The sequence below is a fragment of the Nyctereutes procyonoides genome, unplaced genomic scaffold, assembly GCF_905146905.1.
Source record: "Nyctereutes procyonoides isolate TBG_1078 unplaced genomic scaffold, NYPRO_anot_genome, whole genome shotgun sequence".
In the NCBI taxonomy this organism is placed as follows: Eukaryota; Metazoa; Chordata; class Mammalia; order Carnivora; family Canidae; genus Nyctereutes; species Nyctereutes procyonoides.
Genome location: NW_026575040.1, coordinates 17,790,519 through 18,070,000, shown reverse-complemented (window position 1 = coordinate 18,070,000; position 279,482 = coordinate 17,790,519). Strand labels below are relative to the sequence as shown.

General features: G+C 46.0%; 2 protein-coding genes and 1 pseudogene across 3 annotated transcripts; 1 reads left to right on the top strand and 2 right to left on the bottom strand.

Annotated features, from left to right (window-relative positions):
- The first annotated feature begins 72,370 nt into the window (after positions 1-72,370).
- On the top strand, positions 72,371-234,504 carry CGNL1 (cingulin like 1). Of its 2 annotated transcripts, none has more exons than XM_055319667.1 (19): positions 72,371-72,477; positions 132,377-133,978; positions 135,035-135,129; positions 136,919-137,024; positions 139,203-139,304; positions 140,197-140,345; positions 141,631-141,766; positions 151,217-151,429; positions 201,177-201,383; positions 202,644-202,748; positions 208,577-208,729; positions 209,674-209,844; positions 213,096-213,257; positions 216,638-216,727; positions 227,946-228,029; positions 228,685-228,809; positions 229,715-229,823; positions 230,139-230,302; positions 231,392-234,504. In XM_055319667.1, exons 2-19 carry the CDS (start codon positions 132,395-132,397, stop codon positions 231,522-231,524), a joined length of 3,888 nt encoding a protein of 1,295 aa, XP_055175642.1. In that variant the 5' UTR covers positions 72,371-72,477; positions 132,377-132,394; the 3' UTR covers positions 231,525-234,504. The 2 variants fall into 2 exon arrangements, with proteins under 2 accessions (XP_055175642.1, XP_055175640.1); XM_055319665.1 differs by having other exon boundaries at positions 72,392-72,477; positions 132,380-133,978.
- LOC129506210 (60S ribosomal protein L31-like) lies at positions 105,998-106,365 on the bottom strand. The gene has a single exon (XM_055319668.1). It carries the CDS (start codon positions 106,363-106,365, stop codon positions 106,012-106,014), a length of 354 nt encoding a protein of 117 aa, XP_055175643.1. The 3' UTR covers positions 105,998-106,011.
- On the bottom strand, positions 106,429-107,082 carry LOC129506185 (sperm-associated antigen 7-like; annotated as a pseudogene).
- Positions 234,505-279,482: the final 44,978 nt, after the last annotated feature.

Below are 279,482 nucleotides of genomic sequence, written 5' to 3'. Positions count from 1 at the left end.
GTAACGCTGAGAAAGTCCCGAGCAGTCTGATGGAGTCCACGAAGATTGCTCGTTGAGGGTCTTGTGTTGGGCAGAAGTGATAAAGGTAGTAATGTCCCTGTTGTGGCCAGTCATTCCTGGGAGTTCCCCTGGGAAGGCAGGCCTCAGGAAGACTGCAGCAAAGGCGCTGCCCCTGGAAGCTGACCGCTAACTCCCCGCACAGGCTGTCCCTTGAGGGGAGATAGAGATGTCCCACCACGGCTTCTGCAACACCTCATTGCTACTTCCTACAAAACCGGAAAAACCAGAGTTTGCAGAGCAGTTGCTGGGACCTTAGCCGATCTCAACGGTCTGATCAGTATTTGAAAAATTGCCATTCTTAATTCCTGGCATTCCACATTCAAGTAAACCTACACAGGTTATTAAGGAGAATGAATCCCCTTCCTCCATTTTATGAGCTGTGATGCACACTGGTATAGTCTCCATCTGAATTTCTTCAAGTCACTGTGTCCAGTATTCTGGTGTTCATGGGACATTGTGATAGTCCCTGTCTACTGGATCGGTGAATGATCCAGTGTCTGTGGCCACATGGGTTTGGAAGGCCACCATGTCCTCATCTTTTTGGGGCGTTCCCTTATGAATGCCTCCAGCCCCAGGAGCTCTAACCTCTGCCCTGTACTGGGGATGCATGTCCATAGGACTAGAAAGAACCTTTCTGTCTTTTTCTTTTCCTCTTAAATCAGTTATTCCAGAAGACAACCTGAGAGGGTTTTCCTGTTCCCTTTGGCCTAGACCTCCAGTCTTTTCCAAGAACTGGTACAGGGTACTGCTGCATGCTGCCAGGTTCTCCTTCCTCACTCTTGATGGTCTGCTCCACCAGACCGAGTCTTGGCTAAAGTCTCCAGGCTCTCTGAGACTGTAAACACAATGCCCCAGGTCCCAAGCCCTTCAAAGCCTGTGAAAATGCTTGCAACCTGAAAAAATATTATGGAGCTAAAATATTTTTTAAAAACTGCAAAAATGGGGGTGCCTGGGTGGCTTAGTCCATTAAGCATCCAAATCTTGATTTCAGCTCGGGGTCTTGAGATCGAGCCTCATGTTGGACTCCACGCTCAGCAGAGTCTGCTTAAGATTTGCTCTCTCTGGGGCACCTGGGTTGAATGTCTTTCTTCAGCTTAGGTTATGATCTCAGGGTCCTGGGATTTAGTCCTGCATCCAGCTCGCTCCCCAGTGAGGAGTCTGCTTCTCCCTCTCCCTCTGCCCCTCCGCTGCTCATGCTCTCTCTCAAAAATAAATAAATAAATAAATAAATCTTAAAAAAAAAAAGATTTGCTCTCTCCTCTCCCTTTGTCCCTCCCCCCCCCCGCAGTGCACTCTCTCACACTCTCTAAACAAATAAACCGCAAAAATGAAAATAGTTTTAAAAATCATAAAAGTTATCTCAAAATTTCATAGCAAAATTATGTTTTAATGTGGGATTTGAGCTCATTTTAATGTATTTGTTTTGGGGGCTTTGGGTTTTTTAACAGGTTTTGTTTTTAAGCAATCTCTACACCCAACGCGGGGCTCAAACCCACAGCCCTGCGATCAAGGGTCGCGTGTTCTACGAACTGAGCCAGGCAGGTGCCCCCAACATATTTGATATAATGGAGACTAAGACTTCCAAAGGTTGGGGATCCCTGGGTGGCTCAGCGGTTTGGAGCCTGCCTTTGGCCCAGGGCGCAATCCTGGAGTCCCAGGATCGAGTCCTACGTCGGGCTCCCGGCAGGGAGCCTGCTTCTCCCTCTGCCTGTGTCTCTGCCTCTCTCTCTCTCTATGTCTATCATAAATGAATAAAACTTTAAAAAAAAAGACTTCCGAAGGTCATAAGACCATTCTGGGTTTCTTCAATTCCACAGTCTCTTCAGTTACCACTTTTTCTTTTCTGTTTCTTGATTGGCTCCTTGGGAGAAAACAGAACACTTGTCTTCCACTCTGGAGAGAAGTCCAGCTCCTGTATCTCTGAAGATCTAACCTAGTGCCTAGGCCGTGAGGACGCCCAGGGACAGCACAAACTGTTTAGAAGCTCTGAACAGATGCCTCCCCGCCCCCCGCCGCCCCGCCACCCCCACTCCCACGCAGGGTCCCTAGTAGCCCTCTGAGATTTTCTGCTTTCTCCGATCTCCCTGGCTGTCAGCAGCCCTGTTTGCCTTCAAGCCCGAGTCTTTTCTCCTCTACGGTTGGTCTTTGACAGCCGAGGTGGCTGCCCGGTGTGGGGAGCAGGCTGCGGCAGGGCCTCTGCTCAGCCAGCAGGAGGGACTACCTTGACCTGAGATAGGACCCAGCCATTTGCTGTGGTGGCTTTTCTCCATCTTCTGAGCGCTCCCAGTGACCACCCTCGCAGCTCAGAGCAACTGGATGATGCCTCAAAGCAACACAGTGACCAGGCTGCCGCCCGGGCCTTGTAGAGCCTCACGGCCTCTTGGGCATTTGGACACCGGCCTCGTGGGGGCCGCCCCACTCGAAAGTTGCGGGCTGCAGGCTCCTCTTCCCGGACACCTCCACCCTGTCGGTCTGCAGGCCACCGCCTCCTGATTCCAGGTCTCCCTGGGGCCATTCCACCTCCTCCTCATTAAAGCCCGCGCTGAAAGGGGCAGGGTTGTTTTGCAGAGCCGCGGCCTGAGTTATTGATGAACGCTGATAGTGCAAGGAGCTTGATCTCACCCCGGGCTGGCAGAGATTAATTAGCTTGATTCCCAAGCATAATTCCTAATTAGGCCCAAGAAGAAAAGAAAGCACACAAAGGAACCATTCTTCCCCAAGAACCACCTTCCTTTCTGTCCCAGGGTGGAGGGGGAGAAGCAGGAAACCGAGGGAGAAGCAGGTAAACACGTCCTAGCGCTCCCTCCGTGCTTCCTGCCTCGTCCAGACCTGCCACCAGCTCGCGAGCACAAACAGGGCTGAGGAGGCGCTGCCTTCCTGCGCTGATCTCCTGTGAAAATGTGTGATTTTTTTTTCGCTTTGCTCCCCGCCTAATGATGCACAGGAAGGCACAATTAAGCAGGCGGCTTTGAAATGCCTGCTCCAGACTTGCTCATCTTCTGGGGACTGAGGATGCCAGCAGAGGGGAATTGAGCTCTGTTGGGCTCTGGGAGAAAGGTTGGCTAGGGAAGGGGGGGTAATCTCCCTGAGACCCGAGTAGAGATAGTGGAAGAACCATTTCCTGCAGCTGGGAAGCAGGAGACCTCTTGCTCTATTACTGGCATTTTCTAGAACTTTCCAGCCAGGACTGACAGCCCAAATGGCTCTTCATTGGCAATGGGGAGGGCAATGTGAGGGAGGAAGGACCCATGACTTAGCCCCCTGGGATCTGACCAAGCAACCATTCAGAGCTTCAGTTTCCTCTTCAGGAAGATGGGGATAAATAATAAAGGCACCAGCTCACAGGATTAGAAGGATTAACTGAGGAACTCCAAGGTGCATGGCACATAGGAGGCACTTCCAGAACCCCCCTAAATGAAAGCAACCCGAGGGAGCAGCAAATCAAAAACCGCTGACTTGCACACCTGTTCTTTCTCCACTGGCACACAGTTAATAGGCCTGAGGGTGCACCGGGCACATACTTCCCCTGCCATTGCTGAGATCGCAGTGGGAAGACAGGCAAAGGGGGTTTGCAGACAGGGTGGCCAGAGGAAGACCGTAGACTCGATACAGAAAGACAAGGACCCTGGCTGGGGGTGACTGCCAGGGTGGGGACGCAAGGAAGCCGCACCTGAGTCTGGCCAGGAAAGGAGGGGAGACGTCACGGCGAGCTGGTGATGAGCTCGGAACGGTTAGTAACAAACCCGAGTCCCCGTGTCCTGCGGCGGGTGGAGCTACCCCACAGCCACACTGAAATGTGGCCTCCATCAACTCTTCAAGGCCCTATTCAATGTGTGACCGTGGTTTGTCTGGCTATGGGACACTTGGGGAAATCTGAACACGGGCTGGGCACTTGCTACTATTAAGAAAATACTAGTTTCTATTTTTAGACATGATATTGTGCTTGTTTTTCTACAAGTCCTTGTCTTTTAGAGATGCGTGGTGAAGTGTTTACAGAGGGAATGACATGAACGGTGCCTGGAATTAGCACCAGTGTCATCCAGTGGTGGGGAGTAGAGGTGGGGTGGATGGGGGAGGTTTGGGTGAAACAAGCTTGGCTGGAGTTGATGGTTGTTATGTGGGGTTTCATTATGCTCTTTGCTTTTGTGATGTTTGAAATTTTTCATGAGAAGTTGAAAGAGAGGAGAAAAGCTGGAAGGCAGGAAAGGAGGGAGGAGGGAGAGAGGGAAGGAAAGAAGGAGAAAGATTGTGCTCAACTGTCCCTTCTGAAAGCTTCCCAGCTCCCCGCAGGGGCATGGGTCGGGGGGCAGGCTGTGCTCTGCTCAGCCAGAGCAGTGAAGTTCATGTGGAGACAGGAGAGACATCCAAGGAACAGCCCCAAGCTAGGAAGTCCCTCTGGACTACACCACGGAGAGACAACAGAACAGGGTGGCATGGAGGAGCATAGCTCAGGTGGTAGATGTGATATCGGGCGGTGAGGGGTCAAGGGACCAAGAGGGAGATATTAGAAGGGAGAAGATTAATATGGCCAAGGAGGAAGCAATGGGAGCCAACTTCCCTACGTAGGGCAGGGTGGCAGGGCCCTTGAGATTGGGTCGAGGAGAGGCTGTTCCAGGATTAGAGTGATTTTTCTGAAGAAGGAGAGTCTGTCACACTCCAGGTACCCCAGGTGGTATCTGGAGAGACCTGTACCACTCATGGAGGGTCTCTTTCCCCACCAGCCAACATGCGGCCCTGGTCCAGGTGTTGGACCTGCCACCCACAAGGGCAGAGCTTTTCCCACCAAGCCTTCCTCATGATTAATGGGCCACCCCTGAGTCCTTGAGTGATGGAAGTTTTTCCATTTCCCTCAGAGTCCTGCAGAGGTTTCCAGCAGGATCGAGAACTCCGTGGCACTGACCCTCTCCCACCCAGAGGAAGGGCTGTATCCTATAGCAACCTGCATGGGGGAAAGAACGTGCAGGGGGTGACATGTCCAGATTTGCCTAGGGAGACTGCTAATGGAGAGGAGAGCATCATCTGCCAACCAGTTTGGGGAAAAGTGGATTTTGCAACAACCTGGATGATGTTAAGTGCTTGAGGGGCCTGGGAAGGCCAAATGTTTAATATTTGGGAAAGAGGTTGTCTAAACAAAGTAATTAGGAGTCTCCTTTGTAGTGATATGAAAGAGATGAATTGGGTTTATCCAACATCAAAGGACAGGAGACACAATGGGGAATGAGGCTCATGACAGCGTGGGCAGGGCTGGGGTGGAGACCCAGCAGTCCCTGCCGTGGGGGGAGGACAGTTCTCAATAGCCTGTGTTTTGAGGATCACTTTGAAGCCCCCCCCAAAACCATCTCCCACTCATTTCATGCTCTTCCTAAAACCTAGCTTTCAGACTCAGATTTAACCTCACCAAAGCCACCTCTTCAAAAGCACCATTTACCCCCCCAACCAGGAGAGACACAGGAGCCCACCCTCCACTGTTCGCCCTTGGGAAGGGAGCACTCACAACTGCTTCCTTCTTGATAAACTGAGAAGAGGGCCTCGGGCCCAAAAGGGGGATGCAGGCAAGCAAGCTGGTGCTATGTAGTTCCAAAGAAGTGGTGAGAATCCTGCTTCTGGCTCCACTGATGGGGTCACCCTGGCCGGGCGGGTCACTGAGCTTCTCTAAGCATAAAAACTGCCTTGCTTGGGAGACGGAAATGACAGCCCCTAAATCACAGGGGTGTGGTGTAGGGGGAGAAGGCAGTTGGAGAAAAGGAAGCAGGGAGCGGATTACAGGCTGCCCTGGGCATCCGTTGCCCTCCTGGGCCGGGGGCGGGGTCCCAGGGCTGGCACCCACTGCACAGAGCTGCAGCCCCAATGCAGGATGACTGCTCAGGCTCATTTAACCCCAAAATTCACTGATCCTACATCACAAGCTCACGTTCTTGAAGCATTTATGGATGAAATGATTTGATATCTGGGATTTATTTTTTTAATATTCCAGGGGAAAAAAGGTGCAGAGTAGATAAATCCAGAATGTCAGAATATTGGCAATTGCTGAAACCGGATGAATAGACATGAAGGTCTGTTGAGGCGTACTCCCTTACTTTTGCATACAGCTGACACTGTCCATAATAAAAAGTTTAAGTGGCGAAAAGGAATTTCAGTCCCCTGTGGCTCCAGCCCCTGCTGGGGGGCGACGCTGGGCTGGCGGGGCTCCCTGCCCTTCCCTCCCACCTCCAAGTGTTCGGCATCTCCCCAAGTGGCAGGTGCCATGCTGGGCGCTTTGAGAAATGGAGATGGTCACAGCACAGAGCAGCAGGAAAGGCCGAGAAATGAATGAGCAACTACAAGGCAGCACAGCAAGCACCCACTCCCCTCCCAGGAGGGGACCCAAGGCTCTGGGACCTGAGGAGGGAGCAGTTAGCTCAGGAGAGAGGGTGGCAGGCAGGACCAACCATGGAGACAGGCAGATGCAGAGCATCAGGCCAGAAACACTGGCTGGCTGCAAACAGTGAGGGACAGCAGGCACCCCCCCACCTCCCACCCCCTTTGGCCTGAGCAGGGGCCCCTGGGCCAACCTCTCCCTCCTAACTGCTAGAGGCCCAGTGGAAGTGCAAGGAAGGCAAAGTCCTTTTAGGAAAGAGGTGACTCCGACAGCAAGAGGCCCCAAGCTGTTGAAAAGTGAACTTGTGGGGGCAGCCCCGGTGGCCCAGCGGTTTAGCGCCACCTTCGGCCCGGGGTGTGATCCTGGGGACCCGGGATCAGGTCCCACGTCAGGATCCCTGCATGGAGCCTGCTTCTCCCTCTGCCTGTGCCTCTGCCTCTCTCGGTGAGTCTCCCGTGAATAAATAAATGAAATCTTTAGAATAAAAAGAAAGCAAGCCCTTGCATTTCTTATCGCACCCCACTTCTCCGCGCCTGGGAGGGGAGGTTTCCGGGCCCAGCAGAGCCGCCCAGGCCTTCCCTCAGCCCCACCCTGGGGCCCTCCGTGCCCCCACCTGGGGGTGTCCTGGCTGTGGGCCCCCCTCCATCTCCGAGCCACGCTTCCCGGGCCCACGAGACACCTAAACTGCTGAGCACAGGCTTATTCCTGCTAAAAACAGAAATCACTCCTCTTAGGTTTGCTTAGCGAAGGAGGCGGGGGCAACGGTGGGCAGGGGTGCAGGCCCTTCGATCCAAGGCATCATCGGGTGGAGACTTCAGTGACTGGGACCAACTGACTGTATTAGACTATTCGCACTAACTAAATACAGTAGATTCATTTTTCAAAACTTTAAATGGATCTCAATTTCCTCCAGAGGCTGAAAGGTGGGGGGAAAGCAAGGTGGGGGGGCTCCGAACATCAAGCTCTCCCCACACTGGCACCTGCTGCATCGCGGCCCGTCGCCCAGACCCGCGGGCACACAGGAGGCGGCCTGGGCCAGGGATGTGGCCTAGACACACGGGCTCTGGGGAAGGCACGGGCTCATCCTCCGAGGGCAAAGCGAGAGGAGACGAGGAAGCTCAGAGCACCGGAGAGGGGATGGTATGGGGATGGGGTGTTCCACTTACTTTACTGGGGGGAGTTACCCAGAAGTGCCCTCTTCCCATCGAGGATCTCCATCCCAAGCTTCCTGCTAGGAGACTAAACCCTGGCCTTAGACTTGATGGGCCCCCAGCCCGCAGGTGATTACTCCTCCTGAGGGATCGGAGACCAGCAAATGCAAAACTTCCAACTACCCAGTTGGTTCCAACAGCAGGGAGGCCATTGCTTGTAAATAAAATGCTCTCTAAAGAGCCCTCACAAAGAGGAGGACCCAGCTAGGGCCGAGGCGGGGTGCAACACCGAGGACTCCCGGGGAATCCTTCACTTACTGGCCTGCCAGGCCCTGCCTCTGACAGGAGTGGCTGCTGGGGTTGCTAATGCTGGAGTGATATCCAAAAGAGGATTCCCTGTTGCCAAGGAACTGAGAAAGTTCTGGGGGGAATATGTCCCCAATGGCATCCTTGACCAGGATTGCCCCCCAACATATCTCTTGACCAGGAAGCAGGATGATCCCCTACTCACCAGGAAACGAGAGAAGGGAGTTATGCCATCCTAAGCATACATCTGGGTGTTTGGTCATGTTTGTAAGAGTGTGTGTGTGAGAGAGACAGAGTGTGTGAGAGAGAGTGTGTGTGTGAGTACGTTGTGTGTGTGAGAGAGAGCGAGAGAGTGGGGGGGGGGCCTAAGGGCAAGCTAGCATCTGAATTTTTTTTTTTTTTAAGCATCTGAATCTGGATGTGAGGACCTTTACTCCTACTGAAAAGGCCCCATCCCTCGAAGAATGTACACCCACAAGGGGAGAAAACCAGAGAAAACGCCTGTAAAACAAGGGATGGTTTGGGCAGTAATTTATATGAGTGCTTAGAGCCCAACACTCCATGAACAGCAGGTAACATCATTTGAAGATGCCGAGGGAAGTCGTTAAGATGAAAGGCTCCAGAGTCAGGGGTCTGGATTTGAATCCTGACTCGGCTCGGGACCTGGGACTTAATCTTTTTTTCTGTTCGACTTTTTCTTTACAGTAAATTTAGATTTACGGAAGGGTTGCAACCATGGTACAGAAAGTTCCCTTGTCTCCTTTACCCCGCTCTGTCTCATGTTAATAAATTTCGTAACCACATAGCCATGGTAGATTTATTAAAACTAAGAAATTAACAGTGGAACTTTACTAGTAACTAAATGGCAGACTTTATTCGGGTTCCATCATTTTTCCCACCTAGTTCCTTTTTCTGTTCCGTGATCCAAAAACTATGATAATGGCTTGATTTTACTGTGTGTCCAGCCTGTGATCATTTCTCAATCTTTCCTTGTTTGTTCATGATTATGACACTTTGAAGAGTACCGGGCAGGTATTTTGTAGAATGTACCTAGATTGAGACTTTTTTGGCATTTTCTCTGATTAGCCTGGAGTTAGGGATTAGAAGGAAAAATACCAGGGAGGCAAAGCATCTCATCACATCACGTGAGGGGTGCCTGCATCAACCTGGGGCATCCCTGGTGATGTGGCCTTGGCCACCTGGGGAAAGTGGTGTCTGTCAGCTTCTCCTCTGCAGTTACCATTTCTCTGTTCCACGTTCTATGACTTCGAAGCCAGTCACTAAATCCAGTCCACCTTCCAGGACAGGGCAATTAAGCCACACCTCTTAGAGGGGAGAATCTTCACATTTATATTTGGAATTCTTCTGTAAGAAAGATCTGTCCCGTGCCCCTCCCTCTACTCAATCCTTTTAAACCTCAGCCTTTCGGGGATCCCTGGGTGGCTCAGCGGTTGAGCACCTGCCTTTGGCCCAGGGTGGAATCCTGGAGACCAAAGATTGAGTCCTGGGATGGAGTCCCCCATCAGGCTCCGTGCATGGAGCCTGCTTCTCCCTCTGCCTGTGTCTCTGCCTCTCTCTCTCTGTGTGTCTCTCATGAATAAATAAATTAAATCTTTAAAATAAATAAATCAACCTTAGCTTCTCATCTGTGAAGTGGGGGTAATAGCTGGCCTCCACCACGAGGGTTGACGAGGGTTGCTAGAAGGCTTTCACGGTGTGTTAGAAAGCACTGAGCACCAGCAAAGGCTAAATATGAGCATCAGGAGTGATAAAAAAAACACCTGGAACCTCCTGCAGGGGTCACCTCTAGGGCCACTGTGAGGCTGTCGGCGTTGGTCTCCGCCAGACCCAGGGAGCGAAAGCCTTGAGAGGTGTTAAGCCTGGTTCCTGTGCTCCCGTGGACCCTGCAGAAGAGAAGGGAGGTCTGGGGGCAGTGTGCCGAAAGCCCACTGGAGGCACCACCTTGCAGGCCGAGAGAGGGAGGCAGTCAGGTGGAGAGGCCCACAGAGAGGCTCGCCTGACATGCAGCGTGTGCACTGGTTGGGGGCTGATGAACAGGTGGTGGGTGGGGATCACTGATACTGGAGACCAGTCTCGGAGGAGAACCCAACACAACGTGAGCTTTCTCCATTCTCTGAATGGCTCGACCAATCTAAACAAAGAACGCTAGACTAGGAGTCTAGTTACTCGGATCTTGCATTCCAGATTGTTCTGCCAACTGGCTGTGTGACCCAGAGCAAATTACTTAACTTGTCTGGGCTTCCTATGCCATCGATGTAAATTGACAGAAAGTTGAGGAGAGACAAGGACTAGGCCCAGGCCTTAGAGACAAGGCCCTGACCCCCACTTCTCCCCCTGACATCCCACTTTTTCCTGACTCAGCCTAATTCCCTACCACGCTACCAAGCAAATGCTGCAATCTTAGAGCTTATGAAAGAACCGGGCCCTGCCCGATGTTTCTCAGAGTCACAGTACTTGCTCTGCCTGTCTTTGCACTGAGCTTCCTACACGTGCTCCCTCTGCTTCTCTGCACCCGCCTCTGTTCCCACCCCTTGCTCCCAGCTGGAAGGGCCACATGGGCACCTTGTCCCTGGGGGGGAGGGCAGCTTACACCACCCTCAGGGGTACCCCTGATGAAGGGTAGGGTCCTTCTTTCTCCTCCTTGTTGATTTTTTTAAAGGTTTTATTTACTCATGAGAGAGAGAGAGGCAGAGACACAGGCAGAGGGAGAAGCAGGCTCCATGCACGGAGCCTGATGGGGGACTCCATCCTAGGACTCTAGGATCGCGCCCCAGCCAAAGGCAGGCTCCAAACCGCTGAGCCACCCAGGGATCCCCTTCCTTGTTGATTTTTTGACGAAGACAAGCAATGGAAAAGGCTGTCAGGACTTACAGCCTTGGGGGGTGGGGGTGGAGGGGGGGTAGGGGGAGTGAGCTTAGGGTTTCATTCATGATTCTGGACTGACCCAGAGCTGTTCTTTGCCCTTCAGAGAGGAAGCAAGGAGTCTGGGGATCCAGACCACAGGATGGGAGGTGGGGTGAGGGTGAAGGGGTTAACGGGTCATTTTTAACATTTCATTTATTTTTTTAAGATTTTATTTATTCATTCATGGGAGACACATAGAGAGGCAGAGACACAGGCAGAGGGAGAAGCAGGCTCCATACAGGGAGCCCGACGTGGGACTCGATCCCAGGATTCCGGGATGATGCCCTGGGCCGAAGGCAGGCGCCCAACCGCTGAGCCACCCAGGTGCCCTGTTTGATTCATGTTTTAAACTGGCCCTCTCCTGCCTGGGCGGGCTTTCTAGACTGAAGCTGCCCCTGCTGGCGGCCGCCCCCAACCCTCCGGCTGTTTCCTCCACCCCCACTTTTCCTGGAGCCCCTGCCCTTGCACCGCCCAGCCTGAGGCTGGCGCACCTGGCCCAGCCACCTCCAACTCCCAGCCCTGGGGCGCCCCCTGCTGCTTAGAACCGCTGAGACCGTTGGGCAGGGGGTTGGGTTTGGGGGCTGGTTGAGCAGTCAAGTGGACCTGAACCTCGTGGGAATCAGTCAAAAATAACCTCTTGCGGGGACGCCTGGGCGGCTCAGCGGTTGAGCATCTGCCTTCTGCTCAGGGCGTGATCATGGGGTTTCCCCCCCCCCCCCCCCACCCCCCACCCCCCCCCCCCCCCCCCCCCCGCATTGGGATCCCCGCAGGGAGCCTCCTTCCCCTTCTCCTGCTCCCCCTGCTTGTGCTCACTCTTCTCTCTCTCTCTCATTCTCCACCCCCCCCCGGTCAAATAAATAAATAAAAATCTTTTTAAAAAATTAAAAAATAACCTCTCAGTTGTCCACAGGCCAGAACTATACTGGGAATTGGGGAAGACACAGTAAGTCTCTGCTGGGTTACGGGGTGGGGATGTAGCGACACCACATCCTGTTGCCCCTGCCCACCTCCTGCCCAAAGCTCCCCACCCGTCCCCCCTAGCACCCCCACCACCACCTGACCCACCTTTCAGCCAGCCCCTGGGCTCTGGGCCAGCCTCCAAGGAGACTCAAGCCCCCTGGGGGAGCCGTGCAAGCCAGGCCTCAGCCGAGGTGCCTGCCCTGCAGATCACACTAGGCTCCCCTTCCACTTCTCACTTGCCCTGGGGACTGTGCAGCAGCCAATGACAGGGTCCTAGACTTGTCCCCTTGTGCCTTACTCTTCGCCTGGATTCCACCAAGAACCAAGTCTTTCAAGGGTCAGAGCCCATGCTCCCCAGCTCCCAGGCTCCGAGCTCCAGGGCCCCTCACACCAGGACCGGAGCCCAACCGCCTGAGGGGCTGGGTCGGCTGTGCCCAGGCCCAGCATCCTGGAGGGGCCCGCAGGAATCTTTTATTTTAAAATCAGAAGGAAGAAATAAACTTCTAGGCTTAAGAGAATACTTTGCTACACAATATGAGCACATGCATCTTCATACCAACGGTTGTAGAATCCAACTCTAAACATTATTTTGATGTAGAAAATGTCCATGAAGGTAAAAGGGCCCAGGGCCCCCCGAAGTCCTGACGCACCCTGGACACGCCATCACCTGGACAGCATCTGAGGGGCTGCAGGGCTCCAGGGCTGCCAAAGACCAGATGCCTTGAAAGTGGCAGTGAGAGGCTTCTCTCTTGAGAGCCTCATGTGGATTCTTGGCTTTTTATTTTCTCTCTTAATAAAAATGTGTAATGTTTACATTGCCAGAGAACAAACAGAACCTTGGCTTGTGTTTCACATCTTAGGAAATGGTTCTCGTGTACTTTTGGCTGTTCCTTCATGTTCCTGGTAGTTATAGGTTCGACCCTCTTTGGAATGGAGGGACCGTATATCAGGACATGGGTGGGGGAGCCCACCCCTAAGCCACTCCAGTGCCCCCTCCCTCCATCGATCTATCTGGAATTCCACAGCTGGCCTTCCTCCAGATCCCAGACCTGCCCCCAGGCAGTCTCCCAGTCCAACCCTCTGCGGCTAATCTTCTTCCTACAGGCCACCCTCCTCAGTGTCCTCACCCCTGGCTGTCGCAGGGGTTCCAGAAGCTTCTTCCCTATCTACTTTGTTATCTCCTCCACTGTTTTAGTCTGTTTGGGCTGCCAGAACAAAGTACCCCAGACTGGGTGGCCAAACAACAGAAATTTATTTTCCCACAACTCTGGAGGCTGGAAGTTCAAAATCAATGTGCTGGTGAGTCCATTTCTTCGGAGGCGTCTTTCCCTGATTTGTCGCTGGCCCTCTTCTCTCTGTCTTCACAGGGCCACCCTTCTGTATGTGTGTGGCCTCTGATCTCCTCTTCTTAGAAGGGTGCCAGTCATTGAATTAGGGCCCATCCCAATGACCTCATTTTAGCGTAATTACCTCTATCTCCAAAATAGAGTCACATTTTGTGGTACTGGAGGGTTAGGTCTTCACCATATAAATTGGAGGGGATGACACAACTCAGCCCATAACACCCACCACCACTTCCATCTCCATGCATAGAAATGGTTGCCAGAACTACAGAACCTGAGCTTGTGAAGGGTGACAGTATGATAAGTGGTAGGCAGGAACCATGGCTCTTAACAGCGCTGCTGAGGCCTGCCCAGCATGGAGGTCCAGAGAGGGGACACTTGCCTGGGAAAGCAGGAGGTCCTCCTTGGATGGGTCCACTTGTCCAGTCCTTGGAAAGACTGCCTCTTGACTGTTGTGAAATAACTATTATCAATGAGATTTAGTGCCCCTTGATCTAAATTGAGGGGTCTTCTTTTTACTCCAGTGTAAAAATGACAATAGAAAGGAGCAGCCCCCCACCCCCCAGGCTTACCCAGCCCCTGGTGCCTCAACCTAGACATCACCTGCCTTTCCAACCCAAAGGTCAGATCCTTGTTCCAATAACTATTCAACCGCTAAAGCTCCAAATTCATGAATTGAATTTATGAAGAATCTCCTAGAGGATTGTTTTCACAGAGGAAACTTTTACAAACCTAGTCTATGCTTAGCCTGTCCTTGGGTAGAACATTTTTGAAAAGATGCTAACTTCCTAGGGAAGCCCCACCCCCACCCCCAGGTTTTTTGGTCTCACTCATCTCGTTGGTGCTTACTCAGAGTCAACTTTTTCAAAAGCTGAAGAGAAATAAAGTGGGGGAAGATTAACCTTTTCCAAAAAGAAGGGCACCTGGGTGGCTCAACTGTTGAGCATGGGCCTTCAGCTCAGGTCGTGATCCCGGGGTCCCAGGATCGAGTCCCACATTGGGCTCCCTGCATGGAGCCTGCTTCTCCCTCTGCCTGTGTCTCTGCCTCTCTCTGTGTCTCCCATGAATGAATAAATAAAGTCTTAAAAAAAAACTTTTCCAAAACTAATTATTCCCAGTATTCCAAAGCCAAGTGCAAATCAAACATACACATATATTTTAAGATAAAATACTGTTTGGCATTCCCCAAGTTGGTGAGCCTCTCCGTTACCACAGTTCCAGATCTCTGTTCCAAGCCCATCAATTCTGTGAGTAAAATAAGAAAGAGGATCACTTTTTAATCCTACCCATTCTGGCAGAGAGCCTTTCTGGCCCTCCCTTCACGGTGCCCACATCCCCCGCATCCCCCCCCAGGGGGGTAGAAGTTGAGGGAGTTGAGGGAGGGGGTCCCTAGGGCAGCTGTGTCATCTCCTTCAAAGCAAACCTCTCTGCTTAGCTGTCCAGAGGCTGAGCGGATTTTGGAGGGACACTAAATCCCACCCTGATTGCCACTCAGCCCCGAGTCACTTGAACAAAATAACAGTGTCCCCCGAGCTGGCCTGGAGGCAGTTTCAATTCAGAGGGAGCTGGGCTCTTTGCTGCCTTGCCTCCGTTATCAAAAGGAAGCACAGCCTCCTCCGCTGCACCGTTCTCTTCCAAGAAGTGCCTGGAACACACTGGAAGGCCTTCCGGGAACTTCTGCAAGAGACACTCAGAGATCCTGCAAGCGCGTCCCACCGCCCTAAGCACGGTGGCTCCCTGCTCCTCACCAACCCCAAGACCCTCAGGCAAACGCACACCCGGGACGGTGCTCAGCTCTGGCCTGTCCCACTCTGCGTACCTCGGGTCCTCGGAGGCTCCCTGTAAATGTCGCCCAGGCCCCCTGGGAGCCTCCAGCTGGTGTCCTGCCCACAAACAGGCCTTTCGGTGAGGCCAGCTTCGTGGGTTGCTGAAGAGACGCTGCAGGCCTGCCGCTCCCCACCTCAGCCTCTGGGGTGCCACCCAGGGCCTGCGTCTCTTCTGAGGGGAACCCCTGAGGAGTCAAAACAGTGCCCGACCTCCTTCAGGGCCCCCCCCAGTAAGGGTCCCATGTGCCCCATGTGGCCAGGAAGACTCCCCTCCCCTTGTCCTGTCCTCCTGACCCTGGAGCCTCTACTTGTGCTCTGTGCCCCACAAAGACCCTTGTGAAAATCTTTTTTTTTAAACATTTTATTTATTTATTTATTCATAGAGACAGACAGAGAGAGAGAGATAGGCAGAGGGAGAAGTAGACTCCATGCAGGGAACCCAACGTGGGGATCCCGGGTCTCCAGGATCACACCCCAGGCTGCAGGCGGTGCTAAACCACTGAGCCACCCGGGCTGCCCCCCTTGTGAAAATCTAAGACGTAGTTCCTGGGGCAGACAGGGGACAGGCCCCACTCTGTTCTTCCACTCCCCATGTCTTCTGTCTCTGTTCTCAGGCACCTCCACCCAAACCACACCCCTTATTGCTTCCTTCCTTCCTCACACACAATGGCCAATGGTACTAAGCCCACAGACGCAGCAGATGTAGCCCTGCCTGGAACCCCGGGTCGGCCTCAGCTGGGGCTCCCCTCACGTGCAGTTCTGTCTGGAGACCCTTCCCATCTCTGGTGGTCCTGATGCCCCAGGGCCCCCATCGTGGCACCCAACAATAAGTTGACACCAGCCTGGGTTCTTCATGGTTCTGATAGCAGAAGTAGGACAGGAATGACTGCCCCCCCACACCCGCAAATGCCCTCCATAGAATCAGTATGCAAACTCTTGCAACTTCAGTGAGTCATGAATTCTTGAAGTAGGAGGAAGCTGGAAGTTGCCACTCAACAGTGACCCAGCACCCTCCACCAAGGCCCACCCTGCCTCTGCTGGCTGGTGGCCTACAAGGGAGACCCTGCTTGCAATGTGGCTCAGCCTCCTCTCAGATCATCAAAGAATGAGCGGCACTAACAGTCAAGAGCCCTTATGTGTCCCTGGCACAGGGACAGGCACTCAGGGTGTGACAAAGGTGTTGCCAGTGCCTCGGAGGGTACAGCCAGAGTCTACACCGCTTGTGGTGTGGCTATGCCTGACACCAGGAAAAAGAGTTCCTGAAAAGGTCAGCTTGTTGTTGACCCTCACCTCTTTGTGCCTCAGTTTCTCCACTCATAAACTGGGATAATAAGAATTCCTGTTGCATTTAAGAGTTAAATGCATGTAGATCATTAATATTTCATATATTGCTTAAAACTGCCCCTGGTACATGGTTGATGCTATGTAAGTGTTTCTACATTAGTCTATTAGTCAGGGTCCAGTCTGGACAGAAACCCCTCGGTGATTTGAACAGGGAAAGTTTAACATAAAGACTTACCAACTGGGACACCCGCGTGGCTCAGTGGTTGAGCACCTGTCTTCGGCCCAGGGCGTGATCCCAGGGTCCCAGGATCGAGTCCCACGTCGGGCTCCCTGCATGGAGCCTGCTTCTCCCTCTGCCTGTGTCTCTGCCTCTCCCTCTCTCTGTCTATCATGAATAAATAAATAAAATCTTAAAATTAAAAAAAAATACTCCCTAGAGCTTGGGTGCCAGCCGGGTTGGGGTTGGGGGGGTATATTTAAAAGGCCCATATTTAGTTTCACTGAGGAGGCAGAAAGGGTATTTTTGAATCTGCGAGGCAGGAATTCAACAGCTGGCACAACTGGCTATTATTATTTTTATTATTTGCTGTGTTTTGTTGACATAAGCTCTTTAGGAAGCCAGGGTCAGAAAGCCACAAATCCTGGAAGAACTCTGAGCTTGACCATGCTGGCTTCTGGGGGTTCCAGGGCATGCACGATGGACTGTGCCCATCAGGGGCTCTGGGGAAACCCCGGTGGGGGTGGTGGCCCTGTGCCCTAAACACGGAGGCGAATGTTTGGGTAGGGCATCAGGCAAGGCCCAGCCGAGCCTCGGGGCTGTGGATGTTTCCCTAGGCCTCATCCATGAGTTTGGGGGGCTGCAGAGGATGCAAGGAACTGCAGGGGGTTGCTAAGGCAGACCTGGCATCAGGACTCAGCGACAGGGTCAGTCCCTGCTCTGCCAGAGGCAGCAAACAACGGGACTGGAGGTGGAGGTGTCGCAGGGATGCCGTTAACCAAACTGGCAAGGCGGCCCCGAGGCCTGGAAGACCTGGTGAGTTTACTGCTCAATAGGGGAGTGGGGGGCAGCCAGGGGTTTGGCTCACATTTCAGGGTATCCTGTGGCCACCAAAAGGCCCTCCTCAAAACAGACTAAGGTCCTTAGGAACTGTGCCTGGAACTTTCCTGGGATCCAAACCAGATGTCACTGCTCCACCGTGCTCCATGCAGAGCATGGTCCACAGCCCAGGACATCAGCAACCCCTGGGGGCTCTTAGGAACGCAGAATCTCGGCCCCGCCCCAATAGTGACTGCGAACTCTGGACCTTCTAACCCCTGAGTGATTCGTGTCCACTGAGGGTCCAGAGCCCCACTCAGTTCCAGCCACATAACTTCCCAGTGCAAAACGCAAAATGAGATTGTTCAAAGATGAACAGTTTCAAAAGGGCAGCAGGATTCTGGTGGGGTTTTTTTTATTATGCTACAAAATACACAACAATACACATTGTGTAAATACACAATACACAATACAACATAACATTTGCTATTTTGACCCTTTCTGGGTGTATAATTCAGCAGCATTGACTACATTCGTATTGTACAATCACTGTCATCCATCTCCAGAGCTTTTCCATCTTCCCAAACTGAAACTCTGAACCCCTTAAATAATAACTCCCCGTTTCCCAGCCGCCAGCCCCTGGCAACACCCTCTATTCCCTGTGTCTCTGAATGTGACCTTTCTCCGTACTCATATCCCTGGAAGCACACAGCATTCGTCCCTTTACCCCACTGAGCAGAATGTCCTCAAGGTTTATCCAATATGACAACAGAGTGCTGGGCCGAGTGTGGGACCCTTCTGGGCACAGGGCTCACCGGCTCCGAGGGTCGTGCCCTCGGAGTAGTGCCCCGCCACTACTCTACAGCAGTGAAAGAGGCCATGTTTTATAAAGTCACCAAGATTAAAAAAAAAAGAAAAGAAAAAGAAAAAAAAAGTCACCAAGATACCTCAATGTTTCTTAAATCAGAGGCCTTCAGATTTTTTCTTTCTTTTTCTTTTTCTTTTTTCTTTCTTTCTTCCCTTTTCTTTTCTTTTCTTTCTTTTCTTTTCTAAGCAGTTTTCAAAGCCAAAGATGAGAAACTGGGGAACATTTTCCAATTAGAACTATAGGGCAACAGGGAAGGCATTTTCAAGGTGTGAAAATGTCAGCTTAGCCTGGAGTTTTCAGTAGGGACCCTGAAGGGGAGAAGAAAGATGCCATCTCCAAGTCACATGTCCCTTCACCCCTCCGACAAGAGTCAGGCCCAAACCCCCAGAGGGATGGTGTCAGGAAGGCAAGGAGCTTGTTGGTTTCCACCATCCTCCTGGCAGACACTATAATTTATCCTTGACAAGGATCTGGACACAGTATTGGTGTGCACACGTACCACCATGGGCAACATCACCAAATGTGACCCTTCAGGGACATCTGAGTGGCTCAGTGGTTGAGCATCTGCCTTCAGTTCAGGTCGTGATCCTGGGGTCCTGGGATGGAGTCCTGCATCGGGCTCCCTGCAGGGAGCCTGCTTCTCCCTCTGCCTGTGTCTCTGCCTCTCTCTCGTGAATGAATGAATGAATGAATGAATGAATGAATAAATAAATAAATAAATAAATAAATAAATAAATAAATAAATAAAATCTTTTTTAAAGATGTGACCCTCTGGATGTGTGGCCAAGGGCACCGAGTCCCAAGATTGCATTCCACTGACAAAACTGACCTAACCCCTCGCCTAGAACAATGTCATTTGCATGATTTCATATTATTTTCAAAGTCATCAACATATTACTATTTTCAATAACTGGTATAGCATTTTACTGACTCCTGTCCCAAGTGGCAGAAGCTTTACCATATCAGTCAAATGAAATCTGAATTTACATCTTCTGAACGAAACAGCTTGATTGCTTCGAGTGGGTGAAGAAGTTTAGGGAAGATAAATTTTGGCAGGAAAACTCCTTTGGGGTTTTTAATGAAGCCTCGAAAATGGTTTATCATTAGCTTATCAGTTACTATATTGAAATGGAAGATTTTTATGGTTCTGGAAGAGCCTGTTTATGCTCCACCACAGTGACATTTGTTTACGCCATCATTTGCTCAGCTGACTCTGCCCTCATAACTTCCACCAAAGTAACCGTCATCCCCAATTCTGCAAAATATCACACATCTCAAATTGCTGCATTAGAGTAAATCCTTGATATGTTATCCGGCTTTATCCCAGGCTTTTAAAATGCTTTCTAAAGAAACCTACTTGGGGAACCCTGGGTGGCGCAGTGGTTTAGCGCCTGCCTTTGGCCCAGGGCACAATCCTGGAGACCCGGGATTGAATCCCACGTCAGGCTCCCGGTGCATGGAGCCTGCTTCTCCCTCTGCCTGTGTCTCTGCCTCCCTCTCTCTCTCTCTCTGTGACTATCATAAATAAAAATTAAAAAAAAAAACCTTCTTTGCTTTTAAAATAAATAAATAAATAAATAAATAAATAAATAAAATATAAAAAAATAAAGAAACCTACTTGGACCTGTGGCAAGAAGCGACTCTGTTCTCTTTTTGAAGATAAGTCACAGAAATGTTGAGACTGTGACTTCATTCCTTGCCTGAGTCCCCAGGATCCCCACCTCCCAAGTCTACCTCGTTTACTGGGCAATGATCCCCTCTGATCAGGGCCCAGGGCTGCAAGGGGAGGCTGCTCCGGAAACCTCCACCCCCGAGTAATTATAGCACAAACAGCCTGTCCAGCACCCGCTGCCCAGCATGTGACTCCGCTTGGCACAAGATGACGTTCGCCGAGTGCATCGGCCCTGTCTGAGTCACAGGCAAGCGGGAAAAACAGGGACTTGTTTTCCTCATAGATTTCCAAGGTTGCATTCCAACTTGACCATGACCACAGGAGCACAGAACCCCACAGCTTCTTGGCAATTAAATGGTTTTCACACTTCTATTTTTAAAAGCCTTGGAAACAAGTAACCTGGGGGATCAGGGTGGTTGGGTGAATGTCTTTCCAAGGCTCTCCCAGCCAGAGGCCCTGTCCTGGCAGGAGTCCCAGAGCAACTGTGAAACCGAAATGCCAGGACAGGGCCCTCTCTGCAAACCTGCTCCTCAGGTGATAAAAACAAACACCGGGGCACCCTGGACCCTCACAGTCTGTTCTACATGATGACATAGAGAACCTTCTGGCCTCAAGTCCCCAAGTGGTCCAGATTATCGTTCCACCCCGCCTCCTGTGCGTACATAAAACCGTCACAGACCAAACTCTACAGCGGGGGGGTCCCCAGCAAACCAACTTGGCTCAGAGGCTGCGGGGGAAGGGGGGGGTCAGCAGATAGGGGGTTGCAGGGGAGCTCGGATCTGCACCTGGGAAGGGCAGGGCAGGGGCAGGAGGGGGTGGGCGCAGGCAGGCACCCTGGGGACCCCAGGAGTCACGCAGCACACCTCCTGCACTCTGAGGCTGGGTGACCCCAGAGGGACAAAGGGGGTCGGGCCTTATGTACCCCCGCAACGGCCTCCCCCCATCAGTCAGGCACTGGGTGCGGCCACCTGTGAGGGGGTGTGACTGCGGGTGAGGTGCCCCCCCCTACCAGGGGCTGACAGCCCAGGCCTGTCTGTGCCCAGCATCCCAGCAGCATCCGGGCCGCGGGAGGAGGAATAAGTCCTTTCTTCCCGCAGTGGGACCTGACTGTGGGCATCTGGGACTGGGGTCTGTAGTTCCTTTTTCACCTGCCAACTTTTTTTTTTTTAAGATTTATTTATTTATTTATTCATCATAAACAGAGAGAGAGAAAGAGAGAGGCAGAGACCTCTTCCGTGGAAATTTCACCTCCATGCCAGAATGCTTCTCTGGAAGGCTCTTCCTGAGAGGGCGCCCAGCCATGTGCTGTGTCCATTTTACATTCACAGGCTGTGGTCCTCACAGGCATCCCACAGGAGGAGCCTACTCTCTCCGATCTAGGGAGGGGGAGATTCTGGGCAGATGCCACTCAGGAGGGAGGTGGAGGGGGTGCTGGGGGCCTGGGGGACCAGCCCTGCCCCTCTTCTCTGAGCTGCCTCCGCAGGGTCAGGTCGCTTCCCCTGTGAATGGCCTCTGTGCCAGGCAGGGGGCTCACCCCTGGGTCCCTCAGGCACTGTGGGGACAGAGGTGGCCAGAGGGCTTCCAAGTGATCTCCAGTGTAGTGGGGAGGTGGCCTACCGCCGGGGCAGAGAGAGCTGTGCCCAGCCTGAGGGAGAACCCCATTTCTGCGGAATCTTGAGTAACATGTATATAAACACTAGTCATAGCACAACCGTGGTGGACTTCGCCCAAAGGACATTCACCAGGTGACAATCTTACCATTAAGATGGGGAGTGAGGGTGCTTTGTTCTTCTCTTTCTTTTTCTTTTTTTTAAGACTTTATTTTATTTATTCATGAGAGACAGAGACAGAGAGAGAGAGGCAGAGACACAGGCAGAGGGAGAAACAGGCTCCATGCAGGGAGCCTGACTTGGGACTCGATCCCGGGTTTCCAGGATCAGGCCCTGGGCTGAAGGCGCTAAACCGCTGAGCCACCAGGGCTGCCCTTTTTTCTCTTTCTTTAGGGCAGTGAGCAGTGTCCTGTGTATGCCCCAAGGAATAGACTCCAACGACCAAGCACTTAGAGCAGAGCCCACTAATTGTTGGGATTTATCCTCCCCGGGGGATGGTGTGCTTCCTCTCTCTCCTGCTCCCCTTCCTACCCTCCCCAGGTGGATGTCTGGCTGCAGGTGAGGGTCTGTTGTGGGGAGAGAGGAAGCAGCTGGCACTCACTGGGGTGGCAGGTGGTGGCCCCTGGTGCTGTGAGAGGGAGGCCTAGAGGAGGGTGGGAGTCAGGGTGGGAGTCAAGGCCCATGTCCCAGATGGCCTGGGTTCCTACTGCAAAACTTGAAATAAAGTAAGGGGTTTGGGACGCCTGGGTGGCCCAGTGGTTAAGCATCTGCCTTCAACCCAGGGAGTGATCCTGGAGATCTGGGATCGAGCCCTGCTTCTGGCTCCCTGCATGGAGCCTGCTTCTCCCTCTGACTGTGTCTCTGCCTGTCTCTCTCTGTGTCTCTCAGGAATAAATAAATAAAATCCTTAAAAAAAAAAAAAAAAAGAAAAAAAGCAAGGGGTTTGACCCCTCCAGGGTGAAGAGAGAAAAGGTTCTGGAGTCTTAGGCAGTGGTGAGTAGGGCAGGCCGGAACAGGACACTGAGGTGGATGGGTTAGCTGTGACAGGTGGTTTAATCTACTCTGAGAGAGAGAGAGAGAGAGAGAGAGAGAGAGAGAGAGAGAGAGAGATTGATCCTGGGGCTCAGGGGCAGGAAAGAGAAGAGCCCTTGACCATGGACAAGCAGCACAGTATCCAGCCGGGTGAGGCTCTCCCTCCCGCACCCCATCTCTTGTCTCTCTGTGCCTTAAGGGCAAGAGCAGCAGCCACAGGGTGCGTGAGCAAGAGAGCCGCTGCTCCCCTGAGAGCCGGAGCACGCACACACGCCCGCGCCCCTTTGCTCCGGGGCCAGCAGGCCCCTATCCTCCTGCTGCCCTGGAAGGAGGGCACCGGGCCTGTGAGATGGGTGGTAGCGGCCCAGACCGGCCTGACGTGGTTTTTCGAATTCTTTTCCCATTCTGTCAAGGAGGGAAGGGGATGCTTCCCAACTCAAGAGAAAAAAGGGAGGAGGAAAAGGAGGGATGGGAAGGGAAGGAGCTCTCCCGGAGCGGCCTGGGGACAAGGCCTGGGCCGCAGCCAAGGCCCGAGCAGCGCCTGAGGAGCCCAGATGGCGCGGGCTCTCCTGCCTGCAAACCTCCCGGGCCGCCCGGCCTCCGCCTCCGTGCTCCCCACGCGTTTCTGCAGAAGGTGCGTGGATCTGGCTCTCACGCTGATGTCCCTGGTTATTGTTTCCTTTTAGATGTTCCTTTTAGCTTCTATCTCAGCTGAAATCTGAAGACCAGGCCAATTTCTTTGTCTCTCAGACTTACGTAAAGGAGAGGCCTGGATCCCAGGAAGACGTGGAGAGCTCTCACTCTACTTCCTTCCCAAGGCTCCAAGGACAGAAAATGGTTGCCATGGGGATTCCTTCACTTGTAGAGTAATAGTTTTCAGAAAAAAGGATGATTCACAAGTTCCTTCAGGATGAACAGAGTCCGTCCTTGGGGACGACGTGATGTAATGGTGTTTAAAAGAGGAACGATGACTGGCTTTGGTCTGTGCACGTTTCCTCTTCTTCAGCCCCTGTGTGTGTGCTTACGGCCCACCAGCAGCTTCCTATTAGCCTTCTTCTGCACACAGGTCTCTAGTGGATGCCTGACACCTCCCTTTGCTTCCTCGGAAATCTGAGAGCAGGTCTTAAAAACCTTAGAAACACCCAGCGAGGGGCGCCTGGGTGGCTCTGTCAGTTAAATATCTGCCTTCTGCTCAAGTCATGATCCCAGGGTCCTGGGGATTGAGCCCCACATCGGGCTCCTGCTCAGTGGGGAGTCTGCTTCTCCCTCTCCTGCTGCTGCCCCTGCTTGTGCTCTCTCACTCAAATGAAGAAATAAAATCTTTAAAAGAAAGAAGGAAAGAAAAAGAAAGAAGCAAGCAAGCAAGCAGAAAGGCCCAGCTAGGCTCACCAGGGAGTTACTGTTAAGAGTCTTCATGGCCACTTCTGGGCCTACCTAGCTGGATGAAGTTATTAGCCTGAGGTGCCACAGGGCCTTTGCACATTCATTTATATTATGACTGGCTGGGCAGAGGGCTTTCCCTACATTGACTCTTCCAGAAAGCCTGAGGTTCACAGTACAGACTGGGAAATTGAGGTCCACAGAGAGGATGGACTGACCCAAGTCCCTAGTATTTGTAAAGTCCAGAGTTAGGCCCAGAAGCCAGGCCTTCTAAATATCTGGGGCCCGCAGAGCTGGAGCCATGAAGAATACTTTTATGAACTAACCTTTTTCTAATAATGGGCAAAGAAAAGGAGGTTGGCTGCTAGAAGTGACAAAAAGAAGTAATAAGGGGTTAAAATGAGATTGAAATCTGATTGAGGGCACCTGGGTGGCTCAGTGGTTAAGCGTCTGCCTTCGGCTCAGGGAATGATCCCAAAGTCCCGGGATCGAGTCCGGCATCGGGCTCCCTGCAGAGAGCCTGCTTCTCCCTCTGCCTCTGCCTCTCTCTGTGTGTCTCTCATGAATAAATAAATAAAATCTTGAAAAAAAAAAAAAGAAATCTGATTGAAACAATCCTTCTTTTCTTCTGGAAAGAACACTGCACTGGGGGCCAGCTATTGACCTTGGGGAGATCACGCTTCCTCTCTGAGCTGCAGCTTTTTCATCTGTCAATTGAAGGGGCAGGACTAGAACGCACTCAGATCCTTCCAGCGATGACATGCTTGAATCTTGATTACTGCACCTGTGTTGGAAATGTCAGTGAAGCCTTCTCCATGCTAAAATTAGTGTTTGGGGCGCCTGGGGGGCTCAGTCCATTGAGCATCTGCCTTCGGCTCAGGTCATAGTCCCTGGATTGAGCACTGAGTTGGGCTCCCTGCTCAGCGGGGAGTCTGCTTCTCCCTCTCCCTGTGCTCTCACCCCACTAGTGCTCTTCTCTCTCTCAAACAAATAAATAAAATTTTTAAAAATTAAAATAAAATAAAATTAGTGTTCAAGGATTCCCTGTGGCCCAAGTATCAAGCCCAAACTCCTTGCCAGCAGCTCAAGGTTCTATGTGATCTGCTCACCCCTCATCTTTCCAGTCTTATCTCCCATTTACTATTTCCTGTGGGTTGCTTATTGTTCTATCCAGCCAGCCTCCACACCCATGTTCATACCTTTAACCTACGAAGCACACCTCCTCCCCCCACCCCAGGGCCCTGGCTTGCAAATATCCACTTAATCTTTAGGTCTCAATTAAAATGCCGCCTCCTGGGGCAACCCCGGGTGGCTCAGTGGTTTAGCACCGCCTTCAGCCCAGGGCCTGATCCTGGAGACCCAGGATTGGGTCCCACGTCAGGCTCCCTGCGTGAAGCCTGCCTCTCCCTTTGCCTGTGTCTCTGCATCTCTCTCTGTGTGGGTCTCTCATGAATAAATAAAATAAAATAAAAATCTAAAAAAATAAAAATAAAATAAAATGCCGCCTCCTTCAGGAAGTCTTCCTGGAATCCTGAGTTTGGGGTCGTGATCTTTCTGATCCCGTATCCACCATCGTTGCCTCCACCTGAAAATGTGTTGCAATTATCTGCCCATTCAGCTCAGCAAATATTCCTGAGTGATCAACAGGTGACAATGACAAATTCGGACATACTTCTGCACTCATGGAGGGGAGGGGGGGTGGGAGGCATTAGGCAAATAATCGTGTTCGTGAATGTGTAATTGCAAACAGAGAAGTGTGGAGGAGGGAAAGGGTTCCCTGGGAGCTCATCTACTATCTGGGAAGGAGAGAGTGGGCAGAAAAGGAAGTGTTCCTAGGAGGGGAGAGCAAATGTGGAGGCCAGGGTAAGGGGAGCCCTCCCAGATAAGGGGGCCGGGGAGGGGGGGTGCAGTGAGCTGCTGGGTGGCTGGCTGGGTGGGCAGCAGGCAGAAGCCAGCCCTTGGAGGGCGTCTTGATCAAAGGAGCTATCTGGGAGCCTCTGAGGGGTTTTTGAGAGGGAGTGACAGATGCAATTTATGTTTCAAACAATGATCTTGGCTGCTGTGTGGAGAATGGCCTAGGGCGGTGGTTTGCAGCTCCAGAAGTACGGGAAGCACAGTGTCTGGCCTTACCGCCAGACATCCCGTTCGGCTGGTCTGGAGGGAGGCCAAAGTAAGGGGGTGCCCAGGAGGACACCCTGCAGGGTGCAGCTAGGAGGTGAGAGCAATTTAGGAATGGAGGGAATGGGGGGTCTTGAGGGATGTTTTGGAGATAAAAGTGACCAGGCTTGGCAGTGAATTCCCATGTGGGTGAAGGAGAAGGAAGTGTCGGGGTTGAGACATCGGGGTGGCACGGACGGAGGCACGGACCGAGACAGGGAGCACGGGAACGGCGTGATGTTAGGGGCAGGGAGCAGATGGCAGCGCACAGGACCCGGGACACCCATCCGCCCCCTCCCGGGGCAGGGGAGGCCTTGCTTGGCTGGCACCCACGGCCCCTCACAGCCCTCCCCAGCAGGGGCCGAGGTGGTGGCCAGCAGCGCTTGGCCGTGCCCCTCGGGCCAGGCTGGAATGGGGACGTGAGGAGGCCCGGAGGGCGAGCCGGGGCAGCCAGCACCGGGCAAATTTGCAAAGAGCCACTTCTGAAGCACAGAGTAAAGAGCAGTTTGTGATCCGGGGGCCCAGGGGGGTGTCAGCCGGGCCCTTGCCTGCCTCTGACTGCAGGAAAATGAACTCTCCGTGCAGGCGGTGAGCTGCGCTACAAGGCCCCTACCCCCCAAGTCCCGAGGGCAAGACCAGGTGGTCAGCTGGGACTCTGGGACTCTGGGACTCCACCCACCCACTCACCCACCCCCCACCCCCAGCCCCGCACCCAGCACCAAAGCCTGTGGGGATTTCAGCGCAGTCAGAAAACCTGTCCACATTGATTTCTCCCAGCCCCTGGAGGCAGGAGACAAAGACTTCACTTGGAGTTGGGGGGATTGGGTCCTGGGCCGGTTTGGGGGCAGGGGGTGGCAGATTTTGTGACCTTTGGTATGTCACTTACTTCAACAGTTCCTGGGAGGGAGAAAATGTAGGAGAATGAGACTTGCCCTCTCCAGGGGCTCCGGGCTCTCAGTTCAACAGGTGCCCTGGGTGAGGGGCAGACTGCACCACAGCCACCACCCACCACGGCCACCACCGCCACCCCCAGAGAGTTTCCTGGAGGAAGAGGAGGGCAAGGAAGAGGGCAGGAGACTGGCGAGGGGAGAGGGGAACCTGCGAGGGAGGGAAAGAGGGTGCAGGAGGAGAGGAAGGCCCAGAGGAGGAGGCAGGGAGGATGAGTCTGGTGCTGGAGGGCCAGGGCAGGGAGAGGCAAGGGACTGAGGGAGGAAGAGGAGGAGGAGGAAACCTGCCCTCTGTCCTTAGCCACCATCTGGGGGGTGAGGGGGCTCCTCTTGCTCCTGAGACCTCTGCTTCTACCCCACGTCCCTCTGCCTGCAATGTGTGTTTGTACCGTAGTTACTTTAACTGAAACTCTAAGGTTCAACTTCAAAGTCACTTTTAGGGGTGCCTGGGTGGCTCAGTGGTTGGGCGTCTGCCTTTGCTCGGGTCATGGTCTTAGGGTCCTGGGATGGAGTCCCAGTGGGCTCTAACTCAGCAGGGAGTCTGCTTCTCCCTCCCCCCTCCCTCTGGATCTCTCTCAATCTTTTTTTTTTAATTTTTTTAAATTTTTTTTTATTTATGATAGGCACACAGTGAGAGAGAGAGAGGCAGAGACACAGGCAGAGGGAGAAGCAGGCTCCATGCACCGGGAGCCCGACGTGGGATTCGATCCCGGGTCTCCAGGATCGCGCCCTGGGCCAAAGGCAGGCACCAAACCGCTGCGCCACCCAGGGATCCCTGTCTTTTTTTTTCTCTCTCTCTCTCTCTCTTGCTCTCTCTCAAATAAATAAATGGGATCTTTAAAAAGAAAGAAAGTCACTTTTATTTTTTTCATTGTACTCCTCTGTGAGAACCCATAACGACAAATACTTGGGTCCTCATTTTTGGACTGACAGTCTTAGATTGTAATGGGGGAAAAATATGACACTAAGAAGAGTTAGTGGTTGTTTATAAATACTTTCTTCCAAACATATTTTCTTACATCTCTCCAGTCCCCTTACCTATGCTTATAACCCAAGGTCAGGGCTATGGAAAACTTGTGCTTTTCTCTTTGAGCATTCAAACATACAGACATATCAAGGGTGTCGCTCCTTTTAAATCAGTTTGTTTTACAAAAATGGGATTATACCCAATGCGATTCTCTACCACTTCTCTTGCTCACGGAACAATAAATGCATCCTGAAAATCCCTCTGCATGAGCAGATATGGATCTTATTCTTTCTAATGGTGTGGAATCCTCCACAGTGTGGACTTAATAGAGCACTCCTACACAGCTAAGAGATTCTCCCCAATGGCAAGATAGAAATAGATTTTCTGGGCAGCCTGGGTAGCTCAGTGGTTTAGCATCTCCTTTGGCCCAGGTTGTGATCCTGGAGACCTGGGATCGAGTCCCACGTCAGGCTCCCTGCATAGAGCTTGCTTCTCCCTCTGCCTGTGTCTGTGCCTATCTCTCTCTTTCTGTGTCTTTCATGAATAAATAAATAAAATCTTTAAAAAAAAGAAAGAAATAGATCTTCTTTTTATTATTTATTTTTTTTAAGATTTTACTTATTCATTCATGAAAGACACACAGAGAGAAGCAGAGACATAGGCTCCCCTCCCATAGGGAGCCTGATGTGGGACACTATCCCTGGGACTCCAGGGTCACACCCCAAGCCAAAGGCAGATACTCAACCACTGAGTCACTGAGGCGTCTTGATTTTCTTTTTAAATGCTTGAGACTTCAGTGCATTCTATCTGGCAAGGGCCTGAACCTGTGTGGTTCAAGAGCCAAGGCCAACAGCCCTGTGTGAGTTTGTTGGTCAAGACCAAGAGATGGCTCTGCCCCCAGGGCAGCACCCCTGCCACCTGCACAGCCACAGCGAATGGGGAGGTTGAAGGGTGTGCCTGCAGGGTGGAGGCCTGAGCAGCACCCAGAGAGGGCACCCTGGTGGGGAGCACGCAGGAGGGAAAGCGCTGTTGTCAGAAACGATCTGATTCACTGTGTGGCCCAGACAGAAAGGGGGGGAGTCAGGGGTTGGGGAGTGGGGGGGTGCATATATGAGTAGGCTCCAGCAACAACGTGGGGCTCCTCATATTCACAACCCTGAGATCAAGAGTCACGTGCTCTACTGACTGAGCCAGCCCGGCACCCAAGACACCAAGCTAAGTAGGAAAAATCAGGGTTATTCTAAAGCTGGGTGAGCAGCCACCTCCTTCCCGCTGCTGGTGCCCCCGGAATCTCAATAGCCCCAGCTTATTTCTGGCCTCTCGTTGCTCAGTGAGGGTTGTGCCACCCGCCTCTTGATTTCCTAACCACGGAAGGGATGAAAGTCTGAGATTTCAATCAAAAGCTTAAGAAAATAATAATCCCTGGTTGCCCTAATTCTTTCCTGAAAATACCTCACACTGGCAGAAAATTGTCCTTAAGCCCCCTTTCTCCTTCGTGCTTTAAATTTCCTCCTTAATTAAAAAGAATTGTTTGCTTGGTGTGGGCTCCACAGTGCTTATTTATTTTAACAGATCTTGTTTCTTTCCTCCTTATCTTACCCGGTGACTTGATAACTCTATAACTCTCTATTCTGCTGTCTTAAAATGCCATTGTCTCTGTCACCAAGGTAACATAATAATGAACTTTATAATCAGCCCATTTCTATTCCCACGGAACGGAAGCTGTGTCAACAGCAGGCAGAAAGCACAGAGCCCCTAAATTCAACGGCCCTAAATTGGCTGCCTGCCTCTAGCAGAGATTTTAGAACGGTCTTCTCCTCAGAATGCCATTTCAATTTCACTCCACCCTATGACATTTGATGACAACATTAGCTGAAAATTAAAGATGAATTAGTGTGTGCATTCCAAAATACCGGGTTGAAGTCACTGGGTAAAACAAGAATAAGAAAAGACGAGAAAAAAAAAAAAGGCAGCCAAATGGATACATCATGGAAAACCAGCAACTGTTGATTGACAGAGTTTTTCCCCATTCCTTAAGGCGGTCAAGTGCAGTACCCGGACTGAGAATGCCTCGGAGACGTGCCATCCGATGACTTGGACCTCTGAGCTCAGGGGATTGTGATAGAATTAAGTCTGACTCAACAAATGAGGTCACTGGGAAGAAGCGCTGGCGTTAAATTTACCGTTAATGCCAGGGTCAATTTACTGAACAGTCATCTGCTTGTGGCTCCAGAAGACCTCTGGGTACATTCCAGAGACTGCCTGCCTGAAGATGGCTTGCACACGAAGTCCCCGAATCTTGGTCAATGCAACTTTTGGTGGCCATCGTTCAGGAGCCCAGAAAGTGTTTCCCAAGACAGGATGGCGTTTTGGTAGGTAAAGCCTTTGAAATCCCCCAAAGGTGACTTCTCAGGTTAAGTCTGGAAATGGGATGGCGGGAGGAGAAGAAGTCATGCCTCTGGTGCCAGGAGACTCGAATTCTAGTTCTGCCGCAGATGTTAACTGGGCTGAGCAATCCCAGGCACTGGTAGGTTCATCGTAGAGGTGTTTCCAGATTAGCTATTGTGCTGCATCAAAAGTGTAGGAAAGAAAGGCATTCTCTCAATCGCCAGTTGTCAGGCATAAAGGATGCCTTTTCCCCTACTGCCTTACCTGTCAGGTGGAACACTAACTGCTGAGTTCCCCAGCCCTCCCTCCCAGGACAGTAAACGTGTGGAAGATGAGAATATGCATATGAAATTGCCATTCAACGTTCGAAGTTCTAACAAATAGGAAGCACCGGTGGAAATCATTTCTAGATTCTTTCTGATGAAGCTTTTCAATCATTTCCACCTGCAGTTTTAGGACTTCATTAAACATGCCCTTGCTGTGGAGCCTGTGCTAGTTCAAAGGTCACAACCCTGGTGGCCTGTGGACTTTTCTCTGGCCAGACCCCTGGGGATCAGCCTGGCTGGCCTTCCTGCCCGTTCTGTTGCTCACAGCTCAGGCTCTCTGCCTGCGACCCTGGGGAAGCAGGGACCACAGATGAGCCTCTTGGCTTCCTCCTCACGGCATCTCAGCTGTGTCTTCTCACAGAAGTACTGGCTGGGCGAGCAGTCTCCTTTTCTTAATTTTTTTATTTTATTTTTTATTTTTTTTAAGATTTTATTCATTTATTCCTGAGAGACACACACAGAGAGGCAGAGACATAGGCAGAGAGAGAAGCAGGCTCCATGCAGGGACCCCGACATGGGACTTGATCCCGGGTCTCCAGGATCAGGCCCTGGGCCAGCGCTAAACCACTGAGCCACCTGGGTTGCCCTGAGTCTCCTTTAAAAAAAAAAGATTTTATTTACTTATTCATGAGACACACAGAGAGAGGCAGAAAGGAGAAGCAGGCTCTCTGCGAGGGGTTGGGGGAGTGTCAATGCAGGACTCGATCCCAGGACCCCAAGATCATGACCTGAGCCAAAGGCAGACGCTCAACCACTGAGCCACCCAGGTGCCCCGGGGCAATCAGTCTCCTTAAGCCAAGTCAGGTCTCCTGGATTCCTAGAAGCAGCACAGCATGGGCAGCCTGTGGGACTCTGGGCCACACAGATCACTTACTAATTATCTACGGGCCTTGCCAAGCCCTGGCTTTCTCATCCGCAAAATGGACATAATAAATATACTTTACTGGGTATCTGGGAGGGTGAAATAAGAGAGCCCGGGTGAAAGGCATATCGTAGGAGCTGAAGAGAGATTTTTTTTCCCTTTTGCCTTCTTCCCCTGCTCCCCACGCCGCAGCCTGCAAGGCACTGTCTCCTCTCTCTGCTCTCTCTTCACAAAGAAGGTCTGGAGCCCAAACTCAGCCACAGGTGTATACACCCTCCTGGAAAAACCCGCACAAGGCCACATCCTGTCCTTCCATGCTGGCTTTTTCTGCCTTGTTCCAGATTCTCCACATTGGGAGTTGTGTGAGGGAAGCATCTGGATGGGTCACTTAATGTTTCATGTCGCCTCTGGACGTGTCACACAACCACACCATAGCGGTACACCGCGAACCATGTCATGTGCGCCACTGGCAAGCCAAGAGGAGGCTTTGTGTGAATTCCTAAAACTGCAGGGGTGGCTCCAGAAGAAATAGGGATGGCACCCGAGTGCCTAAGTGAGGAGTCAAGGAAGATCCCATTGAGTGGGTGTCACTGAAGGCCACTGGCATACTTCTCAGAAAGTCCCTACATGCTGCCGTTTTCACGGGGGACACTGAGGGCTGGACATTGAAATAGGGTGGGCTTTCCCAAGGCACTGAAGCTTGGCCGTTTGATCCAGGTCACAGGGTTAACAGATCCTGCCAGCCACACCCACGGCACACCTGCTTCATCTCCAGTGGCAGGATGGGTCACGCTGGAAGTGCTGGCAGGAAGGGTCACGCTGGAAGTGCTGGCACCCCCACCCCCACCCTGAGGCTGGCCTCCCCATCTCTGCCTCGCCACCATCTCTTCATCTTTCTCCTCATTTTTGTCTGTTCCTATGGCTGCCAATGGGCTCTCACATCACCTTTGTGACCAAAACTCCTATGTTCCAAAGAGTGCCCTGTGGAATGCCTCTGACTTGAGAATGTGCCTCAAAAAATGGACGGGATGGCAACAGGGAACGCTGGACCCTCCACCTCCCTCTTGGGGACTCTTGATTCATATTATCTATGAAGAGCTCTGAAAAAAATCCCATAATAAATGGTTTTATTTTGCTTAGCTAGTGTTTCCTAAGACTCTTTCGGTCATGAATCCTTAACCTGTGCGCTCCCAAGGAACACCTATGAACAGGATTTGGTGAATCACACTTTGGGAAAAGCTGCCGTGAACAAGGCATTATTTGTAGGAACTCAGCGAAGTCAAATTCACTAATGAGAAATCTAGCATCAAAGGCCGATGGAAAACGCATGTGCTTTGCTCTAAAGAAAATACGACATTTGTATAGATCAGAGGTTCCCACCCTTTTCACCACGAAAGATCCTTTTTGGTTCTTTCCTCAAGGGATTCCATGTTTTGAAAGCTTTTATCTACCCAACAAACTACACTTATTGAATAATAATTTGTTTCTTTGAGTTTTATTCATCAAAGACATATAACTGCCAATTAGTGCTTCTGATCAGTCAAGATAACCGCTGTTACCACACTGGGTTGATACGACTCTAGCCAAAAGCAAATAAACTTAATGTTTTATTTAGTCTGGGAACCTCACTGAGGTAAATGTATGATTTCCTTTGGGCTTTTTGAAATCTTGAAAATAGCTTGCAGACCCCCCTCACTGCCTTCACAGAGTGGGTGGGTGGGAAGCGGGGCTGTGTGTGGAAACCCAAAGAGGACGCACAGGGTTGGAGGAAGTCAGGGAGGTGGTGGCCAGTGAGGGTCCCACAGACAGCGTGGACAGCGGGGGACTGAGTGGCTATAGCCCCTGGGAAGCCCGAAGGTCCGTGGATTGAGGGCACCAGATCCTGGTGAGTAGGTGAGGCCAAACGTGGAGGTCTCCAATAGGGGGAGGAACCTGGACGATGACATCTGCCCTCTGTGTACCTTCTGCATTCATGTACCCAGAAGAGGGCTGAGGAAGTGGACAGGGGAGGGACGCCGCTGGGCCCCTCTCCCCAGACCTCCCTGATAGGGTCTTCATTATGAGCTACTGGGAGGTGAGGGAACTCAATTCTCCAGCTGTCTTGTATATAGATGGAGCCTTTGAGGGCTTGAGGGTCCCTGAGGTACTGGCCTTCTGGGTTGCGGTTGGCTCATCCCAGGCCTGCAGGAAGAACCACTGCCCAAGGGGCCCCCTGGCTTACAGACCCCATTGCCCGTCCTGTGGGGAAGAGGTGGGCTATCCTGCAGCTCTGCCTCAGATGGCAGGTGACCATGGGCTCCCTGATGGAAACTCTCCTGGTTCATCTGAAATGGGATTATTGCCCTGTGACCCGACTTTGCAGAAGAGGTGTTGGGGGGGCCGTGGGAGCAGCTGGTGGCCCTCTTACCTGAAATGAGAGTGGGGGCTCCTGCATGGGAGAAAAGGGCCACCCCTTTCTGGCTTCTCGAATCACCTTCACTGGCTGGGTCTCCAGCCCTTCCTGGCCTCATGGGCCAGAGCCCTACTTAGCAATGGCCTTGAACTTAAACATCCCGCCTTGCTTCGTGTTTCTTTTCCCTCATTAGACAGGACCCAGCATTTTCCCAGAAGATACAATCTGTGTCTGGCAGAAGCCTGCTTGCAAAAATAAATCTTTCCCTGAACATTTTCCAGGCCCATTTTAGAAACAAATCTGGGTGATGCCTTTTACCCATTTCCAAAGACAAACAACCAACTCCCGAGGCCTGTCTCTGCGGCGTAAACGTTCTGAGAATGAATAAGGGGATCTGCCCCTCGGAAGAACCCCCCTCCTTTGAGCAGGGGAGGCACGCAGCTCTTGAGACTGTCCCCCGCCCCAAGCCCACTGCTGCTCAGGTCTGGCCATGCAGGTGGGATGCCCTGGCCGCGGGGCAGCCATGTGGGGCGGGCCCTTCCCTCTTACCCTACCCAGGTTCTACCACAGCTTCCTGCAGCTTCTGGAAGCACAGACAGTTGCAGAGGCTACAACCTTCCCGACATCCATTCAATCATTCATTCGTTCGCTCAACAAATATTTACACTGAGCACCTGTCATGTGCTAGAGATTGGGGAGACAGCCATAAGCGGGCACCCACAGGGCCTGGCACAAAAGGGGCAGCGCATTCACAAGGCAGGGATGGAAGGAGTAATCCATGCAGCAGTGTCCCCGGCAGGGCTGCACGTCATGGTGTTCAGTCACAGTATTCTCACATCTGACTTTTTTTTTTAAGATTTTATTTATTTGTTCATGAGAGACAGAGAGGCAGAGACACAGGCAGAGGGAGAAGCAGGCTCGATCGAGCCCGATGTGGGACTCGATCCCGGGACCCCAGGACCATGCCCTGAACCAAAGGTAGATGCTCAACCACTGAGCCACCCAGAAGGTGCCCTTCCCATCTGATTTTCACAGTAGCCGTGTGAGCTGGGAAGGAAAGAAGGAAGGAAAGAGGGAGGAAAGGAAGCTTCTATTCATCTGCTCGTACCCTCCACTCTCACATCCATTGTCTACTTAAATCTCCCAACTGTACTTGGCGGGAAGAAGGCATCTCCGTCCTCACTTTCACAGAAAAGAGAGCCAAGGCACAAAGGAAGTGGCAGAGGAAGGCCTGGCACAAGGTTGGCCTGAATCCAGAGCCCCCAACTCTCTCTCGTACAGGCACACTCACGTGGGCACTTGTGCACGCACACACATGCATACACACACTCAGGCACGTGCACACACACACATCTGAGCTGGGGGCCCCTGCTCCAGGGACACCAGCAATTGACCCACATGTCACCATTTCCCTTCCCTTCAACCATAGACGTGACGTGAGCCCCTGCTCTGCACTCTGAGTGCTCTTCGCCGAGCCTGGGCGTCCAGCGCCGGGAGAGACCAAGCCCTCTGGGGGGACGCCGTCCGAGACGGTGGCCGCTGGCCACGGGTGGCCATTGTGCACCAGAAATGGGGGTGAATTCCAGCTGGAAGGCGCCGTGCATGTAAAACACACACCGAATTCCCAACACCTGGTAAGAAGAAAAGGATGCAAAGTAGCACATCCTTTATATTGGTCACATGTTGAATTTATATATCTTTTGGGATATTGAGTTAAAGAAAAAATGTTCTGGGGTGCCTGGATGGCTCAGTTGGCTAACGTCTGTTTTTGGCTTGGGTCATGATCCTGGGGTCCTGGGATTGAGCCCCACATCGGGCTCCCTGCTCAGCAGAGAGCCTGCATCTTCTCCCTTTGCCCCTCCCCCTGCTTGTGCTCTCTCTCTCCCTCTCTAATAAATAAGTAAAATCTTAAAAAAAGAAAGAAAGAAAGAAGAAAGAAAAAATGTTCTTAAAACAATACTTCCTGTTTCTTCTTATTTTTGAAATACAGCTACTTAAATATGTAAAATCACATACATGGCTCATGTCTGTGGCTTGCATTATATTTCTAAGGGGCAGCACAGCTCCGGATAGCAAGAGACTCTAAACAAGCAAATACAGAAGAGGGGTACCTGCAAGCAGAGAAAGGTGAGAGGAAGGGAGTCCTGCGGAGCAGTGCACTAGGGGGCCAGCAGGTGGGCACGGGTGGTTTCAGGTGGCAGCAGCATGCGGGAGGGGCCGGCTGGCCTGACCACATGGACGTGCAACCCCACAGTGGGGCTGGGTGTGTGTGTGTCAGGGCCTGTGTTGTGAAGGAAGGAGGAGCTGTTGTACACAGACCCAGGAAGTGATACATGCTTCCCTCGACAGAGCACGAGTCCTGGAGCTGGAAGCACCCTCAAGGTCACCAGCGCTGCTTCGGGGGTTCAGAGGGTTGGTGTTTGCTAAGGCCTTGATATAAGACTGGATGGCTCTCCTGTGCCCAACCCCCAGAGTGAGGGGGCTTCTCCACAAAAGATTGTCTGAGTGCCTGTGACTTTCCAGCCAGTTCTAAGCTCTGGGGAAGTAGTGGGGATGAAATAAACCGAGAAGCTCATAAATAGGAGTAGGGTGACCAGTGACAGAAAACAGGCAAAAAAACAAATATATATATTTGTATGATCAGAAGAAAAGTCAAGACAGAGTATGGGTAAGTAGGAGCTGTGTGAGAGAGAAAATGACATTTCAGGAGGGAATCCTGAAGTCACAGAGAGGAAGAACATTCCAGAGAGCTGGAACAGCACGTGCAAATGTCCAGAGGTAGAAGTATACCTCCTGAGTGCAAGGACAGCTTCAAGCTGGCGTTGGGCAGAGTGACCAAAGGAGAGGTCAGGGAACCTCAGTGTCAGGGTGAGGACCAGGATGGATCCAGAGTCACATAGATGTTCTCCATAAATGGCAGTCCTGGTTATCATCATTACTAGTTTCAAAGAGAACACAGGCTTCCTAGAAAGGAGGCAGTTGCCACCATTCCCAGGATCTTCCAAGATGGGGAGGTGTCTCTGACCTCAAGGCTCAGGGCAAAAGACACGGGACAGCCTGTGAGTGGGCAGGCACACACTGCCTTCGGCTCAGCAGCTTGTATGTAAGAGAAACCATGCCAAGGGGCATTTGGACTGGGTGTCTCTGGGGGTGGAAGTTTGTGGCTATTCGAGAGGGAGGAGACCGAGGTGACCACAGGACTCAGCCGTTTCTTACCAGAAGCCAGGGCCCCAGTGGCTTGCTCATGTTCTGCTTTAACATCTGCCCCCAGCCCTGGGCTTATCATACCCCTTCCCTACTCAAGAACCCACAGTGGCTCCCTACTGCCTGCTGTCTTATTCTTCAGCTGACCCTTTGCCACATGACCATGCCCCCTTAAGTCTCCTTGTCCAGTGGTTATTTGCCAAAAAATCTTGGCTGGGACTGCTGGAGGAAAGTACTTATTTTTTGCCAAGACGGAAAGACCTGTTTTAATGAATTTTTCCTGCAAGAAAATGATCCTTCTGCCCTTCTCTGAACCACAAAGCCACGATACATTGGCTTTCTTGTCATTTTAAGAGTCCCTCGGGATGAGGTGGGCTCAGAGAGCAGCTGAAGCTCCTCTAGACAGCCACGTCCACCGACCTTGGCCGAGACTCACCAGCTACCACAGGAGGCTGGCTGTCAAGTGTGTACGGGTTTTCCTGCTTGGGAGAGAGCCTTCAAAGAGCACTGGCTGCTGCCCCTTCTATGCTCAGCCTACATTTTTGGAGGGCCTACCATGTGCCAACTGCTATGGCCTGATGGCTTGAAAGTGGCCCCTGTAGGGAGGCCTTATTCCAAATATGCTTCTGTTACAGAGAGGCCATCACTATCTTGGAAATGATGACTTGCAGAAAACCAGTTTTTTTAATCTGATAACCACAGTACACCAAACTTATAAAAATCTTTCCATAACCGATCACACCTCGTAATGCCTATTCCTTGATCTCTGGAGGGGATCCAGTGTGCAGATCCTGCTGTTTGCTCTTTATTAGGAAGACAAGCATCGTTCCATAGCAATTAGGAAAATCAACCCCCCCCCCCCCCCCAGTTAGGAGGCAGAGTGGAACCTCTGCCTGAATCCTGAGGCATTCTCCAATCTGGTTGTGCAGGGAATCACTGGGGGAACTTTTGCAACTACCAGTGCTCCCAGTTGCCCCCCCCCCCCCCCCGCCCGAGGATCTGATTTCATTGATAGGCCTGTAGGAGAAGTTAAATCTCCCTCAGTGATTCTAATAGGCTGCAGGAGCTGGGAATCACGGCTCCAGAGCCTGTAGCACAAGCACACTGGCCTGGGCTCTGCGACTGACTTGCTGTGTGATTTGGGGCAAATTCCATAACCTCACTGTTCTTCAGTTTCGTTTGCCAAAAGAGAGATTTCTTTCAGGGTCTCTTTCATACCACAAGGTCTGTGAGTCACATGGTAATAGGAAGATGCTCGGGAAGCCCACGGCACAGCACATTGTGAGAAAGCACTTTGGCCCCCCATCCGTCCCCACATTAGACCAGAGGGAGAACAAGGTCCCACACAGGAAAACAAGTCACCATCCCCACCCTCTCCACCCTGCAGTCCCAGGGGTGCTCTTTGTGGGTTGGGTGTCAAGCTTTCCTTGGCAAGGGGAGGGCATCTCAGGGGAGAGGCAGGCATCTGGGTCCACCCCTTCCCTGTGTGTGGCCAGCCCCAGGGACCAGAACGGCCCTAAGTGACAGGATCTGTAGGGCCTACTGTGCCTCATCCAGGATCCAGAGCAAGGAGGGGTCCTGTGGGTTCAGTTGTGCCCTTAAGCGGGGAGACTTCCCTGGGGGGGCCTCCAAAGACAGAGCCTGGGTCTGATCAAGATGAGTGGGGAGAGGGGGTCCGCTCCATAATGTGATTCTCAGAGCTTTTCTTTGTGCAGTTTCTGATCATGAAAAAAATGTGTTGCAGAACAAACAGAACTGTGTTTATGTTTCCCAGATTATGAAGGTGATTTCATGTTCTTTGGTGGGTTTTCAGTGTTTCTGAGATAGTTTGTTTTTCTTCGGAAACATTTTGGGGCTCCTGTGTGACATTACTGAGAGGTGATGGGGGGGCCATGGGAGGCCATCGACCCTCCCCGTGCTAGGTTGATTATTGCAGAGGAGGGGCTCCAAGGGCCATGGATGGGGGGTGCTGAGGCGACAGTGGGGGCTCTGGAAATAAAGGGGGTGGGGTAGGGGGCAGGCCTGAGCCACCCAGAACTGGCGGGGGCTCCTCCTGCACCGGGAGGAGCCGAAGCCTGCTCAGGTCCCCCCCCCCCCGTCCCTAAGTCCTGGGCGCCCCCCTCTGGGGTCCCTAAGTCCTCGGCGCCCCCTCCGGGTCCCTAAGCCCTGGGCGCCCCCCTCCGCGGTCCCTAAATCCTGGGCGCCCCCCTCCGGGTCCCTAAGTCCTGGGCGCCCCCCTCCGGGTCCCTAAGTCCTGGGCGCCCCCCTCCGCGGTCCCTAAGTCCTGGGCGCCCCCCTCCGCGGTCCCTAAATCCTGGGCGCCCCCCTCCGGGTCCCTAAGTCCTGGGCGCCCCCCTCCGCGGTCCCTAAGTCCTGGGCGCCCCCCTCCGCGGTCCCTAAGTCCTGGCGCCCCCCTCCGGGTCCCTAAGCCCTGGGCGCCCCCCTCTGGGGTCCCTAAATCCTGGGCGCCCCCCTCCGGGTCCCTAAGTCCTGGGCGCCCCCCTCTGCGGTCCCTAAGTCCTGGCGCCCCCCTCCGGGTCCCTAAGCCCTGGGCGCCCCCCTCCGGGTCCCTAAGTCCTGGGCGCCCCCCTCCGCGGTCCCTAAGTCCTGGGCGCCCCCCTCCGCGGTCCCTAAGTCCTGGCGCCCCCCTCCGGGTCCCTAAGCCCTGGGCGCCCCCCTCTGGGGTCCCTAAATCCTGGGCGCCCCCCTCCGGGTCCCTAAGTCCTGGGCGCCCCCCTCCGCGGTCCCTAAGTCCTGGGCGCCCCCCTTCGGGTCCCTAAGCCCTGGGCGCCCCCCTCCGGGTCCCTAAGACCTGGGTGCCCCCCTCCGGGTCCCTAAGTCCTGGGCGCGATGGGGGGGAGCCTCCCTGCGAGGCGCCGGGCGCCCGCTGAGCCCGCGGAGGGACCCCGACTTCCCGGTCTGACTCGGTGGGTGCCCCCCGCCGGCAGGATGCGCGGTGAGTGGCCACATTCCCGCTGAAAACGTGGGCTCTGGAGCCAGAAATTCTCGGTGCGCGAAAGCACATCCTGCCTCAGGAAGTGGATCGTCAAAGTCCTCTTCCCGGCCCTTTGCTCTTGCGCTCAGCCTCGGTGTCCAGGGTCTGCGCCAACGCGCGGCCGAGGCGGGGGGGGGGGGGGGGTCCCCGAGCGTGTGGCCGCGCCCCGGCCCTCCCGGCAGCTCCCCAGGCCGCGGGTCTGCGGCGCCCTTCGGTTTTCTAGCTCCCTCTACCAGGCTTGGAAGGGAATCTCACCTGGTGTTGGGGACCTTTTCTGCTCCCTGGGTCCCAGGGACCTGAGAAGGGGTGCTCGGGCCGAGAGGTGGCTCTTCCGCATCTCGGTCCCTGGAGGCACCGCTCAGGCCCGGCTCAGCCCCCCGCTTTCTCTCCCCAGCTCCAGGGGCCCCCTGGGGCACTCCCCCAACCTGCCTCCTCCTCATTTCCCTGAGTCCACCCCATTTGCCGAGACCACCACTCCCCTCCCCCAACTCCCCTGGCGCTGTTGGCTCCCCCTCTTCAACTTAGATACCAATCCCAGCCTCTTCCCCTCCGAGACCACCCACCCGGCTACTCCCTGCCCCCCCCCCCCCCCCCGGGGTAACAGGAGAGTCTTACTACCGGAGCTGCGATGGGTGCATGAGAGAGCGCAGGCCTTCGGAAGCACCCAGAGGTCTCTTATTCCCAGAGCAGGGAGGAAGAAAGGTGCTAATCCAGGGAAAAGCGTTATCAGCCCAATGACACTTCATCTCCCTTCCCCTACCCCCAACCAAACAAACAACACCCTAAAGACCATTTAAAAAAAAAAAATTTTTTTTTTTTGAGAGAGAGCAAGTGAGAGTGCAAGCATGAGCAGGGGGAAGGGGCAGAGGGAGAGGGAGAGGGAGATGCAGGGCTCCATCCCCGGACCCTGAGATCATGACCTAAGCTGAAGGCAGATGCTCCACAGACTAAGCCACCCAGGCACCCGGGTAGGTGGCAATTTTAGGAATAACACAGGGAACTTACACTTGAGGCTTGTCTTGGATGGCAGCACATTGAATGTACCCCACACCCACCCTCCAAATCTAGAGTTTATAAAAGGGCCCTAATTGGGCTCAGTCCTGTGCACTGGGCAAGACCTGGGCTGAGATCAGGAGTCAGACACAGGGGTGCCTGGGTGGCTCAGCCGTTTGACGCCTGCCTTCGGCCCAGGGTGTGATCCTGGGGCCCCGCGATCGGGTCCCATATTGGGTTCCCTACGTGGAGCCTGCTTCTCCCTCTGCCTATGTCTCTGCCTCTCTCTATGTCTCTCTTGAATTAAAAATAAACAGACAAACAAACAAACAAATAAATAAATAAATAAATAAATAAATAAATAAATAAATAAATAAATAAATAAATAAATAAATAAAATCAGACACTAGCCAGCTGAGCTACACTGAACCTCCTATTTTTAATTCTTGTGTTTTTTTTTCCATCATCTATCAGTGGATATAGCTGACCAATTTCATTTTTTAGACAGACAAAAGCAAGAGAGGTGAATGCCCACATTCACTCCTCATTTGTGGTGACACCCCGGCAGACAAAAGCAAACAGGAAAAGCCATCAGAAATTTCAGTCTCTCAGGAATTTAGGGAGGGGACAGGAGCTACTCCAGGGGTTATTCTACAAACGGCCAGCAGGTGGCACCATTGCACAACAGCTGCACGCCCAGTTGGCTGAAATCAGAACTGGCCGGGAACTACATACAGCCCAGGGGAGTGGCCTGATTTCCAAAAGTCACTAAAAATCTGGTAAGTCTAGCAAGGCTGTCTCTTTGCCTGTCCATCGCTCATGTTCCCCCGATGACAAGAGCTGCTGTCTGAATAAGAAATTGACTCAGGTCATGTCCATTTAGTAATTCATCTATTCAGCAAAGATATCCTTTGTACCTAGCAACTATTTAAAAATATTTTGACCTTGTTAGATCTTTTAATAGAATCTGGTCTGTCTCTGAAGATGCTGTGCTTCCTTGTCTGGAGGACGAGGAGCAGGATGAATTTTTTTTTAAGGTTTTATTTATTTATTCATGAGAGACACAGGCAGAGAGAGAGGGAGAAACATGCTCCATGCAGGGAGCCTGACGTGGGACTCAATACCGGGTCTCCAGGATCACACTCTGGGCGGAAGGCAGGCCCTAAACCGCTGAGCTATCCAGGGATTCCCTATTTTTTAATTTTATTTTAAAGATTTAAGGGGCTTTGAATATTTTTAGGTGTTTTGCTTGTCACTGACAATTCGAAGGTCCTTCAAATGATTCAATCTAAATTCTAGTCTGTGTAGTGCTAATGCCAGTTCCCAAGTGTTTTGGGCTGAATTGTGTCCCCCTCCCCAAGTTTATATGTTGAAGTTCTGACCTCAGTACTTCAGAATATGACTATATTTGAAGATAGATTCTTTAAAGAGGTATTTTTTTTTAAGATTTTATATATTTATTCATGAGAGACACAGAGAGAGAGAGGCAGGCAGAGACACAGGCAGAGGGAGAAGCAGGCTCCATGCAGGGAGCCTGATGTGGGACTCGATCCTGGATCACGCCCTGGGCTGAAGGCAGATGCTCAACCGCTGAGCCACCCAGGCATCCCCTAAAGAGGTAATTAAATTAAAATGAGGTCACTAGGGTAGACCCTCATCCAGTATGACTGGTGTCCTTAGAAGATGAGGGAATTTGAACATAGAGACATACATAAAGGGAAGACCATGTGAAGACACAGGGAGAAGACCACCATGTCCAAAGACAGGGTGCCTCAGAGGAAACCAACACCTCGATCACAAACTTGTAGTCTCCAGAACTGTGAGAAGATAAGTCTCTGGTGTTTAAGCCACTCAGTCTGTGGTCCTTTGTTACAACATCCCTCGATGAATACACTGAGCTACACAGACAGACAGGGACAAGACAATAAGAATAAAGGAAGCTAAGATAGCTCCTTTTAGTGATAAATCCCCCTTTCTAAGGGGAAAGGGGAAAAAATGAGTGGGAAATATCAGAAAGGGAGACAGAACATGTCAGACTCCTAACTCGGGAAACGAACTAGGGGTGGTGAAGGAGGAGGTGGGCGGGGGGTGGGGGTGACTGGGTGGCGGGCACTGAGGGGGGCACTTGACCGGACCAGCACTGGGTGTTATTCTATATGTTGGCAAATTGAACACCAATAAAAATAAATTTGTAAGTGAAAAAAAAAATCCCCCTTTCTAGAGTGATGTGTTGCAGCTTTCTGAAAGGAGCAATTTGCACCAAAAGACAAAAATGAATTTTCAAATTTCAAACATGTTCATTTGTTTCTTTGCAACTGTATATAGCTTGAAAGTAACAGTAGTCTTTCCAAGAGAGTCCCCTGTCTTCTAAAGACTAATGGCCTGTGCTCACCAAAGCTGTGCCCAGTCACGGACTCCAGCTTGGGAAGATGAATGAGCAGATGCACCTGGTCTCTGTGTCACAGCTAAGCCCCAATGATGCAGGCAGCAGGAGCTGGCACGGGCAGCCCTGGGGACTTGGGCAGGGTCAGCCAGATGGCAAAGTGACTCCTAGGGCCCCGAAGCCAGCCACGGTAATTTTGGCAAGGATGCCAAGCAGGGGCTGCTTTGGAGACCCCTGTGGGCAGGCACAAATGCCAAAGCTGGCCATGCAGGAGTGCCTGGTCCCTGTCTGAGTCTCCCACCCAGAAATGAACCAGTGGCCCGATGAGCTGCCATAGGTGGCCTACTGGGCCAGCACTCTATTTTGGTAACTATAGCTAACTGCTGTTTTATTTTATTATTTTTTTAGGATTTTATATATTTATTCGTGAGAGACACAGAGAGAGAAAGGGGGGGGGGCAGAGACCAGGCAGAGGGAGAAGCAGGCTCCATGTAGGGAGCCCTACATGGGACCTGATCCTGGACCTCCAGGATCATGCTCTGCGCTGAAGGCAGCACTAAACCTCTGAGCCACCCGGGCTGTCCCGTAACTGGTGTTTTAAAAACAAAGAGCCGATGGACTGAATAGTGCTTTTTCAAAAATTGATTTTATGTGGATGGGCTAGATTCTCCTAACACATAAAGGCACTTTTCTATGGAAAAAAACCTCTAGAAACTATACATCTAGGTATGTGAGGTTGCCAGGCCAAGGAGAAAAATTCATTATTTCAGAGCTCTATTACTTGGCCATCAGCGTTCTGCTGGCATCGTTGCATACAGGTACCTGTACTTTTTCTACAATAAAACCTTATTAATTTGAAATCCAAAGAACAAAAAAGAAAAATTCTCCAATCCCCAATGGACTTTGCTTTTACCAGGTTTGGCTTATCTCAGCATTTTTATTAAATAGTAATAAAAGGCCACACGTTGGTTGGGGACTAGCTGTGGCTTTGAAATAGTCCCTGGTTTTAATTAACCAACATGGCAATGGTGAGGTTTTATTGCGATTTGGTATGATGTAATTAACTCCTTGTTGGGCCTTAAACCTCTCCCTCCTAATCAAGAAAGTTCTCAGCAATCTGCTTAGATGAGGCATTTTTGGGGGGTGGGGGTGGCCTCTGGGAAGACTGGCCTTGCTTGGCCTCTCTGGGCAGCAGTGAACACCTTGCCTTTGCTCAGCAGCTTTGGAATCACCTATTTTTCTGTTTGGTTTTATTTTCATTTGTCATCCTCCCCAGCTGGGTCCTCTGCTTCCCATCCATCCACTGGGCTCAGATCTGCCCTAAAAAAAAAGCCTCCGTTCTGCTCAAACCTTCACCAGCTCTCCTCCAACTTCCTTCTCAGAGGTCTGTGTCTGTGGTTGTCCCGCCAAGGTCCAGGCCCTCAACACTGGCACTCGGGGGCTCACTGCTCCTCTTCTCAGTCTGCTCAATCCATTCCCTTTTCAAATCACCCTGTCATTCTCTCCCAAAGCCCTCAGTAGCTCCCTCAGAGGTCCTTGACGGTCAGAGCTCATGGAATTGGGAAGGGTCTTGGAGGGAGGATGAGGGGTGGCAGGGACCCTCCCTCCCTGTCCCAGGCAGGCCACTTCATTGGCATCTCTGCCTTGGCCAGAGTGGTCCTGCTTTCCTCTGAGTTATGCTTGAAGCTTCTGGGTAGTGTCTGATATGGAAACAAAAGGTTTCAGTAGCTAAAAATAAGTTAGAAAACCCCTGATCTGTGCAGTAGGCTCCATGGTCTTCAGCAGAACAATGCGACAAGGGCCACCTCTCTGTTCTTCTCCACTTTTTCCCTCTCTCCAAAGCCACTCAACTCTTTTGGCCCTAAGAACATCTTGTTTCCTGCCTTTGTGTCTGGCCTCAAGGCCCTCTCTTTTCTGTCTTTCTCACTGTCTGGGGTCAAAGGCCTGGCGCAGACCCCACCCCTCAGATGTGGCTGTGTCCTCCTTGACAGCCCCCACTGGAAGGCTCTCTCTCTCATTCCACAGGCCCCCGCTCGTCTCCCTGGCCACATCTCGTCTGACCGGGGGACCCTTCACAGCCTTCCATGGCCTCGTGCAGAAGGTCTGCTGGAGGTGTGGAAGGAAGAAGGGAGACTGAGCTGTTGTATGATTGTAGCTGGTGCTGGAGCAGAAAGGTCATGTGTTGTCAGGAGCCACTTGTCAGTGAAAATTGTAAGGTGGGTGGATGCAGGGGCTGTGTGTAGACTGAAGAAGTCAGTCCACAGAGGCAGGAGAGTCAGGAGGGTAGACGGTGGCAGAGAGAGAGAGAGAGAGGAGGGGCCTGGTTCCTGTTACTGCTGGGAGGTCTCACAGCAAACCTTCTTCCCCCGGCTGAATGAAGGGGCTCTGGTCCTGCCAACAAAAGAGCTTGTTCACATCTCCTTTGCTGGACTTTGAGCACCTTGAGGCCAGAGGTTGTGTGTCACGTGGTGGCAGGCCCCACAGGGACATGGCGGGAGTGCTGGGCGAGCCCGAAGTACCAGCCTGCCTGCCTTGAGCGTAGAGCATGTTGGAGCTTTGCTGTTGAGTGAGCACAGCCCAAGCCTGGGGAGGGAGTGATGAGCATCTCACACCCAGGAGGAGGGCTGTCATCACAAAGATGACAATAGCAAGTGTCAGGCAGGGAGGTGGAGAACTGAGGCCCTCACGCTTTGGTGGGAAGGTAAGATGGGGTGGCCTCTATGGAAAGCAGCCTGGCAGCTCCTCAAAAGGGTTAAACACAGAGTTGCTAGATGAACCAGCAATTCCCCTTCTGAATTTGTTTATTGACATAACTGAGTAGTTTTGTCCAATACTGTTTCCCCCAGTCTGAACCACACCATGTGGTGTCATTTCACATGGTTCTTTGCGTCTGTGTTGCCTGTAAGTCTGGGCTAGAGCTACAGCCTCCATCGGATTCCTGTTCACTTTTTTTTTTTTTGGCAATGCTCCTCCATAGGCGGTGGAGCGTCCTTCCAGCAGGAGGCTCAGAACATCTGGTTGTCTTTCTATTTTGCCTCATCAGCCACTGCTGCTGCTCAGCACCTAGATCCTCAATTCATTACGGCTGCTGGGTTTTTCCGGTTTCTTCTTCTTTTTTTTTTCTTTTTAAAGATTTTATTTATTTATTCACGAGAGACACAGAGAGAGAAAGAGAGAGAGGCAGAGGCACAGGCAGAGGGAGAAGCAGGCTCCCTGGATTTGATTCCAGATCCCGGGATCACGCCCTGAGCTGAACGCAGAGACTTAACCACAGAGCCACCCAGACATCCCCATTTATTATTTTTTAAATTTTCCTTATTTATTTGACAGAGAGAGAATGAGAGCACAAGCAGAGAAAAGGGCAGAGGGAGAGGGAGAAGCAGGCTACCTGCTGACATGGGGCTCGATCCCAGGACCCCGGGACCATGACGCAAGCTGAAGGCAGATGCTTAACCAACTGAGCCACCCAGGTGCCCCCAAACCTTTTATAGGTTTAAAAGCTTTGTCCATGTGGTGGCTTATATCAATATTTTATTCTTTTTTATTCTCAAGTAATAGACCATTGTATGGACAGACCACATTTTGTTTATACATCCATCAGTTGATGGACATTTGAGCTGCTTCCACTTTTGGGGCTTCTGTGAATAACGGTACCATACATATTCATGTCAAATTTTGGTGTAAACATGTTTCTGTTTTTCTTGGGTGTATATTTAGCCCAAACTTTGTAGTTTGAGGTAGTCCCACTGATTGGTTTTTGCCTTTCTTGCTTGTGATTTTGTGTCATATCCAAAAAAAATCATTGCCAAAATCAATGTCAAGGTGGTTTTTCCCCCTTTTTTTTCTAGGATTTTTCTGGTTTTGGATCTTACACTTAAGCTTTAATCTATTTTGAGGTATTTTTTGAGAGTAGTGTAAGATGGGGTTCAACTTCATTCTTCTGCATGCGGTTATCCAGTTTCCTAACACCATTTATTGAGGAGACTATGCTTCCCCCACGGAGGATTTGTGATTCCCTTGTCAAATATTAGTTGACCATATATATCTGAATTTTATTTCTGGGCTCTTGATTCTGTCCCCATTGATCCCTGGGTCTGTTTTTGTGACAGTACCACACTGTTTTGTTCACTACAGCTTTATAATGTAGTTTGAAACCAGGAAGTGCAATGTTTCCAGCTTTGTTCTTCTTTTTCAGGATTGCTTTGGCTATTTGGAGTCTTTTGTGGTTCTTTTTTTTTTTTTTTTAAGAGATCTTACTTATTTACTAATGATAGACAATAGACATAGAGAGGCAGAGGGAGAAGCAGGCTCCATACTGGGAGCCCGAGGTGGGACTTGATCCCAAGACTCCAGGATCACATCCTGGGCCAAAGGCAGGCGCTAAACCACTGAGCCACCCAGGGATCCCCATCTTTTGTGGTTCTAAACAAAGTTTAGGATTTTTTTTTTTCCTATTTCTGTGGAAAATGTCATTAGAATTTTGATAGGGATTGTATTGAATCTTTTCAGATTTGATAATAGCATGTTTGGGGTTGTGTTTCCGGAAAAAAGAGTCCTTATCTTTTAGAATTACTGAAGTATTTATAGAAAACAAAACAAGCTATGATGCCTGGGATTTATTTCCAAGTAATCAGGAGAGAGGGAAATGAGTAGCAGGGTAGATTAAAGGAGATTGGCCAGAAGCAGATAGTTCTGGAAGCTGGGTTACAGACATGGGGGGGGGGTCACTATGTTCCTGCTTTTGTGTGTTTGAAATTTTCCATCATTTCATGTTTGTTTATTTTTAAAGTAAATAAGAAAGAGAAAATCGAAAGAGAAGAGCCACAGGCAGAGCAGTTGTTGAGGTGGGCTGTCAGGCCTGCCACCCATCAGCTGTGGATTGGACCTGACAGTCTTTTTTTTTTTTTTTAAGATTTTATTTATTTATTCATGAGAGACACACAGAGAGGCAGAGACATAGGCAGAGGGTGAAGCAGGCTCCATGCAGGGATCCTGACATGGGACTCAATCTCAGGACCCTGGGATCATGCCCTGAGCCAAGGCAGATGCTCAAACACTGAGCCACCCAGGTGTCCCAAGGACCTGACAGTCTTGCTGCCCCCATGCTGCTGGCTGGCTTCCCTGGAGCCTCTCCACCCCCCCCTCCCACCCCCCACCTCCCACCTCCCTTCTGTCCTGTGGGCACTTCCCAGGAGGGAGTGTTCTCAGTGGCTGTGGCCATCTGGGCCTGGCCTCACCACCATTTCCACAGGAAGAGACTTGGCTTCCACAGGAAGAGACCAAGGTAGGAAGAGCGGGTGATCACGTGTGGCCACCACTGTCATGAGGCAGTGATTCTAACCTCTGGCCCTCCAGCCACCAAAGCACTTCAGAAAGCGATGAGCTGTGGTGGCGTGTGAGGAGGGTGGAGAACTGGTGGCTGACAGCTCACTTATGTGTAGGAAAGAGAGAGGATTTCTCGATCAGAGGTTGGGCCAAGTCCTGATCAAAGGAGTGAGCTGAATGAGAGGAACAGATAAATCATGCAAAACATCTTTGGATGCATAGCTTAATGAAAATTAAAAGGCCCTGCAGGAGGAGGTGTGCTTCTCCTTTGCCTAATGATGACCCACCTTGGAAATATCAGAAAGGGAGACAGAACATAAAGACTCCTAACTCTGAGAAACGAACTAGGGGTGATAGAAGGGGAGGAGGGTGGGGGGTGGGGGTGAGTGGGTGACAGGCACTGAGGGGGACACTTGACGGGATGAGCACTGGGTGTTATTCTGTATGTTGGTAAATTGAACACCAATAAAAAATTAATTTATTAAAAAAAAATGATGACCCACCTTGGAAATGACTTGTGCCCCGAGAAAAGATCATCTGTAGGCTGCCTGTTTAAGAATAGGGAACACAGGGCAGCCCTGGTGGCTCAGCGGTTTAGCACCGCCTACAGCCTAGGGCGTGATCCTGGAGGCCCAGTCCCACGTTGGGCTCCTTGCATGGAGCCTGCTTCTCCCTCTGCCTGTGTCTCTGCCTCTCTCTCTCTCTCTCTCTGTGTCTCTCATGAATAAATAAATAAAATCTTAAAAAAAGAAAAAAAAGAATAGGGAACACATTTCCCATGGAGGAAACATATACAGTGTGGGGTTTCCAAGATCCCCCTTAAAAGTTTATTTACCCAGTTTAAAATGCTGAGCAGTTGCACCTGAAGTATCTAAGACCATTTTAGATGTTTGGCAAGTTAGACAACACTGGAGCTACACTTCAGGCCAGTGAGATGTGGGCCTGTAGCCCTTGGGGGCTGTTAGGGAGATTCAGAGGCAGGGGGCGGGGGGCCCTTCCAGATAGGGGACCAGGGAGGCCAGTGAGATTGGAGGTGGGCTTGGGGTGATGAATACATGTCAGGGGCAGGAGCAACCCCTCTGTCCTCCTTTCTCATCTTTGTTAAGGAAAATCCTGAAGTGTACTTTGAAGCTATTGCCAAATTAGCCTTGAACCAGGCGCCGTGAGTTAGTGGGGAATGTTAGGAACAAGGCCAAACCTATCTGAGACAGACAGAAATGTACTCAGGATGTGATGTGCTGAACTGGCAATCATACCTCCAGGTCTTCAGCATCCTCTCGTTGACCATCCCCACCCCATAACCCTTCATAGTCTCGTCCTTTGGTTCCTTGACTGATTTCTCACTTCCACTCTTGCCAAAACGGCAGGGTCAGATTGGCTCTTATCTTTGTTTTTATTTTCGATATTCCAAACACAGCTTTCCTCAAGTGATCTTTTCCATCAGGCCTGTAACTTCTTCCTGAAACCAGTAACCAAAATGTAAATACCAGATCCATTAGACAGGTTCAAAAAATAGGTCTCTGATGGCTTCCGTATTTCAGGAAACATTGAACTAATTATTTCCACTCAGGAAAATATTGTGTTGGAGCCCATTCCTGCTTCTGGTCCCCAAGTGAACACCAGGAAGAAGCAAATGAAAAGCAGTCTTAGTGTGTGTAGATTAAAGGAGGAAAAGCACTCATTTTCCCTAGAATGAAACTTTAATAATTGAAATAATAAAGAAGATGGGTTTCCTTGACCCCCTCCTATCTACTCTGACAGCCACACACTCATTTCTCATTTGCCTCTTAGCCATGAACTGTCCTGTATTGGTTATATATTACACAATAATGCTGTATAACAAAATGTCCCCAATTTTAGCAGCTTAAAACAACAACCATCTATTATTGCTCATATTTCTACAAGTTGGATGGGTGGTTCTGGTGATTTGAGCCAGGCTTGGCTGAACTCACCTAGGCTCATGGATGCATGGCCTCCAGTAGGATGAGTAGGCTCTGTTCCACAGACTAGCCCATGGTTTTTCTTTACCTCTGGCAGGCTAGTCCAGGCGTGTCTTCATGATGGAGGCAGGGGTCCTAAGCCAAGAGCAGAAACATTCAGAGCCTCCTGAGGCCTGGACTCTAAGTGGCACATTACTACTCCTGCTACATTCTTTTGGCCAAAGCTAGTCACAGGACTAGCTCTGATTCAAGGGGAGAGAAAGTATAGTCCCCCTCTTAATGGAGGAGTTGCAAAGTCATGAAGCCAAGGGGTAGATAATTGTGGCCATGAATACCATCAGTCTACCAGAAACACCAACGTGATTTTTTTCTTTTAATTGCATACTTAGTCCAATTTCACACATTAGTGAAACTCATTCAGATTCGACTTCCAGATTCCTCATTCCTAGGGAACTGGGAAAGCAGAGCATGCCAACTTTCTATAATCCTTCTTCATGTGACAGACATTTCTGGAGCACCAGCTGTGCCTGGTCCCTTCCTCAGTAGGTCCTGGGGAGATATAGGAAAATGACAACTCTTTGACCTTGAAGTGCTCAACTCAGCAGGAAAATGGGGCTGTGAACAATGAGAGTGGGTGAGAGGCGGCCACTCAGCTCCTGCGGGAATCCCTGAGGAAGTGATATTTGGTTTTGAGGGGTGAGTTAGAGTTTTCCAAGAAAGAGAAGTAAGGCAGTTTATTCCAGAGGCTTGAAGATGAAAAGATGGTTGTGTTTTCAGGAATGTGAGCTGCTTGAGAGAATGGCAGGTCCCATGTGGTGAAGCGACTGGTCTGCCCATCAGAAGAGTGTAGACCTTTATTGTGAAGGATGTGCAAAGCCACTGGAGGGTGTAAGCTGCACTCCTGTGCTCATGTTTGCTTTTTGGAAGGATCTCTGGGGAACATAGAGGTGGGGGGGCGGGCAGCTGAAGACAGGGAGACCAGCTGGGAGACTATTTCCATTTTAAATCTATCCTTTCAGGGGCCCCTGGGTGGCTAGTCAGTTGGGCATCTGCCTTGGGCTCAGGTCATGATTCCAGGGTCCTGGGACTGAGTCCCAGTATCAAGCCCTGTGTGGGGCTCCCTCCTCAGCGAGCAGTCTGCTTCTCCCCCTCCCTCTTCCTCTGTGATCTCTCTCACTGTCACTTTCTCAAGTAAATAAATAAAATCTTCAGAATAAATTAAAAAAAAATAAAAAATAAATCTATCCTTTCCGGGTGAAGTTTCTATGACTGTCCATCTGAAATGGGGAGATTCTCCGGAGCAGCTAAACCTTCATGGTTGCTTGCTGAGAATCATGCCAGCCAGTTTGCAGGGGGGCAGGGCTGGGAGCTTTGTCCTTCTCTGCTCTTGACTTCATAACAGGTTAGCTTTTAAACTTCTAGTTCATTCCAGACACTACGCCTCTGGCCCTGAGAAAGAACTTGGCCTCCCTGACCCTGCATAACATTTCCACTTACTGGAAACACACCCTGTGCGTGATTAGGTGAGGGAGACAATACAGATCCTTTATGTTTCAAGTCTTCCTTCCATGGACCCTTGTTTATGCACAAAGGTTCCAACCCTTGGCAAGCCCCAGGCACAATTTTTTTCTTCTGACACCTCGGTCAGCCCTCTTGAATTTTCTGATTCCTTGCCCTTCTCTCGCCAACCAGGTTGTCACACAGTCTCATGGGAAGCAGGGCAGGCAGAGTAAATGGTCCCCCAAAGATGTCCATGCCTTGACCCCCAGAGCTTATGCACGTGTTGTTACATGGCAAAGCAGAACTAAGGTTCCTAATCAGCTGACCTGAAGACAGGGAAATTATCCTGAGCTCAATGTAATCACTAAGGTCCTTAAAAGTGGAAGAGGGGGACAGAAGAGGAGGGCAGAGGGAGGCAGCGTGAGATCTCTGCCTGACACCACTGGCTTGCGAGACGGAGAAAGAGGGCCATGAGTCAGGAACGTAGTTGGCGTCTAGAAGCTGAAAAAAGCAAGGACACAGATGCTCCCCTAGAACTTCCAGAAAGGACCACAGCCCTGCCGACGCTCTGATTTTAACCCAGTGAAACCCACATCGAACTTGTGAGCCACAGAACTAGGAGATAATAAGTTTGTGTTATTTTAAGCCACCAACTTTGTGATAGTTTGTTACAGCACAATAGGAAACCAATACAGATGTGTGAGTTGACAGTGGCCTCCATGGCGACAGGGTGTCCACTATACCCACGCACCTATGTGACATCAGATGCCTAGGGCTGAGGAAGTGCTTTGAGAATGAACAGGCCTGACTAAGATGAAAGACTTGACATCTGGTCTCTAGGCCTCATCTGGCTGTGTGACCATGGGTGAGTTCCCTCAGCTTCCAGTGACTCAATTTCCATGTCTCTTAAGTAAGGATGTCAGGCCTGATGCCCTCCAATGTTTGAGTGACTTCTGAGTTGACCCGTGAATATGTCCCTTGACTTCTTTTTTCTCTCCCAATAGCTACCAATGGGTGTGTCTCTCCCTTCCAATGGGTCATAAACTCTAATACCATCAATCTCAAATGCCAAGGTCATTAATTAGTCAGCACCTAAGGTCTTCATCAGTTCAGTTCCCATCACCCTCTCTGGGGCCCTCTTGTTTTTCATGGGTCCCCTGCCAACAGGTTCAATTTGGAAATTATAGTAGATAGCCTTTGCTGCCTGGACCCACCTCATCCTCCAAACTCTGGGACAGTACCCATTCTTAGTGATGAGGTATGTGGCAGGGACTCCTACATCACAATTTTGCTTAGGGTCAAAGCTAACACATCTTCTTGGCCCATGATGATATTTTTCAGTAGGGCTTTGATTTTGAATCTTGCATTTCCTCTGAGCAGTGTATGGTTTCTGGGTCCAGCTTCTCTATTCAGTTTTAGGGAGCAATTACTGAATCAAAGGGAAGAAAATAAAGCTCTGTGTTCTTACCTAATATAAGAACTATGTCACAAGTATTGGAAGATATTCATGGCACCATCTGTTTTCCTAATCCCTTAACCTTTGTTTTCAGAGTAATGATATATACCTAAGTGCAGATTCAACTGAGAGGATGTTTTTTCCTTTAGTAAAGAACTGAACCAAATTATTGCATGCTACCTGCATGTGACAGCAATACCTGTCATACTCACATGGTCTATGTTTTCTTAAGGTGACAGATGTTTTGTCTTAGAGCAGAAGTTCTCTATTCTGGCCACCCATGTGAATCACTCAGAGAGAGTTTAGAACCCAAAGCTGGAGCCATTGAAACATTGGATTAAAATCATTTGGTTTAAAAAAATGACTCTACTTTTCCAGGTGTTTCTGATGTATAGTCAGGGCTGAAAACCCTTGCCTTAGATGACAGTAATTCCTTTTGTTCTTCCCCTTGTTATTTGCAAAATCAAATGTACTTAATAGTGACTCTGAGGAGCCACAGCATCTCTGGGCCCTTTATTTACTAGAAGGTGCTTTGTCCTAACTGACCCTGAATTCCATCTTAGTACCAAATGACACTTTCAGAAAGTCCTGGGATCTCAGTCCTGGGCTTTCGGGCCAGCTCAGCATCTAAAATCCTTCAGAAAAGCACAGATGAGACACAGATTCCCTCAACTGCCCCTCTTCTATGAGCCCAAAAGGACAAACCCAACACCTTCAGTGATTTCTCAAGCCCTGGTCTCTTTACACAGTTGCCTCTCTGACATCTCCTCCCTTTCTCTCTGACTCCTCATGTTTTGCCCACAACTTTTCAGCCCTAGTGCACGTGTAAGGTATAATCCTCACCTGCCCCCTCCCTGGGTCTCCACTTGACCTGTGGACCAAATCTTTGGAGTAGATCCTTGGCCCAGCCACTGATGCTGCCCTTAAACTAACTGGATGCTCTTGACCCACTCAGCAAGGGAGACTGGTCCTGCAGAAGTGTCTCTGAGGCCCATATTGCTGGAGGGAGCAACCTGGGACTGTGTTTGATAGAGGCCTGTTGATCTCAGGCACCTCAGTCTCTCCTGGAGCAGCACTGACCACATGGGATTAGGCTTTTGGGAACAAGGGCTTCTGGATCACAGCTAGAAAATAAGAACATGGTCGAATCAGTTCAGACAGCATCTGTTGGCAACTCTACCCACGTGACTGTTAATCATCTCAAGAGCACCTGGAGACAGGCATTGGGACCACAGCTCAGGATTTCAGGGAAAAGAGTCAGGAATCTGGTCTTCTGTGCTAGCCCCTGGGCAGGGAGGGGCCCCAGCAGGCACTGTGGCACCCAGGAGGTTCCTGCCACCTATAGCTTCCCCTCGCCAATGCAACATTGATTCACCCTGTAGGCTACATGTGGCTGCCCTGCACCAAGCCGAGACGTTAGCCTCAGCTGGTGTGTCCCCTTCTGAGAGCAGGTCTGACTTCCCTCACCCTCTCTGGGCTGTCACAGTTGATAAGGAGTCCAGTTACAAAGCACATCTCTTTCCTGAGTGAACCCCCGTCCCCGTTGCTAATTGTTCACAACCTGAAAGATGAAATGTTCCACTTTCAAAGAAGAGTGAAACGTCCCTCCTTCCAAAAGAGCTGCTAACAGCCAGCTGCTAACTAGGTGGCACTTGAAATTCACGGACACCAGTTCCCATAGCAACCCTAGGGAACTATTGCAGCCTGCCCCTGATACAAACTGCTTTAACAAGGAGTTTTAAGAGAATCACATATTTTTAAAACAAGTTTTAAACATAGTTTTTATGTAGATGTCAACGGGTTCCTCAACTGAAGTACATTGATGAGAAAGTTGTATAACTACTCTGATGCCACTGACTGCCAGTGACTGGGAGCAGAAGGACACTGGCATAAAGGCAGCCAGACTGCATCCCATGATGAAGGGGGACATCCTAGCTGAGCATCGTATTTGAAAACCTTGGACAGACTTCCACACACAATGCTGTTTTGGTATTCCTGCCAAGAATCACGGAAGCTGTTGTAGATGCATGATGTCAACATTGGTATGAGCCCTCCAACAGCCTGATTGGCATAGAAAACCCACATCTTTACTAAGCTCTTCTATTTTGCCACCTTAGGGTGTTCTGATGAGAAAAAATCCTTTCTCCTCTTTTTCGGGCACTGCAGGGGATGAGTCAGTTTCTCCCCAAGTCCTCTTCTGGGAGGACAGGATGTCTGGCCCACTAGAGTTGGATTCTCTAGGTACAAGGGCTTCTTGAGAAAATGGGCTGGGACTTCCCTTGAAAAAGGGAAAATGCAAAATAAGCTTGGAGCAGCTGGTGGTGCCAGGAAGTAAGGAAGTCCTTGAAACACGATGGGGACATGTCAAGAGATCACAAGAGCCAACTTGAAAGGGCTCTCAATAGCCAAATCTGGGGAATTTGAGCAACCAAATAAATAACTGTGACAGTGGATCATGACCCATGGAGGAAAATGAACATATTTTGCTAAGTGAAAGAAGCCAGATCCCCAAAGCTAGCTATCCCCAAGCTATTACATGAATCCCCTTATGTGACATTCTTGAAAAGGCAAAACTATAGAGATGGAAAACAGATCAGTGGTTGCCAGAAACGGAGTGAGGTGAGGGGTTATTTACAAAGGGGCAGCATAAGGGAATTTGGGAGTGGGATGCAACTGTTTGTTTCATGACTGTGGTGATAGATACGGCTCTGTACATTTGTCAAGTCCCATAGGACCACAAAGCACAGAGGGTGAATTTTAGTGCATATGACTTTTTTAAAAAGAATTAGGAAGGATGTGTGTTCCCCAAATAGAACACAGATTGTTACAAATGAACCCAATACAGATGAATAATATAACCACACTGAAAGGTGAGGGTAGAAAAGAATGAACCCAAAAAAACTTGAGAAAATAGGATTTTGACTAGATACTTCAAGGTTAAAGTCAAAGAGATGATATATCAATACTGTACTCCTAGTAAATTTCTCACAGGAATATAAGTTAGCAATTCTGAAACTACTCTACGTGGAGACTAGGGCTGAACAAATAAGTAAATATATCGTAGATGTTGAGAGCCAATTTTCTCACTGTCAGAGAAGGAAATTACAAAGAAGGGAGAGGCTAGAATGAAACTTGTTGTGTTGTGTTGGAATCTGAGACATCAGTATGAATGTACAAAGATAAGGAAGGAAGACCGAGGAACCATCGTAGAGCAGGAAAGGCTAAGGAAACACCACTACTCAATATGGTGGGGCATCCTGAAGGATCCTAGAGGAGAAAAAGGACATTAGATAATTAGACAATTGGTGAGCATTTAATAAGGTCTGTAGATCATATAGTAGTATTGTATCTGTGTTAATTTCCTGATTTTTTTCCAGATTGTTTTATTTTTTTTAAACATTTTATTTATTTATTTATTTATTTATTATTTATTTATTTATTTATTTATTTGAGAATATGCTGGGGGGGGTAGGGGCAGAGGGAGAGAGAAAAGCAGACTCCCTGCTGAGCATGGAGTCTGATGTGGGGCCTGATCCCAGGACCCTAAGATCATGACCTGAGCTGAAGGCAGACACTTAACCGACTGAGCCACCCTGGTGTCCCTAACTTGAAGGAGATTTGAGTGAAGGATTAGATTACGATAATTCTTTTGTGTTCCCCAGGCTTATTGTGATGTAATTGACATAAAACATTGTGTAAGTTTAAGGTGTTGCAACATGATGGTCTAATATATGTTACAAAATGAGCAACACAATAGGGTTAGTTAACATCTGCACTCCGTCACATAATTACTTTTTGTTTTTTTGTAGTGAGATATTTAAGATTTACTCTGAGCAACTTTCAAGTATATAGTCCAATATTGTTATCTATAATCACAATGCTCTGCATTAGATCCCCAGAACTTACCTATCTTCTAACTGGAAATTTGTACCCTTTAACCAATAGCTCCCCATTTCCCCCATTCTCTAGCCCCTAGCCCCACCATTCTACTCTGTTTCTATTAGCCTGGATTTTTTAGATTCCACAGTTAAGTGAGATCATACAATACTTTTCTGACTTATTTCACTTAGCATAGTGTCCCCAAGTTCCATCCGTATTTTCACAAGTGCCAAGATTTCCTTCTTTCTCATAGCTGATGATATTCCTGTGCATGTGCGCGTGCGCACGCATCTCACACCTTCTTTATCTTTTCATCTATCAATGGCCACTTAGGTTGTTTCCAGATCTTGGTTATCATAAGTAATGTTGCAGTAAATATGGGAGTACACATATTTTGTCAAGATCCTGATTTTGTTTTCTTTGGATACATATCTAGAAGTGGAATTGCCATATCGTGTGGGAGGCTTTTCCCTCTTTAAAAAGTTTGTTTGTTCGTTTATTTGTTTATTATTTATTTATTTATTTATTTATTTATTTATTTATTTATTTATTTATTTATTCATGAAAGACAGAGAGAGAGAGAGAGGCAGAGACATAGACAGAGGGAGAAGAAGGCTCCCTCGCGGGGAGCCTGATACGGGACTTGATCCCAGGATCCGTAATCACACCCTGAGTCAAAGGCAGATGCTCAACCACAGAGCCACTCAGGTGTCCCTCCATATTAACTTGAGAATTGGTTTATCCATACACACAAAATAGTTTGTTGGACTTTTGATTGGAATTACATTGAATCTCTAGACTAGTTTGGGAAGAATCGACAAGTTAACATGATTGAATCTTCCAATTTGTAAACACAAAGTATCTCTCATTTATTTAGATCTTTTTGACTTCTTTCATTGGTTTTGAGTTTTGCTGCATATGGATACTAAAGATATTTCATTAGATTTACATGTAAGCATTCGGTTTTGGGGATGGGGTTGCCAATATAAATGGTCCTATGCTTTTAATTTCAAATTCCAATTGTTCGTTGCTGCTTTATAAGAAAGCAGTGAACTTTGGTATATTAGCCTTGTATCCAGTGACCTTGCTATAATTGCTTATTTTCAGGAGTTTGTTGTCAGTTCTTTGGGATTATCTATATACACAAATGCAATCTGCAAACAAAGGCAATTTTTTTTTCTTTCTTCCCAGTCTCTATTTGTTTTATTTCAATTTCTTCTCCAATTGCTTTGGCCAAAACTTCTAGTACAATCTGACTAAGAGTGATAAGAGGTGACATCCTTGTCTTGTTCTTGATCTTTAGGAGAAAGCATCCAGTTTCTCACCATTGAGTATGATGATGTTAGCTGTAGGCTTTTTATATATGTTCTTCATCAAGTTCAGGCAATTTCTATTTCTAGTTTGCTGAAAGTTTTTAATCATGAATGGATGTTGAATTTCATCAAATGCTTTTTTCTAGACAATTGGCATGATTATATGATTTTCTTCCTTAGCTTGTTTATGTGGTAGATTAGACTGATGTTGGAATGTTGAATTAGTCTTGCATATCTGAAATAATTCCCATTTAGTTCTGATATATAATTCTTTTTTTAAAAAAGATTTTATTTATTTATTCATGAGAGACACAGAGAGAGGCAGAGACACAGGCAGAGGGAGAAGCAGGCTTCCTGTGGGGAGCCTGATGCAGGACTTGAACTCAGAACTCTGGGATCAAGCCCTGAACCAAAGGCAGATGCTCAACCACTGAGCCACCCAGGCGTCTCTCACTGCCTCTTTTGAATAATAAGCCTGAGTATAGAATTCTCATTTATGAAAGTTGCTATGATTTTCCCTTAGCCCAGTCATGATTATTATTTTACTATTTTTTGGTATCTATTTTTGCTGCAAAAAAGTGTATTGTTAACCCGAATAGCCTTTTCTTTCTAGTACTTTTTAATATATTCTCTTTGTCCTTAATGTTCTCAATCAATGGGATCTTTTAAACCTGAGGAGGCATGTCTTTCTTCAATTTGAGGATATTCTTAGGCATTTCATTCTTGCATATCCCTTATTTTCCTTTTTCTTCATTTCTGGAACTCCTTTTTTAAAATAAAGATTTATTTATTTATTTGAGGGAGAGAGAGAGAGAGAGCACAAGCTGAGGGAAGGGCAGAGGGAGAGAGAATCTCAAGCAGGTTCCATGCTGAGCATGGAGCCCAACATGAAGCTCAATCTCATGACCCTGAGATTATGACCTGAACTGAAACCAAGAGTCAGATGGTTAACTGACTGAGCCATCCAGGTGCCCTCATTTCTGGAATTATCTGGAATTGGAGATCTAATCTTTCTTTTTTTTCTCCATCCCATATTTTCTATCTCTACCTCTTTAGGCTGTGTCCTGGGTAATTGCCTCAGTTGCATTTTATGATTCATTTACTGTAGTTTTTTGACTGTGTCCAAACCAATGATTATCACTCCATTTAAATTTTTACTTAAATGCTTATTTTTGTTTTTCAATATTTTTCATTAGTTCTTTTCAATATCTGCCTGTTTTTGTTTCACAGCTTCCTCTTCTTGATTTATGAGTACCATCCCTTCTTTTCTCTCTGAGGATATTAAGAATATATATACTTATTATATATGTTCTCTAATAGTGTTATCTATCATTTCTGCCATCATGAATTAACTCATTTGTTGAACTTGGTCCACTGTTTATAGCACTGAACTGACTCATGTGTTTTGCCATTTTCTCTGAGGGCCCTTCTTTCAAGTGAGTTTTCTTCTTCACTGTTGGGTGGTTTCCTGGTTGCACTTTTTTTTTTAAAGATTTTATTTATTTAATTATGAGAGACGCTGAGAGAGAGGCAGAGACACAGGCAGAGGGAGAAGCAGGCTCCCCATGGGGAGCCTGGTTTGGGAGTCAATCCCAGGACTCTGGGATCATGCCCTGAGCTGAAGAGAGATGCTCAACAGCTGAGCCACCCAACCATCCCTCCTGGTTACACATTCTTAAAAGTTGATTTCAGGGTAGTGGTCTGATATTTCTTCTCTGAGCAGATATTAAATTCTGGATAGTAGGTGTGAGTCAGTTTTTAGCTAGTCCAGTACCTCTGTGTCATTCTCCTGCTGTGGGCAAGATGTATGCATATTTTTGGTTCTAAATCTAATAAGCGGGATGCTTAAGTGGCTCAGTGGTTGAGCATCTGCCTTTGGCTCAAGGCGTGATCCCGGGGTTCCAGATTGAGCCCCACATCGGGCTCCTTGCATGGAGCCTGCTTCTCCTTCTGCCTATGTCTCTGCCTCTCTCTGTCTCTCATGAATAAATAAATAAAATATTTTTTAAAAAATCTAATAAGCAAGCTCTCGTAGTCCCAATTCTTGAGCAGAAACCATGATTTCCAGATTTGGCTTCATGCCCAAGGCATTCAGGTTAGTCTGCTAGAACTCTGAGTGAAGTGAATATTGCTCCCATTCTCAAGCAGGCGAAGGAGACTGTGCCCCCAGCTCACACCTGACCTTAGCACTCTGAGCTCCCGGTGGCAGTCCTGATAGTTAAAGATTTTCATTGTATTTGGGGATCTTTATTTTTCATTTATTTCTGTATTTGTAGTTGAAGAGTGTGGTTTCAGTTTGTGTCATCTTGACTTGGAAAGTCTGAGTTATTTCTATGATGAAAAAATATACATTCTAAGATAAACATTATGTGTGAAAGAGCTGACTCTATAGATGTGATATATCACAATGATTAAACACACAGTTTTTGGAGTCAGACAGATCTGGGTTTGAATCCTAGGTCTACTACATGCTAGTTGTGTAATCTTGAGCAAATTATATAGCCTCTGTTTACAACTTTCCTCCTTGCACAATGGACATAACAATATTGCCTGGGCTATTGTGAGGGCTGAATGAGACAATGCATTTAAAACCCCTCCTAGCCTGGCATGTGAGAACTCCTCTCTCTCCCCTTCCCAGGTCCTCACTTATTGAAATGGATGTCAGGATCAGGCAAAGGAGATTGAGTGGGCATTTCTATTGCCGGTGGAGCTGTTGGAGAACAATAGGAATATTAGGTAATGGATATTTTTCTAAGAAATGATGCCTGTTGTCATTATCAATCCCATTTTTAAAAAAAGATTTTATTTGAGAGAGAGCGCTTAAATGGTGGTGGGGGTGGACAGAGGCAGAAGGAGAACCAGGCTCCCTACTGAGTGGGGAGCCTGATGCAGGGCTGAATCCCAGGTGTCTGGGATCATGACTTGAGCCAAAGGCAGACACTTAACCAACTGAGCCACCCAGGCACCCATCAATCCCATTTTCCCAGATTGTGTTACAGTATTTAAGTCTCTATAAAGAATTATTACTACATGCATCTTAATACTGCTTTGTTGCTCTCCCTCCAATATAGTTCATTTGAATAAGAAACATTTACAAGGTATGTTGGTATCTTCTGGAGATTTCATAAGAGGAGTTTGTTGTTTGTGTGGATTTTCCTCAGCCTCTGGGTGCTTTGCATGGTAGGGAGTAAGTATAAGACTGGAAGAAAGTATGGCTAGATGAGCTTGAATAAGACACTAAATGTTAAAAGTGATTTGTGATTTTTTTTCTTATCATGAGCTAATTAGCTTGTAATTATAGTATTTTATAAAGTAAGACCCAGACTCAAATTTCCTCCATTTACTAGGTGCTTTTACTGGTCTACAACATCCTACACATGTACCATTGCTCATATTTTATATTTTCATCAGCCAGATACAAGTAACCAGAAAACTCTTTTTAAAATAAATGCAAAAAATAAATAAATAAAATAAAATAAATGCAAATTATCTCTTCTCTTCCTTTTGTCATGTATAGGTATACACACATATACACAATCAAAACCACAAACACGATGTTTTTGTATTTTTCCCCCGTACAATCTGGACTCGGGAGCCCATTATCATTATTACCAAAATTGTTATGAAATCTACAATCATAAAAACCCCATGTACAGCATTTTAAGTGTGCAGTTCAGTGGCATTAAATACATCACACTGCTATGCAACCATCACCATCCATCTCCAGAAAAATTTCACCAAAACACAATGTTTTGAAAACTATCAATTTTATTAAGTGCCTCGCATTCAACAGAACAACTAAAGAAAGAAATATAGACTGAGTGACACGGACACTGTCAGCTGCTGCATTTCAGAAGCAGTAACGTATCCCCCTTTGAAAAATCTCTTCCCATTTTATCATTCCTTGCAAAACCTTGCAAATTCCTTGCTTTATGAAAACAAAATTTAAGATAAAAAACAAATACTTTGTCCCTGCTGGTATATAACAGCCAGAGTTTATAATAAGGCAACGATTTTATAGCCCTCCAAGCTCGTTAAAACTTCATTCTTCCTGTTGTGTTCTATCTTTTGGACAGGTATATAATTAAGATAGATGGTGTGTGTGATCCTCAGGGCATTCTTATCAGAGAGTGTTCTGGCCAAACTCAGTTTGTTACATTATATTGTTGTTGTTTTTTATGTCCCTTAGTATCATACTTCTTAACTGTCTACATAATATCAAATGTAGGTCATTTTCCTTCCTAAACTGTTTTCAACCTTTGTTATATCCATTAAGGAAGTTTTGATTCTGAGATGTCTGAATTTTACCACTGACTGGATAGATCTTTTTCTGTTTTGTTTTTTTTTTTTAATGATACATATTGGAATATGAGAGCTTTTCTTTAATTTTTTAATTTTTAAATTATTTTTATTTTTTATAAAGATTTTATTTATTCATTCATGAGAGATACAGAGATAGAGAGGCAGACACACAGGCAGAGGGAGAAGCAGGCTCCATGCAGGGAACCCGATGTGGGACTCGATCCCGGGACTCCAGGATCACGCCCTGGGCCGAAGGCAGGTGCCAAACCGCTGAGCCACCCGAGGATCCCAATTTTTTAATTTTTTCAAAGATTTTATTTATTTATTCATGACAGACACAGAGAGAGAAAGAGGCAGAGACACAGGTAGAGGGAGAACCAGGCTCCATGCAGGGAGCCCGACGTGGGACTTGATCCTCGGTCCCCAGGATTACACCCCAGGCCGAAGGCAGCGCTGGGCCACCGGGGCTGCCCCTTTTTCTGGTATTAAGTATAAGTTTTGGGATCCCTGGGTGGCGCAGCGGTTTGGCGCCTGCCTTTGGCCCAGGGCGCGATCCTGGAGTTCCGGGATCGAGTCCCACGTCGGGCTCCCGGTGCATGGAGCCTGCTTCTCCCTCTGCCTTTGTCTCTGCCTCTCTCTCTCTCTCTCTCTCTCTGTGACTATCATAAGTAAATAATTATAAAAAAAATTAAAAAAAAAGTATAAGTTTTAAGGCAGTGAAACATGAACTATGTTTGTGGTAGTTAGCTTTCACTTCTTCTATATTTTCTAAAAATTGTGTAATCCTGTGAAGAGATGCCAGGACATCTGATTAGAGCATGGTATCCAGAACTCTATCCTCCTTCTTGGAGCTTAAGAATGTTCTAGAATATTATAAGGTAGGAACGGAGCATCCAGGATCAGGAGAAGGAGATTTTGCAAAATCTCTGGCCTGAGTGGGCATCCCTCCCCTGGGTGATCACCAGACAAAGGGTTGACTGTGGAGGAAGGGAAGCCTCACCTAGGGAGCCACAGCTGGCGTAGTGTGGGGGCCAGCATGGTGGCTCCCACAGTACTCTTCAATTCCTTTGCAGTGACCCTTACATCTATTTTTGTCTCATTCCTATTTGAATGGTTTCTTCACATCCACCCCTATACCCCACCCTCAGTTCATCTCTTCTCTACTAATCTACAGTAATATTTTCCATTCCTCCAGAGCAAATCCCACAGCTATGGGTCACTTTTCCCAAACTTTTAGTCTAGGCCTAGAGACATCCAAGTTCAAAGGCCTTTGAAAACTACCAATCTGAATTCCTTTCTTGTCTGCCTCCCACCTGGCAAGTCTCACCCTCAGGGCAACAGCCAAACAACAGGGGTTTGGAAAGGAGATGGACAGCGACAGAGAGCAGAAAGGAAAGGATTTTTTTCATTAATATTTCAAAAAGATTGTCCTACTGTGATGTAGAGAAGTAGATTTTGTCTGATAGAAATAAAATATAGTCAGTATCTCTACTGGGGAAATTGATCTACAGCCCCTGTCTAGCCTGGAAGGATAGTCTCTTAACAATTTTTTTTTTTTTTTTAAGAAAAAAGCAGTAAGAAAATTTGCTATTGAGAAACTTAAGATCCTTACAAGGAAATTATTATTAGAGCTTTTAAAAATGCCAAAAATAGGGTGCCTTGGGCCACCCCCAGAGACTATGATTTAATTGCCCTGGGGTGGAGCTCCAAACAAAGCTAATTTTTACAGTTCCCCACATAGTCAGTTTAGGGTGGAAACCCTCCGTATTTAAACAGGGCCAGCTCATTCATTAGACACAGCGTCCACAGTGCCCAGGCCCCAATGCATTCAGAAATCCACAAAGATACTTAATTTCTTTTAAAATTAGAAAAGAGGGATCCCTGGGTGGCACAGCGGTTTAGCGCCTGCCTTTGGCCCAGGGCGCGATCCTGGAAAACCGGGATCGAGTCCCACGTCGGGCTCCCTGCATGGAGCCTGCTTCTCCCTCTGCCTGTGTCTCTGCCTCTCTCTCTCTCTCTCTCTCTCTCTCTGTGACTATCATAAATAAATAAAAATAAAAATTAAAAATAAAAGAAAATTAGAAAAGAGGGGCACCTGGGTGGCTCAGCGGTTGAGCGTCTGCCTTTGGCTCAGGTCGTGATCCCAGGGTCCTGGGATCAAGTCCCGCATCGGGCTCCTCGCAGGGAGCCTGCTTTTCCTTCTCCTCCAGGCTTGTGCTCTATTTCCTCTATTTCTGTCTCTCTCGCAGTTAAATAAATAAAATCTTTTTAAAAATTAGGGAAAATTGAACATATAAGTGGAAGAATATGTTTTACTATTTAATATTAACATACTTTTATTTTATTTATTTATTTATTCATGGGAGACACACACACAGAGAGAGGCAGAGACACAGGCAGAGGGAGAAGCAGGCTCCATGCAGGGAGCCTGACGTGGGACTCGATCCCGGGACTTGGGGACCACGCCCTGAGCCCAAGGCAGATGCTCAACTGCTGAACCACCCAGGCATCCCACAAATAACTAATTAATTTGCTACAGAGAACATGTGGCCCATAGAGTGAAAATTTTAAAGAACTTTTTTTTTTTTTTAAGTTTTGTTTTTAATCTTGGAATTTGAGCTATCCTGACTTTGGCCAAAGTGTGGTGGAAAGGCAAGACTTTTATATCCTAGAGTTGTTTCAACATAGCCAGGGACACTCTGGGGATAATATTTAACAAATGCGTCTTCATTAAATTAGTATTAGTGGTGTTGGAATGACCAAGGAGACAGGGATTGTGAATTTGTCCTGTTTCTAATAATCCCTCCCTCGGCCAATGGGCTGAGCTCTGGCATTCCTGCTCTTGTTCTTCAGCCTCCAGACTGGCATGACAAACTTCTAGAAAGTTCAGCCCTGCTTGGGACCAACAGAGCCACAAATGTACATAAAATATTTTTGACTATGCTGGATTCTCTAATGTTGCTATTTTTTCTCTTTTGATTATTTATTTATTTATTATTATTTATTTATTATTTATTATTGTGCACATTGAAACACTGTGGGAAAAATTTGTGGTTCCCTTAGAGCAAATCCTGGAAGGGCAGCATGGAATCAACTCAACCAGGTGTCTTTTTTTTTTCTCCTCCTCTTTTAACATTTTCACCTATATGATAGGGATTCCTAGCTTTAAAATTTTTTTTAAAGATTTTATTTATTTATTCATGAGAGAGAGAGAGAGAGAGAGAGAGAGAGAGAGAGAGAAGCAGAGACACAGGCAGAGGGAGAAGCAGGCTCCATGTAGGAAGCCCGACGTGGGACTTGATCCCAGGTCTCCAGGATCACACCCCAAGCTGAAGGTGGTGCTAAACCACTGAGCCACGGGGGCTGCCCCTGTCCTAGCTTTAAAATGAATAAAAAAATAAAGTATTTCTTTATCTTCCTTTCTCCCACAGAATAAGAATGTGTTAATGGCACACTCAGCCTCATTACCTTCCTCCACACTATACACAAACACATTTGTTTTTCCAAATACTATTTAGGATCTTTAAATAGTAATTAGACTCCACCTCTTCCCTGTGGGGTGCATGAATATCATCTCTCTTTAGATACCTTGGGATCCAGGCCATTGGGACTAAATTACTAGTCCAAGGCCATGGGGCAAGTTTTGTTAGAATCAGATGGGCTGGGCTATTCCCTGGTCTGGCTACAGAATGATGAATTCAGAACCTGTTTTCAGTGGCATTTCCTGATGGCCATGGCTGCGTGCAGTGACTAGCATGTGTTTATTTATTCATTCATCAAACATTTACTGGAACACCTGCTATGGCTAGTGGCTGGAGACTCAGTGAGGGATCTGGCACTTTCCCTGAGGTTAAGGAGCTTGCCATGTGTCGGAGGACTAAGGTATAAATAAATAGGTGCTGTGATAAAACTATGTAAGGCAACATGGGTGGACAGAGGAGGAAGGACTTAAGCTAAACCTTTAAAGATGAAGAGCCAGGGAAGCCTGGGTGGCTCAGCAATTGGGTGCCTGCCTTTGGCCCGGGGCATGATCCTGGAGTCCCTGGATCGAGTCCCACTTCGGGCTCCCTGCATGGAGCCTGCTTTTCCCTCTGCCTGTGTCTCTGCCTCTCTGTGTCTTTCATGAATAAATAAATAAAATCTTAAAAAAAAAAAAGATGAAGAGCCAGAGGGAAGGACATTCTAGGTAAAGGAGCCTTGAGAACAGGCCCAGTGTGTAGGGGTGAGGTGGGCAGGGACATGGCCCCCTTGCTGAGTTCTCTGGCAATCTGGGCCAGAGTTTGTGGGGCTTTCCACACCTTGCCAAGGGGTTAGATTTTTTTTTCCTGTAGGCCAAGGGAAGACCTAGCAAGCTTGCCAGCCCACAGGACTCTAGAACTTCAAACAGAAACTTAATTGTTTGATATATTAAGTATCTTCCTCTAGCACCTATATGAGTGAACACTTTGAAAAGTGAATAGTTTCAGGAAGAGATTCTTAGCCTCATGGGAAGGGTGGATGGTCTAGAAATGAGATGGGGCACCCAAGGAATAGCTTCCATTCTGGCTCAGAGCCAGGCCTTGCTGGGGCGGGCACAGCTAGGTCTCACTGGATGGCAGAGAAGTCACTGTGGTGCCAGGCTGGTGGAACTTGTTAGAAGTCTGACCTCTAGGGTTCAAGGGGAATCACTCCCTTTGAGGGATGACGAAGGGGGGGCGGGGCGGATAGTGCCAAGAGAAGCTGCTGGCTGGCTGCCATAGCTGTAGACCTTGCATACACTGTGAGTGCTGTAGCTGCTGGGACAGTTCAATGGAAGCTCAGTGTCATTTAGGGCTGACAGCTGCCCCCCTGGAGTGAGCACTTTTGCCCAGGGAGCTGGGGTGGGGAGTGTAGCTGCCAGGGGCAATCCATGCTGGACCTCTGGGAATACACCAGCAACCCCCTAAACCCCATTCAGGTGGTCAGTTCTGGGGGTGGGTGGGGGAAGCATTGAGCAGCTAGCTTCTCCAGAGGCACCACTGCACGTGGTGCACATGGTGTACAACACACCCTAATGGCAGCTTCCGTCTCCTCTGTCTCACTTTTCCCACTCCCTCACTCAGCTTCCAGGGATCCCCACCGGAATACCACTTGATGCATGTCCTGTCTCAGGCTCCACTTCCAGGACAACTCAAAGTAAGGCAGGCTTTTCCAAAGGCTCCAGCCAGAAGTCCTCTTTCCTGGTACCTTCTCTGACCCCACTTTCTTCTCAAGCTTCTCCACTGCAACCAAATAAACCACTTTACTCTTTTCTGCTTTATTCACTTTCCCCTATTTCCTGTTTTGCCTGTCTGATCTCGCCTTCTGCAAATGTCCTTTGGCTCTGCCTTTATTACCTCCATTCACTACATCCTCCAAGTGAGAGCCACAGGAAGTGTACCCTGGTGCAGCTCGCCACCACACCCCTTCCTGCGCTCTGCATCGCCCCTTCTACGTTATTTAGACCGCAGTGTTTCTCTGAGTATCTCTGCCTCATGTTTTCCATGTATACAAAATTTGGTGGAAAAAAGAGCTGGTTTTCCTTTACTCTTCCTCCTGAAAATTTCACTTCTGGCAAGTGGCTGCAAAGGACAAAATGAAAACAAAAACAAAACTCCGAAACCAAAAAAGTCTCTTTCTATAGGCTCAGTAGCAATAGTCAAGGAAGAAAGATTTACATGGAATCAAAAAAAGGAAGGATGCTTTTCAAAATTTCTGAAGCTTTGCATGGAGAGAAATGTTTGCTTTTGGTTGGGGCTGAAGGAGCTTGAGTGTGTGCAACCTGGTAACAGTGCATCGGAAGCAATTTCTCTGATAAACTAATCTCTACCCCATATCTCTCCTCACCCCCTAAGGTTCCCCTTATTTTTGTTATTGGCAACATATTTGCCTCGAAGTGGGGGGGGGGCAATTGCTGATTAAAGCTTTTTATTTTTTAAAAATATTTTATTTAGGGATTCCTGAGTGGCTCAGTGGTTGGCGCCCCCCCCCCCCATCCATCCATCTGCATTGGGCTTCCTGCAGGGAGCCTGCTTCTCCCTCTGCCTATGTCTCTGCTTCTCTCTGTGTCTCTCACGAATGAATAAATAAAATCTTTAAAAAATTATTTATTTGAAAGAGAGAGAGAGAGCTTGCACCTGAGTGGGGAAGGAAGGGGTTGGAGTAGCAGGGCAAGAAGGAAAAGTAGACTCTCCACTGAGCACATAGCCTGATGTGGGGCTCGGCTGGATCCCTGGACCCTAGGATCATGGCATGAGCCAAAGTCAGACGCTAACCGACTGAGCCACCCAGGTGCCCCTGATTAATGCTTTTTAGACACTTAACAAATATTTACTGAGCACATACTTTCTAGAGCTCCTTGTGTAAGGATCTAGGGAAGAAATAAGATTAATGACATTCAGCAGCAGGCTCTCCTCCATGAACCACACTCACCCCTGGGTAGCCCATCAAAGACTTCCCTGGGTCTGCCTGAGAGGCTGGCTCTCTCCTACTTTGGCTGCTGCCTTCAGTCCCCTCTGACCTAACCGAGGGCACTACACTCTTCTTTCCTGGCACCTAGTCTGGCCCTTACTCTACCCTGCACTTGGTTGTTGCTCGCATCTAGCCCTCCACATTTTGCCCCAACCCCCTGCTGCCTGCGGGATATTTCCTCTGCCATCATTACCTCATAGCCACTGAGCCTTCCAAAGCTCTCATAGAAAATCATCCTTATTTCTGGTGCTCCAAGCCATGGGCCTGGGAACCTCAGTTTGTACCAATCCTTCCCTGCACACAAGTCCTGTGGCTTCCCACATCCTGTGGCTTCTTTGGAAATTTCGTCCCTGTCCTGCCCTGCTGCAAACCCTCCTCATTGCTTTGCACGTTCCTGGGCTGCAGGTTTCTGCAATTCTTGGTCTCCAGGGCCATTTAAATGCTTTCCCTTCTTAGGATGCAAGTTCTCTTCTAACGGTTTTGCAGTGTCCAAGTACTGTTTGGTTAACTTGAGCCCCCTACCTTTGGTATTTTTTGTAAAGATTTCTTATTTATTTATTCATGAGAGAGAGAGAGAAGCAGGCTCCATGCCGGGAGCCCAACGTGGGACTTGATCCCCGGTCTCCAGGATCAGGCCCTGGGCTGAAGGTAGTGCTAAACCGCTGAGCCACCAGGGCTGCCCTACTTTTGGTATTTGATGCCTTTTCAAAGACATCTATCTGGCCCCCTTCGCCTTTCTAGTATGCCCACAACATAGTGATTCAATATTTGTGTTGTGACATGATCACCACAATAAGTCTAGTTAACATCCAGTTAGTCACAAAGATTTGTGTGTGATGAGAACTTTTAAGATTTAGTCTTTTAGCAACCCTCAAATATGCAATATAGTATTAACTCTAGTTACCATGCTGTATATTATATCCTCATGACTTATTTATGTAATAACTGGATGTTTGTACCTTTTGGCTCCTTTCAACCATTTTGTCAGCCCCCACTTTCCACCCCCCCCCCATCCATCAATCTGTTCTCTGTGTCTATGAGCTCCTTTTTTTTTTTTTTGGATTCCACATATAAGTGAGATCATATGGTAGTGTCTTTCTCTGACTTACCTCCCTGAGCATAATGCCCTCCAGGTCCATCCATGTTATTGCAAATGGCAAGATTTGTCTTTTTTTTTTTTTTACGGAAATATACACATTTGTATATGTAACGTATATGTCACATTTTCCTTATCCGTCCATCCACCAATGGACACTTAGGTTGTTTTCATATCTTGGCAGTAATACATAATGCTGCAATGAACATGGGGGTGCAGATATCTTTTTGAGTTAGTGTTTTCATTTTCTTCAGATAAATACCCCAAAGTGGAATCGCTGGATGATATAGTAGTTCTACTTATGATTTTTGGAAGAACTACCATACTGTTTTTCGTAATGGTTGCACCAATTAACATTTCCAACAATGTACAAGGGTTCTCTTTAGTCTACATCCATACCAACAGTTATTTCTTGTCTTTTTGAGAATAGCCATTCTAACAGGTGTGAGGTGATAACTCACTGTGGTTTTGATTTGCATCTCCCTGATGCCCTTTGCATAGTGATGTTGAGCACCTCTTCATGTATCTGTTGGCCATCTGTGTCTTTGGAAAAACGTCTATTCAGATCCTCTGCTCATTTTAAAATCAGCTCAGCTTGTCTGGGTTTTTCTGTTATTGAGTTGTAGGGGTTCTTTATATATTTTTTGGATGCTAGTCCCTTATCAGATATATAAGTGGCAAATATTTTCTTCCGTTCAATATTTCTTTTTAAAGCCTTTTTATATCGTTACTTGATATTAGTGAATTTTCAAGCGTCCACTTCATTCAGTGTGTCAGCAACCATTGATGTACTAAGTACAGGTTGTGTGACATTTCCTTGTTTTCTCAGGCAACCTTCACAACCTGGTGGGGTGGGTATCCCAGTTCCTCATTTCATACTTAGCCTCAAGCTCTCCCAGCTGGTCTGCGGCATCCTGCAGTTTCCCCTGGAATGGGCCTAAACTAGATGCTCCAAATCTGGTTTCCAATCCCAGTCTTAAGACCTTCAGCTGGGCAGCCCAGGTGGCACAGCGGTTTAGCACCGCCTTCAGCCCAGGGCATGATCCTGGAGACCGGGGATCGAGTCCCACGTCGGGCTCCCTGCATGGAGCCTGCTTCTCCCTCTGCCTGTGTCTCTGCCTCTCTCTCTCTCTGTCCCCCTCTCTCTCTGTGCCTCTAATAAAAAAAAAAAAAAAAAAAAAGACCTTCAGCTGTGTGACCTGGTGGCGGGGTAGGGGTGGGGGTGGCTCCTCCCCCCACTCCCCTGCCTCCCTTGCACGGATAAACTTTTATTATTGTTAGATTGTAAGTGGTACTTATCATCCGACCCGCTCCAGCAGTGTCTAGACATAGTAGGTGCTCAATAAATATTTGCAGAGTTGGTTGCGGTGGAAAACAATGTTACATTTTAAGTGTCTGCCAGGGTTGGGGTTAAAAGGGCTGCAGGTGACGGGAAAACCGGACTCGGGGGCGGCGGGGAGGAGACAGGCGGGGGTGGGGTGGGGAGGGAAGCCGGGAAGTTGGAGGTTTGGAGGAGGACACCCCGGGGGGCGGCGGGGGGCGGGAGAGCGTCGGCTGCGGGGCGGGGGGAGGACAGAGCGGCGCGGGCGGGAGGTGGGGGCGCTGCTCGGGCCCGCGCGGCCCCCTGCCCCTCCTCCGCGGCAGGCGGGGCGGGGCGGGGCGGGGCGGGGCTCCCGGGCCTCCGGGCGGCGCGGCGCCCCTGCGCTCGGGCCGGGCTCTGCAGGCTGCGGCGGGAGCGGGACCTGCGCGGCGGCGGCAGCGGCGGCGGCGGCGGTGAGTGAGGCGGGCGGGGGCGGGCGCGGGCGGCGGGACCCAGCGGCCGGGGCGCGGGGGGCCCGGGGGGCTGCGGGGGGCCCGGGCCCCGCCTCCCCGCGGGGCAGCGGCGTCCGCAGCCTTCGCACCCGCCCGGGCCCCCGCAGCCCCCGGCCCGCCCCGCGGGACTGGGTTTCTCTGCGGGACGGTCGGGGGCAGGGAAGGGGCTGCGGCCGCGCCGGGCCAGGCAGGTCTCCCCCGCCGGTCCCGGGGCGCAGAGCCTTGCTTTCCAAGGGACTTTTACAAGTTGCATCATCACTCTTTGGCCTCGGGACAGGTGCTTGGCTCTCGCGGTGGGGCTTTCAACGACTTAGGGAGGCACGGTCCGCGCGCCCTCCGCCCCGAGGAGCGGTGCCTTTCATCGCTGCTCACACCTCGCGGAGCAGGACACAGCGGGACTTCTTTAGGGGGCGTTGGTTCTCCAACTGCACTGCACGTCTAGAGGGTTTTTTTTTTTTTTTTAATACTGATGCCTCGGCCCCACTTGTAGAGATCCCCATTCCGTGCGTGGGCGGGGGTGGGGGCAGCCTGGGCAGCGCAGCTAAGAAGCCAGGTGATCCCCCTGTGCGGCCGCGTTGAGGACCTTGGCCGTGGGGCTTGCTCCCACAGACTCGTTTTGAACTGCGAGGGAAGATCAGTGCTAACAGCTCAGCTCAGCCCGGCCCAGCCCAGGCACTCTCGACTTTACCTTCCGTAGGCCACCTCAACACCTGGAGAGCCCGCTGCCTGGTGCCTTCCAACCCAAGACTGCAGATGGTGTCTTTCTCTGGAATATGCTTTGTTTCTTGTGCCTTTCTGTTTACAGTAAATATTGCCAGAGCACTTTGTGTTAAGGAGGTGGGAGTGTAGGAATTAAAGCCACGGACGGAGTCCTTACAGGATCAAGGTTATAATACAGGGTTGTCCTGCTCAGGGAAAACAAAGTGATAGTGTGACGTCCTACTTGGAAAGGATTTCAGATTAAAAGGAGGAAAAGTACTTTAGAGCTCTGTTAGCTTTTGGAGACCCCCTGCCACGGATCATGATTTTGCGTGTTGGGATTTGTCCTTCAAGAGAGCAAGCTAACAAGATCCTTAAGGTTTTGTGGTTGATTTTTTGTATTAATGTGTGTGCATTGTGACTTAAGCTTATTCTGGTTGTGTGATTAAGCCCAGCAGATACAATAGCCCGTGTCTATTTCTTGTTGATAGAGTTGTATTTGAATTACGGAATTGGTGCCTCACAGTAGCAATGCACAGCTGAGGTGAGTCCTTAGCCACGTTTCGGATGGTCTTAAAAATGATAGGGAAATAAGACTAAGAAAAAATTGAATATGGATATATATACATACACACATATACATATGCTGAATTTGATCATATACATTTTATTAAGAAAGTGTTTTCAGTGTCCATACTATTGTGACAGTCTGCTTGGATCTTGGTTAATTTTCTATTGTATCTAGGTGTGATGTTTGTATTAGATTCCCACCTGGATGTTGCTCTCTGACCACAAACCAGTGGCTTTCATTTTTCCTTCTGTGCTGAATGGCACTCTGTTTCACATTTTTCATAGGATTGGGGTGACTTTTAAGAGAATACTCTCCAGGGGTGGAGAAACGTTTTGAGTTCACTTCTAGCCCGTAACACGAGTCAAAAGAACATTCATTTTGAAAAGTAAAAAACTGTGTAGTTTTAGCAGTTGGATTTTCTTTTCCCACCTTCTACTACCATACCCTGCTCCTATCACTGTGTTCAATTGCTGGAAGTGGGGCAGCTGTGGGAGCGGTCTTAATTGTCTTGGCTTGAGAATGGAGGTTATGTGGAGTGCATGGTCTCACAGGGTGGCCCCTGACCTGAATCCTCAACCTTTGGGGAACAAGACCATATGGAAATTGTTTTCCCACTGTTGCGTTTTTCCCCCCCTCCTTGGACCAGGCCAACAAAATGAAGCCTGCCTTATTTTGGTATTGTGTAGTACTGCGTGGCTTGTAACCTTTCTAGTCTTGTTGCCATTTTGGGGGAAAATCTTTATTTGAGGTTGCTGTTGAAAACTCTTCCTATCTGAAAAGTAGTTACACTGTGAATAGAATAGTGCGTTCTGGACCCCCCCCCCCAAAAAAAAAAAAGTAAGAAAGGAAAAGTGCATGTACCTGTGGATCTAAACAGATTTATTGATTTCTCACTTTGGGGTTGCAGCTCTGATATTCTAAAGTGATTGCAAGTGAGTGAAGAAAAATGTGAGGAATGTTAGCAAGGGGCTTCTTCATTTAGCAAAAGGGTATATGACACTCAGAAGAGTAATCTTTGATTTGTTACGAGGAGACTACCCTATGGGGGAAAAAAAGTTTGGTTTTTTTCTTTAAGTAGGGACGTTTAACTCGCTTGTACTGTTGGGATGTGGGGTAGGTAAAGAAACGTGATGGCTTCCTTAACTCCCTTTCCCCCAAAACCCATGTATTGAAGAGATGCCATCGACCTTTAAAAAAACCCCAAAACACCAACTGATTTTGTGCCTTTCCTTTCTTTGCCCTCTCTGACCCGGGCAGTGCAATGGCTGAGAGGTTGGCACCAGCGGAGAAAAACAAAGTTCAAGGCAATTGAAAATTGGGTAATTTTCCCTGAATGGCCAAGTGCTTACTTTATTTTGTCGCATGACATTGCTGTTATCAAGAAACAAATGATGACATGAAGACTCTGAAAATGGAAAAGGAAAAAAAGGATGTGACGGGAATGTCCCCACGGTTGACTGGCTCTCAGGGAGGGGAAGCTTTATTGGAGTTTCCCGTCCAGTGCCCTGGCCTGTTCTAGCCTGTCTTTTCCTTCCTCCTCCAGGCACTGTCCACTGTCAGTCCCCCGAGCTGGTATCCCAGGGCTTCATCTGAAATTCACACCAGGTTCTTGTTGGTCATTTGTTTACCCCCAGTGTTCATCCAGCAAAGCTCCGCGTTCCCTCATTGAGTTCTTGGTGAAAACAAGGTACAGTCCCTGACTTTTGGAGCTCAAAGTCTGATGAGGATGAACACCTTGGCTTACGGTGACTTGGGAGCTCTTACAATGACAATGAATACACTATGAGGGGCAGCCAGGTAGCACCAGCTAGCCTCACCCGGATAAATACCTTCTCAGTTCATTGGCACAGCGGGCCCAAGGGAAGCTTTGCTGAGGTTTAAATTAGAATTTATTTAGTTTTTTTTTTTAAGATTTTATTTATTTATTCATGACACACACACACACACACACACACACAGGCAGAGACACAGGCAGAGGGAGAAGCAGGCTCCATGCAGGGAGCCCGCAATGTGGGACTGGATCCCAGGACTCCAGGATCACGCCCTGAGCTGAAGGCAGACGCTCAACCACTGAGCCACCAGGCATTCCGTGTTTTCTTTTTTTTTTTCTTCGTGTTTTCTTTTTTAAAGTAGGCTCCACACCCAATGTGGAGCCCAAAGTGGGGCTTGAACTTATGACCCTGAGATCAAGATCTGAGAGCTGAGATCAAGAGTCAGACTTAACCAGCTGAGCCAGGTGCCCCTGGACATGAAGTTTTAAATGACTGACTTCAGTACTTGTTGACAGAGAGGGGACATCTGGCAGAGAGGTAGTGGGGAGTGAGAAAGAAGAGGCCAGGTTCTGCAGATGCATTTTTTTTGGAGGAGCGCTTAACCAAGCCAGTGGTACAGGGGTGTTACCTGGGGCTGGGGAGAAGGTGGAGAATGTGGCTGGATCCATTTTTGGCATGATGGTAACTGGCAGGGGATCCCTGGGTGGCTCAGAGGTTTAGCGCCTGCCTGTGGCCCAGGGCATGATCCTGGAGGCCCCAGGATCGAGTCCCACATAGGGCCTCTTGCATGGAGCCTGCTTCTCCCTCTGCCTGTGTCTCTGCCTCTCTCTCTCTGTCTCTCATGAATAAATAAATAAAATCTTAAAAAAAAAATGATGGTAACTGGCAAAATAAGCTTCATTGGTGGTGACGACCCCCACAGTGGAGCGGGTAGGAGAGTACACGGTGCCACGTTAAAGAGGCAGCGGTGGTACTTCGAGTAAGTCAGTGATTTGGTTCCTGTCTGCAAGCTCCAGCCAGCATCCATGTGGCATGCGTTCATTCTTTATCGTTCTGTTGTCACCCTGGCTCACATTTCCTTGGACAGACCGAAAATTGGACTTTCCACTATTTTTCCCTTCAAAAGGTGGTTTCCAAACATCTGACCCATTGGGCTAATAGCCCCAGGGTTATAAGAGGAGTTACCATTTGACCTCCTTCCAAGTGCTGGGGATTGGTCTTCTGTAGCTCTGAATCTGTACCTACTCAGGAGGCAGGGGGCAGCGTCTTCACCTTACAGATGAGGAAGGTGAGGCCCAGCGAGGAACCGGTTCCTGTGGTAGCTCACAGCGCTGTAAGGAAGTAGCAGAGTTGAGGTTTGAGAGCATTGAGTGTTTTCTACTGCTCCGTGTGCTCCAGCAGAGCTGACGAAGAAAGTGTGTCTTCAGTGCCCTATTTTTCTAATATCCAGTCCTCTTAGGTCTGTATTGACTTCTCATTTTCCCTTTACGAGGTGATGGGTAATGTTAGATGGAAGACCACTGTGGGCTTGTCGTCGCAAGGGACATTTTATGGAATCTTATGGGTTTTTTGTTTTGTTTTGCTTTTTAATGGAGAGGGTAGATTAAGCTGTTCAGACTCTGAATGGATCCCACATCCCAAGTGAGAGAGACAGAGCTCCACATTTCTGCAAGCTCTGCAAACTTCTCAGTTTCTGTAGATAATTGGTTGTTGGTAAGAAATTAAAAACAAAATTCAGTGTTGGACATTCTGGAGCAAAATAAAGCTGTGCACATTCGGTTCTTATTTATGTGGTACTTTCGACAAAAACAAACCTTTGCTGCATAGCAATTACCTCAAGCTCCTAAAATTACAGGTAGTGAGGGCTTCGAGGCCCTATGGGGCTATAATTAGTAAAGAGGAGTTTAAAACAGGGTTAGTGTGTGTTCATTACTACAGTAGGTTGTAGCGCAATATTTCAACCTGAGAAGGATCAGCTCCAGGGAACATTTGTAGGGAACTCGGTGGAGGGTTGTCCATGGAAGTAACGTGTTTGGGATTAGAGCACAGGGCATTTGTCATGGACATGGATCATTTCTGCCAGCCTGGCTGGCAGCATCTTTGTTTATTTTATATTATTTTTTTAAAAGATTTTATTTATTCATGAGAGAGAGAGAGAGAGAGAGAGGCAGAGGGAGAAGCAGGCTCCATGCAGGGAGCCCAATGTGGGACTCGATCTCAGGACTCCAGGATCACACCCTGAGCCAAAGGCAGCCGCTCAACCGCTGAGCCGCCCAGGCGTCCCAGCCTCTTTGTTTAAAGGGACCAGTTTATTCCCTGCCACCCAATTGAAGGGGTTTCTGCTTACTACACAATGGTTCAGGTTGTTACTATGTAGTGTGGTTTTTTTTTTAAAGAACTATGAAGCCCCTTTATTATTAATAATCTTTCACTATTGCTTATCTTGCCTTAGTCACAGAGGACTGAGGGAAGGTGACCAAGGTTTTCTAGTTTTGGCTTTGGTAATTCTCTTGGATTTTACCTCTGACCCCTCCCTCCCTCCCCCAGCTCTCTATCCTTGCATTTTATTGCATTTGAAACAGGCCTTCCACTTTCCCTTGCAAATCTGTAGTCTGTGTAAGGGAGAGGACCTCCTGGGGCCAGGACTCCACTCAAGGATTCTGTGATATCAATGTTGTTAGTCCTATTTTCCAGGGCAGGAACCTGGTGAGGTGTAGAGTCGGGCACCAAGTGGGAGTTTGGGGATTCCATCTCAGAATTTCAGACTCTAAACAGCTGGCCTCTTTGGACTTCATTTGAAAGGAAAAATAAATGGCCCAGTTATTAAAGCCATTTATCAAGTGAAGAGCTTCTAGTATATCCTATAAATTAATATATATCCCAGAGCTTCATTGTAGCTGTATTGATCGCTTAAATTTTTTTTTTTTTTTGCCTAGGAGATTTTTATCCTTCTTATTAAAAACAGTGACTCACTTAGAATTATGCAGCAGCAGCTGAAAAGTTGCTTAGCCGCTCTCCTTGCCCTAATCTAATATCAAAAACCTGAAAAGTTTACTGAGAGTGTGATTACAGTGAAAGCTTTAGGAGTTGGAGAGGAACTGGGAGAGAAGGAATGGGAGGAGAGATAAGAGTAGTATGCAAAGAGACTGCAGGGCAGATTTTACCAAATTTAAGATTTCTTTTACTAGTGAGTTTCTGGTTTGGGGCTTGAGACCCTTTGTTCCAGATGTAGGTGGATGAGCTCAGCCTTGCTTCCCTGAGCCATCTGTGAATTTTTTAGGGGGAATTTGGGTATGGTGAGGGTGTAGGGTGAGGAGGAAGCAGGGCGGTGGGGAGTGGTGGAGGGATTAGAGCCACTGGTTGCCTCGTGTCTGGCCTGCCCAGGACCGGGTCCCTGTAAAGAGCCTAACTTCTTGGGTGTGCGGTGGCTGGATGGTGTACAAAAGAGGTGGGAAGGAGTCTTCAGATTTCCCCAGAGACCTGCCCAACATCAGTGATTTTCATAATTATAGCAAATCTTCTGGAGCACTTACTTCCAGCCCTATATGAGAGGCTTTTTTTTTTTCCTCAAAGATTTTTTTTATTAAATTAAAAAAAAGATTTTATTTATTTATTTGACAGAGAGCTCAAGTAGGCAGAGTGGCAGGCAGAGGGAGAGGGAGAAGCAGGCTCCCCACTGAGCAGAGAGTCAGACAGTCAGACGTGGGGCTCCATCCCAGGACCCTGGGATCATGACTTGAGCCAAAGGCAGATGCTTAAACATCTGAGACGTCCATTCACCCTCCTTCTTCATTTCTTTGACCAAAACAGGCCTGCTTGTTTTGCCTTTGTCTCACAGTTAGAATAGTTGATGCCTTTATGTACATGTTACACTGCCCACAAACCTGTAAACCCATAAAGAGGAGGGATCTCTCCACTGACTGTATCCTTGCATCTGGTGGGATAGAGGTGCTTGGTGAAGTTTCGTGGAAGGAAGGATGGAGGTCAGTTGGCCTTTCGAAGCTTGATGTCCCTGGATTTCGTCCATCTCTAGCAGCTACAGTGATTTCTTTTTTCTTTTTTTAATTTTTATTTATTTATGATAGTCACAGAGAGAGAGAGAGAGGCAGAGACACAGGCAGAGGGAGAAGCAGGCTCCATGCACCGGGAGCCCGACGTGGGATTCGATCCCGGGGTCTCCAGGATTGCGCCCTGGGCCAAAGGCAGGCGCCAAACCGCTGCGCCACCCAGGGATCCCCAGCTACAGTGATTTCTAAACAGGAAAGAAACAAACACGAGGGAACATATGGATGTATTTCATAAAAGTAATCAGAATTCCTGAAAAATGCATATTAAAAATATTTCAGGTTCAGGGGCAGCCTAGCTGGCCCAGCAGTTTAGCGCCGCCTTCAGCCCAGGGCCTGATCCTGGAGACCCAGGATCAAGTCCCATGTCGGGCTTCCCGCATGGAGCCTGCTTCTCCCTCTGCCTATGTCTCTGCCTCTCTCTCTGTGTCTCTCATGAATAAATAAATAAAATCTTAAAATATATATATATATTTCAGGTTCCTGTGGCCGTGATCTTATGTTTTAGGTAAAGCGTTTAAGCGTTTATTCTCAGGTCGTGCCTGCACCCAGCTAGCAAGGTGCTTTGTGAGTGAAGAGGCCCTTCAGACTTTCCGACGTTGTTGGGCCTGCCCTTAGGGGCAGAGCCAGCAGAGCATATTTTCTTTGGGGTTGAGTACTGAATACCGGGAGGCTTCAGGCCCCCCGTCTGTTTTCCTAGGGCCACAGACCTAGAAAGTGGTTCTGTCCCTTGGGTTCTCATTCTGTCTCCACAGCATGGGTGAGTGTGTTGGGGTTTCTCCTGCGTGTTGGCCCTTTGCTAGGAGTGTGGTGTTCTGGGCACCTTCCACTGCCATCTGGGCTTGTTTCCTCACCTGTAAAATGGGCGTGCGGTGCCTGCCTCCTAGAGCTGTTGGGGCCACACATCTCTGACACGAGAGAGTGGCTCTCAGATGGGGCCCTGCTAAGGACGTTTGGTGATCTTTGGGGACATGTGTGGTTGTCACGATGGGTGTGGCGGTGGTTACCGGCATCTAGTGGAGAGAGTCCGGCATCTAGTGGAGAGAATCCAGGGATGCTGCTAGCCTCTCTGCACAACAAAGAATTATTTGGCCCCAAAAGTCATGTCATGCAGGGCTGAGAGCCCTGGCAAGGTGGGACCTCTAACTCTGTGACTGTTTTTAAAGTTTATTGGCATGGGAGGCTGGGCCAGTGACAAAGCCCTCAAGGAAGGAATGAAAATTAACCTTTTATATATGCTTCTGGGTTACCCCACAGGTGCCCCTGAAATGTGGGAAGAGCTACTTTTCTCTCTGTTAAGCATTTGACTTCATTTGTAATTGCTTGCATCTATTTACATATAAATAATACATATACATTTACATATAAATAACTCAGATGCTAAAACCCTTTACATCTCTGGGTAGTTAAAAGCTGGTCTTCCCTCAGAGTGGGGTCTTGGGTGGAAGCCCGGCCCCTGCACCGGTATGTGACTTAACATTGGCCATAGACCTTGTGAGATTTGCTTTTCTTTTCTATGAAAGAGGACAGGTCACCCTCTTACCTTATATTGTTTCAGAAGTAAGTAAAACAAAATAAAATCATTTTTGCATATGTACATGTGAAAATAGCTCTCTACACGTGTGAAGGTGTGGTATGGTTCCTAAGAGGCATGCCTTTTGGTCGTGTTTTTCAGAGAACCCTGTTCCTAAGTGGCCACTGAAAAGGATTAGGGCTCAGTAGCCAAAGAATGCTGCGTTGCTGGCAGGGTGGTAAACTAGGCCTGAGAACATTCCTGCAGTAGAGCACGTGATTCAGAGGCGGTGCAGGCGTGGTTGGGAGGATGTGTGTGAGTGTGAACTAGCTGGTCACCCTACCTCTGGGTTCACTCTTTGGCTTTTCCCTTATTTATTCTGGGAACCTAGGCAAGCTCCTTGACCTTCCTTGCACATCGGTTTCATCACCTGTGAAATGAGGCTGATGATAACACCACCACTACCCTCCTAAGGACAAGTGTGGGGAAGTGACGTGTCCCCGAGAAGTGTCCTTGACTGTGTGCACATGGGAAGCTTAGCTCAAGGGATGCTTGGGTGGCTCAGTGGTTAAGCATCTGCCTTTGGCCCCAGACATGATCCTGGAGCCCTGGGATCGAGTCCCATGTCGGGCTCCCTGCATGGAGCCTGCTTCTCCCTCTGCCTGTGTCTCTGCCTCTCTCTCTCTCATGAATAAATAAATAAAATCTTAAAAAAAAAAAGGAAGCTTAGCTCAATAAATGCGTTATTTCTAAAATACTATTTTTTTGGCCTACAGCATGTGTAATTTTACTCAGGTGAGGAAGGGATTACTTTTGGTTAGAAGCTGATGAAGGTTTCTCTGGAGTTCCTGGTGTCTTTTTTTTTAAATTTTTTTATTTTTTAAGATTTTATTTACTTATTCATGAGAGAGAGAGAAAGAGAGAGGCAGAGACACAGGCAGAGGGAGAAGCAGGCTCCATGCAGGGAGCCCGATGTGGGACTCATCCAGGGTCTCCAGGATCACACCCCGGGCTGAAGGTGGTGCTGAACCGCCGGGCCTCCTGGGCTGCCCATTCCTGGTGTCTTTTAACATTTCACTGTAGTACAATACACACAACGTAAGATTGGCCATCTTCACCAGTTTAATCAACTTAAATTTTAAGTGGCGTTAAGTACATTTACAGTGTTGTGCAACCGTCACCACTGTCTAATTCCAAAACTTTTTCATCCACCCAGAGGGAAGGCCTGTCCCCACACAGCAGTCATTTCATGTTCCGCCTCTTCTCCGCCAGGCCCTGCAACCCCTGGATTGCTCTCCAGCTCTGTGGGAGTTGCCTATCCTGGACATTTTATATAAATGGGATGCTACACTTCATGGCCTTTGTCGCTGGCTTCTTGCATTCAGCATCATGTTTCCAGGCATCTTCATGCATCACAGCAAGTGCCAGCACTTCATGCCTCTTTACCTGGTCTTTTCTGAGAGCGGCCCACACCTCAGTTTCATTGACCTGTTCTTTTTCCAAGTCCTATCCTGTTTGCAGGCATTTAAATGTCTTTCTTCCTTTATTTTGGCCAGCCTTATTTTTTCCACCATTGCTTCTAATGGCCCTTGAAATGAATATTGGAATGAAATGCTCAGCTGGGTTCCTGGTGCTGCTGGGGAGTAGGTCTTATCAGGTAGTTTGTTTCTGTTGAAGAATTAGCAGAAATGCACACCAGGCCCTTGAGTTGTGCTTCATTTCCCCAGGACAGCATGGCAGGTTTGAAAAACAAGTGTCTGGAAAACACCTACCAGGCCTCTTTCATTCCTCTGTTTAAAAGCTTTCCACAATGAGAAGTGGCCCTCAATTAAGTTGGTTAATAAAAACCTCCCCCTGTTTTAAAGCATTCTTGGGAAGAGTTTACACTGAACGCCACTGTGGGCTTCTAAATGAGAAGCTGTGGAGTGAGTGATCCTTAACCTGTGACTTTAATAATATCCTTTGCTTTAGATTTCCAGGTGGAGGCCTGGGCCAGATTTGTAGCTTGTCATTGATCCAGACAATCTTGACTCTATCCCTGTCCCTCCCCCTTCAGCCAGACTGGTCAAAGATTGGACAGGCCTCACACAGCCCAGAGATGTAAACCAGCTCAGTACAGAGGGACCAAGGGAGTGCTGTGCTCCCCACAGCCCCTGTTCTGACCTTAGTAACAGGGCAGAGGGCTCCAGTAAGAAGAGGTGAAAGCATTTAGGAGAGCAGCTCAGGGCTTCTGAGGTCCTGGGTCCTTCAGGAGAGGCCTGAGCTTTCTGCCACGATTTGGAGCTTTCTTGGGCTAACAAGGATACAGGCCCTTAGAGCTGAGGATGCTCTGCTTTTTGCTCTGATTCTGGAGAGATGAGTAGGACCCATACAGCAGAAGCAGGATGTTGGCTGCTTTTGGGGGCTTACAGAGTTTCCTTCTTTGGAAACTTTAGAATTTATCACAGAAATAAAAAATAGATTTTATCACAGAGAAAAGCTATGTCCAGAAAATAAAGGACCCTCTAGGATGCCTTCCCTTCGTGCTGCTTTCCTGGGGATCCGCATGATGCTGGCCGAGGACAGGAGGGTTGGCGAATCCAGAGTCACTGGCACAGGCTGGGATTTATAGAGAAGGCCGCAGGGCCTGGCAATTACCAGCCTGGACTCTGGCCCTGGACTGCTTGGTCCAAATCCTGGCGTCTTGTGTGAGTTAATATGTCTAAGGTGCTTAGAGCAATGTCTGCATAGGGAGGTGTATATGCATGTGTTCTTATTCTTCTGGCACTTCACTTTTGTGAATTCCCAGTTTGAATTGTAGAAATGCTTCTTGTTTTCAAAGCCAATTCATCTCTGAACCTGGCAGGCTTGGGAGAGGGTGATATCACCGGACCCTTAAAAAAGCATGACATACAGATGGAAAAATCATGCTTGATCAGTCCATGAAAGTTCCCTGAGAGAGAAAATAAATGTGTGAAGAAGGGCAAACCCATAGATACAATTTTAGATTTCCAAAAGACCTTTGAAAAGACTTCATGCCCAAGCCTATTGAATGTATGAGTCTCCCACAACTCTGTGTGGAGGAAAATTTAAGAAGGAATAAATATGGCTCAAACCCATCTCTGTTTGTCCTCAGTAAGAGGAGAAAGGGAATGATGAAATCTTCACATTGCAGATGAAATGAAATCTTTATTATTATTTTTTTGAAATGAAATCTTTTTAAAAGTAAAATGCAAAGACATTGAAGTTAAACCATAAGGAGTTGTGTGGTTTTCTTTCTTTTCTTTTTTCTTTTTTTTTTTTTTTTACATTTTGGGTAATATACAGATATGTCAAGTAAATTTTAATTTAATTTTTAAAAAAATTTTATATATTCGAAATAAAAAGGAAGGAGGGAAGCAGACTCCCTTTTCAGCAGGGAGCCTGATGCAAGGCTCGATCTCAGGACCCTGAGATCATAACCTGAGCCATAGGCAACGTCTTAACCCACCGTGCCATCCAGGTGCCCCTCAACTACACTCACTTACTTACTTACTTATTTATTTATAGATTTTATTTATTTATTCATGAGAGAGACAGAAAGAGGCAGAGACATAGGTGAGGGAGAAGCAGGCCTCTTGCCGGGAGCCTGATGTGGAACTCAATCCTGGGACTCTGGGACCACGCCCTGAGCCGAAGGCAGATGCTCAACCGCTGAGCCACCCAGGCGCCTCTCAACTACACTTTTAAATAATTCACTTATACTCAGTGGCTATACCTCAGCAGCCAGGGTTTGGGACTAGGAATTGTGTGTGCTGCTTCATATACTATACATCATGGGTGCCCAGTAAATATATATTGAATGAATAAGCGAAAATTAATAGAGGCAAGGAGTTCATTAAAAAATAATTTAAGTTCCATGTCTTTTATTTTTTTAAAAGATTTTATTTATTCATTCATGAGAGACACAGAGAGAGAGAGGCAGAGACACAGGCAGAGGGAGAAGCAGGCTCCATGCCGGGAGCCCGACGCAGGACTCGATCCCGGGTCTCCAGGATCACGCCCTGGGATGAAGGCGGTGCTAAACCTCTGAGCCACCTGGGCTGCCCAGTTCTGTGTCTTTTAAAAAATAACTTCTCCTTTCTGTATTTTAATTAAATAATACATTTGTAGAAGGAAGTAGATTCCTCTATCAATAAATATACAAATAGAATCACTTAAATGCACAAGTGCTGAATTTTACCCTTCTGTGATTTAACCCAGGACAATAAATGAATGAATGAAATGAATAGAAGGTTTGTTAACACAGAACCCTCTACACCAATAGGATTAGAAGTTTTGCTAGACTAAAATGACACTCGCAGGAATTAGTTGCTTTTGTACTTTTTGTTTTTCCCACCTCCTTGTGGACTAGCATGGTGCCACATGTATAGAAGTGTCTGTATGTGTTTGATGAAGGAAGTAAGATCTCCTTAAAATAAGCACAGATGTGTTACTTTATGTCTATTATGTACCAGACAAACTTGATATATTTGCTCTTACTGTAGTTATATTAACTTCTGCTGCATAGTAGTGCTGGGTTACAAACAAGCCAAGGTCGCAGTACCTCACAACCACAAACATTTATTTTCCCACTTGGTCATCTGTTGATTGTTGATTGGGTATGGTTAGGTTGCCCTAGGTTGGTCTTGGTTGGGCCAGGCTTTCATTTGGCTTCAAGTCTCTTCTACATGTGCTTATTCTGGGGCCCACGCTAAAGGGGCAGCAGTTACCTAGTGCAAGTTCATCTTGTGGCAGATTAGTGTAAGAGGTCAAATGGAAATGCATGATGACTCTTAAGACTTTGGCTCATTACTGTCAGATGTTTTATCAACATTCCATTGGCCAACAAACACATGGCCAAACCCAGTGTCAGTCAATGGGGAGGCATGCTTGCTCCATTCTAATTTTAATATATGTGCTGCCGAAGTGAGCACTGCTTGGTCCATTCTAGTGGGAGATGCTGCGAAGTCACATGGCAGAGAAGGTGGATGTGTTACCGCATTATAGTGGAGTGAAGCATGGGAGAACCTGGAAAACCTTTTGGGAGCTTGTTGACCCTGGGCCAGCTGGGTGAAGGATCAAAGATGTTTTGTCTGGGTACCAGCGTAGGCCTTGGTAATCAGCATAAATTAGCCTGATGTGCACTGACTCTTGGCTAGCTGAACATCACTTCATATTCAGTGTGATGGTGTTCCTGGGAGTTCCGTTTATCTGTGGGAGAGGCAGAAGTGATAGGCTGGGTTTCCTTCTGGTTGGTAGTCATAACTCGATAGGCTGCCCACTATGATGACAGGACAGTGAGAGCTAGAGAAAAGAGGACAAAGGGCCAATGTATCCAGGGAGATCAGGGGTTTGGCTTACCCTTGGCTAGGTCCCTTCTCAGCATAGGCCCATGGGAGTGGGCCTAAATGCTCCTTGAGTTACACTATATTATCAAGGCTTTCAAGGCTTTCATGCATGCTGTCCATCTTTTTAAAGACCTGGGGGCCTTTGTTTCCAGAGTCCTTTCATATCTGAAGAAATAGGCCTTGGGAGGGTTAGGTGACTTCTCTTCAGCCAAGTGGCTCATAGGTAGCAGGTCCAGATGAGGTCATCCTAGTTCCCAGTCTAGGGCTTGTCCTTTATGTGCCCATGACTGTCTCAGCCCGGGCAGAGAGCTGTGCCTGGCTTTAAGGCACTGCCGCATATCCTGGCCCTGTGATGACTTTGTCTACTTTCCTGAAGGAGTCAGGTCAATCCTGTGCCTTGGTGCAGTGCCTTGAGAGGAGCGGAAGGAAAGTTTGGCCAAGAGTAAGTAGTCAGCCTTTGTGTTACCTCTTCACCATGTGTCTTTTTTAAATGAAGAATTGTCAGACTCTCTGAGAAAAAAAAGACTGGCCATTAAGTGAGAAAGTACTGGGAATAGATGGGGGTTGAGACCAGGCACCCCTACATGCCATGGGTGGGGTTGTAAAGCCAGCGGACTTGTTTTTGGAGAGCGGTTTAGCCGTGCTCTCCCCCAAGTAAATAAAACTCAATTAAAAGTGGTTTAAATAGCAAAAACAGTTATTATCTCATGAAAACCAGAAGTCCAAAGGTAGGGCAGTTTGGGCATTAATTAATGGGAGACCCAGATGCATTTCCTCTTTTCTCTTCACCAGCCTCACTGTTTGCCGTTTGTCCTCAAGCTTGTCTCTCCTATGGTTCTGTTGTGGCTGCTGCTGCTCCAGCCTGTATCCTCATATACAGTGATGTCCAGAGGCAGGAAAAGAGGGAAGCAGGGGAGGGGGTACCTGGGGGGTTAAACGTCTGCCTTTGACTCAGATCATGATCTCAGGGTCAGGGATCAAGCCCTGCACTGGGCTCCCTGCTCAGTGGGGAGTCTGCTGCTTCTTCTCCCTCTGCCCCCTGCAGAACTTCCACGCCCCTATGGCAAAACTGAGTCAGATGCCCACCCTGAACCAATGACTGGCATGGGAGAGGGGGCTCCCAGGGCTTGCTTAGACCAGTCTCTAGTTTAGATAGAAGCCCAGCCTTCCCTGAAGCTCATGGGTACTGGGAGGAAAGGGGATGAAACTGGAGCTTTGCCGGTCAGGGGGAAAGGAGCAGTTGTAGGCAGCCAGCCTCTGGTGTTGGCCACAGCATGCATGTTTGTTTGTTTGTTCGTTCCTTCCTAGCTTCCTACCTTTCTCTCTCTCTCTCTCCTTTTCAAGTGAGAGACACAGAGAGAGAGGCAGAGACCTAGGCAGAAGGAGAAGCAGGCTCCCCATAGGGAGCCCAATGCAAAATGTGATCCCAGGACCCCTTGATCCCAGGACCCTGGGATCAGGCATTAGTGTATGCAGGAGCTTAAGGATAGGAAACGAGGATCCTAACGTGGACATTATAGGGGATGGGAGTGCCATTTGGCTGTGTGTGATTGACCTGAAGGGAAATTGTTCCAGGAGTGAAACAGGGTCATAAAAAAAACAAACAAAAAACCTCTCCCTTGATATTATCTTACAAATAGTAGACTCAAACATACATTTGAAGAATGAATGAATATTTAGATCAAGACCCAAAGCAACTTTATGAAGTGCCAAGGCCCAGCTTAGCAGCTCAAGTCAGCAAGAAAGTCGATTCTGCTGGAAATTCATTTTGCAAATAAAATATGGCTTCTGTTTCCTCCTATTTCCTTGAGCTCCCAGAATCTAATTCATTGCTAAAAATCAATCTGAGTATGCAACTTTCTATTCATCATCCATCTCAAACTGAAGCCTACTCTACCAGGTTCTGAATAATAAAGCTGAATAAGGTTTTTACAAATAAGTGTAGGGTAAAGTCAGGAATTGCCATCCTGTGTTAGCTGTGTTTATAGTTGCGGTTTCAGTGGAGATGTATCTGGATGGCCTAGACTGAGTGATTATTTTTTTGAGCAAAATAAGGCTCTTTGGTACTCCATACTAATAGATCAGAAAATTAATTATATGACTGATAATAGGAAGAAACCAGATAATCTAGTAAGAGAGGGATTTTCTATTTGATTGGCCAGTATTAGTAGAAAAGTGTGAATGTACTTGTTGGTGAAATGAAAGAATTATATGTAGAAGTGTTTTCAAGTAGAATTCTCTACCATGTGGAGAAGAAAAGGCATACGATTACTGAAAAGTCTTTATATTGGACAGGCCAGGAAGAAAGGGCGGTAGGGTGCTACCATTATGTTACGCTGATATTCTTCATAATTCCTTTGCTTGAGGGCTCTCTCTGAATTTGATTCTTGTAAATCAAAGAAAGAATGTTGTAACTGACATTTCCATTAAGTTGCTTTTTAACTTTTATACCCTTGGGTTTGAGCGTTTAGCTCTCTGTAATGGCCACCGGATGCCCACTTTATTCAGACAATAAAGATACCGTTGAGCTGTGGTAAGATCATTTCCTTTGGAATAAAATGAAAAGCTTTCTGTGCTCACAATTGGAGGAAAATGTAAAATTTTAGTGGGCCTTTTCTGCTAAGATTGAAAGGAGTCCGTGTTTGAACGCCATCAACTTTGTGGCTCCAATGTGCTTTGGAAATTTCCAGCATGCTTTGAAATAAAAGAAGTGAGTATACCTTCTCAGTGTGTGTTTTTGTAATGGGTCCTTAGAAATATTTGGAAGAAGAGTAATATTTCACGTCTTTGTTGGGATCAAAAGATACTGAGGTCATTGGTACATTATGTCCTAGAGTGGACCTGATTTAAATTACTTCTGAGAGAGAGAGGGAGGAAGGAAGGAAAGCAGAGAGGAGGTGGAGGAGAGGGAAGAATGATATAAGAGGGGGAAGGCAGGGAGGGAGGGAGAAAGACTTTGTATGTGTGCATGGTATACCTGTAAACCCAAATGTTTATGCTTACTTCACATAATCTTAGTATACACCCTCCTCTGGTTTTCAGACAGTCTACCCTAGATCTGCAAATTCTGTGATTAAATTCGATAATTTTATTTATTTATTTACTTACTTACTTAAGTAATCTCTATACTCAGCATGGGCTCAAACTCATGATCCTGAGATCAAGAGTTACATGCTCTACCGACTAAGCTTGGCATCCCTAAATTTGATAATTTTAGATGAAATCTGCATTGATATCAGAAAATATAAAAATCAATGATAGTAACAAGTCTGTGGTATTTGATAGCATTTGGCACGGTTTTAAGCACTTCAGGGCAGCCCCACTGGGCAGCGGTTTAGTGCCACCTGCAGCCTTGGGTGTGATCCTGGAGTCTCAGGATCGAGTCCCACATTGGGCTCCCTGCATGGAGCCTGCTTCTCCCTCTGTGTCTCTGCCTCTCTCTCTGTGTGTCTCTATGGATAAATAAATAAAATCTTTTAAAAAAAAAAGCACTTCATGCCTATTAATTCACTTAGTCCTTATAATAACCCTATTATTATCCCACTTTTACAGTTGAGGAAACAGGCATAGAGAAATTAAGTAACTTGCCTAAGGTGATGCAGTTAGTAAATAGTGGGACTAGGTTCAAAACCAGGTAGTCTCTTTCCTTAGTTGAAAGCAAATTAAAAATTAATTGAAGCAAAAATTCATGAAATTTGAGACCTCCTTAAGTCTATAGTTAATCTTGTAAATCGGAGACTTTTCTATTGGTGTCCATAGTGTTTCATTTAACTAAAATAATTTTATTTAATCTCAGTCCCTTGCTTCGTGATCAACATTTTATGTTGCTTTATACAGTAAGCATATACTTTATAAATTACTTTAGTTGTGAATCTGACATATATCAAAGGACAGTAAATTTAGCTAGTCAACATAAAAAACTTTACAGAGAGTTACTTGTCTCTTCTTTCCTTAGGGAAGAAAGATGAGCTCTTTCAGTTCCCAAATGACTCCTCAATTTAAAATGAATTATTCCCCTGGAAGAAAATATTCCTTCTCCTCCTGCAGGAAGCAGTAGCTGCTTTCAGAAGCTGCTGTCATTTTTCTCTTCAATGGTCTGTATTTAGTCCTGATGTGTGACTCCTGCCACTTTCCTTTGAAACCTCAGCAGCAGCGAAACTAGTGATTCACTCTTCTTGAAATAAATGCTGTGTTTGGCATTCTCCACAGACAACTTCTGAATGCCCAGGTCCCAGCCTGGGCTTCTGGTCTGGAGTGATGATAGATAAGGAGCTCCCACTGAGGGAGATAGTACTGCAAAGTGATTAAAAGCTTAAAGCTAAGAGGGGCGTCAGGGTGGGTTAAGCATATTCCTTTGGCTCAGGTCAGGATCCCAGGGTCAGGGGATCAGGGATCAGGGATAGGGGATTGAGCCCCTCATAAGGCTCCCTGCCCTGTGGGGAGCCTGCTTGTCCCTCTTCCCCTCTGTCCCTTCCCCCTCTGCTTGTGCATTCTCTCTCTCAAATAAATAACAATCTTAAAAAAAAAAAAAAGGCTTAAAGCGAAGAGCAGGATCTGACACCTAGTGAGACCTCAGGAGAAGGTTGCCCCTGCTATGGTTGTTGGGTACCAGGGCCTCACCTGTGCTGGGCACTGTGGTAAACACTCTGCATGCCTTGCCTGCTTCCATTCCCATCAAGTTACCACTGAGTAGGTGATGTTTTTGTGTCTGTCCCCATTTGTACATGTAAACACAACAACTTAAAGAGGTGAAGAGTTTGCCTGGGGCCATATAGTTAATAGGTGGTTAGAGCTTTGGTGCAAACCCAGTTGGTTTAGTTTTTTTAAGGTAGAAAAGTAGAACAATCATAACTGTATAGTGTTTAGTAGTTTTCACTTCTTCCCAGTCATCATACCTCAACAAAGATAACCACCGTCCTGCTTCTCTCACTATAGGTAAAATTTTTTTTTTCTTTTTTTAAAATTTTTTTTTCATTGTAGGTAAATTTTGACTCTTCTTGAACTTCATAAAAATGGAATCATAATCATATAGAGTGTACTCCTTTGTGTCTGGCTTCTTCGTTCAACATTATGTTGACATTCATCTGTGGGTTTGCACTAGTAGTAATTTCTTCTTTCTCATTGCTAAATATATTGCTACATTTCTCATTGTGTATTTCATTGTACAACTGTACCTCAGTGATTGGATGGACTTTTGAGTTGTTTGTATATCTTGGCTGTTATTAAAAGTCTTCTTGAGTATATGTATGCCTTTCCTCCCTCTCCTTTCTCCCTCCCTTCCTCTCTCCTTCTTTCCCTTTTCCTTCTTTTCCCTCCCTCCCTCCCTCCTTCCTTCCTCCCTTCCTTCTAATCTCTACATCCAACGTGGGGCTTGAACTCATGGCCTGGTGATAAAGAGTGGCATGATCTACCAACTGAGCCAGCCAGGCGTCCCTATGTATGTAGGTGCTTTGGTTATATATCTAGGAGCAGAATTGCTGGATCTTGATGTATGTGGTTGATACCATGAAACACTTTTCCAAAGTAGCTTTACCAGTTTCTTTTCTTTTTTTACTTTATTTATTTTATTTAAATATTTTTATTTATTTATTCATGAGAGATACAGAGAGAGGGAGAGAAGCAGAGACACAGGCAGAGGGAGAAGCAGGCTCCATGCAAGGAGTCCGATAAGGGATTCGATTCTGGGACTCCAGGATCACTCCCTGGGCCAGAAGGCAGGCACTAAACCCCTGAGCCACCTAGGGATCCCGGCTTTACCAGTTTCTATTCCCACCTAGCCATGTGTGAGTTTTAGGGGCCCCAGTGTTAATGCTTGGTGTTGTGTGTCATCTCCCTTTTATTATTTTTTATTTTTTTCATCTCCATTTTAGTACTCTAGTGAGTGTGTAGTGGGACTGTGTTGTATCAAATTTGGTTTTGGATCAATTGATGCTTGTTGTAAAACATTTGGAAAATCACAGAAAAGTATAAAACAAAAATTAAAAACTGTTTTCAGTTCTCCCATCAAGATATACAGGTGTTAATATTTTGGTGTATTTTCTCATTTCTCTACTGTATATGTGTATGCTTATGTATGCTAAATACAAAACTGGAATTGTTTCGTGCAAGATACCGCTAAAGGGGATATTTGAGTGCCTGAATAATGAAATAAAAAAGCAATGAATGGAATGCCCAGGAATGAGTCCTAATGATATTCTAAGTGTACATCATATGTGATTTTCCTATTTTATTTGGAGGAAGAAGGAAAAAGGAAAGGAAGCCAACATTTCTTATGTACCTGCCATGCCCTGGCACGGTGCTGAGAAGTGCTGTATGCGTCGAGTGGACTTGTGCACTATGAGAAAGTATAACCCATGCGGCAGCTATCTCCCATACAACTTGTTTGAAAAATAAGTCTTATTTCACACCTAGTAACAGAACATGTTGGAAAATTGGGCTCCTCTCCCAGTGTTAATGGAGTTTAATTAAACTGGCAGGTTGTTTGCCTAGTTGCAAAGGTACACATACTCCTATTGCTTTAACCCCTTGAACACTAACACACAAGGAACAACTTTGAATGGAGAATACTTCATAGTCTGGCACATAGGCTGCATATTTTAACAATTGTCCTGTTTCCTTCAAATGCATTAAATCCAACTCGTTATTTTTCAACATTGAATCTAATCTCAAAATCCTAATTAAAGTCTGTGTTTGAAAAATTTACATTATTGGCTGAAATTTTCATTGGTTTAGAAAGGGGAACCTTGTTCTTTGAAGCCATGCTTAATCTCCTAGAGACCCAGGACTAATTTTTGTTGCCAGTAAAAATGAGCTGGTGGGAGAAGGGTAAAGTAGAAAAAAAATTTGCAGGACATACACAGTCTTACAATCCTGAATGTACTTTAGATCGTCATGATAATCGGTAGAGATCTCTTGGTTTTCTCTCAAGAGCAGAGGGTATGGAATCTTTCTGTTGAGGATGGTTGGCCTATGGTAAAATTCTGTCATGTGAGTCCAAGTTAATTTTGTTTTGTGTGTGTGAATCACCTTTAAGAATGATAATTATTTTGTATAAAGTTGTCAAATGGCTAAGTTGTACACCTGAAACTAATATAATGTGTGTCAACTATACTCATGTTAGAAAAATGATTTATTTATTTATTTATTTATTAAATATTTTATTTATTTATTCGTGAGAGACAGACAGAGAGAGAGGCAGAGACACAGGCAGAGGGAGAAGCAGGCTCCATGCAGGGAGCCCGATATGGGACTCGATCCTAGAACTCTAGGATCACACCTTGAGCCAAAGGCAGACAGACACTCAACCGCTGAGCCACCCAGGCATCCCTAAAACCCAGAATTCATAAACTTTGTTCAGAAAATACAACATAAAAATAATAGCTTAATTATAGGACATGTTTGATGATTAGATATTTCATATTAGTTCATTTTCCTGATTTCTGGAGTTTAAGGGGTAAGACTAAATATTTAGCTTTTTATATTATTTTATTTTTTAATATTTTATTAATTTATTTGGAGAGAGTGGGAGAGAGATCAGGAGCAGGGGGAGCAACAGAGGGAGGAGAAGTAGGCTCCTCGCTGAGCTGGGAACCCACTGTGGAGCTCCATCCTGGACCTGAGCCAAGAGGAGATGCTGTACTACACAGATGCCCCTAAATATTTAGCTTTTTTTTTTTTTAAAGATTCATTTATTTATTTATTCATGAGAGAGACCAACTGGGTGAGAGAGGCAGAGACACAGGCAGAGACACAGGCAGAGGGAGAAGAAGCAGGCTCCATGCAGAGAGCCCGATGTGGGACTTGATCCCAGATCCTGGGATCACGCCCTGGGCCGAAGGCAGATGCTCAACCACTAAGCCATGCAGGTGTCCCGATATTTAGCTTTTTAATTGGAAATTCAATAGGGACACATTTCCCTGAATTACTAAAACCTAGACACTAATTAAATTTACCATTTTTGTTCCTAGTAGTCTTATTTATCATGTGGAGATATCGTTTCTACACTTTATTTTTTTTGTTGAAGTATAGTTAACATACAATGTTACGTTAGTTTCAAGTGTACAACATGGTAGTTCAACAATTCTGTACATACCACCATCTGTCACTGTATGTTATTACAATATTGTTGACTGTATTCCCTATGCTGTACTTTTCATCCCCATGACTTATTTTATAACTGAAAGTTTGTACTTCCCATCACCTTTATTTCATCTATGTCCTTCTGCCTCCTCTCCTCTGGCAACCACTAGTTCTCTGTATTTTAGAATCTATTTTTTTGTTTGTTTCTTTTGTCTTTTAGATTTCACCTATGAGTGAGATCGTCCAGTATTTGTCTTTGACTTATTTCACTTAGCATTACACCGTCTAGATCCATCCATGTTGTTGCAAATGGCAAGATCTCCCTTTTTATGGCCAAGTAATATTCCATTGTATTTATACCATCTCTTTTTTTATCCTTCCATCTTTCAGTAGACACTTGGGCTGCTTTCATGTGGAGATATCTTTAGAGGCTCTAGGTGCATGAGTCTCCTTGTTCCTGCACTAAATAGCTGTGGAAATTGCTGTGCTTCTCATTCATATGACTGCCTTTTTGTGGTTCTTCTGTCACCTTCTGTAACATCTTGTTTGCTTCCATAGAAGCTCACGCTTCTGTGTCAGTGCATCTGCTTGGCTTCGGGCTAAGGATTGTAACTTCCAACTGTGCAGGGTTGTGTGTAAGAAGAAAAGAAGGAAGCTGATGGTGAACTGTGTTATATGTTGGGTGCTGGGTCTGAGACTGCGTGTTCCCTACAGAGGAAATGGTGACTTCCCAGCATCACTGTTCTGCATGCTCAAAGGCCATTTCTGCTTCTATTTATTTTTCGTTTGTTACAATAATAATAACAACAACTTGTTTGTGACCAAAATGGAAGCACTACAGAAATGTGTGATTTAAATTCAAAATGTTCTCTTTTGGGCACCTGGGTGACACTCAGTGGTTGAGTGTCTGTCTTTGACTCAGGTTGTGATCCTGGAGTCCTGGGATCGAGTCCTGCATCAGGCTCCCCACATGGGGCCTGCTTCTCCCTCTGCTTGTGTCTCTGCCTCTCTCTCTGTGTCTCTTATGAATAAATAAATAAAATCTTTTTTAAAAATGCCCTATTTTATCACCTCTAGGCATAACTACTCTTTAAGAATTTGGTAAACTTTTTAAAAGATTTTTATGTAACTTTGTAAACATATATTTTACAGAAACAAGGCTACTCTATAACTATGTGTGTTATTCCGATAATTTTGAAAACAATATATCTTGATGCTTTACCTGGCTGTGTATATACTTTTTTTTTTAAGTTTTAAGATTACATTTGATTTTTAAGTTTACATTTTCAAACTTATGATCCTCAGATCAAGATCAGAACTGAGATCAAGAGTCAGATGCTTAACCAACTGAGCCAGCCAGGTGCCCCTAACATTTTTAAAATAGCTTTCTGGTATTTTGCAATGTGGATATATAAAAATTTAGCCAGTTTCCAATTAATGGACATTTAAGTTATTACCATAAATACTTTGTATACAAGTATTTATGTGTTTAGGATTGTGTTTGTATGATTCTTCTGTTTAGGGTCAATTATTAGAAGTAGAATTGCTGGACCAGATGATGTAGACATTTAAAATTTGGCATTATCTGCCGTAAATATACCAATTTGCACTTATTTTTCTCCCACCCTCATCAAAGGCTGTTTCTGCATGTTTCCTGGTGTTTTCAAAGCACACATTGTGAGTCAGAAGTGTCAGATGAGGTATTTTTGAGTTTCAGTTTGTAGTCAGAAGGAGAGACCTTTATTTCTGGAATGTAGAGGCAAAAAAGAGGAGAAATGGATGCCTCTTTGACAAGAAGATACCCAACCAGGAAAAGGAGGGAAGAATGGAAGAAAGAGAAGACACTCCAGGAAATCCTCGTCTTCCACCTGAAGCACATCCCTCCTGTGTCCTGTGGTCTCTGCATGTGGCTCTTTCTAGCCTGGCCTGAGGGTCTTCTTAAATCCCTGTCTCCCTTCTTGCTATTTCAGGTTGTCCACTTACCCTGAAATGGATAACTTCTGGGAAACTGAAGCCTCCGTTTTTGTCAGGACGTCAATCATGGGTCCTAATTGTTAGTAATAGAAACTAGCCCTTGTGGGTCTGAGATACTGTAAGGCTCATGGAATTGCTGGGAATGTGGGAACCAGGCTGTGGAAATGGTCCAGGACCAAGGGACGCTGGGTGGGTAGGGCCACAGGCACACTCTGAGTAGGACATGCCACCTGGGCCATGCTACACTGGGGACACAGACCCACCTTTTGGGGACAGAGAGGAGAATTTGGCTTTTTCGTTCCCAGTTGGTGGTAGACTGCACCTCACTTCAGCTCTCCTGCATATGTGGGGCATCCCTAGCATGGAAAGAGATTGGGTTCAGATGCTGACCGAGGTATGGATCATTTCCAGCCTCTGCCCTCTATTGCTGGGTAATCCCTCTAACCTCCTTCCACTGGGTCTTTGAGATCTCAGAGAAGGGCGATATAGATGTAGATATATAGACACATCCATGTACACAAACTTATATGCGTATCCGTTTTTAAATCACTCGGTATGGTCTCCCTTGTTGGCTGGCATGCATGGTAGCACATGGTTTTGAGGGGGTTGGGTCTGACTGCAGGGATAGGGATTCCAGTAGACGGTTGGTTTTTGCCACATTTATTGGTGGCCAGGTAAGGATAATTTAGATGGAGATTGGATTTAGCTTGGAAACTAACACCCTTCAGTCAGAAGACCTGAGTAGGCCGACTAGATAGATTATTTGTGTCCAAGAGTTTGGAGGCCAAAATTCAAATTCCTCAGAGAGGTGACTTCGGGTAAAAGAGGACTGAATTATGAGTGAAGAGAGATTCTAGGCTTGGTTCTGCCTGACAACTGATAGGGACCTGGGGCAAGTCACATGACTGTTTTAAATTGTCTTCTCATGTTTTATTTATTTTTTCATGTTTTAAACAAGGGTTTGGATGGTCATTGTTTTTAATCAGACTACCCATCAGAAGAATTACCTGGTGTGTGTGTGTGTGTGTGTGTGTGTGTGTGTGTGCAGGCGTGCAGAACGTTAGACCTCAACTCTAAACCATCCATCAGAATTTCCAAAAGAGGTCTTGGGGACTCATTAAAAATGCTTTCAAGTGCTTTTGGTGGCACCACAGTACTAGAATGCCGAAGAAATTTCTTTGAGTTCTATTGTTTCATGAAGTATGTTCAATCCAAAGGGTGGGTGGTTCCAGAAAAGTGGTTTTATTAAGCATTTTCAACGTAACAGATTTTAGTTGCCCTGAAGGATATCATTTGAGCCTTCATCCCTCAATACCTCTTTTTGTCTACTATCAACTCTTCTCTGAACATAATAGAAGTCTAAATTGTCTCATCCTCAGATTCTCTTTTTATGGATTCTGTGGCACAGACTGCTAATTTTATATCCAGTATCTCTCCTCTCCTTCTTTGGTAACCAAAACACCTGATATTTTTTGGGTGTAGTCATGTGCCAAGTTAAAAGATTCTGTTTCCTAGCCTCCCTTTCACCTGGCCATGGGCCAGAGACATAAGCGTTAGTAAGTGAAAGGTGACATGTTATGTGTGTGGCTTATGGGAAGGTTCCAGAGACTGACTTCTATGGACAATGCATCCTTTCGCTTTTTCTCCGTCTTCCTACCAACTGCTTGGAACATGGACACAATGGCTGACATCCATTAGCCATCTTGGATCACAAGCTAATGGTGGAGATGGAAACTATGCTCTTAGCAAGTAGAGCACAAAGAAAGGAGGAGCCTCAATCCCTAATGACCACGTGCCCTGATACCACCCCTGGATTGCTTACTTCCAAACTTCTTTCTTACTGGTTAAGCCAAAGTTATTTTGCGTTTTCAATCATGAGCAGCTGAACCTAACCTAACTGATGCTTCTGCTGTGTGGAGACTTCACAGTATGTCCTCCACACCTCTAGGTGACTCTGCACATAGTAGGTGCTCCATAAGTATTTAACAGATTCAACATGCAGCTGCTCTGTCCTGTGTCTTTCCTACGTGAGATTAAATTGCTCAGAGGGACCTTCTGTTTATTCCCTCCCAAGCACTAGAAAGGTGGTTCCCATTCCTCTGTCCAGGGCTTTAGTGCCACAGGCTCAAATATTTTGACAAGCCAGTGGATAGTAGGCCTTTGAAATTCCCAGTGCACACATGCATTATTTCAAATGAAAATCTAAGGGCTGGGCAGTTTTCTGAATCTACTGAAGAAGTTGGAGGTGGTTTTCAAGTGATGTCAGCAAAGGCCACCATGAAATCTTTTGCTATCATTTGGAGGCCGTACTTTCCACAGTGCCTGCCAGGAACTTGATGTTAGGGGACTCTTTTGAAAGTGACTATTAAGAAGCTCTGATTGCCAGCTACCGACAAGGGGATCTGCCTTCTGAGTGGCAACCTCAGAGGTGGTCTTGGCCAGATCGACTTGCCCCTGACTCATGCTGAGCTTCATCAGCCAGGCTGACACGCCCCTCTTCAGGGGCCCAGGACAACATGCTGGTTTCCTGGAAGTGCTTAGGCCAAGATTCTGCTGCTAAGAAAATGAGATTGTTTTTGCAAGTATGGCCTAATGGCAATGCATTTAAAGCTCTTCCTTAACAGGGAGAGCTCCTTTCGAAGAAATATGGGTTTAAAAAGAAAAAACAAAACCCCTATAACAGAAAGCAAAAGCCAGGCGATAAATGAACTCTTCACTGCTACCAAGGAGCTTATTTCAGAATGGGTTTCATTGACTGCGTTGATTTGGACGGCCTACTGTTTGCCCTCTGAGAGTGGGGGGCCGAGGCTGACCCACACCCCTTTGTGGGAAGAAGTGAATTCCACGGCAAACCCCAGTGTTGTTCAGGAGTGTTTGCTTCTCCTGGAAATAATTATAGAAATACGCAATCCTTGAAAGGCAACATCTGGCTGGCTGGAGGCAAGCTGGCGAATACTCAATCTAAATAGATGGAGGTGACGTGGCGCAGGAGGAAAGAAATAGCCCGAGAAAATGGCCAGTGGGTTTTAGTGTCCGTGTCTAGAGAGACACCCCTCTCTGTCCCGGGGGCCGCCTTTCTTTGCCACAGCTGTGGGTTACCCCAGCCTTTCTAGAAGACAGATGCATAGCTCAGAGCCCAGTTACCCACCCCTTCCCCTTCCGAGGCTTCTCTGGAGGAAAGAGGGGCTCCTACAGCTCCGCTTGGCACCCAGAGCTGAGACGGGTTTGCTGTCCAGGGGTGCCTTAGGCCAGTGCTCTGCGGTCTGCCTTGACTTCTCATCTTCCTCCAGTGCAGTGTGAGGTGTTGATTTCAATGGACTGTTGGACGTGTCTCTTCCCTCAAGGTACTTTCTCAAGGTGCCCTTTGCTTGTCCTTACTCGCCATGCCCAGGAGAACCTGGGAGCTCTGCAGCCTCCTCCATCCTCAGTTTGGAGGGCCTTGGCTTTGGATGTCTTGAAACTCTGGGGCAGATCCCCCTTTGTTGCTTTTCAATTTTGCATTTACCAGCTGGTGACAGAAGCCGGACAGCATCTTCATGATTTATGAACACGAAAGGTTTTTCATTTTTAGTAGCATGTGAGATATTTTCAAGGAAAGAATGCAGTTCTAATAAATCCAATGAGCCTGTCCTGGATTTTCAGAGACAAAGTTTCTATGAGAGCTATGGTACTGATATTTTGAAGGTCTTTTTGGGAAACCTAGGCCTTTATAGCAAGTTTTTGCAGATGGTGCATTTTTACATAGAAATGCTGCCAGGGGCAGTTTTGTTCAATCAATTCTGCTGTTGCTACCTCTTAGCTGTGGTTTTGCAGAGCCTGAGAGAGTGGTCTTAGAAGCCTGGTCTGACTTCTCTCTGGTCTCTTCAGCATTCAAGCACCGAGGAAGGCTTAGAGAAGACCAGATTTCTTTCAAGTCAAGAGATTATTGAGTAAATCCCTGGAAGATTTCAGGAGCGGCATCTTGCTTTTGAATAAATAGTTGTTAGTATAAAGTGGAAGAAGTCCTGTTAATCACACTGACGGGGACTCAGGGATTGCTTATCTGGATTTGAGGGGTTACAAGAGCTGAGAGTCCTTGGAGCCCCGAGACCCCTGAATATCCACCTCTGTGTGCTTGCCCTGTGGTCTGATGCAAGAAATCACTTGTCTTGTTTCCTTGCCTGCCTCAGTTTCCTTGCCTATAAAATTGTGCAGCCCACCTCCCTTGTCTTTTTATGCGAATCAATAAAGTCGTGTGGTGTTGCTGCTTTCTAGACTGTCAAGTGCTGTGTCAGTATTAGTTATGAAATTGATGGCTCTGTTTTTCACTTGGTCCATCCCATGACCTCCAGTGTCAGTGGTGACATCAGCCTCACTGCTTGCGCTGTCTCGGGGGTGGACCCTCTTTCTCATACTCAGGCTGGTGTATCACACGTTCCTGTGCCACTGACTTTGGCCATTTGGCCCTGCTTCAGATTTGGGAGATGTGACCTTTGCTTTTCCTGCTCTTTCTTTCCCTTTCTAAATCTTCCTGTCTGGACTCTCTCCTGGGTTCTCTGTTTTATGCAGCATTGTACAGTCTTCAGTTCCTTTCTCTTGCAGGGTAGGTGGTGAACTCATTAAGTGGGGGAGGGGAGAGGGGATCGGGCTCCATGACAAGCTGGCTTATTAATCTGACTTTTTCTGTGCTTGCTCCCTGCCCCCAGCCCAGAGGCTGCCTCATTCCCCAGGGTTTTGAGAAGACCTGAAAGCTCTTAAAAGGCATTGGACCTACTTAACCCTGCGGGGATTCATTTTACATTTAATACAAATGCTTTTTATTCATTCAATACAGATATTTACCAAATGCCATATTTACATACATGTGCCAGACCTTACATTCATATACATTTTATTGAAGTTCGATTTGCCAACATACAGTATAACACCCAGTGCTCATCCCATCAAGTGCCTTCCTCAGTGCCCGTTACGCAGTCATCCCATCCCCCTGCCCACCTCCCCTTCCACTGTCCTTTATTCATTTCTCAGTGTTAGGAGTCTTTCATCAGACCCTACATTAACCCTAAAGATTTGGTGGTAGCCTTAGCAGAGCAAAGACCCTACTCCTGGTGGCTTGTATTCAGGTGGGGGAGATCTACTGGGGGAAAAGCCAATAAACACACAAATAAAGGCTTATCAGTGGGTGATAAGCCCTCAGAAGGACAATTTGGCGAGATAAGGTGGGTTGTGAAGACAGTGGGGGCTGGGGAGAATCTTACTTTATGGGGATGGTCTTTCCTGTGAGATAGTCAATGAGAAGTTGAGGCTGGAGCATGGCTATCAGGGAAGAACACTGGGAAAAGGAGACAGGAGGGGGGGGACATTATGACCCTACGGTGTGTTCTGGGAACAGCAGGGGCAGTGGGGAAGGTGAGAGGATTCTGGGAGGTGATAGGGTTGGGGGTGCAGAACATGCTGGATTTTGCTGGTTATCTTAAGGCATTTGTTGTGATGGCAGTGGGAAGCCAATGAAGGGTTTTGAGAAGGAAGGAGGTAGACAGCCTAGAACTCTCTGTGGAATTACAGAAAGCCCAGGACTTCCTGTGGACTTGTTCTGCAGTCATTGCCAGTGGCAGTGCCTAGTGACACGGAAGAGCAGGGGCATGACAGAGGTAGGACCTGTAAGGTGGGAACAACAAGCCTACAGTGAGTACGCAGGAGACCAGATGCCTGCCCGTTTTAAAAGTGTGTTTTAAAATGTCGATTAGGGAACAGCCGGTGGCTCAGCGGTTTAGCACCGCCTTCAGCACCGTGATCCTGGGGTCCTGGGATTGAGTCCCACATCGGGCTCCTTGCATGGAGCCTGCTTCCCCCTCTGCCTGTCTCCGCCTCTCTCTCTCTCTCTCTCTCTCCCTCTCCCTCTCCCTCTCCCTCTCTCTCTCTGTCTTTCATGAATAAATAAATAAAATCTTCAAAATAAATAAATAAAATGTCAATTAGGGGCGCCTGGGTGACTCAAGTCAGTTAAGCATATGCCTTTAGCTCAGGTCAGGTCTTGGGATCGAGCCTCATGTTGGGCTCCCTGCTCTTTTTGGGGAGCCTGCTTCTTTCCTGCTCCCCCTACTCATGCTCTCTTTTTCTATATAAAAAAATAAATTCTTAAAAATGTCAGCTAAACCCATGACAACACAGTGGGAAAGTGACATGAAAGTGCTATGTAAATCCAGAAAATTTTTAGTATCCATACTGAGCTAATGGTCAGTTATGATAGTGCTGTGCTCAGAGTACATTCTGAAATAAATGCTTTTTCTTGCATTTATTTATCTATCAAAATATTGACTACTTCTCAAATAGTAACTCAGTACTTACTGTGCTAATTGACACTGGAGATTATTGTCTTACTCTCGGTCGGTACACAGGCCACTTGGAAGGTTGGGTCATCTGTCTTTTTTTTTTTTTTTTTTAAAGATTTTATTAAAAATCTAAACGATTTTTAATCTTTCAGGTCCTGGGCTGAAGGTGGCGCTAAACCGCTGAGCCACTGGGACTGCCCCATCTGTCTTTTTTGTTTTGTTTTGTTTTTTAAAGATTTTATTTATTCGTGAGAGAGAGAGACAGAGACAGAGACACAGGCAGAGGGAGAAGCAGGCTTCTTGCAAGGACCCTGACTGGGACTCAATCCTGGGTCTCCAGGATCATGCCCTGGGCTGAAAGTGGCCCTAAACCCCTGAGCCACCTAGGCAGCCCCCCATCTGTCTTTTTGACTAGAGTTTTTGAGTACCTGTCGGGGTAGAATTGGGCCATTGGATCATTTGACTACTGATGGCAGAGCCTTGTCATTTGCCCCTGCTCTTTGGAGGGGGGCGGCCAGAATGGCTTCTTGTGTACATGAGGAGGTTCAAGACATTTGGCAGCAAGAGCTAAGTTTTAGCATGTATGGGAGTACTTGACTTACTTGCTGTAACTTACCCGATGCCCAGGTCTATTTTTTTCCTTTGTTTTTAGCAAATATGAGGTGGGAGGGGGGCGGAGAAGATTTCTCATCTGTTTTATTTCCTAAATTACTTCTAGTCTTACACCCAAAAACATCTCCAAGGAAATAATTCTGAAAAGTAGGCCTAGCGTGGATGAGGTTTCTTATCACAAAGCTCATTAGAATAACATGTAGCCTTTTTGCTCTTGAAAACAGTGGTCTCCTTTTGATGATATTTAAATGTTTAAGTTCAAAAAACAGGTTCTGACAGTTCCACATCTGAAAGCATCATTATTCTGTTCAGTATCTTCAAAAGGCATGGAGCCGAGAGGGTGGGGTGGCAGCTAAGTGGCCTGGTTATATGTCTGTGTGCTGCTGAAATCTTACAGCAGGTGGGATTCTCAGAAAGCAAATAGTTCATTCCAAGAAGTTGTTTCCCAAAAGCAACTGAGGATGGAGCACACCCTGTTATATGTTTATTTTGGTAAAAGGAAAACAGAGTTGGGTTTCTCTGGGGCCTCAAAATGTCAGGGATGATGAACACATCCATTCATAAGCTGAACTCATTCCTTTGATGGAGACCTTTGTCCTGCGTGCCTCACTCAGAGGTGAATCTCTTTTTTCAAATAAGGACTGTCCAGTTGTTCCCTTTGGGCTCACAGAACTGATTATTCAGAAATGAGACTTTCAAGCTCCGAAGCAAAGGTTGGGCATCCTCCCAGGGCTAAGCTTCTATGGTAGGCATTTCCTCACCAGTCAGCACAGGACCTTCCTAGGCTCCATCTTCATTAGGGGTATACTCTTGAGGTTGTCATTCAGCCTCCACCTCCCTGTCGTTGTGTGCATTCACTGAGGGCCATTGGGAATTAAACATTGTGGAGTTTGAGAGGCAGCCCTGCCCCCCAGGAGCCTGCAGTCTGTAATGGGGTGGTAGAGAAGTCAGAGGGCATGGCAGTGAGGGGGGCCTAGATAGCACCAGGACAGGTCTGGGGAAGGGTTGAGGGATGACAAAAAGAGGGAAGCTTGGTCAGGGGAGTCAGGGAAGCTCATGGAAGCCAAGGAGCATGGTGTCTTTCGAGAACCCTCAGTCCTGCATGGGGGCATCTCAGGTGGCCCGAGATTGTCAGGGGCCTTGTCTTGTACACCATGCTAAGGAGTGCAAAGGAAGAAACCAATTAATGATTTTTTAGCTGAAGTACACACAAGTGGACGAATTGGAAAGGTCACACTTGAAAAGATCAAGGTCATGTGGAGAATGGATTGGAGGAGAACAAGACTGGTGGCTGAGAGAGAATTTAGGAAACTATTGCTGACGTGCAGGTAAGACCAGGCGCAAATTACGATGCCAGCCCAGGAACGGAGAAGAACAGCTGGGATGTTCTCAGAGGTAGGGTCAGCAAGAAGCAATTACCAACTGGTGTGGTACCAAAGGGAGAGGAAGAATCTAGGATGCTTCCAGGTTGCTGAGAGAGGGTGGGGTTGACAATAATGCCATGTCCTGTGCTTAGTCAGGAAATTTTTTTTTCTATTTATTCATAAGAGACACAGAGAAGTTGAGACATAGGCAGAGGGAGAAGCAGGCTCCCTGTGGGGATCCCTCTGGGATCACGACCTGAGCCAAAGGCAGATGTTCCCTTAGGAATTTTAAGAAAGGATCAAATGGTCCCAGGACCTTTTAGTGCTGTTAGATAATCTGAAGCTACTACAACAAGAATAGGCACGGCTCTAAGTTGAGTCTAACCAGGGAGCTGTTTTTCTAAATAGGAGAAAAATGTAGAGAAGTCCCAATAAAATGTTGTTTGGTTTAGAAAAACAAAAGTATTAGAAGAGAATTAGGAATAGAAAAGTTCCCGATGGAGCTTCTTTAGTGTATGCTGCCCTGTGTTAGGGTGTTGCCCTTTACCACCTTGGCAGGTGGCAATAATTCCCTCCATTCTGGAAGATTAAAAGTGCAAACCATCAGCCCAGAAGGTATTTTAGCTAAGATGGTTTGGAGGTCCCCACTTCAGGGAAGTAGAGTCATGCCCGAGTTGGGGGATCCCCTGTTTGCAGTGTGAGGACTACATGCTCAGGTGGTAGCATGATCTAGTGAAGTGGACAAACAGGGACTTGGAGTGGGATGGGCCAGATGTGCTCAGAATCCAGAATTATCTCTTAGCTTATAACCTCGTCCAAATTACTGAAGCTCCTTTTTCTTCAGTTTTCCCCCAATTTTTTTTTCTTGAGGCGGGTTGCTTGTCAAACAGTGTTTATTGAATGTAAAATAATCCCAGCCGCGTGGGGAAGAATTCAAAGGAAAAAGAATAATATACATTAAATACCCACCTGAGCATTTACACTCACACATGCACACAAGCATATGTACCACATCCATATCTGAGCTCTAACAGTGACAAATCCAACACCTGCCTCCCCCTACCTGAGTGACTGCTGTTAGGAGGTGGGGCTGCAGGATGGGTTCTTTTTTTTTTTTTTTTTTTTTTTTTTTGCAGTCTTATACCTTTATTTGACAATCAGTGATTAGTTCTCATCCACATTAACAGTCTATAGATTTTTGAAAGTGGTGACAGGTACGTAGGTAACCAGCGTGTAGAGCTTGTTTGGTGAATCTTCATCCTCGTTATGTTTTCTGGACAACCGCACATGGATACGGTATGGAACATTCCTTATTCCTTTGGCCCAGACAGCTTTGTTGAGCCTGGTGTCAATGCGCACATCTGGAGTTCCCATCTCCTTCATGGCAAATTTCCAGATCTCTTGGAGTGCCCAAGGGGCACGCTTCTTGAAACCCACTCCATGGATACGTTTGTGGATGTTGATGGTGTTTTCTCTGGTCACTACCTCGTTGATGGCAGAACAGCCCTTCTTCATCTTGCCACCCTTCTTTGCGGGAGCCATTCTGCCGGGCCCTGGTTGGAAAGGAAGTGCAGGATGGGTTCTAATAGCACCCTTGTCCTTCCCTCACCCCTGACCTGCCCAAGGGAGGTAGGGTACAGAGGAGGTGGGTGGCAACTCTTCCTGGCTCTGCCACCAACACTTCTTGGCCTAGATCTCATTCAGGACCTTTTTGATGGAGCTGTAGTTGGCCTTGGGCACACGGTCAGAGGTCTTATTGGCCTGTAGCATGTGGGCCACATCCTTGGCTGTCCCATTGCCAATGAGATGACTATACTTGTCCTTGTATTCACTAGCAGGGCTCTTCACCATTGGCCCCTGCTGGGCTGCCTCCTTCTCTTGCCTCTGGGTCAGCTCCTTCAGCTTCTGTTTCTCCTCAGCCTTCTGCAGGTCCCACTTCTCCCCATTGATGGTAGGAGATCATGACATAGTGACACTCATCATCTTCCCTGAAGGAGGAGGATGTCAGGCCAGCTACTTCCACCATATCATCTTGGATGCTCCTCTCTATCTTGTTTATCAGTTGACTTTTTCTTGATCTGCCCACTGTTTTGGATAGAATCTGACACCTCTTTCTCCATCTTTTTATTTGTTGTTTCTCTTGATCCTGTAATATCTTCAAGTGGTGGCTTACTCCCAGGCCTTGTGCCAAGACTCCTGGTCACTGAGGCTGGGTTGCTTCTCCATGGAGCTCAGGATGGAGCCCAGTAGGTCCACCATCTTGGAAGCCAGTATTCCTATTTGACAAGAATGTTAGGAAGGTTAAATGTGAACCTAGGTAGAATGCCCTAAGTAGTGCCTGACCCATAGTGAGCACTCAGTAAATTGTCGATCTTTCCACATTGTTGATGTGGGACATGTCTCTATCACCACTGGATAGGAACCTTGGCTTTCTGCTTATGACCTGAATGGCACTTGGTCCCTTGGGCAGATAGCCATCTTCTTTCTCTTCTACTACCTGCAGCTGGTTTGGTCAATAGATGGAGGGGGATTTGGGGATCTTGGCATCACCTCCTCTCTCTTTTTGATCATGTCTGCAAAATGCCAGTGTGTGTGTGTGTGTGTGTGTGTGGCGCGCGCAGCGCGCGCGTGTGTGTGTGCGCGCTTTGGGATGGGAGGATTGGAATATGAGAAGGCTCATAATAATGACTGAGGGGATCCCTGGGTGGCTCAGCGGTTTAGCGCCTGCCTTCGGCCTGGGGCCTGATCCTGGAGTCCTGGGATGGAATCCCACATCGGGTTCCCTGCATGGAGCCTGCTTCTCCCTCCGCCTGTGTCTCTGCCCCCCCCCTCTGTATCTCTCATGAATAAATAAATAAACTTAAAAAAAATAATGACTGAAAGAGAGGAAAAAATAAATACAATCCAAATATATCTGTTGCTATATTATTTGTTAAAGACCTGCAAAAACCAAAAATAGAACCTAGCAAAACTGCTTTTTCAAAATATTAAACCTCTGCTCCCTAATTTTATCATGGGTTATGAGGGTCCCCCCTTCAATTCTCGTATTAAACATGATGCACGTGTGTGGCTTTAGTTTCTCTTCTCCTTTGCTGAAAAAATAAAATGCAATCTTTCTCTCTCTCTCTCTTTTTTTTTTTTAAGATTTCATGTATTTATTCATGAGAGACACACAGAGAGAGGCAGAGGGAGAAGCAGGCTCCATGCAGGGAGCCTGATGTGGGACTGGATCCCTACACTCCGGGGTCACGCCCTGAGCTGAAGGCAGCCGCTCAACCCCTGAGCCACCCAGGCGTTCCCTCCCTCTTTTTTTTTTTTCTAAGAGTGAAGTTTATCATGTTTGTGTCATTTCAGATTCAGTGGAGAAAATCAGATTTACCTGAAAATGATAAGACATCAGTAGTTTTGTTTTTGATACAGGAGCCTGAAAATAAGCTAGAACAGCTTAGAGAACACAAATCAGCACTGTACCACAAAGACCATGTGAAAAAAAAAGGGTTGAAAGAGTTTACTAATATGTGTGTCAAATTTATACCATATTGCATGGTGCCATTGGCAATGTTTTTCTCGATGTCAAAATATTACAGAAGTGTGCCATAGGCAGGTGCTCCATCTGTACATTCAGATTTTTCTGATAGGAGCCGGTTTCTGACTGTTTAGTAGAATCTAGAGTCCTCTCGGGCTGTCTGCAGTCTGTGTCTTCGCCCTCTGTGGCCTCACTCAGTGCTGCCTGGGCATTCGTTCACGGGTTCCTTTGTACCCCAGCTGTGCTCTCTGTGGTTTGGGAAGGCAAGACCACACCTGCCATCCTTGTCTTCAGGGAGCTTAGAGTTGGGCTTTTCCGGCCTCCCTGCCATGGCCTGAGCAGCTTTCACGCCTTTTTTTTCCATTCTCTTCTTTGATGAGAATGATTTTATTGGCCTTTGACTCAGCTTCTATAGGGAGTTTCTTAGTATCTTGCAGTACTTTCCCGAGAGGAGTCTTCATGCTGGGTTCCACCTCTCTCTTAGTACTGCAAGAACAGATACTGCAAACTCTGAGTGCCAAGTGCTTCTTTGAAAAGTCCATCAAGGCTCATATTTTTCCTGTGTTCGCTGTCAGTGGCCCCTTGATGCTCATAGCCTTTTAATGTGATGTCCTCAGTTTTCCTTTGACTTCCTTCCTCTGTCAAGAGGGCAGCCAACTGATGATGAGGGTTTGGGGATACGCCTGATGTCAAGGAAGTGCCTGAAGTAATTCTCCTTCACTTCCTGTCCAGGCTGGAGTGCCTCAGCGGTGCATGTGTTGGTGGTCCAGAACACCCACACCCCAGCTGCAGGCAGGGACAGCTTCCCTCTGGTCAAGAGACTTTTTCTTTCTTTCTTTCTTTCTTTCTTTCTTTCGTTCTTTCGTTCTTTCGTTCTTTCGTTCTTTCGTTCTTTCGTTCTTTCTTTCGTTCTTTCGTTCTTTCGTTCTTTTCTTTCTTTTCTTGATTTTACTTATTCATGAGAGGCAGAGAGAGAGAGAGAGAGAGAGAGGGGCAGAAACATAGGCAGAGGGAGAAGTAGGCTCCCTGTGGGGGGCCCAATGCAGGACTTGATCCCAGGACCCTGGGATCACCCCTGAGCGGAAGACAGCTGCTCAACCACTGAGCCACCCAGGCATCCCATAGGGACTGTTATTTTCAAGTCAGTGTTCAGATAAAAATGCAGAATAAGATCTGGAGAAAACTTTACCCTTTGGTTGTCCTCTTACCCTCTTTTGTCCTAAAGACTGTTCCCTGCTGTACTTCCTTCTTATTTTTGTGTGATCATGTTGATATTTTCTCTATATGTAAGTGGATAGTTGTCACTGAGTAAATATGAGATGAGATCATTGCTTCTCAGATTTGGAAGAACCTGCCCTTGCTGAGGGGCTGAGGCTGGAGTTCCTTCTCAATCCTGCCTGTGAATGAATGGGCAGCCCCGCCCTCTTTGCCTTCCTCCACTGATGGAGATCTCACTGTCTCCCAGAACAGCCTAATTTTATCATTAGGCATCTCTAACTGTTAGAAGACTTTCCCGGCCTTAGATTGAATTTGCGTCCCTGGCCCATTTAGTCATTATTCCTTGTTCTAACCTTTGGAGCCACGCAGAGAAAGTCTAATCCCTTTTCACATGGCAGCCCTTCTGGTATTTATGTTTGGAGACAGTTTATCCTGTTCTCAGCCTTGTACTCCTCCCCTGTACCCAGTGCCTGCTTTTAGCTTCTCGGTCCCGAAATCATCCTGTCTGAGCAAGCCAGACTCTTGCTGATCTGCCCCAAGGAGAGGGGGCTCCCTAACTTATCAGGGAGAGGGATCTAACACACCAATCAGCAGGGTTCATTTGGCTAATGTGATTACTGGGCTCTTTTGTCCTTGGGACTCCCTACATGTTCCCCTGAGGCTGTGTGCTTGGGGAGGAAGACGCACTTCTGAAATAGTTGGTAGCTGTTCTTGGTTTCAGGGGAGTCTACAATGTTACTGCCCTGCTGAATCTGGATGTATAATTCCCAGAGATCATTGTGCTCATTGACCATCCTCTGTCTCACGGTGAGCTTGTTATCAGCTATGATGCCCCGACTCTTTTTTTTTTCATTAAAAAACAAGATTTGCAAAAACAAAACAAAACACACAAAAAAACAAGATTTGCTTCTGTGCCTTAGCCACCGTGGAGTCAAACAGTCGGTTTCTTCAGGGCCTTTGATTCTCTCTGTTAAGCTGAATTTTGTTAGGCATGACCCATCATCCAGTCTGGCCCCTAAACTCTCAACACATTGCCTGTGTTTCCTTGGTTTCTATGGTTTTAGTGATTCAGAGCACAGGCTTCAGGGTATAAATCCCATGTCTATCACCTACTAGGTGTATGGTTTGGGGCAAGGGCATAGTGAAGAATCTTCTGGAGCAATTGACAGAACAGAACAGGGAATGGGGTAAAATGGTGAGCAAAACCCAATATAGCCCTCGTTTTCATGTCTCTTGCAGTCTCATAGAGGAGGCGGACATTAATTTAAAATAAAAAATATAGCTCCTGTGGAGGAAGCTGAAAGAGGGTCTAGGGAGATGTGGCCGGGGTGTCTGGTGGGCCTTGGGATTGGATCTATGTCACTGCCTGGCAGATATGGTCTTTGACTGTGTGGCTTAGGTCTTTGGCAGCACTGGGTCCAGATCAAAGCATGGTGGTGATAGTCTGGCTCTGGCAGGTGACAATCCAAGGTGTCTGAGGTCTCAGGGATAGTCTCAGAGGGACAAGCGTTTATAAGAGGGGAGCAGCTGTGAAGAGCGTGGCTGGGCAGCTGAGTCCTCAGGTGCCATTTAATTTTTTTATAAGGATTTTATTTATTTATTCATGAGAGACACACACAGAGAGGCAGAGACATAGGCAGGGGGAGAAGCAGGCTCCCTGCAGGGACCTCAATGTGGGACTCCATCCTGAGATTCTCAGATCGGGCCCTCAGCTGAAGGCAGAGGCCCAACCACTGAGCCACCCAGGCGTCCCTCAGGTGGTGCTTATTAAGGAATGTTTTAAATGGGGCTTTAACTTGGCCACTCCTTCTGTTCAGCCCAAATGATACCCTGGTCTGCACTTCCTGTCACTGTGGCTTCCTGTGGCCAAGCAAGTTTAATTAATATCTTATTCCGTATAATTGGTTTCCTCTTATCTCTCATTTTTCACTATTTCTTCCTTGCTCTCAATCTCTTTTTCTCTGTTTTCTTTTTCCTGTTCTTTGACTAACATGGCTCCTCTGTTTTTCATTCAATTAATGTTTCTCTCTAGGAGAGCTCTTTGGCTCTGAGATGGAGGAGGAAGGGGCCAGAGTTCTGTCGTCCATAAGCAACACTGGTGAATAGGTTTTGTTTGACGCCCCATTTAAAGTCTGCCCCCATGCTGTGTTCTCTGGGGGAAGGTATAGTTTCAGTGTTTGTCCAGCTTTCCACATGCTCATTCTCCCCTCCACAAGATGCAGTTTGCAAGTTTTTTTTTTAAATTCTATTTATTTTTTTGAGAGAGAAAGCAAGAGAGAGCATGAGCTGGAGGAGAGGCAGAGGGAGAGGGAGAAGCAGACTCGCTGCTGAGCAGGGAGCCTGATGGGGCGATGGATCCTAGGACCCTGGGACATGACCTGAGCTGAAGGCAGATGCTCAACCAACTGAGCCACCCAGGCGCCTCCAGTTTGCAAGGTTTTTTAGTCATTTTGCTCTTCTCTTTGTCTTCTGGGAAACTGTCGCCAGCTGGAGAGCATATTCACTCTCCACCTTGCACAGCCTTTGAGCTCGGGAACTTGCTGAGTTTCTGTTCAGGTCCCTGTGACGGGATGCTCTGTGCTCACTGGGTCCTGGAAGATTATTTACCGTGTTCTTTTTTGGCGGAGGTACCATCCAGGAGTACTGCTTTGAGATCTAACCAGGGTGGTATGCCTGGTAACTTGTTGAAGGACAGGAGTATCAGTGTTCTGACCACCCAACAGGCTAGAGGTGGAAGATGAGTCAGGAATTGCAAGTGTTGGCTCTGGAGTGACCGCAAGGACCACAGCAGTGGGTTTGACTGCCTGGTGGCTTCTTTTTAAATGATACTTAAGCAAAAACAAAAACAAGAACAAAACAAAAAACAACAACAACTTTTTATTTTACAATAGTTTTAGATTCATAACAAGATTGTGATGATAGTATGGAGAGTTTCCATATACTACCCACCCAGTTTCCTTTATTAACATCATACATTTGGTTTGTCACAATTACGAAACCAATATTGATAAATTATTATTACGGTCCATTATTGTCTTTAGATTTCCTTGGTTTTTATCTAATGTCCTTTTTCTTTTTAACGATTTTACTTATTTGACACAAAGAGAACACAAGCAGGGGGAGCCGCAGGCAGGGGGAGAGGAAGAAGAAGCAGGCTTCCCACCAAGTGGGGAGCCCGATGTGGGGCTCCATCCAAGGACCCTGAGATCATGATCTGAGCCAAAGGCAGATATTCAACCAACTGAGCCACCCAGGCACCCCATCTAATACTTTTTTTCTTATTCTTTTTATTTTATTTTATTTATTTATGAGAGAGAGAGAGAGAGAGAGAGAGAGAGGCAGGCAGAGACACAGGGACACAGGCAGAGGGAGAAGCAGACTCCATGCAGGGAGCCCGATGTGGGACTCGATCCCGGGACTTCAGGATCACACCCTGGGCCGAAGGCAGGCGCCAAACCACTGAGCCACCCAGGGATCCCCTAATGTCCTTTTTCTGTTCAAGGATCACATCTAGGATACCATATCACATGTAGTTGTCATGCCTCTGTAGACTCTTCTGGGCTGACATAATTCCTGAGACGACTATTGTTTCTGATGTTGTGGACAGTTTTGAGGAGGACTAGTCAGATATTTTATAGGATGCCTTTCTATTGCTATTTGTCTTAGGCTTTTCTCATGATTACACTGGTATTAGGAGTTTTGGAGAAGAAAACTACAGGTAAAGTGCCATTTTCATCACAGTAAACACTATCAATATGACTTATCACTTGCTATTGACCTCGATGAAGTGTGGACCTGGCTGAGGTCATGTTGTCAGGTTTCTCCACTGCAAAGTTATTCTTTTTTTCTTCTTTCCATACTGTTCTCTCTGGAAGGAAGTTACCGTGTGCGGCCTATACTCAGGGAGTGAGGAGTTATATTCTCCTTCCTTTGAGGCAGATAATCTGAATCAGTTATTTAGAATTCTTCTGCATGGGAGATTTGTCCCTCTTTCTTGATTTATGTACTTATTTAATCATTTGCTTATATAAACATGTACTCATAGATACTTATTTTTATATTTTGAGTTTTAATACTTTGTTGCTTAAAGTGTTCTAGTTTTGGCCATTGGAAGCTCTATGTCTCTTACATATTATCTCCATTATTACATTAATTATATATTAATCATATATTGTACTGTGGGTCGTTTGTTTTGTTTTTTATTTTTTAAAGCATCTCCTTACTTTCTGGCACTACAAGATGCTCCAGGCTCTCTTGTATGTCTCCTGCCCCAGTCCTAGAAGTAGCCATTTCTTAAAGGAACCCTGGTTCCTTTTATGAGAGAATTAATTGTTATTATAAACCAAGATTTGGATGTTAGATATGCTCATTGCTACTGCAGTATTGTTGCTTCTAAGCCCTCTTGGCTGACAGAGGAAGGAAAAACTATGTATGTATGGTATTTATAAATATGTACCTAGGGCAGCCCGGGTGGCTCAGCGGTTTAGTGCCGCCTTCAGCCCAGGGTGTGATCTGGAGACCCAGGATCGAGTCCCATGTCGGGCTCCCTGCGTGGAGCCTGCTTCTCCCTCTGCCTGTGTCTCTGCCTCTCTTTCTCTCTGTGTGTCTCTCATGAATAAATAAATAAAATCTTAAAAAAAATAAACATGGGCCTAATAAAATAAATATGGACCTATCTGTATCGATCCTGAGCTAAATACAAGTTCCCACTCTTGTCTCCAAGTGTAAACCCACCATCAGAAGATCATCCTAGCCTTCTCCTCTTGTAAATCTATAGCCTCCCACTCCAACAGTGAGAAGAAACAAGGCTCCCACCATCTGCCATCCATTTACTTAACAGTTTGTCTAGTCCTAGTATACACATGTAGTGGTTTCAGCATTGTTAACCCATCCCTCTGTAGGAAACAACTTTATCAACTACCCTAAAATACCTGTGTATAGTTCCTTTTGCTTTTGGTCTTATGGTCTCTACTCATTTCTAGAGTTACTTAGAACATTTCCTTTTTTCCTTACCCCGTTCTGTGAAGTTGTTTCATGCATTTGCAATACGAATAGATCTCTTTCAGTCTGATGGTTCTTTGGGAGAGAAAAATGGGGAGATGTAGGCTTAGCTGTCAGGGAACAGAGTTAGGAAAAAGCTTGGGGACGTTTAATTCTATCTACCAAATGATTGGTGGGGTCCTTGCCACTGGGTGACAGGGTTCCCATCATCTTTTCTCTCTCTGCTTCCTTTTGTCTCTACCCATTTGCAGAACTAAATGTTTATATTCCCCCCAAATGCACATGTCAAAGTCCTAACCCTCCATGTGATGGTATTTGGAAATGGAGCCTTTGAGAAGTAATTAGGATTAGATTAGGTTAGATTATAAGGGTAGGGCCCTCACCATGGGATTAGTGGTTTTGGAAGAAGAGGAAGAGAGAGAGAGATCTCTCTCTGCACACAGGCACTGAGGAAGGGCCTTGTGGTGACCCAGGGAGAAATCTGCCATCTACAAGCCAGGAAGGGAGCTCTCATCAGGAACTCAAGTCAGTCAGAGCCTTGATTGATCTTAAACTTCCAGCCTCCAGAACTGTGAGAAATAAATTTCTATCATTTCATCCACTCAGCATATGGTGTTTTGTTGTGAGACAGATTTATGCACCCCTCTTATAGAAGGATAGGCATCCCTGCACTGTTGAGGGGCCCTTAAACTAAAACTCAATTCCCATTCTACCTTTAAATGAGAAAGGACCCTATTTTTCCTGCAGTGATCTGGGGTAGGAGATGGGTCCAGGTAATATTCTTAGTGGTATATTTACATATGAAAGCTTCAGGGTAAAGCCTCTATTCCAATTGTCTGATGCTATGATGGGACACTTTTGGCCAAAGGAGCATTAGGATCAAGGAATGTTGCTCAGTGGAAAGATTATAATCACTTAGTTGGAGAAAAACATAACCCCATTCCCCAAACATACTGAGCCTGTGTGAGATTGGGGCGGGAGGGGGGGGGCTGGTTTTAGAAGCAGGAAGCTCATGGAGAAGGGTGGGAGAGCATCTCTGATGGCTCTGAGCAGGGCTCCAGCTCCTGCCCTGCCCGAGATTGTGAATTTGGAAGTGCTTGGTAAGCTATAACATTGCAATGTGGATGTGAGTGATTGGTAAAAGTTCTTTGTTAAAGGCCAAGGCTTCCTTGAGGCAGATATTTCTCTGGGATGCTGATGTGAGTTCTTCATGTTTCTACTTTTACTGTTAAATGTTTTTAGCTCCTTAGATAGATGATCGTGTCTTTGCCTTACAACTCTCTGCTCATGCCATAGAAGTAGAGAAGTCATAGGAGCTGTCACTGGCTTAGGAAACAAAAACAAGCCTGAAGCTCCAGGGAAATGTGTGACCCTCAACTCTTACAGATGGGCAGGTTAAAAAAAAAAAAAAAAAAAAAAACCACCAAAAACCTCTTAACTGCCAGGGAGGGACTTCCTTTCATTGTTTTCCATTTGTTTCTTCCTTTTTCCTCTTCATTTTTTCTCTTTCCTTTGTAGTGATCTTTTTCATGTCTAGGATTTTTAAAAAGTCACTTTTATTTCCTGTTGCATCTCACAACTTGGCACCTGTTTTGATAGGAATGTCTGCTTCCTGCCACCTCAGGACAGTCAAAGCGTACAGGGTAAACTTGCTAGGGCTTCACGCTGCGATTTCTACTGCTGTGACTCAGAGGAAGCTCCAACTGGGGAGAGCTAGCCAGGAATTACACTTTGGGTTTTAATACAGAACCTTTCTAAACTGAGTCCCTAGGAGAAAAATAAGACCTTTAAGTATGTTCCCCTTTTTGCAGTCTTTTTCTATACAGATCATTGCTTACCCACCGAAATTAAAGTGTGGGTGTTAATGCTCAACATTGGGCGAATGTCCAGAGGTTGGTTGTGGACATTACAGTTCAAAGTAGTTTAATGTTTAGTGTACAAGCATTTAGGAGTGTGCTTGGTGCAGAATGTGAGTGTTTAAGAGTTAATTACATTATTATTATTTTATTATTATATAAAGAAGTACTTCCATGTGGCGTGTTATGGGACAGGTAAGACAGAGACAAGGGACTAATGTCAGTACTGCGTGTAGGAATAGGGAAGTGAACCAGAGTTGCTGCTCTCATGTTCCTGAGGGAAAAGAAGTGTGATAATGGGGATGGGAATGCATCCCAGAGCCATGATTTGGGTCTAAACACTGGGAACTAAGGAGTTTGAAAGTGGTTTGCCTAATGGAAGTCAGGCTGGGTTCCATGGTCTCGGAAAGCCTCCTTACTTGGAGAATGTGATTCTCTGTAAGCTCTTCTCTCCTGGGGGTAGGACCCAGTGGGCATGGGCATGGGCATGAGTAGGTCAAGGAGTCCTGTAGGGGAGAGGGAGAAGGAATGACTTTTTCCCTTTTGGATTCTTTTAAGTTGGATTTGCTTATGTCTTCTCTGGCATTTCCAAAGTGGAAAGGTATTTCCATGTGCTTCTGCCGTTGATACAAATGAAATGCAGACTGTACCTCTTCTGCAGCTGGGCTCCCAGCACACCCATGGAGGCTGGGCTGCAACCAGGACAGTAGGCCACTGCCAGAGGGAGGGAGAAGAGTAACATTCCTCAACATTGGGTGAGGTCTGGCTCAGAATTTTGTGAGCTTCAAGACCAGATTTTGTGTTTCTTTGGTTCCCTGCCAGACTGCGCACACACTCCTGGGGGTTGGGGGCAGCTCCTGCAGAGACCTCATACTGGGGTGGAAGGGGAGTCAGGTGGGCAGGGGAGGCATCTCGGGTTTCCATGCCTGCCTGTATTTTTGTATTTTAGTTTCTGTGATAATTGACGTTCCTTGAAAGAGTTGTCTTTGCTCCGTTCCTTTGGTTGCCTGCTCTGGTCAGGCGTCCCTGCCTTCCTAGTCAGTGACAGAGTTCTCTTCACTTTTGATCTCTGTCCTGCCTACTACTAGGATCACGCCCTAGTCTTCACTGGCATCTCAGCGTCTTATTGGACCCTCTTTCTTTCTCTTTCTGAAATGTCAGCTTCTGTGGGCTTGTAGGCCACCACACTCCCTGGTTTTCTCCCATCCCCTGGTGGCTGGCCCTACTCTGGTATCTTTGTTCCCTCTCCTCAGTGTGGCTGGCGTGGGGCCTAGGCCCTTCTGGAGCTCATCAAATACAGATAATGATTCAGTGGGTCTGGGTGGGGCTCCCAGATGATGCTGTTACTCTGGTCCAGGAGCACCCCATGTAGCAAGGCCCCGGGGCCCAGTCCTCAGCCTCTCCATCTGTGTTACTTCCTTGGGGAGCTCATCAGGCCCCTGATTTTGAATAACATTTGCTCCTATTGGTGACTAACCACCTGACTTGGGATGAGACCCAGAGCCATTTGGATCCCCTCAGGTCCCCCATAATTTGGCTCCTGCCCACTGCTCTGCCCTCTGCCTTACGTCCCCTGCTCACCTCTCAATTTGTTCCAGCCAGGTTGGCTTTCTTGTTAATTCTCCGACTTGAATAAAACATCCCTTTTTTTGGGAACTCTAGACTTGCTGTTCTGTCTACCTGGTGCTTGCCCGGCTTACAGAGCTCTCCTCATAGCCTTCAAATCAGATGTTCTCCTCTCAGAGAGGCCTTCCTCGGTCATTGTAGCTCTGATGGATCTTCACCACCACTTGCGTCTTCCTTGCCCTTCTTCATTTTCTTCACAGCACTTGTCACTACCTGAGTTACTTGTTTGTTCTCTCTCCCCACTAGTGTGTAAGTTCTGTGGGAACAGAACTGTGTCCGTGTAATGCCGTGGAAGGGGGCCTAGCCCAGAGAGAGCCTCTCCGTGACAACTAGTTAGGGACCAAATGGGATTTAGCATCCGCATATCCTGAGTGACCCCTGGGTCCCAACACTCAGTTCCAGTGGCTATGTTTATAAGACTTGGGTTTCAGGTAATATTGTGTTTTAATTATCGTGAACTATTATTGGAAAGAAACTGAGATACAGTGAGAACATAAATGAGGCCATCGTACCACGGAAGACCCAGTAGTTTTATGGCAGACTGCACAAAGGGAAGTGTTGCAATCGTCTGGATAAGGAAAGAGCATGGAAAATTGCACAAGGATGGGGCACCTGGGTGGCTCATTTGGTTAAGCGTCTGCCTTTGGCTTAGGTCATGATCCCAAGGTCCTGGGATGGAGCCTTGCATGGGGCTCCCTCCTCAGTAGGGCGTCTGCTTCTCCCTCTGCTTCTGCTCCCCACTCTGCTTGTGTGCGTGCTCTCTGTCTTGCTCTCAAATAAATAAATAAAATCTTAAAAAAAAAAAAAAGGAAATTGCACAAGGTAATGTGTATGCAGTGAAACCAGGAGGACCTGCACTGTAAGAGTTGGTGTCTTCTTGTTCACACCACATAGGGTGATTCAGTTTCAGCAAAATTAACAGTACCTTGGATATTAAGTTTATTTTGTGAATTTGAATTGTATTTTGTTTGAATAAACAAAAATATAATTTGTTTAATTTGTGCAGATTTGTTTTGGTTGTGTGATATCATAATAGTTTTATATTTGTACATTACTAAGGGTCTTTGAGATTTTTTTTTTAAAGAGATTTTATTTATCTGACACGGAGAGAGAGAGAACACAAGCAGGGGGAGCGGCAGGCAGAGGGAAAGAGAGAAGCAGACTCCCCACTGAGCAGGGAGCCCCATACGGGGCTCAATCCCAGGACCCTGGGATCATGACCTGAGTGAGCCGAAGGCAGATGCATAGCCAACTGAACCACATAGGCGCCCTGAGTATTTTTTCTTTAAAGGCATCTGTACTGACACAAGCTTGTGAAATTGGGACACCTAGGAATAGGTTTTAACATCTCAAACTGCTTGTGAAAAGCTATTTTTAACACAATAAGACTAGTGTGGCTCCGAGTGGGCTATTTTAGCATGCTTTCAAGAGAGTGGATATAAAAATATCCATATTCCTATGCATACCAAAGAATAGACTGACAAACCCCCAAAAGATAAAATGGGTAATACTTTTGTTTATTTACATAATTGAACCTTCTGTTTCTGGTTACTGCTTCAATTTCTAATTATTGAAGAACATCATGAATCATTAAACTTCTGTACCCGAGACATCTGTATAAAGTAATGATATTTCCGTATAAAACAAAAAGTGGAGTTGATGGCTTTTCCCCATCGCTGCCAGGGCTGGGGGTTATGAAGGCGTGTAGGCAAAAGCTCAGTTCTGACGTTTGCCCCAGGTGCCTCTGGCCCCCAGAGGCTGGAGAGGAGAGGATTGTCCCCTTGGGAAATGAGACCCAAGAGGAGACAGATCCTTGCTTTGAAAGGAGCTGTGAGTAGTACTTCCATACACATTTCATTTGAATACATATGTGCATTTATATCCTGCTCGTTCTGTCTTTGTCCCTCTGGGCTGCTCCAACAAAATACCAGAGACTGGGTAGTTTATAAACAACAGAAATGGATTTCTCACCGTTTTGGAAGTCTAGAATCAAGGCACCAGCAGTGTGTGGCATTCTGATGAGGGTCCTATTCCTGGTTCATAGCTGGTGCCTTCTTGCTGTGTCCCCACAAGGTAGAAGGGACTAGAGGAATCTCTGGGGTCTTTTCACTTTCTTTTATTTTTACTTTATTTTTTAAAAAATATTTTATTTATTTATTCAAGAAGAGACAGAGAGAGAGGCAGAGACACAGGCAGAGGGAGAAGCAGGCTCCATGCAGGGAGCCTGACATGGGACTCGATCCTGGGTCTCCAGGATCACACCCTGGGCCGAAGGTGGCGCTAAACCGCTGAGCCACCCAGGGATCTCCCTCTTTTATTTTTACTTTTAAAAAAATTTTAGCTATTCATTTGAGAGAGAGAGTGAGCGAGAGCACAGCTGGGGGTGGGGAGAAGCCTGCAGAGGCACGCTCCCCTGCTGAGCAGGGAGCCCAGTGCAGGGAGCCCAATACAGGGCTCCATCCCAGGACCCCGAGACTATGACCTGAGGCGAAGGCAGACACTTAACCAGCTGAGCCACCCAGGTGCCTATCTGGGGTCTCTTTTAAAAGAACACTGATCTCATTTGTGGGGGCTCTACCCTCAATTACCTCAGCACCTCTCAGAGGCCCCATCATCTTTGGGGGTTAGGAATTCAGCATGAATTTTTTTGGGGTGGGGGGAGACATAGCATTTAGACCATACAACTCCAAACATAATCTCAGTCTCTCATATTAATGAGCTTAGCCACGTGGAGTTGTGCAGCCACACTGGGCTGCCCAGGGAGACTGGGACAGATACGAAGAGCAGACAGTGAAGGTGGGGATAGGGTGGGACTGGACTGCTTTCAGGAAAGGAGAAGAGGGGTAAGGACTTCAGAAATGCTCAGATTATCTAAAAGAACCTTCCATTCTCCACTTACCCGAGTAACCAGTGCAAACGAGACGGAGCATGTTTGGCATGACTTTGAGCTCTAGGACAGCCCCCTGCTCCTGCCACTCGCCCAAGAATTTATCGGACTTCTGGTGCAGATGTTGCAGTGATAACTGGATAACAGACAACCTGCATTTACATGTGTGGGAATCTGTTAGGTCTCTATTTTAGGTTTATTCTAATTTTATGTTTTAAGATTTTTGGGTGGCTATCCAGTGTTCTCTTCTATTTGTTTTTAGTAGTCATGCTGTGTGATGCGTCTGTGGGCAAATCCAGGTGCCTGTCTTTGATAGGCTAGTCTTTCTGGGCCCAGTGCAAACAACCTGAGAGGTGCCTTTATAGCATTTGGTTGGCTTATGAATTGATGGTTGCAGGGAGGTGGGAAGGCTGCATGCTATGGACCTTTCCTTGATGGCCTTGGATTTTGCAATCATTTGGTGAGATTTCCTAGGATGCTGACTCCTGCCACCTTTCCCTGAAAGGCAGATTTCCCTGGTTATTCTTATTTTGAGTCACCAAGAAGAGATACTTGGCAGGAGGCATAACATATATTTCAGGGGAGAATGTCTAGCTTTGGAATTCACTTTGGAGAATTGTCTGAGGAGGTTCTGGGAATCGGGCTTCTTACAGTTGGCATTGTTGGAATTCCACGGTGTCCCTCTTATTTCCCTTAGAAGATGCTTGATAGCCCACGGACTATTTTCTGCCTTTGAAGTACACACATCCTATAAACATGGGTGGGAAGGAAAGCCATAATGATGCTGATGATCAAGTTCTAATGTTTTATTTTTTCTTTTTAAAAGATTTTATTTATTCATGAAAGACAATGAGAGAGATGCAGAGACACGGGTAGAGGGAGAAGCAGGCTCCCTGCGGGGAGCCTGATGTGGGACTTGATCCCAGGACCCTGGGATCACTCCCTGAGCTGAAGGCAGATGCTCAACCACTGAGCCACCCAGGCACCCCTAAGATACAGTGTTTTAAACAGTGACACATATAACAGCTGGAGGTAGGAGTGTGCATGAATGGTGGGCATAGGAGATTTGTTATGGGAAATGTTGACTTTAAAAAAAGTGTTTGGGTTGCCTAAGTGGCTCAGTAGTTGAGCATTGCCTTTGCTCAGGGCATGATCCTGGGATCCCAGATCCAGTCCCACAGCGGGCTTCCTATGGGGAGCCTGTTTCTCCCTCTGTGTCTCTGCCTCTCTCTCTCATAAGTAAATCTTAAAAAAAAAAAAAATTGTTCAAATTTTAAAAGGAGCTACGTACATCATGCCTACTTTATTAATTAGTTCATTCATTTATTCATTTGGTGCCTGTATGTGCAAGACACCATCCTGGGTGCCAGGAATATGGCAAGGAGGAAGGCCTCTTGGAAGAGTAACACTGCTCCTGAGATGTGACAGTCCTGAGGCTGATGGCATGCCAGTGCGGTGGGACATAGTGGCACACCGACCACGCCTGGTGTGATCGTATCAGATGCTGCGGGAGGCAGAAAACGAAAACGTGGTCCCTGCTCAAGAAAGAGCTTGGGTCCCTGGGACAGAAGATCTGATCCTAAATCACTTGCCACCCCTGAGCCAGGTGTGACGTTGCAGGAAGTCACTGACCCCTCAAGAGTTTACACATCCCTAAAGGGGAGAAAATAAGGACTATGAGGCTCTGAGCAGACAAGATGGTGCAAAGAAAGCCTCTGCACTTGCCATGGCACGGTGAGCCATGATGTGCGTGCCTGACTCAGAGTTGGGCATTTGGAGCGCTTAAAATGCAGTTGTTGGGACAAAACCAATCAACAGGAGAGCCCCTGCTGGAGAGCCCGTGTGGAGCCCCCAAAGGCAGACTGTCAGGAAATCCAGAACAGGCAGGAACTGCTGGAGTAGCTGAGCCTGGAAGAAGGAACAGGGTTTTCATAGCTGAAGGGAGATTGTTTTTTTAACAGGGAAAAGAAAATGTTGAGGGTCGAGGTGGTAATAACAGTGTGAGGATAGAAGCTTCTCTCTCGCACCAGTAAAAGTGTTCCCTTCCTCTTGGTGGACTGCGAGAATTTTTTAATGGCAATAGTGTGAATGTGAGCAGAAAGGGTGCACGGAGTTTGAGGAGCATTCTGATGTTTGTTTGTTTATTTATTTATTTTTTAAGATTTCGTTTATTCATGAGAGACACACAGAGAGAGAGAGGCAGACACAGGCAGAGGGAGAAGCAGGCTCCATTCAGGGAGCTCAGTGTGGGACTCGATCCTGAGACCCCAGGATCACGCCCCGCGCCCCCCCCCCCCCCCCGGGCCGAAGGCAGGCGCTAAACTGCTGAGCCATCCAGGCTGCCCCATTCTGATGTTTAGAGTTGACTATGATGTAGTTAGTGACAAGACTGGACAGATTTCTCAGGAAATCTAAAAGGACTCCCTCAGGTTTTAGGAAGTTCATTTCTTGGGTATTTGGCTTCAGTGTAGGTTGTTTTAGGTAAGTATCATGTGTCAGGAATGGCAAGTAGGTTTTATTTTAGGTCTACACTGATTGTCAGTGACTCTAGGGGTGCATGTTGAGGAGGATTTTGAGGCTAGATTTTGGCATATAGAAAAAAGGCAGTGATAGATAACCGTCTGTTTTTGTATTTGGGGCTTACACCAAACGTCAACACAAATGTCATGGATCTGTCTCTGGTTAAGATCTTTTCTGTGTGCTTGGCAACATAAAGACATTCATTTATTCTTGCAACAATTATTAAATTTCCACTATGGAGACAGCACTGTACTTTAGATTCCGAGCTGTTTGGGTTCTTAATTAGTTAATAAATTATTTCAGGATGTTGGTGATTAATGCTGTTCAGTTAATCAGTGGGGTTTTTAGCCTCTGCCTCATTTAAAAACATTTTATGATCAGAGTTAGCTTTCTTTTTTTTTAAATTTAAGTTTTAAATTTATTTTTCTTTAGCCAAGGAGCAGGGGGAGAGGCAGAGAGAGAGAGAGAGAAAAAATCTTGGCATAGAGCCCAACATGGGACTTGATCTCACAACTCTGAGATCATGACCTGAGCTGAAACCAAGAGTCAGATGCTTAACTGATGGAGCCACCCAGGTGCCCCAAGAAGTTAGCTTTCTTGTGGCCACAAATGCCACCTTAAAATTTTTTTCACCTATTATTTTCTTGTATTTCACTTAGCCTACAATATATGATTTAATTTTCACAATTATCTTATGCAGTCATCATCAGTAATCTGACTTTAGAGATAGGGAAACACTCGGAGATGTTAAAGAACCTGCCCAGAACCAGGATTTGACCTGAGTCAAATGTCAGAACACCTTCTCCACCCCCGTACCTGGTGCTGGGCTCCATTACTTGTCTTCACAATCACAGACTCCCATCTCTTAGCCCTATATTGGTGGGAGAACTTTTTAGAAATCATTACGGGGTCAAGAGGTGAAAAAGTATGAATAATGTATCTTCAACACTGTTTGGACATGAATTCTGTATTTTTTTTTTCAGAGACCATGTGGAATATAAAATATCAGTCACTGAATTTTAGAGTTAAAGTTGGGAATTTAAGAACATTATAAATGTAATTGGTAATATATATGCTAACCAGATAAGAAAAGAAGAGTGAGGTCAGAATGGCCAAAAGTAGAACAGAGACTAATGTAGTGGGGACTGTCCGTGGGGACAGGAGAGACAGACTTTCAGAGAAGAGGTGGGGAGGGGGGTCCCAGGAAAGCCAACTTGGCACCCACGATGCAGTCTGAGTGTGGTCAGTTGCTTAGTCCTAGTGACCCCTCATCCTTACACTCCTGGTTGATTCTCCAAAGCATCCATCCTTAGTATAAAAGGAGGCTTTCTACAGGCCTTTTCCTCCCTACTCTCTTTAGCCACTTTCCTTTCTGTATGAGGCTGGATTCAGAGACAAGCTGTAGCACTTATATTAAAAACTTATTTTTCCCCCCAAATGGAAAACATTTGGTTGTCATTCTCATTTAAGATGTTGGTCATCATTCTCATCTTATTCAAACCATCCTGAACTATGTAGATTAGACAGAAACTCTGCGGTCATGTTCAAACCTCAGGGTTTATTTTTGAAATTGTCTTTCTTTGGAGTTCTGCAGCCTTGACTCTGTGAAGACATTCCCTTTGAAATCCTCAAAGTTTTTTTTTTTAATTTTTCATTTTTATTAGAGAGAGAGAGCAAACACGAGCAGGGCAGGAGGGAGAGGGAGAAACAGGCTCTCTGCTCAGCAGGGATGTGGGGCTTGATCCCAGGGCACTGAGATGATGACCTGAGCAGAAGGCAGATGCTTAATTGACTGAGCCACCGAGGCACCCTGAAATCTTCAAAGTTTGATCAGTTTCCTATGTTTGCACCACAGAACTGATAGGAAGGAAGGACGAAAAGAAAGATCATGGAGCTTAGTTTGGGTAAGACCGACTCTGTCATGTTGGGGAATATGCACATTTAAAAATCAATTTGCAGGATGCCTGGATGGTTCAGTGGTTGAGTGTCTGTCTTTGGCTCAGGTCATGATCCCTGGGTTCTGAGATCAAGTCCCGCATCAGGCTCCCCCAGGGAGCCTGTCTCTCCCTCTGCCTGTGTCTCAGCCTCTCTCTTTGTTTCTTGTGAATAAATAAATAAAATCTTTTTTTAAAAAAACAGTATGCATTTTGCTAGTCTTAAGCTTTCCACACCCATTTTTCACTGAAGTTCTATTATGGATATACCCTCTAAAATTCATGTCTTCCCACCTGTCCTATAAGCGAGTCTTTTAGGAGTGAACATTTTGTCCACTCTTTAGAAGTGTTAACTTGTGTGTATCCGACTGGTAGTAGCTTCCCTCTGAGCAGAACAGCCACAGAATCTTACTCAGGGGAAATTACTTTTTGGTTTGTGGCTCACTTCTTATTTCCTGGAATGATGCTCAAGACTGCACGGAGGAGGCTCATTAGGTGCCTACCTCTGGTTTAGATGCTCTTTTAAATGACTTGTATGATAAAGCAAAAATTACTTGTTCCAAGCAACATACACAGAATCCTTTGACTATGCCAGGTGCCATGCTGGGTGTTTGGGCCAGCCTGGCCTGGCTCGTGTGGACTGTCATCCTCAGGAGGGAGGACAAGACCTGGCAGTGACATTTCCCAATGCCTAACTCTGTTTCCATGGTAGCTGGCAGGGCCTTTGGAATGGCTGGTGAATATGCTTCTAGGTCTTGGGGTACCACTAGGAATTAGAGCAGTGAGGTGGGGATATGTGGCCCAGCATTGTGACTAATCTCTGTGCTCAGCTGATAACATGTGATGGCCCAGAGAGAGGAACTGTGTTTGTCTGGCATATGTTCATAGTTCTTATAAGTGCGAAGCTCTTTGTTCTTACTCAGAAATACACTCATTGATCTTGCTAACTAAAGCAATTATCATCATTTAGTGGTCTTTTCCAAAAGCATTATTTCCACTCCAAAACACCACTTTTGTTTGCCAAGTGCCACAATGTTATGTCCTGGCAATTGGTCCACGTTTATTGCCAAATTATGTAAGTCCTTGGTTGTGCTTGGTCTCCAACTGAGCAAGTGTGTCTGTGGAGCACATTAGGATTGTGGCATGGCCTGGTGTCTGAAAATGAACAGCTGTCCTTAAATTCATTCATTAATTCAGTGTTTACACTGTGATTGGGAAGGAAATCCACATTTGTTTGAAACACCAGTGCCCAGCTGAGAAATGTCATTCTGTGAAAATATTGGATTGAGGTTTGTTGTCAAGGGAATGTAAATTGTAGAGATTTCATGAAATTCAAATATGCGGATTAATTTGCTAACGGGGAGCTAAGATTATAATCAACTGAGGTGGCCTTATTCAAAGATTGAAATGTAATTAGTGTTGACTGTGGTAGCAGCAGCTAATGAAAAGGGCTGTAAAACCCTGGAAAAGAATTTTATTAATAAATATTAGAAGAAATATTTTCATTGAAAACTCAGAGTCAGCGCAGAAGAGATTATTGGTGAGTAAAATGTGATCCCATTTAGCAAATATCATAAACAAAGCATTGCAGTGAACAAAGTTGTTTGTTCAGAAGCTCTTCTGTTGAACAGTATTTGTTATAAACTTTCATGGATACAAACACTTGTAGAGATCCAGAATAACACATGCCAGTGCTACTCGCACACCGGATTGAGACCCACCCAGGCATTCTGGTATTGGGCTCTGTGCATCGCTTTTTCCATCTAAGGCTTGCTTGCTGTTCTTGTTCTAGTATTGAAATGTTTTATAAATATTATTAGCCTTGTCAAGCTAGATCAGTTTAAAAGCAAGGGATTTATCTATCCCCTTTTCAAAATCCCACTGAAAAGATAGTGTTTAAAGCTATGAAGACAAAGAATGACCATGCAGACATTATGGAGGAGAGCTCACTCACAAATGGAGGAGTGACCATTGCATTGGTAGGGTGATAGGGCTTTACCCTAAAGTGGCAGTGGTGGAGAGACAAGGTGACTTTCCTGTAGAGCCCCTGGGAAGCTCAGAGATGGAAGGCGAGATGGAAGGTGTCAGTTGCTGTAGGACGCAGGGATGAGGGGCTGAAACCTAGGGAACTATGTGAGTGTCTTGAGCAGCTAGCCCTCCAGAGCCATCTCTATACCCTGGATATCTAGACACCCACCTGTCTCTGCTCCCCCCACTCACCCCCCAGTCAACAGATTGGAGGAACTGAACTAGAATAATCTTGAAAGAGGATGTGGGTGGCTGAAAACAGAGGGATTGAATGAGAGCTGCTCTTCCTCTGCCCTATCCCATCATGCCAGTAGCCACACCTGTGCAACCTCAGCAAGGGATTGGAAGATTCTTTCCTTGGAAAATCAAGCCACTCCAGAAAAAAAAAAACAAAAAACAAAACCCAGATACTGAAATGTGCATATCTCTCATTGGAAATCTTGGCACACCCCCTTTACTTGAAGCTCCCCAGCTAATAACTCCTTCACACTTGCAGAGCCTCCAATCTGCTTTTAGTACTTTACTGTTAAATAAGTCGGGCAGCCAAGGATCTGAGTCCTCTTAGGAAAGACTTCAACAGCAGAGAAAGGACCAAAACAAACCAGCAAAGAGAAACCTTACAGAAGATTGAGATATTGCAGAAGGCAGAAAAACCGTGTTTTCTTTCTTCTTTCTTTCTTTCTTTTTTTTAAAGATTTTTATTTATTTATTCATGAGAGACACACAGAGAGAGAGAGAGAGAGAGAGAAGCAGAGACACAGGCAGAGGGAGAAGCAGGCTCCATGCACGGAGCCTGATGTGGGCCTTGATCCCGGGACTGCAGGGTCACGCCCCAGGCCAAAGGCAGGCACTAAACTGCTGATCCCATTTTCTTTCTTTTTTTTAATAAAGTGTGCTCCTTTATTTTTATAAACTTTTTGAAATTAATTAATTAATTTGAGAGAGGGAGGGAGGAACAGTGGGAGAGAGGAAGGAAGGAAGGAAGGAAGGAAGGAAGGAAGGAAGGAAGGAAGGAAGGAAGGAGCTGGGGGAGGAACAGAGGGAGAGGGAGAAGCAGGCTCCCTGCTGAGAGATGGGGCTTGATCCCAGGACCCTGGGATCATGACCTGAGCCAAAGGCAGGTGTTTAACCAACCTAGCCACCCATGCACCCCCCACCCCCAGAAACATATTTTCTTTTGATAAAAGTATCTTCAGAGAGAGAAGCTATTTCATATTTAAAATGAGAATAGCATTTATGAAACATATTAGGGGCACCTGGGTGGCTCAGTGGTTGAGCATCTGCTTTTGGCTTAGGTCATCATCCTGGAGTCCTGGGATCAAGTCCCACATCAGGCTCCCCACGGGGAGCCTGCCTCTGCCTAGGTCTCTGCCTCCCCCCCCACCTCTCTCTCTCTCTCTCTCTCTCTCTCTCTCTCTCTCTCTGTATGTTTCTCATGAATAAATAAATAAAATCTTAAAAAAAACTGTCAGAGAAAAATACGCAGGACACACACACAGGAAAGGATATCATTATAGCAGAATTCTTAATGGCATCCCTGGGAGCTACAAGATAACAGAGTAATACTTTAAAATATCAGAGGGAACATTATTTCTAACTCAGATTCTAAATTCAACTAGACTAGCAATCAAAAGTAAGCATAGAATTAAGACATTTTTCAAAACATAAGAACTCAAAAAGTTTACTCCCTTGGACCTCTTAAAAAGCTACTAGAATTATGCTCCCTCAGGCCAATTGGGTAAATTAAGAAAGAGGAAGATCTGAAACTTAGGAAACGATTCGGCACAGAAGGAAGAGAGCAACCAGACCCTAGTATGAGACAGGAGGATGGAAGGCTGCAGAAGGGAGGGCACCGGGGGAGAAGATCACCAAATTATCTGATATATTTGGTATTTGGAAATTAGTGCTGGTAAGCATCTAACATGCGGCTGATGAAAGGATAGGTAGGTGAATTGAAAAGAAGACAAGTGAAAATACCAATTAGATATATTTTTTTAAAGATTTTATGTATTCATGAGAGACACCGAGAGAGAGGCAAAGACACAGGCAGAGGGAGAAGCAGGCTCCCTGTGGGAAGTCTGATGCGGGACTCCCATCACAGGACCCCAGGAATCACGACCTGCAGACATTCAACCACTGAGCTACCCAGGCGTCCCCAGCAATTAGATATTAACTCTAGAAAAGTTAAAGTTTTGTAAGGAAAGATGGCCATAGTCTGTCTACAGTTTAGCTCTTTAATGAATAAATGTTTATGTAATCATAAAAGCATATATCAAAATAATATATAAACATTATAACCATAATAATATAAATAATAATGAGAAGCCAGCCGAATGAGAAATTTGCCTGTACAGTGTGCCATCTCCCACATGTAAAATGATGTAGGAAATTGCAGCTAGGCATATTACTGAGCAATATGGAAGTGAGTACTAAAGAAAGAGCTAAAATTTGCAATTGGTTTCCTCTGGGGAATGCAATGGGGATGGGGAAGGGAAGCTGGGGAGTCCGAGTTTTCATTATATCTTGTTTTACTTTGATTAAAAATGAATTACTTAGGGCAGCCTGGGTGGCTCAGTGGTTTAGTGCCACCTTTAGCCCAGGATGTAATCCTGGAGACCCAGGATTGAGTCCCACGTCAGGCTCCTTGTAGGGAGCCTGCTTCTCCCTCTGCCTATGTCTCTGTCTCTCTCTGTGTCTTCCATGAATAAATAAATAAAATCTTAAAAAAAAGAATTAATACTGTTAGGATAACTCTGAAAATATAAGTAGGCATAATGAGAGAATTGGGGTTGGTGAGTTAATGATGAATTTGTAGATGAATGTGCTTCTCTGAGTTGTTCCCATTTGTAAAATTAGAGGTGATGATGTCTAACATGTTTTACATTTAAAAAAATAATCACCAAGCAGAAGTGATAGCATTGTGCTAGTAGGAGACAGATGTATCCAGGAAGACCCAAGACAAACTGGAAAGACAAAATAAGTAAGGATGTACTGTAGCCGAATAAGTAATTGGTAAGGTTGTATGGATATCTTTTGAATTCTGTGTCTTAAAAAAGAGATCACATCCATTACCTCTTAAATGTTGACAAAAATGTCCATATGTTTGCCTGCAAAGGAAAACCTCAATATGTTTAGAAAGGAAGGAATACTAGAAACTAAATTTTTTGGCTACAGCACATGTAGAAATTCATGACATAAAGAAATAAAGACCCTTCAAGCCAAAACAACACAACCGCAAACAGACTGGATATGAAAAAAACTTTCTCAAAAACAACTCATGGGTCAAAGAAATCAAAACCACAGATTGAAACTATTATTTGAAAATAATGATAGAAACATTACTGTGGTAGAAATTATTGGCTGCCTTCCCAACATCAACAGGACATTGATTTTGTTGAGAGTGTCAATGACCAGTTAAACATCCCTGTTTCTCAATCTGTCCTTGGAGATAGGGGTGTGCATATGATTAACTTCTCACCAATAAGATAGATATAAAATAATACTGGTGGGTGGGATTTCCAGGAAAGCTCCTTAAAAAGGTTGACTCAGCTGGCCTAATAAACCTTTGGTGTAGGTGATGCTGAGTTAGCCATCTTGTAATCCTAAAGTGTCTGATACATGCCAAACGTAGATGAGTGGAAAGATAAAAGAGGTGTTCCTCAGAAATACCTTGGCATCCATTGGACTTCCTGCCTCTGGCAAAAAAAAATCCTAACTCTTAAGTTGCTCTTTTGGGTCTCTTTGTGAGTAGGAACCAACACAGTTCCTAACTTTGAAAATGTGGATCAGGGCAGCCCCCGTGTTGCAGCGGTTTAGTGCCGCCTGCAGCCTGGGGTGTGATCCTGGAGCCCTTGGATCGAGTCCCACGTTGGGCTTCCTGCATGGAGCCTGCTTCTCCCTCTGCCTGTGTCTCTGCCTCTCTCTCTCTCTCACTCTCTGTGTGTGTCTCTATGAATAAATAAACAAAATCTTAAAAAAAAAAAAAAAGAAAATGTGGAACAGATAGATGATTTTCTTGGAAAATGTGCTACCAGACTGACTCCAGAATAGAAGGAAAACTGAAAAAGGCCCCTAGCAGTGAAAGCAGTGAAATGAGAGAGCTGTTATCTGTGACCAGTTGTTGGAGTTCTTCAGGTGGGGTGGAAGTGAATTTCTGGTGGGAGGCCTCAGAGTGTGGGCTGGGCTGGGCATCCTGCCTGGTCATCTATGTGCGGTTTTTTGACAATGGTGGCCACACCCCAGAAAGGTGATGGCACCGATTCTTGGCATTAGGACATATCCCAAATAAAGGGCCCTGAGTCTTTAGTTTTTTTTATAACATGTTTCAGATCAATGTGTTACTGGAGCCTTTTTGTTAAGAAAAAATAATGAGAAATTAGTTTTAATCATTTACTCTCATTGTCAGCCTCATGAACAAAGTAAAAAAATGTCCTGAACATTATATCCAAATAAATAGATTTCAAAGCAAGATGGTGCATAAAAAAGTAAAAAGTGTTACTCCAACAGAAAGATCAGTAGTACAGGAGAAAAGAAAAAATGGTGAACATCAGAAATGCCTCTAGACTTAATCGTTTCATGGAAAAGTACCATGTTCTCAAGTGCTAGTAACTGGAACATCCTATTGGTTAAAGATAAATAGCATAAGGTGTGAGGAAACAACTAAGGAAAAAAACAAAGCAACCAGAACAGCCTGTCAGCTAGAAACAGAATAAGGAGGTCATGCCAAAGGTGTCAGGTTATTATGCCCGTCTTCCACCCAAAGGCCAGGGTTCAAGCGCAGTGTTGACAACGCCATGGTCACTGAGGGCATCCAGAAAGGCCTGTTTGGATGAGCATTTGGTTCTGAAGTGGCCTTGCTGGTTAAAGTGTTCTGTTTCCTGTGAACTTTCCCCTCATAATATTCATTTAAAGAGGTGTAATTCTAACCTAATGTCCTCTTTTCCCCCATCTTGCCCAGTAGCGGAAACAGTGAACCATGGAGCTGTATTTCGGCGAATACCAACATGTACAGCAAGAATATGGCGTCCATCTGAGACTCGCAAGCGATGATAGCAAAAAGCCAAGGAATTCCCAACACTCTAAGGCAGGCTCCTATGGTGTCAGTATTCGTGTGCAGGGAATCGATGGTCACCCCTACATAGTCCTGAATAACACAGAGCGGTGTCTGGCAGGCACATCTTTTCCTGAAAATGGGCCACCATTTCCATCTCCAATGATAAGTAACCTGCCTCTGCATTCCAGCAATGGGTCCGTGCTGGAGGAGAACAGCGCAGAGGAATTGCAGCTCCCAGAAAATCCGTATGCCCAGCCCAGCCCAGTAAGAAACCTGAAACAGTCCTCTCTCTTCGAAGGCAAGAATGGGGTTCTAGAACGCAAAGAGGGGCCAATGAAGCCATCCCATGTGTTGAACTTTCAGAGGCATCCAGAGCTTTTGCAGCCCTATGACCCTGAAAAGAATGAATCGAGCTTGCAAAATCACCAGGCTCCTGAGCATAATTGGCTAAACACATTGACAGAAGGAGGTACCAACAATAAGAAGGCATGGACCTGCTTCCCCAAGCCTGGTAGTTCCCAGCCTACCAGCCCTCCTTTGGAAGATGCGGGCAAATCCGGCGTGACGGCCATCCGTTTGTGCAGCTCTGTGGTCATCGATGACCCCAAGAAGCAGACCTCAGTGTGCGTAAATGTTCAGAGCTGCACCGAGGAGGCACTGGTAGGGGAGGCCCCTTCCCCTAGTGGGAGGTCCCCCACTGCCCACAGCCCACACACCCATCCTGAAGCCAAGAAAGCCAGGCCGGACGTGCTTCCCTTCCGGCGACAAGATTCAGCGGGACCTGTCCTGGACGGAGCTCGGTCCCGGAGGTCCTCTTCCTCGTCGGCAACCCCCACGTCGGCCAACTCTTTGTACAGATTTCTGCTTGATGATCAGGAATGTGCCATCCACGCTGACAATGTGAATCGCCACGAAAACAGACGGTATATCCCCTTCCTGCCAGGAACTGGGCGGGATATTGACACGGGATCAATTCCTGGTGTGGATCAACTGATTGAAAAGTTTGACCAAAAACCCGGGCTCCAGAGGAGAGGAAGGCCTGGGAAGCGGAACAGAATCAATCCAGAAGACAGGAAGAGGTCCAGAAGCGTGGATAGTGCCTTTCCTTTCGGTCTGCAGGGGAACTCGGAGTACCTCAGTGAATTTAGCCGGAACCTGGGCAAGTCCAGCGAACACCTCCTCCGCCCGTCGCAGGTGTGCCCGCAGCGGTCACCTGCCCAGGAGCACCGTGGGAGACAGAGCGTGGGCCGCGCCTTCGCCAAGCTGCAGGGGGCCCACCTCCGGCCTGCCCAGCAGAGCAAGGATGGGAAAGCTCCAGCAAACAGAGGGGGTCGGGAGAGTACAGACACGCGTGTGTCCTCCCCCCCAGCCCAGAATAAAAAGGAGGAGGAAATCAAGACAGCCACGGCGACGCTGATGTTACAGAATCGGGCGCTAGCAACTTCGCCCGACTCTGGTGCCAAGAAGATTTCTGTGAAGACATTTACTTCCGCCTCCAACACTCAGGTAATGCTAGTGGGTCTGGTCTGTCTGTCTTTCCTCCTTTTTATTTTTTATTTTTTTATTTTTTTAAATTTTTATTTATTTATGATAGTCACAGAGAGAGAAAGAGAGAGAGGCAGAGACACAGGCAGAGGGAGAAGCAGGCTCCATGCACCGGGAGCCCGATGTGGGATTCGATCCTGGGTCTCCAGGATCGCGCCCTGGGCCAAAGGCAGGCGCCAAACCACTGCGCCACCCAGGGATCCCTCTTTCCTCCTTTTTAAATTTCTTCTGCTGCCCCATGCTGCAGGAGTCTACAGGGCTGCAGACCCTCCGTCTTGAATCACTAATTGCACAGCCAATTAGTTTTAGTTTTCCCCTACAGAGTTTTCAGCCTACTGCCAATTGTATGGTTTCCCAAGTTAATTCAGCTACAGCTGGAATCCCATTGTGGGCTTGTCTGTAAGGTGACTTGTCAACACTATATGCTTGATTTTTGTGTTTGCGCGTATGTGAAATGTGAAAGTGTGCACAATTCGCTTCCTCACAGAGGTTCAGTGCTTAGGTTTGTGTAGATACATTGATTTCTCTCATGAAATTGAGTGACTGGGTTAATATCTGGTCTGAGAAATTAGGTTAATTTTAATTTAGGTGAATCCTAAAGTGATGGAATTTATTTAAGTAATAAATATTTTTCCTAATTGCCAGGTATATGTGATGTTTAGTATGTTTAGTGTTTTGGTGGTACCAATAAAAAATAATGATAGTGGTAAAAATGATAATATGGTTGGTAAGTGTCAGGCACTATTTGTTATAGATTCTAGGATTGCACCAACCCTATGAAGGTAGATACTATTAATCTCTATTTACAGGTGAGAAAATTGAGGTGAGGAAAAGTTAAGTAACTTGCCCAAGGTCACAAAGCTGCTGAGTGGTGGGGCCAGTTGTAATGAGGATCCTTACCTGAGGAATTGTTTTCAGAAAGTAGGAACGTGTTTGGAAGCTTCTGCTTCAGGGTTTTGCCTTCTTCCTGAAAACTTTATCCTGTGGTCTAATACCAGGCTTTGTTTTATGTTCCAGGCCACACCAGATCTGTTGAAAGGCCAACAAGAGCTCACTCAACAAACCAATGAGGAGACGGCCAAGCAGATACTTTACAATTACCTCAAAGAAGGGTTAGTGATTTTCCTTAAAGGAGCAAAGTCTTATCCTTTCTGATGGGGTCTTAATTTCCTTTACTGGGATCTTGTGTTTTGCTCTTCCTTCCTGCCTGTGTGAACTATTAGAGGCTTAGAGGCTGAGGAGTCAATGTCTGGGGTTTTCATAAGAGTATTTGAATCTTGGGGGGGGGGGGTAGATGTGAAGAGCAGGGGGATAATGAAAAAATATATATATAAAACTTATTTATTTTAAGTAATCTACATCCAATGTTGGACTTGAACTCATGACCTCACCATCAAGAGTTGCCAGCCAGGCGCCCTTATTTTTCAAATGACTCTTTATTGTTTAAAAAGTTCAAAGATGGGAAGAATGTCTACTCTTCAGTTTTGACTGAGTCTGCCACCTTTAGTTCTTCATGCATATAGTAGTAATCAATTGTCTCTTATTAGCAGTTATAAATAAAACCACCTTTTCCCCTCCCCAGAGTTGACATTGGCCAGGAGCCAATGCTTCCATGATATTTAAAGCATGTATGAGTCATTTAAAAGCACTGCTTTTCACATACTTATCTTGGAGGTTGAGTTTGAGTAATCTGGTTTTCAGTCCTTGCCTTAGATACTAGGTCAGGAATTTGCAGTTTCTGTTTCCATTGTCTCATCTGATAGGATTAAAAAGGAAAAAAAGTTTTATAACCTGACGTGACTACAAGTCGCTTGGCAAGTACTCATTGGTATGAAAACACTTCATATTTTTGCATCGTATCTTAAAATTACAGGGCTGACAAAATAGTTCAGAATACGAGAGGGGGCTCTTTTAGGCATGAGGGTGGGGGGGTGGGGAGTAACTGAAGAGATTTTTCTAGGTAAGAACTAGTTGTTGGTGTCTCTCTGTGAAGGGTTTTACCATGTTAAGATTCAGGGAGAAGAACTTCTGATTTTTAAAATTCTATCTCTAATTTCTTTTATAATTTTTTGCTCATGATTTATTGAGAGACTAGTGAGCCAGACTTTAACGAGAGGTGATCATTTGAGGAAACTTATTTAAAATATTTTTCCTAATTGTCAGATATATGTGATAAAAGGTGTTGTTGAAGTTAATAAAACTCTAGAGGTGTTTGGGTGGCTTAGTCGGTTAAGCATCTCGCTTTGGCTCAGGTCATGATCTTGGGGTCCTGGGATTGAGCCCCACATCAGGCTCCCTACTTAGTGGGGAGTTTGCTTCTCTCTCTCTCTCTTTCCCTCTCTCAGTTGCTTGTGAGTAAATAAATGAAATCTTTTAAAAAACAAGCAAAAAAACTCTTATCTGATCATTACCTGTGAAAGTGTAGACAAAGAGCTAATCTCAGCTTTGGCGATCAATTTTTTTAAACACAGGCTAAAAATGTGTTAAAGTCACTGTAGATCATTCTTAGCATGAGATTTACAAGTAAAGTGTGTGGCTATGGGTTGTGTGTGAGAGAGACACACACAGAAGAAATTCCTTGCTGTAATAAGGAATTTGAGTCAACAAATTACTAAATTTTCACTGTATTTTTTTTCTCCAGGTTTAGAATGTGGGTACATCTTTTTCACGTGTTTGGAAATGGGAACCCTAGTCCCAACTTGAGTGTTAACATGTAACAATTTATTTGAAGAGAAATACACCATTCATCCTGTTCTTCTCATTCTGGTTTTGTCTGCAGCCTTAATTAATTCATACCTCTTGTAGTTTATTTTCTTATTTTGTGTGTCCTGGCACCTCAAGTATCCTGAGATTCATGGTTGTACCCCTCACTGTTTTTTTCTGCTGCTGCCTCTTTTCCAGAAGCACCGATAATGATGATGCGACTAAACGGAAAGTCAACCTGGTCTTTGAGAAAATCCAGACTTTAAAGTCTCGAGCAGCAGGGAGCACACAAGGAAATAATCAAGTAAATTGGAGTTCTGTATTCTGCAGAGGGCGTTTAACTCAGAATGTGGTGAACAAATTGCAAATTGTTTCTTCAGCCTGTACATTTGGTTATTGCAGTAAGTGGGAAGTTACTGAGTAGTGAGCAGGACCTAAGATGGAAGATCATGTTGTAAATATTATTATGCACCCGCCTTTTTTTCAGAAAGGTTTTAAGATATTTCATTTTAAAAGTATGTAACATATAACAAGATGGAACAAAAAAGGTGGTGACATTTAGAGAAAATAAGAATAGGAAGAACAAATTGAAAATCATGGCAACTCTAACATGTCCAAAGTATCGAAGGAAAGTGAGTGTGAACTGGAACCAAGCTCTAGAACTTCAGAAAATAAGAAGAGGATAAGAACAAGAGAATAAAAAAATAAATAAAATAAAATAAAAAAATAAAATAAAATAAAAAGAACAAGAGAATAAGGAATAGAGGCCAGTGAGGCCAACCAGCATGAGTGAATGAGAAAAGCAGTGGAGTGGGGCCAAAATCTTTTTTTAAAAAACTTGCCTGTTTTATTTATTATACCGGCTTCCAGTTGGGACTTGGAGATTTTTTTTGTGGTTAAAGGAGTCATCTCGTATTTGATGAACATCTGCTATGTGCCAGACCCACCTTGTGCCCTGAAAGGAAGCAACATTTAAGAGGGATGACTAGAAGCTTATTCTTCAGTCCTGCACCATCTTGAATTGGGACACACTTCTTTCTGGTGTGTCTTCTCTTTCCCTACCGGGGAATTCTGCAGGGAAAGGAAAGAGTGCACCAGAGGCAGTTCACAGGAAGTTTGTCTATAGCTTCTCTTTTTATTTAAAGAATTTTTTTTTTTTTAAAGAATTACAGAAGTTTCCATTGTAGGCTGAAGAGGATGGGCCATCATCAATGGGCTTTGAACAGGAATGAATAGTGTCGTATTTGTAGAAATTCATTCCTTTGTAGTTTTTGGAGAGAAGTAGGATGAGAGGAAGGGAACCAGTTAATCTGCTGCCGAGTGAAGCCAGGGATGATGAGAAGGTGAACCATAATGTTCAGACTTCTGGCTGGGAGCACGGCACCATGACTGCTTCATTGCCTGTTATTTTCTGAATCTGATTATCTGTGAGTACAGGCTTTGGAGTTTTATCTTTTTTGGTGTCAGTTGGATGATTTCCTGTGAGAGAAGGAAGGACCATATTGGAAAAAGCAGGATAAGCAGAGTTTTCGTTTGGGTGAGAACAATGTACGATTTGCCTCATTGGGTTGGATTTAGATTTCCGTAACAGACTGTTCTCATTTTGCCTAAGAAAATAGGAAGTCCTGTGTTTTTGTTGATGGTTGGGTTCAGTTAACTTCACAGGAGTAGGTGAGGAAGTAGCTCATTCCAAGTCCACACATAACTCACACCTGGATTCAGGCACGTGAGAGCCAAGACACGGCTTTTCCTAGCTTTGATTCCTGCTTTTTATCCCTTTTCCTCCATTCTGTGGTGTTCTAACCACGTTCTTGTAGGATTTTAGCCAAATCCTTTTGAGCGCATCTTCCTGTTATTATAGCCATGGGAAAAAAAATGAGATCCTTAATATTCATACTCAGAGTCTGTTTTCTAATAGACTCTCCAATCAGACCCCTCTTTGTTATACCTGCCTTCATTATGGAAATGTAGCATCTAAAAGAATAAAGCAAATTCAGCCACAATACATTTATTTACTACTTGTATACAGGCATATGCAGAGAGCAAGAAAATCTCAGGTTCTGGAATAATAATTTCCAATATAGTGGAAGTTCTGTGACAGATTGTATGAGGAATCTGGCAAACACAGAAACCTGGGCTTTGGATATAACCTTAGGCAGTGAAGGAATCTTCAACAAATACTAATTTTTATCTTTTTACATTGTTTTGTTGGGGTGTGACTTATATACACTAAATTGCACAAATCTTAAGTGTAGAGTTCATTGAATTTTTAGTATAGGTGTGTGTCCATGCACACACCACCCAGATAAGATGCATAGCACTCTGATTACTTCCAGAAGGTTTCCCTGCACCCCTTTCTCTAGAGGGGTTTACATTTGAATGGAGTCTTAAGATTTTGATGTTACTGCTCAGATTACATTTTGGAAGAGGAAACAAAGCATCTCAAACATTTACATTAGGGTATCTCTGCAATTAATTACAGGCTTCTAATTCTTCATCTGAAGTCAGAGATCTGCTGGAACAGAAAAACAAGCTGACCACAGAAGTGGCTGAACTTCAGAGACAGCTTCAACTAGAAGTCAAGGTATCTGATATTTCCTTTATGTTATTTTTTAGATTTTTGTTTTGCAAAGAATATTTTAAGCAAATCTGGATGCCCAAGTGAAGCAAAAGCCAGTTTATTTTCCTGCTAAAAGAAACGTTCCTCTTACCACTGAGTAAATTCCTGTATATTTGGCTCCTGCTGTCCAAAGAACTTAAAAGAAATTTTTTTAAAGTAGCTAAAATCTATGAATACCATTTGCTTTTATTTTTTTTTTTTACTTTATTTTATTTTAAGATGTTTTATTTGTTTATTCATGAGAGATGCGGGACTCGATCCCAGCACCCTGGGATCATGACCTGAGCCAAAGGCAGACGCTCATCCACTGAGCCACCCAGATGCCCGACACTGTTTGCTTTGACAGAGTAAAACACTGTTGGAGTCAGGCAGTCCAGTAGGAAACTAAATGCATATGAAATATCTGAACTGAGTAAGGGAAATAGCAGACTGAAGTTTAGCTGTCTTTATTTCTTTTGGGAGTTTTACAACTCATTCAATATTTAATACTCTTTCTAGCTGCAAACCCCCAGCCTAATGATGTGGGTTCATTAAATTGTGTGATAAGGGCAGTCCAGGTGGCTCAGTGGTTTAGTGCACCTTCAGCCCAGTGCATGATCCTGGAGACCCGGAATTGAGTTCTGCGTCGGGCTCCCTGTGTGGAACCTGCTTCTCCCTCTGCCTGTGTTTCTGCCTCTCTCTCTCTCCCTGTGTCTCTCATGAATAAATAAATAAAATCTTTAAAAAAATAAATAAATAAATTGTGTGATAAGTAAGCGCAAAGGCGTGGAGGCCGTCAAGAGTTTCAAGGGAGTCTTCTGTGGCATTACGTTAACATTCAGGGGAGGTGCTTTAAAATCACATGTATTCATGTTAGAATCAGCAGAACATCAAAGAAGAGAGAGAGAGAATGAAAGCAAATTTGGAGGAGCTCCAGGGCCAGCATGATAGTAAAGTGGAAGAGAACTCCATGCTACAGCAGCGCCTGGAAGAGAGTGAAGGGGAGCTCCGCAAGAACCTGGAGGAGTGAGTTCTGGCCCAAGAGCCTGTGCCCTTCCTGGGTTCTTGCATCCGAGGTAGCAAGAACCTTTTTGTCTGTTTACTACGACCCAGCCTTCCAAATACTACTATAGGGGCCTCTGACCCTTCCTCTTCTCCCTCTTATCCTTGTAAAATTGTGAAGCTGGTGACACATGGAGACTGGTAAGCACTCTCCATGGACTGTACCCAGCCTCCTAAAGGCATGTCCTATGACTTCTGAAATCTCCCAGTTTGTGGATTTTATCCTGAATGATGCCGACCAGATACTTATGTTGAGTTTGCAGAGAGGGAAAGTCAAAGCCACGATGGCCCTGTCATTGTGTCATAGTAAAATCCGAGATAAAAGGATCTGAAACCAAAGTCTGAAAATGTACAATGCTATGAAGCTCTTTGGCCGTGGTGGACTCCTTAAGTGAAGGTTTAAGCCAGGACTGAAATTGAGAAGGAAATTCAAGAAAAATAAGGCATTGTATAATAAAATAATTTGATTGCCTTTGCAATTTTGACAATGTGGTGTTTGCTTTTTAAAACATTTTTAGAGGTTAATTTTGGAAAAATTTGTGAAAAAAAACAAAATTTAGGGTGTACTAAATAGATTTTACAAAATCAAAAGGTAAAATAGTTGTAAATTTAGATTTAGAACAGTGGCTGGCAAACTTTTCCTGTCTGATATTACATACTTTATGGTTTATGGGCCGTCTGGTCTCTCTGTTGGACCCATTCAATTCTGCCATTGTATTGTGCAAATGACCATGGGTAACACATAAGTGAATGAGCATGGCTATATTCTGATAAAACTTTATTTACAATATTTGGCTGTGGGCCAAATTGGCCAGTAGACCATAATTTGCTGATTCTCCTGAGGCTGATGACAGAGTAGGGGGTAGGGAAAAGGGTGGCTTTGGTGAAAGCATTATCAAAGAGGTTGTGGGTTTTTGGGTCAATTTCTTATCTTTCTTATTGTCTAAATTATAATCCCCTGTGCTCTCCTTTTGGGGAAGAAACTGCCACCTTATGTAACTTTATAACCTTCCCATTACATTGGTTTGAGTTCTCAATGGCCTTCTTATTGGGCAAATTAGACTCCAGACATGAGTTCTTACCAGTGCCTTTTCTGGTTTGTCATTCCTTGTTCAGTATAGAACAGAGAATCAGAGGCTCCTTGGGGCTTTAGATAACTCTGCTTGACCATCTAAAGGCTTGAAATTAAACTGGATGAGAAAAAGGAGGGCCTAGGACATTCTCTCTGATGGGTTTCCTCCCCTGCCAGATTGTTCCAGGTGAAGATGGAACGGGAACAGCACCAGACTGAGATCAGGGATCTCCAGGACCAGCTCTCAGAAATGCATGATGAATTGGACAGTGCTAAACGATCTGAGGACAGGGAAAAGGGAGCTCTGATTGAGGTAAGGGGGGCTGTGGGATCCTGGGATCCGGTGATGAGAGGCCCCATCTGCCTGGAGAGGATGGGATGGGTGGAGGTGGTGGGGAGACTGGATATGATGAACCATACTCTGTTATGTGCATTTGCTCCACTGTGCCTATGGCTAGATTCCATAAAAACATCATGTAATACTTTTTAAACTTTGTCTTAGGAAAAATTTCAACCATACAGGAAGGTAGAAAGAGTAATTTGTTAACCCCATAGAGCCCCAACCCAAATGTACCAGTTGTCAACATTTGTCATACTTACCCTGTTTCTTCACATCCATTCGTTTTTCCTATTATTTTTCATCAGTTCATCTATTTGTCTTTGCTGAACGATTTCAAAGTAAATTATAGATAATACCACATTTCACCCCTAAATTCTTTGGCATGCATCTTTAAAAAATTAGGGATTTTGTTATAACCATAATAGTATAATCATACCTAAAACAATTAGTAATTCTTATAACAATAATTCTAATACCTGGTCCTTATTCAAAATTTTCAGTTGGCCCTCAAATATATATATATATATATAAAGATTTATTTATTTATTTATGATAGAGAGAGTGAGAGGCAGAGACACAGGAGGAGGGAGAAGCAGGCTCCATGCCAGGAGCCCGACGTGGGACTCGATCCCGGAACTCCAGGATCGTGCCCTGGGCCAAAGGCAGGCGCTAAACCTCTGCGCCACCCAGGGATCCCCCCTCAAGTATATTTTATAATTGCTTCCCCCACCCCCAAGCCAGGATCCAATCAAGAATTGTATATTGCTTTAATTGTTCTCTCTCTCTGAGTTTAATTATCTTAGTATAGATCCTGCCACCAATTTCCTATTGCCTGCTCTCTTTCTTCTATCCCATTGATTTTTCAGAGACCAGACCAATGGCCCACATTTCTGAATTTGTTTATTTTCATATGGTGTCCATTGACTTGTTCTACCTCCATCATTTCCAGTAAATTTGAAGTGAGATCTAAATAGTAATAGATTCAGGTTAAACTTTGGGCAAAAACACTTTGTAAGTCATGCTAGTCATGGGAAAGCATTTTAAAGATGTTCATGCCCATATAGCATTTACCACAGTTTTTGTTTAAGGCCCCCACAAGAGTGGAAGCTCCAGGAAGCAGGGTTGGTGATTGTTGGCTTAGCATTTTATTCATAGCAGCTATCCCCGTGTCTGGGACATATAGCATGTGGTAAATATTTGGTGGCTGGTTGGATGGATGCGTTATGAACGAATGAGTGAATGAATGAATTTATTTGCTATATACATAGGCTGCCTGTCTGGTTTCCACCCATATCAGTATATTTCCTGTTGAATATTCAATTCTTAGTGATTCTTAGAGTCGGTGGATGAGGTGGACTCTTTCCTCTGCTTACCATTGATTAATTATTGTGTGGTTTCCCAAAGACGATCGTTCTCTCTTCCCTGAATTAAATCACCATCCTGTTGAGGGGATAGATGCACACATAGGTTGTGAAGATCTACATTTTTTTTGTTGGGAATGGGTATAATTGGGCATTAGAAATAGAACGTCTATCTCTGTGCCCATTTAGATGTTTTGATATTGGCTGTAATGATCAGAACCTGTATTTTTGGTATAGTTTTGAAGCTTATTTCCTTATAAGTTTCAGTTTGTAGGAACAGTCAACAAATAAATGATACGCAATTTAGAATAATGTAATAAAAAAAAAAGAAGGAGGAGGAGATACCACACAAAAATGAAACAATAAAGGAACCTTGTCAGCATTTACTTCTCATTTTCTGCAGCTTTCTCCCTGATGGCCTGGGTCTTTTTTTTGTCCTGGTCTTGGAGTTCAAATTTCTGGCTGTCTCCAAGTCTTGGCTGTCAAGTGTTTTCTCACCCCCTTCCTTGTTTAGTTTTGGAGTAATTCTCCAGGAGGGATTTTAGTTCCTTGCTCTTTGGAACTTAGAGTTTGTTCCCCATGATTTTGCGGTAGCAGAGAGCAGAATGCTTGTGGCCACTCAATATAGGTGTTTTCTTTTCTTTTCTTTTTTTTTTTTTTAATATAGGTGTTTTCATGAATTCATTTCTCTCTCTTTTTTTTTTTTAAGATTTATTTATTTATTTATTTATTCATGAGAGACAGAAAGAGGCAGAGACACAGGCAGAGGGAGAAGCAGGCTCCACGCAGGGAGCCCAATGTGGGACTCGATCCCAGGTCCCCAGAATCATGCCCTGGGCTGAAGGCAGATGCCAAACCACTGAGCCACCCAGGGATCCCCTGAATTCATTTCTCATATGGGCAGAAGGGAGTTGTTTCTCTTCTCCCTACATGAGCATCTCTGTCTCCACTTAGACCTTTCCTCCTGAGAAGGCCTTGGGCGTCTTAGCACCTATTTCTCTCTTTATCCAATGACCTTTATCTTAAAAACCACCACTTTGTGGTATTAATACTGCTTCTTGGGGATCCCTGGGTTGCTCAGCAGTTTAGCGCCTGCCTTCGGCCCAGGGCGTGATCCTGGAGACCCGGGATTGGGTCCCACATCAGGCTCCCTACACAGAGCCTGCTTCTCCCTCTGCCTGTGTCTCTGCCTCTCTTTCTGTGTCTCTCATGAATAAATAAATAAAATCTTTAAAAATAATAATAATACTGCTTCTTGTGGCTCTACCTTCTTCTAGGGGCTGAGTTACAAAGACAAGGTACATTAGAAAGGGGCTTTTAAAATGGGTGTATTTGTCACTAAAATATGAAAACTTCATAAAATGGGGGCTCCTGGGTGGCTCAGTCAGTTAAGCATCCAACTCTTAATTTCAGCTCCAGTCATGATCTCAGGGTGGTGAGTTTGAGCCTTACATTGGGCTCTGCACTGAGCATGGAGCCTGCTTAGGATTCGCTCTCTCTCTCTCTCTCTCTACCTCTCCCTTCTCCTCCCTCCCTCCCTCCCTCCCTCTGGTCTTCTTCCCCTGTTCGTGTGCTCTCTTTCTCCCTCTCAAAACAAAATTAAAAATTTTAAACAGTATAAAATGGAATTTTAAAATAGAGGGGTGGCAGAAACATATTTTCCTAACATATTATTGACTATTTTTATTTCTACATCTTCTATTTTTATTTCTACATTTATTTCTACATTGCCTCCGTATCATTGATAGCTTTCATCTACTCTTACAGCTTTGATACCTGCTTTTAAAAGTTCTTTTTTTCAAGGGTCATCTGGGTGGCACAGTCAGTTGAGCATCTGACTCTTGGTTTGGCTCAGGTAGCGATCTTGGGGTCATGAGATCAAGCCCCATGTCAGACTCCAAGCTTAGGGTGGAGTCAGCTTCAGATTCTCTGTCCCTCTCCTGCCCCTTCTTTGTGTGTGCATGCTCTTGCTTTCTCTCAAATGAATAAATAATCTTTTTAAAAGTTCATTTGTCAGAAACAGTTTTCCTTATTATACTCTATAGTCATCATATTTCATTTTTAAAGGAGATAAACCATAATAAATGTCATCATTCTTTTATATTTATTGTTTTTCTCTTTTTTCCCCCAATACATAAAAATGTGTTGAACGTTTTTTCACATGTATCCTTTTACTTCCTTAGAAAAATTTCCTAAGGTTAAGTTCCCAGAAATGATGTCACTGTACAGTTTATGGCTTTCCATAAAAATGTAGCTTCACAAATTTAAATAGAAGACTTTCCCATCTCCTATGGATTCTTGTGTGGACACCTTATTGATTCTAAAAGAGGAGGGTGTTATCTGTGCTGTTGGTAAGTCTCTTAAGTTGCTGGATTTTCTCACTAACTGAAACCTATAGTTGTCCTTTCTACTGAAATCCTATTTCCTTATAGGTTCAGTTTAGCACATTTGACCTTGCTCTATTTTGTATCTGTCCTTTTCTTCTACTAGCCAGTTAATTCAAGAACATGTTGGTTTTGCTTCTTCCCCCATTTCATGCCTCACACAGTGCCAAGCAACAGAGCAAATGGATAAATTTCAGTATTTAAATTATTTTAGAACTGTCACTATTTTAAGAAAAGGGAATAATTCTGAACTGAACCACATGCTCCTTTGCCTTTTTAAGGTACAGTGTACTGAGCGTATATTAATGAATATAATTTAATTGACTAAGTAGTTTATTGGCTTATTTATAGTGGTAACTAGGATAAGGATATGAGCCTCAGTTTTGGTGATGTGTTTTCAGGCTGGTAATGAGAGACACAGAAAAGAAAACAGAGCACATCTGCTCTTAAAATAGCTGATATTGCTGGCTTTCTGATTATTTGCCTCTTTCCTGTAATGGGAGGAATATTATCTACTGCAGTCTTCTGTAAGATTAGTTAAGGCACAGTTAATTTCTTTGTGTCAGTGTGGGTCTCTCTGGAGGTTCACCCTTACTGTTTCAATCAGGCTCCTTTGAGTTGTCAGCAATGTTTAAAACATGACCTGTGGTGTCAATACCACTAATAAAATAGACCCTATCGCCTCGTCACATTCAATTTATTCTTCGTATCTTAATAAAAAATGGCCTGGGGGATTCTGATAACAGATTAAAGTCATGGCCGAGTTTTCCATGGCATTTGGCTTAGAACAGGCTCTTAAACACAGTGAACATTAAATACTGCTGCTTTTAAGTGTTTGGAAAAGGTTGAAGGCTTTTTGCTTTGTGAGACTTGCCATAATGCACAAGGTTTTTTCATGAAATCTCTTTTAATACTTTCCATTTTGTTTAATAACATTGGACACCAATACAAAACCAGTAAAGTAACAGTAAGAATAAAGCTAAAAAAATAAAGCTTTAAGCTAAAGCTAAAAAGCAAAAAAAAAAAAAGGACGGAAGAAAGAAAGTAAAAAATACCGTTCTCTTAGGATAAGCCATAGAACTGACCAAAATTAAGATGATTTTGTTATTCTTAGTTAAATAGTTGGTGGTTCTGAACTTTTTTTTTTTAAACTCAAGTTACAAAAATGATTACAAAGCAAGTTTTCAAACACTTCTTTGTCCATAAGTGTATTTCCCTCCATTCTGGGAGTAATGGGTGAACATGAGACCTTGCTCTAAGTGCCATGACAGGGGAGTTTCTAATTACCCACCATTGTCTTTTTTTTTTTTTTTAAGGTTTTATTTATTTATTCATGAGAGACAGAGAGGGAGAGAGGCAGAGACACAGACAGAGGGAGAAGCAGGCTCCCTGCAGGGAGCCTGACATGGGACTCAATCTCAGGTCCCCAGGATCAGGCCCTGGGCTGAAGGCAGCGCTAAACCGCTGAGCCACCCGGGCTGCCCCCACCATCATCTTTGATGGGAACATGCAGTGCTGACAGATGGACCTTGGTGCAACATAGTCTGGTAATTTCCGTGGCATTTGCCAAAATGCAAGTACTTGGGATATTCTGGTACCATAATTGTATTGATCTGAGGATAGACTGTGCTCAGAAATGAAATCTCTAACAGTAATATACTTATAGGATATTACTGTACATTTACAAATTTTAATTAAAAGCTAAAAAAATGTGTTTTTCATCAGCCGTGATCTGCTTTCTAGGCTATTCTTCTGGGGGGAAAATTACATAATTCCCTATCAACTACAATTTTGATATGAAACCTTTTATGCATCCTTTCAATGAGTGTGGGCCACAGATAGAGACCCTATAGAACTTCCGGGAAACATGTACACAGAAGAGATCAGCATTTTTCTCAGTTTGACATGGAATACCTGTGAATAGGTGGTGTGTGAAATAAGGCCTTCTATAGGCAAGTAAGTTGCTGCCTCGGATATTCTGGTGTGTGCGGGTCAGTGTACCTGCTGTCAGGACTGCCACTTGCTGCTACTACTAACAGCCAGGTCCCAGAGTGTACTTTCTTTTTCTTTCAGCTTCCTTACTTTCCTTTTCAGTACATCTCTTTTTTTCTTTTAGAGGTGGACCTTCTCACAGGCTCTTCCAGCCAAATACAGTGTTCGATTGCGTTTGCATCTAAGAGACTGAACATGGTATTATAGTTGTTTGCTCCTCAGCTCCTCTTGGGTATGAAGGCTTGTCATCAGGCCCACAGAGGCTGTATGATAAAGAGCAGGGGCAGTGGCATCCAGCCAGTATCCCAGTCTTGCACGTATAAGCTGTGTGATCGTAAGGATGTTAGTGTCACAGACCTCTATGCTTGTTTGTTTTTTTTCCAATTTGTGAATGAGGATAATATTATTTTTGAATATTTATCTCCTGGGATTTTTGGAAATGCTTAGCACAGGTCTTCTTACATGCTAAGTATCAAGCAAAGTCAAATTTGTAGCTTCTCCCTGCCCACATACACACATACTGCCTAAGTTTCTATCTCATGGATACTTTATATGCAGCTAGCCTGGATGCATATAGGTTTTGAAGGTGCTGATTCCAGTTGGCCACAGCCTCCCTTTGTTTCCTTTGGTTGGTGTCTGCAGAGACGTGTGCTCATCTCTGATGGGTATTTACTTATGTTTTTAAATGTATATATCTTTTCTCCTTTCTTTGGCTTGAGATGATTGGCAATAAGGCTACTGAGGTGATGAAGTAAAGTTTTTGAAATCTCTTGTCCTCCTCAGTCTCTACCCTGGAAAACTTCCAAGTGCTTTGAGGTGATATGGTGAAGTGTAATCTGATTGGATTTGTACAACATAGGCCACTTAGGCAATGGCCGCAACCACGGATAACGGCATGTTGGTGTCAGACGGACAATAAAAACCTAGGTTCTTGACATGCATTGGTGGCAGTACACAAAAGGCAGCACAAAACACAGATATATCCTGGAAAAGATTAGTGTGGGGAGAGGAACTGCCTTATCATGAAAACAACTGAGAAATGTGTGAGAATAAGAGCAGGAAATGGGGCTTAGAATCACAAGGACTCTCAGGAAGAGGCTGGCAGAAAGCCCAGGAAGACCTGCAGGGGTAGCCAGTAGCAATAGTGATGGGGAGTCTCTGGTGCTCTTTAAGGAGGGGTTAGCAGCATCTCCACCAGGATGTCCTCCTTTGACAAATATCAGGACAGGCTATCCTTTCATAAGATTTGCATAGATGTTCTGTGCTTGGTGCTTTGGAAGAATCAGAATTTCCCTAGTTACCTGGATGAATCTCTTGACATTTCATCAGAACTTATTAGTTACCTGCTAGCAAGATTCTGGAAGGGCCAAGTCTTGGTCTAAGCAGTGCAGCTCTACCCTGGAACTGCAGAGCTTCCTCTGGTTCAATAGATGTGCATGTCCCGGAGAAAGGGAAAGACATTCCATTGCCAGTTATATTTTCATCCCCTCATCAGTGACATACTTCTTGAATGGCAAGTACTTTCCCATCTCTGAGGCCTTGGCTCCCCAGATGGCAGCCATTCCTCTGATTCCCCAGAAGTCCAAGAAAACAGGAAGTGTATTGACTCAGAAGCCACCAGTGAAAACAAAGACTGATTTAGAATTCTGGTTATCTCCCGACTTCTGCTGTACTGCACATGTTCATTCATTTATATTCAAAACAGACACATTCCCAATAACGTTGATCCAGTGCACCAAAACTATATGATCAGATCTATATCCTCCTTTCAAGGGGCTGATGGTCTAGCAGGGGAGGAAAGAAAACAGAAAACCCTATGGACTGCAAGGTAAAAGTATTAAATGCTCTGAGATGTACAGCTAAAGTGAGATGAGTATCAGGAGGGGGATTCAAGGAAGACTTCTTGGAGGAGGTCCTGCTGTATCTGACTCTTTTGGAGATTTTCTGAAAGGCAAAGAGAGGAGGGAATGAGAGGGAAAAAGAGCACTTGAGACAGAGGATGCATATGGATAATGTCATAGGAGCCACAGAGGAGTGACTGGATGCAGGCAGCAGTTGAGTGTCAGGAGAGCCTAAACCAGGGAGGTGAAGGAAAGGATCTAAGATGTTCCAGAACTAACTTTTTAGTTGTGATAGGCAAGGGCAAGAGAGGTCAAGGATGCTTCCAAACCCCCAAGTAGGTGGTGCTGTTTGTAAGAATAATGAACAAAGGAGGAGGAAAGGAAGGAACATGAAGAATTCACCGAAAAATATGAACCTTCTGAATCTGAGTTGCATGTGGGACATCTGTATGGATATATCTGGCAGGTCACTGGAAGTGCAGGTCTGAATTCAGATAAGAGTCAGAGGTAAAGGTTTGGGAGTTCCTTGCTTAGAATTAATAGTCAGAGGGAAAAATAGATGAACTTGCCAAAAAAAGAAAGAATGCAGAGCTACATTCTTGGGGATCATCTTAGCTTTTGGGAAGAGGGAGAGAAAAGCCAGAAAAGATTGTCATAGAAAAAGCAGCCTGAGGGAAGAAAACAGAAGCATGTACTGTCTTTCAGTTACAAGGCAAAAGAGAATTTTAAGGAGACAGGTGGGGAGGATCAAAGAAGGGTCTAGAAAAGTGAGGACTGGAAGAAGCCTGGATCTGGTGATTAAGAGGTCACTACGACCTTGGAGAGGACAGTTGTAGTGCAATAGGATCCAAAGCCATATAGCAAGAGGTTAAGGAGTGACTGTGTGGTGAAGAAGCACAGTGGACAGAAATTATACTTTCAGAAAGTGTCACGGAGAAGTTTGGTGTTTTGGGTTTGGTTTTGTTTTTTGTTTTGCCCTTGACCCAGTGGATTCTTGCTCCCTGAGGGAAAGAACATAGATCCAAGCAAAGAGAAGGGAAGGGAGGAAAATGGCAGAAAAAAAGATCACAGATGGAGGAAGGCTTGGAGCGGGCCGGCAAGGGGCAGCTGGATGTGTGCATGAAGTGGCTGCGGGTGGGAGAACAGCCGGGTGGAGAGGAAGTGGAAGTGGCCGTGTCTGAGTCCCGCCAACGTGAAGTGAGCGCATCCCGGGCTTGAGGAGAGCTTAGTGGATGTGGGACAAAGATGGCGAAGTGAAAGGAATGCTGAGCTTTTGGCAATACACACTTGGGTTTAGGGAATGCTATTTGTAGTGGAACTTGTTGCTCCGGTTTTGGGACTTCCCTCAGGAGCTCTTGGCAGTTCACAAGGGGAGAATGTGAGTGTTACACACTGCTCTGAGGGGCGAGTGAGACAGGAGAATGGCAGCATCAGCCCCAGTACTAGGAGCGTGGGTTAAGGGTTTGGCCACATGCTGGGTCCCAAGGGTGGTATGCAGTGAGTGAGGCCAGCCAGTTGGCATGCCCCCAATGAAGCAACAGCACCAACAGCGTGGTGGCCCATGGCAAGGGCGACGGACCATTCTTCAAAGCAGTGAAGATGAAATCAGTTTCCCTTTTGCCCCCTCAAACTAAACTCAGAAAAGCTAAGGCAGACAAATCAAGGAGAATGATGGCCTCAGAGGAGTGAAAGAGGAGAGGAGGAGATGGTCTAAACTGGTGGGTATAGTGTGGGGAGGAGAGGGTCAGAGGACAGCTTGGGAGTATGGGAGTTCATCTGGGCAGCCCAACCAGAGAGGAGATAGATGGTTAATCCTACCCTTCCTTCCATGCTTCCTCTCTCTAGGAACTCTTACAGGCAAAACAGGATCTTCAGGATCTGCTCATCGCCAAAGAGGAGCAGGAGGACCTCTTGAGGAAGCGGGAGCGTGAACTGACTGCCCTGAAGGGAGCCCTGAAGGAAGAGGTGTCCAGCCACGACCTGGAGATGGACAAGCTGAAGGAGCAGTATGACGCCGAGCTGCAGGCCCTGAGGGAGAGTGTAGAAGAAGCAACCAAGGTGAGGCACTGAGCCAGGTCTGGTCAGACCCTAGGGCGTGTGGGTATGGGGCGTGAGAGTCTGGCTTGAGGAGAGGTGAAGGGGCAAGACCACCTCACCCACACCAGCTGCCAGTTGTCTTTCATCACAGAGAAGAACTCGGTTTCATGAGATCATGGAAAATAGAGGGTGTTCACAAATAATGGGCTCAGCAGTACTGCTGTTTACCACTTTGAGTCTGTAAATAACAACATAAATTGTTAAGGATGCGGGTAATGCTTTTGTTCGAGGTGAGATTCAGAGGCTCATGAGTGAGCCCCTTGTGGAATAGAGAGCTGAGAGCTGGACCCCTCCATGTATGCCTAATGGTCCGGGCCCAAGGGCATCGTGTGGCTCTACTAATGGGGCAAGGTGGCAGACCGGACTCAGATTTCTGGAATCCTTCGCCCCTGCCCCTGCCTCTGCCTTAGCCTATTCCTTTTGACTCATGAAGCCTTCTGTTAAACAGTTCAGGATCTTTTCTCAGCAGAGTTCCACGAGGGGTTAATAGGCTGAATTGCCCAAACCCTTGTAAGAACATTTTTCCTTTTTTAAGATTTTATTTATTTATTTGAGAGAGAGAGAGCGAGAAAGAGCACAAGATGGGGAAGAGGCAGAGGGAGAGGGAGAAGCAGACTCTTGTACTCAGCAGGGAACTTGATGTGGGCTTTGGTCCCAGGACCATGGGCTTTGATCCCAGGACCGTTGGATCATGACCTGAGCCGAAGGCAGACTCTTAACCAACTGAGCCACCCAGACGCCCTGATAATTTTTCTCTTAATTGAATTCTTGGCTGCTGCAAATAGATTGAAAATTATGTCGAGGTCTTTTGGCACAGGCCTCATCTTGGCCTTTGTTTTTTTTTTTTTCATCTTGGCCTTTGAAGAAGAGAAAAGCAATGTTTTAAAGGGGAAAATGCTCTGAAATATCATGCCATCTTTAGGGAATGAGAGGAATTATAGAACATAAAGTTTTTAGAGTCTCTGCAATGCACAGGTTAAAGATGATGAGGAAAGATCTCTTAATATTGTTGGCTTATTCTGTGATGATTATAGCGACAGCTCTGAGATAGGAGGCCCCCTCTCTCCTGTAAGCTCCATAGTGATTCACTGATTTTCAATTATGGCATGGTAATTGCAAATGACAAGAAGTGAAAGATGGTTTTGTTTGTTATAACAATAAAAAGCCTGGGAAATAGTCTGTTTGCGGGTGTTATAACTGAGACGGTTTTTTAAAGCTCTTCTCATTGATTTGCCTTAGTGTTTTTTTTTTTGTTATTGTTGTTTTTGTTTTTGTTTTTTTTTTTTGAGATTTGATTTAGTTTGAGGGAGAAAATGGAAATTGGTTTAATTTTTATTGCTTTGAGAGGACATGTCTGTTTTTTTCATCTTTCTGTGCAGTAGCCTGGTGTTCTTGCTCTTGGTTTTTCTGTGCTATTGTTTCATGAAGGACATACCAGTAGGCTACTGAGTAAGATGATTCTCCTTTGAACCTACCATGTATTCATCACCTTTAGACCTTGCATCAAAGCTCCAGTTAACATGGTTTAGTCATTGAAGGGTAGTTGCAGATGGTGTTTTGGGCATGTTTATATAGTGATTTGAATATAAGGAAAGTTAAACTTTTGCCACACTTGGGATGCAAGATATTTTGTTAGAAGCTTTTAGATCCTGTCACAGACACTGTAAGTGGGGAAGGGAAACATGGTAGGTGAGTGGAATCTAGATAATCTGTAAAGGCTTAGTCTGTTGCATTTTGACCTTTTCTAAGGTCGGTGTTACATGTTAATTTGCAGCATTTTCATTATGCCAATTCAAGAAAGATAGTTTCGTTGTCTTATACCAGTCTTTGAAAGAAGTAACAGGTGAGTTCCCCAAGACGTAGATCACTGGCAGAGAACACGGGGTTTTTCAGCACCAGGAAACTAACACAAAAATGGGTTCACCTTAGCATCCCAAGGGGTGCATGCCAGCAAGGTACTTTGCCCCAGCTCATATTCTATAGTACTGTCAGCATCTTTCCCTGAAAGGACAAATCTGATCATGACAGCCTCTGCTTAAAGGCTCTCTTGGCTCCCCATTGCTCCAGATGTAAATTCAAAATTGTTAGCATGGTAGGTAATAGATGTCCTTTCCCTGACCAAGCCGGTCTCCAGAGAACTCCATATTCCTTTAGTCCTTTTACCTCTGCGCACAGGTGAATGGACTTCCCACCTTCTTTCTTTCCTTTTCTGCCTGACCACCCTCTTCTTACCCCTCAAGACTCTCCCCAGATGTCCTCTCCCCTGTGATGGTGACTAGATACCCCCACTTCCCTTGGTGGGGTTACTGGCACCCTTTCTTAGGGTTTTACTTGTTCCCTGGTTATTCCTGTATTGTAGTTTATATCACACCATATTGTAATTCACCATGTCTACCAACTTCATTAGACTCAGATTCTCAGGCACAGGGGCCATTTTTATCCTTTTTGTCTCCCTGGAGTGGGAGTGATAAGCTCAAATATCTCAGGGCCCAGACAAGGACATAAGTGAGTGGACTCTGGATGTGGTGTCAGGGTGACAGTAAGGCCCGGTGGAGACTGTGGCAAACTACAAAGTGTGCCCTTTGCTGTAGCGTCAGTTGCTTCTCTGCTGCAGTTGAAAGTCATCAGTGAAGGAATCCTAGGCCTGTGTTGCAATCTCTTAATTTTTTGTTTTCTTTTTCAAGAAGCCAGATCTCTGGATGTTGGTGTGAGATCTTCTGACTTTTAAATCAGCAAGAAAAGAATGATATATACCAAACTCAACCCATCTGCAGGTTGACAGCGTGTGAACTGTGTCTCTTGAGTTTTAACACAGTGTCTGGCACATAGTTAAGTCTGTGTAATGTCTGAGGAGTGAAAGTAAGTGGAGGACAAATTGCCCCCTTGACTGGGTTTTCAGTCCCTGTTGTGTGGTTCCTGTTGGATTTTCTTTGATGCTGTTGTGGGAGGTCTTTTAAGAAACTCTGCTATGACCCTGAATTTCTGTACCTTGCTTTTGTGTTTCCCTGCAGTTTCTTAAAGAGCATCGTGATTGTGGTTTTGTACCTCTTAGCTTTTGCTTCCAAAGGTGGTTGCTGAACAAATGTGACGGAATCCTATATAATGGAAAGAATTGTGTCAGTTTAGTGGATAGATGCTGCCTTTTTGTTAAATGATTTATATACGCGTATTCTATAATAGAATTTTAAGATTATCCTGTTAAACTACTTGGAGGAGAGTGAGTTACATGTAACTTTTTTAATTTGGTAGTGTGTCTCTTAGATGTGTGTGTGTGCATTAGCCTTCAGCCTTCTCCTGCCCCAGGAGAAGGACTCACCCACCATTTACCCCAAGGGACGAGAAACTGATGTTTCTTTGAAGAACTGTGTTGCATTAAAGACTTTATTTCATTGGTAAGTCTTAGGAAGCATCCCAACTCCCTGGCATCAGGTTTTCTAATTTCCGCCACTGCCCCTGTCTTATCGTTGTCAAATAAGTATTTCATCTGGCTTGAGATTGAGCAATAAAAGTTGTAAATTACTGGAACATTAGGTGAAAGCCGTCAAGTTTTGTTAAGAACATTTTACAGGTATTCCAGATAGATACTCTGTAAAAGTGGTTTTTGTAGATCCAAGCAGCTACTACACCTTTTTAAGAACAGGTTGACTGCTTCCCAGATGAGAATTCACGAGTGCCGTGGTTTGGGGGATATCCTTGTGCGGCAGAATGAAGCGTATCTTTCCCTCCCAGCCGGTGTGGCTTGCTCATTGGGTGAGCTACTTGAGTCCCTTCCCATAGAGAAGTAGATCTTTTTGTCTGTTAAAGAAGGGGATTCTATCAAACCTGACCCTAAAGGACTTGACACTGTATTTCATAACATAGTTTTTGGTGTTATGTCCTTTTATACTCTCTCTAGTTTTGAAAAGGAAATGTCCTCTCTATCCTTGGGTTTGTGGCAGTGGCCAGGATCCAATGAAGAAATGGACAGTCAGTGGGGATGTGAATGACTGCTGTCTAGGAGAAAAATGAAGCTGGTCCACAGCGTTAGCTTCTCCTTTTCATCCATACCCCTTCCCAATCTGCAGCTCCTTGTGCAAAAGAGAAGGGCAGAGGGGCTAGTGTTTTCAGATTTTCCAGAGAGTAGCCTCAGCTCAGATTTCCAGCTCCCCCAGGAAGTTCCGGTTGCTTCTTGGACCTTATTTTTTCAGGGACCTGTGAATGCTGGAAATTTTGTTCTAGGTTTTATCTTCCCTGTCATGCTCAGGACTGTCATCATTTTCCACTTGGCCTCCCTAGTATGCTTGGCATTTACTAGGTGGTCAGTGTTTGTGGATTACAGGAATAGGTAAAAAGGAGAGATGCCCTTTAAGTCCTGGCAGTCCTAAGACATTAGAGTATTTTGGGGTCTCGTTTATGAATTAAAATTGTTTAGGACAGCCTGGGTGGCTTAGCGGTTTAGCACCACCTTCGGCCAGGGGCGTGATCCTGGAGACCCGGGATCGAGTCCCACGTCGGGCTCCCTGCATGGAGCCTGCTTCTCCCTCTGCCTATGTCTCTGCTTCTCTCTCTCTGTGTCTCTCATGAATAAATGAAATCTTAAAAAAAATATATTGTGAAAATGACCAAATCTTGTCTGAGATTATGGTACTGTGAGCAGTATCATAATGTTAATGTTGACCCTTGAAGGACTAATTTGTCTTAAAAATACAGGTATTTTGAGGATGTTAAAGGAGCCACTTTTATTTTTGTATTGCATAATATGACTTTTGGGCTATTGGGCCATTTTATGGCCCCAACATATGGCAGTTAAGTGGCAAATATTTCTTACATGAGTGGATAAAGGGGAAGTGCAGGGAGGGTAAAGTGTGTGGGAGACTCTTGCCATCATTCCTCGCTTCTTCATTTTATTAGTAAACGTAGCATTTATAAATTTACTTACTGAACTGTTGCCAAGGGCAAGATATTGTGAAGGTTATGAAGGTAAATCAGATAAATGTACTTTCCAGAAGATTGAAAAGGGGGAGAAGAGAAGTAACACTCAAGCTGACTACAGAGTAGGAAAAAGTAAATGCCTGGAGTGAAGTGGACATAGGAGTGCTATAGGAGGTGCTTGGGAGGGGCAATATATAGTAGAACATGAGTGGTATTTGAGCATGGAGGCCAAGAACATTTGAGGGACTGAGTCTAGCATATTCAGCACCTTGTAGGTGGGAAAATGAGATACGGGTCTAGGCTGGAGCCTTGAGGAATGATACAACTTAAGATGATTACAGGTGAAAAGAGACTTTTGAGAGGCAGAGTCCTAGATCTAAACACGTGGACCATGTTTGGATCCCAATTCAAACAAACCAAGTGTAAAAAACGAAATATATTTGAATCATTGGGAACATTTAAACATTGTCTCTATGTTTAAGGATATTAAGAAAGAAAGTAAGCAAAAGTTTTAGGAGTGATAACAGTCTTTTATCTTTTAAAGAAACTTACAGAAGTATTTACAGGTAAAATGGTAGGCTATCTGGAATTTGCTTTAAAATTATCCACTTGGGGGAGAAAGCACATGGGGGTGTGGATGAAACAAGATTAGCCATGTGTTGATAAGGATTAAAGCTGCATGATGGATAAGAGACAATTATACTACGTTTTCTAATTTTGCTAATGCTTAAAATTTTTCAAAGTAACACCTTATTTTTTAAAGAATACAAAAAGACTTTAGAAAAGGCGAGGAGAGATGGATGTGAGGACTTGTTGAATATCATAATGCCATGATACATGAGTGTTTTTTTTTTAAGATTTTATTTATTTATTCATGAGAGAGAGAGGCAGAGACATAGGCAGAAAGAGAAGCAGGGTCTTCACAGGGAGCTCCATGCAGGAGTCGATCCCGGGACTGGGATCATACCCTGGGCCAAAGGCAGATGCTCAACTGCTAAGTCACCCAGGCATCCCACATGAGTGGTTTTTAATTGGTGAGGGAGCACTTGGTGTTTGTTGTAAGGACCTAATAGGAACATGCTTTCCTAGCGGTGACCTGTAGGTAGGGGAGATTAGCAGGTAGAAGAATGATTAGAAGTAAGGAGTGTGGAGGATAGAGGTGTGGGTTTGAGGGATGGTGGCCAGGAGAGGTAGGACTGGCAGGAGAGACCCCACGGGGTGCCATGATTGAAGTGAGGGAGAAAGAAGAGACAGAGCTAAGCCCCGGGTGTTCCCTCTGGTGTGGAGGCCTTGCTGGGAGCAGGAAAATTCCAGGGGAAGCAGTTGGCAAGAGGCAGGGCAGCCTCTTGGGTGGGGTGGCAAGCCACTCCACAAGGGTGGGGGTCACTCCTGGTGGGCTGTGATGGCTTAGGGTAGGAGGAAGAGAAGGAGGATGAAAGCTCAGAGACATGAAAACAAATACCCAAGTCCAGTAACAGGAAAGCAAGTCGAAGAGTGTTGCATTTGACTTAATTAATGATATATTTGAGAAATTTCTAGAAGCAACCTGTTTTTGCATTAAATATTTATATACAAGCCTCTGTGCTTTCATCTTGTTTCATTCTGTAGTGTAAATTCTAACATGATGTCCATGTTTTAAATTCTATAACACTTGTATAAATTTTATTCAAATTCAGTAATATTGCAACTTTTTTCACCTCCAGAGCTGTCCTCCCATTATGGCTTCGTGTTGTTTCACTGAACAATTTGGTAATATCATTCCATCTTCTGAAAATAAAGACGTGTTTCAGTGTTCCTTTCCCTTGTCATTTCTAGATTTTCCTTCCCTCTTTCCTACCAATCTGTGAACTGTTTTTTTCTTTTTCTTTTTCTTTTCTTTTTTAAAGATTTAATTTATTTATTCAGGAGAGACCGAGAGAGAGAGAGAGAGAGAGAGAGAGAGAGAGAGAGAGAGAGAGAGAGAGGCAGAGACACAGGCAGAGGGAGAAGCAGACTCCATGCAGGGAGCTTGACGCGGGACTCGATCCTGGGACTTCAGGATCATGCCCCAGGCCGAAGGCAGGCACCAAACCTCTGAGCCACCCAGGGATCCCCTGAAGTGTTTTTTTTAAAAGGAAAAAGTCAGCAGAGGGTCAAATGGTAAAACCACTGCTAATCTCAGGATCAGTGGAATTGCCTCCCTTAAAGATAGGGCTAGTTCAGGGAAAAATCTCATTTCTGTTTTCTCCATGGGAGCTGGGGTAGTGAAGGAACCTGTAAAAAAAATTCTTATTTCCTCAACTTTCCAACTTCAAATAATTCACTTACTCTGCATGACCAGTGTTGAGAATGAGAGAAGTGGCAGGGTTGCACGTGCCCAGGTAAAGGGAAGTATCTCATTTCCACTGACTCAAGTGTGCCAGGGGTAGCCTAGAACTTTCCATTGGCAAAAGTAAAATGAGGATGGTTCAAGATTCAACAAAGTCTCCTTTTATTTTTCTTCTAATTTCTTTCTTCCAGAAGTAACTCTTATAATAATTACATTGCTCTCTTACTTTCTATATTGATTAAAAAATAACTCAATATGTCCTAGGATGTTTGTTTGGGACTCACCATCTAAGCCCTGGATGTGCCCCCTCCCTGCTGCAACTCAGATCCCAAGTGCATGGGTCCTGATAAGCCTCTTAGGGAGCTGTGGTGAACAGGATGTCTCTACACTTCACTCCTGGTGCTTTAACTGAGCTGCCAGATTCACTTGCTGTGGTTCATAGAAGACAGAGTAAGAGTCCCAGAGACAGCTGTTCTTTTTCCTCATATGTTTGAGTGTGTCTTACCAGTGTCAGTCACGAGGATTCAGAGATGGGCACACTTTTGTCTCTAGCTTTGAAGATTTTTTACAGTCTTGGAAGAAGAAAGACATGTAGATAAGATGATGATTGAAGCTTTGATGTTGTGGTTGAGGCACACGCAGGGTGACAGCACCACCCTGCTCTCCTACTACTGCTTTGGATGGCAAAATTCAGGAGAGAAGTAGCACATCCATTCTGTACCTTGACACCCTGTGTGTCTTTTACATGCCAAATACTTAAGAATTAGAAATGAAGAAGATAGCTTCCTTTTCCCAGGACTTCTGCAAGAGTTTCTGGACGTTAGCACCCCTTGAACCTGCTTGTCTTTGTACTCAACTCCTTTAAGTAAACTTAGAGTTAACAATGAGAAATCCTGGACATTTAAATCCCCTAAATGCAAGACAAAGAAAGAACATTGACTTGGGGGAGGAGTTAAAATAGATTTTATTTATTTAAAGAGTCAATTAGATTCCAGTTACAGTTTTGATTTCCAGAGGGTAGGACCTCATAAGATAAAACAGGTACAAGGAGGACCTCTGTTTCCTGGTTACGCCCACAGCTTTAAAGGAACTCTCCTTTCAGGAATCATGAGTGCATTTGGCTGCTGCTGTTCTGTGGAGAACATCACAGTGCATGAGGAAGAACCGAAGGAGATCCATTAGGAAAATTCCTCACACAGGGATAGGTAGGACGTTGGCCAGGTTTTAGTGATGATACCTTGAAGCTTCATGAGTATGGTTAAGGAGGAGGGCATTTTCCTGAAGCTCCAAGGGGAGGGGTGGTGGAAGCATGGCTTTCAGGACACCCAGAGCACTCAGATGACCCAGAAAATCACAGTGAATTCACATGCAGTGTGAAGAGAGAGTGTTGAAACTTAATGGGGTGGGGGAGGAGGCAAAAACTCTTGTCCTGGCCTCAGGAAGAGTGATGGAGCAGCATGATCTATAAATCATGCTTTCCCTGCCTTGTCTGATACAGGCTTTGGTTGGTTGGGAGGAGAACGGAGAGCCCTTGTCCATTTCCCATCTGTCCTGAAGAAATGACGAGAGAACGAGGCTTAAATAATTCAGGAGATTTGATGTTAACATCAATTCCTAACCTTGGGAATGGATTGTTGTTTTTTTTTTAATTTTTTTTATTTATTTTTATTTATGATAGTCACAGAGAGAGAAAGAGAGAGAGGCAGAGACATAGGCAGATGGAGAAGCAGGCTCCATGCACCGGGAGCCCGATATGGGATTCGATCCTGGGTCTCCAGGATCGCGCCCTGGGCCAAAGGCAGGCGCCAAACCGCTGCGCCACCCAGGGATCCCGGGAATGGATTGTTGATACAGTTTTTGGACTCTCCATCGATAATGAGTTCACTCAGAGTCCTTAGTTAATTCAGCAAATATCTACTGTGCATTTCATTTATGTCAGGCACTGTGCTGGGCTGTGAGAATAAAACAGGCAAAAAGGGAGAGACAGATATTATTCAGTTAATCACATGTATAAATGTGTGATTCAGCTGTGATAAGTGCCTTGAAATGGAGGAGAGAGGGGAAGCTTCCTTGAGGAGAATGATGGTAGACATCTGAAGGATGAATAACTAGAATTTTTAAAAACCTTCCAGAATATTCTAGGAGGTGGAAAGAGCATGTACATTGGGCTTGGTGCCAGGAGGGAGCATGATCTGTGCAAGATGTTGAGTGAAGGCCTGTGAGGCTGGGTTGTGCAGGGCAATGGGAAGTCTGGTATTAGAGGAGGTGGAGAGGCAAGTCGGGACTAGCTCTTGCATTACTGTGTGTCTGAGGATTTTGTTCTTTTTCACAGTGGAAATCATGAAAGACTTTTAAATGTGTGTGTACGTGTGTGTGTGTGTGTGTGTGTGAGAGAGAGAGAGAGAGAGACAGAGACAGAGAGAGACAGAGAGAGGTAGAGGCAGAGACAAAGATAGAGAGACACGAGCAGATTCTTTCTATGAAGAAGTCTGCTCTGGTCTTTACAAGTAGGACGGAATGCCCTGGATGGTTTGTCCTTGATGTCACTTAAGATGGAGGCACGAGTTCTCTGAGGTCTCTTCAGCAATCCAGTTGCGTATTCAATGGGGTTCTTACCTGCCCCTCTCTCTGCTGAAGGGCAGAAAGAGAAGGGAGTAGGATATGGAGGGCTCCATTTTTGGGGTGAGGTTTTGTTCTTTGCCAAGTGCTGGTTGCCTGGATTTGTAAACTGTGTCCATGAACAAGTGGCCGAGGGTGGATAGGGACTGTAGATGAAGGGAAAAGTTTGCTACATTGATGGTATGGTTTGTAGGAGGAAAGTTCTTATATTTTTCTTATCTGCTAAGGTTGGTATAATGTCTCACTGCTGGAAATGCTTTCCTGCATTTAGAGAAGTAGTGAGAAAAGCTAGTGGTATGCTTGCCAGTCTCCCCAGATGGATGAATATTTTGAGATCTCTGAACCATCCACGGATACCGCCCAGAGTTCAGGTATGTGAGCAAGACAGGAGTGGTATAGCCACTCGCTGAGGGCCAGTAGCCAGTTGGATGTCAGGTGTGGATACGGTCAGCCCACAGAACTGGGCAGTGTACTGGGAGGGGCTATTCTAAAGAGCAGAACCAGGACGCCTGGGTGGCTCAGCGGTTGCGTGTCTGTCTGCCTTTGGCTCAGGGTGTGATCCCGGAGTGCTGGGATCGAGTCCCACATCGGGCTCCTTGCATGGAGCCTTCTCCTCCCTCTGCCTCTGTCTCTGTGTCTCTCATGAATAAATAAATAAAATCTTTTTTTATTTATTTATTTATGATAGTCACACAGAGAGAGAGAGAGAGGCAGAGACACAGGCAGAGGGAGAAGCAGGCCCCATGCACCAGGAGCCCGATGTGGGATTCGATCCCGGGTCTCCAGGATCGCGCCCTGGGCCAAAGGCAGGCGCCAAATCGCTGCGCCACCCAGGGATCCCAAATAAAATCTTTAAAAAAAAAAAAATGGCAGGACCATCACAGCCACTAGAATATTGCAAATAGTTAAATTTTTGACATCTGAAAGGAAAAACACTTCAATTTTATTACCAGAAATCCTACTTAATCTGTGTTATACTTTCCCTGATCTCTATATTCTCTCTGACCCTCTAAACTCTGACTGATGAATATTTTTCTAAAGACTTGCCAAGATCATTAAGTAGATTTCTACTTGGTGGAAAAATCTGGCACAATTTTTGATCACATTAAGCAGAAAATGGAACATGTCATAAGCTTTAAGTCTATTAGATAAGGAACAGTGTGGAAGCAAATATGTACAACGTCAAAACAAATCAGGATATAGGAGGCATTTGTGGTAGCCAGCCTCTGAGACGGTTCCCAGTGATCTATGCTTCCTGGTACCCTTGCTCTTTTGTAGTCCCTTCCCATGTTGAATGGGGCTGATCTGGGTCACCAGTAGGAATTGGTAGAGTATGACTTCCAAGGCTAGATCATAAAAGACACTGTAGCTTCTTCCTTGCTTCCTCTTGCTTCCTCTTGAACCACTTGCTCTGGGAGAAGCCAGCTGCCCACAGGCAGCCTGTGGAAAGTCCCTTGTGGTAAGGAACCGAGGCCTCCTGTTAACAGCCATGTGAGTGCGCCGTCTTGTAACTGGATCCTCACTGATCCAGCCCCACTCAAGCCTTCAGGTGACTGCAATCTTGACTAGTGTCTTGACTACAATTCATCAGAGAACGTGAGCCAGAACTACCCAACTAAGTCACTTCTAGATTCCTTACCTTTAGAAGCTCTGTGAGATAATAAATAGTTAGTGTAAAATAAATAAATAAATAAAAATAAATGGTTAGTGTTATTTTAGGCTATTGAGTTTGGGGACAATATGGTATATAGTAATGGATACCCAATACTACAGTTTGATAAGAGCCATCTCTTCTATGTTGCATTTCCTTTTTTTTTTTTTTAAAGATTTTATTTATTTATTCATGAGAGACACAGAGAGGCAGAGAGAAGACAGGCAGAGGGAGAAGCAGGCTCCATGCAGGGAGCCCGATGTGGGACTCCATCCTGGGTCTCCAGGATCAGGCCCTGGGCTGAAGGCGGCGCTAAACCGCTGAGCCATCCAGGCTGCCATATGTTGCATTTCCTAATAGTCACTGACTCCAGCAGGACTACTGCATCCTGCCACAATGCTGGTCTAATTCTGTTTGCTGTTAGGTGATATGTCATTCTCCTTATCTTGAAGGATGGACCATCTTATCCTTTGTATCTCTGATACTTTGCAGAGCGCTTGATAAGTTGTCTCTGTGTGAATGAATCGGAATGTTCAAAGGCAAAACAGAATAACAGCTTAAGAAGAGGTCAGGGTTCTAAATCTGGCTCTGCTATGGACTCCATAGAAGTTTCCTGGTCCTTGTTTTTATTTCCTTTATTGTAAATGGATACCATTTGTGTTAATAAAAACAAGCCCAAAATGAATACACACGCATATATGCTTGTGCACAAATAGACCATCTCAGGAAGGATACAAAGTGATAAATGGTGGTTGCCTTTGGGGACAAGTAGGTGGATGGGGTAAGAGGAAAACTCTTTAAAAATAGTATATAGGAGTGTCTGGGTGTTTCAGTGGTTGAGCGTCTGCCTTTGGCTCAGGTCGTGATCCCGGGGTCCTGGGATTGAGTCCTGTATCAGGCTCCTCACAGGGAGCCTGCTTCTCCCTCTGCCTGTGTTTCTTCATGAATAAATAAATAAAATCTTAGAAAAAAAGTGTATAAAACCTTTCATACCATTTGAATTTATCCTGTGTACAATGAAATGGGGTACCAATCTGTGCTTCCACTAGGTGGACCAAGAGGAACCCCGGAGTTTAGTGATGCATGTTTATTAATTTTTGTCATAGGGGTCTCTGTCTCTGCCTCGTCCTTCACTTTCCATCTACTGCTGGAGGCTGTGGCCTCTGTGTCCGTGGCCTCACTTCTGATGACCCGTCTCCTTTCCCAGGGCTGCTGCCCTAGTTAAGGCCTTGATGTCTTCAGCATAGATGCTTTGGGCAGTGCTCTTCTGTTTTCCTTCCTGATATGGCCCCTTCACACCTCTGCCTGCTGCTACAGGTGGGCTACCCTACAGCTGGGCCTTCCCTCCTAGCCTTCTGTTGCTTCCATCTGGATACAGAGTCCTATACAAGCTACCTCTCATCTGCCTTTTCAGCCCTGAGTCCTCATTCTTTTCTGTGATGAACCCAGCCCCAGTCTCTAAAGAATCCCTCTTCCTGGGGCTCCTGGGTGGCTCAGTTGGTTAAGCATCTGCCTTTGGCTCAGTCATGATCCCAGAGTCCTGGGATCGAGCCCCACATGGGGCTCCCTGCTCAGTGGAGAGCCTGCTTCTCCCTCTCCCTCTGCCTGCTGCTCCCCTACTCATGCTCATTCTCGCTCTCTGTCAAATGAATGAATGAATGAATGAATGAATGAATGAATAAATAATCTTTTTAAAAAGTCCCTGTTCCCTCCACAAAATGTGTGTTTCTTCCTACTTCCAACTACGGCCATGCTTGCTGTCTCTGGGCCTTTGCTTTGCCATCCTTTTCAGTTTGGCCAGCATGGTGCAGTAGACAGAGTAGAGATTTGGCCCTGGTCTCCACTGTTTACTGGCAGGGAGATCCTTTTGGGGGGTACTGTATTTTATCTTGTTTATTATTTTTTTGTATTTTATTTTGTAGAGTAATATTGCACATGATTTCTTTTTAAGATTTTACTTGTTTATTCATGAGAGACACACACACACAGAGGCAGAGACACAGGTGGAGGGAGAAGCTGGCTCCATGCAGTGAGGCAGACGTGGGACTCGATCCCGGGACTCCAGGATCACACCCTGGGCTGAAGGGGGCGCTAAACCGCTGAGCCACCTGGGCTGCCCATATTGCACATGATTTTTTTTTTTTTTTTAAAGATTCAATTTCTGTGCACCAATCACCAAAATACCCTCGGTTTTCTCCCAGTCCTTGTAGCTCCTTACCCCTTTGGGAGGTAATCTGCGTTGGTGGTTCTTAGCTTAGGTGTGGTTCTGCCCACTTGGCCTGGGGGATGTTTGACAGTGTCTGGAGACATTTTTGGTGGTCCCAACCAGGGCAATGCTACCGGCATCCAGTGGGTAGAGGCCAAGGATGCTGCTAAACATGCTACATTGCACAGGACACCCCTCTCCAACATGTATTACTGTTGAGAAACTGGAATCTGTGTCTACAAGTGTATGTGAGTGTGCATGCACATGCATGTATATATTCTTTTCTTTTTACACAGATGACTGCTGTGTGACCTTACGCATAGGTGGTGAGCAATGACTGCATCCTTTGGCACACCACATCTGCATCTTTAATCCTCAGAATCCTCCTCTCTCTGTTGGGAAAAATAATACTAACAGGCGTTGTTATTCTGGCCTCAGTCTGTCTTTTCCTGGTTTGCTTTCTGATGTCCTCCTCCTGGACTTCCCTGTGTCCCCCGGCACCCCCCTGTCATCTTTCCTCCGTCTCTGCTCATGGTGGCTGCCTGTCTCCAATGCCCTTCCCACCCTGCACCGCCCCCCCCCCCCCGTCTCTGCCAGATAGAACCTGGCCGTCCTATAGGGCTGAGCCCATATGTCCTCCTCATGTGGTCTAGTAGCTGCTGCCCTTTCTCTTTGAGATCCCCAGAGCCTCTGCCCCTCTTGGAGCATTTATTGTTTTGCTTTGCCGAAAGCTGTTTATTCACTCAGCTCGTGAAGCATCAGGTGTAGTGATGGCATCCAGCATCATTTAAAGGAGAAATACAAAAGGGATGACTTTGCTCCATGTAGGTGAGCCAGGAAAAGGGAATCCCCTAAGAGGGAATAAGGTGTGGATTGAGTCTTAGGAGCAGTGAGAGTTAGTGAGGTGACCTACGGGTGGGAAAGGGCATTCCAGACAGAGAGAACTTCATAAGCTGCAGCATGGGACATTTCGGGGTTGTTCTCTCCTGAGATTTTAGGGATAGTCCTTTCCCTTATTGTTGCATCCTCCATAGTCTTACCCTACGTAGTTAATAGATTTCTTTGTGTGTGTGTGTTCATGTACTTATTCAACAAAAATTTTTAAAAATATATTTAATTTATTTATTCATAAGAGACACATAGGCAGAGGGAGACTCAGGCTCCCCAAGGGAGCCTGATGTGGGACTTGATCCCGGGACTCCAGGATCACGCCCTGAGCCAAAGGTAGACGTTCAACCACCGAGCCACCCAGGTACCCCTCAACAAATTATATATATATTTTTAAAGGTTTTATTTATTTATTCATGAGAGACGCGGAGAGAGAGGCAGAGACACAGGCAGAGGGAGAAGCAGGCTCCACGCAGGGAGCCCGATGTGGGACTCGATCCCAGGATCCTGGGATTCACGCTCTGAGCCAAAGGCAGACTCAACCGCTGAGCCACTCAGGCATTCCTCAACAAATATTTTTGAGTGCTTTCTATATTTGATGTGAACGGACTGAGGCATATTGTTGGTGGCAGATGGATTGCAGGAAAGCTGTTAGAGTAGTAGGTGTCCTCTGCAGTGATTAGATGTGGTTTGGTGAGTTCCGAACTACAGATTAAGTGATGTGTTCATGGTGACCACACATTCGGATTCTGGAAATGTGAGTGAGCACAAGTCAGAGGCAGATGTAATGGAAAACTCCTCCCGCCCCAGTGATCACTAGGGAACAGAACTTGTTTGAGCCGGCATTGTGAGGTTGGTTTCATGAGAGACAAAATAAAGGGCAAAATGTTTATTCCACAGCGTGATTCCAGCAGTTTTTTGCAGTAATGACTAAAGTAATGTTGTTTTCTTAGCCTTGAGTAGGAGTAGGGTGGGAGAAGGGACAGGGGAGAGGTTGGTTCCTTTCCTAGGAAGTTCCAGAGTCTCGGATGGGCCTTATCCTTGGGGACTTACAGACGAAGGGGAAAATATGGTCAAGCACACATATTTCTCCTTTTAACACTTCTCATTTTCTTTCTTTTTGTTAAAAAATTTTGTTAAATTTCTGCACATGTTTCTCAAGTGTGTGGTCCAGAGAGAAGAAATGCTGGCTGCGTCTGAATTTAGGGAAACTCTGAGTCCACTTATAGTTAGAAAAAGGGGCTGGATGTGCTTCAGAGACTTTTTGGAACAAGATTGGGGATAAAACTCAAGCAAATAAATGACAGAGCCCAGAAGAGGTGGCATTGAGATGGATCTGAAAGTATTTGGGCAGACGTGGCATAGGAAGATGTGAAAACTTTGCCTTTACCATCTCAGAATTGTCTCAGAGCCCAAAGAGGTCTGTCCTGCACCGGGAGAGGCATTGGCTAGGTGACTGTGCAGGGAAGCCTCTGCTGCCCGCAAATTTAGTTGGAAAGCACAAAGTTCTTCATGGCTTTGGAGCAAGAGCCAAGGCATTAAGAAGAAGCTCTGGAAAATAGACATGGAGGTTGTCCTACAGAGTCCGTATGGGGAAGTCTTTTGAGCCAGTTGGGTTTATAAATATGCATGCCAAGCCCATTTGAATCCCACATGCTCTCTGCTCTGCAGGGTCTTCTCTGCCTGGTCAGATATTTTTCTTCTACATCTCTCAGCCCATGACCTTGTGTGAGAAGAAGATTCCCGCTGCTTCTTTGAGACTTGGTTTCTTGAGACTCCAGGCTGCCAGGCGCCTGCCTTGCCTGCTCAGCTTCCTTCTCTCCATCCTGTTACGGGCAGTTTCCCTTATGGCCCCAGCTTACTGCCCTTCCCCGTATCTGTCTCAGTGACCCTTCCAGGCAGATGCAGACTCGTGTGCTGTGTACCGTGAACTTCCCGCTGCTGAACTGGGGAGAACACGTGGCTGGCAGGTGGTGAACTCTGTGGCTGATTTGGGCCCTGTGGAGAAACCGGGGTTAATAATTTACTGTACCTCAGTGCAGCCACTGATGTTGACCTTGACAAAACTCTGGTAGAAATGAGTCAGAGCCTGACCTGGCAGTGAACGAACAGGATAATATGACACCGGAATAACTTCTTGTTGAGAGGTTAATTCCGTCTCCACATTCACACTGGACATTCATCTCCGTCGGTCCTGTTTGCATCCAGCAGTGGGCAACTGTTAGCTCACCATATTCATAGTGTATGTGGGATAAAGATGTCATCCCAGGTCGGGGGGCCTGGCTTCATGTGGAGCCACTCATCGTGGTAGAAAACAAGAGCCACACTGAGGGGGAAGCCCTGTAGGAGAGGCCGTAGAACAACATTTGGTGGGTAAGGCAGGTGGAGATGTTCCCCACCAGCCTACTCCATATATATCATTTTATTTTATGTTATGTTATGTTATTTATTTTTTAAAAAGATTTTATTTATTAATGAGAGACAGAGAGAGAGAAAGAGGCAGAGACACAGGCAGAGGGAGAAGCAGGCTTCATGCAGGGAGCTCGATGTGGGACTCGATCCCAGGACTCCAGGATCACACCCTGGGCCAAAGGCAGGTGCTAAACCGCTGAGCCACCCAGGGATCCCCTTATACCCTTTATTTTAAATTCAAAGCCCTTTTTCTTGAGCAGGTTTGAATCTATTACCGCTGGTGCTAGGTGAAGTTTAAAAGGAGTGAACTTCCTAGTATAAAGTCAACTGCACTGCTGCTTCTAGAGGCACTTTATTTGGGGGGGGGGGGCAGGAGCTCTCACTGTAGAATTTGCTCTCCCCTTTCCTAGAAATAAAAGCAACCTCAGAGCAATAAAGAAAGCTGTATTAAAAGTTCTGGTTAAGTCTTGGATAAGCTTAAGCTACTAGCAAATGCATGGTGATCCAAAGGTAGACTCAGTTGTTGGAGAGCTGTCTAAATGACTGTTAGGTACGCTGTGGGGTCTCACTATTGCTCTCTGAAATAGGAATACAAGTATTTCCTGTCAAGGGCTACAAAGCGCCATAGATGGCCAGCTGTCCTGCTTCCCCCAGACCTCTAGGAAGGTGGCATGACCTGGTTAGAGATGGTTCCAGCATATAGTTTTTGGTTCCTGGTCAATGCTTTTGCTGGTACACTGGCCAGCACTTTTATGCAGCCAACAAATAAATACTCTGTAAATTACACATGTATCCCTGGGGAAGGCAGCTGGGCCAAGATGGGAGTGTGTGGAGGATGGGACTGAAAAACACAGCAAGCCAGGGGAGAGGAGGAAGAGGAAGGATAGGAGCTAGAAGGGAGAGAACTGGGGGGAGGGGGTAGGATCAGCATTAGAAACAGGCAGGAGGGGGCACCTGAGTGGCTCAGTGGTTGAGCATCTGCCTTTGGCTCAGGTCATGATCCTGGGGTCCTGGGATCGAGTCCCATATTGGGCTCCCCACAGGGAGCCTTCTTCTCCCTCTGGCTGTGTCTCTGCCTCTCTGTGTATCTCTCATGAATAAATAAATAAAACCTTTTTTTTTTTTTTAAAGAACAAAACAGGAAGGACAAGTGTTAGTTGGAAGTGTGATGGGTGTGGTGAGGTGCAGTGGAGGTGGGAGGGACGAAGGATGGCAAGTGGTGGATGAGGGGTTTGGAGGTGGTGTGGACAGGAAGGGGGGGGGCTGGGAGTAATCAGAGATGAGAAATGAATCGAAGTTTGAGCCCATGATCTAGAGGGTAAAGGGAGGAAAGATGACTCTGAGATACCCAAGCAGGGTAGCGGAGGATGGGGCATAAATGAGCTTTCTGTTACAGCAGGCAGGATTTCTGCCCCGGGGGTATCTGCCCACAGCTAACCTAGATAAAGAGCAGCCTGTATTGGTTTCATTGCAATGTTAAAAACATGTGGTTACTAAATAAGGACTTTTAAAATAAAATGTAAATTGTGAGAAACCAGAAGAGGAGGATAAAAGGACCTTTTCTCACCTGAGATGGACAACCTATGTCTCTTAATTGTAGGGATTCTCTGTCGATAGCATTGAGCACTCGTATGAAAATATGCATTGGATTTAATGCTTAAAGTGAGGTACAGGTGGCATTTATTTGAGGAAAAAAAAGGACCACAGTCCAATAAATTGTAGCTCTCTGTTTTGGTCTTTGAGCAGGAGTTTGAAGAGACACCCCCCGGAAAGATGTTGAAAGAAGAATTTAAATGATTCAGGCCTCATCTTTGAGAATGATAAGAGAAATACTCACTTTTTAAGAATTTATACTCTAACCGAGAATTTATACAGCCTTTTAGAGAGGAAGCAGACATATTCTTGGTTCCCAGTGGTTTGTCTGTGAGCTTGAGGCAATACTTGGTGGGTCTAGGATCTTGTTCCTACCAGCTGGCTTAGGGCCATCTCCCTTCCTCATGAAACCAACTTGTTTTGGTATGTCATCAGAGACGTTCTCTTGCTCCAAATCATTCCTCAATGAACAATACTGTAACAGCCTTCTCTTTGTATCTAGACATTATAGATCAACTGATAATATCTTATTAGTTCTAAATTTTTTTTGTGTGTGGGGTCAATTCCTTGGGAGTTTTTAGATTGACAACCACATCATCTGCCATTAGGTATAATTTTATTTCTTCCTATCTATCTGTATGCTTTTTACTTCTTTTTCCTGCCTTATTATGCTGGCTAGAACTCTCAGTACTCTGAGTAAGAATGGTAAGAGTGGTTATCTTTGCCATATTCCTGATCTTAGGGGGAAAGCATTCAGTCTTTTACCATTAAATACAATGTTAGTTATAGGTCTTTTGTAGGTACTCTTTATTTTTTTAATTAGAAAAAAATATTTGCAGATGCTATGAAACTATATTTTTATTTTTAAAAGATTTTGTTTTATTTATTCATGAGAGACACACAGAGAAAGGCAGAGACACAGGCAGAGGGACAAGCAGGCTCCCTGCAGGGAACCTGACGCCGGACTGGATCCTGGCACTCCAGGATCACACCCTGAGCCAAAGGCAGACACTCAACCACTGGGCCACCCAGGCATTCTGTAGGTATTCTTTTTTTTTTTTTTTTTTTAAGATTTTATTTATTCATGAGAGACAGAGAGAGAGAGAGAAGAGAGAGAGAGAGAGAGAGAGAGAGAGGCAGGCAGAGAACAGGCAGAGGGAGAAGCAGGCTCCATGCAAGGAGCCCAACATGGAACTCCATACCAGGACCCCAGGATCACACCTCAGGCCGAAGGCAGGCACCAAACCGCTGAGCTACCCAGGGATCCCCTATCAAGTTTAGGATGTTCCTCTCTAGTTAGAGTTTTCTGGGAGTTTTTATTTTTGTTTGTGTTTTTATGAATGGGTGTTGAATTGTGTCAAATGCTTTTGCTGCATCACTGATCTGATCATGTGATTTTTCTGCTGACTTGCAAACATTAAACCAGTCTTGCATCTCTAAAATAAACCCCACTTGGTCTTAGGGTTTAATTCTTTTTATATATTACTGAATTCTACTTGCTCATATTTTGTTTAGGATTTTTGTGTCCATACTTGTGAGGGATATTGGTCTATAATTATGGCTTTTTTTGTGTATGTTGTTTTGGTAACATCTTTGTCTGGTTTTGGTTTCAGGGTAATATTGACCTCATCAAATGAATTAAGAGTATTTCTTTTTCTTCTGTTTTCTGGAAGACATTGTGTAGAATTCATGTTTATTCTTCTTTAAACACTTGGTAGATTTCTCCAGCAAAACCATCTAGGCCTGGAGATTTCATTTTGAGAATTTTAATTTTTATTATTTTTTTTAAAGATTTATTTTATTTATGATAGACATAGAGAGGGATTGAGAGAGAGAGAGAGAGAGAGGCAGAGACACAGGCAGAGGGAGAAGCAGGCCCCATGCTGGGAGCCTGACGTGGGACTCGATCCTGGGACTCCAGGATTATGCCCTGGGCCAAAGGCAGGCGCCAAACCTCTGAGGGGTCCCTTGAGAATTTTTAAATTATGAATTCAAGTTCCGTAGTAGATATTGGACTGTTAAATGAACTATTTCATCTTGGGTAATCTGTGATAGTTTATGCTTTTCAAAGAATTGCTTCATTTCATCTAAGTTGTCAAATTCATGTGTGTAGAGTTGTATGTAGTATTTCTGTATTATCCTTTTGATGCTCTCAGGGTCTGTAGCAATACCTCATTTTGTTCTTGATATTAGTAATTTGTATTTTTTTTGTCATTTTTGTCAGAAGTTTGTCAATTGTACTAATATTTTTAAAGAATCAGCTTTTTGTTGCATTTATTTATTTTTTTCAAAGATTTTATTTATTTATTTGAGATAGAGCATGAGCAGGGGGAGGGGCAGAGGGAGAGGGAGATGCAGACTCTTAGCCGAACAGAGAGCCTGATGTGGAGCTGTGTCCCAGGACCCTGAGATCTGAGCTGAAGGCTGGTGCTTGATGGACTGAGCCACCCAGGTGCCCCTCATATTTTTTTTCTGTAGTTCTTATGTTTGAAGTTTCATTGATTTCTGCTTTTATCTTTATTATTTCCTTCCTTCTGTTTGTTTTGAGTTTATAATGCTCTTCTTTTTCTAGGTTCATTTTTTTTTAAGATTTTATTTAATCTTAATCTTTAATCTGAGAGAGAGAGCAAGCGCACATGAGCAGGGGGTAGGGAGGAGGAAGGAGAGGGAGAAGCGGACTCCACGATTAGCAGGAAGCCCAAAGCCTGATGCCAGGCTTGATTCCAGGACTTTAGGATCATGACCTGAGCCAAAGGCAGACACTTAGCTGACTGAGCTACCCAAGTGCCCCCCTTTCTAAGTCCTTGAGGTGGCAACTTAGATTAATGAATTCACACTTTTCTTCCTTTTTACCGTAAATATTTAGTGCTATGAATTTCCCCCTCCTCACTGAGTTAGCTGTGTTCCATAAATTTTGATGTGTTGTATTTTAATTTTCATTTAGGTCAATGTATTCTTTTTATTTTCTTTCAGGCTTCTTCAACCTACACATTATTTAGAAGTGAGTTATTTAAGTTCTAAGTGTTTGAGTATTTTCCTGTTATCTTCTTTATTAATTTCAGTTGAATTCCATTGTGGTCAAAGAACACACTTGAATGATTTCAGTTATTTTAAATTTGTTGAGATTGGGGGATCCCTGGGTGGCGCAGCGGTTTGGCGCCTGCCTTTGGCCCAGGGCGCGACCCTGGAGACCCAGGATCGAATCCCACATCGGGCTCCCGGTGCATGGAGCCTGCTTCTTCCTCTGCCTATGTCTCTGCGCCTCTCTCTCTCTCTCTCTGTGACTATTATAAATAAATAAAAATTAAAAAAAAGTTTAAATTTGTTGAGATTTGTTTTATGGCCCTGGTTTTGGTTTATCATGCTATATATTCCATGAGTTCTTGAAAAGAATGCATATTTTACTAGAAGAGGACTTTAGGGACGCCTGGGTGGCTCAGTGGTTGAGTGCCTGACTTTGGCCCAGGGTGTGATCCTGGAGACCTGGGATTGAGTCCCACATCAGATTCCCTGCATGGAGCCTGCTTCTCTCTCTGCCTACGTCTCTGCGCCGCCCCCCCCCCATTTTCTCTGTGTCTCTCATGAATAAATAAATAAAATCTTAAAAAGAAAAAAGGAAAGAAAGAAAGGGACTTTAAAGATTATTTATTTGAAAGAGAGTGTGCAAGTGAGTAAGCACTAGCAGGGGGTGGTGGGTAGAGGGTGAAGGACGAGCAGACTCTCCAATGAGCAGGGAGCCTGATATGGGGCTCCATCCTAGGACCCTGAGATCATGATCTGAGCTGAAGGAAGACTGAGCCACCCAGGTGCCCCATAAAAGGACTTTAAAATAGTAAATACAGATAAATTTTTTGGATAAAAATAAATGATTTCTTTTTCTTGGGCAGTAGAAATATTGTTTCTAGTTGGACAAGCCATGTAACTGCTCATAGCCTTAATTATGTCATCAGCAGAATGAGAATGCATACTTTTAGTGGCTTACAAATCCATCTATATTTGCATGTTAAAATTAAGTGGTAGAGGATATGTAAAGTATCATATTTGCCATTTTTCCCATTCAGATCACAATTTTATGGCATTTTTCTGTTTTGTAGTTGCTTTAAAGAAATTATAGAAAAAGCTTGCCTTAGAATAATTTGAATATTGCATAAGAGTATAAGATAGGAAAAAAAATATATGTTCCAGATCATACTTTTGACAACACATATTTTCCTCTCACAATATGTTTGGAATGTCTTTAGGTGAACAAGTGTAGAACATCCACATTTTCTTTATTGGCAGGAGCGCAGCCCCCTGGACAATGACTTAGTAGGGGTTTAGCCACCTGCTATCTCTTCTGGTACCCCAGCCTCACTGAGCTCTAGCCTAGCATTCTCCTTCTAGAAAAATCAGAGAGTCTGCCAAGGTAAGTCAGAAAACCAGGCCAGCATCAGGAGAGCCAGAATTTGAGTTTATGAGCAGCTGAGTCAAGGGACTGGAATCAGAAGGGAGGGTGAGTCAGGAGCAGGGCTCAGGCTACTTAGACAAGCTGAGGTGATGACCTTGTTGGATCAGCTGCCTTCCTGATACTCCAGGACAGGGTTGGGCTCAGTTGTGCTGAAGTCTGAAACTTTATCTCCCACAGGGCTTGGCTACCAGATGTGGCCAAAAAATTTGGCCTAGGTCAAGCTTCCCTTACTTCTTCTGCATTAAGTTACCTGTCAGAAAAATGTAAACGAAACTTTAGGTCCCTTACTCTGTTTTTCTCTGTGGAAATAGGGTTGATATTATTGCAAAGGGTCAGGAAGAAGGTGGGGAGGCAAAGAAAGAAGGAGGTAAATAACTAACAGTAAAGAGAGAAACACAAGGTTGGAAAGCACAGAGACACTGGATGCTTCTGGAAGCAAACTTATCATGAAGTCTGCTTGCTTTTACCTCTCAGGTAAATCTGCCCATTCCTCCTCTGCCTCATTTCTAGCATCTGAGTTCTTGAACTGGATTCCCTGCCCATAGCCATGGTTTGATTGAATAGATGAGAACAGGTTGTCAAGAGTGACCTTCAGACATTTATACCAAGTGACCAGATGAGTATTAGAGGCATTGAAAATCCAGAGGAGGTCCAGGTCTTGGCAGAGTGTTAATTGGGGGAGGACTTCTATTTTATTTATATTGAGTATGACTATGTTGAGTTTGAAGGGCTTTTGGGACATCCGAGGAAAGGTCTTTGGCATAAGAGAGCGCCTAGCTGGGAGCTACCAATTTTGGTTGGCCCCAATGGGCACTTAAAATAGTTAAATGATCCTAAAGAAGAGGCCGTTTGAATTCTGCCCTAGTCTTATATTCCCACTGAGAGGACATGTTCTAGAACTTCTTACTATGTCTTAGCAGTTGTAGGCCTAGCCTTGCCTGCCATGCTTGAAGTACTGTGGAGATAATCCATTTTTTTGGCACTGTTTTCCCAGCTCAGTTCAACTGTTTCCTGATTGCAAGTCAAGGTTTTAGCAGAAGAAAGATTTTTTAGTGGGCAGACTTAAAGGCCTGTGTACCAGTACAATCACATTAAACTCTAATTGCACAGCATGTAGGAAAGACTAAGCTCAGATACTCTGTATCTTGTGCATGTATTTTGGGGACATGGGGTTGAGTTTGCAAATTCATATTTATTATGAAGATCCTAACCACCTCTCTTTGAGGGATGAGTTTTTCCAAGATGGTAAGTGAGTTTCAAAGAACAACTTTGCTTTTCTCTTCTTGAGTTTATTTAACCTTAGCTTACTTTCCCTTGGGTCAACATTACTTATTTTCAGGTATGCAGAGCCAAAAAAAAGTTATTAAAGAGGAAGGTTGGTTTACTTTTGTTTTTATGGGCAAGAATGACGCTTAGTGGGAATATTTGGCATACTGGCTTAGAATACATTTTTTTATACTAGTGTTTTTAGGAATTTTAAGGGGTTGGTATTCTCTGATAATTGCTAATAATATAGATGTCATTGGATGTTACCAAATAAATTTGTATGCTTGGATTTTATTTTTGTTCACATTATTTTATATTTTTAAGAAGGCCCAAGGTTGAGATAGATATCTATGTGGGACTGAGTGATTAGAACTGTGTTTAGTTGCTAGCTTTGTAGATAGTGTGTTATTGAGAATCTTGCACATGCTGACTTCTTTACTTCTCATAATGTGCAGGTCTAGAATTAGAGTTCCTGTGTTCTATCCAAATAAACTGGAATTAGGTCCAAGTTCAGGTGTTACCAGGTATCTTAGGTGGAAAAATAAAAACCTTAAGATAGCCTTTCTTGAAAAGAGTCTCCGGTATTCTACAGCTTTTGCATATAGTTACGGAGTATATGAAGTGTACAAGTTTTTGTAGAGACAGATGTTTTCATTTATTTAGGATATATATCTAAGAGTAGAATCTTTGGGTCACAAGAACTCTGTGTTTACTTGTTTGAAGAATTTCCAAATTGATTTTCAGAGTGGTTGTGCCATTTTACATTCCCACCAGTAATGTGTGAGGGTTCCGATTTCCTCACATTCTCCCCAGATAATGTGTATTATTAGGCAATTCTTCAAACGAGTAAACAGAGTTACCAATTTTAGTTTTCATGATGTTTAGTTTATGTATTTTTTGTTGTTGTGTCATATCTGAGAAACCATTGCCTACACCATGATCATGATGACTTACTCTGCTAAGACTTTTATCATTTTAGTTTTATAGTTTTTATAGTTTTAGCTCTTACTTTTAAGTCTATGATCCATTTAGAGTTAATTTTTGAGGGTGGTGTGGAGTTAAGATTCCAGCATCATTCTCCTGCATGTAGATATCAGTTGCCCCTCACCATTTGCTGCAGAGACTATTCTTATCCTAATGAATGGTTTTAGCCCTGTCTGCCCTCGTTAAGGTGTGCTTCCCAGGCTCCTTACATCCAGCTTGATCCCCAAACTTCAGGTTTGATGGTGAGGCCTGGATATTAGGAAATTAGATTGTTTCCCCCAAAGGAGACTATTCAATTCAGAAGGCACTAAAACAACACTGACCACTACGTTCAAGTTGTCGTTGCTTCTATCCCAAATGGGTGAGAGATTGCCGGGAAAATTTAGCTGGTTGTAGAAAATAAATAGTGCCATTTTCCCAGAATATCTAAAGGTTGCATAAGCACATTTTTGACTCTGTTCTGCCTGCAACCTTACTTAGGTCCCTTGATTACCTGGAGAGAGTCAGTGATGGACACAATTTTTCTGTTGTTGACTAGACTTTCACACATGGGCAATAGTAGGGAGTCAGAATAGTGCACAAAAGGAAATGAGCTTAAGTAATAGAAAGCAGGGGTTCCTCAGAAAGGTTCTGTGACCTCAGGCTTTGAAGAGGGCACTAGATTAATAACCTCTTCTCTTACATTAAAGTTCTCTCCGGCTGGTGTACTTGAAGATTTGTCAACATGGTGAGACTTTGTTATTTAGAAACCATGTTATATAAAACCCTACCTGGTTGTGCCAGAAAGTAAGGAAAAATCTGGAAAGAAACACACACACACACACACACACACGTATTGATGCAGATATGGCAAAGGGACTCAGGAGCCAATTGAGAGTGGCCAAAGTTTGAATGCTTTTGAGCAATAAAATAAAGTGATATTGGTTATGTAAAGTAAATATCCGTGGGTCTGTACAAGTATCCATTTGTCCATAAACAAATGACTGAATAAATAAATAAATGGAAAAGAATAGACAAATCTCTCTTACAGAAGAATTCCAAATAATTTATGTAGGGACTTCACTGTCGGGCAGGTAGTTTAACTCCCCACCCACGTAAGTGGGGAACTGCACATCATGACTTCCTTCCACAGAGGACAGTGTGGAAAGAGGGGAAAAAGTAACCTTTTTTTAAAAAAATTTTTTTGTCAGTGGAGAAATGTGACAAACATTGGTAGTCAAGGCCAACATCAACAGTGATTGATCGCATTGACAGCATATATCGTTGGTCTGATGTGGTGAAAATTCACTTACTTCCCCCAAACCGATAACCCTAGTCTAATTATGTAAAAAGCATCAGACAAATTCCAGTTGAGGGACATTCTGCAAAATATCTGACCAGTGCTCTTCAAACCTGGACAGTCTTCAAAAACCAAGGAAAGTCTTAGGAACCATCTCAACCAAGAGATGACCAAGGAGACAGGATGACCACATGTTATGTGGTGTCCTAGGTGGAATTCTGGAATAGAAAAGGGCATTAAGTAAACACTAAAGAAAACTAGATGAAGTATGGACTTTTGTCAATAATAATGTATTGGTATTGGTTCATTGATTATGACAAATGTACCACATTAATAAAAGATGCAATCATAGAGGAAATGAGTGTGAGGTAAATGGAAACTTTATATTAGCTTAGCAATCTTTCTATGATCTAAAACTGTTCTGAAAAATAGATTTTATTTGAAACCTACCTGGGGAAATCTTCTATCACCCAGTTCAGTACATTTTCCTTGAGGTCATCTTGGACAACCTCCCTTTGATAGCCCAGCTTTCTCCATTGCATACTCTGCACCTCTGTTAGATCACTCGCACACTGCACTGTAGTTAATGCACTTTTATCTGTCCTACTAGACTATGCCCTCCTTGTTCATCTTTCTGCACTGCCTCTGGCACACAGGAGACACAGGGTTGTTAGTTGATGTAATGAAGGATTGAGCCTAAGAATAGATATTTCTTGAATCTACTGTGTGCATGACCTTTTGCTATAATTATGGTCCTTCTACTCAGACGTGCCCTCATTGTAGCTAAAAAGTAGAACAGGAATGGATACTGATGCCATGATGCAGTAAGAGAAAGAAATGCCTGCTCTTGTCTACTATAAAGACCAGCATAAAGTTCACAATGGGATTTTGTCAGTAAAAAGGTTCTCAAAAAAGGTATTCATCTCAGGTGGGATCATATGGTACTGATGGCACCAACTCCCCACCTTACAAGTTTCATGCCCAGGGATTTCTCATTAAGAGGCTTTTTTTCTTCATTTAAGGCTTTTACTCTGTGACATTCACAGGTAGGATGACTAATCTAGAAGGAGCCCACTTTATCAACTAAGGTTGTAGGTTTCTCAGACTGATGAGATCAGAATGTAGACCTGACACCCTTAGGTCAGGAAGATAGGCACCCCTTAATGGAAGGGTTGGAGGGTCTGACCCTCTCAGTGGTCCCAAAGATGAAGTAGGTCTAATCTGATTTACTTCCTCAGAGGCATCACACACATTTCAGAATAACACAATTGTACAAAATAGCATAGTGCCAATATTAAGGGCTGCCAGGCTCTCATTTGGAAGGGAAATTTTCATAAGCAATAGGTTTGCAAACTTATTCACATCCTGATAGTTTTTGTGGGCTGAATTTGACAGTACTCACAAAAGCATGTGTAATAAAATAAAAAAATCTGGAAAATATAAATTCTAATAGAATTAATACTGGGGGTTGTGGGGACAAAATAGAGCCCAACCATGTAGTCCAAAGATCCTGAGGTGAATTAGAAAGAAAGGTGGCCCTGAGATTCCTGGTGGTCAGAGTGAAAAAAGAAGTGTGATCAATCTTAATCATTTTTGCTGTCCATAAGGTGTGTGTGTGGGGGCGGGGGGGCACTTCCTCAGGGGGAAGTAAAACTTCTCTTGACATACAGTTTTGAAAATTACACCTAAGTGTCTTTTCCAGCCTGGAAGTCTGGGGACTCTGTGAACAGAGAGAGAAGGTAGATGCTGAGATGCAGACATGCCTACTGTTTTCTGTACTTGCTTTAGGCTCACATATAACTGACAGAGAAGTCAGTCATTGCTCTGGAGCCCTGAATAGCCCTTTGGGTATGAGCATTTTTATTTCGAAATTTTACTTTCATATTGAAAATTACAGTAGCACATCAGTCCCTCTGCCCTGGTGGAGGGGACTAGTTAAGTAGGCAAATGTGGGCATGAGTATTTATGATTCTGAGGTCTGGTTTGATATCAGGAATGAATCAAGACAAATGAAGGTCAATCGCATTGATTCTCTTGTCCTTCTTTGGAAAATATTAAAGTAAGAGCTGAAGAAAGAGGTAATCCCTGAAAGTCATCCAGACTCACTGAAGTCATGTGCTTCTTAGTGGGCAAAGAGATTGGGGTTGCAGAGGGACTTGGAAGGAGTTTTCCAGTGAGAGATGACGGGATTCTTGGCCCTATTCCGTGAACTTGTTTTCCATGACCCGAAGACCCAGAGTCGGCAGAGAGAGCCCAACCTACTAGGTGACAGATTCAAGACTCAACATGATCTCAACAGGCAGAAACAAAGGATTAAAAATAAACTTGATTAAGCTAAAAAGAGATAAAATGATATTTGTTTCCTTTCCCATCATTTTTAGGGTTTAAGTAGAGAATGGAGGATCGAAGGCTCAGGAGGCCTTTTGGATGGCTGTAAGCCCCACTGCGTCAATCCTGCTGGGAACACAGATATCCTCACGTGCAATAAGTCAGCATGCTTTCAAAGTTCAGAATCCTCCAAAATACCATTTACTGGATTCAGTGACATTGAATACCACTTAGGGGTATTCAGCAAATAGCAAATATCTATTGAGCTCCAGTTGTTTATATGATATTGATCTAGGCACTGTGGTTGAAGAGATAAGTGAGACATGGTCTCCAACTCCAAGAAATCCCGACTTCTCTCCTAAATATGTGGGGGAGAGACATGAAGTCATTGGCCACTATCATAACCCCCAGTACTCAGAAGAGTAAGATAAACAGTAGTCACTTAGGGACGTAAGAAACACTGGCGATATCTACCTGAAAATCACTTAAATTTTGCAAATCAAGGAAGGCTCCAAAGACTATCGTTTTTATATGCTTGTGCTCTTGCCATTTAAACATTTTACATTTATAGGCTCTTCTAGTGACTTATTGTTTTAAAGGTGTAGCCATCGTAGGAGTATTTGTAACTGGATAGTGTGTAAGTGAGAAGGATCTGTGTTCCAGACTGAAGGCCAAAAAGCTTTATTTATGATGGAAATACAAAGCATTCTTTTTCTTCTCTCTCCTCATCTCTAGGTTCCTGCTGTGGTTCTGTTGAAATCCAGGGTGTAAAAGCGCTTGCCTTGGCTCCTGTCCTGTCTCTGGTCCTTTTTTCCTCCTCTGTGCCTGGATTCAGCATTTAACACCCCTCACTTGTGAGCAGCTTCTAATAAACTACTCCTATATGATTAGGCCATTAAAAATAGAAATAAAAAATTATGAAGCATTAGATGGATGGATTTTATTTTGGGAAAGGCCCCAATCCTATGAACTTTGTTCTTTCTGTTTTGGGCTAAATTGTCCTGATTCTTTATTTTACACTAATTGCAAACTAGTGTGTATTTAGATTTTCCATCCCAGAACAACTGGCTTGTGTGTTTCTCTGTTCATTCCTGAACCCCAGCCACTTGGGATGGTGTGCAACATTCAGCTGGTATCCCATCCAACAGATTTTGGCCAAGGGTGTTCCCTGGAAACTTGAGTGTCTAGGCATGAGCTCAGACACTGGCACATTTGCCATCCCTCTAAATATCTCCATGTGCTTCTCATATCATACTGATTGTAAAGCCAGAAGGTAGCTCTTCTTCTCTGGATGCAGTAGCTTTCTCTTTGCTCTTTTCTTAAGGATTTATCATCCATTTGTTGTATGACAAGAGCTCTGAAGATGGTTGTCATCACCTTGAAACTCTTTGAGGACAGGGTCTTATTTTTCTTTGCATCTTTCCAGGGCAAAGATGGTTAAAGGATCAGTTCATGTAGCTTCGTGATACCCTGTGGGTCATGAAACCATGGACTTTTCCTGTAGCTTCTATAGGAATTTTTTCCTGCGAAGCCACTGAACTAGCTTGCACGTGTAACCCAGAAACCAGTTGTCAGCAGCTCATTTGCATTATATCATTAATATTCTTTTTTGCTTAGTCCATCAGCTCATTAACCATTCGGCTTGCCTTGTGTTGGTCTCATTGCTAGTTCTTCATGGGTTGTAAAAGCCAGTGACTCTGAAACCTCAGCCAGTTCTCATACCTTGAGGATGTTTTGACCTGTCTTAATAAAAGGCCTCCCTTCCATGTCAAGAATTCCTCATGCCAATTACCTCCTGTTTTCTTTAAAACCAAACTTATTGTAAAACCTGAATTTCTGGTTTATCCCTTGATGACTCTCAAAAACAGCTTTACTTTGCCCTTTTGACCTAGGAGTGCCACCAAGGAGAGAAGGAGAAGATTATGGTGAACATCAGCCTTCGGAGCTGTGGGTCTGTCAGAGAAAATACAAAATTGTAGCCACCCTACTATTCTCAGGTTCTGCATGTTATAGCATTGATGAATAGTTTTGGGGGAGGTGCTTATAAACCCCACGAAAGAGTTAAGCTAGTGCATATCATCTTGGGAAGTGTTTAATATGACTTGGATGATGAGCAGTATAATTTTTCCTGATCTAGACTGAATTGAGTATAAACTCTTAATGTCTCAGTTCTGCTGAAGCTTTGGTTAATGCCATGTGAAGGGTGAGGGGGTCCGGAAGGCATCTCTTTTCATATGAAAGCATAACTTTGGAAGCATATAAAGTGACTAATTGACAAGAAAAATGAAAGCATATTTCTGGAAGGCCAAGAATGTCTTTGCAATCCAGATAAATGTTGCTTGTAAAAGCAAAACTGATAACCAGGAGTGACCATGGAGTGGAGCCTCATGAGCTCTGGGGAGCAGAGATAAGATAAATGGGTGAAAGACAAGAGGAGGAAATGTGTGTTTTGGGGGAAAATATTCACAGGGTTGATTTAAAGTGCAATTGGATGTGCTCACAAAGTCAACAGATACATAAAAAGAAGAGAAAGACAAAACCCAAACCGCCTATTTTCTCCTTTGTAGGGTCTTAAAATCAAAATGTGACTGTTTCCAAGAAAATCGTTCTAATTATCAATGGAATTGTTCACTGAACCGACTGAGAGTTGTTCTCGAACCAATGTTTGGGTTTAGTATAGTCTTCCACTCCCTAACAAGTCCCTCTTGTAAAGGAATTACCAAGGTGCTCAAGAAAGATTGATGGCCTGGGCCCTATTAGTCCCAGGGAGACCTGTCTTGAACTCTGGCCGTGTATGATTCAGAACATGTCACTTGCCTAGTCTGTGCTGTGTTTTCTCATCAGTAGAATGGGGACACCAACAGAGCCATAGAGCTATGGTGAGGGTGACATGAGATCATTGGCAGCATGGTCCTTGTGCACTGCAAATGGGACAGGTGGATGCCTGTAGGCCAGGAAAAAAAGGAGAGGGGGAGGCTTGGGCCAAAGGACTGCCTGCAGGGGAGCTGGCTGCACTTTCTTTGTGACCAGCAGAGCAGCAGATACCCCAGCCCCACATGCTGTTTGGTTGGATCCCATAAAGGTGGCAGTGGAAATAAAAGGTCAGAGAGTGATATTCCCAGCTGCTGCAGGTCTCTGTGGGTGCCTGGCACATCTGGTGACTTCAAACAAAGGGCACTGGTGACCACATCAGCCCAACAGGAAGGAAAGTCTTGGGCAAGAGGGCCTCTTTGTTTGCTCCTGTGTGTTCGTGCACCTCATCTGCCCTGGCAGGCGGAACTAGCTGTTTGTTTTTGTGGAACAAAGAACAGGCCTGGTTAGATTGGGGGCTGGGGAGTGGAGGGATGGGAGTGGTTCCTTATGGGATTCCTCTTGGTTAAAACAAACTTTAGGAGAGGTGTCTGGCGTGTGTCTCCATGTCATGGATAAGGAGTAGAATAAAGACACATCCATGCATGCTGAAACTTGGAAACAGTGAAGTAAAAGCCCACAGAAAAAGGTCATGTGTGACCTGACCTCTTTTAATCTCGGCTTCTTATTCTGCATCAATAGGAATATTATTGAGGACAGTGGCCAGCCATAGAGGGGGATTAAAGAGAGGCCTGCATTTTCCAGAAATGGAGCAGTTCCATGGTAGCAGAGGGATCAGGATGGGCTAGGCATCAGGGCCAGCCTTTTAGAATCTGCAAATCATGGCTTTAATCTCAGGGCCATGGTGAGCTGAGTGTGTGTGCCGAGCAGCAAAGACATGGGCCAGCGCACGTGCGCACATGGGGGAGGGTGGCCCTGAGGCTCCCCTTATGGAATTCAGCGCTGCTGACCTATAGGGAGGGGTTTGCTTCTCACATTAGCAGACACGTTGTGCCCCCCAGTACACTGTGCTAGAGAAGATAGCGTAAAGACTGTCTCCTTTCCCTTGAGGATTGCAGATGTAGAGCAGAACCAAGCAGAAAGCAGCCAGCCTTTGCTGGCTTCCATGCCTTGGCATGCATAGCCTTTCTTTTCCCTTCTCTGCTTGGCACCGAGCACTCTGCAGCTTTACCCCGCCCCCTTACCAGGTAGAGTTAAGGCTCCCATACCTCCTCTCCCATAGCTCTTGGCTTATGTCTCCACTATGGAATATACTGTATTGTACTTTCTTTTTCATAACACTTGCTCATCCTAGTTTTCTAGATGCAAGGAGGTGAGAGCCTGGCCTTGGGTAGGTGAGAGGAGGGTTGGGGAAATGCATCTTTCTGGCTGAAAAGGAAATGGAAGGTTGTGTTTCTTTATACCCTTTCTCCTTGGTGACAGTCTCTGGTGGTGGGAGGCCAAAAGAGAGAGTCTTTTCTGTGGTTTTCTAAGGCCAGATAGGCACAAGACTCTCTTAGAGTGCTTGGGTTCCCAGGCAGTTCTGGAGGAGAAGGTGTGTGTTCACCTTGTCCTTGTCAAGGGGCAGGAGAGGTACTACCAAGGTTAATAGGTAATACTGAGTCCACCAAGTTCCCACCACGGCGGAAATTCCACCATGGGACTTTAAACTTGTCACTTAACCTCTCCAGGTCCTGGTTTGCTCATTTGGAAAATGGGTGGCTAAAAGATGTCAGGCCCTTTCTAAGCTAAAACTTTCAGCCATCTCAAGGAACTGGAAATTCATATTTTTTCTTTATTTTTTTTCCATATTTTTCTTTAAAAAATTTGTTTATATTCTGGTATAATTCATAGATAGTGTCATATTGGTTTCAGATATAAAATAACAATGATTCAGCAATTCCATAGAATACCTGGTGCTCATCACAAGTACCTTCCTTAATCCCTATCACCTTCCTTCCATTACACACCTCTCCTCAGGTAACCTTCAGTTTGTTCTCTATAGTTAAGAATTTTTATTTGTTTGTTTCTTTTTTTCTTTGTTTTGGTTCTTAAATTCCACATAGAGTGGAATCATGTGATGTCTTTTCTCTGACTTAATTCTCTTAGCATTTTATCTGTTAAATCCATTTAAAATTCAGGAATTAGGATAATCATTTATCAGGTTAAGTAAGATGCTGTGCCTCTCAGAATTTACAGTTTTGTGAAAAAATTTGGATTGAGAATGGGGCCTTTGTAAAAACTGTGAGGAGTATCCAATTCACACATTCCTTTGAAATTCAGGCATCTTTTTCCCCAGGCAGAGATGCAGTGAAGTGAAGCAGGCTTCAGGCAGGACAGAGCTCTTAGCAATGCAAAGGTAAACAGCACCCTAATGAAGGAATCTGCTAATTGGGGACTCAATTTAGGAAAGAAAGGTGCTAAAAATTTATTTTTATGCAGGGTGTTTGGAAGTTGAAAGGATTTTCTCATGGCAACATTGTTATAAATTGGGGTTAGGTTCTCAGGTCAGATAACAAAAGTTGATGTATCTCTGGACAGAGGAGGTAGTGTATGTTAAAGATAAAAAATAATATAAATATAAATATAATAATATAAATGTGCACTGGGGCAATGTGTGTGTTTGGTGACTATCATTAGATACACATATACCTAGACACTGAAAAACACAGAGAGCCAGCTGAGTCACTGAACTTGAATTTGAGTGCAGTGTGTGCCCTGCACTGGGCTGGGCCCAGATGGGAGATGCAGGCCTTGCCAGCCAAGGGCTCGTGGTTGAGTTTTCGATTTGTTGGGCTTTCAAATCAGATTGCCTAGGACTATAATCCTGGCTCTTCTGTTTACAGGCCTTGAAACCAGAAGCAGGTTACTTGACTTCTTAACAGCATCTCCATTTCCTTGCTTCTAAGCAGAGGACTTGATAGTCTCACTCTCTCAGGAGGCATGGAGTAACACAGGACTTAAGAGAGATGCCTGTGGAATGGCACAGTGCCTGCGGAGAGTGATGCTGCGCTCAGGAGATGCTGTTATGCTCGCCTGGCCCAGAGCCTTGCCCTGTGGGATGCAACCTGCAGCTCACTTGCAGCCAGTAGGGCATTGGGCCTCTGGTCCACTCCCCCAGACCTAGCCCTGGAATGGGATGGGGTGAAGGATTTTGGCCATAGAGAGCAAGAAGTATAGGAGGGAAAGGAGGCTAAGGAAAAAAGAGTCTTTTTTTCCCTCTAGGAAACTTACAAGCAAAGAGAACAGCGTTGGGGGGAGAGTGTGAGCTCCAGGGCTATCAGAAATACTGGGGAGCCAAAGGGGTGGGGGAAGTGGAAAGGGTCTAAGAACCAAAGAAGGGACGGGAGCAGGAGCGGAATCCCAGCAGTGACACCCCAACTGTCACCCTTGGTCCTCGCAGTGTGGCTCACAGGGAGCTCCTGAGCAGGGTCTAATGGGTTTCTGTATGGGTCCAGGTGGCTGAAGCTTTCTTTGGCTTGTGGACTTGAGCAACCGCCAGTCTTTGGCCTCTGGGCACGCATGTATCTGTGAGAGATCTGGCTGTTTTATTTACTGGCAGGCTTTGTCTCGAGCCTGGGGTAGTTGGTAATCAGGGTGACGGCAGGCCAGACTCTTCAGGGAGCATTGTTTTGGTCTGGGGCCCCATACTTGAAAGAATACCTGATATCGCTCCCCAGTGGGTGAGGGCAAACCTTTGAAAGTTTAGCCTGAAGAAGAAAGGACAGGATCTGGTGGTGTGAGGGAGAGATGGGGGCTTCAGGTGCTGGAATGGCTGTCATTTGGAGGAAGGACAGTATCCTCCTTGGTTGGTCCCAGTGATGTTGTTGGAACACAGATATCAAGCTCAGCATAAAAATGTTGCCATGGTTGAGAGCTGTCAGAAAGCGGAAGGGCCTGTTGCGATAGGCAGTGTGTTTCCAACCCCTGGAAGCAGAGACTGACTGATGGTTGCTTATCCGCCAGAGATATGGCAGGGGCAGGGAGAGATGGGGATATTGGAAATTCAGGTTGGGCTTTGAACCAAAGAAATTTGGTATCTCAAACAGTGCTGACATTGTATCACTTTATGAGTTAGATATGAATGGATGAATAATATCCAAGCCTGTTTTAACTTATCTGGAGAAATGGAAACTTTGGTGGGCCAGGGAGAGGAAATAACCTTTATCTGCCCTGCAGGCGCCATATTCTTAATCACAGAGGCGGACACAGTCTTGGAGGCCTTGAGACCGACGTGCTCACGACCCTCTCTTCAGGCCGTGACTTATATTTCAGTTGTGAACATGTTTAACTCATTTGTGAGACTTTAAACTCTTTAAGGATGGCACTGGGCCCATTATAACTTGTATAGTTATGGAGTGTAGACAATCAATAGTGCGTGCTTAAATCCTTAATTGGATTCCCTTGTCCCTGGACATGTGGTGGCTGTGGAAAGGAAGCTCAAAGAGGTTTATGCCTCGCCTCAGGTCGAAATGCAGGTGAGGGGCTGCCCTGGGACTGGGCTGCTGGCTCAGTTCTGCCTCCAGCATTCCTTCCACCCAGATCACTCTCCAAGCTCTGTGAGCTTTTGGGATTTGTCAGGACCCATGATAGCATTTCATTAAGTCACTGTCTATGGACCCACACCTCATAATGTTCGGCCAGGGCTTTGGTGGCAAATGGCAGATTTTCCTGGTTGTGAGGCCAGTTATCCTCAAAGCCTTGCTAGAGCTCAGTAAGTGTTAAAGACAGGCTGGGAGGGCCTGCCAGGCTCGCTCTCTGAATCCTTAGTAGTAGATCACTAGGAGCCCTGGTGAGGAACCTCCCCTGATGCCTGCAGAAGTAGCCTCAGAAAGGAGCCAGGTCTTTGTGGATAATATTCAAGGGGGCTTTTCAAATTCACGGGTCACCTGGGCTGGGAGGAGAATCTCAGGGGTCAGATTGGTGTGTGGAGTCCCCAAGATCAAAGTCCCTAACAAAAAAAGTACTATGGTAGAGTAAATGGCAACTGAGTGAGTTGGCTGGGGATGGAGGAGTAGGCTTCTGGGGACCAGATGGGGTCTGGAGAACAATTGGGAGTTCAGGGCAGAAGGCCAATCAAGGACTGAGCCTTCCATTTGCAGGCGGATGCAGCCTCCCTGGCCTTTAGTGCACTAGGACTCACCCAGCATAGGCTGGATAAATAAAGTATGGGGTCTGGAGCAAGGTGGGGTATTCTCACTTTCTGAGCAGCTGCCATAGGCAGGCATCCTGCTGTCTGCTCCACAGACACACGAGCCCTTGCGGGCACCTTGAGAATGGGCACAGCACAACTTTCCCATTTTGCAGAGCAAAAAGCAGAGGCTCCAGTTCCACAGCTGGTAAGTGAGTCAAAGTAGGGTGTGAAGATAATGGTGTGTGGGTCACTACATTCGCTGTGTTTCTTTAGTGCATACTGCATGCCTGGCCACATGCTCCATATTTTACATTCATTACCTTTAATCCCCACCATGTGTGGTGGCAATATAATGGCCATTTCAAAGTTGAAAACATTGCATCTCAGTTAAGGGTAATTGACTGGCTCAGATTTCCATGGTTAGTAGGTGGCTGAGTCAAGATTTGAACCCAAGTCTGCCTGACCCTGGAAGCCCATGCTCTTTCTTTGTCACAGCCCCACTGACTCTTTGGGATGAAGCTTATGATGGATTCAGTTTTGTTCTCAGGGGACTAGAGATGGGTGGGCTGAACCTGGAAGTAGTAGGGCTCTCCATGACGTGATAGGCTAGGTTATGTCACAATAACAACATCTCAGTAGCTTATCTACTTGTAAGACTATCTCTTGCTCACATCACATTGCTCCTATGGGTCATGGCAGTGTCTGGGTGGAGGTTGCTTTGCCAGTCAGAGTTACTGGGGGACCTGGGTCCAAGATTGCTGCAGCCGTGGGAGGGCATATGTGAATCACTTAGTGGCTCTTATGCTTGGACCTGGATGTGACGCATGCTACTTGCGCTCATATTTCATTGGCCAGAGCTAGTGATAGGACCACACTGGTCTTCAGGAGGCAGGACACAGCACAGTCCTGCATGTGTCTGGAAGTGAGCAAGACCGACATATTTGGTGAACAGCACTAATGACCACCATGATTTATAGGGGCTTCTATGGTAGGTGCCCAAATGGCCTTTAAAAAAATTTTTTTTTAAATTTATTTAATTCATGAGAGACACATAGAAGCAGAGACATAGGCAGAGGAGCCTGCGGGGAGCCTGATGCAGGACCTGATCCCAGGACCCCAGGATCGTGATCTGAATCAAAGGCAGATGCTCAACCACTGAGCTGCCCAGGTGCCCCCCTAAATGGCCTTTAAAAAAAAAACAAATCCAGTGGGACCTGGCCTTCAAGCATTCCTGGGACAGGTCTTTGTTTAGACTGGGTTACTCCATCCCTCCCCCTTCGGTCTCTCCCAGCTCTTCTGACAGGAAAGGTGACATTTTGTTCTCTCTTTAGTCAGAAATGGAGGGACTCAGTAAGAATCGTGCCAGCAGCCAAGGCTCAGAAACCATTGGTCCAAGGGGAAGGAGGCTAGAAAGTTATGACGCCTCCTTCCAGCCTCTGTCTAGAAGGAAATCTGTGCTTTATGTGCTGTAACTCCTGGGTGGTACCTACTAACGCGCCCCTGGACGCTGCTATTTATACAGTGACTAGTATTTTGACACTTGGCACCATTATTTTTCATGTGCCTTGATCCATGCAGTGAATGGATCCGTAACACCACTCCTGCTTTTAAGAAAACCAAACTGTGATTCAGAGAAGTTAGTACTTGAGCCAAACCTCCGAGTGGGCAGGTGACCCTCCCTGGATTAGGAAATTCCTCTTTCTGGCCCTGCTCCCTCTGCTTGTCAGAGCTGGCTGCCCACCCCAGCAGCTGGCCTGCAGGAAGGGGTCAGAGACGCCGGGTGGGCTTTACAGGAGCTCTGGACATCTTTGAAGGAGGAAATATGTAAAGGTCATCCTTGTTGTATGTCTTAATCCAGGCTATTGTGGGAACCAGCCTCAAAGCTTGGGGAGAGTTCTGGTCCAGCCTTGTGCCTCTCAACCATGATATCAGCCCTGCTTTTGCTTCTCCAGCCCCTTTTAGCTTCAGGCCTGCAGCTGCAGAAGTGAAGGACAAAGGGGAAATGTGATTTTCCGCATGGAAATTTGGTCTAGTTTGGGGGTGCAGAGAGGTGCTAATGGGATTGGTCATTGGGGTGAGAGTTCTGGGTCTAAGAATTTTTATTTAATATTTTTAAGTGGCATGATCTCTACAACTTGGGGTTAATCCTCAGTATTTATAGAAATAATATAGTGGCAAAATAGGAAAGTTGAAGGCTCAGCTTTCACAGTAACAAGATTTCTGGGAAGGGAACAGTATAGAACTGTGAACTCACTTAGTACCTATTGGGTTCTAGATGGAGCCTTTGGTTTATCTTGGAGGAGTCCCCCACAACTCCCCAGTAGGCAATGCTCTGGAGAACCTGCTTGTTTTTCTCTCTTCAAAAATCCTGTACAACCTGTTAGGCTTGTGTGTGCTGATAGCAAGCTGATTTTAACCATTTATAAAGCTGTCTGGTCCACTGGTGACAGAGTAACTGGGTTTCTAAGCCCTGCTTTTTTCCTGTCCCTACCCCTGATGCTTTCCTGGTGACGCAGAACTCCAGATGCATGGCACTGGCTGGGTGGAGTCTCTTCAAGCCAGCGGGCAGCTCCTTGAAGGGCCAGCCACACCACGGGAGGATGTTGGATTCTATAAACAAAAACTTCTACGTGCTGGTTACAAGATTAGCTTAGACTGTGGCCCTTGGGGCGAGGGAAGTGGTGTCTCATAAATAGGATGTGAGGCTCTTTTTATCTCCTGAAAACTTAGAGGATCCAAGGACACTGGGGAAATTTTTGTAAGAATTTCATAGAGTCGTGTGTGAAACAAGAAAAAAGGCAAGAGCATAATTAAAAAGTCTGTAACCTAAGGCTGTTTTAGAGAAGCCCGTGAAATTGTTTCCGTGATATAATTGCGTATTCTTTTTTTTTTTTTTTCTTTTTACCCCTTTTAAGTCAGGGTGAGTGTGTGGACATAGCCACACACACCCCCCCTCCACCCAAGTTGCCAGCTGTGGACCTTCCTGTATCTTTCTCTGGCTGACTGAAGTTGCTGCCCTACTCAGAAGAACCTAGAAACAAGTAGCAGAGACCAGAGACAGGGAATCAGAGGTAGATACGACTCCTGGCTGTGTGACTTTTGGCTACCTGACTTTAATACATATGTAGCTGTCATTGATTGAGTTCTTACCATGTGCCCAGAGCATTGCTGTGTGCTGGGCACAATGTCCTGCTTCATGATTACAACAGGAAACCCAAGGCTTAGTGGTGAACAAGAGGGCCTGGATCAGGTCAGCTGATGCCAAGGCCCTAACTCTTTTTTGTTTTTATTAAGGTATCAGTCACCTAACATAAAATGCACCACTATCAACTCTTTTAAAATGTGCAATTCATGGTGTTTATGTACTCACAAGGTTGGGCAGCCTTCGCTACTTTCCAAGTCCAAAACACGTCCATCACCCCCAAATGGAGCAAGCCCCTTACATCCAAATTCTCCCCTTCCCTGGTCCCTTGGCAACCACGAGTCTACTCTTTCTCTATGGATTTGCCTGTTCTGGACATTTCATATCAACGGAATCATACCATATGTCAAAGCCTGCGCTGTTGAGCTTGTAGCTTTTTGGGAAAATCACCTGACCAATTTAGGTGCAGAGTACTTTTATCATAGGTGATCTAACCCCATCTTGGGGATCTATAGATTGGTTGTGTGGCTTGAATGAGAACCTACATCGAATGCATTTCATGAGCAAATGTGAGGTATTCTATTCGCATAACTTTTGTCTAGGACCTATGTCTGAATGACAGGCCACCCTGAAAGCAAATCTTGCTGTTTCTTAACTATTCAAAGAGAATTATATTGACTTATTTTACAAAAATGTGGTGAAGAAAACCAGTGATGTTTCTAACCTATGTAATCACAAGTTACCTTGGCAACACTGGGTAATTGAATATGTTGAGAAGAGAGTATCTTTCAGGTGATTTGGTAATAAGTAGGAAGTCTACCGCCAGGACAGTGAGAAAACAGGATGTAAACAACATCTTCTTTAAGCCTAATACATTTAAACATGGTAAATTACTGCAATTTAGCAACACTTTGTTCTGCTTGGTGGCCAGAGTTGCCTGCCTTTGGAGATGAGTTCTCACATCCTTTAGATGCCGGAGGTAGGGACACCAATAAAAAGGATCTGAGATTAATGGGCAGTGTTTGAAAATGAAATGTAAGCATGATGCTGAAAGAGTAGAAATCTCTGGAATTCTTGAACTCCATGACTGATACTGCTCCAATTTCTTCCAAGTTCATTCTAGAATTCCAGACTCTGAGAACTGGCAGGGACACTGGAATTAGACCAGTTCATGAGCAAAGGAGCAAACTGAAGGCAGCAAAGTTAAATGACTGGCCTGCAGTCCTCACACAGTGAATTATTAGCCAAGTCTGGTCCAGAATCCACATCTTCTAACCACTGTTCTTGGCGTTGGAATCAACTCTTGCTTGAAAATATTTGGGGTTTTGGTATGAGCACCCTTGACTTCTTTGCCATTCTCTTTGTCACGTGGATTCCCATCTCACTCGTGCCCTGCTCCCGTGCCCAAAACACAAACAAATGGAGCTCATTGAGAAGTCCAAGTGTGTAACTGATTCAGTTCTGAACTGCAGATATGTTGGGAAGGAATGGTGTTGGTATTTGGGAAATGTAGTGACAGAATTTTTGGAAATTCTGATACAGCTTTTAGAGCAGGGGTTTAAAAATGATCTTTTTCAATGGCTCAATCCCTGTCTGACCAAAAATGGTAAGTAGGCAGAGTCAAAAAGGAGGAATGGAAACCGTATCACTCCACATTAGTGCCAGCATGTCAGCTTTTTCAAGCTTTTGTATCTTGTCTTTTTTTTTTTTTTTTATTTTCTGACTTATTCAGAGGTAATGTTACCTATTACACTTCTTTAATGGTGTGACCTGAGCTCAGAGGGGCCAGAGGTTTGCATGGGTCACAGTGTGGGCTGGCTGCAAAGCCTGCAGTAGCGTCCAAGCCACCTGACACCCAACGCCAGGCTCTGGAGTCAGACCAGGAAGCCTGAGGGACTTGAACAGTTGGGGCCAGAGCTCTGAGCCTTTACAGGAAGGTCCTGAGGTCACAACAGCCTCTCCTCTGTCTAGACCTCACCACTCAAAGTGAGACCCACAGGCCAGCATCATTGGCATTAATCGGGAGCTTGTTAGAAATGCAGTCCGCCTGGGTAGCTCAGTGGCTGAGTATCTGCCTTTGGCTCCCTGTGTGATCCCAGGGTCCTGGGATCGAGTTCTGCATCAGGCGCCTTGCAGGGAGCCTGCTTGTCCCTCTGCCTGTGTCTCTGCCTCTCTCTCTCTCTCTCTGTCTCTGTCTCTCATGAATAAATAAAGTCGTAAAAAAAAAAAAAAGCAGCGTCCAGTCGGTGCTCCAGGCTTCCTGAGTTAGGGTGAGCCTTTAACGGGATCCCCAGGTGAGCCCTGTGCTCAGTCAAGTGCGAGAATCCTGGCTTCCTGGCTTAGAGGCTTTACTCTGGGGAAGTTGACAGGGGAAGAGAGAACTAAGCAGCTTATGACTACGAAGTATGCTGTTTCTATTCCTTAAATAGTTTACTGTTGCTCGGGTGAGGGGATGGTTGAGGACACCGTACCGGGGACCTAGTTCTCTACACATTCAAAGTGAGAAAGGGACTTGTTATTTGTCACCTAGGTCCTTCACTGTGCAGGCCAAAGTGGACGTCCACCGCTGTGATGGTGAAAAAGCAGTAACCCCCCAGCAGATGGCCTGACCTAAGGGACACTTTGGGTGCCCATCAGCTGAGATCCTGCAGCCTCAACAGATAGGAGTGTGGGGGCGGCCAGGGATGTGGAACCGACAGACCAACATTCCATTCCCTGGACTCCCGGCCTCCACGCCTCAGCTGTTTTCACTCATTCAGCAAAACAGGGAGACAGAAAAGAAACAAAAGCTGGCTGTGGTAGATGCCTTGTTAATTAGTAAAGCCCGATGTGTCCATGTGTAGGGTCTGCACTCGGGCAAGCCAGGAGGGCCTCCTCCCGAGGCCACTTGTTATCCACCAGGAGTGAACCCAAGGTGTCTGTGCTCCTGCAAGGAGTGCATCAGCGCCTTTAGATCAGGGAAAAAACACTCAGGCATGGCTTTTTCTTCCACTGTTTTCAGGATTTTGTGCTTGTCATGGTTAAAAGTTTCCTCTGGCCCCAGGGGAGAATGTGAGCATTTCTAAATGTAGGCATTAACTCATGAAAAGCGGGTCATTATTAGCAATGAATGGTGGTACCTTAAAAAGACTGGAATTTTTGCCTCTTTTTTTTTTTTTTTTTTTTTGGTGATACAATCGTATATCCTCTCCTCTCCTTTTAAATAGTAATTGGAGCATATGGTTAAAAGTCAACTATTTTAGAAGTAGTGGAAATTTAGCAGTTTAGCACATTGAAACATGCTGTTTGTTTTGGAAAAATTTTCTTAGTTAATGTCGGTTTAGTAGACCATCCTCAATTGGGAAATGAGGCTAAATTTCTAATGAATTAGCCAACCAGGAAATCTGATTTGCCCTTGGAATGAGAAGGGGGTCATCTAATTTGTGCAGCACGGTTGTCCTGGAAAGACCATTAGAAGATCTCAGGTCTCTCTTTGGGGAAATATAGGTTTGATATTTGGCTGCCCAAAATGTGCAGGTTGTGGTGTGAAGCCAAGTTTGAGGATTTAGAGCTACAGCAAGTGAACTGTGCAAAGTCCTGCCCTTTGGGAAACATATGTGGGTTTCCTTGGCTTGGCAGTCATATCAGTGGTGAGGACTCTTGCCTATATATTGACAAAGTATACCAGGTAGGTAACTTCATCCACCTTTTCCAAGTGAAGGAAGGCTCTCTGAAGCCGAAAGATGCTTTCCAGCAAAAGATGCTGGAAACAGATATAGCCTGGATTCGAGTCTGATCTGGCTGACTGAATGACCGTAGAGTCTTCTGCTCCTTCCTCTATGCTGTTAGATATGTCTTTTAGAGTTAAAACAGAGAATTCCATTCTTGACATGATTTATGTCTGCATTGCTCAAGTTGAGATGGGCGTGCGTGGACTGGGTAGGTGAGGAGGAGAGGCCTTGGCACAGCTGCAGGGGAGAAGTGGTCCGTCTTCCAGAATACCAAGGGTACAGTATCTTAATATAAAAAAGAGACATGAAGTAGAATGAAAAATATTGTGGTGTCGAATGCAAACTGTACAAGCAATTTTGTTGAAAAAATCCCAAACCTTGAAAGGCGCTTAATTTTGTGCAGCCCCTTGGAGGTCTCTCATCAGCCTATGTTGGACTTCTCTGCCTTCAGGTTGCTGGGTGGAAATTTTGGAGACCTGTTCACATAAGTGCAAGTCCTGGGCCATCTGGGTCTTTTCCACCCTCCCAGCTATATGTGGTGAAAAGGAATTTCTTAACTATGTAAACCCGCGTGGGAGATCTCGTTGGCGCTTTGCTCTGTTTGTACAGCTGCTCCCGGGGCTCTGGCTCTGCTATCTTTCATGGCCCAGAAGTATCTGCGAATGTGCTAGGGAAGGGTTTCAAGAGGCTGGAGGAGGTGAGAACTGAGCTGGGGTCAGTCCTCCAAGTGCCTGTGGGCATTGATAGTCTTTTCAAAGAAAATGTCTATTTTGTTTTAAAAAATGTAATATCTCTTGAATTTCCAAATTCAAGAAAGAAGGTTTGCAATGGATATGTTTCTCTCCTTTTTTCCGTGATCCTGCTTCCCTTCCTCAGAGCCAGCATGTTTTACCTGTTTCTTGTGTAGCCAGGTGATTACATATTTCTCTCCCGTTGCCTGCCTTTTATACAGACCTCCCTTCTGTGTGTACCATTCCATCCCTTGCATTTTCCTCACTCTTTTTCCTTTAATTTTTTTTTTTTTGGCTGCACAGGTTATCATTGACCTGATATAACTTGTTTAACAAGGGCCCCGTCAGATGCATTTAGTTCACCCCAATCTTTTGCTATTTTAATGCTGCAATTAATAATCTTTCTTTTAAAGATTTTATTTATTTATTCATGAGAGACACAGAAAGAGAGAGGCAGAGATACACAGGCAGAGGGAGAAGCAGGCTCCATGCAGGGAGCCTGATGTGGGACTTGATCCCGGAACTCTAGGATCACGCCCTGAGCTGAAGGCAGATGCTTAACCGCTGAGCCACCCAGGTGTCCCTAATAATCTTATTTATATGGCATTTTGCACACATGTAGGATAAGTGCAAGAAGAGAAGGTATGGGATCACAGGGAATGTAGATTATAATTTTGGTTGATACTACTAGATTGCCTCCCAGGACCTCATACAAGTTTCTAGCCACCCACTCCACCCCACCAGTGGCAGGAGCAGAACCTTTTGGCTTATGCTACCCACGTGCCTTCTGACTTGGGCTGCCTGAGAGGTGAAGAAATGATCTCAGTGCATTTTTAAGGGATGGTCCAGTCTTGAAAAACAATAGAACATAGCACATCTGCTACTTTTGCCCCTGTGGTAATGACTGGAAGGTGTTTTGAACCTTTTGGAGTGGCAGAGGAGCTAGGGTTGGTTTTTGTTGACTATTTGTGACTGCTTGCATGAATGAATAGTAGTTAAAATATTAAGCAAATCCATACAGTTCCTTTAAAAATAAATATTACAGTGGTGATATGGCTAAATGAATCTTTAGAGATTGTGTGCTCCTTAATTTTATTTATGATGTAGCAGCCTCTGCAATCTTGTTATGAGAGGACTTAAGATAAAAAAAAAAAATCACAGAAACATAGTCCCAGCAACTTCATCGAGGTTAGTAGTACTTGTCTCCAGTGATCTCTGAGTCGGTCCTTACCAACTCAGGTCCCAGTAGAGTCCTGTGGCCCATTGCCACATTTCCTGAGATACAAACGTAAGCATTTGGAAAAGATGATGCTTAGGTCAAAGTTCAGAGTAGGAAGGGGGCGCTCTTGAAACCTCGAGTTTTTTTTCTTTGCTGGGAAGTCATGTAGGACTTGCCTTCAACAAAGGGATATTCAGAGAATTAGCTAGGTTTCGGGAAAAGGAAGTTTGTCCTATGGACTTGATATAAAATCGGGGACTGGGTGTGGGGGGGGCAGGCAGGGACAGGGAGAGGGTTCTGGAAAAGTTTACCAACAGAGGGTTAAGGTCCATTTATTGGTAAACATAATGTGGTCTATCACCCTATGAAGACACAGAGAAAAACAACAGCTAGTCAAAATAGGACTTAGAGTCTCTACCCATGCGAGCTCCCTTGAGTCATGCTCAGCCTGTGTTACTGAAAGCTAGCACTGGAGCAGAGCCCTGCCAGCTATAAACTGAGCCATTCACTTGCCCGGCCAGTCCTTCTGGCGTGTCATCCCTCAGGATTCAGGATATGTGTCCACAGCTTGCAAACGGAGAGTATACCAAGTCCTAGACATCAAAACACAGTGCGAGGCCCTTTATCTAGCATGCCAGGGGGCCAGTTAGGCCTGAATGCAAGTTAAACCAGATCTGGTTTTCAGTGGCCTTGTTCTCCCTGAGATTCCTGGGTGAACAAAAGAGCACTGACCACATGTGTGTGTTCTTCACTTTACAAGAACATGTGGGCAGATATCTTGGAGCCTGCTCTTCCTCTCTCTGGTGCCTTGGTGAACCTCAGGCCACTGAGGTCAACACCTCATCTCCTCTCCATCCCAACTCCGTGTCCTGATTTCCTTTATCTTCTGTTTCTCTTCTTTCAGTTGGCTGTATGGAGACATAATTTGTGACCTACAGTTCTCCTGTTCAAAGTGCCCAATCCAGTGATTTTTTAGTATGTTCCTAAACTTGTGCAACCATCACTGCTGTCAATTTTAGAGCATTTTCATTACCCTTAGCCCCATGCAACCACTGATCCACTTTCTATCTCTATAGATTTGCCTGGTCTAGACATTTCGTATAAATGTCAACATGTGGGATGCCTGGGTGGCTCAGCGGTTGAGCACCTGCCCCTGGCTCAGGGCGTGATCCCGTGGTTTCAGGATCAAGTCCCACATCAGGCTCCCTGCCTGGAGCCTGCTTCTCCCTCTGTCTAGGTTTCTGCTTTTCTCTCTCTGTGTCTTTCATGAATAAATAAATCTTAAAAAAAAAAAATGTCAACATGTGGATGTTTGGGACTGGCTTCCTACACTTAGCATAATGTTTGCAAGCTTCATCCATGTTGTAGCATGGGTCAGTACCTCATTCCATTTTAGAGTGAAATAATTCGTTGTATGGATCTACCACCTTCTGGTTGCCCATTCATCAGTGGATGGGCAGTTGGGTTGTTCCTGCCCTTTGGCTATCAGGAATAATGCTGCTGTGATATTTTGTACAAGTTTTTGTGTGGCCACATGTTTTCATTTCCCTCAGGTGTATATTGGAAGGAGGGGCAAGATGGCAGAAGAGTAGAGTCCTCAACTCACTTGGCCCCACAAACTTACCTAGGTAACTCCCTTAGGTATACACTTAAGAGTGGAATTGCTGGGTCGTATAACTCTGTTTAACATTTTGAGGAACTGCCAAGCTATTTTCCAAAGCGGGTGCACTGTGTCACATTCCCACCACCAACATGTAAGGGTTCTGACTTTACATCTTCCCCAACCGTTGCTATTATTATCTTCCTGGTTATATGGTCATCCTAGTAAGTGTGAAGTGGCACCTCGTTATGGTTTTGATTTGCATTCCCCTTGGTAAACTAATGATGTTGAGCATCTTTTTATGTACTTATAGGACTTTTGTAGATCTTCTTTGGAAGGAGGTCTACTCAGATCCTTTGCTCCTTTTTTTCTTGGAGAGAGAAAATGCATGTGAGAGTTGGGCTGGTGGGTGGGGGCAGAGGGAGAGAGAGAATCTTAGGAAGATTCCATGCCCAGCATGGAGCCCATGTAGGGCTCATTCTCACAAACCTGAGATCATGACCTGAGCCAAAATCAAGAATTGGACACTTATGTGACTGAGCCAGCTGAGCACCCTTTTTTGCCCATTTTTAAATTGAGTTGTCTTTTATTATTGAGTTGAAAAATTCTTTATATATTCTAGATATGGATCCTTTATCAAATATATGATTTTTAACCATTTTCTCTAATTCTGTGGGTTGTCATTTCACTTTGTTGATGGTATCATTGGCAGTGCAAAAGTTTTTAATTTTGCTGAAGTCCAGTTTACCTATTTTCATTGTATCTTTACCCTTGTTAAAAATCAGTTGACTGAAAAAAAAAAATCAGTTGACTGTAAAATGTTGGGTTTGCTTGGGGGTTGTCAGTTCTATCCCAGTGAATTGTATGTGTATCCTTATGGCAGTGCCACACTGTCTTATAACTATAGCTTTGTAGTCTTATGTTTTAATGGGAAATTTAGGGCAAGAATGGGCAATCTAGACTTTTCTTTCTCTTTCCCTGGTCTGAGCAGTTATTGGATTCTTTGGGTCCTTTCTCAGGCTTTCAACCACACTTCTCCTTGTTCATCTTGCTGGCTTTGGTAGGAGAGGATACCCAAGTGATCCTGAGAAGTCCTAGCTGTTGGGCACTTTAGTTTTCTCCTTAGCATTGCTAGTTAACTGCATTCCGACCCAGTAGCATGGCTGTGATGGATGTTCCCAGATGTATAGAATTAAACATTTGGGTTTGAAAAGATGCTCTGGTTTCTGAAACTTTCTAATTGGCTAAGTTCAGGATAATACAGCTTATTGTACTGTTAAAAGATTTGAAGATCTTTCCGTAAGGCTACGCAAGCAGGCAATTTGGGCAGATAGTTCTCCCGAGGGGGCCGTGACATAACCCTTGAAGCCCTCCCTGGACCTTCCCTTCTTTGCAGGCATCTGCACTGCTGTTTCATGAGCATTCAATTCGCTGACATTGGCATCTTTGTAGTAGTGGAGAAATGGAAGGCGAGAGATCTTCTGGGAGAAGTGGAATTCTGGACAAGGCTACTTATTATCACTTCACATTGCTGAGCCAAAAAAAAAAAAAAGCCCATGCGACATCTGGAATTAACAATAACCACACTGTAATTGTCACCATGCCTTTCTGTTAGGATTTTTGTGCAGCACGGAGCTCATTTTCAGAAGATAGCGCCTAGAGCTTCCACTAGGAACTGTATCAAAATTTAAGTGAATTTTAATTTCCATTTTGTATTGGATATTAAAAAAAAAGTCTATAAACAGAAACTTTCCTTCATCCAGAACTCCTGTTAAAGGGCCCTACACATGGCAAGGGGTCAGGGATGTGAATTCGGCAGAAGGCAGTGGTTACAAGAACAGGTTCTGGAGTCATTCTGCCCGAATGTGCTTCCTCCTAAGTGAACTTGGACTAGTTTTCTTTTCTTTCTTTTTTGTTTTTGTTTTTGTTTTTGTTTTTTTTTGTTTTTTTTGGACTAGTTTTCTATCTACCCAAGTCTTAGTTTCGTTGTCTTTAAAACAGTGATAAGAATCGTACCCACCTCCTAGAGTTGTTAAAAACTTGAAATCCCTTGTCAAAGACTTAATATAGGCAACGGTTGACAACATTTTTCTGTAAAGAGCTAGATAGTAAATATTCTAGGCTTTGCAGCACCAGGGGCCTTCCCTTGCAGCTGTCTGGACTCCTCACTGCTGTTGTACCGTGAAAGCTGCCACAGACAGTGTGCTTCCCGGTGGGCATGGCGATGCTCCAGTCACACTTTTTTTTCTTTCTTTTTTTTTTAATAACAGGTGGCGTGCTGGACTTGGCCTCCAGGCTATAGCATGTCAATCCCTGGCTTAGCACGGTGCCTGGCACATCACGAGTTTTTAATAAATATCAGCCATGCCTGAAGCTGGGATGGCCCCTTGACAGCAGTGCCCATGTTCACCCACTCCATGTTTTTAACAGAATGTCGAGGTCCTGGCCAGTCAGAGCAACACTTCAGAGCAGAGCCAGCTGGGGGCTGAAATGCACGTGAAGGCTCTGCAGGAGGAGAATGAGAAGCTGCGGGAAAGCATCGAAGAGCTGGAGCAGAGCGTCGCTCGGCTGCAGAGGCAGATTGCTGACATGAAGGACGATGAGGTCAAGGCAAAGGAAAGGCTCACAAAATGCGAGGTAAGGCTCACTGGGCCTCAAGCCTGGGTCTGGCAGCTGCAGATCCTTCTTTTTTCCTGTGTCTGTGATTTTGGGAGTGGAAGGGGGATTTGCTATCACAATTTAGTAGGAAAGGTGGAGGCTGGGCAGCCTGGGTGGCTCAGTGGTTTAGCACCGCCTTCTCCAGGATCCTGGAGACCTGGGATCGAGTCCTGAGTCGGGCTCCCTGCATGGACCCTGCTTCTCCCTCTGCCTGTGTCTCTGCCTCACCTCCCCCACCTCCCTGTGTCTCTCATGAATAATTAAATAAAATCTTTAAAAAAAAAAAAGGTGGAGGCAATGGTTAATATATCCTCTCTGCAAGCCATTGCTGTCGTTCCTCTATGATGGTATAAATGGGAGATGGTGAAGTCAGGTGGCAAACACAGGCTTCCCTGCTCACCTAGACGTCAGGGACACTGAACCTTGTGACATAGGCAGAGGCTTCTACATCCCTGAAAAGGCCATTGTAATCTTACCAGCAAACCTGTTCTCACTCGTGACTATTTTTCCTTTTTTTAACACATAATTGATGATTTTTTTAAAAAGATTTTGTTTATTTATTCATGAGAGACACACAGAGAGAGGCAGAGACACAGGCAGAGGGAAAAGCAGGCTCCCGGTGAGGAGCCTGATGTGGGACTCAATTCCAGGACCCTGAGATCACACCCTGAGCCAAAGGCAGACGCTCAACCACTGAGCGACCCAGGTGCCCCTAACTGATGGGTTTTGAAGCCACACCAGTTTTAACTCATATTTGGTTCGCCAGATCCCTAGAAGCAGGGGGCCGTTAGCAAGAGATATGTATTCCTGTGGCCGTGTGAGCTGCCACTGACAATAAGAGATGGGAAAAAAGAAATGTAAAGGTGGGGGTCTATTCCAACAGGGGTTCCAAAAATGGTCATTTATCAGAATTACCTGGAAGCCTTTTCAAAACTCTGTGTGCCTGGGTCCATGAGATAACTGCTCTTTCCAAAGCTCCAGAGGGGCGGCTGGATATGTGTTTTCCGTCACCCTGGGTGCTTCGCATGTTCACATCTGGCTAAATATGGAACCAGCAGACAGGCACAGATGTCTAAGAACATACTGCCATATGCCACCTGGGGTGGTCATGTGGTGACCAGAGCCACTGCTGGCTCTGTCCTTGGGTGTCTCCTGCCTTCCTTTCATGCCACCGAGTTAGCTTAGCTTTCTAGGTACAACACACGTCTGTGTGCACTCTGACCCTGTGTTTCATCATAGAGAGAAAACCGGCAATTAGAGGAGGCCCTTGTGAATGCAAGAAAGGAAGAAAGAGAAGCCACATCAGTCAGAAGGACCCTGGAGGGTGAGCTGGAAGACATGCAGGTAAACGCAGAACTGTCGTCTTTATTTCTCGTAAACGAAGGCTGAGGAGCAAGATTGGAGAGACATGTACAGATTGCCACGCCTTCCAGGTAGTTTCTTCGTAGTAATAACCACACCAGACTTCAGACCCTCTATCTAGACCAGTGGTTCTCAACTAGGGGACATCTGGCAGTGTCTGGTGACATTTTTTTGTTGTTGTTTGTTTATGATAGTCACACACAGAGAGAGAGAGGCAGAGGGAGAAGCAGTCTCCATGCACCAGGAGCCCGATGCGAGACTCGATCCCAGGTCTCCAGGATCGCGTCCTGGGCCAAAGGCAGGCGCCAAACTGCTGCGCCACCCAGGGATCCCCCTGGTGACATTTTTGGCTGTTAGAACTGGGGGTGAGCTCCTGGCATCTAGTGGACAGAAACCAGGCATGCTGCTAAACGTGCCACAAAGCATAGGACAGCCCCCACAGCAATGAATTATCTAGCCCCGAATGCCAGTGGTGCCGACTTTGAGAAATCCTGGTGTAGGATATTGAAGAGCTTGACAGCTTTCCAAAGATAAAATATGAATTGTGTGAGAAGGCCGGCAGGATCGGTCCCCGAGGCAGTGTGGAGTCTGCTCTCTGGCAGAAGCCAATTTCCTTTCTCCTCTGGGCAAATATCCTCTGCAGAGTGCAGTCCCAAAGGACGGCTATTAAAAGCAGGAGGAAGTTAGGGTTTTTTTGAAACTAGATAGCTATCTGTATTCGAAATCAGTAGATTCTTAGAAAATTAGGTTTTCCCATTTGAAGGTTCGAAAGATTGTAGGAAGTACATTCTTAAAAAAAAAAAAAAAGTCTGCACCGAAGTGCAAAAGTCTAAAATGACTTTGCACAGCGACCTGGGTGTGATCCAGGTATGTCCTTCCTTCCATCTGCTCTCGGGCTTTACAGAACCAGCACCAGGCACTGGCAGGCAGTTTCTGAGGAGGCAAAAGCCAATGATTTTGAGCAGTTGTCGAAGAGGAGACTGTTGACTCATTTCCATGAGGACCACTGGATGAGGAAGGCGCGTAGGAAAAGTGTTAGGAGCTGGCAAAGCGGTCCGGGTTCAGATTTGTAAATCTGCCGAACGCCTAATTGCAGCTTTCCTTGCAGCATACAGCTTCCCCTCCTCGGGGGCAGAGAGGAGCCTGCCTGTGCTCGGGGCGGCCACCCCCAGAGCAGTGGTCAGTGCCTTCCCTCCAGCTTTGGACAAAGACCTTGTTTTTTGCAAACTTAAGTAAAACTTTTCTCCTGACTTCAGTGTCTGTCTGTCTTCGCTTTGGACTTCTGTCTCTCTTTCTCCTCTTCCTCCCTCCCTCCCTCCCTCCCTTCCTCGTTTGGTTAGTTTGGTGTGGAGGGCAGGCCCACTGTGCTGTTAAGGACTCGTGCCCATGAAGCCCGGCTGCTCAAGTACAGGGCAGGGTTTGGGTGCAAGAGCCTGCAGGTCACAGGAAGAGAGGACAAGCATTTGGACTCTACAGGGATGAAAGTCTGCATCTTCGTGTCCCACCCGCACCGAGTGCTGGGCGCAGCTATTACAGGCCGTGCATCCTCATCAACTTTAGGTCAAACCAGAAAGTTTCCCACCTAAGGAAGTAGTTTACCAGCTGTGAATCAGCAGCTCCAGGTTCCTTCTGCAGAGAGAGCAGGTGATGGCCCCAAGGCCTAAAGATCTCAATGTAATCCCCGCCCACCCGCCTCCAGATTGCTGTTCTGGCCTCGGAAGTGATCCCTGATGGAAGTGATCCCTGATGCGTTGCTGTTGTCCAGACCTGTCTCCCCAGCGGTGCTGGGATGGCGCGAACTCCCGGTGCGGCCGTGTGTGGCCACACACGGCCCTGCTCTCCGGCAAACACGTTTTAAAAAGGCCCAACAATCTCAGCATGGTTGTCTCAACTAGCCGGTCTCAGAAGTAGCGCCACGAAAAGGGCACCATCGCTCTGAAATGCTGGGTTTTCTCTAAAGTTGGGAACCAGAAAGCTGGCTCCTTTAGTAACTTTCTGCATGCCTCTCTTCCCAAAGCTGGCAACTGAAGGGGAACTTAATTAACTTTTCAAGGATGAGGAAAGAGTAACTTGTTTTTGCTTTTTCCATGCAGCATTTTATATTTCAAATCTCTGTGCCTTTAGCAATCTATGGCATCTTCATGCACGATAAATGTATTTTTTTAAAGATTTTATTTATTTATTCATGAGAGACAGAGAGAAAGAGGGGGCAGAGACACAGGCAGAGGGAGAAGCAGGCTCCCCATGGGGAGCCTGACGTGGGACTCGATCCTGTGCCTCCAGGATCACATCCCGGGCTGAAGGCGGCACTAAACCGCTGAGCCACCCGGGCTGCCCAATGTATTTCTTTATGTAGTAGCTGAACACCAGGTGAACTTAGGTCTGATTTATTAGGACTCAGAACGTGGCTGTGGGTTATAAAGATGCCATCGTTGGTTTGCTCGACCCCTGCCGCTCGGGTTAGGATTGTGCTACTGGGTGGATCGATGGGAACTGCATTCAGGCAGAGGCGGGATTCCCTGGAGAAATGGCTTCTGCAGATGGGCAAGTAAAGAAATCTTTTCTGGAGAAGCCACAGTCCTTTCCTTCAGGGAGGGATAATGTGTAAATTCTGTATGCCTTCACCTCCCACCCTATTGGACTTCTGTGTCTTGAAACAACGAAGGAGGCGAGCCCCAGTGCTTCCCCTGGCAGCCCCAGGGTTTTGTGGCAGGGTACTGCTTGGGACCTCCTCGGTCTTATGTCCCCGCAGAAGCTGTGCTGTGTAGGGAGAGCGTGTACTGGTTTATGAGCTGCTCTCACGGGCTGTAACTTGGGTATCTGGAAAACACTCCTGAGAAGTGCTTTCAAGGCTTCAGATTGTAAATGCTTCATTGCAGCTTTCCTTTCAGTATACAGCTTCCCCTCCTCAGGGGCAGAGAGGAGCCTGCCTGTGTTCAGATTCACTCAGGTCCACCGTAGCTCAGGGGCGGTCACCTCCAGCTTAGGGGCAGGCACCCCCAGCCTCTGTCTCATCAAGCCTCTCATTCCTGTAAGCCCATGGGCTCACCTGCCACTGGGTTATTGTAAATGTGGCTCAACAGGGGCCTTACTCAGTCACACAGTAAAAAGCTCTGTGTCCTGCCAGACAGTGGTCTTGAAGCTCACGGGTACTCCCCATACATCCACTAACTTGGTGTTTTGCATTCTCCTGACTGATCATTTTTCCCCCGATTTTTGTCCCGGTATTGTGGTCAATGGGCTTATATTGCTGGTCTTGGAAATACAGTCACTGTAGCGACAGCTTTTCACTCTGGACTCTCAGCTGCAAATGGGAAAGTTTGCTTTTTCGTGTGATTTTGGAACATGTTTTCTCAGCAGTGATGCATTGGAATACATGTCTGGAAGAACTGGGGAGAAAGAAACATTGTTCTAAACAGCATCTCTACACTTTATGTTAGAGTTACCTGGGTAACTTTTAAATGTAAATTTGTGGGCTCCAATCTAAGGAAGATGGTGACTCCATCACAAAGGGCTAGAATCTGTGCTTTCAGTAAGGAATACTCCATCCCTACTTGGTGATACTGATATGAGAAGTCTTTAGACCACTTTTGGGGATAGGTATTAATTTCCAGCCATTGAGTTTTTATCATATGCCTAATAGTGAATCTGGGCTATGAGACATACCCAAATGGAAAATCTGTTCCTTGCCTTGAGATCTTAATACCCTGCAATACAGGCAAGGTATAAGGAATAGATTTTAAATAATCTAGCAACACTGTTCTTCCAGGCAAATGTGTGAGTGTTGGGGTGGGGTGTATGAGGTTTTGGCAGGGCCCCAGGCCCAGAGTGGGGGAGTCTGGTGATCTCCAGTGGCACAGGAGATCAGGGCCAGGCAGGGAGCCCTGCCTGAGCCAAGGGTGAAGCAGAAACCTCCATATGGAGGTTGAATGGAGCCAAGGCTAGCTTGTCTGTTGGCCTGGAGCCTCTGGTATTGGGATCCAGGAGGAAGAAGAGAGAGGCTGAGAGGTCTGTAGGGGTACGGGTTCAGTTAGATCCTATAGAAAGCCATTCATGTACCTCTGTATTTGTTGGTTTTGGGGAATTTACATTTTGAGATACATTATTTTTAAAAAATATTTTATTTATTTAATTGAGAGAAAGAGAGAGCACAGAGGGGGAGACAGAAAAGCAGACTACTTGCTGAGCAGAGAGCCTGACACAGGGCTCGATCCTAGGACCCTGAGATCATGACCTGAGCCAAAGAAGGACACACTCAACTGACTGAGCCACCCAGGTTTCCCTTGAGATACATAACAGACAGTTTTCTCTCACACAGGGAACCATACCTTGCTTGCCTTCCCGTGTGCGCTCCCCTCTACCCCCAGCACCACTAAATCAACACAAACATGAATCCCAGGAGGTGATCCTGTTTCTGGTATGTGCCCAGCTGGACTGTGGTGGGACACACTCCTCTGCTAATTGCCGCCACACTGCCACACTAAACTTCTGGTTACCTTCCTTTTACCACCTTCTTTTCTCTCAACAGCTTTTGTTGACTTTGGTTTTCCACAGCAATTAACTTGAGCAGCCCAGCTGTGTTGGCTGGTTCTCAGGGTGCAGTTAGTCTGGCAGAGTGGAGGGGCCAGAAGGCCTCCATGGGTGGCTTTCTGGCCCCAGGTCGCAGGGTTGGCCAGCAGCGTGGTTGGCTATGCTTTGCAAACCAGGAGTGCCCAAAGTGATTTGGGAGTGTTTTCAAGATGCCTGAGTTGGTGCCTGTGACAGCAGCTTGTAAACTGTTGGGTGCTGTACAAATATAAACCGTTGTTCTTATACGGTATCTGTGGGGACACCAGACACAGGTCCTAAGCAGAACCTGTAGCAACTCACATGTCGTCCTCAGTACCATACCATTACCTAGATGATCCAGCCCACGTCTGAGTCGTGCCACCCCTTTCTGAGCTGTGCCCCTTCTTTATGTGTCTTCATGCCAGTGGCCTCAGCACTCAGCCATTTAAAGATGCCACCATTATGTTTCTAAAATACTTTAGGAGTTTGTTTTAGACTTGCATATTTTTACATAAAGAACGCCAGGCTGTGTGACTGGGGGTGGGGAGAGCTTCAGGAGATCCCAGGGAAAGTAGCACACTCAGATAGTTTCATTTTATGGTAGGTACTAGGTTTTGGTGCTGAATCACTAAATAACACCCTTTTTTACTCCTCTAACTAGTGTCTTTTCCATTTAACACCTTCTGCTCCTCAAGTTTATCCACCTGTGGATTGCCAAATTCCTTACTCTTCTATGTAGGAGTCCAACCCGTGATTCTGTTGACTGCAACTCCCTCTACCCAAGTGGACTCTTGACCTGTGGGTCAATGTTCTGTTTCCTCATACATTCATTTTTAGCTATTTTAACCATAAGAAAGCAGAGCAAATTGTATGATTGCCACATTGGTTTGGGTTTGTCTGATTGTATATCTTTACCTCAGTTTTCAAGCATGAACTTGAAAATTTCATGTTTTTAGACACTGTCCTTAATCACTGCCCTGAGTAGCCTTGGGCCATTTTTGGTTTTTTTGTAATAAATCCCCCTCTGCCTGTCCCTTCATTTTCACGTGGTTTTTGGCTAAGACAACCTTGCATTTATGTCCTTGAATTTCAGAACCAGCAGTGTCCTTGTGTCTTGTGATGGCTTTGTGGGGCCCTTTTCCTTATCACTGATGTAGTAGGTCTGACTGCTTTATGGTTTGGCTGCAGAATTCCCTCTGCTGCTGGTCCTGTGGCTGACCTGGTAGTAGGTGACAGCACTGTCCCTTCCCTGCTTTCTGCAGAGAAATCTGAGCCGGACCACCCAGGAGCAGAAGCAGTTGTCTGAGAAGCTTAAAGATGAGACTGAGCAGAAGGAGCAGTTAAGGAGGCTGAAGAACGAGATGGAGAACGAGCGATGGCACCTGGACAAGACCATTGAAAAATTGCAGAAAGAGGTAAGGGGCGGGGGAGGAGGAGGTGTGGGTGGAACACCAGAGCTGGACCCTGGTGCCCTCTGAGGGCCCCATGAGAGCTAAGGAAACATGCATTTCTGTCTAAGCACGCATGTGTCAAACTCCCAGGTCCCCTGAAGCAGCTCTTTGGAATTGTTGAGAATCCTGGTCAAAGGGAAATTGATCTAGAAAATATAATACCATCTGGATTCTGGGCCCAGCTCCTCTCAACAATTACCCAAAGAAGCCTGGCACGTAAGGGCTGACTTAACAAATGTTACCTGAATCAGAACCTCTGCCTCATTGCATAATATCTGCATTTGCACCCATACTTCTTGTCCAGGAATGTGAAAGGTAATTTCAAAACCCAGTCATTGTTACTTCTCTTCTCCACTTGTCTCTGCCCCAAAATACCCAGAAAAAGCACAAAGCTGATTAAAAAAAAAAAACAAAAAACAAAAAACTGATGGGCTCCCCACATTTTAGGAGCCAGCAGGAGACCCTGCCATTTTATGATACCTGCTATGTACCAGTCACTTTACTAGCTATTTTGTAACCAGAATTCTATCTCTATGTGTTAATTTTGACAACAACCCAGTAAGATAGATGTTATGATTCCAGTATTTCCAGTGAAGACACCACAGAGGCCCAATGAGGTTTAAAGTACATGTCCCAGTTATGTAGCTGGTAAGTGGGAAAGGAAGGGCACAACCCAGGTCTATGTATCTAGCTGCAAAGGGTGTGCTTGTTCACTCTTCCGTTCTGCTTCCAAGTTAGAGATGACTATGCCTGGACAGCCCATGACCAGGTGCTTTTGCAAAGTCTTTGGGGAGACTGTAGAAGAAAGAAGAGGGGATGTGTTCTGTGTTGAGAGGGTCCCAAACCTAGCTCTCAGGCCCCAGCTGGAACATCACAGGGTGGGCTTTCCCCCATGTCACTCCTTCCAGATGGCTGACATTGTTGAGGTGTCCCGTGTATCAACTCTGGAGCTCCAGAACCAGCTGGATGAGTACAAGGAGAAAAATCGCAGGGAACTTGCAGAAATGCAAAGGCAGTTGAAGGAGAAAACGCTAGAGGCTGAAAAGTCACGTCTGACTGCCATGAAACTGCAGGATGAGGTAATGCCTGGCGGGGTCAGCTCCTGGTTTACCACCTGTTCCATTATCCTGTGAGACTGTTTTGAAACTCTTCTAGGAAAGATTCTGGGTAGATCTGAAGACAGCATTTGGGCTTGATTCTTAGTGTTAACCCTTAGGCTGGTTATATGGGGCAAATGGCATTCATTCTAAGACAAAGTCCCAGGGCCTCTGAGGTGAAATTGACACAACTTTAAAGTGACCATTTTCTTGATTAATCCAAGAGTTTTTGCCTAAAATGTTTAGCTGCTATTTATGGAGCACCACTGGTGTATCCAGCTGTGTCCCAATGATTCATGTGTATTAATGTTTTAATTCAGCCCTAGAACAAGGATTATAGTAAGCAGTTGCTTTTTGCTATTTATTTAAAAAATAGAGACTTTTATTAGAGTGAGTGTGGTGGATGAGAGCTTTAGAACAACGGTAATGGAGACAAAAAGAAACTTAAGGAATTTATGAGTACTGAAATTATTAAAACATATTTTTAGTTTTATATTTAGGAATAGTAGAGCAAAGTAACTCAAATGTTAGCTCCCTTCAGTCTTGACTTGCAAAGAGCTGAGAAAAATAAAGGGAATGTTTTTGATTATTTTAATGGGAAACTCAAGGCTCTGAAACACAAGTACAGTGTATGCTGATTTCTTGCTATGCCTCTTGCCAGCTGCGTGACCTTGAGCAGCTTACCCCAAGTTTCTGAGCATCTGTTTTTCCCTCTTTAAAAATATACCAAATAATGATTATTTAATAATGAAATGAGATAACACGTGAGAAGAGAGCAGAGGGTCTGTATATCCTGGACACCAATGGTAAGGCTTTTTAAAAAAAAGTCCAAGGCTTGCTTTTTTTCATAACTAGTGCCAAGAGCACCAGGATTCCACAGGAAAACAAGTTTTTCTTTAAAAAACAAACTTTTAATATCTTTGATGATCAAAGAAATGTCGCCCGTGAGTCAGTGCTGGAACTGTGTGAAAGAACAATGGATATTTATTACAGACTTCTAGAACACTCCTGAAAGGACCTTGATAACAGGTCCCCTCTGCCTGCAGGGCCATATGATATGGGACTCCATGAATAACTGCAATTAGCATAATGACATCACAGTTCTCTTTGGCATTAAATATAAGACCATTTGCATTTCTATGGCCAGTAGGAAGAGAGATTCTGATACTTGCCAGAACACCAACAAACACATGGTGTCTTTTGATTTCAGAAAAGTCACAGTATCATAATGACCCCTGCAAAGCGCTTCCTGTTGCTTTTTTGTGTAATGGTTATGATTCTGCTAGAATCTTCGGATTGGAAGGCACTTTAGAGATCCTCTAGTTAGATGAGGAAACAGATCCAGAGAGATTAGTGAAAGCCAGGAGACAACCAGTATGGTTTATAAGAGAGCAGTTGTTCAAAAAAAGATCCGTTACAATGAGAACCAAGGTGGCCCTTCCTAGACTTTTCTCAGTGGCACAGCCCTGTGAGACACAGTTTCCATCTGTATGGCAGAAACAGACACCTCATCATTCTGGAAGGAAACTGCAGGCCGATACTGCCCTACATCAGGCTGTGGAAGCCAGTACAATTGTTGAAAACAAAAGGGAATTGACAAGCCAGGGTCATTCTGGATCCTTGGAAAATTCAAGTTTACTTCCTCCGTTCACTGCCCCCAACCTGTGTTTTGGTCAATCCGGAGTTAAAGCTACCCATTAACACAAAAGTGGCAGGACTCTATCCTCAGGGCAAAGCTCTGCCTTCTCTGCTTTAAGAGAAATAGATATTTTACAAATTTTGCCTTTGGTGTGGAGCCGGAGAAGTTCTGCTGAAGGTAATCTTTAGGGAATGAAGACTCCACTGGCTCATTATCTGGATCCCACTTAGTGAAAGGCAGTTCTGACTACTTAAAGGGAGCATGAGGGGGTTCAGAAGCTATCACAACTATGTGATTCCAGACACTGTCCCTATTCTCTGAGGCATGGCCTTATCGAGTACTCTTTTTTGACAGAGCCCTTACGAGATCTTAAGAAGGAGTCTGTTACCACCAGACGAGACGAGGGTCTTTCTCTGGAAAGGTCTTTTTCTAGGTTATTCTGTTCTCCTAGAAAGTCAGGGTTCCTGTCAGCCTCCACGAGAGGAACCCATTGCCTAGTCTTCCTGCTGGGCTTTCTGAAACTAGCTTACCCTGTTGGGCCCCCCTAAAGACTATCTTTGGGGCTTCCCCAGCAGATCTGTGAAAATCACCCCCAAAGGATGCTGTTCTCTTAATGGAATTTGCCACTCACTGTCATATACTCTCCCAAGGAATGAAACCGCTGATGTAGTTTGTTATTCCTAAAACTGCTTTCACCCAATACCTGTACCATCTCTAAGAGGGAAGGAAGTTGGAAACAAAGCAGATAGCCTTGGTCTTCACTGAATCAATCCACACAGGTGTTGGAGGAACACCGACAGTGTGCTGAGGTGGCCGGTCCCCTGGGGAGATTCCAGAGAAGTAGAACAGGGGAGATTCCAAGAGAAGCAGAAAATCCTGGACAACCCCTGGAGTATCAATCCCTTTGTTGCACCTTCTTCAAAGCTGTTAGTTCAGTGCCACCTTGTGGATGAAAGAAAACACTGTAAATTATGACTGAAAAGGATTTTCTTCTAGAAGGCAGATGTTTTCACCTAATCAAAGCACGTTTATATTATTACTAGATGTTGTGCCTGCAGGGTTCTGGGTGGGGGTGGGGGGGTCATTAATTTAGTTTTTATTTTCCTCTCATTTTCACCCTCCGTTGAGGTGATGCTGGTACAGGTGGGTAAGAAATTGTGCTGTGGAAGCATGTACCAAGTTTGGTGGCTTTCAGGTGTTTTTGGCCATGACCTATAAGTAAGAACTATGTCTCACATTGCAATCCAGTAATAGGTACATCCATACAAATGTATGAGTGTCTAGTACAAAGGTTTCACAAGACCATATCTGCTGATACTCTTCTATGATATTTTCATTGTGTTTAATTTCAAAATGCTGGCCAACATCTGCTTAATTGAATTTATAACCCAGTGGGTTGCCACTGGTAGCCAGAAAGCTGGTGCTTTTTACAGGAGAGGAAACTGAGGCCCAGAGGGAGGTGGAACTTGCTCAGGGTCTTCTGGTCTGCAGTATGTGGGCATTCCCCTGTCACCTTTGGGGTCAGCCTCTGCACTGTCTCTTCAGATGCTCTGCTTCTGGTGTAGCCTGGCTAACCACCCTCTGTTCCTCCTAGATGCGTCTGATGGAGGAGGAGTTACGGGACTACCAGAGAGCTCAGGATGAGGCGCTCACAAAAAGGCAGCTTCTGGAGCAGACACTCAAGGACCTGGAGTATGAGCTGGAGGCCAAAAGTCACCTCAAAGATGACCGAAGCAGACTCGTCAAGCAGATGGAGGTCTGTAGATCGTGTGAGTGGGAGCTGGGGCCTGCACAGGGCAAGCATAGGACACAAGAGAAGTGAGCTCTCTGTGCACCCCTAAGCCTTTGGGATGTCTTCAGTTTATTCTCTGAAACAGCCAGACATTAGTAAAGTCATTTCTTGATTTGAGGAAGAAGCTGGTGGTTTGTAGACTCATGGGACTCAGAGCCAAAAGAGATGATGAAAACAGTTTAGCACAGTGCCCTCATTGTCTTGAAGAGAAAGCAACACAGAGCCCCAAAGAGGCCAGGTGATTTTACGTAAGGGCACACAGTGCATTTTCTGTTGGATGCTTCCGGAGGTGCTTCCAACTACAGAGGAGACAAGATGGCTGTAAATCTAGAGAGAGGCTGAACTGTGCCTTGGACCCAAACCACCTAACTCCTAGGGACCCAGCTTTCATTTATCATAACACATGCTGCATTTCTGTCTCCTGATTCTGGCCCATTTTTTATTTTAAAAATATTTATTTTTTTATTAGGTTTTGTTTATTTACTTAGAGAGCATGCACACACATGCACGAGCAGAAGGAAGGGCAGAAGGAAGGGCTGAGCAGGGAGCCTGATGTGGGGCTCAGTCCCAGAACCCTGGGATCATGACCTTAGCCAAAGGCAGATGCTTAACCCACTGAGCCACCCAGACACCCCTGGCCTTTTTTTTTTTTTTTTCTGATAGTTGATCCAGCTTTGCTAAAGCTAGCAGCAAACTAGTTGCTAGTTCATTTTTGGATACTACACATATATATAAGTCCAAGACAGTATGTCAGAATGTGCTCACTGGAGTCACCAGCTGGGGGTGACCTGTTTACAGGAAGTAAACACAACATGGTTGAAAAATGTGAATCAAGTAATAGAATCTAAACATGAACAAGCTGTTGAGCAGGATAGGAGTAACCTTAACATCAGCTTGCCTGAGCGTGTAAAAAAGAATAATCTTAAAAAAAGAAAAAAAAAAAAACGAGAATAATCCTCAAGAACAAAACCAACCCCAAACCAGAACACCGTGCCCCCCAAACACACACACAGCCCATATTCCAATGAAACTTAGAGAAGGAGAGAATCAGCCCCAGACCAATGGGAGAAGTTAAAATTGTCAAAGTTTTGATTAAAAACTGTGCTCAGGGATAGGGAGAGGTAGTTTGAATTTAAAATCAATGGAATTTCTGATTCAATTTTGCAAATAAATAGAAATAACTTTTAAAACCTCCAGGGGACTTACTAGCAGTTTCCATCTAGAGGGTGATGTTTCAACTATTAAAGATTTTATTAGATGGGCCTTTTTAGACGCTAGAATAACCTGGTTACGGTTTTATTGTTCTTTTGTAGGATTGCTGTTTATTTTGCTATTGCTGGTTCTGATCTCATTAGAGGGGGTCATTTTAAGGCAAGCTAAGGTCAACCCAGTTATAGGAAGTGGTTTTTCAAGGACCCAAACAATCTGGTTCAAAGTGAGCTAAAGTCGTGTCAGGCAGTGGCGTGAGAACCTTTGGTGTAATGACCCCTGACCTGGCCCCCGGAATCCTCCTGGTTGGTTTTGAATACTGCAGATTTTAGGCAGGAAGAGAGGTGAAATCACCTCCACACCCTGTGAGGAGGTGATTTTAGCTAAACATTGGGTTGTCATCTCCTTCTAGAATCTTTCTCACTGAAAAGAACATTTCCTTTTGCCAACTCAAGGGTTAGAAGCAGTGACATAGCTGAGTTTCTTTTGCCCATGTGGACTATTTTAGATATTTCTCCATTAATGACAAAATGAATAGCTCTCAAGGCCCTACCACTGAGCAGCTTGCTGGAGGAGTGTGTCCTCCCCTCAGAGGCAGCTGGCAGGACTATCTTGCTGTGACTAATATCTTGCCCGTTCCTTCACTAGCACTTAACAAATTAATTCTCAGGACTCAAGAGCTCTCTCAACAATGGGCATTTTCCGTAAACTCAGAAACTCAGGTGGCTGTTTTATGTAAACGCAGCACCCTCTGTGATTTCTGACCAGAGAAGAACTGGCCCTGGAGGAGTCAGGGACCACTGAACAAACAGGAGGTTCGGTGCAGAACCCAGTGCTCTGTTCCTCGTTGGCCTTTGGACTTCTCAGCTCATGGGAGAGAGCTTTCTGGGCTCCTTGGAGATTTCATTCACCAACATTCACAGGGAAGGCATTCACAGACATGTACTCATTCACAGGAGTTCTGAAAGTCTGAATTTTGGCCTTTGCAGAGGCATCCATAGCTTGTCAGCCCACTTTGACAATTGCAGAGACAGTGTTTATGTACAGATGCTGCAGACTCGTGTTTAAAAACTCATGATGCTGATTGCTTTTTAGTAAGTGTGGTGCTGAGTTAATCCAGACATATGACAAATTGGCTAGTGACAGGAGAAACGTGTGCAAGCCTCACAAGCCCCCGTTTCTAGGTAGGGTGGTTTGTGTTAGAAGCCTCTTTTTTCATACATGCAGCTACTTTGAAATGCCTTTCTCTCAGCACTCAGTGGTGTTAAATGAGCCAGCAAGGAAGACAGAAATGACAATTCTTCTGTATGGATTGGTTTAGCAGAAAGGGTCACTGCTGTCTCCATGTTACTCTGGTGCAGATTTGGGACTGCACAGTGCAAAGTGTATGAGGTGGTCTAGAAGAGCAGGCAAGTGGGGCACCTGGGTGGCTCAGTTGGTTAAGCGGCTGCCTTTGGCTCAGATCATGATCCCAGGGTTCTGGGATTGAGCCCCACATTGGGCTCCCTGCTCCATGGGGGAGTCTGCTACTCCCTTAACCCCATACTCTGCCCATATTCTCTCTCTCTCTCTCTCTCTCTCAAATGAATAAATATTTTTAAAAAAGAAAATGAAAAGCAGACAGGTGCAGTAGTACATCATGACCTTTATTCCTGCAAGGCTCTTGGAAACTCTGAGCAGAAGGAAGGGAAAACATTGTAGAGCTTGGAATTTTTAGAGAAGTGTGTCTTGGATGATGTGTGAGCTCCCGCATTGCCTTTTAACAGATAACTTAGAGACCTTAGGCTTAGGTAGATCTTTGTGAATTTTTTGATTCATAAGCGGGGAAAAAAGATGTGAAGGAAACAGGCTAAAATTTCCTTAGGGCTTATGTTAGGGTTCGGGGTAATATTTTTTTCTCCTTTCATGTATCTCTGAAATGCACAATTACATCTTACATTTTGAGAGCATTATGAGAGCAATACAGCATGGCAGTATGACAAGTAGATCATCCTTGTCTCTTATAATATTCAAATTCTCATGATACTCAGCTTTGATCTGCCTTTGAGGTTTGCTTTTCCCAGGGCCGTCCTTGCATTCAACTTGGGTCAGTGCAAGTCCAAGAGGGCTGTGTTTGTGTCTTCCTCTTTTATTAGGACAAGGTGTCTCAGCTGGAGATGGAACTGGAAGAAGAAAGAAATAACTCGGATTTGCTCTCGGAGAGGATCACTCGGAGCAGGGAACAGGTACTGTCTGTAATTGAATAATGAATGGATTGTCCTTCATGGATAAGGAGACGTGGGAGGTGAAACCCAAGGATTCAGCTAGAGGAGCGAAAAAAAGTTCTTGCCTTATAGTCATGATGGAAGATTGAGTAGTGTCCGCCATAGTAAGCCATAAAGAGGGAGGTATAATATATAACATAAAGCACACAATGTGGAAGCTTCCAGAGTGGTTGTGGATAACAATCTATTAGCCATGATAGGTGAAGTGCTTTTAGAGTAGAGGCTCTAAGAATCATTAGTCCAATAAACAGTTGTGTGAAATTTGGTAGCTGGTGCCATGGAAAATGAATGATATGATGCAGACGTTTCCTTTAAGAACTTTACAAGCTAAATAGCAATACAGACACTTATGAAGCATTCACAATGCAATAGCAGCCCTTGCAAGTGAATGCTTTTGCAACTTTCAAAGGTAAGGAATTCCACTTCTCTTCGATCTGTACAGCAACATTGGGAAGCAGCCAGCGACGTTTCTGGCTGTCCTCACACTGTAGATAATAGAACTAATTTCCCAAAGGACACTCCATGTAATCCCAAAGTTTTTGAATTTTGTTTGCATTTTTTAATAAGAAAAAAAAAAGTTTAGAGTAGCTAGGTTATATCCTGGGGATAGGGAGTCCTATCGCTAGAAAGCAGTGGTTCCTTTAACTGGTTGTCATGCCCAAACCATTTGACAGATCAAATGTGGAAACACTATGGGACAGGATGCAGAAGATGCAGTGGCAGTTTTGAGGAGAACCTGTATTCACTAATCTGAGTCTCTTTCATTTACATGATACCAATGGATACCTGTAGAAACCTCTGAAGGGATGTACTTTCAATGACAACTTAGTTGTATGCTGCCCTTCTGAAAATGGTACTGGAGAAACCATACATAGACATCTAGAAAGCCCCTCACCTTTTGATTTACTTTGGCTACTTTCTTAATTAAACAATGCAAATAAAACCTAAAAGCCTTGGATGATGCTGAATACAACTGAGGAAATTATCTGTTTGAAAGATTAAAATTAAAAATCTGAAATGCAAGTTAATTTGGGCAAAATTTTCTTTATCCAAAGAAGCTCTTTCCTCTGGTCACTCTTCTATTTAGGCACCTGCCCCACCTTTCTGCCATCTGCATGTTCCAAAGCTGTGCTAGTGTCATCCCACTCCAAGGTGGCAGCCGAGCCAGCTGGAGCTGCAGAAGCTGTAGGGAGACTTTCATGAAAACCTCATGCCCAGGAAATGGTGCCTGACTTACAGTGTTGGATTGTCCAACGTTGACGCTTGAGCACTTGTACATTCTTACTAAAATCTGCATTTTGTTAGGTTCTTTCCCTGGTATAAGAGCTGCTTGGTGATGCGTTCCTGCCAGCTTGGCTGAGCCGCCACAGTGCTGTGGGGCATTTTAGGATCAGCTAAGCATCACAATAGTAGAAGTGGCCACAGATTTGTTGTGCTAAAGCCTCTCATGCCTTACGCAGGAAAGAATGGTGGAAATTCTGTCATCCTGTCAGTAACTGGGCAGGGAAAGCAGACTCCCAGGCCCCATGTTTTACACCAAAAACAAAATAGACGCACCGAAACAGAAAGTGATGGCCCAACATGAAGAAAACTGATCACTCAGACCAATTTCTTTGGGGCCCTTCTTTCTCCTCTCACCTGAATGCTTGAGGTATAGAGAGCTGTTCTCCATGGTGTGGCCAAGGTTGAAGAGGCTTTGAGTCAAGAACTTTGAAGTAAGCCCAGGGAGGAAGTCAAGGGAGTGAAGGCGGTCTGATGGGAAGAGCACCGGCTTGCGATGCCCAGGCCTGCCTCCTGCTCCAGGAGTTCCTGGAAAGTCCCAGCCTCTCTGAGCACAGTCTCTAAAGTCTGTGAAAGTGAGGCTTTTCTCCTAATTCCAGCACTGAGCTGCTCTGACAAGGCTGTGTCCAACCAAGCGTCTTGAGTCCCTCTAATTCCGCATCCTTCCTGATGTCTGAGCTGCGTGCCTGACGGGAGGGTTCCTCAGCCTCTAGCCTGTGAGCCCTGTCCGTTCTGTTTTCCCCTTCTGTTTCTTTTCTTCTCCCTGCCCTCCCTGAGGTTGAAGGGCATAGGGAGGTAAAACCTGGTGTCTGTCAAAGTGGAGGAGAGGAGCATCCTGTTCACCTGATGTAGGAATTGCCAAAACAAGCAAAACAAAACTCCCGAGGTAAGGCCTCTCTTCTGGCCTTTGCTGCATCTGGGTTTGTGAGGAAGGGTGGCGTAGAGAACTAACTGACCAAACTAGTCTCACAGGACAGCATTTGATTCTTACTCAATGCTGATGTCAATCTGAGACTTATTTTTTTGCCTCTTAAAGTAAAAGTTCCAAGGAAGGGCCCTGGGTATACCCAGGTGGGCCCTAATTTTAATCCACTTAGGTTAACTTATAGGGCCATGTGCCTACTGCCTTCCTGCCAGACTCAGAGAAAGGGGAAACTTCCAAAGCTTACACCCCTTCTCTTCTGCCCCCCCCCCCAACACTCACTGGTGATACCTCCATCTCCTAAAGAACAGGAAATGGTGGCTGTCTGGTATCTCCAACTGATTTCTACCATCAGCCCTGGATGCTCAGCAAACTGCTTCCAGGCACTGAAAAGGAAAGGCGTGGGGAGTTACGCTTTTTGGACCTTGCTCTCTTTAAACTGAAAACAAAGAGGTCACAGCTCTTACTTAAACTCTGCATCCTTATAAGCTCCCCTTCTGAATTTTGCTTTTGCCAAACATCTCTCGTTTTTCCCCCCTAGTTTTAGTGGCAGGGCTTAGGTGGAAAAGCTAGGAAAGAAAGGTTTTCCTGGGTGCCTGAAAGCAGCTGCTTTCAGCTCTGTCATAATCACAGGGTCCTAGGATCCAGCCCCACTTCGTCCTTGGGCTCTCTGCTCAGTGGGGAGCCTGCTTATCCCTCCCCCTCTGCCTGCCACTCCCCCTGCTGGTATTCTCTCATGTTCTCTTTCTCTCTCAAATAAACACATAAAATCTTAAAAAAAAAAAAAAAAAAAAAAAAAAGCTCTTGGGGGGCGGGGTTCCAGCAATATTAGCAAATAGCCAACCCCTTTCACAGAATCTTTGATCTGGCAAGGACTTCCAAGTGCCTCTCTCCAGACTTTTCGTGCAGTGCACAAGATATCTGAGGCCCAACCCACCCCCCAATCTGGCCAGCACACATAAGTGGTCAGTTGCAGAGCTGGCCTTATATCTCCTGACCCCCCAGAGAGTGTTCTCTCTACTGGTACTCCTAAGTGTGATGGATTGCTACTGTGTGGATGAACAGCATTGTGGTAAGGCTGCAGAAATAAAAAATGGTCCCTGTCCTTGAGTGCTGTTTGAAGAGATGGAGGATGTCCCTCAAAATGGATAACTAAGAAAAAACAGATACTAAATGCCAAGTGCAGGATTCAGGCAGCTCACGAGGGAAAGAGTGATGGTGGGGGTTCTTAGAGGAAGGTGGACCTGGAGCTAGTTTTTAAAGAAAGGGTAAGGTTTAGATGAACCAAGGAGTGGGAGGGGAATCCTAGATAGAATGGATGAAGTGAATAAGGATTGGGAAGTAGGATATTTAGAGGAGCAATGAATGGACTACTGTGACTTGATCAGGTTTCTGGTTTCCTTAAGGGAATAATAGATAAGTTTGGAGAGGCAGGTTGAGGGTATTGAATGGACCCTATCCTGAAGGCAGTGGGGAGCCATTGAAGGTTGTGGAGCAGGCAGTGAAGCATACACAGTATTCTAGAAGATTAATATGGTGGGATTGGGGGTAAGGACAGCAGAAGGGGAGACGAGGAGGGTCAACTGGGCTGTTCCCAGGAACAGAATAGGAAAGGCAGTTATGAGATCAAACATTCTATCCTTTGTATGTTTTTTTCCCCCTTCTTGTACATACATTTGTCTTTCAGTAAATGCTGGGCACAGTATTTGTGAGTACCTAGTCGTTCTTTTCCAACATGCTCAGGATGTAATTTTTCAGACTGATGGGTTCAGGAAATCCTAATAGAATTTTTTTTTCAAATATTTTTGGGTGTTTGAATTTTGTTTCCAAATCTGGCTAACATGAAGAAGGGATGAATTTACACCTGATAGAATGATGTCTTACTCTGTAACACAGAGGTGAGGAGTATTTGTTTTCTCATGCCAAGTGTGGTTTCACCTGATGCAGGATGGTTCCTGCCTTGTAAGCTGAAGGAAACTTGATTTAAATAGTGGATATTTTATGGGCCTTGGTCTGTTTAAGTCCAGAAAAATCACTTTTGCTCTCCTTCCTCCAAAACCATGTATCCATTTACAATTGCTATCTTTACTGAGGATTCCCTACATGCCGTGCCCCTGCTGTGCATGCTTCCTGGCATTGTTTTCAGGCCTTGTGAGCAAGTGACCACCTAGGATCCCAAAGATCGGAAGGGGAGCCAGGATTTGACTCCAGAGCCTCCTGCCTCCCACCTGTTCCCATCATTCCAGCATCAGACTTAAGACTAGTAAAGGGCCCCCTCAAATACATTTGGGGCCTCCATTCCCAAGTTAAAAATAAGGCCTTGGTATCTCTTAAAATGGATAATTTATGGTCTCCTGGCTGTCCAGTGAGTCCAGGATTTATATAGTGGAAGAGAGGCCCAGCATTGGTGTGTTGTAAATGTGTCATCCAGGCTGATGCTCTACCTCACTGGGCACTGCTTGTGGTTGCTGATGGTTGAGTACAGTTAACAGTAGGGCTGGGCCTAAATGGAGAGACGTTTTCTTGGCCATGGAGGCCTAGATAACCCAGCCCACTGGAAAGACTATTCATCTCATGTAGGCAGCTGGCACACAAGAGGAAAAATACCAACTCCAGAGCTTTGGGTGGCTTTGTGGCCGTTCCAGGGGCTAAGTCTTCCTTGTTGCTATGGCAACTACAGAATAAATTTCAGTGGATAAAGTTGCGGACCTCTGCATTCAATTTTGGAACTGCTCCCAAGCTGTTGGCTCACACCTGCTCCTCAGTCTGCATCAGGTGATGCATCCAGCAGGACATGGTACCAGAAACAGGGCTCCTTTGGAGTCAGTGACTGAAAGATCAAAATGGGGTTTCTTTTATTTGAAATGATCCCAGTCTCAGAACTGCCTCCGACTATATGGGCGGCTCAAAACCCAGTGTGTGTAGTTGGTTAAGAGTGATGTTTGTCTCTTATACTGAAGGATCTTCCTGGTATTTTTAATACTAGCTAGGAGTGTAGGTCACAAGGCCCTCCACAGCCCAGTGGTAAACACAGGTGATGGGGTGAAATATTGTTATTAGTGCTCATAAATATCTCTGGCTTCTCATTAACCCGGAAGGCAGCTGCTTCTAATCCTGAGAGCTGGCTCAGGTCATTGGGTGCCTCTGACATAAAACCCACTGGAATCTGATACTGTTATTTCCAATCAGAATGCTTGGGGTTTAGCATTCCTTCAATCCAGCTGTGATAAACTGTTGCCTTCAGCTCCTGTTCTGTTTTTAATTTGACTGGAAAGTTTTTGTTCGGTCTATTTAGTATAGTTGAAGGGTAAACAGAATGTAAAGCAGTAAGCTTACATAAAGAAATGTTTTCCCAGCCTCAGATTTATTTCTCTGGTCCAAAGGAGGAAGCTGGCCAAGCCCGAGGGCTCCTCTCTCTTCTTTCTTCTCTTCTTGCCAATGAGGGCTCAGGGTAAGAAGGATTTGGTTTAGAATTTTCTCAAGTCATTGGGCTGGTCCTAAGGATCACTGTATTGAGCAGAGCTAAAATACTTCTGGTTTACGGTGCAACCCAGCCTTGGGAGCATTGTCTGTCACTTCACATGGTATTCCTTGCATAAAGCTCCATGTAGTGGATTTATTTTGGAATTTTCTGTCAGGCTGTCCTTTCTGAAGAATTGAAGGAAGCCTATCAAGCTTGCTAAAAGGCCTGGTTTACAAAAGACTCAAGAAAAATGGATGGCCTGGTCACAGTAACTGTTGTTTTGTGATTGTACAGTTGTTCCTTCCTGTTCTTTACTCTGATTTATTTTCCACTTCCATTTTAATAGCCATCTTTTGAGGGGATGTAGGTTTCTTGGGGGGTTTTGTTTTGTGTGTGTGTGTTTTAAAGATTTTGTTTATTTATTCATGAGAGAAACAAAGAAAGAGAGAGAGGCAGAGACACAGGTAGAGGGAGAAGCAGGCTCCATGCAGGGAGCCCGACTTGGGACTCGATCCCGGGTCTCCAGGATCACACCCTGGGCTGAAGGCAGCCGCTAAACCGCTGAGCCACCTGGGCTGCCCTGCCCCCCCCCCCCTCTCTGTGTGTGTGTGTGTCTCAAATAAATAAATAAATAAATAAAATCTTAAAAAAAGTAAAAATGAAAACAATTTTATTTATTCATGAGAGACACAGGCAGAGACACAGGCAGAGGGAGAAGCAGGCTCCTCACAGGGAGCTGGATGGCAGGACTCGATCCCAGGACCCCAGGATCAGGCTCTGAGCCAAGGCAGCCACTTAAATGCTGAGTCACCTAGGAGTCTCTGTTTTTTGTGTTTTGTTTGTTTTTTTTTTTTGTGTGTGTGTGTTTTTTTTTTTTAGAGCATCACCATTTGCCTGGGGCTCTCCAGGGTGGTCTTGAACCTGAGGAGATCTCTGGGCTGCTGCCCCCCCCCCCCCCGAGATTGCCTCTGCACCGTGAGGCCTGATTCCTGGCAGGACCCAGATTTTCCAGTCAGTGGCACTGAGGGAGCAAGAATTAGGTCACTGGCCGCTTCTTTAAGTCCTAGGGATTTTCCTAACCCCCAGTCTGAGCCCAGCACCACTGGGCCCCCTGCTGGCCCTTGAATCCCTCCCTGGTGCTGGTGGGCCTCACTCCACTGTGCAAGTCCTCACCAGGACGCTCTCTCCTAGCGCGATTTGCCCTTCATTGAGAGACCTGGGTCTTCCACGTTTGCCGAAAACAGAGAAAAAGAATGAATGATTTTCAGCCAGAAAGCCTGAATTAGAATCCCAAGGCTGCTTCCTTCCTGAACCTCCCACCTGGCCAACGGGGTGATAACACCTGCCTCAGAGAGTGGCAGGAGGATTGATGGGCCCAGACATGCCCAGCGCACTCACAGTCGCCCGGTGCGTGTCACCGGGGGCTTTTGATCTTGGCCTTTTCCTCCTCGGTCCTGAGGCCTGGAGCACAGCTGCAGAAGCCACCCTCTGACCCCCTAAAAGCAGGTGCTATATATAAGTGACAACTACATCCGTGCCTCTGCTCTTCCGGCCTTTTATTTTCTTTTGGTATTTTGCAGCCTAATGCCTCATAGCAATAAAATTTCTAAATTTCTTTCTCTCTCTACAAGCCCATGGTTTTCCTTATCCCTCACTTTTTGGGAAATAATTTCCCTTTGCTCGCACCCCTCCGTCCCTCCCATGCCTGTTCCAGGAGCCTCCCCTGAGTCCTGCATTATGCTCTCTCTCAGAGGCTCAGCGAAAGTTCTCTCTTACTCCATGCTGCCCCCAGTACCAGACCTGCATCCTGTTGCTCCCCATACTCGGGCAGTCTCCCTGTCCAGCTCCTTTCTTGCAACTCTCCAGCGTTTGTGACTTTATCCTTCTCTGTGATTCTCACCCTCACCTGCTAGTAGGTGTGGGGCCCCTCTACTGGAACTATCTTTGGGGCCTTCATGTCCCCAGCCCTTCAGTCGTAGCTGTCATCTCGTCACCCACCTCCTTGCGCCCGGCGCCTTCCCAGTTTCCGCAGTTGGGTTCCCCTCTCCACCGAGCCCTCCGGAGCGGACTTCTTGTCCAACTCTGGGTTCTCCCCAGACTTCCTTCTCCCCTACTTCCTCAGTCCTCGCCCCCCCTTGGCTTTGGGGACAGGGCAGCATTCTGGTTTCATCCCAGCCTCCCCTAATGGGAGGAGGGTGCTCCCCAGGGCCCAGCTCTGGGGCTGCCTCATCCTTCATATGGTCCTCCTTGGGGAGCGCATCAGGCCCACGGCTGCAGCTGGTGGCACCCAGCCTCCGCACCTGTGTCTGCAGCCTCTTCTGGGCTCTGAGGGTACCGGGGGCCGTTACAGGGCCCACCTCCTCCAGGGGGTGAGGACTGAACAAGACAGCACTGTAAATGCTCAGAGACTCAAACCTTCCCTTAGTAAGTGCAACCCAGGTGTTTGCTCTTGTGACCGTGTTATCACAGGCCCGGTGTGACTGCTCCCTGTCCCTGTCTCTCTCACCCTGCCTGTCCCCGGCCCCTGGGTATGTCTAGTCCATTCTCTTCCGTTCCTCTGGTACCCTGTCCTCTTCCTCACCTCTGACACTGGTCTGGGAGGCTGTGTTCCCTCTCCTGCCCCTTTCTCTACCCTGCCTCCCCCTGGCCTTTCAGGTGGGTCACAGCTGAGGGGCCCTCTCCCTGGCCCCCTAAGCCTCTGCTCTGACACTGCTGTGTGCCAAAGGTATAGGGCTTATTTGTCCCCCCATGAGGCTACAAAGAGGGCAGGTTCCTTGTTGACTTTGTCAGCGCCCTGGCCTGATAATGTAGTGTGAAGGAAGGGACAAAGGATCCCAGCATTCCCACACCAGGTGTTCCCCACCACGCAAGAGCGTGCAGGTCCTTTCCGGGGATACCCTTCGGCGTCTGGGGCGATGGGGCAGCTGCTCTGGCCTGAGGATGGGAGCCACACGGCCACCCAAGGGTGGAGGAGACACCAGAAGGGGCTTTCACTGCATGACGGGCCACCTCGAGGGGCCTTTGCAGGCTGTCTCATTCCAGTGCCTTGTTTTAGAAAAGAGCCTGCCCCCCCAGAGGTGAGGTGACTGAGGTCACGCAGAAGTGAACTCAGGGCCCGAGGAGAAGCCGGGCCTCCGCTGCTCGTCTGTGTAGTTACTTCCCATCTCGGTGACAGTTTGACCGTGTCCTCAGTCACGTGCCGGCCTCCGCCCCGGCGTGAAGGCCACCTCTCCTGCAGGAGGCACGTGGCAGTCCCGCGGCCCAGCCACGCCGACGCCCTGTGCGCGGTGGGGCTGTGAGCCTGCATTCGTTAGCCGTGCACTTTGTGCCCGGACGGCAGTTGCAGGAATATTCCAAGGCCTCTGCAGGTGGTTCTCGAGGGCTCTGGGCCCAGGCAGGTGGGAGCTGGCCTCGGGGAGAATTCTCCGTGCTCTGCCGCTGACCCTTAGCATCACTGGCATTTTTTCCCTGCTGCGTACAAGAGCGTCCCGAGGAGATTGCCTTCTTCCCAGGTCTTGGTGTTTTACGTGACCACTGTATTTGAACCCAAAATCTGTTTGAAGCCTTCGCATCAGGTTGGTCCAGGGAGCCAGGGCAGATGGAGTAGTGGGATGTTGGTAGGCTTGGTCTGGATTCTAGTCCTGCTCTCTCCGGTGACCTGCATAACCTCCCCAGGCATCAGTGTCCCCTGCTGTCGAATTCTGAATCCCCCTGACATAGAAGCCTGCGCTCAGAGATGCAAAAATATGTTTTTGGTTTCGACCACACAGGTTCTTCCTCACCTGTGGGCAGAGTCCCAGCCTTATTCCTCAGCACTCCCTGTCACCCACTCTTGGGCCACCCATACCTCACTGCTGTCATTCAGTACTCACACAGGTGCAGGGTTAGTGGGAGATGGGAGCCCCACCCAGGTGGGCAGTATTCCTCTTATTATTCTGGACCCCCCCCCAGGTCCTGCTCTTCTGGCAGAAGGGGGGGAGGGCTACCCCCAGCTAACAGCCCCCCACCCCCACCCCACCCCAGGTCCTGCTCTTCTGGCAGAAGGTGGGACAGGGCTGGGCTTTTCGTTTATTCAGGTTCTTGTGCAAGTGGTGAAAATGCAAGTGGAGACCAGGCCGGTGAGACTGTTACAGGTGCTCCCCGGGCATCCAGGGAGTATCTTGGGTGCACCTCTTACCCAGGCTGAACCCCTACCTTATGAAGGTAGGGTGGTGTTATTTACTGGGTCACCCTGTCCTTACGGCCTCTTCAGGCTGCCCTCTGCTGGACAGTCCTGGGAACCGGCCTCTGGGGCCCAGTTCACTGCAGCTGAAAGCCTGCTGGAGATCGGAACAGAGGCAGACCACAGGATTTCTTTCTGGGTGCTGCTCAGCTCGGCTCATTTCCTATTAACACAGACGAAATCCTCAGTAACATTTAGCCTTTGCCAGGTCACCTGGAGCCGCCCAGTGTTCTTGCTGACTTTTGTTTCTGGCACACGAAGGGAAAATCTAGCAGCATCTGAGATATGCTAAGTGTAGAAGCCTTTTCTGAAGTTTGAACTTGGTCATGTAGCAGTCAGGAACTCACGTGAACACTAGCTCCCCTCTTCCTAGTTGTGTAGATCTCCAGCAAGCTGGATCACGGATTCATCCGGATTTGCTCGGATAGTCGGTGTCAGCCATTGGAAGTCCTGTATCCTGAGAACATCCTCAGTCCTGGGCGAGCTGGCTGGGATGGTTGGTCACCATACAAGTTGATGAGCATCTCCCAGTGCCTTCTGCAGAGATAGAATTACCTACTTCCTGGGGTGGTTGTGGGGATGATAGGTTGGTGCTTGTAGAGTACTGAGCAGGTGATACTGATTTTCTAGAGCTGCTGTAACAAAGTACCATCAACGGGGTGGCCTAGAACAATAGAAATGTATTTTTTCACAGTTCTGGAGGCCAAATGTCTGAAATTAAAGTGTCAGCAGAGCCATGCTCCCCTTGGACCGGTAGAAGAATTCTCTGTTGTTTCTTCCAGACTCCTGGAAGTGTTCTGGCTCTTTGGCACTCCCTGACAATAAATGCCTCCCTAAAGTCCTCCATCCTCACATGACATTCTCCCTGTGTCTCTTTTCATGCAGCTGCCTTTTCTGGGTGCATGTCTGTCCCTGCATCCAAATTTCCCCCTTTTTGTAAGGCCCTAGTCATGTTGGACTAGGGCTCACCCTAATGACCTCACTTGAGTTTGGTTACCTCTGGAAAAACCCTATTTCCAAATAAAGTCATACCTTAGGGTTAGGACTTCAGGGTATCCAGTTGAGCCAATGACAGCAGGGTTTGCTATGACCACTACTGTTGTTTGAATCATTGTCTTTGCAATGATCGTTGAAACCAAGAGTATCTAAGAAGCAGCTCCTGCCTCCAAGAGGAGACTGTGCTGAAGAGGAGCTGGCTTGGTGGTTGGAATCTGGTACCCAAGGACCATTTCAGCATGAAGGATGTAGGGACAGCCCTTCTAACTACTGGGCTTTGTTCTGCTTGGTACAGATGGAACAGATGAGGAGCGAGCTCCTGCAAGAAAGAGCTCTCAAGCAGGACTTGGAGTGTGACAAGATTTCCTTGGAGAGGCAGGTGAGGCTGGTTTTGGATTAGACCCCTTGGCGGGGTTGCCTTTGCATGGCACCCCAAGAGCTCTGGGGCATAACTCATCTGAGAGCTGGAGGTGTTCTGAATGCCTTTCCAGAGAGTTTTTCCCAATTATATTAAATCTGCTTGGAAGTTGAGCAGTTGGGAGGAGGGGAATTGCAGGTGGTGTCTTCTGGATCCTAAGAGGGCTAAGTTTTGACATAAAGGCAATGAAAAAGAGCCATGAGTTGCCAACAGAGCTTATTGGAATCATTCTTTTATATGCCTTTCATGTAAATTCTTCATTGAATATCATATATGATATTGGCAAAGGAGCCTATTTCTACTGCCGTCCCCACCTCCCCATAGGTTTATAAAAGAAGAAGGCTACGCCTGTTTGCCTGATGTCCAGGAGTCCTGTGACAGCCAAAGAATTCACCTGGGCTCTTAAGGGAACGTGTTAGAATCTCTTTTCTTAGCCTGCCAGATGCTGAGTGCAAGGCCTTTCCTGGAGACATTCCTGGCTTCCCCAGGTCCCCCGGGGCCCAGCATCCTGTGCGGATGGCAGGCTTACCGTGGTTGCTGTCCACTTGCTGGCTCTACCCTGTACAGAGAGCATGGCAGATCCACAACCCCTCACAGCATCCCTGTCTGATTCTAGAACAAAGATTTAAAGAGCCGGATTATCCACCTGGAAGGCTCCTACAGGTCCAGCAAAGAGGGGCTGGTGGTGCAGATGGAGGCCAGGATCGCCGAGCTGGAGGACCGTCTGGAAAACGAGGAGAGGTGAGCCTGGCCAGCTGTGGTGCAGAGGCCTGGCGAGCAGTGGTGGTCACACTACAGAGCGCTTTTCCATTTGTGTCTCTTCCTGTCCTCATGAGCCTTCATGTGAGGAAGGTAGAGTAAGTACAAAGTACAATAGATGAGAAAACCAAGACCATCCAGTAAGTACTTGAGGAAGGTCGCAGGGCTGAGTATTGGTCAGTGGGACTAGCGCAGGACTTCCACGCCTAGTCCACAGCTTCCCCACTGTGCTCACTGTTCCTCCCCTCAGCATGCCAGGCTGCCTCATAAGCTCCCAAGTTTGAGCTCGATTACAGGCAGGGGTTGTCTGTACTCCGGAGCCAGAGGTATTGGAGCAGAGGCCCAGTGCTGTCTCAGAAATGGGCACCCCAGTGGGTGGAAGGCACTTGGAAGCAGAGGGCCACAGTCCTTTTCAGCAGATTCTCTGCAGTTATCTCCAAGATCATGGCCCAAGGCCCAGCACCAGGTTGAGCTCGACTGGTCTCCGTTATTACTCCTGGCTCTTCAGCTTTCTAGAAGGGGGTGACAGCATTACACGTATCCATTTTCAGTAGGCCTTTGGGACTGGGCTGGAGCAGCCTGGAATAGACCCATAATGCTTACACTCTGGCAGCCAAGCACCCTCTGCTGTACAAAGTAAAGCCTGGAAGGACTAAGGGCAGGCGGCCCTGCAGCCTTGGGCAAGTCACTGCCCTTGGTAGAGCCTCCATTTCCTCATTGGTCCAGGGAGTAGCCCTTCCTCCTGGACCGGGTTCTGCGTGTCTCCAACTCTAAGCTTCAAATTGACCAGGCCACCTGGCTGGAGCTTCCCTTCCTCCACAGCCTGGCCTGGGCCTCCTGTGGGGCTGGATGAGACAGTCCTCGGTTCTGTTCCCCTGCCCTTCCAGGGACCGGGCCAGCCTCCAGCTCAGCAACCGACGGCTGGAGCGGAAGGTGAAGGAGCTAGTGATGCAAGTGGACGATGAGCACCTGTCTCTGACTGATCAGAAGGACCAGGTGAGGGCCCCTCTTTCTCAGATGAGATTTTATGCCCCGGGCGGGGTGAATGGGTGATACAGTTGTGGAGGCTGAGACTTCCTATTTTCTCCTCTCCCAAGGTACATCATAGAAAAATGGGGCCTTTCTAGCCTACTTTAGTGGGGGGCTCAGCAGCCCTCAGCCCCAGAGCTGAGACTGGTTGCTCCCTTTGCCACCTCTTGGTGCCTGGGGAGATGGTGGCTGGGCCGCTGACCTCTCTGTGCTGGACTCTTTTCCATCCCAGCTGGGCTGGGCCACCAGCCAGCACTTAACCTGCCTTCTCTCCCAATGCAGCTGAGCTTGCGCTTGAAAGCAATGAAACGACAAGTAGAGGAGGCCGAGGAGGAGATCGACAGACTAGAAAGTTCTAAAAAGAAGCTGCAGAGGGAACTGGAGGAGCAGATGGATGTGAATGAGCAGCTGCAGGGACAACTCAATTCCATGAAGAAGGACCTAAGGTGGGCGAGTGTGGTAGCCCCACAAGGACCATGATCCCCCTGACATTTGAGGAGAGCTTGACACTGTCAGGACATTCTCATTGCTGGTGTCTGAGCATCAGCAGTGGTTCCTTGTTGTTGCCTTTTAGGGTTACCCTGTCCTAGAGATGAGAGTGGCCACATCCACTTCAGTCACCCTACACATGTTCAGTAGGATCGCACATGTGTCCCCCCCCCCCCGCCCCTGCCCTCTGATGTCAGGCAGGCAGATTTCATCCCTCTTGTCCATAAGGGGAAACAAGCTCAGAGCAGGAGGCCTAGCTCATACCACTCTGGAGGGGGCAGCTCCTAGACCAGCCCTTAGGACTCCTGCTTTTAAGGAGAAATACAATAAGGTTTGGGTTCATACCCTCCTAAAGACTAGACTGTCTTGGACCTGGTCTCAGGAGAGAACTGCTTCTAAAGTTTCTCTGTCTTGATTATAAGGGGCCTGGAGTTAGGGGGTCACTTTCCCTGCCCTAGGGTTCCTGGGGTGCAGGGCGAGGTTTGGTTTTCATGTTCATCCTTAGAGCTGAGCCTTTCTCAGAGGCTGACAATGCTGGCAGCATGGGTGGTTCTCTTGTAAATGGACAGGGACCCCAGCCCTGTTGAGAATTCTGTAAATAGGACCTGTCTATCAAAAACCTGGCCCCGGGCCTGGCATTGGGGTGCACCATGTAAGGGGGCACCAAAAATCTCAGTAATCAAGATAAATAATGCCATATTGTAAAAAGTGAATGCAGACAACCCATGGTCAACAAGATACCAAACTTATCAATTAAGACTCAATCAATAACGGCACTCTGATGAGACGTAGTATAGCTCGAGGTCAAAGGAAGCATCTGGTACTACTGAGCTTGTCCCAGCCCTGTCCAGTCCTCCTCTCACCAGCTGCCATGGGCAAGTTTGTTCCCTGTTGCTCACGGAACCATCAGGTGCAGACTGACCGGTTCGCGTGCTTCTGTCCCAGCCAGCGGGGTGGGGAGAGGGGAGCCCCAGACCCTCCCTCCATCCCCTGAGAGACAAGCTGCAGCCCAGGACCCGGACACATGCCCCCTGTTGTCTCAGCAGACTCAAGAAGCTGCCGAGCAAAGTGCTGGACGACACGGATGATGATGACCTCAGTACGGACGGGGGGAGCCTCCACGAGGCGCCGCTGAGCTACATCTTCCCCAAGGACAGCACTGCCACCAGCCAGATCTGAGTCCCGGGGCTGCGGCGGTGGCCCGTCACATGTCACAGGGCCCCGCAGCGGGGAGCGGGAGAGGTGGCGTCTGTGCGGAGCGGAGACCAGAGACCCGGAGCCCCGGAGCCCTGTGCACCTCTTCTTTGCAGAGGCCGATTCCTTCCTCCACATCACATAGGAGCCACCACTCACCATGGGGTTCGGAGAATATAATTTGGCAGGAGGAAGCCCCAGTTCTGCACAGCTGTCCGCCGGCACCCTTTGCAGGGGTGCACCTGCCCCCTCCTACCTCCCCTTGCCAAGGGAAAGGGTCCAAAATGCTAGTTGTTATTTAATAGCCCTTGTGCAGGGGAGGAGATGGTATATAGACTGTACATATTTTAATCCAGATTCTCCTGGGCTGCTGCTGCTTCATCGTGGAATGTTACGGAAGCTTCGTAGGGCGGCTTGTTTGTAAACTACACACACACATCTGTCTTACTATTTTTTAAAACGTGTAGCTACTAGATTTTAAGTATTAAGACACAGAGATGAGAGAGAGTAAAATGCAGACTGCTTTCGACATCAGAGATGGAGAAAAGGAATTGTTGGGACAAGGAACAGTTGAGCCTCAGGAGAGAAACGCAAGTGGTCTTGAACAGCTTATGAAGGGAGAGAAAGTCAGAAGGTCGCATGTGTCTGTGGCCCCATGGGGGCCACTATCCCTCGGTTACTTATTTTATTTAGAATTTTGTTAAAATTTCTGGACCATGCTGAGACCAGTTCTCAGTCACCAACTGCAATTTCTTTCCCACAGTTGTGGGGTAGGGAGACTTTTAAGTAAAGTTTTTGACAAATGATGTGGTTTCTGGAGGGTTGAGGTCCTCCTGTCATTTCTTATGGGTCCTTTCCTTCCTCTCCATCCACATCAGGCCTCCAAGTAACCTCCTCTGCCTGGTGGTTGCTGGGTGAGGAGTGGAAGGGCTTGGGTCAAGACTCCTGGACGTACGTGTGAAGAAGGGGTGGGCAGTGTCCAGGAGGTCACAGGGAGAGGGAAGAGAGGAAGTAAGCAGGGTTTGGGGGGTGGGGAGGGAAGAAAGGGAAGTTCTTGAAAGCTGGGGGATGTGTAGACAAGGTGCAGATTGAGCTGGAGTTCAAGTTTATGTCAGGAAAGCGAGGGGGGAAAATGAAAGACAGGAGGTGTGTCTGTGCAGACTGGAAGGCTCCTCCCAGCCTCCTGGGACAGAGGGACATCGGCCAGCACCAGGCACAAAATAACTGGGGTCGGGTGAGGTCTGGGATGAGATCATGTTGCTGGGACAGCATTACAGGGAGCATGGAATTGAGAACTTGCAGTCCTGCAGTATCCCGGTCCTTCCTCCTGGCCTTCCTGGTGTCCCCTCCCTCTCTGACTATTCCCAGGTATGTCCAGAGGCCGAGTCCAGCCACACTGGGCCCCCACAGGTCAGGGTCAGGGTGTAAAGCAGGCAGCTTAGTTGGGTCACAGCCAGGGAGAGAACCGTGTAGGATGTGTGTGTGTGTGTGTGTGTGTATACGGGGGGCGAGGTGATAGTATTCAGTTGTGTCGGCAGTGTCCCCAAGTGTCCTAAGAGGAGAAGCCCCTGGACCAGAGAGCTCTGTGGCAGTTACCATGAGGAGCAAGGAGTTTCAGTGCCCTGCCTACCCCAGGTCACAAAGCCCACCGAACAGGATTCAGAGTGATCAGCCTGGTTTATGGGCAGGTGTCACCATCCTCCCTCCCCAACAGATGAGGCTCCTGGAGCCACGAGAGCCAAGCCCTCTTCCACCTCTGCTGCCTTGGAGTGGTTCTTGCCTCTACTTACTCATTTGAGGTGTGGAGAGATTCCTCCCTTTCGCTGTTCATTCATTTATCAAACAGTTATTAGGCATCCACCATGTGTCAGACGCAGTCCTTGGCACTGGGATATTCCGTAAGAGACCCAGATCCCCTCCCCGAGTGTGGTTCAGGGAAAGGGGGCAATGACAATAGTCATACAAATGGATGCAGAGGCTGAGCCCCTCGATACCCAGCCCTGGAGCCCCTCTGTCCTCCTGGGGACACAACAAGCCTGACTCACTGGAATTCCCAGGGGGTCTTGGACTCTCAGTAGAGTCTTGTCCCTGCTGGTTCCACTATCATTAGATATTTGCCAAGAACTCTGCCTAAAAATGCCTCAGCCCACTCATAACTACAGGTGGGAGATGAGAAGATCGGAAGATGCAAGAACTTGGGCGGGGGGGGGGGGGTGAGTGTCTATCTTGGATTTGTGAGAAAGTCACTGCCACTGTTTCCAGCCAGTTCCTTGTGGTAGCTATGAGGCTTGACTACAAGAAGCAAAAATGCCAATGGAAAGAGAACACAAGTCACTGTTCAAAAGGGTTGCATCCTTACAGTAAAAGACGGGCCGTTGTAAACGTTAAATGCATCATCCTGCCGGGGAATGGTGCTGGCACTGAGGCATGCAGTGTAGCGGGGTGGGAAGAACATCGGACTGGGACTTGAGAGATGTTTTAAGTCCTCACTCTTCTTGCCCTGTGACTTTGACAGGGGGTGACTTTGATGGGGCGTGTGCTCCCAGAGCCCAAGATTGCCTGGAATAAATGAGGACCAGGGTGCAAGGTCCTTCCTTTCCAGCTCTGACATGCTATCATTCTTTGATTTTATTATATACTCATATTTTTGTTCATTGCTTTAAGAACTAACCCTACTCAAGAATATTTAGCTAGCTTAAAAAGAAAAAAAATTTATTTAATAAACAAATATGTGGCCAAATGCAATGCTGAGGAGACAATCATCGTATATCTTTATAATTTTCCCCCCTGCTTCGGAGTGTCATTTGACAAAGGCAAGAGGCTTATTCTGTTGTGCTTCGGCTTTCGGGTATGTTTGATTGCTTTAATTTGTCATGGGGAAGAGACGTTTGTGTGCAGCTACCTCCATGTACATGAACTGGATGAAGCAAGGTTGCCTTTCAATAAATGGTGTCACCCGACAGGACTCTTGACTCTCCCATTATTTTGACTCCTTCTCCTTGTTTTCTCCAGAGCTTGGCTCTATGCCCACCAAGAAACAGCCAAGGTGAATGGTGGCGGGAAGCTGCTTGAGGAAGTGGAATTTGCTGGCATTTCACTCCCAGAACCGGTTTCTGAAATTAGAAGAGCGGGAGTGGGTCAGTCAGTACACACTGAGAGAATTCATGCGCCTGCAGATGGTAATGTTCTACAAAATCCAATCTGCCCATTTGCAGAAAAAGGCAAAATGGAAAGTGCGTTAGTTAACTGAGAATAAACAGACACGCCCTGTTTATTCCTTGTTCCTAAAAGTGGGTTCTCCTATGATCAGAGTTTATACATGATCTCTCTGTCTTTGTAAAAGATTTTATTTATTTATCCATGAGAGACTCAGAGAGAGGCAGAGACACAGGCAGAGGGAGAAGCAGGCTCCCTGCGAGGAGCCCGATGCAGGACTCAACCCAGGAGCCCAGGATCACGCCCTGAGCCGAAGGCAGATGCTCAACCACTGAGCCACCCAGGTGTCCTTATATGTGATCTCTCTTGACTGACGGCAGGCTGACAGCAAGTACCAGGGTCCCCACTTTACAAGAAAGGGGTACTTCACCATGAAAGGGACCTACACTGCTCTTCCTTCATCCTCAGATACATTCTCTACCCTGTCCTCGATCCTTGCAGGCCCCAGGGCCCCTCCATGCCCTGTGGCCGCTCTGTAGGGTCAGCCCGTAGGAGCAAGTGGGGGATGGATACTTCTGTAACCATTCCCTGCTTGGTGCACCATTTTTGGCTGTGGCTCCTATGGTGGGGGTGTGGAGTGGGCGGGGAGAAGGGTCCCTCATGACTCCAGCTCCCACAGGACTTGGGTGACCATACTTCCCCCTCATGCCTCTGGTCCTGAAGGTGGTCCTGGCTTCCTGCCTTGTTCCTGTGTGTCCTCAGCAGCCCCAGCAGGTTCCCACGACACTGCCTTCCCTCCAGTACGGATCTTCACTAAACCCCTTGGGCCGCTGCAAGTGGCTGCTGCTTCCTGTCCAGAGCTCTGCCCACTACCCCCTCGATGCCTGCGGCCATGCGAACATCCCGTCTATTCAGCTATCCTGCCGCCCTTGACTCTTAGACTAAACAGAGCATCTCAGGTATAAAGGAGATTTTTCTAATTTTAGTAAATCCTCAAAGGCTTTCCATAAATGCTGTTTTCATTCTTCTCTAAGGTGAGGTTTATTGAGGTGTAATTTTATCATTTGTAGTAAAAGGTGCCCTTTTTGGTATTGTCTGCTTTTGAAACCATATGTAGGGCAGCCCCGGGTGGCTCAGCGGTTTAGTGCTGCCTGCAGCCCAGGGCGTGATCCGGGAGACCCTGGATCGAGTCCCATGTCAGGCTCCCTGCATGGTGCCTGCTTCTCCTTCTGCCTGTGTCTCTGCCTCTCTCTCTCTCTCTCTCTCTCTCTCTCTCTCTCTCTCTCTCTCTGTGGGTCTCTATGAATAAATATAAAATCTTTAAAAGAAAAACCATATGTAGACCCCTTTCCTTGGTCCCCTGCCCGCCCCCCACCAGCACCCTCCTGGTGAGGATAGGAGACCCAAGGGGAGCCCAGAGCCAAAGGGAAAAGTTCTCCCAGGCCTGTGGCACCCTTGTCTGCATTCTTGGCATTCCTTCATTGAATTTGTTGCCAGCAGCAGTGCTGCTGTCTTTGCTGGTAGATAGTCATTAACCAGAAAGTTTTCTCTTCTGAATTTTCACATGCCAGGGGGAAATAACCTGATGGCCAGTTCCTGTCAGGGGCCCAACAGCCCCCCAGGCAGCAGTGCCAGGCTTTGCAGGAGGATCAGCCTGCCTTGACCGTGCTCTCAGACCTGTCGAATACCAGGCGCTTAAAATCATCGCCCGCATTCACGCCTGTCTCTGTCAGCAAAGCGAGATTGGAGTGTGTGCCCCATAGCAGGTGTATCAAGGCTGGAAAAAACGTGCCAGTGCAGTTCCAAAAGACATTCAACAGTAATACCTATTGGGCCAGTTTCCCACCGTGTGGAATCCCACTTGGTCTCACAACAGATTGTCGATGACTCCTTAGGGATGGGGAGCATGATTCCAGAGGTTTTCTGGGTAAACAGAATTAAACAATTTTATAAGAAAGGAGTCTGAGGCTTGGAAAAGCTGGGTGTTTTGCCGTAGGTCACATCTGGAGTGGGGAGCCCCCCCTCCCCTGCCACCCGGGAGCAGAACCTGCCACCCCGGGCCAGGCGCAGCAGCAGGTACAAGGTTTAAGCCACAGTCTGGCACCTTTAGGACCTTACAGTGTAATTATCAAAATGGTGATTTTTGAACTAAGTGGAAATTAGATTTAAGTATTAAGTCCTTCATGTATTTATGACATACCAAATTTGTCTTTTTCCCATCTATAGTTCCCGACTTCCCAAGGGCATGTAGTTGGAGGTGGAGGTGCCAGGACTGGAGTCTGGATCTCGTTCTGGAGCTCACACTCTGCCCCCAGGAGCTCTGCTACCCCTCACCCACACTCACCACCCTGGAGGACAGAGGGCTTTCTTTTGATCCTGTATTAGGGCTTTCTATTGATTCCTTCCAGCCTCTTGGTCTTTCCTCTTTCAGATCCCCCTCAGTTGTGAGTTTCTATGCAGCTCAACCACCTGTTGCCTGCCCCAGACTCTGAGCACTGCAGCCCGAGGCAGGTGGAAGTTAAATTAGCCTTTGAAGCCACAGACCTCATGGACAAGGTGAGTCACAGATTTTTTAGCTGCTCATCTAACCCAGCTGTCTCTGGTGCCACTTGCTATTGTGTTTGCTATTTTAGTTATTCTGACAGCTGTGAGCTTGATAGCTCATTGTGGTTCTGATTTGCATTTCCCTGATGATGAGTAATGTTGAATATCTTTTCATGTGTCTGTTGGCCATCTGGATGTCTTCTCTGGAGAAATGTCTGTTCATGTCTTCTGCCCATTTTTAATTGGATTATTTTGGGGGTTTTTTGGTGTTGGGTTGTGTTAGTTCTTTATATATTTTGAATTCTAACCTTTTATCAGGTCATTTACAAATATCTTCTCCCATTCAGTAGATTGTCTTTTAGTTTTGTTGATTGTGTCTGTAGCTGTGCAGAAGTTTTTTATTTTTATGTAGTCCCAATAGTTTTTGCTTTTGTTTCTCTTGCCTCAGGGGACATATCTAGAAAAATGTTGCTAGGCCTGATGTCAGTGAAATTACTGTCTGTGATCTCTTCTAGGATTTTTATGGTTTCAAACCTCACATTTAGGTCTTAATCCATTTTGAGTTTATTTTTGTGTATGGTGAAAGAAAGAAGTCCAGTTTCATTCTTTTGCATGTTGGTGTCCGGTTTTCCCAACACCATTTTTTGAAGAGACTGCCTTTTTTCCCATTGCATATTCTTGCCTCCTTTGTCAAAGATTAATTGACCATATAATCATGGATTTATTTCTGGGCTCTCTGTTCTGTTGACCTGTGTGTCTATTTTTGTACAAGTACCATACTGTTTTGATTACTACAGCTTTGTAATATAACTTGAATTCTGGAATTGTGAAACCTCCCATTTTGTTTTTCAAGGTTGCTTTGGCTATTCAGATTCTTTTGTGGTTCTGCACAAATTTTAGGATTCTTTGCTCTAGTTCCATGAAAAATACTGTTGGTGGGTTTGTTGTTGTTGTTGTTGTTGTTTTAAGTAGGCTCTATGCCCAGCATGGAGCCCAACATGGGGCTCAAACTCATGACCCCAAGATCAAGACTTGAGCTGAAATCAAGAGTTGGACACTCAACTGACTGAGATACCCAGGCATCCCACTGTTGGTATTTTGATTGGGATTGCATTAAATCTTGTAGATTGCTTTGGGTAGTATGGACATTTTAACAATATTTGTTCTTCCAATCCATGAGCATGGGATATCTTTCCATTTGTCTTGTCTTCAATTTCTTTCATCAATATTTTATAGTTTCTAGAGTATAAGTCTTTTTTACCTTCTTGGTTAAGTTTATTTTTATTGGGCAGCCCGGGTGGCTCAGTGGTTTAGCGCTGCCTTTGGCCCAGGGCATGATCCTAGAGACCCGGGATCAAGTCCCACATTGGGCTCCCTGCATGGAGCCTGCTTCTCCCTCTGCCTGTGTCTTTGCCTCTCTCTATCCGTTTCTCAAATAAATAAAATCTTCAAAATAAGATAAAATTGTCAACCTTTAAAAAAAAAGGTTTATTTTTATTATTTTATTATTTTTGGTCCAATTGTAAATGGGACTGTATTTGTAGTTTCTTTTCTATTTCATTATTAGTGCATAGAAATGCAACAGATTTCTGTATATTGATTTTGTATCCTGTGACTTTAGTGAATTCATTTATCAGTTCTTGTAGTATTTTAGTGGAACCTTTAGGGTTTTCTCTATATAGAATATCATCTGCAAATAGTGAAAGTTTTACTTTTTCCTCACCAATTTGGGTGCCTCTTATGTCTTTTTTTTTTTTCTTTTCTGATTGCTGTGGCTAGGACTTCTAATACTATATTGAATAAAAGTGGTAAGAGTGGGCATCCTTGTCTCGTTCCTGACCTTAGCGGGTAAGCTCTCAGTTTTTCACCATTGAGTATGATGTTAGCTCTGGGTTTTTCATATATGGCCCCTATGTTGAGTTGTGTTCCCTCCCTCTAAACATACTCTGTTGAGGGTCTTTATTATGAATAGATGGTGTACACTGTCAAATGTTTTTTTCTGCTCTCTTTTGAAATGATCATATGGCTTTTATTGTTTCTCTTTTTTCTTTAAGATTTTATTTATTTATTCATGAGAGACACACAGAGAAAGAGAGAGAGACAGAGAGAGAGAGAGAGGCATAAGACACAGGCAGAGTGAGAAGCAGGCACAGAGAGAAGCAGGCTTCATGCAGGGAGCCCGACATGGGACTTGACCCCGGGACCCCAGGATCATGCCCTGGGCCAAAAGCAGGTGCCAAACTACTGAGCCACCCAGGGATCCCCTATTGTTTCTCTTGTTGATGTGATGTATCATGTTGATTGATTTGTGACTGTTGAACCACTCTTGTGTCCCAGGAATAAGTCCCACTTGATTGTGGTGAATGATTTTTTTTTTTTAATGTATAGGAATGATTCTTTGTGAACATCTAAAATCCCTTAGCAGGGTGGAAGGCTGCAATTGGGCAGGCATCCATGGGCCAGAAATCTTTGCACTTTATCTGATTTAATGCATGCCTTGTGAGGTGGGTAGTGCTACCCTTTTCACCTGTTAAGGAACATGTGAAGAAAGAAAGATAATTTGTCCAGAGTCACCAGCTAGTAAATAGTGCAGCTGGGAGAAAGTCCTTGGTCTGCTGCTCTTACAAACCAGAGTTTCACTGTACCTTGGCCATTCTCCCTTGCTTCCACTCCCAAACAGTCACCACTGGCATCCCTAGACTTCCCTAGCTGAGGCCGTTTTAGGCACAAAGTCTGGGTGGGGGCATCTGAGGTCACAGCACCCCTACCTCTGGACTGCAAGTTTGCACTTGGAGCATTAGGCCTGCCCACTCCTTTCTGCATGCCCCACCCTGCCAGCTGCAGGCTACCAGCCTGGCCAACCTCTGGGCCCTCTGGTCCTTTCAGAACCAGCTTGTTTTCCAGGAAAGGGCTTGGAGATTAAGCTAAACCAGGTGTCCAGTTAAATGCCCTTTGGCCTTTGAAAGGTTGGGACTAATAAGCCTGTGGTCTCTGCTCCTTGTTTTACTGAGTTCCATATCTGGGGTTAGGGCTGTCTGGTCTGTCATCAGGTGCCGGTGACTCCCCAAACTTCTCAGCCTATCAGTGGTCACGAATTCAGGGCTCTTTGGAGATAGGCACAGGGCTCCCTGCAGAGCTAGGCAAGGGAAACTGGATCTGTAGAAGGTAACAAGCAGGGCAGCCCCGGTGGCTCAGCGGTTTAGCACCGCCTTCGGCCCAGGGTGTGATCCTGGAGACTGTTATCGAGTCCCACGTCGGGCTCCCTGCATGGAGCCTGCTTCTCCCTCTGCCTGTGTCTCTGCACCCCCCCCCCTCTGTCTCTCATGAATAAATAAATAAAATCTTAAAAAAAAAAAAAAAAAAGAAGAAGGTAACAAGCATCATTGGGCTCCTGGCTCCTCTAGAAGGAGAGGCCATGATCAGGGAAATACAAATCAAAACCACAATGAGATACCACCTCACACCAGTGAGAATGGGGAAATTAACAAGGCAGGAAACAACAAATGTTGGGGAGGATGCGGAGAAAAGGGAACCCTCCTGCACTGCTGGTGGGAATGGGAACTGGTGCAGCCACTCTGGAAAACTGTGTGGAGGTTCCTCAAAGAGTTAAAAATAGACCTGCCCTATGACCCAGCAATTGCACTGTTGGGGATTTACCCCAAAAATACAGATGCAGTGAAACGCCGGGACACCTGCATCCCAGTGTGTATAGTAGCAGTGTCCACAATAGCCAACTGTGGAAGGAGCCTCGGTGTCCATCGAAAGATGAATGGATAAAGATGTGGTTTATGTATACAATGGAATATTACTGAGCCATTAGAAACGACAAATACCCACCATTTGCTTCAACGTGGATGGAACTGGAGGGTATTATGCTGAGTGAAGTAAGTCAATCGGAGAAGGACAAACATTATATGGTCTCATTCATTTGGGGAATATAAATAATAGTGAAAGGGAATAGAAGGGAAGGGAGAAGAAATGTGTGGGAAATATCAGAAAGGGAGACAGAACATAAGGACTCCTAACTCTGGGAAATGAACTAGGGGTGGTGGAGGGGGAGGAGGGCAGGGGGTGGGGGTTAGTGGGTGACGGGCACTGAGGGGGACACTTGATGGGATGAGCACTGGGTGTTATTTCTGTATGTTGGTAAATTGAACACCAATAAAAAATTAATTTATTAAAAAAAAATAGAAGGAGAGGCCATGTCGCTGTCCAGTCTCCCTGGGGAGAGTCTCGTGGCATTTAGATAATGAAGGACTAGAAAACAGAACTAGCTCCCACTCAACTTGCCTGCAGCCTTGGATCTGCCCAGCTAAATATACTCCAAAGCTCTGATTCTCCTAAGCAGCATTCATTACTGATTCTCACATGGCTTCCTAAACCAGCTGCCTTTTTCTTTTTTTTTTTTCCAGCTGCCTTTTTCAAATGAATAACAATTTCTACTGCCTCCTCCTCTCCAAGGCAATTTTTTTCTTTTGTTTGTGTGTTTCATTGCTGCTAGATTCTAAAATTCAGGGACAAGGGGCTTGTGGGCTCATTAAACTGGGTGGCCTTCCCAGACCCCATGGAAAGGTTAGGCGTGCCCAAGGTAAGCAGGGCTCGTTCACTCCTGGGAGGAAAGTAGGCATGCAGGCCGGGCAGGGGCTTTCTGAGCAGTGCCCCTGTGCATCCAGGGCTTGCTCCCCAGATGTTAAGATGCCAGCTGTGAAGTTAGTTCCTGTAACTTTGCTACCAACATCAGCAGCAAAGGAACATTTAGGAAGCACCAAATATGAGGAAGACAGAAACAGACAAGGTTAACTCAGCATCGGATCTCTGAGAATTTCCAGTTGAGGAGCTTGGCTCTATCTTGTATTGTTCTGTTTTAAGGAATTTGTGTTCCCACCACCAAGAATCAACAATGGCTAACATTTGGTCATATCTGCTTCCCATATATAAATAAAATGTTATGGATGAAGTTGAAGATTTCCCCTTTGTCCTCCACTCCCTGTTCTTTTCTCCCTCCAAAGGCAATCACTATTGAGAGAATCAGCCAGTTGTATCAGCCTTCAGGATAAATGAAGTGAGGGACAACTGGAGGTGAGAGCCTTAGAGGAAAAGCTGACAGCCACACTGGGGAATGGTAAGACCTGCCTCCCTACCCCCAACCAAGGGGCAGACTTGACTAGTGGTGTGGTATCCAAGCTGCCTCCTAATGGTGAACCAGATAGGAGCAGCACCAGCACCCTGGCTTGGCTGAATTGGGATGTTCAAGTTTGGGATGTTGCCCCAGAGATATTCCTTCTCCTTCCTTATCCCCCGCCCCTCAAATATGGTGGATAGGTATTAAAGAATATTGATTTGAAGAAACATCCAGTGATTTGCCTATTGGAGAAGTGGTGTTTTCAGCTTGCCCGTGGTGCCCACAAGTCTTGTTCCAGGCTCACAAAGACCAAGGTCTCACTGGCTATCTACCCTAGGGGAACAAAGAGCAGTGGCATCCTGTGGCATCCCTGCACATACCTGGCCTTCACCTGGAATTGGCATTGTTCCTTGGCTGCTGCCTCGATGGGCCCTGGTGCTTACAACCTTTCTTGGATGGTCAGATCGGCGAAGAGGACTCTGTGTGCATCATTCAGGGCCAGCTGGGGGCTGGCTGCCATGTTTCTTTTGCTATGTTCCATTTGGACCCCCAATGGTCAGAATGTGAGCTTCATTTGATAGACTTTCCTTTTAGCTGTGACATAGTAGCTGGAATCCTTCCATCCTAGAAATAGCTCTTCTAACAGTATGGCAGTGGAAGCAGCCATTATGGTGTTTGTTCTTCTTTCAGCAGGCATTTTCCAGCCCGAAGTTTCTGGAAGTAGGATCATCCCTCAACTTGCCAAGTGGCCTCATGTGTGCTTCTGCTTGGCAGCTAGAGGGACTGAAAGACCTCCTTTCTTTCTTTATGCATTTATTTTTCCATATAAAATAAGACAACTAGGGCAGCCCCAGTGGCACAGCAGTTTAGCGCCCCCTGCAACCCAGGGTGTGTCTCTGCCTCTCTCTCTCTCTCTGTCTCTCATGAATAAATAAATAAAATCTTAAAAAAAAAAAAGACAACTGTATTGCCAAAAATTGGAAAATAACCCCACCAGCCTGATGCAACCATCATGAACATTTTAGCACATTTCTTTCCAGTCTATTTTCCTTATGCAATTTCTTTGAATTAACCACAACCACAGTGTTTATGTGATTTTATATATGCGCTGTGATCACTTAACATTAGAATAAGCCAGTTTTCCTATATTGGATCATCTTTATCACTTTTAAAAATGCTGTGAAATAAGCCATTGAGTGAATTACCATCCCCATATTATTAGGTGTCTAGGATTCTAAATTTTGCCTTCCTACAATTAATATTTTTGTATCTGTAGTTTTTTCCATACTTCAAATTATTTGCTTTGGTGGATGGTCAGAAGTGGAATTACTGGGGTGGCAGGTGAAAAACAAATCTTTAAGTCTCTATAAATGTCACCAAATTCCTTTTCAGAAGGGTTTGCCAATTTGCATAAACACCAGTAACATACAGATGTGCTACTTCCACCACATCCCCTGCCCCCTTCTTTCTTGCTAATTTACCTCTTTTCCTGAAGAAGAGGGTAACCTCTTTCATCAGGTTAATCTTTTATATTGTCAGTGGGGGTTTATTTCACAAGATGTTCTTTGAAGATATGTCTATTGCTGTTCTTTTAATCTTTATCTGTGAAGATTTGTGTATTTTTTAAGTAGCATAGAATAGAAAATGCAAACAATGTAATAGAGTAAAACAGTATAAAAAATGAGTCCTCCATCCCTGATCCCAGTTTCTCCAATCTCTACCCAGGTGCAACCACTCTATCTAGTTTCTTTTATTTCTTCCAAGTCAACTTCTTAATTTTCATACAGGCCCCAGAATTTTTAAATGTCCCACTGGGCACATTCATAGAAAAATAAATGAAAGAAACTTGAGGGATTTAAAAGGTGGTGAGGTGAGCTGTAGGCCCTGGGCCCTCCTCCACCGTCCCCACAACAAAGGAAACCTGCCTTTGGACTGCTCACCAGCAGGGCTACATTCAGGACTGGAGCTCCTGACCCAGTGAAGTGATCCTGAAGGAAGGTGGGCCAAAAGGCTTTTTTTCCCAAATAACTATAGTGTTAAATATGTGAGGAATCTTCACCACAAGAGGCCGATATCTGTCTGAAGAGGCCTAGGCCTTCGGAATGGATCCAGGCACCCAAATCCCTGTGCCTAGACATGCCTAGGACTCTGTGCTCAAGCCCTGAGCCATGGCCGTGTCAGCCCCAGACAACTTCATGGACTGTCCTTTCCCACCTGACGACTCAGGAGATAAATACCTTGGTCCCTCTTTTGGCAACTATCTTCTGCTTCTCCCAGATTCTTAGGGATCCTGGATTCCTTACTCTCTGATTTCCCACTGGCTTTCAGATTCTCTTTCAAGGACACCCTTTGTCCCAGCTCCAATATCAGACCCAGTGGTTCTCCCTCCTTTAGCAGGTCCACATGATCAAAATCGTAAATATGGGGACATTTATTGGGAAAGGCAATGAGGATGGGGACCACTGGGGCAAGTAGCCTGGGAGGAGAGAAATTATAAGGTCAACCCCATTTCCTGAGATGGCAATAGGAGATTTGGACCAGAGGCCCAGAGTCTGTGGGAGGTGGCATTCCTACCAAGGTATAAATGGTGGCTGCAGGTGTGAAGTTTTCCAAAGGCTCCTGGGTTCTCCCATGGGTTCCTTAAGGGATAAGAGACATGGGATGAAAGGCTTCACAGGGGGAGCTACCTGCCCGGAGTCCTGGGCAGCAGCTGCTGTGGCCAGCAAGGGGGGCTATGGTTGCTTCTGGCCCTGATGGTGGATTAGTGGGCACTGCATATCCGGAGCCCAACCCATCAGTAGCAGAGTCCCAGAGAAGACTCTGAAGATACCAGATACCAACGTTTGTCTTCCCAGCGTAGCCCAGGTCATCTGGGGCTCATAAGTTACCGCTATTTTGCAATGTTTGCAGCCCACTGATTCTATTTCCAAAATTTGTTGTTATTTTGCTCACCAAAGTCATTCATTTATACCTATCGGAGGGCATTTGCTGTGCACCTACTCTGCACCAGCCTATATCGAGATAAGTAGGACTCAGTCCCTGAACTTAAAGGGATAAGAAATGACCATTAAGAAATGAAAAACCAGGGGCAGTATCTAAAGCGCTAAAAGAGAGATACAGGTGAACTGTGATGTTGTTCATCAAGGGAAAGAAAGATGGCTATTGGCTGGGGCAGTTGGGGAAAGCTTTGTGGAGGAAATTTTAATCTTACAGATGGGTGCCTCTTTGGTGGAAAAAAACAGGGTGAATGCATGGATGCAGCTTGGATGCCGAGAATCAGCCAGTTGTGTTAGAGTCTAGGATAAATAAAGTGGGGGAATGATTGGAGGTGAGGCTGGAAAACAGATTTGGGACTATATTTTTGGAAGATTTTAGAAAAATATTTATTTAAATTCTAGTTAGTTAACATACAGTGCAATATTGGTTTCAGGAGTAGAATTCAGTGATCCATCTCTTACGCACAACAGCCAGTGCTCATCCAAACAAGTGCCCTCCTTAATACCCGTCACTCATCCAGCACATCCCCCGCCCACCTCCCTCCGTCACCCCTCAGCTTGTTCTCTATCATTAAAAGTCTCGTATGGTTTTCCCCCTTTCTCTTTTCTTTCCTCCTCCCATATGTTCATCCATTTTGTTTCATAAATTCCACATATGAGTGAAATCATATAGTATCTGTCTTTCTCTGACTTATTTTGCTTAGCACAATGTACTCTAGCTCCATCCCTGTCATTGCAAATGGTAAAATTTCGTTCTTTTTGATGGCTGAGTAATTTTCAGTTGTAGATATACACCACATCTTCTTTATCCATTCATCAGTCAATGGACATTTGGGCTCTCTCCATACTCTGGCTATTGTTGATAATGCTGCTGTAAACATTGGGGTGCATGTGCTCCTTTGAATCTGGATTTTTGTACCTTTGGGTAAATATCTAGTAGTACAATTGCTGAATCATAGGGTAGGTCTATCTTTAACTTCTTGAGGAACCTCCAGACTGTTCTCCACAGTGGCTGTACCAGTTTGCATTCCTACCAACAGTGCAGGAGGGTTTCCCTTTCTCTGCATCCTCCCCAGCACCTGTTGTTTCCTGTGTTTTTCAGTTTAACCATTCTGACAGGTGATATCTCATTGTAGTTTGCTTTGCATTTCCCTGATGATGAGTGATGTTGAGTATCTTTTCATGTGTCTTTTAGCCATCTGGTTGTCTTTTTTGGAAGACATGTCTATTTTTGTTTTCTGCCCATTTCTTTACTGGATTATTTGTTTTTTTTGTGTGTGTTGAGTTTGATAGTTCTTTATAAATTTTAGATACTAACCCTTTATCAGATATGTCATTTGCAAATATTTCCTCCCAGTCCATAGGCTGCCTTTAAGTTTTGTTGTTTTCTCCACTGTGCAGAAGCTTTTTACCTGGATGAAGACCCAATAGTTTGTCTTTTCTTGTTTCCCTTGCCTCCGGTGTTGTCTCTAGTAAGAAGTTGCAAAGTCCTAGAGGAGAACACACGTAGCAACCTCTACAACCTCAGCCATAGGTCTGTGTTCTCCTCTAGGACTTTGATGGATTCCTGTCTCACATTTAGGTCTTCCACCCACTTTGAATTTATTTTTGAATTTATTTTGTGTAAGAAACTGGTCCAGTTTCATTATTCTGCATGTGGCTGCCCAGTTTTCCCAATATCATTTGTTGAAGAGACAGTCTTTTTTCCATTGGATATTCTTTCCTGCTTTGTCTAAGATTAGTTGACCATAGAGTTATGGGTCCATTTCTGGGTTTTCTACTAAAAAAAAAAGATTTTATTTATTTATTAGAGAGAGGGGAAGAAACAGAGAGAGCACGAGCAGGGGGAGGGACAGAGGGAGAGAGGCCAGAAGTTTCCCCCCTGAGCAGGGAGCCCAACATGAGGCTCCATCTCAACCTTGAGATCATGACCTGAGCCCAAGGCAGACGCTTAACCGACTTAGCCACCCAGGTTGCCCCACTGGGTTTTCTATTCTGGTCCATTGATCTATATGTCTGTTTTTTTGTCACTACCATACTATGTTGATGACTTCAACTTTGTAATACAGCATAAAATCTGAACTGTGATGCTTTCAGCTTTGCTTTTCTTTTTCAAGATTGCTTTGGCTACTCAGGGTCTTTTGTGGTTCCATACAAATTTTAGGATTGTTCTAGCTCTGTGAAAAATGCTGGTAGTATTGTGATAAGGATTGCATTAAATATAATTGTTTTGTGTTATATAGACATTTTAACAATCTTTGTTTTTCTAATCTATGAGCATGGAACAATTTTCCATTTCTTTGTGTCCTCTTCAGTTTCTTCCATAAGTGATCCTTAGTTTTCCAAGTACAGATCTTTTACCTCTTTGGTTAGGTTTCCTCCTGGTGCATTGCAAATGGGATCGGTCCCTTGATTTCTTTTTCTGCTGCTTCATTATTGGTGTATAGAAATGCAACAGTTTTATGTATGTTGATTTTATATCCTGCCCCTTTGCTGAATTCATGTATTAGTTCTAGCAATTTTTTGGTGGAGTCTTTTGGGATTTCTACATAGAGTATCATGTTGCCTGCAAATAATGAAAGTCTTCTTTGCTGATTCAGATGCCTTTTCTTTTTGTTGTCTGATTGCTGAGACTAAGACTAGCAGTACTCTGTTAAATAGTAATGGTGAGGGGATCCCTATGTGGCTTAGCGGTTTGGCGCCTGCCTTTGGCCCAGGGTGTGATCCTGGAGTCCCGGGATCAAGTCCCGTGTCAGGCTCCTGACATGGAGCCTGCTTCTCCCTCTGCCCTCTCTCTCTCTCTCTCTCTCTCTCTCTCTCTCTCTCTCTCTGTCTATCATGAATAAACAAATAAAATCTTTAAAAAAAATAAAAGGCAAACCTCTGATATTTCCCACTCATAAAAAAAAAAAAAAGATAGTAATGGTGAGAATGGACATCCCTCTTTTGTCCCTGACCTTACGGAGAAAGCTCTCAGTTTTTCCCTATTGAGGATGATACTGACTGTGGGTCTTTCATATGTGGCCTTTATATGTTGAGGTATGTTCCATCTATCCCTACTTTGCTGATGGAAGACTTTTAATCCTCCTCCCAGAAATAGGGAAGCAGTGATATTTATAAGCAAGAGACTGGATAAAAAACAGAATGTTGAGTTTTATGTTTTCTTGTCCTTTTTGAGGACATAAGTATATATATTTTTAAGTGGTTGGTAAAACTTAGCTCTTAAAAAGGTATGGTCCTTGATTATCAAGATGAAGAATCAGATTTTCCTGAGAATTCTCTGATTATCCATTTTAAACATCCCAGGGTGCAAATCACTACTTAATTTAAATAAATGATTTTTGAACTTGAGTGTGCATCACAATAGCCTGGAGGGCTTGTTAAAACTTAGACTGCTGGCCTCACTCCCAGAGTTTCCAGAACAGCCAAGAATTTGATGCACATTGAGAACCTCTGGATTTCATTTCCTATCTGGCCTTTCTCAGTATTTCCACTGGGTGGCAGCAGAGAGCAAGATAGTCACCACACTGACCAAACCTGGACTGAGCCTGTGAGTACTGCTTCTGTAAGGCTTCCCTGCAGGTATTTGCTACTAAATGGCCATATAAACCAGCCTCAACATCAAGCTGTCCAACATGCAAGGATACATTGTAGAAGGGAGGGTCTAGTGACTTGAATCTTGCTCCTCCTCCTGGGTATCCCCACTCCCAACTTCACTCCCAACTTGGCCCTTAGAAATCTCCTCATCCAGTCCCCCTCCCTGAGGAGTACAGTAGATTTAGTAACTTTCAAGGTTAATTCCAATAGAGTTTTTATCTGAGCATAAGGTGAACTAGAACTTGGAAGGGAAACTGTAAAGTTCAGAATGGACGGGTTAGCCTGTGGTTGTGGGGACCTCCTTCAAGCAGATCTCACGGCACACTGCACACTGCATCTCAGCAGAGACCAGCCCTGATCCAGACACAGGTTAGAATTAGGTGCCCTCCTGAGTGGTATGGCATCCTGCCACATTCTCCCCCAGAGGTCTGCATCGTCTGCTCTTCCTGCAAGGATTGTCCCTGTCAGCAGCTCCAAGGGCCATCTGGTTGATGTTGATCCTTTTATGAACCAATACAGGACCCCGAGAATGATCAGTTACACACTGCCTGTTGTTCAACGAAGGATGTCATCCCTGCTTGGGATCTGACGATTCCATCCACCAGTTGCCAAAACTGTAGCCATGCTTAGTGCAAAAGTCCTATATGAAGCTTTCCTTTACCCTTCAGATCCAAGCTGCTCCCTTCTCTGGGATCCCCTGGCCCTTTGTTCTACTGTAGCCCTTCCCAGACTGTGGTTAGTGGATCATAGTCATTTTTCCTTTCACCATTAGGTGGTGAGCTCCTCCAGAGCAAAGACTGTGTCTCATCATTCATCTTTGTAGGAGGGATCTCGTAAATGTTGCCATTGAAATGACTTTTGGGGGCAGCCCCAGTGGCTCAGGGGTTTAGTGCCGCCTTCAGCCCAGGGTGTGATCCTGGAGATCTGGGGATCGAGTCCCACGTTGGGCTCCCTGCAAGGAGCCTGCTTCTCCCTCTGCCTATGTATCTGTCCCTCTCTCTCTGTGTGTCTCTCATGAATAAATAAAATGTTAAAAAAAAAATGAAATGGCTTTTGTCTTGCATTTTGATCAGTGATCAGGGCTATATTTACCTAAACTTTATGGTTTTGTAAATTGAAAGCATATTTCCTCTGGGCGTTTCTCCTCCAAGACCAAATAGATGTGATGATTTTAGTTCTACATCAGAGGGTAATGTTCAGCCATGAAAGAATTGATGTTCTAATAAGTCTGAAAGTTTCTACGTTCATTTGTGAATCATTGAGAAAGAATCCACTCTGTTCTGGTCAAAAGGTGACAAATGGAATTCACTAATCAGCAAGAGTCAAACATGCCTTCTGCTAATGATGATTCTCCCTGTTAATATTTTTTTCTAATTATTTCTAGTTTATTCTGCTTATGATATTTAATATTTTTTGTTATATGCTTGAGATAAGTGTTTTTACTCTAGTTTACTTAATATCAGTAACATTCTCTAATATTTTAAAGCATTATTCTGATGTTTTTGAATATCCTGAACATCTTTTAAAATCACTGTTATTTTATGATGTATAGAAAATCACTTTACCTAATTTTTATAGGCAATATTTTCTTTGGTATTTGGGATTATTTCTTAGAATAATATCCCCAAATTGGAATTATTGTGTCAAATGCTTTTTTTATCCACATAGTATTAGAATAGTATCCCGAAATTGGAATAATTGTGTCAAATGCTTTTTTTATCCACATGAAATACATTTTTTTCCACTTATTCAAATAATTTATGCTCATTGTTAATAAATACAGTTAGGATAATAATTATATGAATATGAATGAAAAGGAGAAGTGGAGGGGGAGCAGTTTCATTAGCTAGAAAAAACTATTAATATTTTCATGTATATACTTCTCTAGAATTTTTTCCTCTCTCTGCATGTTTATTTTATAAAATTTGGAATCATACTGTTTGCACTATTATAGAGCCTACTTTTCAAATTACCATGAATTTTTCCATGTATAAAATATATTTCTTCAGCACAGTTTTAACAGCTGCACAATGTTCCATGGAATAATAATGATAGTTGACACTCATTTTGTCCCTACTATATGCTAGGAGGTTAGATACGTGAGCTCATTCAGATCCTTTTGTGGTAAGCATATCAGATAGGTACCATTATCCTCTCCATATGAACAAAAAGAAAAATTCAGGCATAGAAAGATTAAGTAACTTACCTAATTATAATGTATATGAACCAGTAGGCTTTTGTGTGACATTGAAGTACGGGTTTTTTTTTTGTTTGTTTTGTTTTGTTTTTTTTGTTTTTTTTTTTTTGTTAACTGTCATAAGTGATGTTGCTCTTGATTCATGAAACACATTTATTGAGCTCCCACATATGCTGGGTGTTTTGCTGGAAGGTGTGTATAAAGAAGTAAAATTGTCAGCAGAAGGATTGGCTGAGGAAAAGACCCGTCTGAAGGGTACCTGGCATCAGACTGAGTGTTCTCCATTCTGCTTCCTCCAGTGGCTGGGGCAGGGGCGGCGGGGCGGGTGGGGTGGTGGTGGCTGTGACAGCAGTGTCTGGCTGCCTGTGCTTCTGTCTCTTCCATCAGCGTCAGTATTTCCCAGCTCCTCTTCCTGTGCTGCACACCTGCCAAAGTGGGGCCTCATGGAGGTGGCCTTCTACCTTCCTGAGACAGGCCACCAAAGCCAAAGGTGTGTCTGGGGTGCGGGAGGGACAGAGAGCCATGTTCACTGTCAGTTATTATTATTTTTTAATTATTTTTTTAAGATTTTATTTTTTTATTCACTAGAGACACAGGCAGAGACATTGAGGGAGAAGCAGGCAGCCTACTCTGGAAAACTGTGTGAAGGTTCCTCAAAGAGTTAAAAATAGACCTGCCCTACAACCCAGCAATTGCACTGTTAGGGATTTACCCCAAAGATTCAGATGCAATGAAATGCCGGGACACCTGCACCCCGATGTTTCTAGCAGCCATGTCCACAATAGCCAAACTGTGGAAGGAGCCTCGGTGTCCATCGAAAGATGAATGGATAAAGAAGATGTGGTCTATATGTACAATGGAATATTACTCAGCCATTAGAAACAACAAATACCCACCGTTTGCTTCAATGTGGATGGAACTGGAGGGCGTTATGCTGAGTGAAGTCAGTCGGAGAAGGACAAACATTATATGGTCTCATTCATTTGGGGAATATAAAAATTAGTGAAAGGGATTATAGGGGAAAGGAGAGAAAATGAATGAAAATATCAGTGATGGGGACAGAACGTGAGAGACTCCAACTCTGGGAAATGAACAAGGGGTAGTGGAAAGGGAGGTGGGCAGGGGGTTGAGATGACTGGGTGACAGGCACTGAGGGGGGCATTTGATGGGATGACCACTGGGTGTTATGCTGTATGTTGGCAAATTGAACTCCAATAAAAAAAATTAAAAAAGAAAAAAGAAAAAGAAGCAGGCTGCCTGCAAGGAGCCTGATGTGGGACTTGATCCCAGGACCCTGGGATCATGACCTGAGCCCAAGGCAGAAGCTCAACCGCTGAGCCATCCAGATGCCCCTCACTGTCCTTTACTAAAGAAAAATGCACTGGCTGTTCCATGCTGGAATAGCTTCCCACCCTTTCTGGTAGGCTATTTGCTGATGTTTATTTGGTGTATTTGAAGGACAGCTGAGACCTTTCTGGGCATCAGAAAGGAAAAAATTAAGCATTCTGGGAGCTTTCATGTATTTTATTTTAGTAAGTTTTATTGAGATATAATTTACATACCATACAATTCACCCATTTAAAGTGTACAATTCATTGGGGTTTTTTTTTGTTTCTTTTTTTTTTTTAGATTTTATTTATTGATTCATGAGAGACACAGAGAGAGAGGCAGAGACACAGGCAGAGGGAGGAGCAGGCTCCATGCAGGGAGCCCAATGAGGGGACTCGATCCCCGATCCCCTGTCTCCAGGATCACACCCTAGGCTGAAGGCAGCGCTAAACCGCTAAGCCACCCGGGCTGCCCAGGTTTTTTTTTTTTTTTTTTTTTTAAGATTTATTTATTTGACAGAGAGAAGGAGCCAGAGAGCACAAGTGGGGATAGAGGTGGGGTGAGGGGACTGAAGACAGAGGCAGAGGGAGTAGCAGACTCCCTGCTGAACAAGAAGCCCAATGTGGGGCTCGATCCCAGGACCTAGAGCTCAGGACCTGAGCTGAAGGCAGACACTTAACTAACTAAACCACTCAGGTGCCCCAATTCATTGGTTTTTAGGACACTCACAGTTGTGCAACCATCAATACTACCTAATTTCAGAACATTTTCATCACTCCCAAAAGAAACCCTATTTCCATTACCAGTCACTCCTCATTCCCCCCTGCCCCAACCCCCATCCTGTCCTCCTGGCCCTGGCAACCACTAATGAGCTTTAGTCTCCATGGATTTGACTCTTCTGGACACTTTATATACACGGGATCATACAGTATATAAGCTTTTACGTCTGACTTGACCTTAGTGTGGTGTTTTCCAGGGTTCATCCATGTGGCATGAATTGATACTTCATTCTTTTTATGGCTCGTGAAATTCCCTTGTGTGAACAGACCACGTTTTGTTTGTACAGTTATCTGTTGATGGACATTTGAGCCATTTCCACTGTTTGTTTTGAATCATGCTGCTGTGAACACAAGTGTACAAGTTTTTATTTGAACCTATGCTTTCAGTTCTCCTGGGTATACACCTAGGAGTGGAATTGCTGGGTCATGAGGTAAAACTCTGTGCTACTCGGGATCCCTGGGTGGCGCAGCGGTTTGGCGCCTGCCTTTGGCCCAGGGCGCGATCCTGGAGACCCGGGATCGAATCCCATGTCGGGCTCCCGGTGCATGGAGCCTGCTTCTCCCTCTGCCTGTGTCTCTGCCTCTCTCTCTCTCACTGTGTGCCTATCATAAATAAATTAAAAAAAAACAAAAAAACAAAAAAAAACTCTGTGCTACTCTTTTGAGGAACTGCCAAGCTGTTTTCCAAAGTGCCTGCATAATTGTATGATCACACCAGCCTTGAGGGGGATTTCATGATTTCTCATTGCAGTTCCCATGACAGTCTCTAAAAGCCAGGGAGTCACCGGCCAACTGGCACAATGGCTCCCCAGCTCACAATCCCACAGTGTAGAGGATGTTCTCGGTGAGCTGTGATCCTCTTACCTTTCTGCAAGACAAGGCGACAGGTGTACTAGGTCTTCAGGTCTCATGGTTACGTATGCTATTTAGACAGTCCTTCCTAATGACTCATCGTTTTCTTCCTGATACTTCAGTGTGGAAGCTCTATCATACTTTTACCTAGAATCATATGCTTAGGACCAATAATAACAGTATCTTTGTGCAGTTCTTTGCAGTTAATGATACACTGTACTACTTCCCTTCCATCAGGGCTTTGTGCTCTGCTTTTACAGGTGTTGGACTTACTAGAGCAACGTAATCCCTGCTAAGGTGTGTTAAGGCCAAGGAGGTGTTGGCCTTCCACAAGGGAAGTATTTGCCTAGTATGAACACATCTGTGATGGGGTGAGTATAGATCCACAGCAGAGTAGACCGGCTTTTGAGGCCTTCTCAAATCTGGCCCTGGGGGATCCCTCCATGTGCACAGGCCATAAGCTCAGCATTGTTATAGGGATATAGTACCATGTTCAAGCCACAAGATTCTTTTAGAACTTTTCTCTTATATAAAAATCATTTATAAAAAAAAATAAAATAAAAATCATTTATGAAAAAGCTTAAGATTGATGGCAGGATGTCAGGAATTTTTCTTTCTACTTATTTTATTTTCGTTTTCCTAAACACTGAAGTTGGAATAACCAAAAATGTTCAAAAGAAGCAAAAAGAGTGTGGTCCAAAGCCCAGAATCTGGAAACCTCCAGGATTTAGAGTTCTTCTCCAACAGCAGTTCTTGTCCGTGGGTGCTCCTTCCTTCTTGCCCATTAGCCACTTCTCTGTGCCTGAGAGAACATTCCTCACGACCATGGCTTCTTTAAAAAGACAGCCTTTGCCAAAGACTCTTGTCAAATGTTTTTTTCATTGTCTATAAATTACATATAACTGTTTTGCTCCAACATTAGCATCAGTGTATATTTCGATTTCCTCTGGAAATGCTCAGGCATGATCACTCCTCCGAGAAGCTGTATCCCCATCCCCCTCTTTCTCTCTCACCAAAGTTTACGTATTCTTTGTGTGAGCTTTTTATTATGTCAGTTCACCGTGGGTAAATAGATACCTGATTCTGTGGATAAATCCCATTTAAAACCTAGCTCCCGGGAAGATGTGTGTTTCCCAAGCCTGAGCTATCCAGAATCCTAGTGAGAAGGCCCTGTGGTCAATCCAAGGACTGGATATTCCTTGCTTAAATTCAGATTTATTTTCCAGCTCTTGTGCAACTATAATTTGCAGTACTACTCTACAACACTTACTGGCATAACCCACCTGTATGTTTCCAGTCCTGGCATTACGTCGCTTAGTGGTGATTCTAATATTCCAAAAAGCTACCATCCGGAAATAAAGCAATTCAAATTCCTGGCAACAGTGGGCTGCCCTATTTCCATAGCCCTGTGTCCCTGTGATATGTGCTCATCAGAGATGCACGGATTCTTTGTGACGTCAGAGCCATCTCACTCCATTCCTGCTTCTAGAGAGGACTGGATCTGCAGTAACCATCATATTCTGACTGCCCATCATGGTCTTCAGGTTTCATAGGTGTGGAAAAATGACATCTTCAGCAAATGAAGACTTCCAGTATCTAATGTTTATGAATTTTGGAAGTTCTACTTGAGCATAAGCTGAATATTTCTTTTGCTGCATTGCAGGTCATTGTCTCAGAGTGGATCTGGTCACTGAAAACAGTAACCATGATGTGTTGAGTACATAGTCTATGCCTCCCAGTTATTATTACAGTGTTGTTTTTTTTTAAAGATTTTATTTATTTATTTGACAGAGCACAAGCAGGGGGAATAGCAGAGGGAGAGGGAGAAGCAGACTCCCCCCTGAGCAGAGAGCCCAATGCGGGGGGCTCAGTCCCCAGATCCTGAGATCATGACCTGAGCTGAAGGCAGACCCTTAACTGACTGAGCCATCCAGGTGCCCCACTATTAGAGTGTTTTATAAATGGCCCCTCATTTGATTCCTAGAATAGCCCTGAGAAGTATGTATTATTAGCAGTGCTTTCCAGAGAAGGGAGAAGAGGCCTAGAGACACAAAGTAACTTACCAAGATGACACCGATTTTGGTGAAGCGACAGGTTGAACTCATTCCTTATCACTGCTCTTTCTTGAAACCCTACTAAAATAACACTCAGCTCTTTTTTTTTAAGATTTTATTTATTTATTCATGAGAAACACACACACACACACAGAGGGAGAGAGGCAGAGACACAGGCAGAGGGAGAAACAGGCTCCATGCAGGGAGCTGATGTGGGACTCTATCCCGGGTCTCCAGGATCAGGCCTTGGGCTGAAGGCAGCGCTAAACCGCTGAAGCACCCGGGCTGCCCAACACTCAGCTCTTTTAAGACCATAAAACAACAACAGTAAAAGAGGGCAGTAAACAATAGCAATGAAGTCAGGGAAGCTGGAGAGATATGGACAAGTGTCAATTGAATAGACCAGAGAATGGTGGAAGCTAGAGTGGAACATGGCCAGAGAGCAAGAGTTGTTTGGAGTGTGCTGCATCCTCTGAAAATGGGATGCAGGTAGGGCTACAAATAGCATTTGTACATGAGACAGTCCTCCTAGATTCTCTCTCCATCCTCAAAGAAGAGGAGACATTGGTTTCCTGGAGCTGCAGGCCTTGTGCAATAGCACGGTGAGGCACTGGGCTACACTGAGGACCAAGTGGTAGTCGGTACCCTGACCAGTGAGACCACTGGCCACTCCCCTCCCCAGCTCCAGGAGCACTGGCGGCCAGGTTGGTTTCTGCCAGACAGGAAGCTGGAGGATTCCTTCCTGGGGAAGATGGCTGGCTCAGGGCATAGAACTTAATGCTGAGGATTGGATGTTCCCCCAAAAGGTACCCACTCATTTCCTCTAGTGAATCCCACAGTGGGTGGATCCTGTCCTCACACAGAGGGCTGCCATCCACTACTCAGCACTCCACTCTCAAAAATGAGTCATCAGACATTTGGGAGAAATCTCTAGTATCAAAGAGATGAAAACAAAGAAAGAATTAAAAGGAACTTGGAATTAACAGGCAAGCTGGGTGGCAAAAGGGAATAAGCACAGTAACAACACAAGTCTTGTGATTGGCTGATCCCTGGGGGGTATATACTCAAGCATAGGAAGTTGTCATCAGAGAACAGGGAGTGAAATAATCTTTGCAATTTTGAAGTTTTAGAGTAGAAGGAAAATTTAAGTAAAACAGAAAACAAAGTTAAGGAAATCATTCCAAAAGTCAAACAGTGACATAAATGAGATGGAAAATAGGAGCAAAAACATAGTAAAACTATGGGATCAGACCAGGTGGTCTAACATCCAAATAATAGCAATTCCATACAGGTGGAAGAGAGAACATGGAAGGAAGAAAGGTATCAAAGACACAAGTCAAGAAATTTCCCCATATCTGAGGGACATGAATATATAGAGGGAGAAGTCCTCAGAGCACCAAGCACAATGCATGAAAACAGATCCACAACAAAGAATGTAATCGTGAAATTTCAGGCCGTTAGGGGAGAAGAGGAGACCCTACAAGCTGCTTCTGGGAGAGGGAAGAGGCTATCAGGAGTCAGGATGGCATCAGATTTTTTATTTTATTTTTTTTAAGATTTTATTTATTTGAAAGAGAGCTCGAGAGACAGGACAACAGATGGGGAGGGGCAGAAGGAGAGGAAGAAGCAGACTCTCCACTAAACAGGGAAATTTCCCCCATGTGGGACTCGATCCCAGGACCCCAAGATCATGACTTGAGCTGAAGGCAGACGCTTAACCAACGGAGCCACCCAGGCACCTGTCATCAGACTTTTTCAAAAAAGCAACACTAAATGCAAGAAAACAATGGAGGAAGGCTTCAAAAGTCTGAGAGAGAATGATTTCTCAATACCAGAATTCTATACACACCTGATCATTAATCAAGGCAATTTCAAAATTGCAAAGCCTTGAAACCTTCAATTCCTGTTTATCTTTAGGTGTATTCCTCCAAGATGCAGGCATTCTCCAAGAAAGGGGAAGACATAAGAAAAGCAGGTGTGATCCATCCCAGGGGATGCATTCTAAGAATCCCCAGGATGGAAAGGGAAGCCCCAGGGTGGTGCTGTGGAGCTGGCCTGGAGAGCGTCCAACCCAGGCTGGAGCAGGAGTTTGGAGGACTCTGCCAGGACGTGGGGTTAGGTCTGTTTCCAGAAAAAGGTGAAAGCACCACATGCATTTTGTTGTACTGAGAGATTGCTACTTATGCAGGAAGGTTAGCAGTGCGTTAGTAATAAGAACCATAGTAGTTAAGTAAACAAAGCAAAAGTAATAATTGTTAATGCCAGGAAAAAGAAAAATTATATGAGAAAGAAAATACCACCATATAGTGCACTTCATGACCTAAAAGTCACACAGTGATGGGGTGTAAGCAACGAAGATTGATTTAACCAAAATTATGACATAGTTCTATTTGGAGAATGGAGGAGTGGAGGTCGGCAGGGAGATTTAAGCAAGCAAAACCTCAACTTCCATAAGGAAAGTCGGTAGATAAGGTCTAAAATCTAAATAAAATCTAAGTAGAGTCATATAAACGAGTCATTTGAATAAATAGAGATAAATACCATGGAAGAAATAGCTAAAAGAGTTCAAAGTGGTTGTGTCTAGAGAGTGGGAATCAGGCTGTCAGGTCAGGGTGTAGAGAATGGAGCTGGAGAGGTTTTTTTTTTTTTTTTTTTTTTTTTGAGAGGCTCATTTTTTTTGTATAAATTTATTTATTTATTTATTTATTTATTTATTTATTTATTTATTTATTTATTTATTTATTTATGAGAGACACACAGAGAGGGGCGGGTGGCAGAGACACAGGCAGAGGGAGAAGCAAGCTCCATGCAGGGAGCCCAACGTGGGACTCGATCCGGAGACTCCGGGATCACACCCCGGGCTGAAGGCAGGCACTAAACTGCTGGGCCACTGGGGCTGCCTGAGAGGCTCATTTTTATAGAAAGCTAGCGAACCTTTGAACTTTGAAAATCATAAACATGTGAAGCCTCGATTTCTTTTAAATAAAGTAAACAGCTAGTAGTTGCAGAATCCGTATTTGAGCCCAATTCTCTCTGAAGTCAAACCTCTCTTTATTTCCTCAATTTTGCCACTCAGAATAAATGTTAATACTTATTCACCCTAAGACTCTGATTTTCTTTTGAATCTGGTTGGTGCAGTTCACCCAACAACCCTCAGATTCCACCGGTGTGTGGTCTGTGCTTATTTTGCTGACCACTGTAGTCCTCGTGCCCAGTGGACCCCCTGGAATAACTAGGCTCTCACAGAACATCATCTTGGCATTAGATCCATTTTCTCGGGCAGCCCAGGTGGCTCAGCGGTTTAACACCTGCCTTCGGCCCAGGGCGCGATCCTGGAGACCGGGGATCGAGTCCCACATCGGGCTCCCTGCATGGAGCCTGCTTCTCTGCCTGTGTGTGTGTGTGTCTCTCTCTCTGTGTCTCTCATGAATAAATAAATAAAATCTTTAAAAAAAAAAAAGATCCATTTTCTCAATCTCTAAAGATGTTTCAATCTTTAGGTTTCAATCCTTGAAGTCCACATCCCTCTTTAAGGCCATTCTGTCCTGCATACAGACATGAACATTGCACCAAGATGCATGTGCAGAAGTGAATTGGAATTGCACAATCCCCTAGGAAACCCAGGGTCTGTGGATCCCCTAGGAAACCCCACTGCTCAAGTACCCGTGGCTTCCCAGAAGACGCCATTCCTGGCTCCCCTTTGACCAGGGATGTCTTGCTGGAGCCAAGTCTGCTCCAGAATTTAATGAGATGAGATCTTAGTTTGTACTTCAAATGACTGGCTTACAGACGCTTCCCCACTGTCCTTCCCTTTCTTGGTCCTGACCTTCTTTCTCTTGGTGAACATGTATGGAGCACCTACTACTCACTGGGCACAGGAATGGTGGTGGGTGGGGAGAAATCTGAGAAAATAGAAGGTGAATAATGCTCTCCTTGTCGCAAGGAGCTCACAACCAAGTAAGGGAGCTGGGCATGCAGTCAGCTTCCCCACCAGAGCAAGGCAGAAGGAAGCTAAGAGCTATGCTTGGAACCATGCGGAGTGTGGGAATGCAGAGCAAGGAACATATGACACCAGCCAGGATCCTAGGGACGCTTGGAGGGCAGCGTGGGGGCTTTGCAGGAGACACAAGGCTTCGGGTGGAGGACACAGGCCTCCAAGGCCTCAAGTCCTTAATGGTAGTGCAGAGGAGATAGCAGAGCACAGGAGATAGTAGCACTTCCTACAGATCGTCCAAAGGGGCCCAAGCTCCTTCTTTGCTCTTCTCCTGAGATGGGCTTGGAATTTGAGTTTACAAAATCCCCAGAAATGCCCAGGGGCTGTTGGGAGAATCTGGAGTGACCTCATTCCTGCCTAGAAGAAGAGTGAAGGCTGTGAGTCCCTGGAGCCTGTGGCTCTTGCCAAGCAGCAATGTGTTCTGGGGCCTTGGGGTGAACTGGGGCAGGCAGGCTCTTTGGTTGCAAGCATCATCTGAAGCCCACGGGATTACCAAGAATGATAAGGAAAACCTGCCCTGAGGGGCCTTTTGGGGCAGCTGTCCCTGTGGGACCCCAGACAGCCACACCCCAGAGGAGCCCCTGGCCTGGCCCATCACGAGGCCCATCTCCTTCAGAGAAGGCGTTTCCTTGGGTAGAAACAAACAGGACCTGTGCTGCCTGGGGTTTGAGGAAGGCGCCCCAGTTCCCCTCCCCCTCTTATCAGCTAGGTAGCCACCGCCCTGTGGGACTATCCAGCCCTTGAAGTGTAGCTAGTCTAAACTGAAATGTGCCATAAAACATACAATGGATTTTGAACGCTTAGTACCCCTAACATATCAAATATCTCACTACTATTTTACTATTACAAACAGTAACATTAGTATTAATGTTGAAATGATATTTTAGATATATTGACTCAAAAGACACTAACATTAATTGGATCTGTTTCCTTTACTTTTTTGAAATGCGGCTTTTGAAAAATTAAAAATTACAAATTTGGCTTGCTTTGTATTTTCACCAGACATCGCAATTTAGACTCTAGACCTTTATGGGAAAGCACAAAATCACACAGCCTTGCCACTACTCTAGAAAGTTGGAAAGAGGTATTTCTGCAATACTAAAAGCCTTAGCCTTCATTTGGTGTTAATTAAAGAGCACCTTGTCCTCCAGGGTCCCAAACCCTCCATCCTGCCTGTCACAAACCAGCCCTAACCATGGGAGACCAGGCAAGGTCAAGGTTGCTGACATAAGGCCCCTACACTCTTAGGGGCCTGCAGATGTTCTTAGGGGGGAACTGAGGCCATTCTACTACTTTGGAAAGCTGGATAGAAAATTCTAGAGCTTCCCAAGTATTGCCACCTTGAGGAGATCTGTGGTTCCTGACCTGTGGCTTCCAGCAACCCAGCCAGCAAAAGTGGTGGTCTCAGCTGGTCAGAAGCTCTAATTGGCAACTGTAAATCTTTCTAGTTAATGGAAATGTTGAAAACAAATTACTCATGAATTGTGATCAGATAGTCAAAATCTTTCCAATTGTGCTGTTCTTAGAGGACACTACTGAAACCTGCCTGTAGTGATGGCAAGATGAGCCACTGGCAGAAGTAATTTTATCCTTCAGGGTCCCGGTTCTTGCATATTTGGTCTCCACACTTGGCTGGTAAGTGATGGAGTTCCCTTCAACTTTCCCCCAGGGATATGTCCTTGGCATGCGCATCCCTCCAAAACTGATAGAATTTAGAGAATCAGTCATTCACCATCTGGGATGATGAGCAACCGGTCATCACTGTCCAAGCCCCATGAGCAATCCCGTGCTCTCTGTTAGTCTCATTGACTCCTCGCCTTGGGATGTAGCAAGCTTTAAACTAGCCCATCTCCAAGAACTAAGAGTTGCAACCAAATTCCTTAGTTTACGCTGCAGCTCTGCACGCCGCTGTCACACTCACAGAACCAGTTCCTCACCCTTCTTGAGACCACAGACACCTGGGACCTCCCAGTGCGCTGACATCCCACTCTCCTTGACCTCCACCTGTGCCTCCAGCCCTCACTCTTTGGAAAGGCGACCTCGACCAGAGTTAAGGGCATGTGCTCAGGGCAGGCTGCCTGGGCCATCTCCCCACACCTCCCTTGTTACGGCCTGCGAGACCATAGGCAGGTGACTTCATCTTTCTGGAATTCAATTTCCTTATCTGTAAACTGGGGTTTATGAGAGCACCTACCTCACAGGGGAGGATGTGATGAATAATTGTGTGAATGTGTACATATAATGAGATAGTGCGGGTAAAGCTTTCTATACTGCCTGGAACATAGACGCTCTCAGCAAATATTAGCTATCCTTTACTGTCTTTCCACCTGCTCTCTTTCCTCAGCCAATGGAGCTGCTCAGAGAAAGCTGGAGAATCAGGCTGCTTGCCTCTACTACACTTACCATACTCCCACACTGGACCTGCCCATGGCCTGGCCCTCAGTGTATGTCTGTTCATGCCTGTGTGTGGGTAAACATTTAATCCACAAATATGTGTGTCAAAGTGTCTTTTCTTGGTAATAGTTTTATTTAAATGTATTTCACATGTCATACAACTCAGGGCACACCTGGGTGGCTCAGTTGTTTGTTAAGGTGTCTGCCTTCAGCCCAGGTCATGATCCCAGTGTCCTGGAATCGAACACGGGATGGGGCTCCCTGCCCCATGGGGAGTCTGCTTCTCCCCAACCCCTGCTCTTGTGCTCTCACTCGCCCTCTCTCTCCCTCTCAGATAAATACATATAATCTTAAAAAAAGTTTAAAGTGTGCAACTCAGTGGGGTTTAGTTATATTCAGAGTTGTATAACCATAATCAATTTTATTTTTTATGTTTTTTAAGATTTTATTTATTTATTAATGAGAGAGAGAGAGAGAGAGAGAGAGAGGCAGAGACATAGGCAGAGGGAGACGCAGGATCCATGCAGGGAGTCCAATGTGGGACTCAATCCCAGGACTCCAGGATTACGCCGTGGACTGAAGGCAGACGCTTAACCACTGAGCCACCAAGGTGTCCCTACCATAATCAATTTTAGTACATTTTCGTGACTCTCAAAACAAAGCCCATACCTTTTGCAGTCAATCTTCATTTTACCCAAGCCCCTGGGGCCCCAGGCCACCACTAATCTTTTTTTTTTTTCTCCAGATCTGCCTATTCTGAACATCATGTAAATGGGACCATATAACATGTGGTCTTTTGTGACTGTTTTATTTCACTTAGCATAATATTTTCAAGGTTCACGCATGTTGTAGCATGGATTAGCACTTCGTTCCTTTTTATGGCCAAACAATATTTCATTGGATGTCTCTTGGGTTCTGGCTTTAACTCTGATATAGGGGGAGAACTTACCCCACACCAACAAGTAATGCTTTGACTCTAGCTGGGTGTCCTACAACTCGACTCTCCCTGTCCTGACACGATTTATCTGGAGACAACATCAGATTCTACAGGTTAAGAGCTCAGTCTGAAAAAGGTCATCAACTACCTCCATTCTGACCTCAGGCTGTACTTTCTAATTAATGAAGTTCTTTCCAGCTTATCTCAAATCAGACAAAAGATCCTGTGGGCAAAGCTTCCCTGGAGGGCAACTGAAACTATGCCCTCAAGCAATAGCGACTGCCCTGAGCCAGCAGGTGATTGCCCCAAGACAAAGATTGGCCTGCGGGCCCTGCTTACCCGCATGAACCTACTGGCCTCTGTCCCACATTTGCCCTTTTAACACTGGAAGTGTTTTCAGCACTTTGGAGAAGGTCTTTGAGACCTAGTCTGCCGTCTTCCCCATGCTGGCCTCACTGAAATAAATTCCTTTCTGGTTTTGCCGCCGCTCATCTCTCTGCCTTTGGATTTTGTCAGCAGCCAGTGGCTGAACCTGGTCTGTGTGGGACCCCCAGAGCCAGGTGCTCTTGCATCCCTGTGTCTGGGTTATATGTCTTACAAGACTGCCTGCACCCCCTTTAGACATCAGTTTCAAGTCCAGATGTCACTTGTGCTTATGAGTGACCGGTTATAGATTGGAGGTTCTGAAGACCCCCTCCTAGGGTTTGAATAATTTGCTAGAGCAGCTCACAGAACTCAGAGAAACATTTTACTTACCCGGTTACTGATTTATTATAAAAAGGATATGTCAAGGAACGGGGAAAAGATGTAGAGCTTCCGTACCTTGTCTAGGCGTCCTGCTCTCCCCAGATCTCTACTTGTTCATCAGCCTGGAAGGTCTCCAAACCCTTTTGGGTTTTTATGGAGGCTTCATTCTGTGGACATGATTGATTAAACCATTGGTCACTGGCAGTTGATTCAATCTCCAACTCCCCTCCCCTTCCTAGAGGTCAGGGGATGGGACGGAAAGCTCCAGCCCTCTAATCAAGAGGTTAGTTTCTGGGCAACCAAGTCCCAACCTTTGGTAAGATTCCCCAAGTCATCATATTACCATAACTAAAAACACCATTATGACTTTCATCACTTAGGAAGTACCAAAGCTTTTAACAGGCTCTGTGCCAGAAATGGAGATGAAGGCCAAATATATATTTCTTTTTCTTTTTTTAAAGATTTGATTTCGGGGATCCCTGGGTGGCGCAGCGGTTTGGCGCCTGCCTTTGGCCCAGGGCGCGATCCTGGAGACCCGGGATCAAATCCCACGTCGGGCTCCCGGTGCATGGAGCCTGCTTCTCCCTCTGCCTGTGTCTCTGCCTCTCTCTCTCTCTCTCTGTGACTATCGTAAATAAATTAAAAAAAAAAATAAAGATTTGATTTCTTTAAGGGAGAGAGAGCACGAGCAGGGGGGAGGGCAAAAGGAAAGGAAGAAGCAGGCTCCCTGCTAAGCGGGGGCCTGATGCAGGGCTCCATCCCAGTACCCTGAGATCCTGACCTGAGCCGAAGGCAGAAGCCTAATGGAATGAGCCACCCAGGCGCCCCTATATTTATTATAAGTCACAATATCACAGTATGAATATAACACATTTATTGGTTGATGGACATTTGGGTGATTTCTACATTTTTGGTGATTATAAGCCATGCTGCTATGAGCATTTGTATATAAATTTGTGAGTGACCGTATGTCTTCATTTCTATTGGGTATATACCAGGAGTGGAGATGCTGGGTCCTATGGTAAGTCTATGTTTAACCTCTTGAGAAAATGCCAAATTGTTTTCCAAAGTGGTCGAGTCATTTTATATCGCCCTCAGCACTGCAGGAAGGTTCCCATTTCTCCATATTCTTGCCAACACTTGTCATTATTCATCTTTTTGATTATAGCCATTCCAGTATATTCGAAGCGGTAGCTTGTTACGGTTTTGATGTGCATTTCCCCAATGGCTAATGATGTCCAACCTCCTGGCAATCATTTTAGCCATTATTTGCTTATTAACTCCTGGATTCCCATTATGGGTAGTCTCAACATGTCCCAGACTTCATGAGGTCCCAATTTCTGTCATCTCCAGAGATCCCATCTCTTCTGCTGTTCGGAAACATCTCCACGCACTCATTCGTTCTTCAACAAGTAGTTCTTGAACCTCTTTTGTGTAGTATGTGCTGATAGCTAGGGATACGTGATTCTATAAACCATGCTCTTTGCCTTCTACCCCCATTCGTTCCTAGTTTCTGTGTGCCACTTACAGTCTGGGGCAACATGTCACTTGGGACCCTGTTTAAAGTGTTTCAATGGCTCCACCAGGGCCTTTGGGACAAAATTTAATGGCAAGCCTCACAGCAACACGAGGCTTTGTGTACAGCCACCCTCCCGCCATTCTCCTTGCCATACATATTTCACCACCATCTTAGGCTCCAAATGAATCATTCTCTCATGCAACCTGGTTCTCCACTGCCCACCTCTCTACTGGAAGCTTCTCCAGGGCAGGGGATGATTCCTATATATCTGTGCATTCCCTATAGGCCTAAGACAATACTTGACACACTGAAAGGACTTGATACCATACAATGTACAGGATATATTTACCATTCAAATTAGTAAGTGAATGGAGGTGAGATCTGTGAATGAAGATATGCCATTCTGCCAAGCAGTGCAATTTTTTTTAAGATTTTATTTGTTTATTCATGAGAGACACAGAGATAGAGATAGAGAGAGAGAGAGAGAGAGAGGCAGAGACACAGGCAGAGGGGGAAGCAGCCTCCATGCAGGGAGCCCGACGTAGGACTTGATCCCGGGTCTCCAGGATCACGACCTGGGCCTAAGGTGGTGCTAAACCGCTGAGCCACCCAGGCTGCCCCAAGCAGTGCAATTTATTTTGGTTTTTAGTTGGCTGAAGGTGGCCTCTATTCTGATCCTCATTTCACACTGTCCAGCCGGCATGATATGCCCAGCCAGCTGAATTTATGAGGTGTTCTTTTATTCCAGTGTTTATAACAGGTAGTGATGCCGTAAGGGGTTTTAACTCGTGGTAAGTTCAGATTTGTTTGTGCCCCATAGGACTTTCAACAAAATGAAATAAAATGATAGAACATAAAATACCCACAATCTGAACATAAACACGTTGAACAGAGTCCTGTTAGGGGAGGCTGTGTTGACATGTGCAAGGAAAACTGAACAGTTGAAAGTGTCCAGTCCTGCTGTACTTTCCCCTTTTGTCATAATATAGGTGGGACAAAGGTCTCTCTCCACCCAAGACAGGGAAGTGTTTTCCTCCTGGATGGTTTTATTGAGAGAGGGGATGGAGAGGACGGAAGTGGGCTTCCAGGGGACTCTCCGGCAGGACCTGGCCCCGTGGGAGACAGGATGCAGGCGAGCCAGCCCCCACAGCCCCCTCCAATCAGGCCATTTCCTCTTGCCAGAGGTATATGTGGTGGCCCGTGTGATGCAACCGTCATAAATGCATTGTCCTCAAATCTAAACTGGGGCGGGAGGAAACGCCTGGCATTTATGATATGTCTGTCTTCTTATTCGCTGAGCATGTTGTTTGGGGGAGATAATAAACACTGTGGAGATAGTGTTTTCAGAGATCTTTGTGGAAACAACGTCCTGATGAAGGGTGAAGATGCCGAGGACATCTGAAGCAGGACACGGCTCTCCGACAGCCTCTTGGTCCCCGGCTCTTCCCCTCTGCTTCCCTCCTTCCCTTGCAGGGTCCTCCCTGGTGTCCACAGCTCACTGGAATGGCCCTTGACTCTTCCTCTCTAGGGGACTGACCAATAGGTGGGTACAAAGGCCCAGCCTCCTTGTCATCCAGCTCCAGAGCAGCCCATGGGATCAGCCAAAGGCTCTGGTGTGACTGCACCCCCCGGGGCCAGCCCCCCCACACTGCTTCCCCCACTCCTGTATCTCCTCAGGGCACCCCTCACACCATCCTGCACACGTGCCTCCCTCAGAGTGTGTGACCCAGCGAGCCCAAGACACGTGGAGGCGTAAAGGTAGAGAACGTGTTCCAGAAAGTCGAAGTAGTCCGGGGCTGGCTGGAGGATGGGAGGTGGGGGGCGTGTAGGACATGCGGGGGCCTCCTCCTGCCACTTGCACTGAACATCCAGCGAAGGACCTGTGTCTGGTTTTCTCCAGAACCTCGCCTGCAACGCTGCCCAGGGCCGCAGAGGCCTGACCTATTATCAGGGTAAACTGCCTGTGGCTTAGAGAAAATGGCAGTTTATAACCTGAGTAAATAACAACGGGGAAATGTCTGGGAACCGTTCTGTTGATCAAGGCTTTGGGAATGTCAAAGCCACACAGCCGCCTGCGAGCACATCCCGTCCAAAGGCCCTCCGTTAGCACGAGGAGGTGTGGAGCCCCGGAGGAAACGTGACTTCAGGTCAACACGGATAGTGTCGGAGCCACCACAGGAAGCCAGTTCATTCGTCTTTCCACGGCTCCTCTGGTAAGCCTGTGCTTCCTACCTAAGAAGAACCTGGACGTAAGCCCTTGGTATCGTCTTTGTCCTGTGACAGTGACTTGTCCAAAGGAGTGTGAAATGCCCTTAAAGAAGACTGTCACCGGGCTTCCCGCAAGGCCCCCAGCAGCTGTCCACAAAGTGAGCCTGATTTGCTGGTGCCAGGCACTCAGTTCTTCCAGAACCCTCCCTATCAGATCAAATCCAGCTGTTTTTCCTCCAGTCATGGTCAAGACACATATGGAAGCCATAGAAACCATAACTGGGGGGAGGGACGTCTACCTACGTGCTTTTCTTTAGAAGGGACCTCACGTGCTATGGCCACTTTGTTTGTATTCTATACTCTCATTTGAGCCTCACAAAGACTCTAAGAGGTGGTAGGGTGAGCTCCCACTTCACAGGTGAGAAGACTGAAGTGTTTAGTGCCAGCTCTGGCTATGAGATTAGTGGCTCCTTCCTCTTCACCACACCCCTCAGGTTAGTTGGACCCTTCTCTTCCCTGGGGAGAGGGTTATCAGGAAGCTGACCTTCAGCTGGAGCACGTGTTATGACCAATAATTATACGCAGTCACAGCACGCTAGCTTCTGATTAATGGATGGCTCCAGACTCAACAGTGTGGGAAACAGCAGTGCTCAATTTGGGGTGTCCTGTCTAGAACTGAGGTTGGTCTTTTGATGTGCCTCTCTGAGCTTGGCAATAATTAGCCCACATAACCAGATTCTGTGTGACCTTCTCTTCCCAGATTACGCATATTTCTGGAAAGCTACTTTGGGACAGTCCCCAGCTGTTTGTTTTGCTAGCTGCCTACGAGCTCAATGCATTCGCTTTTCCATGGATGGGGAGGGTCTTGTAGTTGGCTACGTTGGAGAAACACTGCATAGTTCTGTATCTTTGGAAGATGTTCCATCTACTTTAAGGCAATAAGTTGTATTTTAAATCTGCCTTGGGCGGCCCGGGTGGCCCAGCAGTTTAGCACCACCTTCAGCCCAGGGTGTGATCCTAGAGACCCGGGATGGAGTCCCACATCGGGCTCCTTGCATGGAACCTCCTTCTCCTTCTGCCTGTGTCTCTGCCTCTCTCTCTCTCTCCTCTCTGTGTATTCTCATGAATAAATAAATAAATTCTTTTTTAAAAATCTGCCTACTTTTGTTTCACTTAGATTTTTCTAATTTTTTGGATATAGAAATGTTTTTTAAAATACGTTTTTAAAATATTTTATTTATTTATTTATTTATTTATTTATTTATTTATTTTTTATTTATTTATTTGACAAAGCAGAGAACACAAGCAGGGGGAGCAGCAGAGGCAGAGGGAGAAGCAGGCTCCCCACTGAGCAGGGAGCCCGAGGACCCTGAGATCATGACCTGAGCTGAAGTCAGATCTTTAACCGACTGAGCCACCCAAGTGCCCCCTTTTTAAATATTTTTTTAAAATATTTTATTTATTTATTCATGAGAGACACACACAGAGAGAGAGACACACAGAGAGAGGCAGAGACACAGGCAGAGGGAGAAGCAGGTTCCATGCAGAGAGCCCAACGTGGGACTCGATCCAGGGTCTCCAGGATCATGCCCTGGGCTAAAGGCAGCACTAAACCGCTGAGCCACCCAGGCTGCCCCCCTTTTTAAATATTTTAAAATATGCTTTTTTTTTTTTTTTTTTAACCTTCTTGAAGTGCCTTAACCTTACCTTTCTGAGGCAAATTTCTCTCATCTGTCCTGGTTCTTACGAATGGGTTTTCTGTCTTGGTCACTCTTTTAGAATCACTGTCCCCTGTCTTCCCCGTGTCCCCTCTACACACCAGGGTCTGGCCTTGATCTTGGGGCCTTGCTCTCTGCTTCTGGTCTTGGGACTGATGGGGTTTCCTGGGACAAGGTCACTTCCAGTGCCAAAGCTGAGGATGTCCCAGGCAAACCAGGACATGTTGGTCATCTATTCTGAGCTGTGCTCCATGCAGTCCTGCAGCTCCCTGATGGCTGCCCTGGTGCCTCCCTGGCTTCTCTAAGGATTCTTGTTTCTGGCTGAGCCTACCTGAAGGACATGCAGCTTTTTAACCTTCAACTCCCTGCTTCTGGTCTGGGGGTGTGACTATAAGTTGCCCCCTGCCTCTCAGCTAAACTCAATCTCATCAGCCCTCTGTAGCTGGGACAGACTTGAAGTTCCCTTGGTGCCCCGGTGAGCGAGCAGACCCCATCCCAACCCCATCCTATCCACCTCACGTGGACTCAGGTAACCCTGCCCACCCTGTCTCTGCCCCTAGCTCTGACAGGCTCAAGGGGAACTGAGTGGCTCTCAAGAAGGGTCATGGTGATGTGACCCTGGCTGAGAGGGAGCTGATGGGGCATAGGCTGCCCTGACATGTGTGTGGAGGCAGAGAGGGCCAATGTGTCTGGGAACAGAAGCTGCAGCCTCCCAGGCCCTCCCTCCATCTCTGCCCTGTCACCATAGTTAGGCAGGGTTTGGAGGACTGGCACCTGGGATGGACAGCTGTGTTTGTGTCTGGGCCACACAGATGTCTGCTGATGAATGAGTCATCTCTGATGTCAAAGGCTCAGTCACAATCCAGGAGGGTGATGGAGGCATGGGGAGGAATGAGAGCAATCAAGTGTTAACACGGGTCCCAGCACCATTGAGGAGTGATGAATTTGTCCCTCGTTTTTACTGCTGTCGATCTCTTTCCTTAGTCCCCTGTCTTTCCCCAGCCTTTCTGCTCCCTTGCTCCAGATATTTCTGTGTAGGTTCAGATCTGGAGTGCCTTTTGTTCATTAAAGCTCTGATTTACTGAGATACTGGTGACTTTAGTTCCTGAAGGGGAGGGCTTGAGTTGACCTGTTGCAGGGCAGGAGGCTGACACAGTTATATCAGAGGGAGGTCTGGACAAGAAGTAGATGTTTCTCCAGATCCGGTGAGCCCTGGAGACCCACACCACTCCCATCCAGAGGTGCTGGGACCTCTCAGGGACTGAGTATGCTGTAGCTCTGGGGCCACAGAAAGACCACTCACTCATTCCAACATGCTCTACTGGATGCCTGCCTAGTGCCAGGCACTGTTGCAGACTCCAGGTTAGAGGAATGAACAAAGCAGACTAAAACCGATGCCCTCCTAGACCTTGGGTCTCAGGGGAGACAGACACAAACCAAATGCCCCAGACTTGGGCTTTTGTATGAGGAGCTGTGAAGCCATTGCAAGGATCTGCCCAGAGGAGTATGGTTTTACATGGATCACTGCGGCCTTTGTGTTGTGAAGAGACTATAGGGGGACAGGGGCAGAAGCAGAAAGGCCAACTAGGAGGCTATATTTCAAGGATCCATGGGAGAGGTGATGGTGGTATAAAAGGCTTTAGATGTTGGACGTGTTTTGAAGGTACAGCTAGATAGATAAAAGGTAAGGTATGAGATTAAAGGGAGAAGTCAAGGATGACTCCAGGGATTTTGGTCTGAGCTACAAAAGAATGAGCCTCCATCAGCTGAACTGGAGAAGGCTATGGCAGGAATGGCTTTTTGGTGGGGTGGGGATCTTGCACGAAGATAGCTGGGTCCTGTGTCTCCCATTCCAGGCAGGGCCACACTAGCCCACACAGCTGTGTGTGGATTAGAAATGGCATCCTATCCTCTAATGGACACAGCTTCATGCTGGGGGCACAGTTTACCAAGAGGTACCTTAGCTCATCCAGCCTGAAGCCCTGCTGCCGCAAACAACCTTCACAACCACCTACGGAGGCCCTGCCTCAAGTGACTATAGGCATAACAGAAAGACCCCTGCAGGCAGGAGGGGCCAGATGGGTACTTGGGGCAGAGCAAACTGAATTTAGAGAATTGTTCATATCCTCATGTTATATTTCATAGTAAACTCTATCCTTCCATCAGCAGCTATAGTAGAAGCCTTGCTTGCATGAATTCATTAGAGATATAAAGGCAGAAAAATAAGGAATATTGTTGATCTTCTTAGAATTAAAAACTAATGAACGCTGTTTGGTTTTGAACTTAGATGAGCCTCTTTCGTAAATGCTAAGAGCAAATAAGCTCTCTATATTAATCTTTCTTAGTAGAGCAAACTAAATATAGGAAAGAACAGCATTTATTCTTTCCTAAAAATCTTTTTTTTAAAGATTTTATTTATTCATGAGCAACACAGAGAGGAGAGAGAGAAAGAGGCAGAGACACAGGCAGAGGGAGAAGCAGGCTCCACGCAGGGAACCTGGCGTGGGACTCGATCCCAGGTCTCCAGGATCACGCCTTGGGCTGAAAGCGTCACTAAACCCCTGAGCCACCCGGGCTGCCCACTTTCTTAAAAATCTTACATCAGCACTGGTATGGAACAATTTGTTGAAGAATTTGTTCCATATCTAAGAGTGTTTTCTTTGGGGAATTTGTTCCAAATCTAAGGAATGTTCTATTCTCTTTCACACGTACCATTACCCCCAAAATGACCAGGCAAGTCATGCTTTTCTTTAGAAGGGGCCTCACATGCTACTGTCACTTCATTTATGTTAAGTACTCTCATTCAAGCCTCACAAAGACTCTGAAAGGTGGTAGGGTGATCTCCCATTTCACAGGTGACAAGACTGAGATTTGGAAAATAGAAATGACTTTCCCAGGACCTCTCAGCTAATACACGGCAGAACCTGAATGTAAACACAGGTTCGTTTGGTTCCAAAGCCTGTATTCTCTATTAAATAGGGTTCCTCAGACTAGAATCCCACAGTCCCAGGACCACAGATGTCTAGGATTTGATGGGAATAAATATATCTTCTCTGTACCTCCTTCCCCATCTGATACCTGGGCTCCCTCTAATTCTTCTTCCTTTTTTAAGATTTTTAATTTATTTATTCATCACACACACACACACACACACACACAGAGAGAGAGAGAGAGATAGAGAGAGAGAGAGAGAGAGGCAGAGACACAGGCAGAGGGAGAAGCAGGTTCCATGCAGGGAGCCCGACATGGGACTCGATCCCGGGTCTCCAGGGCCACACCCTGGGCTGAAGGCTGTGCTAAACCCCTGAGCCACCCGGGCTGTCCTCCCCCTAGTTATTCTTGATGAGATGTATCCATCCGTGGTACCAGTCCCTGCCCTAGTACAAATGCTGGGAAAAGTTTGGGAAGCTTATTAGAATATGCATTTCTGGTTGTCATCCCAGAAAGGTAATCTTAGAAAGTCCCTACATGGCTTCAGTGCACAGTGGGCCTGGGGATGGTTGATGGAGCCACAGCCCAGTGTAGGGGGAATGGCCCACCTACCTCTGGAGTGGGCCCTGCTTGTCACTGCCCCTACTCCAAATTCTTCCCTCTCTTCCCTCTCCTCAGCTAGCTCTGGCTCTTGGAGTATCTCTTAGATTACATTAAACCCCATTTCCCTGTAGCTTTTACTTACTGGGCCCCATTCTACACTTTGAGTCACACAGAACATGTCTAACTGCTCTGTCACAGGGACAGGACTGAAGGCACCTAACATGTTTCCAGGTTTTTCCTTCTCTAGAGACAACACTCCCAGTTTTGTCACCTGTGTTAATGGTATTAAATTCAACCTGTGTTCTCTACATTAACCACCAATGAAGTGGCAGACTAGTAATCGTGAGTTGATCCTGCTCATTTCAAAGCCTCACAACGGCTACCTGGTAAAACCACCAGAAGAAAATCAACAATTTTTGAGGGAAGTTCCCAAAGAGACTTCCTTTGGGTAACTGGAATAATCTTTCAAATTTTGACAACTCCCTCAGTCCAAATTCAGGCACTTTCCTAGCACCTACAACACATGTGACAAAATGACACCTTCAGCCAACATTTTATTTTACACCATTATTTGATGCCAAGTCAAAAACCATCTGTGTCACGTTCTTCTGAAATCATCTGGGTGGTCTTTGTTCTTTAAACTGTGGCACCCAGAATCAAAGGCCACACTCCAGGCGGGGTGGGGCTCTCACCACACAGAGGGCCACTTGCTCTCTGGTCCAGACCCTGCCTTCCTCTGAATGCAGTGTGAAATTAGATGAGATGTTCTGGGCCATGGAAGGGCTGGCTTCTGTGGAGTCGTAGGCCAGACTGAGTCCCACAGGTATCTTCAGTACATGACACTGCTGAGTGGGGTCTCTTGGATCTGCCACCAGTGCCATTGCTGACTCTGGACCCACAGTGAGGACCATAGATGTATTCCTACCACGTTCCCTCTTGTCAGATTCTCCAGACTCTTGGTTTTTTGGATCCTGCCTCTTCCCTCAGTAGATTGAGTGTTCCAACCTCTGATCTTTCAGACTGTCTATATTCATACCGTTGTTTTACCAGACTCTCCAGGCCACACGATGGTTGGTGGTTACTGTCGTACCAGAGATCTTTACTCTGAGCCGCACCATATTCCATACCCATTGATATCTGTATGTATATCCAGATTTTATATAGACACGAGACATAGATGTCGTGGACGGTTGGTGCCCAACTAATCTCCTTGGCTCTCTTTTACCAGCTCCCTGTGTCTGTTTCCCAGCTGTTTAACATGTGTTTTGATGCTAATGGTTTGCACCTGTGAGCTTCAGAGGATTCCCTATGGACATGGAGGTTCTTGCCCCTACAGAGTACCACAGTGCTTGAGAGTTATATACCTGCCCTCCTCTCCACCCCTATACCAGGGAATGACTGGCTCGTGTGGGAGTACAAACACCATTTTGTCTTAAAGCACGACTAACTCTGAGGTACAGTTTATACTCTAGAGCTGTCCATGGAGTCAGGCTGGATCTGGAACTTTCTCTAAAATGGCGCCCTCGCTTGCTTCTTCCAGCGTCTCCAGTCCCTTCCTGGTTTCCCCCTCAGAGCACCTCCTCAGTAATCATATGGATCATTGGCTCAGAGTTTGCTTCTGGGAGAAGGTGGTAGTTGTAGCATAAATAGATGGATCCAATATTCTACATGAATACACAGATAGAAGCATCTCAAGGCTTTTTGATTTTTTAAAAAGCAAAAGAACACTTCCCATTATAAATTCACTATTTTGTTTTTGACACAGATTCAAATACAGGTATTACTCATATTTTCATCAGTCCAAATGGGATTTACTGAGAAGTCACCAATTCAGAAGCTTTGGGGCAAATCTAAATTATTCATGAAAGGGAACACGGGGTTACAAAAAGGGATGTTCCTTGTATCGCTCTGCTCAGGGAGGCCCCTAATTCCTTTAACATTTCTCATCGGTCTTACTCCTTCCCTTCTGTGTGGATTTTTTTTTTTTTTTGACATTGGGTGGAGCCCACTTCCTCTTAAAAGACAGTCACCAGGATGTCTTCCTGAAAAAATAAATACATAAGATTTCCACCTTTGCACCTGCAACAAGCCCATGTAGCTACTTGGAAAAGTCAGAAGGGCACCTTTTTTGAGATTTGCCCCTTTGTGTTTAGTGCACAGCAAAGCCCCAGGGCTGAGAAAGGAATCACTTGTCCTGTACTGATCCTCCTTCCCTCAGGATCTATATAGGTTTTGGTTGACTACTCACTAAGGTGACCTACAATTCATGAAAATCCTCCACCTTGTGCTTGGTTATGTTGATTTGCTGTGGTTTGAATTCCTCTGCTCCTTTCCTTTTTTTTTTTTTAAATAAATTAATTTTTATTGGTGTTCAATTTACCAACATACAGAATAACACCCAGTGCTCATCCCGTCAAGTGTCCCCCTCAGTGCCCGTCACCCATTCACCCCCACCCCCCGCCCTCCTCCCCCTCCTTTCCTTTCCACTGCTGCTAATGGCCCTAGTATAAAGCCTCTTTGTCTCACATCAATACCATTTCAGCAGTTGGGTGAGGACTCTGGAGTCATGTTGCCCGGGCCAACGCTTACTTAGCTACACCGCTTACTAGCATTAGTACCACGGACAAGTCACATCATCTTCCTGTGGTGTGATTTCCTCATCTGCAAAATAGGAGGCAGAATGAGGCCTTTCTCACCGAGATGCTAGGTGATGTGTTTTAAAACTCTTGAATGCTGTGAGTGCAGTAGACGCAGTAGATATCATTTTACTTTACTAAGTGCCTATATCTCTTCCCAAATTTATTGTAAACACCTAGAAAATGGGAGCTGTCTTATTCATCTCTGTGTCCCAGTGCCTGGCACACAGTAGGTACTTGCTACGTAACTGTTCAATGAATTGGCTTATTACTCTGCCAGTAGTTCATTTGTTCACGGGCTAACTGGTGAGTGCAGGGTTATTTGCAATGAGCTTGTATTCCCCAGAGTGGGCCCGCAGCAGCTTCCAGCCCCATGTCTAGACAGGTTTATAAACGCTGTGTATCTGGGTGACTTGGCCAGGGTGTTGGGTTCCTTTCAGTCTGCTTCCCTTATCTCTAGGGCCTGCTCTCTTCTCCAATGCCCCACGAATATGGGGTGTTTCTTGTTCTACTTTATCCAAAGGGGCTCTATAATTCAATACCCTTGTCCTTGGGTTGGAGATGTGTCCATCCTTTATTGTGAAAGTTTAGTCTCTGTTTAGTACTCAGAACAGGAGAATATGTCAGGACTGTGACAGCTGAATGGCAGAGGAAGAAAAGCTATGCTTCAGGGACATAAGAATGAGGAGGGCACAAAGTAGCAGGGAGCCTGGCTTTGCTTGGGCTCACCTACCCTGTGTCCCTGTCCGGAGATTCAATTTCCCGTTGGTTCTGCCAAGAAATAACAATAGTCTCCGTTGCTCAGGACTTTGCTGGAGAAATGGGCCCCTCAACTAAAGATGCCAATAGAGAGTTTTGGGGGGTGTTCAGCAGAGAGCCACAAGGACAATTCTGAAAGCAGAGGCTGGGAAGAGATGAGAGAATTCTAGAAGTAGGGTGAAGGAAGGAGGTTCAATTCAGTGATCGATTTCAAGTAAAGAAAGAGTGTCTATACAGACATCTAGAATTTTCTATAGACCTGTGCTTCTCTGGAGAAATTCAGGACAGCTCTTAGGAATGTGTGATTATCACTGTGGATGGGAACGATGGCAACTAAGGCCACCCTGTCATAGCTCCTGTCCCTTTAGCCCAAATAGCAGTAATACTTGGTCACCAAGGATCATGGTGGGCCCAGAGTAGACCGGAGCAATGTTGAAAGGAAACAGGGTGACTTTCCACACCAGAGCCCTATCCTTATCACTCTGCCATCTGCTCAACCCAACCCTTTAATTCCATAGACTGTGGAGGGCATCTGACTGGGGCAGAAGCATTCACTTTTGATTCTCCTTTTGAAAGGAGTCAGTCTTTCCTTTCCATCTTCTGTCTCAGAATTGTTCATAGAAACTCGTGACTATGGGGATCCCTGGGTGGCGCAGCGGTTTGGCACCTGCCTTTGGCCCAGGGCGCGATCCTGGAGACCCGGGATCGAATCCCACGTCAGGCTCCCGGTGCATGGAGCCTGCTTCTCCCTCTGCCTGTGTCTCTGCCTCTCTCTCTCTCTCTGTATGACTATCGTAAATAAATTAAAAAAAAATTAAAAAAAAAAGAAACTCGTGACTATGATTTTGTTTTTGACTTGTTCCTTTCATTTTAGACCCACTTTCCATTGGTTTCCCCATCCCAAAATGTCTTCCTACTTTCTGTCCTCTTTCTTTCCTACTTTCTGGGGGCTCCCTATTCTCCTCTCTTTTGTAGTTCCATATGTGTTGGCCTGGTAGGGAGGGACTGTGGCATCTGTCCAATCACAGCCCTTAGTGACAGCCAGTTTGTGGAACTTTCCCAGATGGAATAATCCTGGGGCTCTGTTTCAGCTGGCCAACTGCTTCCAGACCCTAGCCCACCCTAGAAGCCAGGTTGGCAAGGATCCTGGTTTCTGTTTTGCTTGACCTTGAGTGAGTTGAAATATTGCTCTCAAACATCATTTCTTCATCCATTCAACATTTAGTGTGCACTTGCAACCTGCCAGTTACTGTTCTAGGCAGAGATGTAAACATGATCCAGTTACAACAGAGAGCTCACAAGCTGGTGTGCAGTCTGCTGCTTTTGCCATAAACTATAACACAGTGTGGAAAATATTATATTAACAATATAAAAAAGACCTGGGTAGATGGAGGGAAAATTAATCTATGGGCCACACTTCCTTTCAAGCGCTGACTCCATTTTGGGTGGTCACTTGGGTGGTTGCCATAATATAAATAAACATTGATGATGCCAGGCTATTCTGGCTCTGTCTGAATGGCACCCCATTTCCTTTCTCCGCAGGGCAACATAACAAAACAACAATAATCATTAGCTTCTTTTTACTGAGATAACCGTGCAGATATTTTTAACCTATGTTGGCTTTCAACAGCCACTTTTTGACCACTATTTATTGAAAGGCAGACCCAACTTTTAGTTTTACAAAACTCTCTGAAGAAGAGTGGGCTGCAGGGAAGTAGGATATAAAGAGACCTTTCACGAATGACCTCGGGTGGGTGGATGGGCGGGTAGTATAAAAGCAGTAGATCTGAAGTTAGAACACTGGTCTAGTTCCAGTCTATTCACCAATTAGCCTAATGTCCCTGGGCCTCACCTGCAAAATAAGGACAATGACAGCATTCATCTTTTGGGTCAAGGTGAGAAATTGATGAGAAAACGTACACAGAATCCTTAGAATGCAAGGCACAGCAGTGGTGGTGAGGACAATAGGCTCAGTGACTCTGGGACACTTAGGCACTCTGCCTCAGTTTCTTCATCCACAGAATGACGGAGTCTCATAGGAACATTTGGAATTCTGTCCAGCAACAATTTTTGAGCATCTTTCACGTTGGTGCCACACTGGGGATTCAGAGAGGGGCAAGGCCTGCCCCCTGCCCTCTAGAAGATCACCACTGGGGAAGGGGACACACACAGGCACACACATGCACACAGATGACTCTAACAGAATGCAAGACCCCAAAATGCTGCTAGGTTCATGACTGTGAGTGTTCAGGGAAAGAGGATCCTGGAGAGCTTGATGGGGAGACAGTGTTTGACCTGGGCTTTGAAGAGTAGGTAGAGAGGGATTGTCTTTCCCTGCTGAAGGACACTTTATCTGCAGGATAAAGGCCGAACCCTTTAGCTAAGTGCCCCAGGTTCTTCATGATCTGGCTCAGCATCCTTCTGCTGCTTCTCTTCCAATATTCCTCCCAGTGCTCCTCCTACTGTGATACTTTCAGTACCTAAAATATAGTACCTTCTCTTGTGCCCATATTTGCAAATGCCAGTTCTTTTGCTCCGTAACTTCCTTGCCCCTCCCTCTGCTAGGGGAGGGGTGCAGCAGAGAGGAGAAGCAAGGCCCTGGGGTCAGACTGTAGGGATCCAGCCTAGCTTTGCCCCTGCCTGCTGGTGGGGCTTCTTCTGCTGTGTTACTCATCTCTTGGTGAGTCAGTGTCCTTGTCTGCAAGATGGGGATATGGTATATTAATAGTGCCTGCCTCAAAGGGTGGTTGCGAGGATTAAATGAGGTAATATATGCAAAGTGCTGGCCAGGTGGGCCCACAGTAATCGCTGAATAAATACGAGCAGTTGTGATAAACACCCTATGCCTGGCTTCCTCCTGCTTGTACTTCA

Coding starts and splice junctions, on each gene's coding strand:
- CGNL1 (XM_055319667.1), top strand. CDS start 132,395: ATGGAGCTGTATTTCGGCGAATACCAACATGTACAGCAAGAATATGGC. Junction 133,979..135,034: donor CTTCCGCCTCCAACACTCAG/GTAATGCTAGTG, acceptor TTTATGTTCCAG/GCCACACCAGATCTGTTGAA. Junction 209,845..213,095: donor CCATGAAACTGCAGGATGAG/GTAATGCCTGGC, acceptor TGTTCCTCCTAG/ATGCGTCTGATGGAGGAGGA.
- LOC129506210 (XM_055319668.1), bottom strand. CDS start 106,365: ATGGCTCCCGCAAAGAAGGGTGGCAAGATGAAGAAGGGCTGTTCTGCC.